The following is a 243,182-nucleotide window of genomic DNA, read 5'->3' as shown; positions in this document are numbered from 1 at the left end:
CATCGGGTCGGATAACACGGTCCAAATCTACGGTCTAAAGACTTGGATGTCCACCCCTATTTTTTGTCAAGTGTTTCGTTAATTGATGACATGATGTAACTTTGACCCACCAAATTTGCCACGTAAAGCGACATATTAAATAGATATTAAAAATAATTAATTAATGAAAAAAAAAGGTCAAAATATATGTCAAAATAAAACCATAGCTAATTTAATAGATAAAAGATGTACAAAATATACGCTTAAATATCAACATAAAAATTTTTCCGTTAAATTAGCTAATTTAAATAGTAAAAGCGTAACTTTGATTCACCAAATTTACCACGTAAAGCGACATATTGTTTTCCGTTATTATCAAATGAAAATTATATGTATTACAATTTTCGAAAGAGAAATTTAAAAGTCTTGAGTGTTTATTTTATATATACTAGCATATGGGCACACATTAAGTGTGTGAGAAAACTTTTTATTTTTGTTTTTGAAATAGAAGAGAGGAAGAGAGTGATAGAGAATGTGGGAGTGAAAAGTTTATATTTTTTATTTTTATTTTTTTAATTAAAGATATGTTAGGATTACATGTAGGTGACACTTTGAAGAAAAAAAAATTTGGTTGTGTGAAATTACATTTATGCCCCATATTTCTTATTCATGTTATGTTTTAATTAGAAAGTTAAACTGGTAATTTCATAAGATTTTGGTTGACAATGAGTGTTTTATTAATTCGTAGATATATATATATATATATATATATATATATATATATATATATATTTGTCCAATAGCCTAACTCGATGAAAATCCTAATCCTATATATGTCTCCAAAACCCTATCTCGATGACAATTTGAAACCCGTATCATCATGATAAATGAAGAATATAATCAAAGCTGCTTAGCTTTCCAATACTCTTCATTTATTCAGGCCAATATAAAGAAATTAAAATTTTATTTTGATTCGCAATTACTTTTAGCGTTTCAAATTCTAATAGTTTTAATATATCAGTGTCTGGTCTTAGAAAATATGGAGCCATCACGAAGAATAACAAACATCATTTTCTTCAATTATATTCCAGATGTGACCCAACGATTCTTGGGCCGAGTTTTACTAGGAAAGCTGCTTACTTGGTGTATTATGATGTATCCAAAGGAATTGGAGTACAATAATAACAATACTTGGCTACTCAAAGATGAGTAGAAACTCCTACTTAAAATTTTTAGTGTTTTAATCGCGGAACTTTGTGCTTATGATCAGAACCATTCATATTATGAATCACATTGTAAAGATCATCCCTACAAAAAATAAATTAAAACTAAAGTCGTTTAGTCAGTCTATTGTAGCATATACATAGACGGTTCATAATGCTTTTACCAATACTGTTCATTTGTTTGTAAATAGTTTGATGACTAAACGATCTTAGTTTTAATTGATTTTTTGCAGATGCGATCTTTATATGGTGATTTATAATAATAACAGTTTTAATTATAAACACGAAGTTTTATAAATTGACAACGAACAATTTTAAGAAATTTTGAGTAAGAATTTCTACTCATCTTTGAATAACTAAGTATTGTCCTTATAATAATGGCAAAAGCGTGATACAAGGATTGTATGTTTACTTATACCGTTTACAAAAATTATTTAAAATTATTTTACAGGGGCATCCACTCACGCTTCTGCATGGAGGATTCACTATGCACCAAATAATTTTCAATGAAGAAAAGTATTTGGTTGATGCTCTTAAAGGAATCAAACGGGTTAGAAGATTCCCGCGGTTTATGAAAGACATTAAAAAATCGTTTAGATGTATTTTTAAAATGATTGAAAATGTTTATGATGAAAATAGTTTTAGAACTAATATTTAGTAAAGATGCATGTAAATCCTAGAAAAGCACTTAAAGTGCTCTATGAAAGAAGCACATAACTGATGCTTCTTGCAGAAAGCATTTTAAGTGCTTTTGGAACCCAAAAAAATTTCCCTAAAAACGATTTTAGTCATTTTAAAAGTACATCTAAACGAGCCTTAAATAGTTGGAACTCAAATTCTATCCTTGCAGTATAAATGAGAGAAAGATAGCTACTGTTTGTGTGATTAAAGGTTCGGGGCAGTCATCACAGTTCTTCGATATTAAAAGAGAGTATTTAAACTAAAAATTATATCCTTCATATTGTTGGAATAACCTGCTAACATTGCCCGCCAAAATGGAAGAAAATCACGTGTCAAGACAATTTACTTCCTTGTGTATCTTCTTCTTAAAGATGAATAAAGCTGAAAATTAAACAGTTGAAGTTAATCTAATGGCTAAAAACATGTGTAAAAATATGTGTTAAAGACTTTGTTCTTGATCCTAACCCTATATAATATCTCTAAAAACCTACGTCGATGAAAATTTCAAAGCTGCTTAGCTTTCCAATACCCTATGGATTGCACAAATTCTTCCTATGAGCAAAGTCATTGGTTGATCACTTATATCGACTGTCCATGCCTACCTGATGAAGTTTTAAAAGACGACAAAGAAAACTGTGAATACTAGACTTTTATGTTTGGTTTTTCTTGTCAAATCTTGTAATTGGTACCACACGTGCTCTAGTTAGATTTAGGGGTTCAAGGGCTCATTTTCTCTATGGGATCATACTGCTGGAAACTGTCGGGCCATCACTTCAAGAGGTTGTTCATGCATATGCATTTCACGCTTAAATTCATACTGCTTTTTGTTTGGTGATGTTGTTTGGTTAGAATTACTCCATGTTGTCCAACTAGCTGGGCAAGCAATTTAAGACAGTCCACATGGGCTGACTGACAACTTTTATCCGAAATTAAATTTTCAGCCTTTGATATGCACAAATTATTCTTTGTAATGACAAGTGTCCCTTGTCCTTGTTGCTGAAAATAAACATCCCATTTTTGCTTAAAACCTAGCTACTCTCATTTTGCTTTTTGGCTAGGAAATTTATATATTTTCTAGAGAGTGCTTTTATAGCCTTGGGGAGTACGTCTTGTGTTCATCATCAGGAACCCTAGGCACAAAACCATCTTTATTCATTAAACACTCAATCATTGCAGAATAGGGTTGTATTATCTTCACAGTTTTAGATTAAATTCGTGGTCAAGTTCTTTAGTTTCAAATCTATCTATTGGCACGGTTTTTGATTCTCGTCAGTTTCTTCTTTCAACTGTTTGATTGGAGAAATTGACTGATCGTTGAATCCAGATTTTCATATTTTCATCATAACATCATTTGCATTGATTGATTTGGTTTCGGTGCCACATGGAGAAAAGTTCAAGGTAGGAGCTACCTTCTCATGAAGATCGAAGGGATTCTCATCTCGTGCAAAGTAAGGTTGCACAAAGGTAAAACTACTCCGTAGGACCGTAAATTAGGTATAGGAATTGAGTTGTGCGTGGTACTTTGTAAGAATCTTTATTTGTACTAGTGAATTGGACACAGTAGAGAGTCCTCGGTTTTTTTAACCAAGAGGTGGGTTTTTTTAGCCAAAAACTTCATGTATTGCAAATGGGGTAGGAGGTCAAAACCAACAAAGCCCCCGAGTTAAGCCGATTAGAATTCCTACAGATATTGTATTTTACACCCTAAACCGATGAAATTGTCCATCTTCCGATCAAGCTAATTCAACCTATATTAGTTTGTATATAATCTAAAGCGGAAAATTTACAGGCTCAAACCAAATTGTCTCGGCGCTTTCAAACACGATAACAAAAAACAGGCAACTATTAGAGCTCCCCTTTGCTAAAGGTCCGTAAGCTTAAGGATCTTCAGGTTCTTCATCCTTGTCTTCCGCATTGTCCCACCACCTAAGAGGGCCAAGACCATCATAATCAATTGATCCCTGCAAAATACGAAACTTTACTTGGCGGCTCATAGAATTCACCGCAATCTGCTTGCCAAAAGAGAACACCCAACTTAATTTGAACAAAGATTTAGAGCGACGAGACAATGAAACTAGAGTTACTCTATACTTGGTAATTAAATGGCCCGACCCCAAGCCAACAAGACTCTCTGCTTTGCGAGGGTCTGGGGATGAACATCTATTGTACGTAGCCTTACCCTTGTTTTGCAAAGAGGCTGTTTCCCATGACCTTTCGGTCACAAAGGCAACCTTTCCATTGCACCAAGCCCTCATACGTAGTAATTATCACATTTTATTAACGAAATGAAAAGTCCCACAAAGCTAGTTCATTGCCCTTGGAAAATTTTAAACACAGATCAAGTGATGCTACAGCTAGATGCACAACCAGTCATGATAAGGTTCAATGCATAAACTTACAGTAATCACCATAGGAGCAAATGGTTTCGCATCTTCCGGCTGCTCAATTGGAATTGGTGGATAGGTCACACTTTGAACTTGGAATCTTATCTGCTATTCGAAACTAAAAGTTAGCATGCATGTAGGCTCCAGAAACTTGTATAGCTATAGATAAATCAATTCCTAACAATATGTACCTCATCCGTCCACTCAACAGCAAGATCATCTGCATCAGGACATTTCCATATCCAAATGACGTTGTTCCTGTATTCCTCAGTAATATCAAAACCACATATGCAACGGTATTTCAAACAATGAACCAATAAACAAGAATCCATCAATGCAGACATGGAAAGGACGATCACCTCTTTTCTGGGTCAGGCTCGGAGCAGGATGGAGATGGCAAAAGATGTACTGGTACATAAATATCATCAAAAAATCCAAGCGACACTGCCAATTAAAGATTGAAAATTAGACTACGGACAAGAAATAGGAGTTGTCAATGTATTGCTACGCTATGGTGCATTTGTAGTAAGAATTACTTGCACAAAGACAACCTAAGAAGGAAAACATTAATTGGAACTCAAGAACAGACTACAGTCAGTTCATATCATTAGAATACATACAGCGTAAACCATTTGCAGTAGATTCTTTAAGTTTTGCAGAAATTATCTCTCCCACAAATGGACGAAACATAATTAGTGTGAACTCCACCTGCAAATTAATATGACATGATTGTCAACTTGTTGTATGGATTGGGAGTCTGAAAACACAACATGCTAAGGGTTGAAAAAGAAAAAAGGTAAGGAAAACAACAAATTAGAAATGAAGAAGAGGAAGAAGAAGAATAGCACTGTTAGCGCAGATAACTGGCCGTCACATACTGAGCAATTGAAAATGAAATAAATTGAGGTATTTCAAAATGAATAACGAACGTAACACGAACAAGAAAAATAAAACCGAAGGAGTAAAGCAATTTGGCTTCAATTATAAGGACTAAATCAACCTAAACGCGAATATAACAGATTTGTATTCAAGAAGACAAAACAAGGTTAGAATATATACCCTAAAAGTTGGATGACCATCATTAGGTAGGATAAATCCATCTTTAATGGATTGAATACTGTGGACAGAAATGCAGAGCCCCAATTTGGCAATAACCTACATTCGAAGATTAGCGCAGTTAAAGAAGGCTCAACACTTTGAGTAAGAAACAAGGGCTCTATTCAAAATACAAATTAAGAAACAATATAGAGAAGGTCATAAACCTTATCTAGGAAAATCTTCTCGAGCTCTCCCTTAACCGCATCTTCTAGACGAAGGCTGAGCAGATGAGGTGGAAGACGGAGCGTGTGCTCAATTCGGCTGAGGTAGAACATCTGGGGTGCTCTACACAATTTCTATTCCAGAACCAAGTATGTAATTAACAAATTTTAGTTTGATTTTTCATGGACTAAAAGAAGAAGATTCACAAATAGCTAGGTTTTCATAGTGGTATGCGAGTACTAATTCAAATTTCGAATTCACAGGATTTGTGCAGACAATTCTTTTTTAAAAAAGAAAACAAAGAAAAAAACTAACCAAGCAACATGCAATTGGTATGCAAATGTAATTCTTACTTAGTGTTTTCAAAAGTGCAGCCCAACTGTTTGTTGGACTGCTCCAACGATGTAAGGTTTTCTGCCGATAGGCAGCAAACCCAATTCAGTAACTCTAAGATAAGGAGGACACAAATGTAAAAAATCTTGCAGCGCTAGGGGTGGTTGGGATGGTGTGTTGAGGGATGGAGGGCTCGTTTGGTGGGCCGGATGGGATTGGACTTGGTGTTTAGGATGGTTAGGATTGGATTGGCTAGGATGGCACTCTTGTCAAGTGTTTCGTGCAGACAACTAACTTGGTCTGGTTATGAATTAATGTACTTGTAAATAAATCCAAATTAGACAATTCAAGAACACTGTCTGCAGACAGATGCGGATTGGTGGTACTGAGATACGACCCCGCAATGCTGGTTTTTCAGAACAGCCACACATTGTTGCTGAACTAGTGCATTACGTTTTAGTTTCAAAGAAGCTCCAAGGAGACAGTTAGCACGGTTTGGAAGAAAATACGGATTAGAATGGAGGCGGACAGATTGAGATGGGTTCCTAAAATAGTTGCTAGGTTGGCAGGATGTTATCTGAACGGTGCTCATCCTCGGAAAAATAACCTTCGGAGAAGGAGGCCGAGAGATCGTTGATGCACAGGTGATGCCAATATATGGTATATGTAATCAATTTAAGTTATAATTAATATGCATGGTGCATGGAGAAACCTTGATGCTCATTATCATTGGGCCAGTTATTAGTTTCTTTTTATGGTCACCTAGATGGGCATAAGAATTGCTTAATATGATGATAATGTGAAGTTGCTCTTATAAGATAGGAAATTGTCTCCAGTTTCATTCTTTCATCCCTTTAAAACTATACTTATTTGACACAGATTCAACATTGCAACGGAACTCACAGAACGCTGCAAAAGTGAAGGGGAGTTCGGGCTTGTTGATATATTGGTATGGTTGAGGTTCATGTCAAGCAGGCATCTAACATTGAACAAGAACTACAATGCGAAACCTTGGCAATCTCCATTCTGTAGCTTTAATAAATTATTTTGCTGACGAAAAGTTGACTCCACATGGGCTTTTGTTATTGTCCAATGTTTGATTACAGTCTCCTTGAGTATTGACTTTCATGGCATTTTGTTTTATGATGGAATGCAATGGATAGCTCCTTATAATGTTGGCGCTCTTCAAATTAACTACATCTGAAGTTTTCTTTAACTTTTAGTTGCTGTTACATTTCATTCCTCTAACAGATTAACTATAGGAGAATGCTTATGTGTTTTCGACTTCTTATTCCTATTATCACCATGCCCACAGGCTGTTCATTCAGGTGCTGACCTTGAATCAGCTATTGAAGTTTCGGTGCCCTCAAATGAGGTAAGATCACTGACTATCGAACGTCCCTTTCATCGCTATTAAATGTTTGTTCTTTTGGCTAATAAGTGTACACCTTTTCTGTTTTGATCGTCAGAGTCGTAATTTCTCAAGCATGGTTGGAGTTAATTATGTTTGTGATCTGTCACCTAGGTTGCAGGTAACTTAATTGTTGTATTTGAAGTCAACTTATGCATTGAAATAGTTAATGTGATACAACTGGTTTTCCTATGTGACTGCTATCAAATAACAGGAGTGCCTGAACTTTGTCAAAGCACATGTTGGTGATGAAGATATTGTTCCACTAATGGAGGTCAATCTGTACTACAAACTTTCAAATTTTGATGTCTTATATTGGAATATCATTGTGAAGTTTGGATTTGTGTTTTCATAAGAAACTAGAATCTCGAATTGAGCTATGCCCTGTTCTAATCACCGTATGAATTTGTCGAAAAATACGAAAACTAATTACAGAACCGGATAGTATAGCCCAATTACATATTAATCAGAAACAATGCAACAAAACCAATTAAACACCAAATAAACTCTGGATTGTGACGAAAATCGCAAAGGGTCGTAAAAATTTAGGGGAAAAGGTGGCTTTTATGGGTTCTAAAAATCCAACCAAAAAATTGGAAACACATGAATTCACCAGAAAGCAAACAAATTTATTGAAAAAAATTGAAGATTTTCAGATTACAATCCAAAAAGAAAGAATAATCAGAGAGCAAAGTTATGATATTAATCTCCATGAACACAGAAAGCTGATAGGAGGATATCATACCTTGCTGCGTCGAGCTGTAAACTGTAATTGTAAATTGTGATGGAGGAGGAGGAACACAAAAGAGGGCGAGGTCACTGCCTCCTTCCTTCCCGACCCTTCTTCTTCTTCTGAAGCTTTTCGGGTAGCAGTTTGGATAATACGCGGGTTTAAGGGTTTTAGCATCTACGCCGCTCCTTATAACTTTCAAATCAGCGGTCCGTTGAGATGTGAGTATAAAAAATCAAACAAACTATTTAGAATTGTGAGTTTCAACGATAAGGATAAAATAAAGGGTAAATGGTAAAGTGAATAATATCATGATTGACTTTTTAGTGTAAAAATATGGTTTTTCGTTAAAATGAACCGTACCGAGAGCTTTTCGTTAAAGTTCCCAAAAATCAATTGACCTAATTTTCTCTAAATAAAACAAATTTAGTGACAGAATAGTTATTCAGAAATAGTAAATAAAGTTGTAATTTTTTTTTAGACAAAAAATCATTTGAAGGCGTCACTAAAAATCCTTCGTGACCATTTTTATATTTTCTCTTTGTAAATTTTAGGATTAAGTACAAAAAATTCTTCAAAGCTTAGTGTCATTCCAAATTAGTCTTAAATCTTTTTAAACATTCCAATAAGTACCTAAGTTATTAAAAATATCACATTCATTAAGCCAGATAAATTTCTGTTAAATAACTAGGGCATACTTCATCTCTAAAATCAATAGAAGGTTATAGAAACATGACTTTCACTAACAAACAATCATAAAGACTGCAAAAATGATATGGACACCATCTTCACCAGTCACAAAGAAGAACTAGAAGCTAAAACAGTTGGCAGGTTTTGAATATAAAGGTTGGGACGAGGTTTTGATGGTCGTAGGTTAAGCTTGAAGGTGGCAGGGTTTGATATTTTCCGATCTTCATTTTTGTTTTCCATTTTATTTGTGAATTTATTTATTTATTTTCATTATTCATCTTCATTTTTTTTAAGTTAATTTAATTAGTATTTTAGTGTCCAAGTAAGCTAAAAGGTAGGACTCATTGTTAGCAATACATTTACCGAAAAATTCAACTAGGGATTAACAGATGTAACATTTTCAATAAGTTAAGTACTTATTTAGAATGTTTAAAAATGTTGAAACCAATTTGAAATGACACTAAAAGGTTGAAAAGTTTTAGTTACTTAATCCTAAGTTTTACTTTTCAATGTTTTAATAAGCATACAGTCGCTAGCAGCAAACGGCACCGTATCAGCCAATAGAATTCAAATTTCAAGTGCGGAAGCGGCATCCGAAAGAAATGGCGAAATCAAAAACGAGCAGAAGCAACTGCAAGAGCAGAAAGAGCAGTCCAACTGGGAATGCGATGATTCCGATTAGTTTCTCCGAGTTGGAAATGAACACAGCTTCTCGTAAGCTAGCAGCAGCAGCAGAACCACCACCACCACCCCCACCACCAGCGGCGTAAGCTATAACAATCCCCGGATACCTGGCTAACTGATGAACCCACTCTCCATTGCACTAAACAAATATAACGATGAGAATAAAACGCAGCAAAACTAGGGATTGACAAAAAATGACATGACATGATGTTGTGAACTTGTTTGTGCACAACTTTGGGGACCAACTAAGGTTAAATCCAAATGACACACAGCCTAGTGAAAAATATAACCGATAGAAAAATAACGTGCGTAAAAGTGCCGTCCACATGTATAAAACCTGAAATCCTGAAATTATTTACTCCACTAAATCATGATCTAAGTTAGCAGCTGACCAAAAGGACAACTCACAGCTTCAGGAACTTGGTAAACTACTTCAATGCTCGAGATGGAATACATATTCTGTCAAGCTCTGCAATTTACTCGCATCCAGTTTCTGCTCCGTGACGATAGGGTGCTTCTTCACAGTAACCATTTGTGAAGCAGGGTCCACAACCCAACCTTGCTGTAGTACATCTGCGAACGACAACCATATCCCAGGAGTTTGAAACAAATGATGACGGGCCTATAAGTATGCAATTAAAAAACAAGTCCTAGCATATATTACTATTTACGATACAAGGAGTCGTCATCAAAGACTTGGAAACTTTTTCAAGCAAAAACAACTGTTTTCAAAGTGAAAATAAGAAAATCAACGGAAAAATGTAGTAAATAAGGGTTCCTCCTAAATTTCTTCTACAAACTTGCAACAAAATTCTCATAGGCAGGACACCTTTTTTTCTTCCAACTTAATTTACCCATTCGTATACACCTTTTGTTCAGTGATTCGACCAAAAAATGCTACTCTTACCACATTCGTACCACTGCTCTTATAAAGATGGGACCCACATGTGTTGGTGGGCCCTACTTGTATTAGAGAGGTGGAACAGCTGTGGTATGAAAATTGGTAAGTGTATCATTAGTCGACATTCAACTGGTTTTTGATTCTTTATATCCTTTTACGTTTGTAAATCTCAACAAATAATCCTCCCACACTCTTTAAAGCAGCAGAGCCTTTTTTTCTTCCAGAAAACCTACTTATTCAGGATTAACAGACTTCAAAAAGGCCCATACCTCCAAAGCTGTTAAATGGTTACTTTCCCAAAGATCACTGAAAAGCAATGATAAATCTATATCTTTTCTGATAGGAAAGCATTAAGATTTTAATTTCATTTTTTCAAAAGGGAAAATTAACCCTGCGGAATTTGGTAACAGATGAATTTGTGAAAACAGAAGCTTACAAGTTGTGACATCATCCTCACTCATTCCCAAGAAGAGAGCTGTGTCTTGGATGCTTATTGTAGAATAAGCAGACTGCAGGAGCTGAAACATTTTCTTTGTGTAAAGATCTGCATGAAGTTAAGAAGACGATTAATGATGACCTTACTAAACATAAGAATTAGTACTCTATAAGCTCCGTTAAACACCAGAAAATAATGAAAGGAATCATTCGAGTGTTGACCGTTCAAAAGTACTCTACTCTCATCAGAATCAACCATAATTAACGCCAATTACAAATGACACCTTACCAGCACAGCAATTTAAGTTTATGAAGGATGTGATCACAACAAACTTCGACAAATTGTTCAGCATTCTTCGACTATTGAACAATATCACTCATCTTTTGAACGGATATATTTGTCGTAAATCTTCAAATTGAAGTATCACACGCGCGCAAAACATAAAGAATACAATTTTTGATCTAGTAAAACTTGCCTGAGAAGGCTGCAACAAGACCTTCAGCATCCTGACTCCATTCATATCCACGAATAGCTTCATACACACCCCCGTAGTCCCGCACCCACAACTTCTGACCAATTTTCCAAGCAGCAATGACTTCTGGATTGCTCTCTTTGACTGTGACAGGCATCGATTTCCAAAGAAACCGCACACTATTGCTGCATCATCATCACCCCACAGATTAAATTCCAAATAACAGAAAACCAACAACAAAGACAACAAACTCAGATTTAAGTCAGGATTCACCCCAAATGACCAAACAACATTAATAGTAAAACGCAGAATCGTAAAACAACAAGTAATCAAAACCCAGAATACAAAAAGCATTGCTACCATGAAACCATCATCAGAATACAAAGATACAACAGATTGAGCTAAAATAGAACAAATTCATAAATTAAAAAAATTAAAAAAAAAACATAACTTCAAGTACGATTTATTAGCTTCCAACGAATTATGTTATTTGTTCTACTTAAACTCATCAACATGAACAGATTCAAAAGGCAGAAAAAAAATTAAACGAAAATTATGAAAATTAAAAACATACATATCACCAGCGTATATGAGAGCGAGAAGATGAATGGCGTAGGGCCAGTCGTCCTGAAAAGAAACGCCCTCCGCTGCGAGCTGCGCGATCAGAGAGAGAGAGAGAGAGAGAGTGAGAAAACAAACGAAAGTTTTGAAATTTGAATGGATTGAAAGCGAAATGTAACCTGAAGCATGAGTTGGTCGCAGATATCGGCGAGCTTTCCATAGGATTTGGAGGCCAAGGCGTCTGAAAGGGGAGAGAAATCCATGGCTGCTTTCTCTGCTATACGATTCCGAAGGAGAAGGACCTCTCTGTATGCTAAACCCAGAGAGCCCGAGGGGGAAGAGGAAAACCCACCCGCGTTCCGCCCAAAAAAAAAATAAAAAAATAACAAAAATGGAAAAGCCACCCTCGGCCTTGGGCTGGTTTGGGTTGAATTGGGCTGGGTTGTAACCCAATAAAAGTTTGTATTTTCGAAAGCAGTTTCCACTCCATCAGATTCTGGTGTAATTTGATCAATTAACTTTATTTTGTATTAGATTTTCTTCTGCTTTTTTTCTCAAATGGAGGATAACTGATGGCAAGTTATGGTTATCCACCTCTTTCGGGGGCCGGAAGGCTCACAGAGGCATTTCAACCTCCCCCTGACCATAAGTCTGGCTTTCACACCAGCAGCAGGTTTCAAATCCGAGACCTCCAGTTTGTATATAGATTGGTTTGACTCATTTTGTTTTATCGTTTTAACTTATTATTTTGATGTCTTAATTTATTTATACTTTCTATATTTTAATTTATTTTATTTTGTATTGTCGTTGGAGAATGGTGCTAACACTAAATAACCATTGTGAGTGTAATGCTATGAATCATATGTGACGCTCTTTTTTCTATCACGAAGTTTGGTCCTATATAGTTTCTTTTTATTGAAGCCCACTTGTTTTAAGTTTTTAATTCCTCGATGATACTTTTCAGGCAACGTATTTTTTTGTAAGATGCAATTTTTGTTCCCAATATTCACGTAGGGTTTTCGAGCAGCGTATCTTATGGTGTCATCTTTTTTGCACGTTTATTTGGTCACTCTCTTTGGAAGAAATTTTGTGCATCCACAGTAGCCATCATTTCAGCTTATAGTTCGGTGAACTTTTTTACATGTTTGTGCGAAGTTTGATGAGGAGTGTAATACGGCTACCATATGGTGATTAGAGACTTCTTGAATGCGAACCCAAAAACTAAAAACACAAAGTAGACATAATGCGCGAGAAAATTAGCCAATAGGACGTAAAGGGTGGTATCCACACACTCATTTGTACCTCTCACACACCCTGCTCAACTTCTTGTCGTCGAATCGAATAAACCAAAAAAAAAAGCAATGGACAAAAATTAAAAAGGTGAGGTTAAAAAAGTGTATGAATAGCACTACCGGGCAGAAAATGCATTACAAATGCGCTAGTTTTTACACTTTACGCGCGGTTGTTGTTAGTAGCTTTAATTTAATTACCCTCCAAAAACTCCAAGTCATGAAAAACCAATGCCTAAAAATTGGGCAAAATCTTTGATAGAGAACCCTTTTCCTTCCTCTTTTGCTATTAAACTCTCTACTACTTCCCCTTTCACTTGGGGGAGCGGGGGCTTTCTTTGTTTTTACCCCTCCTCTTTACTTTTTACCTTCTTTTTTTCATTTCTCTCCCAATTTGAAGAGTGAAAATCACAAGGGAAACAAAAATAAGCGACTCGAAAGTTACCAACTCGAAAGTTAAGTGAGCGGAGGGAGGAGTGTTTACACACTCAATCCATCAAATCCACACTGCTTGTATGTGAGAGACTGCTTCCTTGGACTTATGACAATTGCACAATCCACGGACACCTGCATTTCCCCATCATCAACACACACATTCAGCCTTACCTCCAACCAAAATAATAGTGAACAAAAAAGGACAACAAAAACATACATAAGAAGAAAAGCATAACAAGTAAGTCCCGAGTCCTGAGTCCCTCGATTCAATCGTTGATTGCATTGAGTTCATCGGAATCAATCAACACTTAAATGCGTTAATTTCACCATACAAATAGCGTGACCAGTAACCAACCTTAGTCTACGACATCACGTGACGTGGGACTTTAGACTAAATATAAAATAAATAAAACAAAGGTCGTGTGAACTCTCAGGTTGGGTTGGAGCACGAGGGCATGTTAAGATTTCTTCGTGCCTAAGTTTTGGTGCTTAATGGCACGACACAGCCAGAGAGACGCACATTGTCGTAGTGTTACTAGTGATATGTAAAGGCATTTAATTCTTTCTTTGTATACCTAAGACCACGACCGAAAAATAGGGAAGGGAAGAATCCATGAGGAAGGTATCCAACCTGGCACCTATTTTTTAACACCCATAAAAATCATAACTTCATTTTTTTTACTAAAAAGAGGATTAGCTGGTGGCCAGGCGACGACAATTCATCCTTCCAAGACAAAAAAACTCATTGAGGCATTTCAGCATTTTCTTAACCACTATCATTTGATTCATCAGAACTAAAAATCGAACCCAGAATGAGCAGTGTGAAATACCGGCATGAAATTTGCCTCTAACTAGGCCACCCGTGGTGGTTTACAAAAATCATAACGAAAAAAACAATAATTAGCAGACCCCACCACCGAAATTCCCCACAAAAGTTTTTCAATTTTTAATATATAGATAATTCTAGATTTATGTTCTACATCACCTCTCCAAGTTGTCCTAATGCAGCACAAACATATGGGCCCACCCACAAGGCCCACCCAAAGCCCTACTCACATGGCGGGCCCGGAAAGCTTTTTACTACCCCGGGAAAGGGCAAATTAGTTTAGTCCCTACCTTAACTATTTTTGCTTGCTTTCTTTCTTCTGTTCTAAGTTTTTGTTCCTATAAGCAAAAAAGTGATTTTCGTACGCTCGTTCTCATACACGTAACTGAAGTACCCAAATATGATACGAAGAATTACCCAAAATACATAAATGTAGTGAAAAATAAAGGGTAACAAATGTTTTTGAGACAGTAAAGGTTTTAAGCCAAAAGACTCAAACGCCAGCGAACAAAATGGTTCCATGGTGTAGTGGTTAGCACTCTGGACTTTGAATCCAGCGACCTGGGTTCGACTCCCGGTGGGACCTCAATTGAGAGTTATTTTTATTTTTTATTTTAAAATTTTTTTCTGTTTGACAAGAAGTAATTTGAACAAATGGCACAAATATAAAAATGGACACAGGCCCAAATATCCAGGAACATGCTCACTCAATCCAAAAACCAAATGGCACGCCTAATTCTAAGTTGCAACCACATGGACGCATTGACAATATTCACATTAATATTTTTGCTCACCACCCCTCAAGTGATGGTCGTGGTGATTGTCCTAATTAAATCATTCGTTGAGTTTAAATTTCGAGAACTGTGTAATGGATAAACACAAATTTCAAAATTAAAACTCATCTAACGATGATAAATAACATGTTGAGCAATACCACCACTTGAGGGTGGTGAGGCAAAACGCCCACATTGATACTAATGGTAACTAATGGGCAATGATAATTCATTAGAGAACTAAAATGAACTTGAGTGTACAAAAACAGACACATTGACATGCCAACGATCCTAACTTGCATTTTTACACCCACCACAATATATGAATATATGGTTAAATAAAATTTGAACTTGAGTACAAGAAAGTGGAACCAGAATCCCCTCCAGATCCAAGGAAACTGAGCCCACTAATTAATGAATTCAGATCATTGAAATTTGATCCAACAACTACAATTATTATAACTTTTAGAGAGTTCACTGCTTATAACCGTTAGATCAAATTTTAATAGTCCGGATGAATTGATTAATGGACTCAATTCCTTTGGATCCGGAGGCATGTCGACATGACCAACGAACTTAACTCCCGTATACGTTTAAATTATGGCTAATCAAAAGTAGAAGGGCTTGTTGGCATGTAGCTCTTCTATAATTGGTGCGGCGTGAAAGGAACGCAATTACCTCTACCGCTAATATCGAAAGTCAAGCTTTATTGCCATTTCTCTCTAACCTTACCTTTTCATATATCCTTTTTCTAACAAATCATCACAGAATTACTTTACCAACTTACCAATCTAACACGGAGGATAAAAATTCTGGAAACAAATTCATTCAAAAATTGCAAACAGAGTAAAATGTGATATGGAATTTTGGACCCAATCCAAGAACACAGGCAAAAGTTGAAAATGCAGAGAAATGGAAGGGCATGAATGCAAAAAACGAAAAGAAAATCCGTTTCCGAATACAAAACCTATATGGGTCTGCAAGCATAATATCATCAACTTATAGTGGGTTTCTGTGATTTTCTTAGTAGCCAAACAGAATTTATGGGAAAATTGGGAAGTGGGTTTTAATCTAGGCAGCAAAATTGCATTTGAGTAGTGAGAAAATTTTAAATTGGGTGAGAGATTACTGACCTGAACGCCAGGGGAATCGAAGTTCAAGACGCGGATCTTGGCGCCAACGTCACCCAGGACCCTGAGCTCGACTCGGTCGTTGAGGGAAGCGTCTCGGACTAAATCGGCGGCGTCGGCTTGGAGCAAATTGACCCGATCGACGGCGATGGTGGCGACGACTTGGCGGACAGTGTGGGCGTCCTGGTAGAAGCCAGGGATGGAGGCCTTGCCCAATGGGATCCCGCGGTACATGACAGTGAACCTGGACTCGCCGTACTTGATCCCGACCTTGTTGGGGTTAGCAGCGGAGAAGAGCATGCGAATGTTGAGGGAGAGTGAGGCGGAGGTAGGGTTTTGGTTGGGGTCGGCGGTTGCGGTGGGATTGGGCGAGTTGATGCCCATGTACTGGACACCGACTTGCTGGAGATCAAACTGCGGCTTCTTCGGCTTGACGGCGAGGATGATGACGAGGACGACGGCGAGGACGAGGAGGGCTAGGAAGGAGAAGAGTAAGAAAAGGCAGCAGCAGCAGCCCTTGAAGGAAGCGGAAGAGGAGGAGGAGTATGACGACCTCGTCGGGTAGTAGCGGTGGTGGTTGCTGCTGCTGTGGGGGTTTGAGGAGGAGGACGACGGCGGCGGTGGGACGCGGGGTCTGTGGTCTCCGTTTGCGGTTGCGTTTCCGTTTGGGGTTGGGTTGTCTCTTGATGTCATTTTATTTTTGGGTTGCTTGCTTATTCACTCACACACACTCTCTCTCTGTCCTCTGAGTGAGTGTGGAAGTGGCCTCTGTTTCTTCTTTCTTCTTCAGTGTCCGTTGCTTGATATTGAAGAGAGAGGAGAGAGGGGGAGGAGAGAGAGAGAGCCGCTTTCGGTGACTTTGCTTGAGCGAAAGATAAAAAGAGCCTGTAATAATATTTATACCGTATTTCTATATTATCCTAGATGGTATATGACGTGGATAACCATTTTATTTGAAAAATTAGCAAAATTCAAAAAAAAAAGAAAAAGAAATACTCTCGTATACCATAATCATCATTTAATTAACTAGTTTATTTTAATCATTAATTTATTAAATAATGAACTAAATTTAAAAATATAATTAATTCAAATGATGTGACTGTTCACATCAAATACTACCTAAAATGATATGAAAATATAGTACAAAAACATGATATGAATAGTGAAATTTTATTTGAACTTATGTAATCTCTTTCTACACCCAACTTAAATTTAAATTGTTAATTGTCTATTTCACCCTATTACATAATTATTATTAAGTACAAAATGAAATTAATAATAAAACTCAAATTTATCAATAAACCCATTAAACCATACCATTGTTTATCCTACGTTAAGTCTAACTAAAATCCTAATAGGTAGAAAAAACAAACTTTTTTTTATTGATGGATGGTGATTTTGAAGTTTTGAATCCTCAAACTAAGGTATGACTCAATTTATGAATATTTTGTTCATTTGATTTCAATTTTTTAAAAGTTTAAAAGATGAGTATTTTGATTTTTTTTTCATCAATCTTGAATAGTTTATTAAACTTTCTGCAATTGTTAAATTCTAAGAAAAAACTTCTTACTAATATTCTTAGATTATAAACTTCCTTGCTTGTTGATAAATATTAGGGAATGAATTGTTTGATTTGTTGCTTATGCACATCAGTATAAATAAAAAAAGGTAAATGTTTGGGTTTGGTAGCATAAACAGAAAGAAATAAAATAGCCATGGAAATGCTAATGGGAAGAGGGCCAAGGATGCCTCTTTTTTTTTTTTTTTTTTTTTTAAAAAATCAATTACAGATGTTATTTTATAAAAGTAATAGGTGTAAAGATAAATTAACATTTTGAATTGGGTTTGAGAAGGTAGTTTTGGTAATAAATTTGGGTTTAAAGAGAGATTAATTGTTTAATAAAAATACAATATGGATGAAGATAATAAGTTAGGTGTAGAAAGAAATTAATGGATTCAAATAAAATTTTCCTATGAATATGATTACTCACTTGATGATGGGGATTAATGTTGCAGGACGTACTGCACTTTTTTGTACTTTTTATTATTTGTTTATTTTTTTGCTAATGTTTTGTTTATAAAAGATTACATTTAATCACTGCAAGTTCGTATCCACACGATACGTTCGTGTTTAATTTTTACTGTTGATAAGTCGCACGATCGTGATTATGAAAGGTTGAAAGAATGATTAAGAAAAAATATCTGCATTGACGATGAAAAAAAGAGTATATGATATGGTGAGAGAATGATTAAAAAAAAACAATGCTAGCAACCACCTTTGGGATGAGAGATATTTTTAGTGTGTTTGAAACGTGAGCAAATATCTATATATTATTATACAAGTGAAATGGCACTTGAAATAATATCTTACTTTTTTTATTTCCAAGACTATCCTTTATAAACCTATTAACACTAGTTTAATTATACACAACTCCTTACTTTTTTTATTTCCATACTCATTCACATTATGCACAACTCTATACTCATTCATATGATGCACAACTTCATGCATATGCTGAAGAGAATAATCTAACTTGAAAGAGGAAATTTAAATATTAAAGTAAATACTTAAATTTATAATAAATAAAATAACAAAAACAAAAGCGTTTTAGTGTGTATGAAATAAAAAAGCAATTTTTTTTCTTACTATTATATATTATATCAAATTTTATTAAAAAAAATATATAAAATATTTGATTTGGAACAATGGCATTTTAGTAATCATATTGGTTTATATTCTGATTTTACTAAATTAATAAACAATTTATAGAATTAGTGTCACTCTGATTCCAGAATATTTAAGTAAACAGTTTCAACAAAAATTTAATTATAGTTTCGCTTCAATTCAATTCCTTCCATTTTCATTACGGGGTATAACTTTGTTTACTAAACCGGGGAAGTAAAAGAAAAGGTGGGACCCACACAAAATTTTGGTATTCAATTCCAAAATTTGGAGGATTTGGATCTTTTAGATTAACATAATATTTGGATTACTGATTGCTTGGGCAATTGGAATGACAAATTTGTTCCCTTTATGCCCTCACTTACTTTTTTTATTTCCAAGACTATCCTTTATAAACCTATTAACACTAGTTTAATTATACACAACTCCTTACTTTTTTTTTTATTTTCATGCTCATTCACATTATGCACAACTCTATACTCATTCATATGATGCACAACTTCATGCATATGCTGAAGAGAATAATCTAACTTGAAAGAGGAAATTTAAATATTAAAGTAAATACTTAAATTTATAATAAATAAAATAACAAAAACAAAAGCGTTTTAGTGTGTATGAAATAAAAAAGCAATTTTTTTTCTTACTATTATATATTATATCAAATTTTATTAAAAAAAGTATATAAAATATTTGATTTGGAACAATGACATTTTAGTAATCATATTGGTTTATATTCTGATTTTACTAAATTAATAAACAATTTATAGAATTAGTGTCACTCTGATTCCAGAATATTTAAGTAAACAGTTTCAACAAAAATTTAATTATAGTTTCGCTTCAATTCAATTCCTTCCATTTTCATTACGGGGTATAACTTTGTTTACTAAACCGGGGAAGTAAAAGAAAAGGTGGGACCCACACAAAATTTTGGTATTCAATTCCAAAATTTGGAGGATTTGGATCTTTTAGATTAACATAATATTTGGATTACTGATTGCTTGGGCAATTGGAATGACAAATTTGTTCCCTTTATGCCCTCACTTACTTTTTTTATTTCCAAGACTATCCTTTATAAACCTATTAACACTAGTTTAATTATACACAACTCCTTACTTTTTTTTTATTTTCATGCTCATTCACATTATGCACAACTCTATACTCATTCATATGATACACAACTTCATGCATATGCTGAAGAGAATAATCTAACTTGAAAGAGGAAATTTAAATATTAAAGTAAATACTTAAATTTATAATAAATAAAATAACAAAAACAAAAGCGTTTTAGTGTGTATGAAATAAAAAAGCAATTTTTTTTCTTACTATTATATATTATATCAAATTTTATTAAAAAAAGTATATAAAATATTTGATTTGGAACAATGGCATTTTAGTAATCATATTGGTTTATATTCTGATTTTACTAAATTAATAAACAATTTATAGAATTAGTGTCACTTTGATTCCAGAATATTTAAGTAAACAGTTTCAACAAAAATGTAATTATAGTTTCGCTTCAATTCAATTCCTTCCATTTTCATTAGGATCATGTAAAAGCGTCATAAAAACCTCCTCTAGGTCAGTTGCTAGCACACGCTGCGTATGTAATCGGCACGTGGCTTGCTTGTTTAAAAGCGAAAGATGGAACAATTTGTCTCGTGAAATCAATTTACTATTATACCCCCAATTTCTTCCTCCTCCGGTTTTCATTTCTTTTTCCGGAGGACAAGAAAGTATATTTATGCTTTGTTTAATGAAAACTTGCAAAATCAGAGTGTGTTGAAAAATATATATTTTTAGTTTTTTTAAATATTTGTTTTTTAGTTTTTTTTTTATGAGAGAAATTATTTATTTTGTAGTAATTTTATTAGTTTTTGGTTGACAAAAATATGTAGTTTAGATGAAAATCATGAATAAATTTGGAAAAATAAGTGTTTTTTGGAAAATAAAGAGAATGAAGTGTTTGTCTTGAACAGATATGGAAAAATAATATACAATCAAAATCCACACACCGTCAACTCCTTCCCTCACCGGCAACTCCCTTCCCCAACTCCTCTGTTTCCGGCGTTGGTCCCGTTTCGCCGGCAACTCACTGCCCCTAATCCTCGACCTCCCTTTCACCTTAAACCCTAACCCAACACCAATCTACGAGATCCATTACCACACCGTGTTACTTGCTTTATGTTTCAAAAAAGAGGAAATGAAAGAGCAATACCTAACTTGAGCTTCAAATTCGGCAGAAATGCAACATATGCTTCATTCGAATTCAAAATATGCAGTAACAAATATCTGTTACTAGTCTTCAGCAACTACACCAAATAATTCAAATACACGCGCGTGCTAAAGAGCGGGATGAAAAATAAGTTTGACTCAAAAAGCGATTCATAAATAGACAGAGAGAAGAAACTGCATGACACAAGGCTAAGTAAATCAACTATAGATTTAGAGTATTCCTAGGAGACTCCAGCTTTAAGGAACAGGTGTGACGGGTGGCTAATCTTACCGCTACTCAACAGTATCTGCGTTTGGACTGGTATTACCTGCATCCGGTTTAGCTATTTCATCGCCCCTTCGATTGTTATCATCAACGTCAAGCACATCATCAATCATGTAGTCCTCTGCTACGTTAATATCTTCCACATCATCCTCATCTTCGTTGTTGCTTCCATCAGGGATGGTTCTTTTCTTGGGACCATGCTCAAGCCTGTGTGTGTCTAACTCTTTGTCCATTGTTTCCTGTAAGTTCATCACATCGTTGTTCGCTTTCCTTGGTTTCCTTGCATTTTGCCACCTCTCCAACTCCTTTTCAACATTGGCAATATACTGCTCCCCAATCTGCTTCTGATACTCGGTCAGTTCCTCTCTTCGTGCAGCTTTCCATGCTAGAAACTCCTGATACAGTTTGTACGGGAAGAATCAAGCAAAATAGACATATAAATGAAGATGCAATACATAACTAGTCCTGATGTATCGCAAGAGGGTCACCCCCCAAGCGCAAAACTGTAATCTCGTTATCCTTGCTGCTGAGTTCTTACTTACAAGCGGATATTTAAATTTAGTGCCCAATCAAATTTCCAGTTTTACTTAATTAGCAGCTTCACAGAACATTTTTTGTGAGAAATTAGAAAAGACATTGGCTTCCATTGAAACCATAAGCCAGTGTCTCCAAGTATTCAGAAACAACGTGACAAGTCACAAGGAACTCACCTTTTCTTTTCGCTGTTCAGCTAGCGCAGCATCCTCTTCCAATGGTTTCTTGGGCAGATAATATATTGGAGGCTCTGCTTTGGTCCTGAAATCGAACAAATTTCCAACCAACCAAACATGAGTGAGAAATTAATATGGAAGAAAGCACTAATTAATTCTACCTAAAACCCCACAATAACGCAGGAAACATCCAGTCATCAGGTTGCTTCAACACTAATATTTGCACGAATAGAAACTTATCTTTGTCCCAATAAAATGTGAATATGGACACTTTTTTTGGACCAAAATTAAAAATAACCTGCAAAAGAAAAAAACAACAGAGAATTACTTTTTAGAACTTTTTTTTTTTTTTTGTGACAACCGTTTAAGTAAATTGATAGTTGGAAACCTTATACCTTATAAAATTCCCAAGTCTTTTATTATGCTCACTCCACTGAAGAAAAAGAAGTTCCAATTTCTTTTCTTCCGTCTTGGCATTAACGCGTGCCCGAAGAGTCTACAAAAATAAGTGCAGGGATTAGCCAATAAGGATTACCGTGTTCCTCAAACAAAAAGTCATTTCTAGGCTACACTAATGTAGGTCAAAGTATTATTATCGGGAACTTAACAACGAACCAGATCTCTCCTCCGCTTTTCCGCAATTTGTTCACGCTCTTGTAGCCTAAGTCTTTCACTTTCTTCTCGTGCTCTTTGTTCAGCCTAGATTTATTACAAAAAGCATTACAAGTTTCATCATTAAACTCAATATACTTTATAAATGAAAAGAAAAGAAGAAAAATTCATGGGAAAAAAATGCTTGCAATGAGCATTAACAAGCGTCTCTATACGTCATATAAACAAAGTATTATTAAGAAAAAGTACAAAACAAAGGAAAATATGCCTACTCTACAAGACTACAATCCCTTCATGGCCAGAAAGTACAAACAATTTCAGTATTTCGCAAATATCCGTTTTATATAGAATTTCCCAAATTTACTAGCACCTTTCATTAACTATATTCAGGCAATTTTATCTATTTGGTAACTCCCAAAAAATCCAGGAGACAAGAATCAAGCTAGATATGGTCTTCATATATTGATGCTCCAAGCGTACACATTTAGACTTTCATATAGCATAATATTTTTCAAAACAAGAGCAACCCAGATAAGAATAACAAAATGCACAACATCATTTGTTCTTTACTTCTTTTCATATTCCCTGCTCGCTCCTGTTGACCTAGTTGAGTACCTTCCACTCCAGTACGAGAAAGGCCTTGTGTAAATGGAGGATGATTAGCATGTGAGTGTTAAAGTGGGAATGCCAGGTATCAGTGGGTGAATAAATCATCATCCTAAAACTTCCAGCATGCCGACATTCATATAGAAATATTATTTTGCGTCATGGATATACACTAAATTTGAAGTATATAAAGCCATGGATATACACTAAATTTGAATTATATAAAGCCATGGATATACACTAAAATAGGTAAGTATTAAAGAAATCATTTATATACTCACTCTCTGTAAAGAATCTGATCTCCGCATGAATGCCTCTGTCCCTGAAAGTTGCAAGTCCTCTTTCCTGAATTTCTGCAACAGTTTCACCACCAGGGAAAATAAATAAGCATATGGAATTACAATATATAACTGTCATTACAAAACATGTTATGGGAAAAAAATTTCAGCCTATGAAATATGATAGTTTCACACCTTAAGCAGACCATACGATATGAGGTGCTTAATTAATATTGTAAGTGTTAAGAAATCTCTAAAATGCAAAATTGATTACAGTGGATGCCTAAGAATATCAACCAGTGGCTTCCCCTGTAGCAAGAGGGTCGTTTTGAAAACCATTTCATTTTAAGCATGTGGTTGTCACTTTTGTATTAGTGACAGAGGGGGAATACATGGGGCAAAGGAGGGATAAATAAGAGTAGATGAAAGATGGTGTGAGAGATATAAAAGAAAGCTTTAAGGAAAGGCACAAAATGAAAACTAGAAACCAAAAACTTTTTTGAGTGGTTTTCACTTTAAAAATTTTGTTTTAATTCGTTTTCAAAATTTTACTTCATTCTTCTTTATTTCTTCCCTACTCTTCCCACACCCTTCTTCATCCCTCTTTTCCCCATATACGTTCCTAATATATCAAGCAATGAAAACCAAAAACGAAATGGTTATCAAGTGGGCCCTAAGAAGGGCAACTACTGACTTCCTCTTCAATATTTGGCACTTGTGAAGTGTTATGAAACATCCCTAATGCATATTGTGAAGTCCTATATAACCCTCAACCACTTAAAATAATATTCTCTAGACTACAGAGCCATGGAAAAAATCTATACTCCTCAAAATTTGTTCACATGTTATGTATTCCTACATCAGAGTATGGATTGAATTAATAGTAGCAAGTACCGCTTCGAGTGGCTTGACCTCAATTTGCACACAAACATAAAATGGTGGCCACTCAAAAGACGAGAATTTGGTCAGTTAAAACAAAATTTCTTCTAATAATTTTGATGTTTAGAAGAAGTATATTTTAGTTGTAACTTGTAACAATATAAATCAGTTTTAATCACTTGTTGCTTATGAAACCAATAGACTAAACTGCACATACCTCTAGAGTCCCCAAAAGTTGTCCTAGCATTCTTTTGTTCCTATTAACCAAGCTGGGGTCTTGTTCTTTTGGCAACACTCTCGGAACATGATCTGCTGCTGGAATTTCAAAATCCTAACCACAAAACAACAATCAAATTCAATAGAGATTTATGGTTCCGGAGCAACACTCCTCGGGAAAACGAGAAAGACGTAAAGTTACCTTCTTTGCTACTCCATGATTCCCTTCCCTCCTTGACCAGCCACTTTGTTGGGAATTTGCCAACTTCCTATCACTCTGATCAGCCGTAGCTTCTACAACTGAATCAGTCGTCTTCACATCCTTGACCTCTTCACCACCTTCAGTGATTTCTCCATCCTCGACCTTTATCCAAAATCAAGAAAAACGATTTCCAAACTGTGTTAGGAAGACAACATTAACAAAGCCGTCCTCAATAGTACCAAAACGTACCCCTTTTCTCATTTGAGGCAAAATTATATCTATTACATACAATCATTACTTTTTCTTCCTTCCTAATTTCTCAGACTTCAAACGGAGGGTAAGATTAAGACCCATTACAATTAGCTCAAGTTTATAAACCACAACAGCCAGAGCATAATTACTTTATACAAAATGCAAGGGGTCTTACCTTGACAACCGCTGATGAAAGCCGGCGTTTTGCAGGACGTTGATCCTCCGCATCAGCTCTATCTGCCTGAAAATTACAATGGCCAATTACAACTCTAACTCAAAAAATAATGATTGTAAACTTAAAAGTGACCAAATTTTATCAACACAAACGCAAAAATTCCCAAGAAATTTTCGCTGCGATTAGCTCCATGGGAACAAAAGATGAATTGAAACAAGCCAGCAAGTGGGTAAATTACAGGTCGAGTAAATCCACGCGGACGAACACCAGCACCATTGGCTGCAAAATTGCGAGGACCAGCGGCCACCAAGCCTCCCTTCCGGAGTCCCCTAGGGTCTCGAAGCCGTTCCGTAATCTGAAGATTAAGAAAAAAGCAAATATGAATTACATGTATATCTGTATATATGTTTGTGTGTGTATATACATATAGAGAGGGAGAAGCAGACCTCGCGCTGTTGGCGTTGGAGTTCATCGATCTCCTTACGGAGCTCCTCCTGCGTTTTCTCAACTGCGGCGCTTCCCATGAGTCGATGAAGAAAACGAAAAAAAGAAGAAGAAGAAGAGAGTGTGTTCACCAAAACCCTCGACCCGCGTCTTGTTTCGGTTTCCCCAAATTTTTTATCATTCTAAAACGGGAAGGTTCCGTAACCTTCCACCTAATCTTCTTTATCAAACAGTTCACGACTTTTGAAATTTAATCCAATAACTACAAATACAAGTCTACTTTAAAAGTTATAATAACTTTAGCTGTTGAATCAAATTTCAAAAATTCAAATTGTTTGATGAGGAGGATTAGGTGGAAGGGATCCAGATGATCCCTTTCCATCTCAAACATTGTGGCGTAAGCCACCACTTACCATTACAGTTTAATTTGCATTTGTAAAAGATCTTAAGTTCGACATGTTATTATAACTAGTTCAGTGTGACATCCTCTCTTCCGTCCTCTTAATATAGATAATATCGTTTGTTTAAAAGTTATAATAACTTTAGCTGTTGAATCAAATTTCAAAAATTCAAATTGTTTGATGAGGAGGATTAGGTGGAAGGGATCCAGATGATCCCTTTCCATCTCAAACATTGTGGCGTAAGCCACCACTTACCATTACAGTTTAATTTGCATTTGTAAAAGATCTTAAGTTCGACATGTTATTATAACTAGTTCAGTGTGACATCCTCTCTTCCGTCCTCTTAATATAGATAATATCGTTTGTTTAAAAAAAAATGTTGCATAATAACCATCACATGGTGACACAATGGTTGGGATAAATTTCAGGCCCGTATTCAGTACGTTCTTAATCACATGATGGTGGTTGGAAGGCTCTCAGCCCCCGAAAAGAGGGACAATGTGCCGAAACCACCAGCTGGTACCCTTTTTAAATAATTAAAAAAAAACATGTAGCATAATAATGTTCTAGAGAATAAGTAATAAAATACGAAACCGGTATAATATGTGATGAGTAGTACATGTATTATTTGACATTTTTATTAAAAATTTACATATTAAATCTAATATTTGTTTATTTAAATTAATCAATCACTTGTATTTCTTGAAAATATGTTAAAATACGTGGAGTCAATGAAACTCCACTAGAATTCTATCAAACCTTACGGATTTATAACTCTTTTAAAAGTTGGGTATTCTAATGAGGAAGTTTAATCCTCCTACTTTAAGCATGTGGGCTTTGAAATTGCTGACAGGGAACCTAATGACTGCCTTGAGTCGTTCTTCATGATCTGATGGGGTTATGGGGGGCTAGAAATATTCTGATTGAATGTGATTCACTTCAAATTGTGGTTCGTTGAAGGGTTCTATTAATCTCTATTTCATTGGACAGATTATAGAGGATATTAAGGCCTTGCTTCCATCAGTCACTGGAGCTTCTTCTTGATGAAATTGGAGTTCCACCATAAAACCAATTGGCAATATGAGGAGTAGCTCAAGATCATATAAGCACATAGCAAACATTGTCCCTCACCAATGTGGGACAACTTTCAACACACCCCCGCACGTGTGGCAGATTTTTAAGCCTACACGTGGACAAAAACTGGATGACGTGGAGCGCGTGTGGCCATTGGGCTTCACACGTGGACAACCTTGCTCTGATACCATGTCAATGTATATACTACGAATTTGTAAGAACAATATTACAGAGAGAACTTAGAGAGAGAGAGAGAGATGAAGGCTCAAGCTATTTTTCACGTATTGATGACTTAACTCTGAAGTTATTACATGAATGAGGTATTTATACAACTCACAAGATTCTATTAAACTAACTGCCTATCTAAGATTTAGACAAGTGTCAATAACTCAAGTGCACTATCTCTATCACTTCTATCCATGGTTGCCGCCAAGCTAACGGAACCGCCCACGGACTTGCTTGTCTCGGTCTTACTATCGTTTCCTTAAAGAAAAAAAATCTCTCAATTGAAGGCATCCCCTAGATGTGGATTTGTTTATGAACCGAATGTAAACAGAAGTTAAATGCACCGCAAGTGAACCTCCTCCATAAAGCACAACCCATTTGCCACTCCACTAACCAAAGTATATGTTAGGGCGACCCAGAACTGGAACACCATTTCAGCTCTTATGACATTTTGGTTATCAAGGCAAGACTACCATCAAAGACAAATTTGGTGGAGGATTTTGGCGTGAGAGGTGAAGGTGAGGCTTCCTCTCGATCTTCATTGGGAACTTCATCTCTACCTCCCCCGTCAAATAATTTTATACTAATTGTTTGCTTGTGGCATTTGGTACACTATTAACGGCTTGAGAGACCTTGTCCTCCATTAATTTGGAGTGAGTAAGAAGAGGGTATGGAGTTCACTTGTGAAGCGGATGCTAGAAACTTCTACGATGCATACGCTAGAAAAACCGGACTTGGTGTTCGTGTGAACTCACTATTGTTCGATGATTACATCTTAGACCGTTTTGTTATTCAAAACAAGGCTTGTGAACGTCATATTTGGAAATAATCTAGATCGCAAAGTCACCAAATTCAACATAAGTGAGTTACAAAGTCCTTCCACCAACTCCTCATTCATTCAAATTCACGACCAAGTATATAACCACAATGCATACGCTAAACAAATCCGAATTAGGGTACGGACTTGTCCCAATCTGCTAGGCGTTGTCCCAATCTACAACACGCACAACAAACCGGAATTAGGGGATGGACATGTCCGAATCTGCTAGGTGTTGTATCCACTGGATCCGAGTAATGAATGATCCAGTGCATATTGGGATAACGACTGTCACGGCCAAAAACCCTAGAGGGAGGTGAGGGCCTCTAGGACCGCTTGAAAGACAATGTCGGAGCTGCAGAACAACATTCCAGAACTGAGGTCGGGACCCCGGGGGGGTGGGGGGGGGGGGGTGGAGCAGGCCGTCCTCGCGGAGAGGGGCGTCTGTCAGGTCATCGTCCGATTTGGCCGCGTTGGGTTCGAGACTTGTACTTGTACGGAGGTGGCAACTTGAAACGCACACTTGATTTCATATTTATTTATTTATTGATTTATTTGTTCATTTATTACAATAAGGATAGAGAGAAATCTAAAGGAAAACTTAATTCCCTAATCTTGAATTCTAAATCCTTGAATTTAATTATTTATGGTTTGCAAACCTCTATTCGAATGCCTTCCTTCCTATTCTCTTGGTTGTCTGTTACCTACATACCTATTAGGCTGATACAATTAAGGCGTCTGCTGCTGAAAGCCTTCGAGACATTGTTGTGATTTATCGCACTGATAACACAGACATTTCACACTTTCAATCACGGTATGAAATGCGTTCTAATTGTTAAAGGTGCTCTACTCTGATGCTAGACAGAAGGAATATGGACAGAAGGAATATGATCATTCCTTCACAGCTAGGATAGCATGTGTGGATGCACTATTAACGTGGACAGCAAGGCCACTGCATGTGGTTACTGACTGCTTCAACAAGGACAGCATGGATGCCACTTTCTGTCCTTTGTTTATTGCATGCCTCTGTAAAAACCTTGTATATAAGTTCTACTGCAATTGTAGCAGAACATTCATTCAAATATATTGGATCCAAACTTTCATATGGTATCAGAGCACCGATCTTGGTGACTCTGGAAGGCTCATTTTTTTTTCGCCACAAACACAACCATTTTCTCTTCATCAAACCCAGCCCCCATGGGCGACCAGATGATACCTCATGTATCTGATCCTCTCACTCTACATCATTCAGACTCACCAAGTCTTGTTTTAGTCTCACAACTTCTCGATGGACACAACTATGGCCAATGGAGCCGCTCCATGCGAATTGCTCTCAGCGCCAAAAATAAACTAGGGTTTGTTGATGGTTCAATCAAGAACCCTGCAACCACTGATGCTAAATATTCAATTTGGCAGAGATGCAACGACATGGTCTTATCTTGGATTTGGCAATCTGTACAAGGCAACATTGCTCACAGTATACTCTACTGCAAAACTGCGACAGCAGCATGGAGGGATCTTGAGGATCGATTCTCGCAAGGCAACGATTCCAGGATCTATCAAATCCGACAAGAGATTGTCGAACACCGACAAGGACAACTGTCTGTTTCAGATTATTACACAAAATTAAAGGCTCTTTGGGATGAATTAGCATCATACCATGAGCCCATTGCTTGTGGGTGCGAAGAATCCAAGGCGCATGCAGATAGGGAAGAAAAAGAGAGAGTCATGCAGTTCCTAATGGGACTGAATGAGAACTACTCCACCATACGAGGCTCTATATTGATGATGAGCCCACTCCCGGATACACGACGAGTCCATGGATTAGTTCTCCAACACGAACGCCAATTGGATGTGGTGAATCGTCGTGAACCCACTGCCCATGCAATGCAATCCAGTCGTTCAACAGCACCAAAAGGAGGCTATGGCACTCACAACCCTAGTTCACGAAAGATTTTCAAATGCAGCTACTGTGATGAAGGACATCCAGTTGAACGTTGTTTTTTTCTCATTGGCTTCCCTGAAGGACACAAATGGCACGGAAAGAATGTGCAGCCCAGAAATAGGCGTACACCTCCAGCCTCCAACAATGTTGAAACACTCCCTTTGACAACTGCTCAGATTGACGCAACCAAAGTATCCATCTCCAGCAATCAACCAAAGTTCACAACCGAGGAATATCATCAACTCATGGCCCTCCTTCGCAATAAGAATGGTACCAATCTGCCGCTTGCACATGCAACAGGTATCTATACGTCCAACTGCAACTCTACACAACATTCTCCGCATTCAACAACCTGTTGGATCGTAGATAGCGGAGCCACAGATCATATTTCTCACTCATCACCCATTCATAATCATAATAGACCCCAACATGATTTTGTTGGGTTACCAAATGGTGGACAGGCTGCGATTGAATCCATTGGGTCTATTAAACTATCACCCAAGATCACCCTTCATAGAGTTTTGCACGTACCACAATTTCGTGTGAACCTATTGTCTGTGAGTAAATTAACTTGGGCATTGAAATGCATTGTAATTTTCTACCCGGGTTATTGTGTTGTGCAGGACATGGCTACGAAGAAGATGATTGGCCTGGGCAAGCAGTTTAATGGCCTCTACTACCTCACTCCAACACAAAACCCTCATCTCGCCAACCATGTCAACCATACCTCGACACTGTGGCACCAACGTCTTGGGCACCCATCCTCGGCACCTCTTCACTCTTTATCCCAGACCATTCCAGAAATTATTTTTCATTCTACACATGTTTGTGATATTTGTCCCTTAGCAAAGCAAACTCGTTCATCATTTGTTTCCAGTTCAATAAAATCAATTGCACCTTTTGATTTGATCCACTGTGATATTTGGGGGCCGCACCAAACACATACATCCTCTGGAGCACGTTACTTCCTCACCATTGTAGACGACTTCACTCGATTCACATGGGTTCATCTCATGCGATTTAAATCTGACACACAAACCATAATCCACTCGTTCTTTTCTTGGGTGAAAACACAGTTTAACCGTGACATTAAAATTCTTCGTGCCGACAATGGGGGGGAATTCATCTCTCTACGATCCTTCTTAGATACTCATGGCACTCTTTTTCAACACACCTGTGCTCACACCCCTCAACAGAACGGAGTCGTTGAACGCAAACATCGTCACCTTTTAAATGTTGCCCGAGCCTTACGATTACAAGCTAACCTACCTTTAAAATTTTGGGGAGAGAGTGTACAAACTGCCTGTTACCTTATCAACCGCCTCCCAACACCTCTGCTTTCCCATCAATCTCCCTATAAACTTTTGCATGGGACACTACCTGTCTACACTCATCTCCGAGTTTTTGGGTGTTTATGCTATGCTACCAACCTCACTCCCTCACACAAATTTGATGCTCGTGCTCGTCGCTGCATTTTCCTGGGATATCCCCTTGGTCAGAAGGGCTATCGCGTTTACGACCTTGATAGCAAGCGCATCTTTACCTCTCGAGATATCATCTTCCATGAACATCTTTTCCCTCTTGCTAACTTACCACCAGAACCTGCCCACCCTACCCCGGTCTTACCTGTTCCCCATGACGACCCTACTCCTGCACCTTCAGACCCCATTCCCACTATTGATCCACCTACCTTATCACCCGCCTCATCCGCTCCGTCCCTTCCTGACGATCCTACTCCTAACATACTTCCTCCAACCCCAGACACTCCTACCTCGCCACCACCAACACCATCGTCTCCTTCGCTGCCCCTAATTCCCCTTCATCGATCCTCCCGCATTCCACACCCCCCTGCCCACCTTCGTGACTATCAGACCCATCATGCTGCTTTGCTTCAGTCCAGCGCCATCTCTTCCACCATGTCCGGCACCCGATATCCTCTTCACAGGTAAATTTCTTATGCTCGCCTCTCTCATGCTCATCGTTCCTTTGTTCACAATGTCTCTCACTTAGTTGAACCAGCCTCCTATAAGCAGGCACGCCATGACCCTCACTGGCTTGCAGCTATGCATTCTGAGCTTGACGCACTTGAAGCCAATCACACCTGGACTTTGGTTCCTTTACCCCTCCACCAACGCCCCATTGGATGTAAATGGGTCTTCAAAATCAAGTATCATTCCGACGGTACCATCGAACGCTACAAGGCTCGCCTCGTTGCCAAAGGGTTCACGCAGCGTGAAGGTATTGATTACAAAGAGACGTTCGCCCCCGTTGCTAAGCTCATTACTGTCCGCTGTCTCTTGACCATTGCTGCTGTTCGCAGCTGGTCTCTTCACCAAATGGATGTCCAAAACGCTTTCCTTCACGGTGCACTCCATGAGGAAGTATATATGTTACCCCCTCCTGGTTATCGTCGACAGGGGGAGACTATGGTTTGTCGACTTCACAAGTCATTATACGGACTCAAGCAGGCATCTCGCAGCTGGTTCCAACGTTTTTCATCAACCATTTAAGAAGTTGGCTTTCAACAGTCTCATGCAGACTACTCATTATTCACTAAAGTTTGTGGACACTCCATTACTGTAGTATTGCTCTACGTTGACGACATGATCATTGCAGGAAATAATGAGGAAGCTATCAGTCAACTCAAGCAATTTCTTAGTGGATGTTTTCGAATTAAAGACCTCGGACCATTAAAATATTTTCTGGGTGTCGAAGTTGCACGGTCCAAAGCTGGGATCTCCATTTGCCAACGAAAGTATACTCTGGACATATTGGAAGAAGCTGGCTTGCTTGGCGTAAAACCTGCCAAGGTACCTATGGAACCCGATTTAGTGTTGACAACAACAGGTGGTGATGCCCTCAAGGATCCGACTCGATATCGACGTTTGGTTGGAAAATTAATATACCTTACCATCACTAGGCCAGATATTACGTATGCAGTGAATAATCTCAGTCAGTTCATGCAAGAACCAACACTCCATCACCTTAAAGCAGCACATCGTCTCCTCCAATATCTGAAAGAAGCACCAGGACAAGGGTTACTATTCCCTACGGAGAACCAACTTAATTTGGTTGGCTACTGTGATGCGGATTGGGCTAGATGTCTGATCACACGACGATCAGTGACAGTTTTTGCATCTTCCTTGGTAAATCACTTGTATCGTGGAAAAGTAAAAAGCAAGTCACGGTGGCAAGATCTTCAGCAGAAGCCGAGTATCGCTCCATGGCTGCAACGACTTGTGAGCTTACTTGGCTGAGGAATTTGTTGAAAGATTTGCGTGTAAATCATCCTGAGCCGGCAAGGTTGTTTTGTGACAATCAAGCTGCTCTACATATTGCAGCGAACCCTGTGTATCATGAACGAACCAAACACATAGAGCTGGATTGTCATACTGTCCGTGAAAGGATTCAGAGGGGAGAGATCGAGACGTCTCATGTGCAGACGGGACGTCAAATAGCAGACATATTTACAAAGCCACTGAGAGCACCTACCTTCCATTCACATCTTGGCAAGTTGGGTGTTATTGATATCCACACTCCTACTTGAGGGGGAGTGTTAAAGGTGCTCTACTCTGATGCTAGACAGAAGGAATATGGACAGAAGGAATATGATCATTCCTTCACAGCTAGGATAGCATGTGTGGATGCACTATTAACGTGGACAGCAAGGCCACTGCATGTGGTTACTGACTGCTTCAACAAGGACAGCATGGATGCCACTTTCTGTCCTTTGTTTATTGCATGCCTCTGTAAAAACCTTGTATATAAGTTCTACTGCAATTGTAGCAGAACATTCATTCAAATATATTGGATCCAAACTTTCATACTAATTACCAGGTCCAAGTTTTTCTCTACTTTTTCCAGGACAAGCAGCTTACTTGTGTCAATAGTGATTTTGTCGTCACAACAAAATTCTATTGGTTTTGGTAGGACGTAGATGGATTCATTGACTTTGGTTAACCTTGTGTACCAGTACTGGCAAGCAATGTTGCTTAATAGTTAGTTCGTTTCCAAACATTTGTTAGATAAGCCGATAGAAAGAAAGAGAACAATATTAAGCAGGTATATTTCATTCTTTTAGTTTGTGTGGTAAAGACCCGTATAACGTTGTATAATGATGAATTAACCATTAAAAAAGTCCATATAATTTTGTCTACAAATTTAGTTTTTCTAGCATTACTTTTTTCCATACTACATTTGTACCACCTCTCAAATAGAGATGAGACTCATATTTGTAGATGAGTCATATCTCTGATAAAGAGACAATACAAATGTAGTACAAAAAATGTGAAGTGTAACATTATTCATGCACATATACATGATACACTGTTCATCAAGTTTATTCACATGGGTGCTTTAAAGATGATGAATAATAATTGCATTTACAAAAATCCATTACATAGTATATATTCCTAAGTAAATGGAACCAAATGTAGAAAGATAATGGCACATAATATTTTATGTGATTACCCATAAATTTCCCTTTGCACAAATGGATTCTTTTTTTGGTAATCTTGCACGAATGGATTATTAATTAAGAATATAACATACAATATAAAAGAACAAAAAAAAAAAGGAAAAATATTAAGAAGAGGATTATTCTGAGGTGTTTTTGCGAATGAGCTTACCGTTGGATGAGAGAAAATGTTCATCAATAGCCCAAAGGTTGCTAGTAGATGAACTACCGTTGTTGTCTCCATGATCTCTTGGGGCAATAGCATTCGGCGCAGGATGACTAGTTGTTGTATGGTTATCTTTGTTAATAAGGGATGTGATAGCAGCTGCAACAGCAACCCTAAATTTGGGATCTGAAGCAATGGCACTTACATTTTCAGCCATGGACATATTTTCTTCCCCTGATCTCCAATTACCTTTCTGTTCGTCCCCTAGCGCCACTCTGGTTGATCTACTGCCGTTATCCAAAAGACGGTTGGTGAGACTAGTACTGCTAGGGTAATTTGCAGATCTGCTGCTAGTGCTGCTCATCAACCAATTAGTACTAAAACCTGGTGGTACAGATGAGGAGCTGCCACCCATGGTGTCATAGAAGTTGTTCGTGAGGTCAAGAACAAGTCCTTTGGAAGGGTCATGAGGATCGACGCTTCGCAAGTTTGACGAGGAATGAGATGAAGGGTTCATGTTCATCATATGATGGTAAGGGAGGGATGCTTGGGTGTAAGTAGAGGGTGTGCCATCTGCTAAATGAAGGTTACTTGAATCTAGTAACATAAAGGAAGCTGCAGCAGCAGCTGTTGAAGCCATGGCTGTTGCACCCATGGCCGTCGCACCAACTGGAAGAGGATGGTTGTGTGTTCCTTCATAAGTTGTTATAAGTATGGACATGTCCTCTTGGCATCTTTGGACCTACAACATATGCCATCCAAAACATCAACATATATGGATTAGTCTACAAACCCTTTAAAATAAATGACATCAATACCTCTTAATCGAACAATGTTCGTGCATAACATCCTACCAGTACCTTTTCTTTTACATGATAATGTAGAATTTCCCTATATATATACCTGTTTTCTGACTGGGCATCCCGCGACTACTGTGCAACGATAATAGGCTCGTGGGCAAGGGTTTCCTTTTGAGATTTTCTGCCCATATTTCCTCCAACTGCACCCATCATTTATCTGAAATATAGCTTAAAAACATTAGCGATTAAAAGATATTCTTACTTACTATATAGTCTATATTGTATGCATGAAGTTAACCTAACGTAACATGTACAGAAGTTATCTTAAGAAACCGAGTAGTGCTTAATTAGTAGTAGTTGCAAATGGAACGTAGTGCTCACCGCGGCCGATTCACATCTTGATCTAACCGAAACCCTAGCTTTTCGATTGGGTTGGGAGCCACCGTGGCTTGGAGTTCCGGCCAATTCCGGCCGCTGTAACTTGTTTTGCAGTTGCACTGACGATGATGTAAGACTAGTAGTCCTCGTCAATCCTTCCTTGTTATTGATCTCTTTTTTGTCATCATCGTCTTCTTCTCCTTCTTCTCTTCCCCTTAATTGACTGGCAGTAGTAGCAGAGCTGGTTAGCCTCAGTGACAACCCTAGTTGACTCTCATCATCACGTTTTGGTAACAGTGGAGATCTATGGCGAATATCTGACATCTTGGTAATCTTCCTGGGTCCTTGAACTGCGTTGGGATCGTTACCAGCAAGTGATAGAAAGGTTTGAGGATCCTAAATTAACGAAATTAAGATATGATTAATTAACAAAACTCTAATTCATTAATATTATTTCTTGTGGAAATACAAAACACGCAACTCGAGCAATAAAAAAGAAACTGTAATTATTCATCTAATTAAAAGTCAAAAAAGAGAAGGGAGGATGTTAATAACAAAATTAAAATTGGATTAAACTAATTAAGTACCTTGTTTTGGCAACTTTGATGGAGAACCGTAAATTTCATTTGAAGATCATTATAATCTTTCATGGTTTGCTCTACGACCTTCCTCAAAACCTCGTTTTCTTCTTTCATACGGCTCATCTCCATTTGTAAAACGCTTAACTAGTAAAACATCACATGTATGACAGTAATTTAGTTAATTAATTGGTTAATAAATTATCAAAATTAAACTACAAAACTTCTAATTTATCCAAAAAATAAGAAAGTACAAAACTTGTCTAATGCATCTCATATAGATATAGGTTAGCTGTATGTATAATTCTACCTGTACCTCTTGATCCGTCTTCATATTATTCTCCTGCACCGATGTTTCGACTACTGAGACATCATCGTCTTCCACTTCCCCGGCCCCGGTTTCCGTTGTTTTTCGCCTCTTATTCTGTACTCCTGGTTGTTGCTCATCCTCCTTTTCTTCTGCTGCTGTTGATTCAACGCCATCGTTGACGCGATGAGCATCTTCTTCTTCTTTTTCTTCCTCGCCGCCTACACCTTCTTCTTGTTTTTCTTCTTTTGCATCAATTTTGAGTGAGAGATCAACATCCAAGTCTTTCTCCTTGTCTCCATTCCCCATTGAAGTAAGACAAAGTTGCAGAATCAGTTCCCCTCTCTCTATCTTTCTGTTTTTTTGCTCCTTTTTAGGCACCGAAGTCAAATCTCCCGTCTCAACGACGTATTATTAGACGAACAAGGACGCATCTAAGCTTTGACTTTAATTGGGCCCTTCATTAATTAACCTCCATTAATCAAAGACTAATGGAATCACATTACATTTTAATACTACCACTGACTAGGACACCCCACGCATATAAAAATGGAAGGGCGCTCATCATGGCGCAATGCCGATCCAGTCCTTCCCCATCTAAGTCCCAACTATACTCTTTCTTTTGTCAGCCCGCTTCGGCTTCATTACTACGTGGCACTTAGTATTATGGGTGTTTTAGTTTTTGATTTAAACAACTGTTAGATATTTTATTTTCAACTTCATCCATTCATTTTCAGCGTCACTCAATGTTACATACCATTTGAAGAAAAATTACGTTCTTTTTATTAATATAATTAAAATTGTAATTTGCTCTCTTAAAAAGAAAACAAAAATATTAGGTTAGTTGGCTTTCTTCGTGGCATGTTAAATTAAATCCAGAGCAAAGCCATCTACTAGCTAGCCAATATACTTTTTGGGAGTCGAGAAGACTCACATAAGTATTTCAGCTTTCCTCTAACAACCATCGTGCGATTCACACATTCAATTTTATATTATCTTATTTTAATAATCCGCCTACACAAAACTTAAATGAGCTGCAAAAGTAGTGCAGTTGCAACAGAACGATAAAAAGGTACAGATATAGCCCATATGTGGACTTGGAAAGCCGTTAACCCTAATACTTAGGAAGCTGCCTAATATATATATATATATATATATATACACGGTTTGAATATAATAACGCCGTTCTTGCCGTGCACGCGTGGACATAATACATACAACTTCTACAACCCCAATTGTTATGCATTACATGCATGCAAGAATTTTCTTTCATTTTCCAGTTCCTCCTAACAAAAACCCTAAATGAGGACAAAACTAACTCAAAGTTTAACACGAACTTATTTGTTTGTTTTTAACTATTCCTAGTCATAAACAATTAAACCATTTAATTGTACTTACTTAAGTCCATTGTATTTTTCAATTTTTACCTTACACAGTGTACGATCCATTAGGTCCTAGTAGCAAGACAGTAGACAATTAAAACTCTTACTAATCGATTGTATGTGGATTGAAACTATCTTTCAATTCTCCCTTTAATGAAGATTAGTAATTACTAATTTTTCAGAGTTTCCTTATGTCATGATTCATTAATGACACCTAACAATTTGTGATGGCTAAACAGAAAAGGTGGAGAACTTAATATGGGGAACTTTAACAAAAAACTCTCGTTACTGTTTACTTTAACGAAAAACCACATTTTTACACTAAAAAGTCAATCCTGGTACTATTCACTTTACCTTTTATTTTGTCTTTATTGTTAAAACTTAAAGTTTTCAAGCCTTTTTCATTAGTTTTCCTCTTAATATATTTATTGTAAATATCTTTTATGAAGAAGACAATATATAGTGATTTTTTTTTGAACAAATGATATTATCTACACTAAAGGGGAGGGGGTTCCTCAAAGTTTTCAAGTCATTTTCATTAGTTTTCATCTTAATATATTTATTGTAAATATCTTTTATGAAGAAGAAAATATATAGTGATTTTTTTTTTGAACAAACGATATTATCTACACTAAATAGGGGAGAGGGTTCCTCACAATGGGCTAGCAATAATGTGGTTTAAATTCTCCTTTGACGAGAATTGAACATAAGACATCTCACTTACAAGTGAAAAGGAATATCACTAGACCGTAGTACTAAGTGCCAACAATATATAGTGAATTATTTTATAACTATGAAATTTAGCCATGAACGGACTTTTATGAAATTTAGCTATGAAGACAACCCCAAGCTTATTTAATTAGCATGAGACGTTTTCTGTAACATATTAAAATGCTCGTTAGCCGACACTTAGTATTAGGCCTAATTAGCATGAAATATTATGACGAGTTTAATACAAAATTATTATGACTGACCGACGATGTAATTTATCATAAATCTCTCACATCTCCGAGAAAAAAAATTTGCTTGTTAACAGGATCATCAAAATTGACGATCAAGAACTCGTGATCGATCCCTAAACGCTGTATTTTGCAGCACTATTATATAGTTGCAATCAAAACTAGATCCAAATTGATACTTTTTCAATTGAAAAACCAATTTAAAATATTGACATCATCTTCCTCTGTGCAACACGAGCCCCGGACGAAATCCTAAAAAACAAGAGAAACCTTGGGATCAGATCTTGAATTTGTCAACAAGAAGACCTCCCACTTCCCCCGATAGACAGTTATATGTTTATAAACAATTATTTCTTATTTTAATTTTAACATATCCGATCCCACTACCTCCCACATTAACTACGAAGACTTATATATATACTAGTTTCTCCGTACGCACTCACGCATATACAAGAGGTATTTTTTCATCACAGGCGTTATACGTCCCTAAAAATGTGTTGGTTAGTTGTTTTCATATTTGCCCATTCAAAGTTTTTGATTTTGAATGACTAACACTCATTTTTCCAACGAAATTGAAAGAGGCCAACACCCATATTTTATATATCCTATCTTTTTACTAGACACCTTCAATGTGTGAGAGGCATTTTCTAGTCACAGGCGCATAACACCTCCAAGGATGTGTTTTCTTTAGTTGTTTTTCATTGTAATTGTCAAGAAAGACTTCTTCATTGTCATGCATGATCTAAATATTTGTCAAGCTTTTTGTTTTCACTTTGTGTAAAGTAATGTTTTATTTTATATATGTTCTACTCCCCCTTACAAGAGACTTTTTTAATTGCGGTGGTGGTTTTTCATTGTAGTAGCTAGGATGTACCATTTACGTAAAGTCCAAAACCGAGCTAACTCCTTTTCATTCTTTGTTTTATTCACGTTGTAAATATATTTTTTTATTGTCGGAAAAAAAATAAAAATAAAAAATAAATTTGACTATCGCATTGGCTTCCTCTGAATTTGAGCACCAAGCAAACTTCTTGTTTTTGTTATTTTTTTGTGTGTAACGTTTCAAATATCAGTACTGAATTGCTTAACTATTCTTCTCTAAGACCAAGCTAACTTGGTTTCAACTTTTTCCTTCTTTTTAGTATTTCTTATCCACATGCAGTGCATCTCACAAACATATGCGCCGGGGGGGGGGGGGGGGGGGGAATGAAAGGAAAGAAAACCTAACAATGATGAAATTTTTTTATAATACATCCATGAAAACCAAAGAAAACCTTATAATATGTTTCAAAGACATGTTCGTAGTTACCAACATTAAAAATTAAATAAATAAATCCATCCAAGAGTTAAAGTTTCTTGCAACATCAACGTCATGGTTGCCACCCATTTGAATCCACATGATGCTTCAAGTTTTCATAGCGAATCTACAAACAATGAGAAAATTAGAAGTCTGACCATAAAAAAACAAAGCATCATTATATTAGTTGAGAGCAGTAGTAATACATGTACCCTTAAATTAGACAATTTACCTACAACAACACTTTTACTCCAATATGTTCCCTGATGTTTTTTTATTTTTTTTTAAACTACCCCACTCTTTCATCTTGCACGGCTCCACGCTCTTTAGCACGAGATTTTGAGTCTCGCGTGTCTACCATTTCACCACCAAGGCATCTTGAAAGTGAATCGTATTCCATGAATATGATACTTATCCAATGTGATGTATGAAATATATGACAAATGTGGAGTGTTAGAGTATTTCTATTTATCAGTCATGTCATATAGGACCTAGTTGGACATCCAATTGCTTCAATTTGAATTATGTGGAGGATGCCTTTTATATATTATATCATAAAGATGGACAATCAAACCAATTTCTCGATTCAATAGAATCCCAAAGAGGTGAGGTGAATAGGGTCCCATCCCAAATAACAAGAGATATGTAAAAAGCAGGTCCTATTACGCGTATTCCTAATCCTAAATGGAATGTAACGATGTAGGGATCCATATGTAAACATAGTACCTATTTAGATACGCTCGAATGACCCTTTCTCATAATTAGAATGTATATAACCCTATTCCAGTCTAGTTCGGTATGGAATGAACTTATAATCATGGAATCGACTCGATCATCAGATTATAGATTATAAGTTCATAACCCTAGCCCATTCCCATTTTGGGCGGAACAGATCTACAAATTCTTTGATTCCAGTTAGTAAGAGGGATCTTGAACTAAGAAATAGATTCTAGAAGCTAAAAAAGGGTATCCTGAGCAATTTCAATAATTAGGTTCATTGATATTCCTGGTATAGTAGATGCTATCACACATACAATCATACTCAATTCTATGGAATTGTTTGATCTTAAAGGGGATCTTCTATAATTTGGCAACGTGAGGTGTTATTTCCTGGTTTCGTCCAGTCATTAATAACTTGATTATTTTTAGATAATAGTAGATAGAAACAACGCTCATAAGGAGTCTTCTTGAAACCAAGAAATATAGGCCTGCCTGCCATCCACACCAATATAAATGAAGTTTTCCGAAAAAACCTGCTAGTGGAGGAAGACCTCCTAAGGATAAGAGACATATGGCTAAAGAGAGAGCCAAAAAAGGATCATTTGAGTATAATCCTGCATAATCTTGAATGTTATCAGTTCCAGTACGTAGACCAAATGATACAATGCAAGCAAAAGTTCCTAGATTCATGGAGAAATAGAACATCATATAAATTATCAAGCTTGCATATCCACCATTTGAGTCTCCAACAATTATTCCAATAATTACGTATCCAATTTGACCCATGGACGAATACGCAAGCATACGTTTCATGCTTGTTCGAGTAATAGCACTGAGATTCCCCAATATTATGATAAGAATAACTAAGATTTCCAGAAGAAGATGCCATTTGTTTGATGAGAAATAGAAAGGAATATCAAAAATTCGAGTGGCTAAAGCTGAAGTAGCTACTTTCGAAGAAACATAAGGAAAAGCAACAACTGGAGTGGAAGAGTCATAGTCGAAAAGATGATTCCTCACTTCTTTCTCTCATTCAAAACCGTGCATGATTTTCATCTTGCACGGCTTCTAAGTGATAAAAGAAAGAAGAACTCATCTTCTTTCTTTCCAAGACGTTTGTAGTTAACAACATAAAAAATTAAATAAATAAATTCATCCATGAGTGAAAGTTTCATGCAACATCAACGCCATGGTTGCCATCCATTTATCTCCACATGATGCTTCAAGTTTTCATTGCGAATCTACAAACAATGAGAAAATTAGAAGTCTGACTATAAAAAAACAAAGCATCATTATATTAGTTGAGAGCAGTAGTAATACATGTACCTTTTAATTTAAAACAGTGCATGAGACTTTCATCTCGCACGGCTCCTAAGTGATAAAAGAAAGAAGATGAAATTTTTTAGTATTTATTATCCACATGCAGTGCATCTCACAAACATACGCAGGGGAAAAATGAAAAGGAAAGAAAACCTAACAAAGATGAAATTTTTTATAATACATCCATGAAAACTAAAGAAAACCTTATAATATGTTTCCAAGACACGTTTGTAGTTACCAACATTAAAAATTAAATAAATAAATCCATCCATAAGTTAAAGTTTCATGCAACATCAACGCCATGGTTGCCATCCATTTATCTCCACATTATGCTTCAAGTTTTCATTGCGAATCTACAAACAATGAGAAAATTAGAAGTCTGACTATAAAAAAACAAAGCATCATTATATTAGTTGAGAGCAGTAGTAATACATGTACCCTTTAATTCAAAACCGTGCATGAGACTTTCATCTCGGCTTCTAAGTGATAAAAGAAAGAAGATGAGTTCTTCTTTCTTTTTTCCTTCTTTTTATTATTTCTTATCCACATGCAGTGCATCTCACAAACATACGTGGGGAAAAAATGTAAAGGAAAGAAAACCTAACAAAGATGATATTTTTTTTATAATACATCCATGAAAACTAAAGAAAACCTTATAATATGTTTCCAAGACACGTTTGTAGTTACCAACATTAAAAAAAAAAATCCATCCATAAGTTAAAGTTTCATGCAAAATCAACGCCATAGTTGCCATCCATTTGTCTCGACATGATGCTTCAAGTTTTCATTGCGAATCTACAAACAATGAGAAAATTAGAAGTCTGACCAAAAAAAACAAAGCATCATTATATTAGTTGAGAGCAGTAGTAATAGATGTACCTTTGAATTAGACAATTTACCTACAACAACACTTTTACTCCAATATGTTCCCTGATAGTTGAATAAAAACATGAAGAAAAGTAAAGTGTTAGAAATAATTCTTAAACGAAGAATAATAGGATACACTAAACTACGGTACAAAATAAACAGTATTTCTAATAAAATCATCCTACAGCTCTCAAAAGAATGCCGGAAAAAATCCATGAATAAAGCCAAATAAATTAAGTATGCATCAAACCGCACTTCCTTTAAGTTCTGTTAGTAATCAAATGTTCTTCTATGACTTGATGCAAGGCTACCTTTTAATTAATGGCCGTTTATTGTGATTATTTAATTTGTGAAGTTGTGTTTTTGATAGAAGCCTTAACACATTGGTATCACGTTTATGGCTAATTTCATTAGCAAGATTGCAAGAATATACATTTTATGAGAAGTACCTTAACACATAGGTATCACTCAGTTTCCAACAATAATCATTTCATAGATTTCCTTATAAGAAGAAATTGAGCAAAGAAATAAGAAAAATATTCCAATTAAAATGCTTATTGTGTTGTAGCTTTTGCACCGCAAAGAACAATATGTATGAGAGAACAATAAAGAAACGATTAAATAGCAATGTAAAATGAAGGAATTTCGATGAAAAAATATGAATGTGTTTTCAATCAGGCCTACATGAAGAAGCCTTTCTCACCTTTGATGCAGGGCGGACAACAGAAACATTATGTATGGATTAATGTCTTCAACTTCAATCACCTAATTCATATCACAAATTCATACATTTCTAAGAACGAGTATTCCCACCGCCATAGCTTTGTTGCTTTGCTATGTGCTTTCATTGAGAAGAAATTGAAATAGCATCATGAAAATAAATCAAAAGTTATCTTCGAATAAAAAAAGGAAAAAACATTAATAAGAAAAATTCTCATGTTATTACCTTACATTGGAGTAAAATTTACTCACCCATTCTTGTTTCATCACATCAAAACAAAAATAAAGGAAGACTTATAATCCCATAAATTAGCAAAAACTATACTATCCTAATCCCATTTGACTTTGCTGCCCCATGCCTAATGTGCCTTGTCTCCCATTATAACCGAAACACCCCCAAATCACACCAGCCAGCCGTACAAAGTCACCGCCCGCATCAAATATGAGGGCACGATTCAGGCGACAAATTCAAACAACGGATTTTTTATGGGTAGTTATCCATGCGTATGAAGTGAGGAAATTTTTGGCATTTCGGAATATGAAGTGAGGACATTTTTGGCATTTCGAAATGTTTCATCGTTTTAGGGCTCTCATTTTATATATAGATATATGAAGTGAGGACATTTTTTGCATTTCAAAATGTTTCACCATTTTAGGGCTCTCATTATATATATATATATATATATATATATGAAGTGATGACATTTTTGGCATTTCAAAATGTTTTACCGTTTTAGGGCTCTCATTATATATATATATATATATATATATAGTATTATATGAGCCTTTCAAGGGTAGGGATTTTTATTTTCTTTTTAAGATTAGTTGTGACATTTTTGGCATTTCAAAATGTTTTACCGTTTTAGGGCTCTCATTATATATATATATATATAGTATTATATGAGCCTTTCAAGGGTAGGGATTTTTATTTTCTTTTTAAGATTAGTTGTGAGACTCACACCACGTTGAATATCAGCTAAATCAAAAATATTTGAGCCATTTAATTGAGTTCGAAGAAATTGACAAATATTATATTCTAGAAAACATTGAAATTTTATCGTGACAATTAAATAAGGAAATGATTTCGGATTGAATTGAATTTTTACAAGAATGATCTATGCATCGAGACTTACAAAATAAACAGTTCATATCGTTGAAGTTCAATCTGGAGATGAGTGGAGATCCATTTCCTAAGAGCTTGTGTGTGTGTGTGGTGTGTGCCATTCTTTTTTTCTTTCTATTTCCATCTTTCGGATGCATGCACGTATACATGTATATATTATACAGTCCACTATTACCATAAGGGAAAGTTTAAACTTTTTAGACTTAAGAGAAATTCAGTGCAAATGGATGGGAAATTTTTTTAAATGCATTGTAGAGACGGAAGATAAAACCAAGGTGGTAGTAGTCTTTGATTTGGTCGTAGAATGTTTCAAAAGTGACTCACATGAATTCAGTATACTACTTAATTATGGATATCGCAATTGTGGTGGCACGACTTTGTTGTAAAAGCAATTTTATTGATAATATCATATAATTACCTGGAAATTTCCATTATTCATGTAGCGAAAGAATTTTCATTGAAAAATATCAGATAACGTGAAAGTTTCCATTGTTTGATCCAAATGAAGTTTGATGCTTAACTACGTAATATTGGTGGCTTCACACACACACACACACACAAATTAACTTAGCTAGGCTTCCATGCACTGAGGCAATGTAATTAACTTAGCTAGGCTTCCATGCACTAAGGCCATTCCATTGTTTCCATTTTCGGTTGGAAGTTGTCTACTTGGAGAGAAGAACTTGTATAGCACTGGTATGGTACCATGGTGACAGTTATGTCAATAAAATAAAGAAATGGGCAAATTTTTATCTACATGTTCTTGTTTTATTGACACGAAACATCACATAAAGTCGATAAGGTTTCTTACTATTTGTTGCTAGAAGCTGTGTTGATTCGGTCCCTTATTACCTATTACCATATGGTGAGGGCGATGGTACATCCACAATAATCTGACATCGAATTCTTTATATATATGAAAGTCAAACTTATGACCACCCATTTGGAAGTGGAGAAGAATCTAAACTCGTAGTAGACCGTACTTCGTAGTATTAAATAGATTTATGAGGTTAGATCAAATATTAACAAATAAATAAATAAGTGAATTTTGTGAGCTTAAATATATAAATAGAAATTATGAAAGTATTTTCAGGATAGTTTCATGCACAAATATCCTCTTCCTACGTAGGTCGACTTGAACCTTGCCAGAATTCTACTAAATTTTTTTATAAGAAATGAAAGCACAGGCTGGAAAGTTCTCCCAAACTTGTTTCTTAAGTACCTTCTAGTGGCATGTACATTTTTACTCTCACCTTTAGATTAATTTAAAAGTTGTAATTGTACGTTTCCTTCATATTTTTTAGTCTCTCTCTAGGGTAATATTTTTTTCACCGCTCTATTTATTACGAGTTTAAATTTTAAGATATGTGTAATGGAGTAGTTGGACTGTTTTCAACATTCATGTGATAGACATAAATATCAAAATTTCAACTCATCCAACAATAATAAATAACATTATTCTAAAAATTCCTACTAGCACATGAGCCAAGCGGCATCCCCCCCACGGAGATTAACTCCTAGTCCTAGGCATTTGAAACTTGAGAAAGAGCAAGTCTAGGCGCTTGTCTAGCCCACCTAGACTCGCCTGGGTACCTGCTTAGGTCACAACTCTCACTTAGACATAAAATAGATAATTTTCATTTTGTATTCGATGTTTTCAATAAACTGTAAAATACTTGTTATAAATATTTGATTAAATATTCATTCTACGTTTGTTCCTAGTGTTTTTAACATCTTCTAATACTTTATAATCTATATGTCATTCTATTTTACAATTATGTATTTTTTTAAGTACAAGTAGACATTTATTTATATATTATATAATTTAATTAAAATTAAAAAAAATGCATAAGCCGCTGCTAGGCGCTAAGCTCCTGCCCGCCGTCCAATTAACGTCTAACATGTTTTTGAACCTTAATAAATATGTGGTGAGCATTGCCATTACTTCAAGATAGTGAGCAAAATGCACCCCTCCCTATGTATCTACACTTAGAAGCCAAGTATATATTCACAAGGACTTGGAAATTTGGAGCTGCAGCTGTCCAAACGAGGAGATGATGAATGAGGACCAGTGTCAGTGGAGACTGAAGACTCGTGCAATGCCAACAAGTTTTCATCCATCATTTGCAGATCGTGTAATTTATTAGTTATTTTTGGTTTTGCTAAACTCTTAAATTTCTATTTAATTTGTATGGAATTTATGAATTTCAACGTTTGTTCCAACTTCACATGTCGTAACATGAGAAGAGAGGTTGTAGAATAAAAGAAGAAATTCTGGGTTTCGAAGAAAAAGAATATTCAATTCACTGTTTAGTTAAATATGATATAATTAGTACCCTTTCATAGAGTTAAACAGCTTTATTTGGACAGGGGACGAGTATTCTACTAAAAAAATGCACAGGGTCTGGCTTGATACGGAAATCATTCTCTTTGTCCACACGATATTAATTTTGAATTTGAAATCCAAAACGCAATGGATTGCAAAAGAAAATACTGTCAACTAGGACAATCATTACTTCCGAATCCATCTAATCTAAGAGAACTTACACCCTACTAAGGCAATAATTGCCCCGTCTTGAGCAAATGTAATTATTGTTTTGGTGAATAATAATTGTCCTAGTACATCCTTACCCCGTAAATGAATTGTTTGGGCAATTGATACTAAAAATTTAAATAAATTTTATGTTTAATTTCGAATAAGACTTTTAACCAATCTTGTCACGTCAATTGTTATTATTTGAAATTACAATCTAGTTCCAGTCATGCCATGGTTCATATTCTTTTCATTTTTTTTCCTTTCTGTATTTATAATTTTTAAATATTTTTAATAACAAATTTAATATGGGCCATTGGATAATATTTTTATTTTTTTTTGCAATCCAAGTGTCCAAGTTGTGCCATGTGGACAAAATGTGGCACAACAAGTCTTTTTCAGATATTTATTTTTTATTTTTGAAAATTAGGACTAAACACGGACCAGCGGATTTGCAAAATCCAACAGCTCATATTCGCATCAATCTTGACAGCCTATAGTGTGGGCCCCACTACCTGCATTTTATCAGACCAGTTGCGGTCATGCGTATGTGCGACGCAAAATTTTTTTAATGTGGGTGAGACGTCACATGACCTTAGGTGTTGGGTTAGGCTATTGTGGCCCGATTGAGTAGTTGAATCCTTCTTCCTTCCACTGTAGCCCAACTGATTGGGTTTAAGGTGGAGAGTGGAGAGGATTTTGTGAGTTTGAGGGATTCAATCACTCAAATGCTTGAGCAATTGAGATGAGTGGACTTCCTCTAAACCAATAAGACTTTATAGGCCGAGTGATTTCCAACCGTTGACGTAGCATGAAGCTAGTAAGGATTACAAGCAAAAATCATTGAAGAATAAAATTATGGAATCCACCAATTTGATAGAAATCTCAAAGGATAATCTGATTAATTGATTGAAAAGATGATTACAATAGAAGTCATCCCATGGCTTAAATAATGAGATATTTCCCAACTTTAATTCTTCTTTTCCAAATTTTGAAAACATTTTATTTTTTTAATTTTTGTTTGTTGGAATTGACCCGTATCTTGTACTACTCCAACCCAAAAGGTCTCGAACCGACCCGAAAATTGTTTTGCCTGCAAGTCACTTAACAAGAAACAAAAGAAATTGATTATCCAATTGGAATTGGGCTTAAGAACAAAGGACAATCATATTGGGCTTAAGAAAGAAACCCATTTGCAATTTGATCCCAGCCCATCATCACCACCCTCCCATAGTGTCCAGGAACCTCGTCGCTCCTCCCTCCCTGTAAATTTGCCACTCTTTTCTCCCTCCAATTTCTCCAAAAATGGAACCCCTACAAACTTCCTGCAAATCGGAGCACCACCACCAAAACCCCAAGTCCCCAGAATCTCCACCAACTTCCATCACCACCACCGCCACCGCCATTTCCACCCCAACCTGCTGCAAATGCGGAGCCCCAACCCCCATGGCCTCTCCCCCACCCTCCTTCTCCGACATCTCCCCTCCCCCAAACTACCGCCCAATCCGAGCTCCCGCCATCAACCTCCCTCCAAACTCTAACTCCCAACAGGCCATCATCCTCACCCCTGTACCCCAACCCCTCTCTGTCCCCCAAATCTCCCCTCCCTTCCACTTCCAATCCCCCTCCAAAGTCATCCAGTCCCCCGACGACCTCCGCCGCTTCCACGAATCATTCTCCGGCAAACACTTTGTCGGATTCGTCGCCGCCCTCTCTGAGTCCATCCGCGCCAAGAAAATCTCCGACCCCTGTCACCAATCCGACACCGTCAACACCATCATCTCCATTCTAGAGACCCTAATTCAATGGGTCGACGAAATCCCACCCACCCAGCAAGCCGCCCGATACGGCAACGTTTCATTCCGCTCCTGGCACGAGCGATTGTTCGAAACCAGCCACTCCCTCATGCTGCAGTTCCTCCCCGAGCATCTCCACCCTTCTACCATCGAGATCGTTCCGTATTTCACTGATAGCTTCGGGAACCCGAGCCGGATTGATTACGGTACAGGGCACGAGACCAACTTCGCTGCTTGGCTCTACTGCCTGGCGAGAATGGGGGTGATCAAAGAAGAAGATTATCCGGCCGTCGTGGCTCGAGTTTTCGTCAAGTACTTGGACTTGATGAGGAAGCTGCAGTTGGTGTATTGCCTGGAGCCGGCAGGGTCTCACGGTGTTTGGGGCCTCGATGACTACCATTTCCTGCCGTTTATTTTCGGGGCGTCGCAGTTGATCGAGCATAAGTATATGAAGCCTAAGTCAGTTCACAATGATGATATCGTGGAGAATTTTTCGAAAGAATATTTGTATCTCTCGTGCATTCAGTTTGTGAAGAAGGTGAAGAAGGGTCCATTTTCGGAGCACTCGCCATTGTTGGATGATATCAGTGGAGTGCCTAATTGGAACAAAGTGAATAGTGGGTTGCTTAAGATGTATAAGGCTGAGGTGTTGGGGAAGGTTCCGATTATGCAGCATTTTCTGTTTGGCTGGCTCATCAAGTGGTATGATCCTTGCCCCTTTCCCTCTCTGTAAATGGTTTGAATATGATTGCTAGTTTCTGCAAATATGAAAAGATATTAAGTAAAATTTTTATTCTACTGTGTAATCTAGTGATTATTGATAGTTTAGCAAACTTAGGTACGTAGGAACCACGCTTACGCTTGGCAGAATGCTGAAGCTAGTTTTCCTTACTTGGATGAACCACACTTAAACTACTAGGTCAAGTACTCGGTGTTGTGCAGCGTGCTTGGTTAAGCTTAGTAACTTGTTTTGGTGTGATTAAAAAAAATTGGTTATGAAGGATGCTTCGAATTGGTATATTTATCTCTACAACATTAGGCGAATGTCTAGCAGTTTTGGCAGTCCATTATTTAACGTTATTGAATTACCTCCAATGGCTAGGTTATTAAACTTCTAGTGTCAAATCAATGAGATTGCTGCTAGAGCAATTTTGGAGCCAGGTTTAACCGATCACATCAACTATTTCATCATTGTTAGCAGGGTGTTATTTTGGTTATCATATTCTAGTCATGATTTTCAGATTACCTTTGTGCTATTGATTGCACAACCCTTAAGAATGGTGACGTTCTGTTTACCTTAAGTTGCAGAAATGGGAAATTCCAGTATTGTTTTTTTATGTACTGTAAAGACGAAAAATGCAATTTATTAGGTGTTTCGGAGTTTCCTTTTTGAATACAAACGTACTGGAATCTTGTTTTGATCACAATCACGACAGCTATTATGGAATCCCTTCTTGGCTTTTATGTGAATAAGACCTCTATTGCCATGAGAGATCATTTACTTGGTCTTAAGTCTTATCTTAAGTCGGTTTCTCTCTTACCTTTGAAAGAACCAGGACATGCTAAACTGAGATTGATTGCCTAGTTGCGAGTGTATTGGGGATCATGGTACCCGCCAACAACCAGTCATTATTTTATGATTCAAGTGTGCTTTCCGGGCTATATGCAGGCAGGAAAAAAAAGATTTTGAAGGTGAATTTGTGAGCAATGTGAAGTTAAGCCTTTGTGGAATGGGATGGCTTGCACCAATGACCTGATTCGCTAAACAATCTAAGATCCACTGCACTTCTCTGTCCTACATCACAGCCTCTTGGAAATAGGAGTGTCTGTACATCTTGCTTCCCCAATACCGCATGTTGGCAGGAGCCTTCACTTAGTTGTGATTATGAGCATTCTCATGTTGGAGTTAAATAGATTTATTTTCATAAGCCAGTAATGCTTAAAGACGGCTTAAAGCTATACCAGGGAACATGATATGATCATTTCACTTTTCATTAAACATAGGATAACCATCTGAAGTTCTTATGAAAAAGGGATAACTGTCAAAACAATATAATACCGTTCACCTTGGTTGATCTAAAAATGGTTTGTATCAGTAGTATTCATAATTTGTTTGCGTTTCCTTTTGTCTTAGACTTTTCATTGGTTGATATCTAAGCAGAGATGTTAATTTCTCATATTGTATGTATCAATCATGATTCGACAGTTAACTATCTAGACGGTCTTTTTAATTCAGCATTGAACGTTTCAACTGTTGGGAGGCATATTTTCTTTGATAGCATGAAGATCAAATGCAATTATAACCCTCCATCCCGCCCCTTGCGGATGGATAATTGCAGCTTATTCTGTTTGTTAACTGATTCATTTCCCAAATATTTTCTTCACAGGGAGTAGAAATATCGTGTGAGGTCCACCGGAGGCATCTGTTGTAGAAGAAAGAAGTCAATTTTCTAACAGGTTATAACCCATTATAAGAGCAGAATGTTACTAGATTGGAAGCGTATACTCGTCGTTTCGTATTTGTCTACTTGTTTTTGTTCTTTCAATGGTTACTGAGTATGCAGTCTTGGTGTTATGTTACTGCATTTTTCTTCTTTTGATGTTAACATCTCACTCTGAGTGGAAAATTGATTCCAAAAGAAGAAAAAGGCCCATAAAAAAAGGAGTAAATTAAATTTTGCCGCTTGGATTTTGTGGTTAGTTGAAATGAATAATAAGTAAATGAATGATGTTAAAATATTTTAAAGATTTTGTATAAGGTTACAATTAACTTCAAACACGGTGTTATTTGAATGTGGTCAGAGTTGAAATGATTTTAAGTCTTTTCGGGCCCATCGAGAATTAGTCTTACCCTTTTAGGTGTGGGAACACTTCACGAGCATGAGGCTTACTTTGTTTTTGCTGGGTCAAGCATGATGCTTATACAACAAATGACAAGAGAAAAATAAGGTTACGTATCATTGAAACAAGAATAAAAAAAGCCGACAGGATCCTCTTCGGGTCCTTGTGAGGATCATGAAAATTTGTAAATCGTGTCTGTTAATTGTACATTGTGAAGTTAATTTTTGTCAGGTATTGTTTGTATTTAATTTTAATTAAAAAGTATTTAAAATAATTTCTGATTGAATGATGTACGATAAACTAATATGATTTACGGATTCTCAAATTTTCACAGAGAGGATCCGACAAGGATCCATATTCTAAAAAAGGTAGATAGATTTCATATTATTATGGTAAGCTTATTCCTAAGGCGAAGTTGAACCATATTATTATGATAAGCTTATTGCTTATGCTAGTCCACTCTTGCATTTCGTTAGCATATATACTATTATTTGTTAAAAAAAAAATTGCAAAACATCTATTTTTGAAGATTGTACCAAACCGGTATATTCGAGAGACAGAAGAGACGGCATGACAGGACAGGGGAGAGAGTGGTGAGGGGATGGTGCAGTGGAGAAATCTGGGCAAGAGGAAGGGTTTCAATTTATTTTATTTGTATATTATTTTAAGTAATTTGGTTAAAATAAAGGAAATTGTTATAACACTTCAAATATTTTATTTTACACTCTAAAATTTATATACATTTTGAAAGAAAAATACATTAAAAAAAATATATAAAGATTTTTGAAATGCAGTCCCTAAATAAATGACAAAATAGGAAAAATAAATGCCAAAGTCCAAATGACAAGCAAGACTCTTAAAATCCCCTTTTTTCTATTTGATGAGAGGAAAGAGAAGAATAGTAAAACTTTTTGTAATGCCCATAATTTTTTATTTTTGATGTTTTAATTGACATCCCTTTTATTAGGTACAATAGTAAGAATATAAAATAGTCGATTTTTAGTTTGATATTGAACTAAACGTCTGATTATATAGTCAATACTATTCTATGGATAGATTAGTCCATTTGACAAAAACAGCCAATACAATTTGACGTACCAAACGAGACCTTAAGCAATTTATCGTATCTATTACTCACAAATACACTCCATCTTAATGGATAAACCGACAAAACTTAGCACCACAACTAGAAGTGTAACTTACATAGAACGAGTTCACCGCCATATAACATTCCAATCCAATAACATATTATGTGTAGAAAAAAAAACTTGGAGTTGATAATGTATTATTGAATACAGATCCCACGTGACGGTGATACCATTTCATTTGACGTCCTCCACAAGAAGGCGTCAAAGGTACCGCCAAGTGTCAGCGTTTCAGATCTTTCTCTCTCGCTCTCTGATTGAAATTGAAATAATCCAGAACCGCGTTAGAGCGCCACTCGACAGCAGAAGCTAGAAAACAAAGCAACCGTCAATGGCTGCCACACTTCCAACCCTCCAAGCTTCCAACTTGAGACTTTGATGCTGCATAGCATACCATACTATACTTGACGAAGAAGAAGAAGCAGCATCGGCAGCAAATCATGGACGCCGCCAAGCAATCCAAACGTCCGAAACCCAAACTCGAACGCCGAAACGCCAGCAAGAACATCGACTACGACGCCTCTACCTTCTCCCCTTCCTCTTATTCTCCTTCCTACTCCTCCTCGCACGGCCGTCAGTCCCCTCTCTCCGACCGAACCAGCTTCCGTGTCAGTGGCATCGACGGTGAATTCGACCTCATCTGCCGCAGCCTTGGCCTTTCCGGCCCCGAAGACTTCGCCATCCCAATCGCAGCGTGGGAGGCCCAGCGGGCCCGCATGACCCCTCGCTCTCGCCTCCGCGATCAGAATCGTCATCCTCAGTTGCGAGACAGAGCAAACGTTGACGTTTTGGAGAAGAAATCCGAAGCTAGGGTTAGGCAGCTCGATAGTGAAATTAAGGCTTCGAGTTTGGCGGAATTTGGGGGAAATGTGAAAAATGGCGGTGCTGGTGGAGGAATTAAAGGTCCCCGCCCGCCTCCGGTTGTATTGAAATCATTTCCCCCCCTGGAGGACCACATTGGTGTAAATTCGCCGATTTGCGTTGGCGATATGAGCTTGGATGAAGAGGAGCTTGCAGTTAAAGCAAATGGCGAGAGGGAAGCGGTAAACGAAGCAAATGACGAGTGTAACTCATCTCCATCCAATGACAGTAATGATGATCAAAATGCAGATGACAGTGTTGGTTTTGTTGGCATTGTAAGATTGAACCCGGAGCCAATCCATAGTATTTTTTCTCCGAATGGGAAATTCAGGCGGAGTGTTTCGTCATCGTGGCAAAAGGGTCAGCTTTTGGGAAGTGGTTCTTATGGGACTGTGTATGAAGGCTTTACTGAGTAAGTGATCATCTTCCACCTCCATTTGTCCAAAATCTTTTTTAATATTTACTCTAGCTACCAAAACTTTATCAATTTTTGTTCCTGCCTTGTTGTTGGTGATTAGCACTTTGTTTGATTTAAACCCAATCTGAACAAGATTACTTTGAATTTGAAACAAAAATGAAAAAGAAATAACTCTACTTTGGTAGGAGACTGGGAATTCGATGAAGAACTTAGCGCTAACGAATAGAAACATAGGATATCAAGACTACCACCACTTTCATAACAAGGGGGACCACCATTCATGGTTAAAAGATTCTCATTTCTAATTGTATAGTTTCTTGTACTGCTATCCATTTACACACTTGTTTGTTTTTAATCTTTTGCATAATGTACCCGTAAAACCTTTGAGGTAGTCTCGAAAACCTTTATCCCTAGCATTTTCCTTTAGCATTTCCCAATTGACTTGCCATTTTATCCTACTTTTATTTTTCATGCTGTGCATTCCATTCTACTTTAGGCGTTTCCACTCAAAGCGTTTAGAATTTTCTTAGCAAGAAATTGTAAAGTTAGAAAAAGGATGGAGAAGGTGAACTTGGGATTGCATTAAACTGGGTTGGTCTCTCTCTGTTTATGTGATGCTGCAATTGTTCTTTTGCAGTGATGGATTCTTTTTTGCTGTAAAGGAGGTTTCTTTACTGGATCAGGGGAGCCAGGGGAAGCAGAGCATAATCCAACTTGAGCAGGTCGAAAGAAGCAGTCTTGTTCTGCTTTTTCTTAGTTCAGCTGCAAATTACTATCTAATGGCATTATTTTGTTTTTCAAAAAAGAACATCTAATGGCATTATTAAATGATTGAAACTTCATTCAGCTGCATAACTTTTTTTCCTTACTTAGTAGATGCTATTTGTTTCCTGGAACCCTTAACCTTCTTCCTTCTAATACGATTATTGTTGTACAGGAGATTCATCTTTTAAGTCAGTTTGAACATGACAACATAGTTCAATATCTGGGCACGGACAAGGTATGCTTCTTTCTTTCTTGGTTTGCATTTCTATTTGGTTCCTGCCAGTTTGTTTAGTGGGAATTACAACTTTCTACTTATTGGGGAAGATTTATCTATTCGTTTTGCATGTGTTCTTGTTGTTGTAGTTAGTGCATGGGTATTTGTACTTGTATGTGTGTATGTATGTACATGTATTTGTAGAACCATAAAATGATCAATCTAACAAATGCTTCAGCAATGCAACTACTCAAGCTGCAATCATAAGATAACGTAGCTCGCTGTATTTCAATGTTAATTTAATATATTATTGAATTCTCCTGACTTGTACACTAATTGTTCATTGTAATCTTATTACAGGACGAAACTAAGCTCTATATCTTCCTTGAGCTTGTAACAAAAGGCTCACTTGCAAATCTATATCAAAAGTATCTCTTGAGGGATTCTCAAGTCTCTGTGTTTACATGGCAGATTTTAAGCGGGTTGACATATCTTCATGATCGTAAGGTGGTTCACAGGTAATATACTTTGGTACTGGAATTTTTGTATTGTGAACTTTCTTTCTTGTCTTTTTTGGTTACATTGGAAGGGATTGAACCATTGACCTATACGAATCTTAGTAGACAAAACTGTGAACAAGCAGTAGACCAAAATATAAGGGAGGGTTTGGGAAATGGGTTTGTATCATTAGGTACCCTATGTTTGGGTGAGGGCCTTCCAAATTCCAAGGCATTTAGGCAAAATGATGAAGAAATGGATCACAAAATGTTTTGTAGAAGGAAGTAGAAATACATTACAGAAGGCATGATAGAGGAACTTGCAATTGACTACTTGGAAGGAGTCATTTACAAGTCCCTATCACATACCTTTGTAATGATCATGAGGTGCATTTTCTAATTCCTCTTATCTAACTTTCTGTGATCCATGTTGTCATCGCTATTGCTAAAGCCCTTGAAATTTGGAAGTTCCTCACCCAAACATACCCTACAAGATTATGCAATTAGTTGGAACTGAATTACGCCCTAAAATCTTCGCATACAAATAATCGGATCCATCTCCTAGAATATAACTGTCTTCTTTAACACAAAATTATGAGAGCAACATTAAATATGTAGGTATACCCAATTTTGTATCTTGTCACTTTTGGTGAGAATGAATTAAAATCTCTCCCATCATATAATGTGAAACATTTTATGTGTATCAATACACACCAAAAGTTACAAGGAATAGAGTGATAGGAAAACATATTTGTCTGTAATTACATACAACATAAATGCCCATTTAGAGATAAGACACAAATACGTAAAAAATAACAAACCAAACAATCCTCATTTAACCTACATTTGTATAATTCCCTTGGACATATTTTTCTGCTTTCTAGACTATATGTTCCCTATATTGATATTGAACTTGTAGAAGTTTAAAATTTGCTTCTATCGTCTATATTTATAAGATTTTTTTTTTCCAGGGATATCAAATGTGCTAATATATTGGTGGATGCAAGTGGATCTGTGAAACTTGCTGACTTTGGGTTAGCCAAGGTATAATTCCCAATACTAACCTCTCTCTCATGTTCATTTCATAGAACTTCTGTTTTATTGAAATATAAATTCATAGAATTTCTAATGCTGAATCATTCCACATTGGCCTTCTGTTTTTCTAGGCAACCAAATTTAATGACGTGAAGTCTTGCAAAGGGACTGCTTATTGGATGGCCCCTGAGGTTTGCCTCCTCTCTTTACGATAAATAAGTGTTTGTACACATCAGATTGGTATTTCAACAGACGCCTTGACATAGTAAAATTAGTATGATGTAGAGTAATTCATCTAGTTGTGATTATCCATGTAGTTAGTGTAACTTCTATTGTTGTACTGGATTTTATTTTATGACTAGGATCTCCCGAATTGAAATTAGGATTTAACTGTTATTGTCCCGTTACTCTTTGACGTACAAAACTTAATTTTCATCATTTACCTTGCAATAGAAAACTTAATGACATCTTTACATTTTGTTTTTCTGTTCTCATCCATAGATCAATTTTCTGTTGCAATGGTATAATTGGGAATTAGTTGCTCCGAGCATGCTTATCTGTTTCATGGATTTTGAGTTAACCTGTTGACCAGTAAGCTGTAAAATTGTAGGTTGTTAATCTAAGGAATCGTGGCTATGGGCTTGCAGCTGATATATGGAGCCTTGGATGCGCTGTGTTAGAGATGTTAACCCGCCAGCCTCCATACTCTCACCTGGAAGGCGTATGTTCAACATTTCTGCACATTGAATGCTAATCTTTTACTTTTTCCTTAGTATAAGAAATGCATAACAATATGCCCACATTACATTTTGACCTAGATCATTGGATGTAGGAGCCAACCTCATGCCACACATCCCCCACCGTGTGATTTTACCCGGATCATCTTACTTGTACTCGGCCTTTGTGCTACTTATTAACAATATGTTATTTACTCTTCCACGTAACTCAATTACCATCAATGACATCTTAGCTCTGAAAGCTCTTAGAAGTCCCAGTTTCCTTTATGCCCATTCCTAAATTCCTTAATCAAGTGTTTACCCCTTGTAAAACCTGAATCCGGCAATTTCTTCTCAGACATCAGTGAAGATTAGGGTAACCTTAGTATTCTTAATCAATTTGGACCGTCACTCATGCGAGAAGGCTAAGACATATGAAAGACGTGGTAGATCACTAGATTGTCCCCTGTGGAGTCATTTAAGAATCTGAGAAAAATCATTGTCTTGTTTGTGTTGATTGGCAGATGCAAGCTTTATTTCAGATTGGCCAGGGTGAACCTCCTCCAGTTCCTGATACCTTATCAAGAGATGCACGGGATTTCATTCTGAAATGTTTGCAAGTTAACCCTAATAGTCGACCTACTGCGGCTCAGCTATTGAACCATCCGTTTGTGAAAAAGCCACTCCACGCTTCCCCTGTCCCAGCTTCGCCTCATTGCAACAGTTTACGTTCGTGAATGCTTTGGTCAACCAACCTTCATTGATATCGTAAAGTAATATTAGAGGTACTGGTACTGCAAGCTACTGCCCTTCATATGTGCTTAGCGTTTGATTCTATATACGTCGTCAATCCTTGGTAGAACATTAGCTTCCACGAACGTGGTTTGGGGAAGGGGATATGCTTCCAATATTTTCACGATGACGCAAATGGCTTGCTAATCAAACAAAGCATCTCTTGGTCCTTGTGTCCGTCCACAGTATTAGGGACTCGACGGACCAGAGAAACTCGGCCAAGGAGATGAACTGTGTGCACAACCTTCTATCCGTTGTCCACATTAGTCATTGAACTGGTTGGTCCTCATCTACTGCGGATGACAAAACTGACCCTGAATGCTTGAAACGGATGTATGGTAGTCGACAAGTTTGCAAGCAATATCACGGGTACTTGTAGAATATTTACAGGGCAAGTTGTTTTACAGGAGCTACCTTGTTTCTGGGGGGAATTAATTGTAACTAGAACAGAAGATGATCAAGCACATTTTGTAGCAGATTATTGAATTGCTGTACATAACTTTTGTAATAACCTCCTGGTGGAAACAACTCAATTGAATATGAGATTCGTTGGATTCACATCGAGCCCGTTTCTGATTAGTAGAACTAATCAAAACAGTAACAAAGAAAGATCAAAAGATAAATTCAGATGACAGTTAATTACCCATCAGTTGAAATCACGGTGCTTTCAGCACGAGAGTATAAAACCGGTAAGCAGCAAGGCAGGGAATCAAGTATGACGGCCTATTGGAGTGCTGTTTCCGATTGCTGGTTTGCATCCGACAGAAAACCAAATTGCGATTGCAAGCAACTTTTGTGAGTGTCTGATGCAGCAACAGCTGTTTCTGAGACATCTCTCTTCATTTCAAAAATCTTAGACTGCACATATTCTTTGTACTTCGAGACTGAGTCAATTACCGCCATGAGTCCATAAGCGCACGTCTGAGTTTCTTCTTCAGTTTGTTTGATTGCATCCTGCAATTTCAGTTTGGAGGTCTGCAAGAACAATGAGATTCGTTATGATATCAAACTTAACAAAATCCTCGTTAAGGATTTTCGTATGGCATAATAATTTGATGACCATAATGTAGAAACAACAAAAACAACTTGGAAGTTAATTATTCAACAAAGAAGTTAAAGACAAACCTTCAGAATCTCGTCTGCTTCTCTTTCCACAATAACCAAGTTACGAGTCTCCCGTTCAACATCTTCCACCAAGTTTCTAGCTTCGGCTGCACATCTGGAAGTGTATTCCTGTGTCTCTTTCTTCAACAGGTTCAGTTGAGCTTCCACCTAACGGGTAAATTATACACAAGTAAAAGATAAAAGTCAAAACAAAATCTTTGTAAAATTGTATTTCTTTCCCAAGGTTCAAACCTTACTGGAGCGATAACCAATTATAGAAACTGAGGTCATGTATCACAACAGGTCTACAGTTTCGAAGTCTGACCCTTAAACACCTTAAGGGGGTGTTTGTTTGCCTTCTTCAGCTCGCACTGGACTGGCTTATGTTAAAAGTTAGTGCAATCCGTGTTTGTTCACTGGCGGGACCAAGTTAAATAGGACAAAGGAGGACTTGCCTCGACTAAATCCTTCACTAGGAGGTCTTAGCGAGGCCCCCCAAAAACAACGGGATTGCTAGTCCCGTCTCCCTCGTCTGCGAGCAGCATCCTACGAACCCACATGAGCAGCATCAACCCCCCTTCTCCAGTGACCAAACCAAAAACGGTTGTCGCCGATCTCTATCGTCCTGCAAACCCAGCGCCCTTTTGGCATCTGGGTCGGTGATTTGGGATTTTTTGCCATCTGGGTCAACCCGAACGACGAAAAAGATGAAGGAGAGAAAGAATATTTCTTGCCTCTTTAGTTTCAATGGCGCATACTGAAACAGCAACCTCCTCCTGAGATTTCTCACAATCTGAAGTCTCGACTTTCGCAGCGGACGACATCGTTTTACGGTGATGATGAACTAGCGGAGAGTGTTGAAGTCCGTGCAGGCCTTAGCGGCCCCCATCCTCCTCTTCTCCTTTACGCTACTGCTCGTCCTCAAGCTATACGGCGTCGCCGCCTCCTACTATTGGTGATCCGTTTACTCTCCCTCCCCCTCTCTCTCTCTCTCTTTCTTTCTTTGCTCAATTTTTCAGCTCTAACTTTTGTTTAATTTGAATGGAATTGTCAAATTTTAGGGTGGGAAAGTTTGAGAATTTTGTTGGATTGATGAGGCAAGTGATGGGTTTTGTTTGGTCTGATGGAAAATTGGTTTGCATGTGAACTGTGTATATTTGTGATCGAGAAGAAAAGGAAAAAGGAGTTGGACGAGGAAAATGGAAGAGATGGAGAAAAAGGACGAGAGATAGTTTGACCAAAGAAAATGGAAGGACAGATAGAGTTCTTTGTTTTTGGAAAAAAAAAAAAAGGAAATTTAATTTTTTATAATGTTTCTTAGTTCGATATTGCACCAAATGCTTAACTAAGCTAATCCAGTTTAGTCTAATCTAAGCCAGTCCAGCTTAGTTCTTGAAGCTAGTCCAGTTCGAGACATTCCGGTGCAACAAACGCACCCTAAGATGCTATAATAGTAAGGGTGATTTCCAAGTGTCACACCATATGATCAATTACCTTTACAGTTGATATTGTACTTTGTAAGACATACACCAGTTATCGAGTTCATAAGGTTAAATTAACGAAATAACTCATTCCCTTCCTATGCACAACAAAGAAAGTAATATGTCTAAGACTTAATCTTGATCCACTTACTTCGTTGATATGAGATTGAAGCGTTGCTATAAAATTTCGTTTGCCCTCAATCTGAGCAGAAAGTTCACTTGACTGTATCTGGAGGGAAATCAACTCTTCCAGTTTTTCCACAGAGCTTTTCTTTATATCTTCTGAGTAGGAGTCAAGCACAGGCTTTAAAGTTGATTTGTAGTCAATCCCCATAATCTCAGCTGGCGTCGATCCCTTAGCATTCAATAAATACTGAAATCCATTACCAAGTTTCAACCTGCTACCACCAAAGAAAGAGAGAAATTGCAATGCATACAAAGATTATTAAATTTGTCAAAACTTGTACCGTCAACTGTCATAAGACAGCGAGCAATTCAAACAAATATAAACAAGTAGGCAAACAACGTCAAACAAATCACTAGCCATGACAATGAGTTAATTGGCTCGACGCAAAATTGGATCAACATATCATTGTCATGCACTGTCGATGTCAATGATATGCAACCCTGAAAACAATCACACAAAAAAATTACATTTCTATATCTAAGACATCAATTGGCAAGAAAAGAAGACCATATGACAGGCAGGACAAACCTCCTCATAGCCTGGTTGCAGTCCATGGCCACAGCCTCAAGGTCCTTAAACTTATGGCTAAGCATGGTATCGATTTCCCAAGTCTTCTCCTCCCACGCATTCCTTTCGAGCTCGGCTTCCCCAATATCCCTCTCCACAGCCTGCAACTCCCTCTTCATTCTATCCACATCCCTGGCATTGAAGGTCTGCAATTCCACCCTCTTATTCAACTCCGCATTCTCTTGGCAAATCCTCTTATTATCCACCACTTTGGCCTCCAATTCCTTCTCTCTCCCCTCCAACACCGCCTCCAAATTCGCGATACTCTTCTCCAGATTCCCTATGATTTCATTAAACTTGACCACATCCCCCTCCAACAAACCCCTCTCCTTCTCCAGCGCCTCCCTCCTGGACGGCTCAGACCGCATTGTTTCCACCCTCCCCTGCAGCTCCGTAGCGGTTGCCTCCAAAACCCTGACATTCTCCTCCGCATTCTCCTTCTCCCTATCCAACTTGTCCAAGAAATCCCGGTCCAAGGCCTCCACCGCGTCGTCGTTGCCATGTATATAATGCAAGTAGCTCTCCAGGGCGTACTCGGACATGGCATTGCTCTCGACGAAGGCCCGGGAATCGGCGGCGAGATGGTCGGTGTAGAGCACAATCTGGAAGACCCAGTGGATGACGGCGAGCAGAGTGGGCCACTGGTGGGCGTTGACGGTGGGGTTTCGGAGCAAGGACTTGTTGGGCTTGAAGGGGCATTTCAGGAACTTGAGGAGGAGGGGGAGGTCGTCCTCGAGCTTGGGCGAAGGGTAGTCGAGGCGGGCGAGGAGGAATTTCAGGGTTTCGGTGATTTCCCGGGCGGAGGGGATCGGGAATTTGAGGGAGAATTGGAGGGAGTGGGAGGAAAGGTAGGAATTGATGGCGGAGACGGTGGACTGCTGGAAAGAGCGGTCTTTGTACAGGTCGAGGGCTGCGGTGGTGGGACCCATGCCCACCGAGGAAGGGCGGCTGCTTGCGAAGCTGGCATCGGAGTCTCGTTGGAGGCGGAAGTGGTCCAGCGGCGTCGCTGGTGGTGGCCGTGGGTTGAACGACTCCCTTGCTCGGCCGCGGCTTCTGCCTCTCATCTTTCTTTCCCTCTCTTCTCTTTCAAATTTCGGACTGCGTCTCCCGCTCCTCCGAGTAGTGGTAGGGACTAGCGAAAGATTCTGTATTCAAAAAGAGAAATGGTCTCGCTCTCCGGACCATGTGATCTAAGCCGTCCACTCCAGATCGTGTGGCCTCCAATTGGTTTTACTGGTATATCCACCATGTGATCTAAGCCGTCCACTCCAAATCTGTGGCCAAGAATTCTTGTAATGGAATAAAACTTGGTACAATTTTTAATTAAAGGTGTAGCTAATATTGCTGAAGCTTTTGGTATTGGGGTTTATTTTATTTTAAAGGCTTATAGCGATTGTTGTGAATATATAATATACAATTAATTATTTTCCTTATTTAATATTTAATAGAAATACACATTCAATTTCGGACCACAAGACTCCAGTTCGGTGCTTGTTTACATTTGGACAATGAAATGTTGATTTCTTTTCTTCTTTTGGTACCTTCTTAGTATACCTGTAAACGGGTCGGGTTTACTGGGTTTGGGTCGGATTGAATCTGACCCGTTAATTTAATGGGTCATCTGAACCCAACCCGTTAAGCTAATGGATCATCCGAACTCAACCCGTTAAACTAACGGGTCACCCGTTTCAACCCGTTTCACCCGTTAACTTTTTTTTTTTTTTTTTTAATCCAATTGTCCTCTCAGAGACATTTCCACAAACACAAGTTGTGCAAAGTCTTTGGAATCGCTCTGCTCAGGTTCTTGAATTTTCTTGAACATTTTCTTCTGCCCGATTTATGGTTTTATACATCGATTCATAAATTACCAATCTTTTAACTTCTTGACGCCATGAATGCGAATTTTCAAGAAATTTTGGCCAGGATCGCCAGAACAATCCCTCCTCTACGCAGCTCAACAATTTCAGAGATTTCTCCTCCTCCTTCTGGTAATTGGTCCCAATTACTCCACGATTTTCTTGGATTTTTACCTTCAAAAATGTATTTATCATTTAATAATTATTATTAATTGTCTTTGAAGTGCATTTAGATTCAAGAGGGATGCGAAAGAAAAAGAAAGAGAAGAATTCAAGAGCGACAGGCTGCAAAGCAGAAACACTGCAATGAGAGACAGACTGCACAAAACTGCAAGTCTGCAATGCTTATAATTGACAACTGAAATTACACAAAAGCCCTTAATAACGGGTGTAACGGGTGGTTAACGGGTTTCGCGGGTTCACCCAAAATGACCCGTTATTTAACGGGTGCTTAACGGGTTGACCCGTTAATCACCCAACCCGTTAAACACTCACCCGAATACTCATTTTAACGGGTCGGATCGGATCGGGTTAACGGGTCGGGTTTGAAATGGCAAGTCTACTTCTTAGTATTTTCTTGTATTTTAATTCAAATTTTGCATCATTGAATATTTGTATTTAGTTTAATTTTAAAACGAAGATTAATTTGTGGAGTTGAATTTAAGTTTTGACTAATTTATAAAAATTGAAGTTAACTAGCTTTGATGCTATTTAACTTTTTTTATTTTAGTACAAAAGAAAAAACAAAATAGAATCAAAGCTAGTTAACTTCAAATTAAGTTGCAAGTGGCTCTTTACAACAGTGATGGAAATGTGTTGTGCCTTTGCATGACGGCATGAGTTCCAACCCCATTGGTGGCTAAGTTAACATTTAACTTACTAACGCTATTGTTTCTCTAAAAAAAAACTTCAACTAAGTTGTTATATATTTGAACTCAAAAAAGTTGGACAAAGTTTGATTTATTTATAAAATTTAAGTTGACTAGTTTTGATCATATTTGGCTTAAATTTTTAAGAATTCTAGCAAACTAAGTTGTTACAGGGTTAATCTCAAACAAGTTGGACGATTTCAATCCAACTCGAATGTAAACTCGAACTCAACTAAACTTATTATTTGCCTCGAATGAATCCAAATCAAACTTAACCCGAACCTAAACCCGAATCACAAAAATTCCAACGATAAAAAAATATTATAACTTTTAAGTGATCAAAACAAATGAGTCGTTTGATAAAATTTAAAAAATTTGAATAATTTGATTCGATGATTTTAATGAAAAAGATTCGAAGATGATCTGATTCCGACATTTACCACATAGCACGACGGTGCGTGACAACGTGACTGCTTTAAACCAGTGAAACTGAGCGTGCTCGCCAGCCGCCCCAGCAGCGCGTGGATTCCAAATCAAAGCAGCTGGCCCACGTCTCCAATCACAAATCAGAGGAGAGAGAAAATGAGGAAGGAAGGAGAGAGATAGAGTAGCGTAGAAATAACTCGAAATTGACGAAAAGCTTGGAGCTTTCTCTCTCCTCCTTTCTCTCTCTAGAAAATTAAATAAACCTCGCGACTACGAAGAGCTTTTGTGATTATTTGCTTTTCATTTCGCTGCCTCCCGCCCTCTCCCGCCTATCCCTCAATCGCTTATTAGCTTCGCCTCCTCTGAAACCCTAATTCCCTTCTTCTCTCCCAAATCCAAAATCCATATCCAAATTGCTCCGACTCCGACCCGCTTTAACGTCTCTGAAGTTTCAACACTCGAATAGTACATATATATTTCTGGTGCGATTGCTAAGCTTTTTCAGTTTCTCTCTTATCAGATGGTTTTGTTCTTCCTTCATTCTTGAGCTTGAGCGTCTGTTTGGTTGCCGGGAAATGTTTGAAAAATCATGGAAAATCATTCAGTTATGTAGTTATTCTCTCTTCCTTCTGTTTTTCATTTTTGTTTTCTTTTCAAATAAAAAAATTGGAAAATTGGAATTTTGAAAGCTGGGTTATCCTTTGCGTGCAAAATTGAGCAACCACAAGTTTTCGACTTTCATTTCTGAGCAAAATTGGAGATTTTCACTTTTTTCTTTGGATTTTTACATAAGATTCTTAATTTAGTTAAATTTGAATATTAATTAATATTTTTGTGGATCTCTCTCAAATGGATGAAGGGTCAGCTGCCATGTGCTTTGCTTCAAGCTTTGGGTTGTTATTTGATTAATTTATTAACTTCTTAAACACGTTGGTCTGTGTATAAATCTCTGACCTGTTTCTGTTTCTCTTGCCATTGTACGCAACTGACTTATTTTGGATCCGGAATTGCTCTGACCGCGGCTCAGGTGAGGCTTTCTGGTTGTCAGTTTCAATTGCGAAAGATTATATCTTTAGCTGGAATGAAATGCGTGTGTTTCTGGGTATAATTGGCTCGAATGCTTCGAATCAAGACTCAAGCTGTTTCTGGCTTTGCCCAAGTTTTTAATCTTCACTAATCACATAGTTTTTGGTGATATCTATTTACTTTAGTAGTTCAATCATTCAAGATTCAATTTCATACTAGTGTCTATGCAATTGTGTATTTTTTCTTGGTTATCACTGATCAGAGAGTGGATCTCGGGGGTTCTTTGTTCTTTCTTCATAGGGTTTGATAGTTGATTTAAAATTCAAGGCTGATCGTCCTAGTTTAGAATTCAATTTAAGGTCGTACCCAGTGCACAAGCTTCCGCTTTACGCAAGGTCTGGGAGAGGTGAATGTCGGCTAGCCTTACCCCATTTATGAAGAGGCTGCTCCCAAGTCTCGAACCCGAGACCTACCGCTCATGGGCGAAGGCACTTGCCATCGCACCAAGTGCGACCTCTACTAGTTTAGAATTCAATTGCTACAATAAATTTGCTAGCGTATTTAGGAAAACGGGTTTTTATCACAAACAATCCTTTATGTTTTACCAACTCATCAGTTTGGTCCTTTATGTATTGACTCACACATTGATGTAGTCCTTACTGTAAGAATCCTTTAAAAATTCTGTTAAGATGCTTCCGTGTGTACTTTTTGACCACTTGTATGGTGTGTTTATGAGATAACCTGATCTAAAAATTGGTGATTGAAATGCGTACTATGGATTCTTTTTGAATTTAAAGTTCTGATATATTGTTTTTCTTTGAGACTTTGACAATTGAAGCACAGGATTGGCATCTGCAGTAATAGGGTGAACTTTATTCTATTAACGTTGGTGTGGAAGTTCCTGGTTTTTGTCCTGTGTTGTATATGTGTGTGTATTTGTAGCTGAATAATTTTAAAGTTCCATGTATGTATATCTGGACTGTCATGGTTCTGGTATAACTTTTGCAATGTTATTTGCAGGTAGATATTAGAAATGGCAAAAGGTAGCCGGGGACGACGCAGGATTGCTTCCCGACGATACAGACCGACTCCATATCCATTGCGGAACAGTCAAGATATATTGGAGGATCTGTGCTCGAAGAAATGCAGAGATTTGGAAAAAAAAGACTGGGAGGATGCAACATGTTCCGTGTGCATGGAGTATCCTCACAATGCTGTTCTTCTCCTTTGTTCTTCTCATGACAAGGGTTGCCGTCCCTACATGTGTGGAACTAGTTTCCGACATTCCAATTGTCTTGGCCAGTACAAGAAAGCTTATACTAAAATTGTGCCATCTGATCTTGGACAACCATTGCTTGGCTCCAACAACGATCCAATTGTGGTACCAGATGCTGGATGGCCAGTACAAAAGTGCGAAGTCACAGAACTTGCATGCCCCCTCTGTAGGGGCCAGGTGAAGGGCTGGACTGTTCTTGAACCAGCACGAGATTATCTAAATACAAAAAGGAGAAGCTGCATGCAAGAAAATTGTTCATTTGTCGGAAATTACAAGGAGCTTAAAAGGCATGTGAAGGAAGAGCACCCCTCTGCACGCCCACGAGAGGTGGATCCAGACCTTGAACAGAAATGGAGAAGTCTTGAACATGAGCATGAGACGAACGATCTGATGAGCACAATCCAGTCTTCCATGCCAGGTGCAATGGTTTTTGGAGATTATGTAATAGAAAGAAATAATTATGGTTTGGATACGGACGAAGAGTATGGTGGCTTTAATGCAGATGCTCCAGAAAGCAATGGGGGGTTCGGGCTGGGATTCGATGGCAATCTGGTGAACTTCTTTTTCCTATTACATGCATTTGGGCCATCAAGGACTGACCTGACAAGACGTCTAAGACCGCCTGAGGGGGCCTTCCACCACTCATTGGACAATAGTGCTGCTGGCATCCGGCACACAACTCCTGTTGGCGGTTTGGATTCCTCTGATCAAGATGAAGAGAGTGATAGTGATGGTGATGATGACGGCGGTGGTATGTCATTGGCGAGCCGCCTTCGTCGTCATGGCAGGGTGTTGTTGGGACGTTCTGGGAGGAGACGTATGCGTAGAGAAGGAAACAGTGATGAAAGATAAGGAAGTTAGGAACACTTGTTTAGGCACACAAATTTAGTAGTAAAAAAATGTCGTACCCAGTGCACAAGGCTCCTGCTTTAAGCAAGGTCTGGGAGAGGTTATGATTTTAACTTTCTCGGATTTGCATTGGACTCAAGTCTCATTGAAATTGAATAGCTGTAAAAAAGGAAAATGGAGATGAAGTTGTTCCTTTTCCCTTTGTTCTGTTGTGTAATATATTTTCAAAATCTAATTTTACTTCTTACTTTTTACCTTCTTCCGTGTATGAATATAGTTTTCTTCATGTATGTGGGATGAGGATCTCTGGATTCTCTTCGATAGGATGTTAAGAATCAATTCATCTTAGCCATTTATTATACATTATGCAGTTAGTTTTCGTTAGGTACTGTTTGTATTTAATTTTAAATAAAAAATTCAAAATGATTTTTGACGCAGGACGATAGATGAACTGATTTTTAGGATCATTGCAAAGAGGATCCGATAGGATCCTCACACTTGTATCAGCAATCAATTTTGGTCAATGTGCCTGAATTTGTTTTGACTGGCAGGATTTGAAATTTCACTTTGCTCGGTTGGTTTCCAACATTTGTAAATCTTTTTTTGGTAGAAACATTTGTAAATCTTAATCACTGCAATAAGAATTGGTTTGGAAATACTTTTAAAATGATCAAAATCGTTTTTAAAGATTTTTTTTTGGATTTCAAAAGCATTGAAAGTGCTTTCTGTAAGAAACATCAGTTATATGTTTCATCTAGGAAGCACTTCAAGTGCCCTTCAAGATACAATTGCAATTTTACTAAAGTTTGGTTCCAAAAATATTTTCTTAAAAAACGATGTCAACCAATTTTAAGATACATTGCAATTTTAATAAAGTTTGGTCTTAAGTTTTGTGCTTAAAATATCAAAATATTCATTAATTATTTTTAACTTAAAAGTACATAATTCATTCATTTTAAAACTTAGAAACACATTTTTAAAATACAGTAAAATCAAGTCTTTAAAAAAAAAAACACTCATGAATCAATTTAAAAAACCTTTATTTTTCCTATAATAGCATTAAACTAATCAAAGTGTAGAGAGGGTGTTCGGGCATGAATTTCACTGGGAAGAGTCCCTGGCTCAAGCTTACAGCTCTCCGAGGAGTTAGGCACTTTGGTTGGCTGTTGGGCTCTCACTTGCTTGTCCGGCTGCAAGAAGAGGACATAGTTAGTTTTGAAAGGTGCATTTGTCGGGCCTTAGGTGTAGGCCGTGAGGGTTACAATCAAAACTAACTAAGTGCTGAGGCGTGCCACTGCCATCTCTATATGGCAAATGTAGAATGAGTGTATTTAAGCCGATTACTTGCGCCCCAAGTTACTCTAACTTCTCATTATCAAAGGATTGTCGTGGATGGGTTAAGTCCACATTAAGTTCTTTTTTATGCCTTGAGATCAATGATTTTTGTTTATCTTGTATGCTTCAAAGGGTGGAGGTTCAGATCTAATCAAAACATCAGTTTCTTTTACTTTCACGATAGTAAAGGTACTAAGTGAACTAGATTTGAGAGTTAATGGAACTTCGGATCATTAAGAGATCGAAAATGACTTGCATATTTACTGAGGGATACATTATAATACCAGATCTATTAATGGAAAGGCAAAAACAAAGAGAGTCGGGCAAGATTTCACCTTGTCGGGCAAGGTTAAAACGTCTTACGGTCACTTCCCTTGGCAGTTTACAAAAGGATTGAGTACTAAAAGGGATGATTGGAAAAGAGTTTACACATGAGAGATCGATACTACAACATTCAAGGAAAAAGGTAGCAGAGCTTTTACATAGACAAAAAATGTCTTTCTAAGGAAGTCTAAGGCTAAAAGGGTGCAAAGTCTGGACAAAGCACGACTTTTTGGGCATTTGTTTGGCTGAGAGTCAAGTTGTATGTTTGTTGTTTGTTGATTTGAGTGTCCTTATCTCTGGGCCCTCTTCCTCCTTTTATAGATGAATTAGCCCAGCTGTGTCGTTTCTGTTCTTGCCCGAAAGCAACTGAAGGGTAGTGAGTCACCAGCCTTTTTACGTGTTTGCCATCCAAAAAGTACTTTTGGGCCGAGAGTTGGTGATCTTCCATCGGTTGTCACTTCTTATAAGCAACTGGTCTTTTCATTAATGGAAAGCTGTCATAATATCTTGAAATGGATGAACTGGGCTTGTTTATGGGCTTCGGGCAAAACCTCCTTTATTGAACTCTCTTGGGCTTTCCCTTCTGAAAGCTCAAGGTTTAAATATTAACCCAAACAAAGGGGAATATGAACTCGAGTGCATAAGGAGAAACACATCTGTACTAGCCAATATGACATCGCTATTTATCTAAACATTTAAATGAATAATAATAGTTTAACAACCATTTGATTTCTCTCCCAGTGTTCTAATAGTTCAACAACACAGCAAATGGCACTATGAACAAATAATTATGTACAAATTCCATCTTCCATTTACACTGCACATTAACCTGCATTTCTGAACTCTGCTCTAAAAAATGGCGGAAACGAAAAATAATGGAAATTAGTGCGTATTGACATGTATACTAGACATGTTTGCTGATTCTTGCTAGAACACACACCTTAAGTTTCCATCCTATAATTGGTTGCTAAAATCGGAGACTTGAAACTTAAAGCTTGCCCGCGGCATTGATGAACTTGGAGAGCATGCCATTTTCCACATGACGGTGCTATGAATCTTTTCTCCGTATGCCTGTAGGAACACCATAACATACCGGTGATGCTCCAATCAAGAAAGGGAGACTGTAAGCTTCACGAGCCTAACTCGTGAATGATCCAATCTTCGGCCTATGATCACAAGAAATCATCGTTGGATCACTTCCACAAGCTTCAGGCAATTTCTTTCTCCAGACTTTGTTGGCATTACCTTGACGGCCCCTAATGCTCAAGGCCTTAAATTCTTCTGCTACTTTGCATTGGGCACAACCCTGAGAGGTACTCAATCTTTCCTCTAGCCAACCATCAAGCATGGCCTTTGCAAATCGGTTAATATCCTTGTCCGTCACTTCCCATAAATTTCAATAATGACAGGAGAACTGGCTAGCAGATAAGATAGTGCGGGACCCAGTCAGAAAACCATTACTGCATCCCATCAAAAGAGTAGCAGCGCAGTTTTTCAGACTCTGAATCTGATGCATGGGAATGTAGTTCACCCCTGTACCACAAGACATACGGACACAAATGTTCAGTTTGACGTTTTAAAAACTTTTTATGCCAAACACAAAAAAGCCAGAATAATCAAACATACCACTTCCATGGCCGATATATATATAAAGAGGTTGTGGCTTTTCAATGTTGAGAGTTGTCCCACATTGGTGAGGGATAAGGTTTGCTATGTGTTTATGGTCTTGGGCTACTCTCCATATTGCCAATTGGTTTTATGGTGTAACCTCAATTTCATCATGGTATCAGAGCGGGTTGTCCTCGTGTGAAGCCAAACGGCCACACGCGCTCCATGTCACCCGATTGTTGTCCACTTGTAGGCTTGAAAATCCGTTACACGTGCGGGGGCGTGTTGAGAGTTGTCCCACATTGGTGAGGGATAAGGTTTGCTATGTGCTTATTGTTGTGCGGAAGCGTCAACAAGTGTGAGTGAAAAAATAAACCACAATAACTGACAAAAGATAAATGAAACATATCAACAAGAATACCAAGATTTATACTGGTTCGGCAATGCCTACATCCAGTTTGGAGACAGCAGAGTATTCCACTATAATCAATGAGAACATACAATAGTGTTTATCACTCAATTTCCCAAATACCCGAATAACCCAAGCTCACACACTTACAATGGGAAGGGAAAAACCAAAAATACAAAGCAAAACAATTTGAGAAAATTCTTCTCTTTGCCGAATGGCTTCTTGCTCTTCTTGCTCTCTTATCCTATGGGCTGCTCCTGCTTCTTCTTTTAAAGCCAAAGAAAGTGGCTCCTCAAAGGCCAATGGTCAAAGGCCTCCCATCAAGTCAAAAGAATTAGGCATAAGTGCATCCACTTTTGTTTGTCTCCCACATGCAGCATGCCAACCAACAACCACTACCACAAAAGTAGCTGAAAGTATTGTTTCACTTTTGACTATTGTTTGAGCCAATAATCAACAATCTCCACCTTGGCTCAAACCCTCTAAGTAGAACTCCTAATAGTCGTCTCCCAATTCCCCATAGGGCAATCAACAAATTTTACAAATGCCAATCAAGTCTAAGCAGTGCTTAAACTTGAGCAACGAAACTGGCTTTGTCAACATATCCACAGGATTGTCAGCGGTCCCAATCTTCTGAAGAAGAATATCTCCCTCGTCAATAATCTCACGAACAAAATGGAACCTCACGTCAATGTGTTTCGTACGTGCACGATGAACTTGATTCTTTGCTAAATGAATAACACTTTGACTGTCGCAATGAACATCCACATGGTCTTGTTGAACCCCTAAGTCATCAAGCAACCCTTGAAGCCAGATGGCTTCCTTTATAGCTTCTGTTACAACCATGTATTCTGCCTCAGTAGTCGACAAAGCAATTGTAGATTGAAGAATCGACCTCTAACTTATTGGACCTCCAGCAATAGTGAATACAAAACCAGTAGTGGACCTACGCTTGTCCAAATCACCTGCGTAATCAGAATCCACATATCCAACAACACATTGACCAGTAACTTTATCCTGCTGGAATAATAAACCAACATCCACAGTACCCATAATATACCGTAGAATCCATTTCACAGCTTGCCAATGCCCTTTTCCTGGATTATGCATATATCTACTGACAATACTAACAGCTTGTGAAATATCAGGCATAGTACACACCATATCATACATTAAATTTCCAATAGCATTTGCATAAGGAATTTGAGCCATGTACTGACTATCTTCAACATTTTTAGGAGACATAGACGCGCTAAGTTTGAAGGTGTACTAACCGGTTTTGAATTTTCATTCATCCTGAAACGTTGTAGTATCTTCTTCAAATACTGCTTCTGACACAGACTAATCTTGCCCTTTGCTCTATTTCTTTCAATTTCCATACCTAGTATCTTCTGAGCTTCTCCCAAGTCCTTCATCTCAAATTCATTACTCAATTGAGTCTTCAACCTTTCAATCTCCACTTTGCTCTTACATGCTATAAGCATATCATCAACATATAAAAGCAGATAAATGAAGGTTCCATCTTGTAGTTTGCGAAAGTATACACAATGGTCATAGTGACTTCTTGTGTACTTTTGCCCGATCATAAATCGATCAAATCGCTTGTACCATTGTCTTGGAGACTACTTTAAGCCATACAATGATTTTTCCAATTTGCAAACCCAATTTTCCTTTCCAGCAACCTTAAAACCTTCTGGCTGAGACATATAAATCTCTTCCTCCAATTCACCATGTAAGAATGCTGTCCTGACATCAAGTTGGGCGAACTCAAGGTCAAATTGTACAACCAAAGCCAACAGAATACGAATAGAAGAATGTTTTACTACAGGAGAAAATACCTCATTGTAGTCAACGCCTTCCTTTAGCTACCAATCTGGCTTTGAATCTTACATTGTCTTTTCCCAAAGATTCCATCTTTTTGGTCTACACCAATTTACAACCAATTGCTTTATTCCCCTTTGGTAACTGAACTAGCTTCCAAGTCTCATTTTTATGAAGAGATTTCATCTCCTCATCCATAGATTTCTTCCACAACTTGCACTCTGAACTCATGACAGCTTCTTTGTAGGCGGATGGAATATCATCTTCAATAACGGGAAGTGCATATGCCACAATATCAGTAAATCGAGCAGGCTTTCGAATTTCCCTTCTCGATCTTCTGGTTGCAATATAGTCTTGTTGCTGTGGAGGCTCTTGGGTAGGTGCTTCCTCTTCATCATCCTCGTCCTCATCATTAGAATTAACTGTAGGACTAGTGTTTGTAATATCAGACCTTACTGGAACAACTGGAGTCTTCAGTAACTCCACCTATTTTGAGCTACTCATGGTTTCGGTCGCTTCAGTTTCGCATTCATGCTTGTTCTGATTAACCATAGCAGCCTCATCAAAAGTCACATCTCTGCTTACAACAAATTTCTTCTCATCTGGACACCAGAGTCGGTATCCCTTCACGCCAGTGCTAAAGCCCATAAATAGAGCTTTCTTTGCTCTTGGATCCAACTTGCTTTCTCTGACATAATAGTAAGCAGGACAACCAAATATGTGTAAAAACTTGTAATCAGTACAAGGTTTACCAGACCATACCTCCATGGGCGTTTTGCCCTCGTTCGCAGCAGCTGGCAATCGATTAATGAGATGGCTTGCATAAGTAATTGCCTCAGCCCATAATGCCTTGCCTAAACCAGCATTAGACAACATACACCAGACTTTCTCAAGCAAAGTACGGTTCATGCGCTCTGCCACTCCATTCTGTTGCGGTGTCTCCTTAACCGTGAAGTGTCTCACAATACCCTCATCTTGACAAACTTTCAAGAAAAGATCAGACTTATATTCACCCCCATTGTCTGATCTGAGAGTCTTGATCTTTCGACCGCTTTGCATTTCAATCATCTTTTTCCACTTCAGGAATATCTTCAAGACTTCATCTTTACGCTTCATGGTGTACACCCATATTCTTCTAGAAAAGTCATCAACAAATGAGACAAAATAATGGCTACCTCCCTAAGATGCATTCTTGGAAGGTCTCCAAACATCAGTGTGAACATAATCAAGAATGCCTTTAGTGTGGTGAATAGCAGTGCCAAATTTTACTCTAGTTTGCTTACCCAACACACAATGCTCACAGAATTCCAATTTGCATGCCTTTGCACCTTTCAATAAGCCTTGCTTCACCAATCCTTGCCACGCTTTTTCACCAGCATGCCCAAGACGCATATGCCATAACCTCGTGGTGTCTGTGCTATCTGCGTCAGCAGCTTCGGTGACAGCTGCTCCACCAATAACTGTACTCCCCTGTAAGAAATACAAGTTATTTCGTCTTGTACTTTTCATCACCACCAGTGCTCCATACACAGCTTTAAGAACTCCACCCTCCATGGTGATTTTGAGACCCTTTGATTCCAATGCACCGAGTGAGATAAGATTTTTCTTCATATCCGGTACATACCGAACATCACTTAATTCTCTGACTGTTCCATCATGCATCTTCAAACAGATTTTGCCTATCCCTTGTGTTTTGCAGGCATTATTATTACCCATCAAAACAACTTCACCATCCAGCTCCTCGAAACTAGAAAACCATTCCCCGAATGGGACACATATGATAGGTGCAACTTGAATCCAAATCCACTCCTTGGAGTGACCATCAGCATATGAACTAGCCAAAGCAAACTCAAAATCATCATCTCCAGATTTTTCAATATTTGCTTTAGAACCCGCTTTCTCCTTCTCTTTGTTCTTCAATTTGGGGCAGTCTTTCTTCCAATGACCCTTTTGGCGACAAAAAGCACATTCATCTTTAGCAGGAAACTTCCCTTGTGACTTTGAACGAGATTTTCCCCGCTTCCCAGATTTTCTTTCCTCTATTCGACCCCTTGCAACAAGTGCCTCGATTTGTGAATTGTGAGTCTTCAGTTCCTTCTTACGACACTCATGATTCACCAATGTCGCAGACACCTCATCAAGTTTCACCTCGGATTTTCCATACAACAGTGTAGTTGTCAAATGATCATAATCAGTAGGCAATGAATTTAACAAACATAATGCCTTATCCTCGTCAGGAATTTTCACCTCAAGGTTTGCTAAATCAGCAAGTATTTTATTATAATCATTGAGGTGTTCGTGCATAGAAATACCTGAACGATACTGAAATCGGAAGAGTTGCTTCTTCAAGAAGAGACGATTTTCTGCCCTCTTGGTCATATACTTCTCCTCCAATTTCGTCCATAACTCCTTAGCAGAAGTTTCCTTCATGTACGGGTATTTCAACTCCTTATCAAGGAACGATCGAATAGCAGCACAAACATGAAGATTATTTCGCGTCCACTGCTTGTCATCAATATCTTCTGGTTTATCTTCTAGAACCATATCCAACTCTTGTTGATACAACACATCCATAACTTCACATTGCCACATACCAAAATTATTAAAGCCATTGAATTTATCAACCTCTAACCTTGTAGTAGTAGTTGGATGTCTATTGGATGTAGGTGCCGATGAAGACGATCCTGACTCCTTATTCTTCACAGGTTCATCTTTATCTTCAGTCATCTACTCGACACTCTTCACAAATACGACACTGTTCACAGGTACAATACCGTTCACAGATACTGTAGCAGTTCACTGTTCACAAAATTGGGCTCTGATACCACTTGTTATGCGGAAGCGTCAACAAGTGTGAGTGAAAAAATAAACCACAATAACTGACAAAAGATAAATGAAACGTATTAACAAGAATACCAAGATTTATACTGGTTCGGCAATGCCTACATCCAGTTTGGAGACAACGGAGTATTCCACTATAATCAATGAGAACATACAATAGTGTTTATCACTCAATTTCCCAAAGACCCGAATAACCCAAGCTCACACACTTACAATAGGAAGGGAAAAACCAAAAATACAAAGCAAAACAATTTGAGAAAATTCTTCTCTCTGCCGAATGGCTTCTTGCTCTCTTATCCTATGGGCTGCTCCTGCTTCTCATTTTAAAGCCAAAGAAAGTGGCTCCTCAAAGAGACCAATGGTCAAAGCCTCCCATTAAGTCAAAAGAATTAGGCATAAGTGCATCCACTTTTGTTTGTCTCCCACATGCAGCATGCCAACCAACAACCACTACCACAAAAGTAGCCGAAAGTATTGTTTCACTTTTGACTATTGTTTGAGCCAATAATCAACACTTATATGGTCTTGGGTTACCAATTGGTTTTATGGTGAAACCTCAATTTCATCGTTCAAGGCTTCAGCCAATTCTTCAGCTGGGGGTGCACATCCAGCCTTCCCCTGTGCAGGGTATTCAAATGAAAGGTTACTTACGGAAACATATAGATTTGTGTTTATATGTATACAAATAATATATGCCACATCCTCGTGCATCTAATTTCAGACACAGAAAAGGGAGGACATAAGCCTGATATACATTGTTGGATTATTCCCTAACAGTTTCCTCTTTTGATTCCACTAATGTCTAACATAGCCCTCTTGCACATTAAGTAAAGAACTAATATTACTAGAAACACGTTTTGAGGGCTAGTTTATGTAGGAAATTAAGGGAAAGACTATAGGATACTTTACGAACGTGAGTAATAATTTCAGGTAATTTATTGGTTCCAACACCCCCTTATTTCATTGTAGATGACTACAAAATTAGTTGACATGATTTGCTCAAGTTGGAAGATGATATTCAGAGAAGAAGCATTTGACTCATAACTTTGCAAGATTAACCTCTCTATGTAGAAAAAAGAGGAGCCAAGCACCTCGAAGTCCAGCACTAGAATGATGGGCTCTCTATTTACAGAATCTTGCCCTTTAAGCTCATTCACTGCTTCCTATATTAGTTGAAAAGCCAACTCCAACGGTTTCTGATAACCATTAGATTCATTAGGTGACGCCGAACACTTATTTTCCTCGGAACATCCAGCTTTACCAATATAGCAACCTTTCTTGTAACAAATCTGTGAAAGATATGCGCCTCATCCTTCAGAGGCATATTTGGAACCCCCAAGAATGACTCTTAGAAGACTCTCCTCTATCTCCATTTTGCACTTAGATTTCAAATCCCCGGCCAGCTTCTTATGTACCAAGTCTAGCTGCTTGCAGTTTGACCATTCTCCCAGAAGCACATATTTCCAAGGACCAAACCATAAATCTTCTAAGTTCCTGGTGCATGAAGATATGACACTGTGAGCACCAATTGATACACAGTTCTCCAGATTGAAAAAAGATATCTAAAGTGGAAACATTAAACAAAGTATAGAATTTCATTTTCATAAAGATTCTACTGCAATTAACAGAATTTATAGATTGAAAACCCAAATCTAAATTCATTAGCTCACCAAAATCCAATATACATAAAATAACTTGGTGGATATTCATGCTATGTAGTCAGCCCGATGCGAGCCGCAAAATTAAGCCCATGAAAGTTTGCAAACAAAGAGTGGAAAGAGAGTAATCTACTTCAGCAATTTACAAAGGCGGTCATCAAGCTTCTTTCTCCACGTCCACCACAATGCCCTATTCTCTTTTGTATCTTCTAAAAGGGAATCTTCTTCTCAACATATGGATTGCTTGTCCACTAGTCGTCTAGTCCACTAGCTGTCCTTTAGCCTTTCATGATTGCTTCCATTAGCCATTTATGATTGTGTCTAGTCCACTAGCTGTCCATTAGCCTTTCATGATTGTTTCCATTAGCCATGAATGATTGTTGTCTGTTCATTGGCTTCTATAAAGAGCACTCTCTTGTAAATCATTAAACAATAATAGAATATACATTTCATACTCACCATAATTTGGTATCAAGAGCAACAAAGCTCTATCGAGCATTTTTTTTTCCGATCCTCATGGCTAAATCCACCACCTCACCTCCCTTGCCCACCCCTGTCACCATTAACGCTGTTGCTCAGTTACCTCTAAAACTCACACCCACCAACTTTCCTGCGAGCTCAATTCAATGCCCTGCTTCTTGGGTATGACCTGATGGGTTACATTGATGGATCAAAACCATGTCTTGCTACCTCCTCTGCCGTGTCATACACCTTCTGGATTCGTCAAGATCAGCTGCTACTACATGCTATCTTAGCTTCTGTCTCTGAACATATTATATCTTTCATTTTCTCCTCTAAAACCTCCAAGGAGGCTTGGGACAAGCTCACCAAACTCTACGCCAACAAAACACGCTCTCGGGTTCTCAACCTCAAAGAGCGTCTTACGCTCAGGCGTCGTGATACACAACCTGTGTCAGTTTTTCTACAAGCTATCAAAGCTATCATTGATGAGCTTGCCATCATTGATTCTCCACCCTTTGACGATGATGTTGTTCTACACGTCCTCAATGGTGTTGGACCTGCCTTCAAAGAAATCGCTGTCGTTGTTCGGGCTAGCGATACCTCCATCTCCTTTGAGAATTTGTATGACAAACTCATTGAATATGAAACCTTCCTCCAACGGGATGCACCACCAGCTGCTATTACTCATATGACTGCCCTTATAGCTCAAGCTCTCCGTTCCTCCCAGCGTGACTTCAGGCCTACACAAGCCTCCCAACAACATCCAACGAATACCACCTACAACTCTCACCGTGCTAACAACCACAACTCCAATAATCGCTGTTCCGGTAAGGGGTATCGTGGTTTCTGTCAATGGTGTGGTACTCAAGGGCATAGTGCAAAACGTTGCCCTCAACTTTCTTCCACTCCACCTATGGTCAACCACACCACTATCCGCTCTTCAACATCATCTCCTTGGCTGCTCGACTCGGGTGCCTCTCACCATGTCACCTCTGACTCCAGGAACATCCCGGACTCCACTACCTGTGATGGTCCTGATCAGATTATTATTGGTAATGGAACAGGTTTGAGTATTACACATGTTGGTTCCACGTCACTCTCTTCTTCTTCTACCACCATATTTCACTTAAATGATGTCCTGTGTGTTCCTTCCATTTCTCGTAATATTATTTCCATTGCCAAATTTAATAGACAAAATGCAACCTCTATTGAATTTTTTCCTGATTTCTTTCTTGTCAAGGATCTCAACACGAGAGCGGCACTTCTTCGAGGCCCGAATAAGGACGATACATATGAGTGGCCGTGCTTGATGCCTAAAAAACAAGTTATGAGCAGTGTGATGGACTCCTCCAATGTGTGGCACCGTCGGCTCGGTCACCCCAACCATCGAACATTTCTTCAAATCCAACATACCTCATCCATTCCTATGTTTTCAACTTCTTCTGTTTGCACTTCTTGTCATTGCAATAAGAGCCACAAGCTCCCGTTTGGTCATTCTACGCTTGTTAGTAAGCGTCCCCTTGAACTAATTTATAGTGATGTATGGGGTCCTGCTCCCTATTTAGCTACTGATTGTTTTCATACTATGTTATCTTTGTAAATCATTTCACGAAATATATTTGGTTTTATCCCATGAAACACAAATCCGATGTTTTCTCAATCTTTATAACCTTTAAAGCTCTTGTAGAAAACTACTTCCACACCAAAATAATCACCTTTTACTCTGACGGAGGGGGAGAATATGTTAAACTCAGACATTTTCTTTCCACAAATGGCATCACTCACCTCACCACTCATCCATACACTCCCGAACACAATAGTGTTACTGAACGCCGCCACCGCCATGTTGTCGAAACAGGGTTAACAATTCTCCACCAAGCATCCTTACCCCTAACTTATTGGTCATATGCTTTCAAAACTATTGTGTATCTTATTAATAGGATGCCCACTCATGTTCTCAATAATATCTCTCCATACAAAGCTCTCTTTGGTGATCTTCCTAACTACATTAAGCTTCGTGTGTTTGGTTTCTTATGTTTCCCTTGGTTAAGACCCTATAATTCCAACAAGCTTCTTCCTCAATCTCGTCCATGTCTCTTTCTTGGTTACTCATCTACTCAAAGTGATTATCTATGTCTTGATCTCCATTCCCGTCGTATGTTTGTTTCCCGTCACGTTCGATTTGACAAAAACACTTTTCCTTTTTCTTCTCGTGACTTCATCGTGCCTCCAGTTCCTTCCTTTGACTCCACTGCATGGTCTGCTGTCACTCTAGCAGCCATCTCTATTCCTGCTCACATTGCCGAGGTACCACCGGTTCCATCACACACCTCCACTTCTCAGCATGCTCCCACTCATACATCTTCGGAGGTCTCGGAGTTGTGTCTCTCCCCTGCACCATCACCATCACCATCTGCAACTGTTCACCCCCCATCACTACATCATCTCATACCCACATTTTCATCATCTATCACTCCCTTACCCCCACCACCACCACCACCACCACCACCAAATAATTTCAACCATCACCCCATGACCACCCGAGCCAAAACCAATATCTTTAAACCTAAACAACTTTGCACTGCCACCAAACACTCACTTCCTTCTCCCATTGAACCAACATGTGTTTCTCAGGCTATCAAAGATCCTCTTTGGCGTGCAGCCATGTCCGACGAGTTCAATGCGTTAATCCGCAATGGCACTTGGGAGCTTGTTCCTTCTCAACCCTCACAGAATCTTATCGGGTGCAAATGGGTCTTCCGCATCAAAAGACATTCTGATGCCAGCATTGATAGGTACAAAGCATGCCTTGTTGCTAAAGGCTTTCACCAACGTCCTGGCGTGGATTTCTTAGACACCTTCAGTCCAGTTGTCAAACTCACCACCATTCGTATTGTTCTTCATTTGGCTCTCACTCATGGTTGGCCTCATCGTCAATTAGACGTGAACAATGTTTTTTTGCATGGATCACTCTCTGAGGATGTTTAAATGGTGCAACCCCTCCCCGGGTTCGGTGAATCTATTGTTCCAACATATGTCTGTAAAGTCCACAAAGCTTTATATGGCCTCAAGCAGGCACTCCGATCATGGTACAAGGAGTTGAGCGCTTTTTTGCTCAATCAAGGATTTGTCAATGCCATCTCAGATACCTCTCTCTTTATTTTTCGTCAAACAAGGAGTTGAGCGTTTTTTTGCTCAATCAAGGATTTGTCAATGCTCATTCAAGCCTTGGCAAATCGTTTTTCTGTCAAAGATTTGGGGAACCTGCATTATTTCCTTGGGGTTGAAGTGATACCCACCACCACGGGTTTGTTTCTTTCTCAACATAAATATATCCATGATCTTCTGGCTAAAGCTAAAATGGATGGTGCTAAGGATGTGACCACACCAATGGCTACCTCTACTCCTTTGATTCTCTCTGATGGCTCTCATCTCACTGATGCTACTACCTTTCAACAACTTGTTGGAGGTCTCTAATACCTCAGTCTCACCCGCCCTAACATCTCATTTACCGTCAACAAACTCTCACAGTTCATGCATCGACCAACTGAGTCTCATTGGCAGGCCTTGAAACGTCTCATCCACTATTTGAAAGGCATTATTTTTCATGGCATTCTCTTCTGTCGCAGTGCCTCATCTCGTCTATATGCCTTCTCAGACGCTAACTGGGATGGTGATCGTGATGACCATAAGTCTACCACGGGTTATGTCATTTATTTGGGTGGCAACTTAATCTCTTTGAGCTCTCGCAAATAACTTTCTGTCGCTCGATCATCCACGGAAGCAGAATACCGCGCCATAGCCTCTACTACTGCTAAACTAGCTTGGCTTCAATCCCTTCTCTATGAGCTTGGTGTCTCCTCAATGGATAAGCCAACCATTTCCTGCGACAATATTGAGGCAACTTTTTAAAGTGTCAATCCTGTTCTCCACTCTCGCATGAAGCACATTGAACTTGATTTTTAGTTTGTTCGTGATCGAGTCAATCGCGGGCTTCTTCAAGTGTCACATGTTTCTATTCAGGATCAGCTTGCAGACGTCCTCACAAAAGCCTTTCCTCGTCCATGCTTCCAATTGTTACGATCCAAGATCGGTGTCTCTGACGGGACCACCGTCTTGCGGGGGCGTAAAAGGGAAATTTACAAGAGAGTGCTATTTATATGAGCCAATGAACAAACAACAATCATTCATGGCTAATGGAAACAATCATGAAAGGCTAATTAACAGCTAGTGGACTAGACACAATCATGAATGGCTAATGGAAGCAATCATGAAAGGCTAAAGGACAACTAGTGGACTAGATGGCTAGTGGACAAGCAATCCATGTGTTGAGAAGAAGATTCCCTTTTACGCTCCCGCAAGACGATGGTCCCGTCAGAGACACCGATCTTGGATCGTAACAATTGGAAGCGTGGACGAGGAAGGGCTTTTGTGAAGACGTTTGCAAGCTGATCCTGAGTAGAAACATGTGACACTTGAAGCAGCCTGCGATTGACTCGATCACGAACAAACTAAAAATCAAGTTCAATGTGCTTCATGGGAGAGTGAAGAACAGGATTGACACTATAAAAAGTTGCCCCAATATTGTCGCATGAAATGGTTGGCTTATCCATTGAGGAGACACCAAGCTCATGGAGAATGGATTGAAGCCAAGCTAGTTCAGCAGTAGTAGGGGCTATGGCGCGGTATTCTGCTTCCGTGGACGATCGAGTGACAGAACGTTGTTTGCGAGAGCTCTAAGAGATTAAGTTGCCACCCAAATAAATGACATAACCCGTGGTAGACTTACGGTCATCACGATCACCAGCCCAGTCAGCGTCTGATAAGGCATATAGACGAGATGAGGCACTGCGACGGAAGATAATGCCATGAAAAATAGTGCTTTTCAGATAGCGGATGAGATGTTTCAAGGCCTGCCAATGAGACTTAGTTGGTCCATGGATGAACTGTAAGAGTTTGTTAACGGTAAATGAGATGTCAGGGCGGGTGAGACTGAGGTATTGGAGACCTCCAACAAGTTGTCAAAAGGTAGTAGCATCAGTGAGAGGAGAGCCATCAGAGAGAATCAAATGAGTAGAGGTAGCCATTGGTGTGGTCACATCCTTAGCACCATCCACTTTAGCTTTAGCCAGAAGATCATGGATATATTTATGTTGAGAAAGAAACAAACTCGTGGTGGTGGGTATCACTTCAACCCCAAGGAAATAATGAAGGTTCCCCAAATCTTTAACAGAAAAACGATTTGCCAATGCTTGAATGAACGTAGAGAATAGCCTTGTATTATTTCCTGTAAGAACAAGATCATCAACATAAACTAGAAGGAAGATCACATCATTATCCTAACGAAAAATAAAGAGAGAGGTATCTGAGATGGCATTGACAAATCCTTGATTGAGCAAAAAAGCGCTCAACTCCTTGTACCATGATCAGGATGCTTACTTTAGGTCATATAAAGCTTTGCGGAGTTTGCTGACATGTGTTGGAACAATAGATTCATCGAACCCAAGGGGGTTGCACCATGTAAACATCCTCAGAGAGTGATCCATGCAAAAAAGCATTGTTCACGTCTAATTGACGAAGAGGCCAACCATGAGTGAGAGCCAAATGAAGAACAATACGGATGGTGGTGGGTTTGACAACTGGAATGAATGTGTCTAAGAAATCCATGCCAGGACGTTGATGAAAGTCTTTAGCAACAATGCATGCTTTGTACCTATCAATGCTGGCATCAGAATGTCTTTTGATGCGGAAGACCCATTTGCACCCAATAAGATTCTATGAAGGTTGAGGAGGAACAAGCTCCCAAGTGCCATTGCGGATTATCGCATTGAACTCGTCGGACATGGCTGCACGCCAAAGAGGATCTTTGATAGCCTGAGAAACACATGTTGGTTCAATGGGAGAAGGAAGTGGGTGTTTGGTGGCAGTGCAAAGTTGTTTAGGTTTAAAGATATTGTTTTTGGCTTGGGTGGTCATGGGGTGATAGTTGAAATTATTTGATGGTAATGGTGGTGAGGGTAAGGGAGTGATAGATGATGGGAATGTGGGTATGAAATGATATGGTGATGGGGGGTGAGCAATCGCAGATGGTGATGGTGCAGGGGAGAGACAACTCCGAGACCTCCGAAGACGTATGAGTGGCAGCATGCTGAGAAGTGGAAGTGTGTGATGGAACCGGTGGTACCTCGACAATGTGAGCAGGAATGGAGATGGCTGCTGGAGTGACAGCAGACCATGCGGTGGAGTCGGGGGAAGGAACTGGAGGGACGACGGAGTCACGAGAAGAAAAAGGAAAAATGTTTTCGTCAAATCAAACGTGACGGGAAACAAACATACGACAAGAAGGGAGATCAAGACATAGATAAGCACTTTGAGTAGAGGAGTAACCAAGAAAGAGACATGGATGAGATCGAGGAAGAAGCTTGTTGGAATTGTAGGGTCTTAACCAAGGGAAACATAAGAAACCAAACACATGAAGCTTAATGTAGTTAGGAAGATCACCAAAGAGAGCTTTGTATGGAGAGATATTATTGAGAACACTAGTGTGCATCCTATTAATAAGATACACAACAGTTTTGAAAGCATATGACCAATAAGTTAGGGGTAAGGATGCTTGGTAGAGAAGTGTTAACCCTGTTTCGACAACATGGCGGTGGCAGCGTTCAGTAACACTATTGTGTTCGGGAGTGTGTGGATGAGTGGTGAGGTGAGTGATGCCATTTGTGGAAAGAAAATGTCTGAGTTTAACATATTCTCCCCCTCCGTCAGAGTAAAAGGTGATTATTTTGGTGTGGAAGTAGTTTTCTACAAGAGCTTTAAAGGTTGTGAAGATTGAGAAAACATCGGATTTGTGTTTCATGGGATAAAACCAAATATATTTCGTGAAATGATCTACAAAGATAACATAGTATGAAAAACCATCAGTAGCTAAATAGGGAGCAGGACCCCATACATCATTATAAATTAGTTCAAGGGGACGCTTACTAACAAGCGTAGAATGACCAAATGGGAGCTTGTGGCTCTTATTGCAATGACAAGAAGTGCAAACAGAAGGAGTTGAAGATATAGGAATAGAGGAGGTACATTGGATTTGAAGAAAGGTTCGATGGTTGGGGTGACTGAGCTGACGGTGCCATACATTGGAGGAGTCCATCACACTGCTCATAACTTGTTTTTGAGGCATCAAGCACGGCCGTTCATATGTATCGTCCTTATTCGGGCCTCGAAGAAGTGCCGCTCCCGTGTTGAGATCCTTGACAAGAAAGAAATCAGGAAAAAATTCAATAGAGGTTGCATTTTGTCTATTAAATTTGGCAATGGAAATAATATTACGAGAAATGGAAGGAACACACAGGACATCATTTAAGTGAAATGGGGTGGTAGAGGAAGAAGAGAGTGATGTGGAACCAACATGTGTAATACTCAAACCTGTTCCATTACCAATAATAATCTGATTAGGACCATCATAGGTAGTGGAATCCGGGATGTTCCTGGAGTCAGAGGTGACATGGTGAGAGGCACTCGAGTCGAGCAGCCAAGGAAATGATGTTGAGGAGCGGATAGTGGTGTGGTTGACCGTAGGTGGAGCGGAAGAAAGTTGAGGGCAACGTTTTGCACTATGCCCTTGAGTACCACACCATTGACAGAAACCACGATACCCCGTACCAGAACGGCGATTATTGGAGTTGTGGTTGTTAGCACAGTGAGAGTTGTAGGTGGTATTCGTTGGACGTTGTTGGGAGGCTTGTGTGGACCTGAAGTCATGCTGGAAGGAGCGGGGAGCTTGAGCAACAAGGGCAGTCATAGGAGTAACAGCAACTGGTGGTGCATCCCTTTGGAGGAAAGTTTCATGTTCAATGAGTTTATCATACAGATTCTCAAAGGAGATAGAGGTATCGCTAGCCCGAACAACGGCAGCGATTTCTTTGAAGGAAGGTCCAACACCATTGAGGACGTGTAGAACAACATCATCGTCGGAGAGTGGAGAATCAATGATGGCAAGCTCATCAATGATAGCTTTGATAGCTTATAGAAAAACTGACATAGGTTGTGTATCACGACGCATGAGCGTAAGACGCTCTTTGAGGTTGAGAACCCGAGAGCGTGTTTTGTTGGTGTAGAGCTTGGTGAGCTTGTCCCAAGCCTCCTTGGAGGTTTTAGAGGAGGAAATGAGAGATGTAATCTGTTCAGAGACAGAAGCTAAGATAGTATGTAGTAGCAGCTGATCTTGACGAATCCAGAAGGTGTAGGACATGGCAGAGGAGGTAGCAGGACATGGTTTTGATCCATCATTGTAACCCATCAGGTCATACCCAAGAAGCAGGGCATTGAATTGAGCTCGCCAGGAAAGAAAGTTGGTGGGTGTGAGTTTTAGAGGTAACTGAGGAGCAGTGTTAATGGTGATAGGGGTGGGGGCCAAGGGGGGTGAGTTGGTGGATTCAGCCATGAGGATCGGAAAAAAAAATGCTCGATGGAGCTTTGTTGCTCTTGATACCAAATTATGGTGAGTATGAAATGTATATTCTATTATTGTTTAATGATTTACAAGAGAATGCTCTTTATAGGAGCTAATGAACAGACAACAATCATTCATGGCTAATGGAAACAATCATGAAAGGCTAATGGACAGCTAGTGGACTAGACACAATCATGAATGGCTAATGGAAGCAATCATGAAAGGCTAAAGGACAACTAGTGGACTAGACGGCTAGTGGACAAGCAATCCTTGTGTTGAGAAGAAGATTCCCTTTTAATAGAGTCCACTAGCCGTCTAGTCCACTAGCTGTCCATTAGCCTTTCATGATTGCTTCCATTAGCCATTCATGATTGTGTCTAGTCCACTAGCTGTCCATTAGCCTTTCATGATTGTTTCCATTAACCATGAATGATTGTTGTCTGTTCATTGGCTCCTATAAAGAGCACTCTCTTGTAAATCATTAAACAATAATAGAATATACATTTCATACTCACCATAATTTCTTCTTCTTCTTCGATCGAAGATGACAAATAACTCTCCTCCAATATCATTCTAAATTCTGGTGCTACCCTGTCAACCACAGTGGAAACCCATGGGCAGCACCAATGCTTTCCAACTTTTCCTTCAGAAACACTAACAGAACCAGAACTTGTAACATCGTCTGAATCTCCTGGGGAAGTTTTACATAAAAAAACTACTGCAAGTGTTAATCAGAGCAGTACATGCTATGAACTTCTGAATTCATGGTTACAAATTCTTCAAGTTGTTGAATTGACTCAGGTGCAAGCCTGCATCAGGGACAAACAAATCGTGTTAGAATGGTTCACCGACAGACACCATCTATGTTGTATAGTGACAAAAACAACCTGAGTAAATTCTTTTTTTCTGATCCCAAACAAGTTGAGCCAGTAACAAGTGAAGCCTGAAGATTTAACAACAATTAACTTATTAGTATGTGTTAAAGAAAGGAAACAAACATTAAGGTTGCTATAATCGGGAATGCTAATCAGCAGAAGAAAATATGAAGATTAGAAAACTTTAAAAACAAATGGCAGCATGCATTTGCATCAGGGAGGTAATTCCAAATGATGGTTCATTTCACTACTAAACAGGATATTCAAGTGGCAGACAATACTTGTTCATAATTACGCAAGAACAGATCGATAATATACCATCTGCATTTATCTTGGGTGCTAAGACCCACATTCAAGTAATTGATATAAGCCCCAAAGTTTAAAATCTGGCATATATAGATTGATTAGTATGGATGTAGCTTGATTAACTGCTTATATAAATAGACTAAATAAAAAGAATCAAAGTGTGTATACATACCTCATTGTTTGTAAGGTGTTGAACATTAGATATCCCAGATATATTCGTGAAAAATTGGCAACTAAGATGAGTGCCAAGTGAAGCTTGATGAAAATAAGAAGCCGAATGGTTTTCACGGAGAGTTTTAGAAGAAGACGACGAAGAAAACAGATCACTTGAGGCAGAAAGCACAAATATAGCAGCAAGCAATCTGGAAACCTGTTTAGCACCAAAACTCAATCATCTTGGATTTGTAATAGAAGAGATAAAAGCGAAACAACAAAGAGAGGAAGATACTTGGATTTGTAATATAAGAAACTTGAATCAATAACATGCAGAGTTGTTATTTACAGTTTTACATAGATTAGGAACCAAATTCAAGTCCAAAAACTCTTTATAAAATACAAGTCTGCTACCCTTACAGCACTGCAATTATCCATCCGTATTCAGATTTGAAAAAAAAAAAAGAACGCTAGTGAACTTAAGTGATGTGGCAGTGGCAATAAAACCAGTCTGAGCTCTTCTGTTGTGTTTACAGAATCCAGGAAATGCAACTGAACTTGCTCGTATAGCCATAGGAAGATATCAGTTTTAAACTGCCAATGGGACCCGTCCCTAGACATTCAATTCATAGTTTAAATGAAGAAAAGCATACCACAAGATCCTATTATATCTAAATACTGTAACACAGTATATTATGAGCTTAGGACAGATCAATCTTAGTTCACATGCTCCATAATATTCCTCTACAAACGTCAAGCAACTTTTGAACTGCATGATTCGATTCAGTAAAACAATCCCATCATAAAACGGACCTCCCTTTGAAAAAACATGGAACACAAAGGATTGTAAATTCAAAATAATTCCTGTAGAAATTATGGAAAATTAAAATAGAAGAAAAAAGAAAGATTTGACCTTCTGGAAAAGTACAGGAACATCGCGGCGGAGAACAAAAGCTAGCATCAACCAAGACACTAGTTTTGGTAGATGAATATGAGGCAGATCAGAGTACATATTCCTGGTGCCAAAATCAAGGTAGAGAAAAACACTGGAATTATTATGGCTAGGAAGCAGCAGTTAGCATAAATACAAATCTGAACAATGCACTTATGTATTTGCCTTGGAATTGAAAATTCATTCTTGCGTCCATATGTTAGTTAAAGCCAATATTACACTGTAAAGGCAAAAAAAATATTCAAATCGAGCTTTTAGGACAAACTAGGCAATGCTGCCCCCCACGTTGCAGCGGGATTAAAAACTGTGTTGATTACTATGCTTGAAAAACACAGATAGTCGAAGAAAACAATAAGATAAATTTAGATATACAAAACACTGTAATCATTCACTGCGGTTCATTGCTTTCACCCAATTTTCAACTGGGACCAGTATTTGTACACAAAAGATTACAAAATGCTGGACTATGCACATGCATAAAATATTGGTCAACCTAGACTACACATTTTTGCCAGCATTTAGACACAGAGCATAATATTGTTCAACCTAGACCACATTTTTGCCAGCATTTAGACAGAGAGCATTGGAAAATGCTGGAACCTAGATTAGAGAGAGTTATTTACATACCAAAAACTAAGAGAAACATTGTTCCATGCATATAGATTAGAGGTGCAAAAGTAACTTCTGTTCAAAAGGTAGATCCAACGTTCTTTGTGCAGCAGAATGAACAAGAGAAAGTTGATGGTGATCTGAAATAAACAATATAAGCAAGAGTTGTTTCAAGTAAGACGCTAGAAAAAGACAGTGAGATAACAACATTTGGCAACTATTTTTCAGTTAAGGCAAAAACAGATAAAATGCTTTGGAGGAAAATTAAATGAACAATAGGATACCAATTCAAAACAAAGCATGTGCTAAGAATCTTAAATTTCGACTGTAGTAAGTTTGATAGAAAGCTTCTTAAAAAATCGGAAAATGAGAATAGATTTGTTGAATTTGTATACTGATAAATTAAAACTTGTACAAAAAGCAAGTATAAAGAGTAGTTACCTATCTTGTTTCGGAAGAACTGGAATCTGTTTTTGCAGCAGTTGGAGACTGACTTTTCTTTCAATAGCTTGATAGGAACTTGGTCAAAGTCCTACACATTTTCACCTCTCCCAGACCCTGCGTAAAGCGGGAGCCTTGTGCATTGGGTACGACCTTTTTTATATCTTCTACATCACTGTTTGAAATTGGTGACAAAATCGGCCAACATGAGCATGCGATAGTTTAAGATTTGGACATTGGTAAAAAAAAAATTATACAGTTAGGAATGACCTTTGGACCTTTGGTCAGAACTGGCAAAAAGACATCTTCTGACCGATGCCCTTTTTCTTTTGTATGACTGAGCACTTCTGTCGGGCGGCGAAGCAGAAGATGAAACTGTAGTTTATGATACTGTGATGTCTTTTAGCAAGCTCTGTGGAGTTGCTGGTTCCATGGTTGAATCTTCTGAAACGTTGTAAATCAAGACATCGTTCGTGTTTAACATGTTTTTCGTAGTTCCAAACCGTAAATGAAAAATCTTATTCTGCCCTATCAGTCTAAGAAATTCATTTGGCAATTGATGTTGATCCACCAGTCTTGGATTAAGCACTTAATCTCTGCAGGTTGTGCAAAAAAGCTTCTCACCAGATTTTCCAATAATTAAAGCATTCATTTCACTGGTTTCGTCCTCAAGGACCAAGTTAGTTTGTACCTGCGTATAAAAGTTTAAATTAGATAAGATTGAACATCAAAGATATATTTCTTAAACAAAGCCAAAGAAAACATGTTGAGAAAAACTGTTAAGTGTTTACTCTTTCTGATCAAGACATTTTGAAGATGAATTGATATGAAGTGAGTGAAAAAGAAGAATGAAAACTTACGGAAGAAAAGAATTTGAACAAATTATTTGACATAGTGGATAACCATTTAAGTAAATAATGAATGTCAAATATTTTTAGTGAATATTAGTTTTTTAGCGCTATTGTTTTAACAGACTGATTAATTAACCTATGCAATGAAAAAAAAAATGCAGAATCTAGATTTTTAAACCCATCATATGATGAAAACTTTGATTCAGTAATATCAATTTAGAATTTTCCAATACCACTTAAAGTGGGAGCATAGATTTTTCATTTGTATATAACTATAATAAACTGTTCCTATGAAAGACACGCTGTTATGCATTATGACAGCAATAATTTTAACCAATAAGATGGAATGGATTTCTAATTGCATAACATTGAGATTTTAAAAATTATTAGAACACCAATAATTTTAGGCAGTAAATTGTAACATGAGGCACATGTAAAAAAAAAAAGAAATGGAAGAAATATTTTGTGCAATTGGTGATAAAATCATAACATGTTAAAAAATACCAAGGAGTTGGCAGTTGGTTTGCATGTTTTTGGCAAATCACTTGCCCAGTTGTTTGATCTTTGTGCATTTGTTTGGCACAGTTTAGACAAGCATTGTACCACCAATCGTAGTGTGTTTCAAACTGTTTGACAGATGCTTTGCAGATAAATGTTTCGTACTGTAAAACAATTTAACAAAGACTTGTATAAGCAGGATTAATAATAGGACTTGGATTCTCTGCCCTCCCAATTAGGTGCCCTCCCCGTGCCCTCCTGTTTGTGTGGTCACGGTTAAGCCACGTCAATATTTTATATTACTATTTTTTTTGTCTTATTATTTTTATAAAAAATAATATAAAATGTTAGCATGGATTAATCGTGACCACACAAAACAGCAGGGCACGGGGAGGGCAGAGAATCCAAGTCCTTAATAATATAGATATTTTTGACCAAATGTGTCACATACATTCAACATTTTTAACAAAAGATAAACAAATTTAATAAGATTTAATACCTTGTACAAATCTGGATATAAAAAAGCCAACTATTCAATTGTTACCTTCTTTGCTGTCTGCAAGATTTGAGCTTTACTTGCTTGTTTTGTAAAGGGTGGCAGTATTTTTAAAGAAAAACTAATGAAAAGGGCTTGAAAACTTTGAGTTTTAATGATAAGGACAAAATAAAGGGTAAAGTGAATAGTACCAGGATTGACTTTTTAGTGTAAAAATGTGGTTTTTCGTTAAAGTGAACAGTACCAGGTGCTTTTCGTTAAAGTTCCCTATTTTTAAAGGCTCTGTGCATTTGGAAAAGATGCAGAGTTTAAAATAGCACATTAGGGGTGTGATATCCACACCCCATTTTACTTCTCACACACTTTCTTAATTTTCGATTGTTGGATCAGATGAATTGAAGAAGATCAACAAACATAAATTATCAAAGGATGTGTGAGAAGTAAAATGGGGTGTGCGGACCAGTACATTAAAACCTTGTTTAGCAACCAGTATAAGGAATCGGATATGATAAGTTATATAAAGTCGGATGTTTGGTGCAACTATGTACTAAATAGTACCCATATTTCTTAAACTGGGCCCACATCTTTTCTCTGGTGTATGCCCGCTTATTTATCCTTCCAGAAACCTATGTATTATCTAGTCGGGTCGGTGTCCTCGCTCTATCAACTGGCTTTCTCGCATCGTTCTGCAAACTCACTTTCGTTGCCATCGTCAATCTCAGGTTCTTCTTCCTCCTCCTTTCTTCTTCTTCCTTTTGCACTCCATAGCGGTCGCCTTCCTTTGCAGTTCCTCGTCGCGGGACCCGCACAGGTTCACGTGCCATCAATCCTGGATTTGAACTAGATCCGACTGAAACCCACGTCGTCGGAGCACCGCCTGCATTCACCTACTGCCCAACATTGCCACAGCACCGTTGGAATTGGGTTGACTCCTCATAGAAAGAAATGCGAGAGATCAGGGATCAATCTCACATGCATAGAACATTTGGGAAGAAGTCTCATGCTATTGGGATAGGGTTTATGCTGATTCTGTTGTCCATCCCATTTGGTGTGGTGAATCCTCGGGAATCCTGTGCGGTGGAGAAGATATGGGGAAGAAAGGATATTTTTTATTTTTTATAATTTGATTTAAATAAAGGACAAATAGAAAATGCAATATCAAGATTATTTTTATTTAATTTGATGCATTGTTGTGAATTTTTATCAAAAAAAAAATCCTTTTTTTCATTAGTCATCAAATTTTTTAGTAAAAATAATATAATCCGATCTCTTATCTGATACAGTAACAAACATATTATAAATAATACGGTCATTTGTACGATATTGCACCAAACACCCAATTAATTTAGTTAGTACAGTCCGGTGACAGATTATCATATTCGACTGAAATAGTCAGTACAGTCTGAGCTACCAAACGAGAATAGCCTTTCTTGTAGAGAGATTATATTCACACACCCCAAATTACTTCTCCCACACCCTTTTAATTTTTTAATATTTTCTACACACCACTAACACTTGATAGAAAAATATTAAAAAATTAAAAGGTTGTGGGATAAGTAATTTAAAGTGTGTGAATATAATCTTCTTTCTTGTATCGTAAAAGCATATAACATTTTTTTAATAAATTGTAAACAAACTTACATTGATTTGTATGAATTTACTTCTGGAATATCTGGATCAATGAAGAAAAGCGAAGAAGCAGTGGTGTTCAAGACAATCTTATCTGTGTTAAAAAATTATTGAAAAATTGCTTGTTAAAAAACAGTTTGAATATATTTAGCCAAATTTAAAATCAAATATAAAATTGCATCTATGAAAAGGCTAAATTTGTGTCGGTAATGTCGGTATAGCATGTAATAGTTAATTTGGTCAGCGTGGGTATTTGTATATATATATGTGCAGGAGAAAAAAATTAAATGAAGAAAATGATTAATTAGAATTACTAACTACTAATCCAGTTTCACAGTTAGGAATTAGCTATGAAAAAAAAAAGTAGTATACAATTCAAAGGTAAAATAATAATTGTATTAGAAATCAATAGAAAAAAAAACAAAAAACAAAAAACAATTGCTGTAAAAACTGTGTTTTGAAAAATGGATTTCCAATTAAAATATGAACACCGATTTGTCACAAAAAAAAAAAGACATTTTGATTTAATATTTACATAATTGTAAAACAAAAATTCAGAATGAGAGAAAATAGTTTAATACCATTATTTAATTCTTAGGTAAACAATTATGAAGTAATTTCATTCAAATATTATTTTATGTTCACCTAATTTTAAAACAAATATTGAGAGTGATACCAAATAGTTTAAAACCATTGTTTAATTCGTGTGTATACATGCAGGAAAAGAGTTGCCAAGCAATTTGAACTAAATGTTAGCATTTATATGAAACACTATTATCTAATTTTAAAACAAATATTCAGAGCGGCACTAAATAGTGTAACACCTTTGTTTAATTGTTGTGTGTACATGCAGGAATAGAGTTGTTAACCTATTTGAACTAAATATCAGCCTTTAGATGAAATGCTGTAAAAAATAGATCAAAAGAAGTGAATTTGTTTGCGTAACATGTTGAGAAAATATTACCAAAGTGCATATTAAATCATTTAAATATAATTTAAAATTTTAATAGTAAATAGATTGGTTTTTAATTAAATCAAATACCTAGTTACAGCTTGACCTTTGAACTTGTAAAATCCATGATAATCGGCGGAGACAATGCTTCAATTGATAAAGAAGCAAAATTTCGAGCAACATCTGCCCATAGTGTAACCGTCAACTCTTCTTTTCTTCAGGAGAACCAAATTCCAATCAAATTTTTAACAGGTGAGTAAAAATTATATAAAGCAATCTATCAGCAAGTGTAATAATTAACAGTGCAAGCACTAAACAATGATTTGATAAAATGGACTCGCTGGATAATATTTAAATATGTTGTAATGCACAGAAAGAAACATGGTAAACAACTTGTCAAGTAAAAAGAAGGGAGGAATAACCTTATGTTTTGAGTCACCACGTCACACCTCGGTTCAATTCGTTGATTAACTTGTTTCGGGTCCAAATGTTGTATAGCAGTTATGCAACCCAAGATATCTTCCAATTTGACAAAGAGTGTAGTTAGATTGTAAAAATACATTGTATAGAGAATGTCAATATTTTTTCAATACATGCACATATGTATTTTTAATAATGAGAAAAGTATATCAAAAAATTAAAACTTTTTTAAGTAGAATTTAGTTTCTTGAATGTAGAAAAATTTAATACCAAGAACTATTCAATATGGGGACAACTAAAAAGAACCAAAAAAGAAAGATGATAAAAATAAAAAATATTATCCCCGTTGTTCATCATCCTTGTTGATAAAACAATGGAAGTATAATTTCTTACCCTTTCATCAACCAGTATGCAATGCAGGCTTGAATATGTTGCAATAGTTTTGGGACACCTTGATCTCCATATTCTGGAAACTTGAACCTTTATTTTTTCTGTTTTTATGTACGGTACTAATAACTGCTCAATAGGAGTAGGAGCTATGTTTTCCATCAAGTAGTAAAATTAAACTAAAACTTTATAAATTTAAAAATCACAACAATAAAACATTGTAACAAAGCTCTGAAATAAGGAAGCACAAATTTTTTTCACATGGTTTACTTGATTAGTTTTTGTAAACAGAGTTACCCTTGACTAAATAATATGGGCATAGAAAACTAACATGATAACAGAAGGATATAACAAAAATGATTTACCAAAATATATATAGGACAATCACATATTTATATATCCCTATTACAAAATTCAAGATACAAATAGGGGCAATAAAAATATTGTGTATAACATTCTCTCCAAACAATCCATTGTCAATATTGGTAAGTATCGTTTTTCTACTTGCTATTTATTATATATTTGTTCACATTGTACTATTTTGAAAAACATTTTGCTATTACAAACCAATTTGGTTCATTTTTGACAATTTGATATTTCCAATTCGGTGGATATGCTTTATCAAGAGTTTTGGTCACAGTTTACCATCTATGCACAACCTTCAAATTAGTTCACAAAAAAGAAAACAAACGCTTGTTTAAAACTTGAAAAAACATACAAACTATGGACCTACACACAACTTTCAAATTGGTTTAGCAAAAGGAAAGCTAGGACATTCTTTTAAATTTTCAACCAACTATTTTGTTATCTAAATCTTACCCTGAAGCAGTTTAAAGATTGAAAAGTTGCATAAACTGTTGCAATTCTAACACAAAGAGAACCTGCAAAACAAACAGATGAAAAAAAATAAAAAATAAAAAAACGATGAGTAGCAAAACTCACAGACCATAATACACAAAATTCCTTAAACACAACACGAATTACCATATAAGTCCTCAATCGATGCTTTTCTTTTTTTCAAATCCAGATGAGGTCAATCCATTCTTGTCTTACACTCTTCTATCTTTCCTGGTGAGCTTGATGACATTACTAGGTTCGTAGTGTATTGAAGTGGGGTGATTTCTTAACTGAAGTCTTGAAGTGCAGGAACTGTGGAACTTGCAATGGTTGGCAAGCATGGCAGTGTACCATGTGTAGAGGATTAGGAAGGGTGCAATGCCAAGTGAAGAATTACATCTTGAGAAGGTAGACTTTCCTTCATTTAGATTTTGACCTCTATGTCTATAAAATAAGGTTTGGGATTTTGGTATGCATATGTGGTTCTTGGTTCTAAGAACAAAAGTTACTTTTGTTTTGAAATTGCAATTTAGTTAGTGACTATGTCTGTGTTTTGTGAATTTGGTTTTAGGACTAAATTTACAGTGTTTTTCATTCATTCAAAAGTAGGAAAAAAATGGGACTTTTAGTTGGTTTATATAATATTTTATACAAAGCCTTAAAAATGTCATGTTGATTCATTCAAAAGTAGGAAAAAAAAGGAAAATTTTCCGTGAAATTGTCCTGTTTTGGTTCAATGGTTTAGGTAGTATGGACAAAAGTTACATTGATTTTCAAATGGTATGCTTGATTCATTCAAAATGAGAAGAGAATTAACTGTTCAATTCAGTAATTTCTCATTCTGAAAACTTGAAACCTTGGACTGATATGCATTTCTAAGATTTATTTTTATTTTTTTTATATAATATTAAAAGGTGGTTTGGAAATTTTAATGTAATTATAAATGTAACGACCCGTATCGATATTTAAAAATGTAAGGGCAACACGGTAATTTGCATAAGTGAAGATTTTTCTCCCCACCTTTGAACCACTTCTTGGGTGACATTTGGCACCCTTTATTTCTCTCTCTCTCTCGGTGCTCTCCCTCCGACACAACACACAAACACACTTACACACTGGCACACACTACAACCATCAGGACCTTTCCTTTTCTCTCACTCACCCTTTCTCATCCCTCAATATTGTGTAGTCTCCGTGTGGTGAATCCGACGAGATCTCGAACCTTTCGACTAAGGTAAGCACCTTAGACCGCTATAAATTATGCTAGAATGGATAAGGGTGTTTTGAGTAATTTTGGAATGGTTTGGATGCAGAACCCTTGGGGAAAATACATGTCTTAATTTTTTTTCGGCGAGTGACAGTGAGTTTCAGGCCTTTTCCCGGCCGATCTTAACGGCAACGTCACTCCATCTTGGTAAGGCTCGAACCCTTACTCTTTGATCTTCAGTTTGGCTTTCGAGTGAAGGTTTTAGGTTAAGGTTTGACCCCGGATCGGAGCTGGGGAAATATTGCCGGCGAACAACCAAATCCGGTGTTCTTCTTTAATTTTTCCGGCGGCCATAATTTATTTTTGGGCCAATTTGACTCTAGCCCAATTAGGAGCCCACTCTTCTAGCCTTGTAAATTCGAGCCCAGGTCCAAAACCCAATTTCTTGGGCTGTGTGGTCCACCCAAACCCATGCCCATTTCGTAGAAAAAAAGAAGAGAAGAGTCTGTTGGGCCAGCCCAACCTTTAAGTCCTATTTAATTTGGACCTAAGCCATTTAATCTTGGTTTAGGCCTCATATTTAAATTGGATTAAGTTCACTTAGCTTTAATTTAGGCTTCATATTTAAACTAGATTAAGTTCAAAAACTTTCTAAAAATATGGGGGTGTTCGTGGTGTTGAGTAGATCACGTTGGTATATTCAAACACCTCAATTGAACAACGTATGAGAAATTATTATATGGTTTTGATTATACGCTTAAATTAACGTTAAATCAATTGTTTCACATATAGGTGAGACGTTCTCGGAGGACGAGCGTAGCCAGGTGAGACTTGGGGGCTACGACTCTGCTACGTACCAGTGAGTGGGCTTTTGGTTTATATATATGTGTGTGTGTTTTAGATTTTCCCAAAAATTGTTTTAAATGGTTTATCTTAAATGCCATGTTAATTGCATTATATTTTAGTATGTGCATTACTATAGCTATGCATATTATTGCATGACGTTGTAGACGCCCAGGTAAGCTTCAGGTGATTATATATTGATGGTAGAGATTGCAGTGTGTATGGTATTGTTTATAGGCATTTATTACTCATTAACCTGCACCTCGGTGTTAGTGCTCCGTCCGAGGCCAAAGCTTAGCCTTCACGTGATAGTTCACTTCCTGCACCGTACGCTAACCTTGGATCCAAGGCAGGTGTCAGCCTGTCGTACATATCACATTAGGTGGTTCCGACTCGTAGGTGATTTGCGATTCATCGCACAATCTTCACGTGATTGTAGTACTTGAGAGCGTATTTATTTACACCTAGCCTATTGTACAGACCACATTAGGCGGTTCCGACTCGTGTGCAAGATTTGGTAGATGAGCTATAGGTTTAGCCGTACAGGTCACGTTAGGTGACTCCAGCTAACATGTCACTTTATATTGATTCATTTCAACTGTCTTACTTATTTCATTGCTAGAATACTTGACATGGCATATACTTGGTTTTCACTACTGTCGAGCATGATTTCTATATACATATGTATAATTATTTTCTGGGAAATTATAAGGGTTTTACAGTGAGAGGTTATTATTTTTGGAAAGAGAAATGATTTTAAAAAAGCTTTGTTTTTGCTCACTCACGTTTTCTATTTTGCGCCCCTCCAGGTTCTAGTTAGAAGTTCGTGTTGGTGGCTCACGAGGATTCTACGATGGTTCTGATAGACATCCATCAATGTAGGGTTCTCTTTCATATCCTGTATAATTAGTATTTAGCCTGCTGGACTGCACATTGATACCTACGCTCTAATTATGTGTATCTACACTCTAACACTTTCACTCATACTTATATACTAGTTTAGTGTAAGTTAGTTTGGTTTTTATTTACCCACATTATCTTATCACCTTCACTTCCGCACGGCGTATATGGTTACGTCACCCTCACGTGATGGCCAGCATGCCTCGATTTAAGTCGGGATGTGTCAGTTTGGTATCAGAGTCTAGGTTTAGCAGTCATTCATATTTTTGGGAGTATTCTAATCATTTTGATGTCTTATGTCAGAACCATGCCGCCTCGAAGAGAACCACGTACTTCCTCCGAATCTAACTTTCCTGATATTGGCCAATTGGGTGAGGCCATTGCTAATGTCATTCAGTCTTCATTGTGCCTTCCCCAGTGGACTCCCCTGGAGACAATTTATAATTTAAAGTTGAATAATTTTGTTGGTACTGAGGAGCCTGAGGAAGCTGAGTGTTGGCTCAATCATGTCGAGAAAACTTATCGAGTGATGCAAAGGCATGAGAATTTCCCTGAGGATAGATGGGTAGAGATGACTACTTGGTTTATAGGTGAGGAGGTTGCATCCTGGTGGAGGAAGGAATCTTTTCAGTTGTCACTAGAAGAAGCCGCAGACTGGGAGGTTTTTAAGCAGCTATTCCAGAAGAGATTTGTACCTCCAGAGTATATAGATCGTAAGAAGCAAGAATTCACGCATCTAAAGCAAGGGAAAATGTCAACTAATGAGTACTATGGAAAGTTCATTGATTTATCTCGGTATTGTCCGGAGATTGCTGAGAATCCTGCTGAGATGCTTCGACAATTCAAGTGGGGTACTCGAAAGAAGTGGCGTTCTATAGCGACCACGATTCCCTGCTCTACATGTCAGGAGTTTTATGAGATTCTACTGCGGGTTGAGGATTCTGAAATGATGCCCAGTGATAGTGAGGAAGAGGAAGAAAAAGATAATAATCAGAAGAAAAACAATAATAAAGATAAAGGTCAGTCATTACAGGGACCTCGTAAAACGCGGAGTTTTAAGAGAAGTGGTATTAGTTCTGGCTCTTCTAGTGGGGGTTCGAGTTCCACGGCACCGTGGAGGGGTGGTCATTCAGGAGGTTCCCGCTTTCAGAGACAGAGGGATTTTAGTGGTTCTGGTGATCCATTCTGCCATAGGTGTAATGGTCAACATTTTAGGGATTGCAGACAGGGCAGCAGAAGATGTTTTGTTTGTGGTCGGACGGGACATCGGGCTGTTCAATGCCCACAGAACCAACAGAAATCCCAGCCACCTGCCTTACCACCAGCAGTTCCACTTCAGCAGGTCCCAGGGCCTAGTGCTTATACCTCGACGAGTTATAGGGGTGCATATCATTATCAGGGAGATATAGCTCCATATTTTGGAGGACAATATCAGTACCCACACGATCTGTATCATCAGAGTGGTTATGCTCAGTATCCAGGAGGTTACACACCATATCCACCATATTTAGGTGGTGGATCACAGTGGTATCCTGGATGGCAGTCCCAGAACGTTGAGGTTGCTTCTAGCAGTGCAGGATCATCGAGGCAGCCTAATCAGCCTTGTCAGGGACGTGGAAATCAGACTAATGGAGGTCGCAGAGGACGACAACAGCCACATGGCCATGTTCAACACATTACTCTGCAGGATGCGTGGAGTAATCCTGACCTTATCATGAGTACGTTGAATATTCTTGGCCACTTTGCTAGAGTATTAATTGATTCTGGTGCCACACACTCTGTTATTTCTCATATGTTTGCTCAAACAACGCAACCTTACCCCACACCTCTCGGCTATGAATTAGAGTTTTCGATGCCTAGAGGTAAAACATGCTATGTTAGCTGGGTATATCAAGGATGTCCTATTTTGGTGGAGGACATCGTTATGCCAGCTAATCTTATTCCATTAGATATTGTTGACCTCAATGTTATTCTAGGCATGGATTGGTTATACTACAATCGTGCCAAGATTGATTGTTATGAGAAGACATTATCTCTGCGAAGATGGATTGCTAGATATTTTTTCCGGCGGGCCATAATTTATTTTTGGGCCAATTTGACTCTAGCCCAATTAGGAGCCCACTCTTCTAGCCTTGTAAATTCCAGCCCAGGTCCAAAATCCATTTTCTTAGGCTATGTGGTCAGCCCAAACCCAAACCCATTTCGTGGGAAAAAAAAAAAGCAAAAAAAAAGAAAAGAAAAGCGTAGAGAGAATGTTGGGCGAGCCCAACCTTTAAGTCCTATTTAATTTGGACCTAAGCCATTTAGTTTTGGTTTAGGCTTCATATTTAAATTAGATTAAGTTCACTTAGTTTTAATTTAGGCTTCATATTTAAACTAGATTAATTCCAAAAACTTTCTAAAAATATGGGGGTGTTCGTGATGTTGAGTAGATCACGTTGGTATATTTAAACACCCCAATTGAGAAACGTATGAGAAGTTATTATAAGGTTTTGATTATCTACTTAAATTAACGTTAAATCAGTGGTTTCACATATAGGCGAGATGTTCCAAGAGGACAAGCGTAGCGAGGCGAGACTTGGGGGCTATGACCCTGCTACATACCAGTGAGTGGGCTTTTGGTTTTTATATATGTGTGTGTGTGTGTGTGTGTGTCTGTGTGTGTTTACGATCTTAAATGTCATGTCAATTGCAGTACATTTTAGTATGTGCATTACTATAGCTATGCATATTATCGCATGACGCTGTGGACGCCCAGGTAAGCTTTAGGTGAGTATATATTGATGGTAGTTATTGCAGTGTGTATGGTATTGTTTAGAGGCATTTAGTACTCATTATCCTGCATCCCGGTATTAGTGCTCCACCCGAGGCCAGGCTTAGCCTTCACGTGATCGTTCACCTCCCGCACCGTACGCTCACCTTGGATCCAATGCAGGTGCCAGCCTATCGTACATATCACATTAGGTGGTTCCGACTAGTGGGTGACTTGCGATTCATCGCACAACCTTCACGTGATCATAGTACTTAAGCGTATTTATTTACACTCAGCCTATCGTACAGACCACATTAGGTGATTCTGACTCGTGTGCAGGATTTAGTAGATGACCTATAGGTTTAGCCGTACAGGTCACGTTAGGTAACTCCAGCTGACATATCACTTTATATTGATTTATTTCACTTGGCTTACTTATTTCATTGCTGGAATACTTGGCATATACTTGGTTTTCACTACTCTTGAGCATGATTTCTATATACATATGTATTATTATTTTCTGGGAAATTATACGAGTTTTACGGTGAGAGGTTATTATTTTTGGAAAAAGAAATGATTTTAAAAAGCTTTGTTTTTGCCCACTCATGTTTTCTGTTTTGCGCCCCTCCAGGTTCTAGTTAGAAGTTCGTGTTGGTGGCTCACGAGGATTCTACGACGGTTATGACAGACATCCATCAATGTAGGGTTCTCTTTCATATCCTGTATAAGTAGTATTTAGCTTGCTGGACTGCACTTTGGTACCTATGCTCTAATTATGTGTATCTACATTCTAATACTTCCACTCGTACTTATATACTAATCTAGTGTAAGTTAGTTTGGTTTTTATTTAGCTACATTATCTTAACACCTTCATTTCCTCACGGCACACATGACTACGTCACCCTTACTTGACGGCTAGCATGCCTCGATTTAGGTCAGGGTGTGTCAATAAAAGTATGCGTCTTTGATTCCATAAAAATTGCTGTTTATATATGTGAATTCAAGAGGGGAGCATTTGTATGTGGATGTAATACAGAGAGGGTGGCTTGGCTTTGAGAACGTTTGGCTATCTGTTTTATATTGATACATTTCATCTGAAGTCTAAAGTCCTATAAAAATTAATTTGAGATCTCTGACTTTCTACGATGGATTAGGTGATGTTGAAAACTTCTAAGCGTAAATTTAATTCTGAATTTAGTGATATTGTGACGTAAGAGATGTGAGATGTTAAAAAATGACGATATGCGTTGATACATAATAATTTAGTTCCTGAGAAAGTAATGTTGAATTTACTCTTACTATATAATCTAATCTTAATTTGTCTTCAATTTCTTTTAGAAATAAGAATTTCGATTTTTATACTGAGGTAAAAGTCTCAGCCCTTCTGACATAGTAGTAGGGGTGGTATTGGTACGATTACCGTACCAAAACCTATGTACCAGTTACCATGCCAAAGTTCTGGTATAATAAAATCTATTACCATTACCGTGCGAAACTTTTGGTATACCGAATTTTGGCATGCCAAATAGTTCGGTTGGCATAGTATGATAATAGTAATTACCATTTTGTTTTGGACCATTCTTTTGGGCCAAATTTTTTTCTTTTTCCAACCCAATTCAAGGCCCAAATGTGTTTTGGCCACTCTCTTTGGCTTTCTAAAACTGTTTTTATTTAATTATGAGAATTTCATAAAGATTCATTTAAGAAACAAAAAGTAAATATATGGAATAATTGTTGAAAGAACCCAACATCCCTAAAAAAATAGTACAGAGATTCCTAAATTCCATCTCTACATTCTTTAAAATTGTACAAAAATTAACTTGATAGACGAAGCTAAGGAGAAAAACATTCTTTAAAATTGTACAAAAATTAACTTGATAGACGAAGCCAATGAGAAAAACATCCCAATTTGATGAAGGAGAAGATGAGATGGACTACGAAGAGAGAGAGAGAGAGTTGCTGGAATGGGAGCAATAGATATGAAGTCGATGGCTAGATGAGTGAAAAGATGAAGAGTCGTAGCGCAAGAATGCTTAGGTTTTTTTATTGGGAAAGTAGAGGTTAGAGGGTGAGAGGATTGAATAAATGACTAGGAAAAAAAATATATAAAGTGCATATATATTGATAATAATACCTAATTATATATATAAATGATATAATATTAAGAGTAACGGTCCGGTACGGTATACCACTGGTAATTGTTTTGAATACTATTATCGTACCAAAAATGTATGGTACGGTACAAATACTGCACCATTACCAATGATACAAATTTTTTGGCACAACTTCAGTATGATATGGTTGGTAATTCAGTTGGTATGGTAATTTGGCAAAAAATTTACCCCTACATATTAGTATGTATCTGATCATTTATTTTTAAGTACAATTGTCTTATCTTAAAGTGCCAATTGCTGAAATATAGGAATCCAATCCATTTTTAAAACTATTGAGAAGCATGCTAAAAGACAATTTGGTTCTTCGGTCCACCATCTTCTAGGATATTATTCTACATATATGTTGATAGGATTTTGAACGTGTATGCAAATAGGGTCAAAATCACATGAAATACTTACAAAAATACAAGGATGTTATAATATAGATGTTCATGCAAAGTCGTTCTTCTCAAATATTATTTGGACAATTTATGTAGAAACAATTACTAATTAAATACTTAGAGTTAAAAATTGATAAAAGAGATTCTGAATTTGGGTAATATTAAAAACGAATTTTAATTAAAAACTAATATGACAAAAGAAAAGAGTTTTAAATACCAATTTATAAAAGACTAGGGTTCCACTATCACCTAGCAATCCTATGTATTTTTAACAATTACTTATGATCTACACATGCCACTTTGAAGGTTAGGTTTTCCTAATTTATATTCTACTTGGAACCTCCAACATAGAATGTATATTTAACATGCAACCCGTCCGGACGTTCGGATCAAATCTGAACATAAAAAACTCATTACACTTTATGAAAACCCTTTGAAAAACCATGCAACCCTTAAGACGTGGTGTTCATTCTAAGTGAAACTACAATTATTAATCATAAGAAGCCAGCGTCAATTTTAGGGAACCTTCCGACCAAAATTGCATCAAATCACTTTTCTAAAGATCCTAATGGGATCAGGCATTAAGACAATTAGATAGTTTTATCACGGTGATCAATAATTCAAAGTATGTATGCAATCAATCATAAGCAATTAAATAAAAATCACATATTTATGCTAAGGCTCAAGGCTTCGCCCTAGCAAAACGGATTAGTTATGCATATTCATAATTGAAATCATATAAAATATTATTAGAATGAACAAGAATGAAAACACCTTGAATTAGAAAATCTAAAAGCCTTTGAAAACCCCAGCAAGTTCTCTGTCTCCAAAGTTAAGCAAAAGTAAGCGTCATCCTCAAACTGAGGCCAACTAAAACCTTAAATATCTCCCTAAAAGCCAGCGGCACAAACCCTAAAATTGTAGTCTCTTGTTCCAATTAGAAAACTAAATAATAATAAAATAGAAAATAAAATCATAATTAAGCTAGGAGAATCTGCCAAGTACTTGTCTAGCCACATTCTAGCCTTAGATATCCTCCAAATCCGGCCCATGGTCGCTTGTTTTGAAGATCATGACGTTTTGAACACATCTCTAGACAGCCACGAACTCATCCGAGGTTATCTTGGGCTCAAAAAATGCAATTCAAGCACAAAACGTCACTATTTCAGCACTGCGCATCACTCCTTTATTTTATTGCCAGAAAATAAACGCTTGGTGGAAAAATTTGATATTTTGATACAATCAAGCCAAGTGACTCACAAACGTCCTCCAACTGTAATTACTCCAAAATTCGTCTATTTGACCACGTTTTGCTCCGGATGAAGTCGAAAGTCTTATATTAGAAATACAATTCAAAGTATCAAAATTCTTCCAAAATATTAACCAAAATATACTAAGAATATGGTTAAATATATAATATAAAATCTACTTATCAATTCTTTTGATCACTGTATATGTTGCTAATTTACCTTTTCAAACAACGTACATGTAAACATTGATATATAAAACTTATTTATATGTTAAAAGTATTGTCTTAAATGTTATTCTTAAAACCCACAGCAAAGCGCGGGTATTCATGCTTGTATGATCTAATCACCCAAAATTATATATATATTAAACGCCTAACTTTCTAGTTAATTCCCTTTGTATCCTTTTCACTGTTCCTTTGCCAGTATATTTCCGTCTTACCCTTTTTTTTTTTTTTCTGTGGACACTATTTATTCTACAGTGTACTCCCACTTTTGCATCTGCTTCTTTCTTTCATTCCACTTCTGCCTAGATGGCTTCAGAAACAGTGCTCTTCCGATTTTGTCCTCACACATTTTTCTTTTATTTCACCTTTGCCCCTATTGCTTTGCTGTCAAATTACTATCTACTAAAACGATCTGCCTTTTCTATCAACCAGACACGTGTTTCCTAACAACTTTAATCATTTCTTTTGTGCTTATTAGACATCGTTTGGTACGTAGATAGGACTAGGACGGGACGAGACAATATGGAACGGAATGGAGAGTGAGCAATGATGTCTTCGGATGGAAATAAGAAGGAAGAAAAAGGAGATGAAGAAGTTATAATTTTGTGTTCCAGTAGAACGAGTCGTTTCAGAAGGTGAGATGAAACGAAAATTCATCCAAAATTCATCTCGTGAAACAACCGTTTCACCCGTTTTAAGCGCATCAAACGTGAGACGAAACTCCATTTCCTCCCCTGTTCCGTCCGTCCGACGTACCAAACGGTACCTCACCTTACCATCATCCGTCTGCTTCCAATTGCTTCCTTCTGAAACCTCACATTTTCTGCTTTGCTTCCATTTGTCAGGATTTCTATTTGCTTCCAGTTGCTTCCGTTTGCTTTCATTTGCTTCATCTCTCCTGAAATGAAAAAAAAAACCTGCGTTCATCCAACCCTAGAATCCCGAAACCAAAATTCATCCAGATCATTCCAATCTCCAACGGAAAATCGAAATATCCAGTCGATTGATTCTCTCTTTAAAATACCCACTCATCGTTGCCTTATCTCTGATGATTCAATTGGCTGACGACGACTTCTAGGATTCTAGCTCGACTTCTCTTTCAAAACTCAGCTCGAGTCCTCGGGTATTTGTTTTTGGGTGCCGTTTGCTCTGCAGATACAACTTATGTTTAAATTTTGGATTTTTTTATTTATTTTAATTTCGGCTGTTTTGTTTATGTGTTCAGATGCCCGATTTCCGACAAGGCGATTTCGGCTAATGACCAGAGAACTAGACCTCGCTACTATCGGATTCCTGAGTAAATTTGGTTTTCGTTTGTTTGGGGATTTTGTTTCCAGTATCCGTTTTTCGACTGGTTATTCATCTCTGTAAAGCTAGATTTGTAAACGTTTTTTCTGTTGTTTTGCAAGGAACCAGAGCCTTTCCATGCTCGAGCTCCACAGGTATGGCACCGCTCTTTTACATGGTTTTGCTTTGATTCCAGTTTTTTTCCAAGTTTTTTTTCCAAGGCTGACGTGCCGATTCTCTGCGAGGATTGCAATGGGAGAGGGTGGCTGCTCTGTGATTTTTGCAAAGGGCAGAAAATGAATGTGAAATCTGAGACCAATCGAATCTACGGCCGATGCCCATCTTGCATAACTGTGAGTTTTGAACTCCTCCTCACAATAGAAAGCCCAATAACTTTTTGCTTCAGAGGTTTGATTTTTATGGACATTAAATGTTCATGGTTTAAAAGCATTGTTCCATTATTAAACTATTTTATTTATTTTTACAAAATTGCAGACAGTATACTTCTTCCAGTAGAATATGATTTTGCACCTGAGATCAAATATGATACCATTCACTCAAATGCACACCACTGACTAATTCTATAAATATGTGTTATCAAATGGTTTGCATGATAGCTATCATTCTAATGTGACTTATACGTTGTCAGATACATGTAGAATATTGCAATTCGAATAAGAAATCGTATTTGATTAAAAAAAAAAAAAGAACTTAGATATTAGTCCGAAAATATGTATATTTCAATCTATATGACTACTGCTTTCTAAAATGTACTTGGTTTGCTAGGTTAGTGGGTATCACGAGGCACTAAATCGCTTTTCTGTTCTTGGGGTGCAGGGAAAACGGAGGAAGAGAGAGAATAAAATTCTGTATTTATCAGGGACTTTGTACATATTCCATGCATTTTTGCAACTGGAATCATTTGGTAAGTACTTAACCTTTTAATCAAAGCCTGCATATGCCAAGGTTTTGTAATTAGCATCAAATAAGATAGTTGCTTTTTTCTTTTAATGGCTCTATTAGTTGTGCAGTTATAAACAGTAGTGTGTTTGAAATAACTTTTGCAGTATGGTTATATATCGTGGCACATACGGTGGTGTTGTTTCCTTTTCACAATTGTGCAGGGAAACAATAGGAGCTTCAAAAAATTTCATCAATTTGTTTATACTAAATCCGTTATTCTGATTTCATTTTGAATTCACTGGGAAAAATACATAAATCCATAAGACGGGAGGAAAAAGTTGTGATTCAGTACCATAAGATGTGATTAATAACAATTTTTTTTATGAAACCCCAATTGAATCTAAAGTGAGCAGCTTTACACACACACCCTGAATTTATGCATGAAGGATGAAGTTTTATATTGTGAATCCATGGTTTGTTTTTCTCAGTTTGTTGTTCCTCATGACAGGAAGAGCTTGCTGAAAAATGGCTCCGTCTTTGTTTTCAGAATTCAGGTATGCATGTATTCATGTTCTTCTTTACCTTTTCTTCGTTTCTATTTTTTTAATAGAACAATGATTTCTCCTAAAGAATTTATAGCCATGGCAGCAGGTCACTTGCAATATAAGATGCAAAATACTGATTGAGAGATGGTTTTACATCTTTGTGGTCAAATTTTTGTTAGAAACTGCTGTCTGAGATTACTGTCAGCTGAACATTTGTTTTCTAATGATTTCTAGGCTTTTAGATTAAAAATGTTAGCTTCAATACCTCAAATTTTCGGGGGTTTTCCATATAGATGAGACATCCATCGTGATAAAGATCCAAGTAGATTCAACTTAAGGGTATTTAATTTTTTATATTTTTTATGTTAACATATACTATGCAAATAAAAAAATAACACGAAAAAGGCATGATAATATTACCTCAGTTGTCATCATTAATCAATATCAAATTGTAGTATTATTTTCTTCATATAAAAAAAGATAGATTTACCTCTGTTATATATTGCACTTAACATTTCTTTCAAAAAAGAAAATTTATATTCATTTTAGAGGAAGATTTTGTAAGAAAGCAGTAATTTTTGACAAATTTTTTCCATTGCTTGGTGATGAATGAAATTTGAACCGACTCAAGCATGGCTTCTTTCTTAGCCTTGACTGTTGAGAGGGAGAACTTGTGTTTCAGTTACCAGATCCAAATTCTTATAATGCACTTTCAATGTTGATTGCACATTCTTCAGTTACCAAGATATTTTTTATGTGTAATATATTCTGCACACATCTTTTTTACCTTATTGAACATGAGGATGTAAATAGATTTGGATATAAATGTAAATAGATTTTAATAGGGTAAAGTACAAAAAACTATCTCAACTATTGGTGTCACGACACTTTCATATCTTATCTTTTAAAATTGACAATGTCATACCGCATCTTACGAATTTGTGACAATGTCATATCTCCGTCAGTTTTTCTATTAATTTCTCTGTTAAATGCTGAAGTGACTTGACACGTGTCCCACTCACTAATCCAATTGGATTAAAAAATAATAAAATATATTTTTAATAATCAAATATTAAAAAATCAAGAATAATAAAATTTTAAAAAAAAAAAAAATATATATATATATATATATACTCTCTCTCCTCTCTCTCTCCCCCCTTTCTCGCCCCTCTCTCTTCTTTGCAACCCAAAACCCCTTTCTACTCTCTTCATGCCTGTAAACCAACCAATCAAACCACCCAACTAAATTGATATACATGTAAACCAACCAATCAAAACATTCAGTCACTTTCTCGCCACTCTCTCTTCTCTGCAACCCACTCTCTCTCTCTCCCCCCTTTCTCGCCACTCCCTCACTCTGCCAACCCAGTTCGTCCTCCCCAACCCAATGCACACTCATCTCTCCTCCCCCATCTTCATCTTCTTCCCCTTTTCCCTCTACCTGCAACCCAGAAAAAAAAAATCGAACCTAGTTTCGGCCCAAGAAGAAGAAGAAGGAGGAGGAGAGAGAAGAACAAAAAAAATTGAAAACGAAAAAAAAAAAAGTGAAGAAGAAGAAGTAGAAGAACGAAAACGCAAAAAAAAAAAAAGTGACTGGGTGTTTCGGCCCAGGAGAAGAAGAAGAAGATGAAGAAGAAGGAGGAGAGAGAAGAACAAAAAAAATTGAAGCCAAAAAATAAAAAGTGAAGAAGAAGAAGAAGAAGAAGAAGAACGAAAACGCAAAAAAAAAAAAAAAGTGACTGGGTGTTTTGGCCCAGGAGAAGAAGAAGAAGATGAAGAAGAAGGAGGAGAGAGAAGAACAAAAAAAATTGAAGCCGAAAAAATAAAAAGTGAAGAAGAAGAAGAAGAAGAAGAAGAAGAAGAACGAAAACGAAAAAAAAAAAAAAGTGACTGGATGTTTCGGCCCAGGAGAAGAAGGAGGAGAGAGAAAAACAAAAAAAATTGAAAACGAAAAAAAAAGAAGTGACAAATCGCCCAAAAGAAGATGAAGAAGAAGGAGAGAGAAGAACAAAAAAAAATTGAAATTGGTGCGGGAGAAGGAATGGATGCCGCATCCATAGGAAGTTTTTTTTTTGTTTTTTTATTCTTAATTTTTTAATATTTAATTATTAAAAATATATTTAATTATTTTTTAATCCAGCTAGATTAGTAAGTGAGACATGTGTCGGGCCACGTCATCATTTAACAGAGAAATTAACAAAAAAACTAACGAATGTATGACATTGTCACAAATTTGTAAGATGCGGTATGATATTATCAATTTTAAAAGATAAGATATGGAAGTGTCGTGACACCAATAATTAAGATAATTTTTTTTACTTTACCCATTTTAATACAGTCTGCTTGTTAAACACGATTTCAAAACCCGCAGCATCATACGGGCTGAATTGCTAGTATGATATGATCACCCAAAGCCAAAACGTTCATGACAAAGAAGTTGTACGGTCATATTATTGTCTTTCATATTGATCAATTTCAATTTATTATAGAAAATCATTGGTCGACATAAACAAAGATCCATTTGCTGGCGAAACGCCATCTGTACACATCCTCAACCCACCGCAGATTATTCCATTTTATCATCTTACCCAACAAGTAACAAATTCTTCCATAAAAAACCCCAAAACCCAAATACAAAACAAAACAAAATATCTCCGGCGACTCCGATGGACTCTAAATCCTCCATCAGCGAAGTATCATTCGAGTTCCCGACCCTCTTCCGAATCTATAACGACGGCCGAACCGAGAGACTCAAGGGCACCGAAACCGTCCCACCCTCCACCGACCCGACAACCGGGGTCCAATCCAAAGACATCGTCCTCTCGCCACAATCCGGGCTCTCTGCCCGCGTCTTCCTCCCCAAGCTCCCCGACCCGACCCGCAAACTCCCTCTCCTTATTTTCATCCACGGCGGCGCTTTCGTCATCGAGTCCCCCTACTCTCCTCTCTACCACAACCACGTCTCCTTACTGGCTTCCGAAGCGAACGTCGTGGCTTTGTCGGTGCACTACAGGCGGGCGCCGGAGCACCCACTCCCCGTTGCTTTTGAAGACTCCTGGGATGCAGTCCAATGGGCCGCGGCCCATTCCAATCGTAACGGGCCCGAGGCCTGGCTCAACGATCGCGTTGACTTTGACCGTGTTTTTATAGGCGGCGATAGCGCTGGTGCCACTCTGACGCATCACGTGGTGCGCCAGGCCGGGCTCGACGGTTTGAGTGGCACAAGGATAGTGGGGATGATTTTGTTTCACCCCTTCTTCGTGAATGACGAGCCCGGTAAGTTGTTGGAGGTTATCTATCCGACATGTGGCGGGTCGGATGACCCGAGGATGTGGCCGGGTAAGGATCCGAAATTGGGGGAGATTGGGTGCGGGAGGGTGTTGGTTTTTGTGGCTGAGAAGGATTTCTTGAGGGACAGGGGCTGGGCATACTACGAGGCATTGAAGAAGAGTGGGTATGGTGGGGTGGTTGAGATTGTGGAGAGTGAAGGGGAGGGCCACGTCTTCCATTTGTTCAACCCAAGTTGTGACAAAGCTGTGGACTTGGTGAGAAAGGTGGTTTTTTTCATAAATCAAGACTAATCTACGGCCCAAGTGTGAAGATATGGGATCTTATGGTGACAAAGACAGTCAGATGTAATTTTTTTGTGTTACAACAAGAATTATCCATGGTATGATAAATTATAGATATACAAGCATATATTATCCTCATATGCGATGTCTAATCACACAGCAACCGTCAGATGATGTAACTTTTTCGTGTTATAATAAGCATCATCCGTTGTATTATAGACTATAGGGATACAAGCATATATTATCTTCATCAAAATCAAGTTTAATTGTAATCGTGGTGTAATATCCACATATCATATTTTACTTTTCACACTCATTTTTAATTTATATTGAATGACACCATCTCAATTTTTAAACTATTTCAACATCATTTGCTGCCATTGCATGTACCCATAAGATCATGGGTAAACGATACAAATCCATTGCAGCTTACCCAAAAACAAAGGGCATTACTCATCTCTTTTATACAAATGAGTAAGTGTCCGGTGATCTCCCTGATGGTTTATTTAAGGCATTTATCCAATAAGCATGCATATACATAAGAACCTACTATTAAGATAACCTGGTTTCCTTATAACAGTAACTCTTTAAAGACAGCCAACTTATGTTCAACAGTGCTTCTGCCCGTTCAATGCAGAACACATCCCCGGGGATCTCCTTTCCCATTAAATCAAGCAAGGAAGTCAATGGAACAGTTGAGGTCATACCAAAAAAATGGGTTCAGCTGACCACGATTGATACAGTTTGCAATATAATTTCACGTGTCTTGTGAACTTGACCGCGACTCTCCAAGCATGTTCCTGAAAAATGCTAATTTTAATCGATAAATTTTTTTTTAAAAAAGGTCGTACCCAGTGCACAAGGCTCCCGCTTTACGTAGGGTCTGGGAGAGGTGAATGTCGGCTAGCCTTACCCCCATTTATGGAGAGGCTGCTCCCAAGTCTCGAACCCGAGACCTACCGCTCATGGGCGAAGGCACTTGCCATCGCACCAAGTGCGACCTCTAAAGCAAAACACAAAATGAAGCTCCATGTACTTTGGATCTCGTGCTTTAGCCATCACTTGCAAAAACGAAACTATGTTGGAATCATGACATGTTTGGCAATTCAAAGCAATGACTTTAGTTCTAATAAAATTGTTAATGCTAATGATAACCATAAAGATGATAAGACAATTTTATGCAGATGAATCCACTCTTAAAAGTCTCTAAACTTTATTTTCCTCCCATGTCCTTGATGTCTAACCTCTCAAAATCAAAATTAAGTGTTAAAACAAGGAAGAGGTTAGAGACCAAACTCAAAGCATCTTTTATAGTTCCCAAAATGCACACACTAATCATATAAGCATGACCACCACCAGTATGCGCATATGCATCTTCAATAGACAATGTATCAACTGTATGCGCATATGCATGCAAAAATAGAAAGTAAAAAATCATTACAGCTGCCCCCTACCTAATCCTGTGAGAAGCCTGAGTGATAAACGCCTGCAGACAAACTCCCACTACAAATCTACTACATTTTTCACCAACCCAGATTCCATAACTTCCAAAGTAAGACAAGGCCAACACCTCGTTTTGTTGCAAATGCATATCACATCACACCCAAAAACGACCTCACAACATTTTAAATCCAATAGAAAATCCCTCTTACTAAAAGTATCAGGACAATCACACTCACTTTTTCCTTGCAACTGCTTTGAAGGACCAAGTTGGTTGATGCCATTACCACTTATGCTTTGGTTCTGAGAAGTTCGATATCTAGACCGAGTTGACCTCAAATTGTACTCAGGTACTGACACTTGATCCTTCACCATTGGTTTTGGTACATTTTTTGTCTTTTTAAACTTTTTAGCATCCATCTTGCCTTTCAGCCCCTCCTTGGTGGTTTTCCTAATTTCCTGCTGTTTTTCTTCAGAATGAGTAAGTATACAACAAGCTCCAAAGTCTTTAAGACTAGCTTTTCCAAGCATTGTCCACTCAACACGCTCTTCTTCAGGACAACAACAGATGAGAAGTCGAGCCGGATGAGTACACATCGAGCAGGAAGAGGACCAAGTCGAGCAGTACAGGGACGCAATCAAGCAAGTCGAGGATGCGAGCAACGATGGGCTTAGCAGTCCGCTGGTTTTCGGAGTGCCTCGCTAAGACCGTTTAGCGATGGATTTAGTCGGGGCGAGTCCCCCCTTATCCCATTAAAATTAGTCTCTCCAGCTAACAAACAATAGACTACACTAATCTTTAATCTAGTCTAGTCCAATGAGGGCTAGTGAGGCCAAACAAACATCCCCTTAGTTTTTTTATCACAACAAAAATAATTAAAAGTAGTAATGTAATTTCATAGAATAAAATGTTTGAGCTTTAATTACAAATGCTGATATCTCCACCCATGTGTCTTATTTCCTCACCCCCATCTTAATAAAGATCTTATTCACAAGTTTACCCATTGAGAAAATGACGTATAAGGACTTAGAAGCCTAGCCAAGTGCAACACTTTGATTTTTACTGTTCCAAATAACAACTTCGCTCTCTCCAGCTCCTTTTTTCCTCATCTCCTTCACAGTATTATCCTCATTTTCTATTTCCCATCCGATTTGTTTTTCTTTCTAATTTCTTTTTTATGCTTGTTAGTCACCCGATTCGTTAATTTCTAAAGGGACACTTTGGATGCGGTCCTTAACTACCAATGTTCTTTGATTGAAACCTTGGTGGTTTTTAACTTTTGATTGAAGTCCCTGACATTAATGTAATAATGTATTTTTATGTAGGTTATAATATTTTTAAATTAAAAATAAAATTTGTAGTTATTTATATTAATGAGATTTTAAATGAAACCCATATTTTATGGGATTAAATTTATTAAAGATGAATTATACTCTCCAATATATTGTGTATGTGTATTTATGTATATGTGTGTGTGTGTGTGTGTGTGTACATGGGTACGTTCATCAAAACTAACCAAAAAACTATTGTACCAAAGCATGAGTACATTTTTCAAAAGCACCCAAAAAAAAATGTCTTAGTAACATTATTAAATTTCTTCTATTAAACTTGACATGGATACATTCTCAAATCAATGAAAATAGAATGTATCCATATAAGTTTAAAAATGGATTAGAGAAAAGATTGAATGAAATTTTATATAAAAAAAAGGGTACATTTTAAATTAAAAAAGGGTACATTTTTAACAAATTGGTATATTTAAGAATGGATACATATAAGCTTAAAAAATTGAAATTTTTTTATAAAAATTTAATGGGTACAAACTTATTCTAATTTTATTTATTTTATTTGGGAAATGTTTGAATTGAAAATTAATTAGGAGTTTAATAAGGGTGTGAGTATTAAAACTCTAAATCAATTACTAATTTTTTTTTATAAAAATTACGTAATTTACATGTAATTCATTAATATATTAATGATAGGGACTTTGATCAAAATCTAAAAACTGATAAGGTCTTAGTTAATGGACATTAGAAACTAGGGACCGAAAACTAATTTTTTCCATTTCTAAATTTAGGTTTTTGCTGGTTATAGCAACAGTGAGGATGATTATGGTGGACTAGGTGGTGGTTGTGGGGTTGTGGATTTTGTCTGTTTTGGTTAACAGTAAGATAGCAAGCGCTCTTTTGCTGGGTTTTCCCACACAATCTATATTTCATACAAATCTAAGCTAGTTAGCAGACCATTGGTTTGGATTTATAACTTGATTTAGGATTAAGTTTAATTTCAAAAAATGGCTTTTGCATATATGCAGTAATTGGGAATCCTTAGTTGATTAGTCCTTTTTCAGTAGTTGTGATGTATGTCCTCAGAACCCCATTCATCTCAGATGGGGGAATTGAGATGCAAATTTGAGAGAGAGATTGTTTGTTAGGATACGAGTCTTTCAGTTTCAAGCAATAACAACTTCGTGTCAAATATGTATAATGAAGCTTAAGATTTTAGCTTTAGAGTTTTTTAAGCTGTTGTTATGAAACGAGGTTATTTTAGGAATAATAGTGGGTGAGGAAATAAGGTTTCAATTTTTTAATTTTTAGTGGTGGGTGGGGTTATAACGTGGGTGGAGAAATAAGACATTGAGATGGGTCTAGCAGCACTCTTAATTATAGGTGATTCTAACATTTTTAATTTTAAAACATTAAAACAATAAAAATATAAAAAAAATAAAAAATAAAAAATAAATCTCTCCGCCTCTCTTCCTCTCTCCCTATCTAACATTCCCTCACTCTCCTCCTTTTCCTTCAATTTAAAAAACAAAATACAAAATCTCACACACTTTGTATGTGAGCATATACTAATATGTTATTAAAATTGTTAAGTTGGAATTCAAACACTGCAATAAATATTATTAATATATTGTTAAAATTATAACTTTTTATTAATTATATACAAAATCAAAGAATAAAAATAAAAACTAACACGCGGATCTGTACATCTCACCATTCTACTGTCACCGGCCCTACCCATTATCTCTCTCTCATTTTTCACCTATCACCATCAACTTTCTCTCGCTCCTCTTTACTCTCACCTCTCCCCAATCTCTCACCCCCCTGTCACCTTACCGAGTCCTTGTCCCAAATTATCAGCTCCACTCCCCGGTAATTGACCTTTCCTCTTTGCAGAATCCAATTCTTAGTCCTCAAATTACCATCAGTATTAGGATGGATTCTATGGAACTAGGTTTCTTTTAGGCACATGCATACGCATATCTACCTCCTGCTATTGTGTATCTGCATATCACGCACCTTGTATCTTATAATATACGTAATTATATATAATATTTTCCAACCCAAAATTGTCAAAATTACTAAAATACTACGTCTTTCATATATTGCACGTAATGTGTTATATGTCAATGTGGTACATGGTGATTACTGTTTCTAAAAATAGTGTCATTGTATAGAAATGATGACCATTTTCCAAATTAAAATCAACACTCATTAAAGCTCCCTAATTATTTTCCATATTTCTAAGTTCTATCATTCCTTCACTCTCCCAAGTATGTTAACATATGTTAATAAATGCATTCCTCATTCCACCTCTACCCATGAATTCTAGGTAGGGGGTTGAATTATACGTTTCCATTCATCACGACGCAAGCCCGTATACACCACATGACTCATATATCGATACCTCGCACAGTTTGCACTGCATGATATATAATTATATATCAATCAATTATTACAATAATATCAACAAGAAGTTCGTGTGGTCTCATGCATATATTATCCAAGTAATTAAAGCGATTGAATGAAAGCTAAACATTCGTTTCAAACTAATGATTCTGATTATCCAAGCGAAAAAAATAAAAAATAAAAAATAAAAAATAAAAAAGCACAGGTTACATCATGCGGGTGGACGGTGGTCTAGATAGTAGATACAATAAAACTGCTCCTTATTTTAGGAATAATAGGCAGCTGCACAGTTTACCAGCATGCGATGGAGCCACCGTAGTAATTATATAACTCATTCAAAGAAAGGAAAGGCGTCCATTCCACGGTCCTTAATCATGGGGAAAGCATTTTTATTTTTCACCATACCTTCACGGGTCATCACCACCACCGCAGGCTTACCCTTGTATTTCCACTCCTTTTTCATGTACTCGATGGCTGCTTTGGTTGAAACCCACTTCAATGTGTACCACGGCATCTTCAACCTCGACATCTCAAGTTGTTTTTCTTTGTCTTGGTTCCACTGCTCCACAACGGGAACCCAGACAATCCGATTCGATGGGTATTTTCTTATTCCCTCATACACTGGTTTGAGATATGAAGTGTAACAATCTTCAATGCCTACGTCGGAGAGTAACAAAAACAGACCCTTCCACTTCAGCTCAATGTCGATATTAACCTGTTTGAAAGAAAAATCCAGCATAGTTAATGAATAAATTGTGACGAGATTCTTTAAATGCCAAAACCGACCTGCTGGATAATTTGATAATTTTTAACGCCAAATCGTAGCTAGACTATTAATATAGAATGAGAGCAAACCTGCTCGTTAGAACCATTAAGAAGGACAGGTGTCGCATCAGTATTAGTGGATTGCTGAGGACAAGTTAAACTCTTCAACACCTCTACAGCTGCAGCAGTCGTTCCATACCTGGCATGGTTCGTACCTGGTTAAAATAATTATAAAAAGGAGAAACAAAATCATTAGATTTAGCATTGCCAACGTAATTTTATGTGGTCTTCCTATTGAATTAAATGGTCCACTAGTAACCCACATATTTATGTTCGTTTTAAGTGATTGGTATGGTAATGGAAACTAATTTTGCCATACCAAAAATTTGGTATAGTAATTGGTATGAGGGTTTTAGTACAGTAACATACAAAATGAATGCCGAGTTGTGATTGCCTCCGTTGCTTGCATCCGAATCAAGTTGATTATGTTGCCGGTTAGTACCACCCTTCCTTTCTGGTTCATCACCACCACCATAGGGTTACCTTTGAAGTTCCACCGCTGCTCAAGGTACCCAATGGCTGGGGGCGAAAAATATTGCACCGCGTACCATGGCATCTTAGACCTCCATTCCTTAAACTGCTCTTCTCCTCCTTCAGTCCAGTCCTCAACAACAGGGATCCACACAATCACACACTTGTTATGCTTTTCGATTCTCTCATACACTTCTTTGAGGCATGAAATATCTTGATCAGAAACATTGTCCAGGCTTGAAATGTAAAATAACACCCGCTTCCCCTCTAGCACATTGATGTTAAAAACCTGTACGTAAAAAATAGATAAAAGAAGATAACTACAATTAAATAAGTTTCTGAGTAGTATTACATATATGAAAAAATCAATGTCCTAGATAGACGTGGCATTTAAGATCCAACCTGTTAACCCAATCCAGCTCATCCGTTAAGATAAATGTTTTGATAAATGCTTAACGGGTCAGGTTGTTAACTAATGGACCAGTTGAATAACTGATCATTTTGAATCAACCCCCGTTACCATACCCATTAATCGAAGGTGTTTTGTGTACTTTCAATAAAGACGTAACCAAAAAAATACCGACTCCGTCTCGCACTGTCACTGCATCTGATAACTTCAACTTCATGAACGTCTTTCAATTCCGTCGTTTCAGCTCTGCTTCGCTCGTTGCTTCCATCAGATTTTGTGGGAAGAGTACACAGACAGATAAATTAAGTTTTTCCTCATCTCCGTAGTTTCCGTCGTATGGTCTCTCTTTTGGATCATATGGAGGAAACGATGTCTTTCTGGTGCGGAGCTTGACGGCGGAAAGATAAATATGATTGTTCGTATTTTCGATTCAATCGCCGGGTTACTCAAATCGGTTCTTAGGAGTTGGAGTCCAGCGCGATTTAAATTTTCATTTGGATGTATCGTTTTTTTATTTAATAAATACGATTTATCTTTCCTTAATTTCTGATGCAAAATTAAAGAAACGGGTACTGGGTAGTGAGAAACCATAGGGAGAGGGGAGACCGTGAAGAAAGATGAGAAGGTAGAAATCGGTGTTGGAGCTGCAAGGTTGAACATGTGTTTTTGGTATGAGATTTGCGTGTTTGTTGGAGTCTCAGACGAGATTTGAACGGTGGTGCTGGAAACTGCATATTTACAGAGAGAAGAATTTTGTTGCAGACTGTTTAGCCAATCGGAGCTACAACTTTGATCTGGGTTTTTGTTTTCGTGAAGAACCTCATGTTTGGATTGGTGATATTTTGGGGTTTGGTAAAAACCGCGTAGTTTGTACTTCTCAGATGGTTTTGTGTTTTTCGGTGTTCTCCAAGATTACCCAAAAAAAGAAGAAGATAACTACAATTAAATAAGTTGCTGAGTAGTAATACAGATATGAACAAAATCAATGTGCTAGGGGACCAAACCTTCTTGTTAGTGGGATCAACACTGATGATGGGAGGCTGCGGATACGCTTTATGCTCGAAAAGAACCAGCCTTTGGAAAACCTCGGTAATTTCAGGAGGGGCAGTGCGTATAAGTTCCCAAAACTTTTCCTTGGCCTTTGCCTCCTCTGCATTAAGTAGAAAACAAAAATAGATTCAACAATATTGGACTAATGGCAAATGCAATATATATTGTTCCTCGGGAGTCATATCATGCATCCACAACCGACCTTTTTCTTGTTGGCAGACTGCAAGCTGTCCCTCAAGCTTGTTGAGGATGAAGCCCATTTTTTGAGAAAAATGGGATAGATCATATAACTCAATGTCCCTGAAATAATTTAAGAGGAATTAAATGATAGTCAGATATAAATAGCAAATTTAGAATATGCCAAACCTTCAAGATGTTTGAAATCGGCCAGTTTTAAATTTGGATTATAGCAAATTTGACTTGATGTCCCCAAAAGTTTGGATTGCAAGAAATCTGCCAGTTTTAAATTTGAATTCCAACTGCTAGTTTTAATTTATGTCGGTGGTAAGGTGTGGACTTAGTCTCATAGGACAATTGTATGCACCATATTAGTTTCCTAATTGAAGGGCTTGAATTGCTTTGTTTTGTAGTGAAGAAGAAGAGATAAGATTGTACAAACAAACAATGTTTGAATCAATGAAAATATCTTGCAGTGCCGCTACGATTGGCTCCTGCAATTCTCTCTGAAATTCTCTGTGTTGTTCTTCATTCCTTGTTCTTAGAAATTACATCACAAAAACACTGTCAAATATAGATTTTAACAAAAGAACCCTTTTAGTTATTTTATATATATATATACACACACACACACATATATACATATAAAACCCGTATACGTAGTTGGCAAGAAGAATTGTTTTTGTTTTGTTTAATCAAATCTTAATAGAAAAATTAGTACAAGAACTTACTCATCACCGGTAAGAAGAGAGAGCTCAGTTGCGCAAGCTACAAGAGTTATGATTGACCAGTAGGCATTAAATGGGGTATCCATAACTACCCTCGCCAATTTTGGTTCACTGTCTCGATCACCAGAAATTAGTTTCTCCAACTCAAGGATGTGCTCAATCACTTGTAACGCTTGGTTGACCAGATTGTTAAGCTCAACTACTGCATCTTGGCGTTTCAGCGTTGTCGATTTCTTGGAAAGTTGGCTGGAACATTCTTCATATTCCAAAGCAAAAACCGCCAGGGCCAATACTACCTGTACTTCACATGGATAACTTGATAGTCTTGTAAGTATTTCTTCCGTACGTGATTCAAAGGCAGTTTCATCACCTGGACTCTTACACGACATCTGAAATTGCATCATAGTGTTGTTAACATGGAACGGGACAATAGGATTTTCGTCTTTGGATAAAACACTTTTTCATTGGAATCAATGAAGCTACGATTAAAAGTGCTAAAAAATAAACTAAACAAATCTAATTAATTTAACATCAAACTTCAATCAAAGATATTTGACATTTGTCCCAAAAATTTTTTTTTTTTTTGACAATGACAATATAACTTCTTAAACAAAAACTAAACAACATTTTTATTTTCACCAGTAATTACTAAAAGGATTACCAAATTAAGAACAAAAGGAAAATAGTATTCAGTTAATATGATGACCTTGCAGCCAAAGGAGTTAATGAGAGTGCACAAGCTGGAGCTGGCCTTGGGTTTTTCAACATCATTAAATCCGCTGCCCTGCGACAAGACAAGCAAAAGTCGTAATCATCTTTGGGTGTTTCAACTAATATCTAATTAATACTTAAAAACTCAGACATTTTAAACATTTAATCTGAATTTTTTTTTTTCCACAAATCAAGCAATCCTAGATTGATGTAACATTTTGGCTATTTTTGGGTTACCACTGATCAATAAATCGAGTCAAGTTTTCAATTAAAAGTTTGTCGACGGTGTATTTCTCATAACATGACAGTCAGAACGGGAAGGAAAAAATATAAAAAGAAGAAAAAAAACACCAACAGTTTAAAGTTGTTGAGTACCCACTTCCCGAGTATCACTATTAAAAAAAATAAAAAAACTAAAAAACTAAAAAACTAAATGAGCACTATTGCTTAAGGTTATTAAGAAGAGTAGATAGAAAGAAGCAGCAGTATAAATACCTGCTCAATAATACTGTGAATGATCTTGGCCGCCGAATCCTTAATGATTTTCTGACTAGTCGAGAAAATAGCATGAACATCAAAGCTGGCATGGCCCTCATCAGGAACACGGTAATTAACTGCAAAAATGAGCTTCATAATTTCGTTTTGAGACCTGTCGAAAAGGCTGATCCGTTCACTACCTTCACCCTCACCCTCACCCTCACCCTCACCCTCACCCTCATCCTCACCCTGATCACTATTCATGATTTCGTTTTGAGGCCTGTCGAAAAGGCTGATCCGTTCACTACCTTCACCCTCACCCTCACCCTCACCGTCACCCTCATCCTCACCCACACCCTGATCACTATTCATGATTTCGTTTTGAGACCTGTCGAAAAGGCTGATCCGTTCACTACCTTCACCTTCACTCTCATCCGCATCCATCCCCAACATCATCCTCATCCACCACCTCACATTCATCCTCTCATCCTCATCCTCACCCTCACCCTCACCCTCACCCTCACCCTCACCCTCACCCTGATCACTATTCATGATTTTGTCTTGAGACCTGTCGAAAAGGCTGATCCGTTCACTACCTCCACCTTCACCTTCACTCTTATCCTCATCCATCCCCAACATCATCCTCATCCACCACCTCACACTCATCCTCTCATCCTCACCCTCACCCTCACCCTCACCCTCACCCTGATCCTCCATCTCCATGCGTTGCTCTTGCTTATCATCGGTTACTAGTTGGACAGACAACTCCTCGGTCATGACCTCATTTTTTGGTAGGCTTTCCATGACTAATTGAAGATAACTTTTTTTTTATTCGGTCGAATGATCGAACCTTTTCAGGTAAGAGTCCTCTTTATCTTTTTCTTTGATTTGCGGTGGCCTAGTCTTCTGGGTGTACCTTAAATAGTCTTTCAGATTAGTCTACGGTTTCTTCAATAAATACGAGTCTTAGACCAAACCCAACCTGGGCTAAATATTATTTTTTAAGTTTTATTTTCTCCAAACCCAACTCAATTCATGCTAAATGTGTGGGTTAAAAGCTAAAAATCAAACAAAAGTCAAATTCCTCCCATGATTTAGACCAGAAAATTCACCAAATTTAGTGATTTTTCAATATTTATCGAAATTTAAATATTTTTAGGTTAAAATGTTTATAAAATTAAATTATGATAGTGTATATAATTTTTTGGCCAAATCGGATAAATAATCCATGTAGTCATAATGTATTCGGAAGATAGCCCATGTGCTAAAAACTCGGATTTAAACCCATGTGGGTGTACTCCATTAGCAAATTTAATCCAAAATTGATTTATTTGTATACAATTAATGAAATCAAAGGTGGATAATTGGCGGTGGCCCTTGGGGTGTTAATAAGATACCTCAGTATTGAGAGGAAGTCCCATTCCAGACCATTCATTCTGCCACTTCTGGATCAGCTCATTAGCCGCTTTTGTATTCCTCACCGCCATTACAATATGCGCCCCTGATTCCGCTAACTGCCTGTTCAGTTTTCATGTTCAAGCAAATCTAATTCAAACTTGAGAAATGAAGTTGAGCAATGGGCACCAGGGTATTAAAATTTCTCAGTAACCAAACAGAGTGGCGAAGCCCCAAATCCCAATGCAATCTTGCAAATCGAGTTGATTTATATATACTAAAATAAACAAGCTAACAAGAAAAATGAATTCGTCAATGTTTGAAGATGTGAAGGAAGGAGAAGTAGGAGACCTGGCGATTTCGCAGCCGATGCCGCAGGTGGATCCAGTGACAATGCAAGTGAGATCGTTGACGGGAGGTAAAGGCATGGGGTTTTGCAAGTGGCTGGCGGTGATTCTCTGGAACAGCATCTCGTAGACCCAGGGCCGGTCCTGAGTTTTTGGGTGCCCAGTGCGAAAGTTCAAAATGTGCCCTTTTTAATACAAAAACATATATTAAAAAAAAATATTTAACGAGGGCTGGAACCCAGTCGAAGCTGGGGGCTAGGCCCTCACGCCCAAATTATATTACCTGAGAAAATATACAACGGGGGGACATAGTACCTAAACCCCGACAATCAAAAGTACAATCATATATAACCACTCCTAGCAAATCTCCTTCAAATTTCAACCTTTAAGAAATTGTCTTCTAATATTTTTTGAAGCAAAATCATCAATTATATCATCATACTCCAAGTCTTCAATCTCATCATTTTCAATGCATAAGATTGCTAATCCATTTAGCCTATCTTGAGTCATAGTGGTCCGCAAGTAAGATTTTAATAATTTCAATTTTGAAAAACTTCTTTCTGCAGATGCCACGGTCACAGGTACAGTCAACATTACATGATAAGTAAGTCTTTCATTTCTGCATTAAGGCTATCCCAAACTTTTGGATCATAAATGTTTAAATGGAAAATAGGTTCAGGAGATTCAATATTTTCCTCTACACCAATATGATCATCATCAACATTTAAATCCACATCACCACCATTTTCATGATCTTGAGACTCATCACCAACATTTTCCTCTAAATCACCACTATTTTCTTGGTCATTAACATCTTCCTCCACATAATCACCAATTTCATGATCATGAGACTCCCCAACAACATTTTGTGACTCTTCACCAACATCATTTTCTCTCAAATTTTCAACCAACTCATTCTTTGTAGAAAATTTTTTATTAAGAGATCCTCTTAAACTTTCGGCAATTTCGTTATCCTTTGCATTTTTTTTCCTTTTCATATTACTAGAGAGTTGTTTCCTAAAAGACATGGCTTTGATAATTTGTTTGCAAAAATTACCTACACATGATATAACAAAAATTTCCTATTAAAATTATCATTCCAAGTCTAACACATATTATATATTATAAAAACATTAACATCTATACATCAATTAATCAAGAATTCAATCCATCAACAACAACAATTCTATACATCAATTATCATATAATTCTATGTCACTTGCAAAATTTAATTTAAATTATGAATTAATAATTCAAATTTTAAAAATTAGTTTATCAAATTACCTCAAAAGTTACTCGGGTTGATGAATGCACAATGGCAACCGGCAGCAGGGATTGTGGCTGCTGAGAAAGACAAAGACTCTGTGTGTTGTCGGGGTTGGAAGGCTGGCCTGGAAGCTGTAATAGCAGTGCAGATGGGAAAATAACAAACAGGGGAAACAAAGGGGCGGGTGGGTGGGGAATTAATTGGGAAAAGGAGAATTAGGTTAGGTGGGAGGGGGGGGGGACCGGGGAGGTCCCTTTAGGCTTTACATTATTGTTTTTTTTTTTTTTTTTAAGGCTAAAATCTGGTTCAATTATATATATATATATATATATATTTTTTTTTAAATCTTGAAACTTGGGCCCTTTCTTTTATTGCCAAATTTGGGCCTCTTGCCCTCCATTCCTTATTTTGGGCTCTAGACAAATTTTTTTTTTTTATACCTAATTATTTGGACTTTTTTTTTGGTGCCCCTTTAAATTTTGGGCCCTGGACAATGGCCCTGGTTGCACTGGGCCTGGGCCGGCCCTGCGTAGACCACATACAACCACCCCCTCATCCACTCTATCCATCCCCATCCTTCCTTCTTATTCTTCCTCTTTCGGATTTGACGACGCCGCCGTAGCCGCCGTCTCAGCCTTCTCTCTCTCTTTCTCTCCTGTGACGCGAGACAAAACAGTAGCTGGAGCCTCTGGGGCTATACATGGGTAAAATCTGTTAATACATAGATAAAATTGTTCTTGTACATTGGACAGTGTAAAACGAGGAAGTAGAAGGTGCACATGTCAAAATATAATTTTATCCATGTATTAACAGATAGTTAAGGGTTTAGGGTTTAGGACTAAATTTGCTAATGAAGTATACCACAGGGGTTTAAATCCAAGTTTTTTTAGCACCGGGGCTATCTTCTGAATACCTTATAACCACAAGAATAATTTATCCGATTTGACCTAATTTTTTTTTAAAGAAAATTACTTTAAAAGAAAAAATTAGCCAAACTTTATTCTTTAATAATCTTAGGCTAAAAAATTTAGACTAGAAGGGTTGGAGCAGAAAAACTGTTTCTGAACTAAAACCTAAATTTTATGGGCTAAAAATTTGATGTTTTAGCCCAATGGTTGGAGATTGTGTTAGAGAGACAAAAACATATATAATATTTCAAGAAACTCAACTAATTTTTAAATATTTTAAGAAATAAAAAATACAAAAATACCTAAAGTCCGGCCCAAAAAACAATTTTTTAAAATACTAGCCATACTCGTAACAATTATATTTATGGATTAATCGATCAAGTTACTACTTGAAATTTCTTGGTTTTCAAGATTTGAAATATGAATTTTTTTTCGTCCCAGTGTGGTACCTAAAGTCATAATTTTGGGACACTTTCAACATTTGTTATGTTTTTTGTCAGAACCTCAGTTAATTGATGAAGTGGTGCCCACGTGAACAATAACTGGACGCCACGTGTATTAAAAAAAAATTGTTCTCTTCTCCTCCCTCTTCTCTTCCCTAATCCCCACACTCATCCCTTTTCACTAGACCTGGCATTCATGTCGTGTTTCCCGTGTTCGTGTCGTTTTCGTATCATACTAGATATCTTAACGGGTCGTGTCGTGTAACACCCGTTAAAATAAACGGGTAAAATGATCCCACCCGATAATATTAACAGGTAATATGACCCAACCCGTTACCCGTTAAGAAAAATATATTTTAAATTAATAAATAATCATATAAAAAACATAATACTTTTTTGGAGTGAAAAAAAGTTGCACGCCCAGTGGGACACGAACCCACAATTGCTTGATTATAACCAAAACACAAATCAATCATCTAGCCATGCAATAATGGTACTGCGGGCCACCGACGAAGACTACTCTTGCTATGTGCCATGCCTATAGGCACTAAGAAAAAAGGAGATCAAATGAGACTGTATGCAAGGGATCCCACCTTATTGCGAGTGTGATGCCATACACAATGGACATAACCTAGACTTTCTAGAGTCAACTAGAGCCAATCTGTGTACACCAATTAAATTCACACCCATACCCCTGCTTCCAAATAGTCATATTATTTGTTGGTATGGTTTCTCATAAAATAATTGGCAACTTTATTCTATCTATTTAATTTTTGCGTTTAGTAAGGTACAATACGTGACGAGGCTATACTTCATATGCAGCATAGCAAAAGCCATCTTGAAATCATGGTGGCTTGCCTGGAAGTGGACGGAGAAATTCATCCGACTTATAACTAATAACCCTAAACGATTCCTCAAATTTGATCTTCTGCCAACATGTCAAATTATGATATACTGATAGTCTATAATGATAGATAATACATACCATATTGTCACATCCAAAACATAAAAACGCATTTTTCTTTTAAGTATATATTTACATACCCAAAATAAAAGCATGATAAAAATAAACATTAGAACATTACAAAATATCAAATGTTCAAAAGATTTGCAAAATTAAGGACATTGGAACCTTGCACATTTTCTTCCAATCAAACCCTTCAATTTTCCTCAATCACCATGGGAAAAAGTATTGGAACTTTGGCTTGATATATTGTCTTCAAGAGTTATATTGATGATGTTTTCATTGAGGCTTTCCACATTAGCACTCTCTTTAGCATAAACTAAACATAGAAAATCAAACATTGTAAACCATTCAAATTATGGGTACTAAAAATAATTATGAAAAGAACTAAAAAATAGTTCTATATTATATAAACGATATACTACCTCATTTTCCAAAAAGCCAATCTCGTGTACATAGCAAAGCTTGAACCGTGTTTGGCAACAATGAAGTACGATATTGATCTAGCACTTTACCCCCAATACTAAAAGCAGATTCTGACGCAACAGTTGAAATAGGAATTGTTAGCACATCTCGTGCTAACTGAGAAAGTATTGGATAATGAAACGCTCCATTTGCCACCAAGAAAGAATATCTATATCTTGTCTTCTATCTAGTCTTTTATCATCCAAATACTTCTGTAATTCACCTTTTTTTCAACTGAATTTGGACCATTGTAATTATTATCAAAATCCTACATCATAAAAAAAAAAAAAAACAGAAACATCATAAAAATTATGCATAACCCAATTTCAAATATAATATTAATAGTTTTAAAGAACTATGTATAAAAAGGAAAAAACAAACTTTATGTTACCTCAAAGAAAGCATCTCCACCTTCTGTTTGATGATTAGGCGTCAAGTTCATTGGAATATTTGAATAATTAAGATGAGCAGATATTTTCGAGTACACATTAAAAAGAGCAGTCAATGTGCCATAAACATTTTTATATTCCATAGAATTCACGCCATGAAGCTTTGTGTAAGCCCAATCCACAAAATGTAGCTTATAACGAGGATCCAAGATGATTACAATTGACATAATCAAACTGTAATCTGACCAATACTTCTGAAACTTCATGTGCATATAATCCCCCATCTTATTCATGAAACTATCACAGTCATCAATGGCTGCCTTAATTTGAAGCTGAATTACGAACACTTTAGGGAAGAATAAATTTAATGTGGGGTACTTTGTCCCAGAGAATAAGCATGTAACATCCACTAGTAAAAAAAACACTTTGCGCGACGTACGTATATTCGTCGTGCAAAGTCAAAAATCGTTGCGCTAGGGTTTGTGCGACGAAGAAATAACATGCGTCGTGCAAAGTGACTTTGCGCGACGCACATCTATGTCGTGCAAAGCTTCTTTGCGCGACGCTCGTCCTATGTCGTGCAAAGATAATTTGCGCAACGCACATCCTAGGGCGTGCGTCGCACAAACCTCTTTTTTTTTTTATTTACTGAAAAATATTCTTTTTTTTTTATTTTTCTGAAAAATACTTTTTTTTTAATTTTAATAAATATTGTAATTAAATTCTAAAGAATAATTAATTAACCAAGCAAAAGTATTTAATTATAAAATATATGAAAATGTACATACATGATGTCCGAACAAAAAAAAAAACTACAAGTGAACTAGGTTTAATACATCAAGCTATTGGGTATCGGCAGGGCGAGGTGGCTCTGAGGTCGAAGGTGGAGCAAGATAAGGTGCTGGTAGCGAGATTTGGAGGCCGGACATCTGTATGGCTTGTACAAGTTCTTGCACCCTCCCGCTGAAAAGGACAATTATCTCGAATAACAGCACCACAACTACTAGCAACGCCGCTATGCTGCTGTGAGGTAGCCGCTCCACAATGTCGCGGTCATACGCAATCTTGATCTTGGAGTTGGTCTAACGTACGCCCTATAACTCCTTCAGCATTCGACTAGGCCCTCTGGTGTTTTTTTTAGCTGGCCAAAAATACTTAAATTGTGAAAACCCTAAGCTTAAATTTGTACAAAAAAATCGACACAACCTCCCCTAAAAGTATAACATTTCCCAAAACCTTAAAACAGTAAAATAATAGTAATTCACAACCCGCAACACATTTTCACAATCCAGCAAATTTTCACCATCATAAAAGTAATAGTTTTAAATGAAAAAAAAAATACAAAGTAGTGAGAATTAGAAAAAACTACTTGGTGGCTGGGAGGCCTCGCCCTCGACTCTGGATGTCGAGAAAGTCTGATCATAAGGCTCCGGGTCGCGGCGACGTCGGTGAGGCCACCGTGGACTGAGCGACTCAAAAGACACTGATGACGTCAATGAGACGGGCACCTGAGACGCCATAGAAGTAGCCTCAGCAAGGGGTGTAGGCTCCCCAATCAATGGAGCGCTCACAGGTGGAGCAGTAGATGTTGATAATGCGAGAGTCACATTGGTCACACTCTAACGACGAGTGATCAACTGCGACATCTATACACTTTTTGAACCATAAAAATATAACATTAGAAACTATTCATTTCTTGAAAAAGAAATAACATGAGGAAATTAAAGTTACTTTTGCATATCCATGAGCCATTACAAAGAAATAATTGCAGCATTATGAAGTAATAGCTTTTGCTAAATTTGATCATTTACCCTTTAAGGAAAAACAAGTTAAATTTGCTATTTGCAAGCTAAATCCTTCATCTCACGCTCACGGAATTAATGATAGAATAAGCTTATGTACTCTTGGAAGAGAAAGTGAAATGACAGACCTCTGTGTTTTTCTTTTTCCTAACATGAATTGCCAATAGACAATGACATAAACCATGAACAAATTATTCAACATACAACCTAATATTCTACAGTCGGCCAATCACTCTTACCATACTATCCTTCCATCTGCAAGCATTTACATCTCCAATCACTCTTACCATACTTGAAAAAAATGCCAAGAGGGCAAATGGGTCCGGAATTATAATCACATCAGCTAGGGTTTTGAAACGATAAAAGTGAATATATTATTGCGCCATGAATTAAAGACACAGGAAAACCAAATGTATAGAAACACATGTTGGACTTCATTACTCTTATCGTCCCTACCAATATCAGATCACTATCCAATGCTCAATTCACATCCAAATGTCCAATTTCCTCAAACAAAAAAGTATACGATTTAAGCAAATAACCTGCAAACAAGATTCACTTTAATCAATATCGAATTTCCTCAATCACCTAAACCTTCCTTCCTCCCTAGTCCATCAAATATTTGTTAATTAAATATCTTTTGCAGTTTTCGGTAGAAGGGTTTTTGTTTTTTAGCCAGTAAAAGATTAAGATTTACTGTCGCTGATTTACCTTTTATCACTTTGGAGTTAAAGTATGAGAGCTACATCAAGTCATCTAAAAATCTTTACAAAAACTGCAAGACAATAAGAATTGTACACCGTTGGGTCTAATGAACTTCAAAATGTGCATGAACAGACGTATAACTGAATCCAGCATTTACATTGTTTTAGTTTGAGCCTCTCATCCCGGCGGTCAATGTAATATATTTGTCAATGTTAATCCATTCCAATGTTTACCAATAACTTATTGATGAATCGTGGTATGCTACAGAAGACGTTATAGTTATCTTTTTCCATAAAAGAGAGGAAAAATGTCCAGTAGTAGTACCTTTCGAACACAACTATATTACGGCAGTACTGAATGTTTTATGGCCGTCTTATCTGCACATTACAACAACAACAACAACAACAACAAAGCTTTTTCCCACTAAGTGGGGTCGGCTATATGAATCCTAGAACGTCATTGCGCTCAGTTTTGTGTCATGTCCTCCGTTAGATCCAAGTACTCTAAGTCTTTTCTTAGGGTCTCTTCCAAAGTTTTCCTAGGTCTTCCTCTACCCCTTCGGCCCTGAACCTCTGTCCCGTAGTCACATCTTCAAACCGGAGCGTCAGTAGGCCTTCTTTCCACATGTCCAAACCACCGTAACCGATTTTCTCTCATCTTTCCTTCAATTTCGGCTACTCTTACTTTACCTCGGATATCCTCATTCCTAATCTTCTCCTTTCTCGTGTGCCCACACATCCAACGAAGCATCCTTATCTCCACTACACCTACGTGTTGATGCTTCACCGCCCAACATTATGTGCCATACAGCATCGCCGGCCTTATTGTCGTCCTATAAAATTTTCCATTGAGCTTCAGTGGCCTACGACGGTCACACAACACGCCGGATGCACTCTTCCACTTCATCCATCCAGTTTGTATTCTATGGGTGAGATCTCCATCAAATTCTCCGTTATTTTGCAAGATAGATCCTAGGTAACGAAAACGGTCGCTCTTTGGTATTTCCTAATCTCCGATCCTCACCCCTAACTCATTTTGGCCTCCGTTTGCACTGAACTTGCACTCCATATATTCTGTCTTTGATCGGCTTAGGCGAAGACCTTTAGATTCCAACACTTCTCTCCAAAGGTTAAACTTCACGTTTACCCCTTCCTGCGTTTCATCTATCAACATTATATCGTTTGCGAAAAACATACACCAAAGAATATCATCTTAAATATTAAGTTTGTGATCTTCGCTAGATTGCTCCGGTCATTAGTGTGGATAAGTATGTAAATGGATAGAGACAGGAAGCAAACATAAGATGTACGTGGTTCATCCAGATTGGCTACGTCCACGGAGTAAAGGAGTTCTCATTAATTGTGAAGGGTTTACACAGTACATAGGTTCAAGCTCTCCTTTAGTGAGTACAAGTGAATGATTTAGTACAAATGACATTAGGAAATATTATGGGAGAATGATCTCGTAATCACGAAACTTTTAAGTACCGAAGTGTGGTATCGTCTTCACTTGCCTTATCTGTCTCATAGGTAGGTGTGGCATCTTCTTTGGAAGTACTCTTTCTCCCTCTAGGGGTGGTATCTTTAACTGGTGGCGATACACAAGGTAATGTATCAATTTCACTTGACGCTTACTTGTAGTTTCAGGCTTGGTCAAGCGCGATACAAACCATGCAGTAGGAGTCTCCCAAGTCGCCGAGCTAGAGGATCTGCTGAAAGAGGTGATAGACAAGGTAAGCAATCAGAGCTCCAAGCAATCAGTCCCAGATCAGAAGTTTGATTTCGATTTCTGGCTGATTGTTATCCTTCTCCTTATCTTGCAGGCAGCATGAAGGATAAAGAGAAGAAAAGGAGAAAAGGTGATATGAGATACTTTTGCTTTTGAAGAAGTAACTTTCCACAGGCTTATTCTTGAACTGGGCTGGAGGGTTTTCTGGTTTCCGCCAGAGTATAAGGCCGACTGAAGAATTTGAGGGTCAAAACAAGTCCATCAAATCTAGAGTACGTTCGACCCTGCTGATATGGGATACTTTTGCTGTTGACAAAGTAGTGGATGTATCGGCACGTGTTCTGTTGCGCTTGTCTCCACATGCTTCCTTGCATCCTTTTCACTTGCCTTATTTGTTCCTCAGACAGATGTGGTATCTTCTCGGGAAGCATAAGATGTTGAAGATGAGTACTCGAGAGCAATGCCAGGTAAGTAATCAGGTAAGGGGTTCCAGGCAATCAGTTTCGGACTGGAAGCTTGATTCCAAGTGCTGACTGATTGCTCTCTTTCTCCTTGTCTTGCAGGTAAGAACAAGGCCAAATGAAAAGACAGGGAAAAAGCATGATATGGGATACTCTTGCTTTTAACCTTGATGATATGAGATATTCTTGCTCTGGTGTAGCTTGTTTGCAGAGGTATTCTTAGGGGGAAAGAAAACTGAGTATTTCGAGAGGCTTCGTTAGGAGTGCCCTGTCAGATATGAGGAAGGGTTGAGCATTTTTGCAGGTCTGCCTGTCCGTTGAGGATGGATGTCGACATATATAGGAGTCTCCCTAACAACAAGGAGTAATGCTATTCCTTTACCCTGCTTGGTCATAGCACGGTAGTGGGAGCTGCCAGTTTCACGTGTTTTAATTCTATCAGAGCACTTTGAAAAAGTGGTCTGTGGTATCTGGAAAGCTGATGTTACGTGTGAAGATTACAGACAAGCTTTATCCAAGAAGATCTGGCTCTCGAAGTTGAGAAAGCGGTGTGAAGATTACAGACAAGCTTTATCTAAGGGGCTCTCGAAGTTGAGAAAACGGTGCCTCTTCGGTTTTCGAACAAGCAATCCTGTCGGGGATCTGTCTCTCGAGATTCGAAGAACGGTGCCTCTTCGATGTTTGAGAAAGCAATCCTGCTAGGAGTCTGGCTCTCGAGATTAGGAAAGCGGTGTCTCGTCGCTTTTTGAGAAAATAATCATGTTGGGAGTCTGGCTCTCGAGATTCGAAGGGCGGTGCCTCTTCGATCTTGAAGCAAGCAATCTTGTTGGGAGTGTTTTCTCGAATGTGAGTAAAGGTTAGGCCTGTTTGCTAGTCTACCTTGCCACGAAGCACAGAGGTTGACACACAGGGAGTTTCCAATTATCCAGCAGGGGTCCTGTTCCTTTACCCTTGTGGGTAATAATATGGTAGCTAGACCTTCAAAATTTATGTGTCTAAACTTTGTTAGTGCTGTTTCTTTGCTATTCTTTTACCCTTCTTGGTCATAACGATGTAATGGGAGCTGCAAGCTTCACGTGTCTAAACTTTGTCAGAGATTTTTGGAAAAGTTATCTGTGGTACCCGTGAGTTGATGTTGCGTGTGGAAAGTGGATGATTGAACAGTAACATTCACGTGCTTTCTACTTCACCAGAAATCTTCGACAGAATGCCCGTAATTTCTACAAAGTTGAGTGTGCATGTGACAGGTGCTGACAAGGCTGAAAAAGCAGGTGCCTCTTCGATTTCTGAGATTGGCCCTCGTGGTCTCTGAGCAGCCCAATTTTTTAGAAAGCAAGCGCCTCTTCGATTTCTGCGATCGACTTTCGTGGTCTTTGAGCAGCCCAGCTTTTGAGAAAGCAAACATCTCTTCGTTTCCTGAGATCGGCCCTCGTGGTCTCTGAGCAGCCCAGCTTTTGAGAAAGCAAACGCCTTTTCGATTTTTGAGCAGGCGCCTTTTCGATTTCTGAAGCTCTATCGAGTGCAGATTTTTATAGAGGCTGGTATTAAGTTCCAAAGCACACTTGAATCTCCACCAGTGGGAGCTTGCATTTCTAAGATCTTGATTTATCCGACCTCTTCTCTCTTCAACACCTTTGAAAATGTCTGGCCCCTCTGACCGTCGTTTTGACTTGAACCTTGTTGAAGAGGCAGCCACGCCTTCTCCAAACAACATATGGCGCCCATCCTTCTTATCCCCTACTGGTCCTCTTACCGTTGGGGATTCCGTGATGAAGAATGATATGACCTCTGCGGTGGTGGCCAGGAACCTTCTCACTCCCAAAGATAACAGACTACTTTCCAAACGGTCTGATGAGTTGGCTGTTAAGGATTATCTGGCTCTCAGTGTTCAGTGTGTAGGTTCTGTGTCTAATATGGCCCAACGCCTATTTGCTCGAACCCGCCAAGTTGAATCATTGGCGACTGAAGTGATGAGTCTCAAACAGGAGATTAGAGGGCTGAAGCATGAGAATAAACAGTTGCACCGGCTCGCACATGACTATGCTACAAACATGAAGAGGAAGCTTGACCAGATGAAAGAATTTGATTGTCAGATTTTACATGATCATCAGACGTTTGTGGGTTTGTTCCAAAGGCATTTATTGCCTTCGTCTTCTGGGGTTGTACCACGTAATGAAACTCCAAATGATCAACCTCCGATGCCTCATCCTTCTAGGGTGCTGTCTAGTACTGAGGCTCCAAATGATCCCCCTCCGGTGCCTTCTTTTTCTGGGGCTCTGCCGACTGCTGAGGCTTCTCCTAAGTAACCTTTGTGAAGGCTCCCTCTTGTTTGTTTATTTTGACTCATGTATATGTACATATTTGTAACTTATTGGAGATATCAATAAATAAGCTTTGTTTCATTTTAACGTATTGTGTTAAATAAACCAAAGCCTTCTTCGCTAAGTTCTTTGAATTTATCTTTTGTTGAAGCTTGTATATTGAAGCTTTGTGAGTGGAGCATGTAGGTTGAGGTAGTGTTCCCTTAATTTCCCGAGTGGGGAAAACTTCTCGATTGGAGACTTGAAAAAATCCAAGTCACTGAGTGGGGTCAGCTATATAAATCTTAGAACACCATTGTGCTCGATCCTGTGTCATGTCCTCCGTTAGATCCAAGTACTCTAAGTCTTTTCTTAGAGTCTCTTCCAAAGTTTTCCTAGGTCTTCCTCTACTCCTTCGGCCCTGAACCTCTGTCTCGTAGTCGCATCTTCTAATCGGAGCATCAGTAAGCATTCTTTGCACATGTCCAAACCACCGTAACCGATTTTCTCTCAGCTTTCCTTCAATTTCGGCTACTCCTACTTTACCTCGGATATCCTCATTCCTAATCTTATCCTTTCTCGTGTGCCCACACATCCAACGAAGCATCCTCATCTCCGCTACACCCATTTTATGTACGTGTTGATGTTTCACCGCCCAACATTATGTGCCATACAGCATCGCCAGCCTTATTGCCGTCCTATAGAATTTTCCCTTAAGCTTCAGTGGCATACGACGATCACACAACACGCCGGATGCACTCTTCCACTTCATCCATCCAGCTTGTATTCTATGGTTGAGATCTCCATCTAATTCTCTGTTCTTTTGCAAGATAGATCCTAGGTAGCGAAAACGGTTGCTCTTTGGTATTTCCTGATCTCCGATCCTCACCCCTAACTCATTTTGGCCTCCATTTACACTGAACTTGCACTCCATATATTCTGTCTTTGATCGTCACATTAAATTAAAAAATTTAAGACACAACCATACGTAGAGCAAGGATACACATATTAAAGGAACAAATATTTACTAGTTTGAAGGTATTTCTCCACCCGTGGTTCAAAAGTTTATATCCCATTAGGCATTCAAACTGATAGTTTCATACAAACTTCTCCGTTCAAAACCAAATATCCATAAAGGCAAATAGAAGAGTTCTGCAAACACTCATCCAAACACATAACTACTTAAAACCCCAAGTGCGGTAATGTAAAGGTGAGAACTTTGTTAGGCGCTTGGCCTTTACGAAAACTAGGTAGACAAATTAAGACTTGAAAGTAAGAAAACAAGAAATTAACTTCTTTTTTTCTTCGAACAAGATATGCCCCCATGTATTACAAACAGCTAACAGAAAATACAGCGCACTAATCTCAATCACCATTAGTTGATGAACAATAAATTGAGAGAAGCATAGATTCGTACGACCTATGTCTCTTTCGTTCTTCTTGACAAGTAACTTCCATGACCTATGTCAAAATCAATTAGCATCGATATGTTTGGAAGTTGGGGTTCCACATAAATCTTCGTATTTTCGAAGGTGTACTAATCGTAATGTGAACCTCAATTAAAATCAAATTAATAAAAACCAAACTAAACCAAATTCATAGCTTCGTTTTCGAAGGTCTACTAAATAACAAAAACCCATCTAAAATCAGAAACCCTTACCTTGATTTTGGGACTTGATTCGCGTCGGCTTCGACATTCGCGTGAAGAGGAAAGACAGGTCTGGATTCGAGATTGTGAAGAGGAAAGATTTGGGGTTCAAGATTTGTGAACAGGAGAGAGGGAGATTTGGGGTCTACGGGGAAAGAAAGAGGGAGGGTTCAAGATTCTGGGTTCTGAGTTCACGGGAAATCAAGAGGGAGGGTTCGAATAGAAGGTATAAGCATTTATTTGAAAAAATTCTGGGTTCTGCCTCATAACTTTGTCTAGATTCTAGGTTCAAGATTTTGTCCAAATTTGGAAAAATTGAAAAAAAAAAAACCCGCCTATTTTTCACTATTGCAGCGCCAAAATTATCACAACTTGCGCGACGTAGGTGTACAATTTGACGTCGCGCAATGTGGTTTTGCGCAACGATCATATTAAGGCGTTGCGCAAAGTATTTATTTGAAAAAAAAAATTATTATAAAAATATACTGAAAATGTGATTTTTTTTCCTTTCAAATTCAATTTTTTTTTTTACATACAAGTGGAAATCACAAAATCTTATGTTATACTTAATGAAAGTATAAATAAACTCCAAGTGTTAGTCAATCTAATGTTTTGATGGGATACACATTGTACGAAACTAGTTTCAACGATCCAATCGTCAAACTTGTTTGTATATGCTTCGAGATCGCATACGCCAAAATTCTCAAAAAACAAACATTCAGTGATCAAGTAAAAGGACAAACCTTTTCAACGGCTATAAACGAAAAATTACGATTTAACGGTTATTTTAACTCCGATTTTAATGATTTTTTACAGTTACGCTCTTTAACCTTATATGAATACAATGAATCAATTCGATCGTCAATTTAAAACATTTACACAAGTGGATACCACAAAATCTTACGTTATACTTAATGAAAGTATAAATAAACTCCAAGTGTTAATCAATCTAATGTTTTGATGGCATACACATTGTACGAAATTAGTTTCAACGATCAAACCATCAAACTTGTTCGTAAATGCTTCGAGATAGCATACGCCAAAAATCGCAAAAAACAAACATTCAGAGATCAAGTAACGGGACAAAACTTTTCGACGGTTATAAACAAAAAATAACGATTTAACAGTTATATTAACTTTGATTTTGATGATTTTTTATAGCTACCCTCCTTGACCCTATATGAATACAACGAACTGATTCAATCCTCAATTTAAAATATTTACACAAGTGGATACCACAAAATCTTATGTTATAGTTGATGAAAGTATTAATAAATTCCAAGTGTTAGTGAATCTATCGTTTTGATGGGAAACACATTGTACTAAATTAGTTTCAACGATCTAACCGTCAAACTTGTTTGTAAATGCTTCGAGATCGTATACGCCAAAAATCGAAAAAAACAAACATTCAGAGATCAAGTACCGGGACAAAACTTTTCGACGGTTATAAACAAAAAATCACGATTTAACGGTTATTTTAACTTCGATTTTGATGATTTTCTACAGTTACACTCTTTAACCCTATATGAATACAATGAATCAATTCGATCGTCAATTTAAAATATTTACACAAGTGGATACCACAAAATCCTATGTTATACTTAATGAAAGTATAAATAAACTCCAAGTGTTAGTCAATCTAATGTTTTGATGGGATACACATTGTACGAAACTAGTTTCAACGATCCAACCGTCAAACTTGTTTGTATATGCTTCGAGATCGCAAACGCCAAAATTCTCAAAAAACAAACATTCAGTGATCAAGTAAAATGACAAACCTTTTCAACGGCTATAAACGAAAAATTACGATTTAACGGTTATTTTAACTCCGATTTTAATGATTTTTTACAGTTACGCTCTTTAACCTTATATGAATACAATAAATCAATTCGATCGTCAATTTAAAACATTTACACAAGTGGATACCACAAAATCCTACATTATACTTAATGAAAGTATAAATAAACTCCAAGTGTTAATCAATCTAATGTTTTGATGGCATACACATTGTACAAAACTAGTTTCAACGATCCAACTGTCAAACTTGTTTGTAAATGCTTCGAGATCGCATATGCCAAAAATCGCAAAAAACAAACATTCAGAGATCAAGTAACGGGACAAAACTTTTCGACGGTTATAAAAAAAAAATATCGATTTAACAGTTATATTAACTTCGATTTTGATGATTTTTTTACAGCTACCCTCCTTGACCCTATATGAATACAACGAGCTGATTCAATCCTCAGTTTACAATATTTACACAAGTGGATACCACAAAATCTTATGTTATAGTTGATGAAAGTATTAATAAATTCCAAGTGTTAGTGAATCTATCGTTTTGATGGGAAACGCATTGTACTAAGCTAGTTTCAACGATCCAACCGTCAAACTTGTTTGTAAATGCTTCAAGATCGTATACACCAAAAATCGCAAAAAACAAACATTCAGAGATCAAGTAACGGGACAAAACTTTTCGACGGTTATAAACAAAAAATCACAATTTAACGGTTATTTTAACTTCGATTTTGATGATTTTTAACAGTTACGCTCTTTAACCCTATATGAATACAATGAATCAATTCGATCGTTAATTTAAAATATTTACACAAGTGGATACCACAAAATCTTATGTTATAGTTGATGAAAGTATTAATAAATTCCAAGTGTTAGTGAATCTATCGTTTTGATGGGAAACGCATTGTATGAAACTAGTTTGAACGATCCAACCGTTAAACTTGTTTGTATATGCTTCGAGATCGCATATGCCAAAAATCACAAAAAAAAAAACATTCAGAGATCAAGTAATGGGACAAAACTTTTCGACGGTTATAAACAAAAAATCACGATTTAACGGTTATTTTAACTTTGATTTTGATGATTTTTTACAGCTACACTCTTTAACCCCTTATGAATACAATGAACTAATTCAATTGTCAATTTAAAACATTTACACAACAAAAGAAAAAGGCAATGCAAGAACCCCAAAAAAAAAAAAAAAACTTTGCGCGACGTAGGTGCATATACGTCGCGCAAAGATATTTTACGCGACATGCGTGCACCTACGTCGCGCAAAGATGTTTTGGGCGACAGCAGACTTCGTCGTGCAAAGGGATTTTGCGCGACGCCAACCTTCGTCGCGCAGAGTGCCGTCGCGCAAAGGACGTTTGCGTGAGGTTTTGTGTTTTCGGTCGTGCAAACATACTTTGCGCGGAGAAATTTGCTCCGTCGTGCAAACATGTTTTTCTACTAGTGATCATAAAAGTACCCCAAAAAATTCAAAATCTTCACCACTTTATCCCATTCTTCAGAAGAAGGACAACTTTCAAAATTTGAATCACTCAATCCTAAATTAATAAAAGCATATCGATAGAAAATGACACTATCTAGCATAAGATAGGTTGAGTCCCATCTAGTAGGGATATCTTGTCTCAAACCTCTCTTACCATCCAATATCCCTATTTGCCTAACACATTCTTGAAACTTTAGTTTCGTAGCCTCATAACCCTTTGTATACTTAATGCATTCACGAATTTTTACCACCGAAGAATCAATTTCTTTAAGTCCATCTTGGACTATCAAATTCAAAATATGAGCACAACAATGCACATGAAAGAAGTCACCATTCATCAAGAGAAGACCTCTAATATTTAATTGATTCCTCAAAATGTTAACAAAACAAATATTTGAAGAAGCATTATCCAAAGTAATAGAAAATAACTTCTTCTCAATCCCCCACTTAGTTACCAACGCACTTATTTTCTCACATAATGCAACACCAGTATGCGGAGGAGGCATGTGACAAAAACTTATAATTCTTTTATTCAATTTCCAATCCTTGTCAACAAAGTGAGCAGTAAGTGCAAGATACCCATCAGTGCACTAAGATGACCATAAGTCTGATGTCAAACAAATTCTACCTTCAACCGAGCCTAACAAATTATGCAGTGCTTGTTTTTCAGTTTTGAACATTCTCAACACACAAGCTTTGACAGTATTTCGACATGGTAACTTAATATCAGGAGATACATATGCAAACAAAGCCTTAATTCCCTCATGTTTAACAAAATTAAAAGGAAGATTATGCTTGATGATTGCCTCTACTAATAAGCCACGGAATATCAGAGGATCAAACTTTTATGAACACAATTCAGATGTCGACATAAACGAACATTATTCTCTGCAGGGCATGTATTCAAATGTCTTTTCATATTTCCTATCCCATGATGACTATCATCTATCACTACTTTCTTACAAAAATAGTATCCAATTTAGTGAAAGTGTTCCAAACAGGAGATCAAAGTTTTCACTTACCTAAATTGATTGCTCTAGCCTTTTTCTTTGCAAAACTCGTATTTGTATTGTCTATTCTTTTGCTTCCAAGATCTCGTTCTGTTCCCATTATAATATCCACGGACGCCTCATCGTTTACTGAATCTGAATCTCTAACATCCATTGCTTCTGAAACAAAATGGGTATAAATTAATTAATAGCTTTTTAAACAGGTAGGATATTACTAACAATAACAATGGATATTACTAAGCAATAAAGCATTCAGCATTAGACAAGATAATACCAAGTTTTTGATGTGGTGCATAGTGCACTGAGATTGAGTGCAATTCAATTGGTATACAATATACTTGTCAATATATGGGAACCATTTTGAGGATGGAAGCAGTTCAAGCGTTCAAGGCACCAACTACTACTAACTTAAATATATTTTTCACACAAAGGATATGTCACATAAATGAAATTTTTAATCAAGAAAAAAAAGGAAGTAGATAAAAAGATACATCAATTTTCAAAATAAAAAATAATTTGGGTATGCACTAATTAGGTTATATATATAATTAAAAATGGGGGATCCTGGAGATGGTGCTCTGTGCAACTGCTCATTTGACACTCTCCAAAGCAGCCATCGCTTTCAGTTACATTTTTTCATTTCCATGAATAAAAAACAACTTGAAAAAACTGTCACGCAGTTTCCCTGTTTGATCTTCTTTCTTTTAGAACAAAAGTGAAGAATAGGTGAAACATAAAAGAACATCAAGGAATATTCTTGTAATGAAATTCTTTGGCATTATGTGCCCAAACCATCATCCAACCAATTCACAAGCAGTTCAAAAAAATGTAGCACTGAAATCTAACAAACTCTTATAAGGTATACTAGCACACGTATATATATACAAGATCAAATTTAGCTGCAGAGATTACTAGCAAAAAATACTCATCAAGCAATTTTTGAAATTTATGGCTTTAAAAGCTATCAAACACTGCTTTAAAAGCTAGCAAACGAAATGTAGAAACTCAAATACCCCCGAGCAGATTTCAACAGAAAAAGTAAATCAGTTATCAGTAGCTAAAATCTAGAATCCCCATATCAGTTAACAAGTCATATAATCCAAACTTAAATCACTGCATGTTGGAACTAATCAAAGATTGTCAGATTTTAAAAACAAAACATGGGTTTTTTTTTCAAGAAATGAAAATTTGTAATTTCGAATGAAAAAGAAGAAACAAAAACATAAGATTTATGAAGATAGAACATTAAACAAATGAAAAGAACATAGAAAGTGTGTATATATAGTGATATAAAAATACCCAAGTACGTATATCAGCGTAGAAAGAAAGAGTGAAGAGAGAGAAAGGTTGAAGAGGGAGAAATACTTACATAGAGAAATAAAGAGGAAGTGGTTGTACGAATGGAGCCCGAGAAGATTGTGGCTGTCAGATCAGAGCTGTTTGGAAGAATAGACGGCGGGAGATAGGGGCTAGGAAAAACAGACAGCATCGTGGCGGGTCGGGAGAGAGGGTTACGGGAGTGGGGAGAGAGAACAGGATTAGAATTTAGGGCTAGGCTGGCTTTTGTTTTGATCAGATCAATTAGATGGAAAAAATTGGAAAATAATGGAAAATATAAGGGGTTTTTTTGTCCAAAAAAGTTCTAATAATATAAGTGAAATAAAATCCAACGGTACATATTTACTCTCATTTATCTTACAGCTGTTATTTAAGTAAAGTCTTTAATAGTTTTTTAATTAATGTAGAAGTATAAAAATATAGAAAAAACATATAAACGCTCGTAATAACAAGCTTTACAACTTTCGTGAAGAACTTAACTTCGAAATTTGTCACTATAATCATATAAATCATAGATCAAAATTTAACCGTTGTTTGTTGTTTACATTTACGCTTCATTTTTCTCATCAAATTTTGTTTTTTCAGATTTTGTTTTTTGAAAACATGATCTATTAGAGGATGCAAGAAGATGAACGGTTTGGATCGTTGATATTATGTTAAGAGTTTTACGGTTAGTGAAAATATTGCTTGATGTTTATAAAGTTTCTATAAACTATATGACATCGACTCATATTTCAGTTAACCGCAAATATCGAAACGTGATATCAAATATCTGAACCGTTCATCTTCTTACATCTGCCAGATGATCATGTTTTCAAAAAAGAAAATTAAAAAAATGAAATTCAATAACAAGAATAAAGCGTAAATGACAATCGACGGTTAAATATAAATTTAAGGTTTATGGATTATAGTGTTGGATTTCAAAGCTGACCCCTTCATGAAAGTTGTAAAGTTTGTTATTATGAGTGATTGTATTTTTATTTTTTTTTACATTTTTTACACTTCTATAATAATAATTATTAATTTTGCCCTCAAATAAAAAACATTATTCATGAGGGTTTTGAGGATTTTAAAAGTCTAAACGATAATGTAAGTGTAACCCTTATCTACTCGTAGAGGAATAATGATGAATCACAAGTGTTTATATATTCTTTCACATTTTTCATACTTGTATGTATGTCTTCTTAGTTCTTGCCTATACAAATACTATACAAGTTTACTTTAATTTTGGACAACAACATGTTAAGTAAAATTTATTATCCTAGTAATGATAATAAGGAACTCTCATAATAAAAATAAATAATGACTAAAACTTTTTTTTTAAACTTATATAGAATAATAATACAAAACTATATATTTAATATAGAATATATTGTATATATTAATATGGCTATTGTATTTTATAATAAATCTTTTAGTAATTAAACTTTAAAATTATCAAAATAATTTTTTTCTTAACGGGTCGAAACGGGTTACCCACGTGTTACCTGCGTGTATACCAGTTAACGGATCACCCGATAAGTTATCGTGTTGACCCGAAACTTATTATTTTCGTGTCGTGTCAGAAACTGCCAGATTTACTCTTCACCCCTCATTTCTCTCTCCCCAAATCAACCTTCACCCACCCCAACCCAAACTACGCACCCCCCGTCGCCTTCCTCAGCTCCATCGCCCAAACACTAAACCTCCAAATCCAAATCAACTACTAAACCGCAATTTGATTGAGATATAGTTAGGGTTTTAGACTTAAGAAATCAAGGTGGTAGGGGTTTCAACTTTCCAGTTTCAATAGCAAAAAAAGCTTCCCCTACAGCCGCATCACCATCAATGGGGAAAAAGAGGTAGAAAGAGAGGCACTAGAATCCAGAGCCGTTCTTCATCACGGGAGATCGAGGACGAGAAGAACCCGCGCCCAAAACCCTAAAAATTGTTGCGGGATGTATAAGAAGAGCCGCAGAAGGAGGAAGCCGATGGCGAAAAGGAGGATATCAATGATTTCGGTGGATTCTCCAAAACGCAGAGCCGATTTGACTCTTATGGAGTGTGTTTGTACCATACTTGACCAATCCCGAAACTACTGAGCACCGGTCAACGTTATACCGTCAAGGACCCAGAAGAGTTTCCTTCCAACCAGGAGGCTAATCACAGTGCGACACGTGTGGACATCAGAAGCTAATCATAGCGCGACACGTGTGAACATCAGAGGCCAATCACAACACGACACATGTCAATGTTAGAACAAAGCTAGAAACTCTCTTCTATAAAAGGAGATCATTCTCCCACAATATTTCCTAATGTCATTTGTACTAAATCATTCACTAGTACTCACTAAAAGAGAGCTTGAACGTATGTACTTGTGTAAACCCTTCACAATTAATGAGAACTCCTCTACTGCGTGGACGTAGCCAATCTGGGTGAACCACATACATCTTGTGTTTGCTTCCTTGTCTCTATCCATTTACATATTTATCCACACTAGTGACCGGATCGATCTAGCGAAGGTCACAAACTTGACACTTTCAGTTGTACCAAAGTCCTCACTGATTTTGTGCAACAACAGAGTGGGTTTTGATTGCTAATTGTTTGTTTATTGGATTTTTGAGTTTGTTTGAATGGTGAGAATCTGAGGAAAACATAGGAAATGTCGAATGAATTTTGAATTCTGTTGTTGATCTAGTTTTTTCGTTAGTTCGTTCTTTTGGTGGTGGTGGCCTTGCGATGAAGGCACATCTGGTGGCTGCTCGTTTTCATACCAGTTTTAGAGTTTTTTGTTGTTGTTCAGTTAGCCACTTTTAGACCTTTCTATTGTATTTTCTTATCTGCTGTTGGACTTATACTTTTAGACCTTTCTATTGTATGTTTAGATAAAATTATAAAGAGATGCAAATAAGGACATATTATCAACCACCAAACAGATTCAATTACATGCAACATCCAGATTACATTCCTTAGAAACCTGATGGAAATCATCTCAAACTAATTCACAAGCTCGAACTAGTTTATTACCCTTTTCTTAGTTAGTCGTTAAGTATACATACTTAATCTATTTCTGAATATGCAATCAAGACATAAGCTCGCAAGATTTAACAAATCAGAATCAACGCACGTGAAAAAGGGTCTAAGACAATACTAGGGTTACAATAAGTACTCAAGGAGTCTTGCTGAACCTAGAGTTTGTTTCACATGTTAAGACCATTAACCGTTGCTACTTAGTGGTACACATGCATAACAATTACGGATTACACATATAATACTAACATTAGTGTCCTAGCGTGCTTATATAGTTGGCCACCTAAACAAACAAACTAGAAATCATGTTATTACGCCCAGTGAGACAAATCAAGGATCATAAGGAATACAAACTGAATGTTATTACATATAATCTAACATGTTTGGGGCTTCAAAATAGCCCCTAGTACAGAAATTAGCTAGACATAACACCTAGCATATTGAACTGAAATAAAGAAGAAAAACTAAAACGCACAACCGATTTTGTGTGTCTATCTATCACTATCTCCATGTCTGTTCTGTTTGTATATTCCTACAAATGACACACTTTTCTTGTTGCAGCTCCTCTCCTTTTATAGCAGAATGAAAATCAAGTCGAGTAGAAGTGTATGTAGTTGGAGATTTTGCCTTTTTTTCCTTTGGCCTTGCATCACATGTCATTTCTTGTCACAACTTGTCATAAAATCTGGAACTACAGCCAATACAAAGTGACTGGACATAAATTTGGCAACTGCAACTAGTACAACTTGTAGTAGATGAGAGAATTGGTTTCTCCATTTCTTTTACTTTTGTCATTTCTTGTTTCCCCACATGAATAAACTCCTCCTCCTTTCTTCATTTGATCCACAAAGGCTGCAGCTTTCGACTTGTCTTCCGTTCATAACAGCAAAGAGTCCAACTCATGGTTTTAAAGGACAGCCGCTGAAGGTACTTCCGACAGGTCTCAGTATTTTGATCACTCAGACCGCTTAATTAAATAGATTATCACCACCAAATTTGGATATGTTAATTTAGACACAATTTGGAGTAACTTTCATGAAAAAGTCATTTTCATTTGAGCTCTTGATCTTGACGTTTTGGACTTTACAACCTGACTGATTATAAACTGCGAATCTGAAACTGTAGACACAATTTGGAGCAACTTTGAAGAAGTCATTTTCATTTGAGCACTTGATCTTGACGTTTTGGACTTTACAACCTGTTTGGATTAAAACTTGAACTTTGGGCTCAAGAGGGAGTTGGCCCAAAGAGAGGCCTAAAAGGAGAGACAGCCGAAGCCCAGCCAAAGCCCAGAAAGCAGAAAAGGCCCTTTTTCTGACTTGGTGTAGTTCATTTGGACCACTTGCTCACCTACCTAGAGGCCAAGTGGTGTAGACCAGCCAGCTAACTAGCCCAGAAAGTGCTTTACAGTGGCAGTACAAGTAAATAGCTGATGAGTCACTACCCTTCAAGCTGTATTCGGGCAAGATTATTGCTACAGGAGGCCAAGCCAAAGTGTTTATAAAAGGAGAAAGAGAAATCAGAGATAAAGACACTCAAACAAACAAACAAAAGCACAAACTCTGCTTAAACCAAATTTGCCTTCAACGAAGCTGTAGTCAGCATCAAGCCTTCATCCCTTTCGGGATAAACCTTCACCAAAAAGCCTTTGTAAAAGCTCTACTACCCTGTCCAACTCTTGCTATAGTATCGATTTCTCTTTGTAAACTCATCTCCCTATCCCTCTTTCTAGCTCTCAAACCCCTTCGTAGATCACAAAGATAGGAAGTTGCAAGACGACCAGTCTTGCTCGATAAGGTGAAACCTTGCTCGACCCTCTTTGTTTTTGTCTTTTCATTCAACTAGCAATATGTTGTATACTTCCATTTGTATTCCAGTTATTTCTAGCAAGCTTATGATTAAAAGACTTCTCAGTTCTTGAACCTATATCGGATTAATAGTGCCCAAACCATGTAAATGATAAGTTGGAATCTGCACTTAAAATCTAATCAGATTTGAGTTCTAAACCCTCGGGCATATAAGATTGATTATCCAAAAGTCCTTGGCCTCAAGGCATAAAAAAGAACCTTATGTGGACTTAACCCATCCACGACAACCTTTGATAACAAGAAGTCCGAAGTTACTTGGGGCGCAAGTAATCGACTTATTTCTTAGTTTTATCTCTGTTATATTATGATTATCATAGTACGTTTGAGTATGGAATTAATTATGATAGGAAGCCTCAAGGCCTATATCTAAGGCCCTACAAAGGCACCTATTTGGATTCATTCTGCTATTCGGGCTTGGTGATCAGAAGTATAATAGTTATAATACTTTGTGCGACAATGAAACAAACACTATGTGTTCGAGTACTTGGTTGGTTCTTGATAGGAAGCCTCAAAGCCTACATCTAAGGCCCCACAAAGGCACCTTTCATGACCAACACAGTCTCTCGGGTATATATGTAATCAACCTCAAACATCTATTTTACATCTGCCATGCTAAAGATGGCAGTGCACGCCTGAGCATCCTAAAAATTAATCTTGATTGTGAGCCTCAAGGCCTACACCTAAGGCCTCACAAAGGCACCTTTCATAGTTAACGATGTCCTTCTCTTTCAGCCTTGCCAGACAAGTATTGCCCGACAAACTCACCAGGAAGCAAAAGCCCGATAGACGATAATCAACCGGCGCCGACCTCTCGGGGAGTTGTGTGCTCGTTCGCTAGGAAACTTCCCCGTTTGAAATTCTAGCCACGAACACAACCTGACTGATTATAAACTGAGAATCTGAACAGCTGTAGACACAATTTGGAGTAACTTTCATGAAGAAAGTCATTTTCATTTGAGCACTTGATCTTGACGTTTTGGACTTTACAACCTGACTGATTATAAACTGCGAATCTGAACAGCTTGCGAGATGAGCTGGGATGATACAGAGCTTTGATTGATGCCAATTTTGGATATGTTATCTCGATCCGAGCAGTCTACATTAATGGTTTGATGCCTGGAAGTTGACTGGCGAATAGGAATTGCTAATTCCAGCATGCTGCCACAGCTTGCGTATCACAACTTGCACATGTATCAATTACCTTCATCTTTGCAGCTTAAAGACTTCATTTGGACTCCAAAATTCTCATCCCTAGTGCAGTCTACACATGCCATCCAATCCGAAGTCCAAAACAGCTCCTTTCTACTCAATTTAACCTTCTTTGGTCAATTTTGGCAACTGGACATAAAATAAAAGTAAAATACAATTATCTATTCTAAAGTAGAAGGGGGAAGCACTGTTCAATTTTTTTTTTATTTTGCTTTATTTACAACAATACCAGCCGAATCGGACTAGGTTGGGAGGGTAATTCTCAAAAGTTCAGAGGGTGATTTTGTCCATATGGTTTAGCACGGAGCCACTCGATTTCACGCTATTTACAAAAAAGCCGTCAGGTATGGGCTGGTATTGGGGCTGGGTTGGAAGGGCAATTTTGTCCTGTACGTTTAAGACGGATTGGGGTAGGTTTAGGTTTGCTGTCATTCAGTGAGGGTTTCGGGGATGGGAGGCCATGCCTCCAATAGAGACAGAGAGCGACAGAGCGAGAGAGAGAGAGGGAAAGGGAGAAGTGGGGATCTCATCTCTCACCCTTCCTCTTTCTCTCATACTCAAACCCTAGCAGCCACAACACCATCTCTGGAATAGCATCGGCTCCTACTTCCTAAAACCAAAACCCCACAAACTGGCCTCCATTTTTGTAACTCAAGAGCTTCGGTGAGATGAAGGAGAGGAGCAGGGAGATGGGCTCAAGTCCGCCAACGGTGAAAGAGATTTTCAGGGATTACTGTGCTTCGAGAACCGATGCCGTCCACTCTTTAACTAACGATACTTCGATCTCTCTCTCTTCTCCCTTTCTCTCTTAATTTCCTTTTTGTTTTGTTTGAATTTCATTTTTTTGATTTTGGATTTACAAATGTTTTTTGTGTTTAAATTTCCTTTTTGTGATTTTGGGGATTTTGTTTGTAGAGAGTTCATCATCGTTGAAAATGCCTCTTCTCGAGTCTTCTGCTTCATTCCGTTTCTCTCATCCAAAAAATTAATCGTTGCTTCTCAAACTTTCTCTGTGTTTCGCATTGCCACACCAGGTGCCGCAGCCGCTCAAAGGCTAGGTCTCCAAAGGCAGCGTTTTGTAAAACCCTCCCTACTCTCAAGGCAATTAATCTCATGCCCAATTTGGAATTTAAATCTTTTTTTTAATTGATTTGGGGTTACTGAAATTAGCTATGGAAAATCTGCTACTGTCTGAGAAAACTCAAGATTACAGTATTCAAGTTTTGGGTTCTCCTCAGACTTCATAGCCCAGTGCAACTTGTTAAAGAGCTTCCTGTGAGTTAAAGTTTTAAAATTTTGTTTAAATTTTTTTAGAGTTTTTATTGTTTTAGTTATCTCTGCTGATGTTTTGCATCCAGTTTTGACTGAATACCGTGTTACAAAATCAGATCTGGAGCTTGCCCTAATCCAGTTTGCCAATGACCTAAGCTCTGAAGCTCATGTTGAGGTAATCTTTTATGAAAACGTTCGATTGCACAAATGTGTTTCGTATATACATCATATGCGTCTTTAACAAATAAATGTCCATTTAACACTTACTTCTGCATAACTTCGTTGTAAGTACATCTGTGAGTACATGCCCGTTACGTACTTCTAATAGCAAGAAACAGCTTAGGAATGGACAGTTATTTCACTTCTGCATGAACTTTGTGCACTTTGAAATCTTGATTTTGGGCTCATTCTTATAATATCTTCAGAAATATTTCAAAACTTGACTCCCTTTTTCTTAGTCATTATTGCTATTTTCTTTTTAACCAGGTCATGAGAAAAGTTAGGGTAGGCATGTATGAGTATCAGCTGGAAAGCATGTTTCTTCACCACATGAGGCGGATAATTGTTCAGCTGTATATGGATTTGCTTTTGTTGGACTGTGCTGCTTTAAAGTTCTGGATTGGTGCTATCAGTGAAGATGCCCCCTGTCCTGTGTTGGGGACTTTCTTGATTCAAGTATTCACTTGGTTTTTTATTTTCTTACAAGTTTTCATTTGAAAAAAAAAAATGCTTCATTCGTATGCATTCTATGTTGCTACTGAGGTTTACAATTTTTTTTACTTTTTGCTTTTTATTTTTCCTCCTCAGGTAATATTTTCCTTTTACTGCATATTGTATCTTCTGTTTGGGAATGCCTCTGTCAAAATTTTAAGGGCCTTTCTTTGTTTCATCCTATCATTTTCTTCATTTTCTATGTCCAACTATGAAGCATTTTTTTTTATTGATATAAAGCCCTTTTCTTTCTCCAATTATGCCTCTGTCAACTCTTTTTAATTTAAATGCACTCATTTAGCACTCACATTTATCTGATAGAGTAGATGAAAAAAAGAGGGAAACATGGATTATGTATGCACCTTCATTTTGTTTTCTTATACGTCCTACTGTTACGAGATTAAATTTAACAGACATCCATACTAACAGCTTCGGTTTTCAAAATTTGTAGAAACCAGCTGTGATCTGTTGCAGGAAAGATTTAGAAAAGAAAACACCTCCACATTCCGAAGATTATGTCTAACTTTAGCATACTTGAAGCCGGTATGCTATGCCATCAGCTCCTTCTAATTTTGTAAACAGTTAATACTATCTTAAAATTGAAATTATGAATCCTTATAATTGAAATGCCAATGATTCAAAGCTCATGACTGAATTATTATAGTTCTGTAAGATTTATTGAATACATTTTTTCAAACTGTCTCTCGCAGCGAAATCATCGCCACCAACAGCTATGGCTGCGCAGTTCGTCGTCGTCCAGTATTCCTTCGAAATTCCACTATCTCTCTTTACTCTCTCCGACTCATTGTGTCTCTATTCTTCCAGGTACACCCATATCTATATTCCAAACGACTCTTTATATGTATGTATTAGTTATGTGCTTATATACTGTAAGGATGCTTGGGCTGGTATATAGATTTCCACATATTGTATTGGTAGCCACAAGCATTTGTGTTTTATCCGGCAGTGTGATGCCATTTTTATCCCAACAGGTTCTGGAAGTGATCTCTATTTCTGTTATCAAATGTGTGTAGTTTCCTTTTTTTTTTTCTTCTTCTTTTGGCTGGAAAGTAATGGAGAAGATAAAATTTGAAAGACAACATATTGATTTTGCTCAATGATAATGCCATAATTGGAATATTTTTTTTTATAGAAATGATGTAATGGGTTAATCTAAAATTCCGAACTGAACTTTTACATGATTGCTACTGCACATGCTCTCCTCTTTTTTTGGTTATTGGGTTTTATTTTTATTTCATTTTTTGGTAAATGCAATTGTTGGTTTTGCAAAGAACTGACTTTTGTCTTATTTATAGTTCTCTATGCATGTAGTTTTGTCGGGGCTTGAAAAGACTTCACTACTTTGGAGATGTTTATCTCACAAAGAAGAATGTAACGCAGCGGAATTGATAGGCAAGAGAAAGAAAGAATACTCAAAGTATTACACAAGATTTTTATTCACTCACAAACTTAGTACAAGAGGAAACACTCAAACACTCTTAGAAGCTTTGTTGCTTCTTCTCACTTCTCACTACTTGCTCTCTTAGTTGTTCCAAATGGTGTGGATGCCTTCTCCTTTTATAGGCATGGATGAAACCTTGGAGAAGCATGGAAGCATCATGCTAAAGATATCTAGATAATTCCACTACCTTCCTAAGCTAGAATTATCTACACTAAGCTTGTATGTTGGTGGAATCCTCACCGTTCTTTTAGACTCTTCCACCAACTTGAACTTTGCTAGAATTCTCTAGCATGTGCATGGATCTTTCTTTGTGCATGGGCTGGATCCATTATCTTTGGACCAAGACAAGATTACAATTCAACATCCCCCCTTAATCTTGTCTTGTGATGCCGATTGAGTTCCTCAGTCTGATAAAGTCTTCTTGTTTGAGTGGCTTGGTGAATATGTCGGCGACTTGGTCTTGAGACTTCACGTATTCCACTTACACATCCTTTCTTGCAATGCACTCTCTTATGTAGTGATAACGGGTATCTATGTGCTTGCTCCTGTCATGAAATACTGGATTCTTTGCTAGAGCTATTGCAGACTTGTTGTTGACATAGATCTCTGTTGGCTCTTCTTGTGGCATGCTTAATTCTTTTAGCAAGTTTCTCAGACGCATGCGGTAGCAGCTAGGTATTCAGCTTCGCAGGTAGAGAGAGTGACAATCGGTTGCTTCTTCGACATCCATGTGAATGCAGTGTCTCCCATGAAGAACACAAATCCAGTAGTGTTTTTTCTATCGTCGGAATCTCCTGCCCAATCACTGTTGTTATATCCAGCAAGTTTGTAGTTATCAGAACTTGAATAAAACAAGCCAAAGTTAACAGTACCTTTAAGGTATCGAAGAATTCTTTTGGTGGTCTTCAAGTGTGTAGTTGTGGGATTCTTCATGTAGCAACTGACTAATCCGACAACATAGAGAATATCTGGTCTTATGCAAGTCAAGTAGCGCAAGCTTCCAACTAAACTCTTGAAAAATGTTGGATCTACACTTTCTCCTTCGTCATGCTTAGTTAGTTTAACTCCGCACTCCACTGGCGTGCTTATAGGCTTGCAGTCGTCCATTTTGAACTTTTTCAGTATCTCCTTTATGTAGCTTTCTTGGGAGATGAAAATGCCTTCTTCGTTCTGCTTGACTTCAATGCCTAGGTAGTATGCCATTAGCCCGATGTCGGTTTTCTCGAATTCTTTGGTCATCACTCTCTTGAACTCTTCAAACATGCTTGGATTACTTCCGGTGAAAATTAGATCATCCACATATAAGCACACAATTAGAATATCTCCATCTTTGACTTTGACGTAGAGAGCATGTTCATGAGGGCACTTGATGAAGTTGTTCTCCTGAAAGTACTTGTCGATGCGACTATTCCATGCTCGTGGCACTGTTTTAACCCATAGAGGGCTTTCTTCAACTTCAAAACTTTGTCTTCATGCCCTTTGATTTCATAGCCTGACGGTTGCTGAATATAGACTTCTTCTTCAAGGACTCCATTTAGGAAAACGGACTTCACATCCATTTGTTGAATCTTCCATTTGTTTTGAGCTGCCAAAGAAATTAGTAATCGTAGAGTTTTTGGAAGCATAACCCATATACATGTACCAAACGAGTAGGAGAACCAAACTTGACGACAAAAGTGAGAAGTTCATCTTCATCGGCTATGACTCAAATTCAAAAGGTTATAAGCTGTATAATCCAAACAATGGGAAGATGGTGATCAGTCGAGACGTGACGTTCGATGAAGAAGGAGATTAGGATTTTGGCTCTCATGCAAGTGATCTTTATTTCTTTCCTTAGTTTGAAGAAGAGAATCAACAAGGGATGATGGAGCAAGCAAGAGAGGTTCAACAAGAATCCACTACTCCACCTGCTTCACCAACATCAACCAATCATGATAATTCACCAGCATCAGCATCATCAAGTGGGAGTCTAAATGAAAGAGAAGTACCACGCATAAGAAGTCTATGAGATCTCTATGAGGTAGCTAAAAGACTCGATAATCCTACACTTTTTTGTCTCTTTGCTGATTGTGAACCAATTGACTTCCAAGAAGCAATGCAAGATACTAAGTGGAGGAAAGCAATGGATGAAGAAATTGAAGCAATCCAGAAGAATGATACATGGGAACTCACTATTCTTCCTAAATGACATAAAGCCATTGGAGTCAAGTGGGTGTATAAGACAAAGAAGAATGCCAACGGAGAGGTCGAAAGATACAAGGCAAGATTAGTGGCGAAGGGTTATAGTCAAAGAGCCAGAATCGACTATGATGAGGTATTTGCACCCGTTGATAATGGATCCAGCCCATGCACAAAGAAAGATCCATGCACATGCTAGAGAATTCTAGCAAAGTTCAAGTTGGTGGAAGAGTCTAGAAGAATGGTGAGGATTTCACCAACATACAAGATTAGTGTAGATAATTCTAGCTTAGGAAGGTAGTGGAATTATCTAGATATCTCTAACGTGATGCTTCCATGCTTCTCCAAGGTTCCATCCATGCCTATAAAAGGAGAAGGCATCCACACCATTTGGAACAACTAAGAGAGCAAGTAGTGGGAAGTGAGAAAAAGCAACAAAGCTTCTAAGAGTGTTTGAGTGTTTCCTCTTGTACTAAGTCTGTGAGCGAATAAAAATCTTGTGTAATACTTTGAGTATTCTTTCTTTCTCTTGCCTATCAATTCCGCTGCGTTACATTCTTCTTTGTGAGATAAACATCTCCAAAGTAGTGAAGTCTTTTTAAGCCCCAACAAAGTGGTATCAGAGCTTGATTCAGACCCTTTCATTGGTAGAGATTCGAGCTCACCTCTTAATACTTGAAGACGAACCTTTTTCACTTGTTCGGCTCCTTTGTAAGAAGTTTGAAGCTTCTCCCATGCTTGCTTGGCAGAGGTTGCACTTGAGACCTTCTCAAAGCCATTATCATCTAATGCTTGGTAGATGAGGTAGAGAGCCTTCTTGTCTGTCTTTCTTGAATCTTTCAAACTCTCATTCTGGGGTTGGGACAGAGTAACTTCATCTTCTGGCTCAGTGTAGCCTTTCTCCACGACTTCCCATACATCATGTGCTCCCAAAAGGGCCTTCATTTTGATACTCCAATTATCAAAGTTGTTGTTGTCGAGCACTGGAACTTGGAAGGCTGCCATAGCGTTGCTAGCCATAGCTCTGGTGACACACCCCGACCCTGATATTCCTTGAATACCAGGATAGACACGTGCTGACCGACACCCGAGGGTGACGAAAGCCATTAATTGATACAAAAGCTAAGAATAAGAAATAAATAAAAGTTAGAAATTTAAATATAATGAATTAACAATTTAGGAACGTGTTCAGAACATACAACTAAACCTAATCACTAAAAAGAATTTGGATAAAATTGAATGAATAAAAGAATGGGTCCTACATCGAGAGGATTCGAAGATGCTGCTGCGGAAGTGCCTTCACGCCGGGATTAGGTGCCTTGATTCTAAGTCCTGAATGGGGGCGCAAAACAAAGGTGAGTGGACCAAGTTTATATATATAATAATAATAAAACAGTTATCAAGATACTAACCCCCACAGTTATATAATGAAAACTACTATCATAATAAGTGATGGATTTAATAAAAATCCTAGCATGCCAAAATATCTGATAAGCCATAACGCGGAAAACATCATATAAATCATCGCGTAAATCATCTCATAGATCGTCTCGTAAACGCGGTGTGCTGCTTGTAAGATCACTGAATAAATATAACTCCCGGCCCAATGCCTGCACCTAAGTATTACACAAGATTTTTATTCACTCACAAACTTAGTACAAGAGGAAACACTCAAACACTCTTAGAAGCTTTGTTGCTTCTTCTCACTTCTCACTACTTGCTATCTTAGTTGTTCCAAATGGTGTGGATGCCTTCTCCTTTTATAGGCATGGATGGAACCTTGGAGAAGCATGGAAGCATCATGCTAGAGATATCTAGATAATTCCACTACTTTCCTAAGCTAGAATTATCTACACTAATCTTGTATGTTGGTGGAATCCTCACCATTCTTCTAGACTCTTCCACCAACTTGAACTTTGCTAGAATTCTCTAGCATGTGCATGGATCTTTCTTTGTGCATGGGCTGGATCCATTATCCTTGGCCTAAGACAAGATTACAATTCAACAAGTTTCACCTTTTTTGATCTCGAGTATTTGGTTGGCTTTATTTATCAGGCCCAGGGTTGTGATTCTGGATGCTGACATGATTAAACACATGTTGGTGTTCCTTGGAAACTTGGTGCGGAGAAATGCAAGCATGTTGCAGCGTATTATGGGTGTATTACTACAACTTTTTTTCCCCTTTCTATAAATGATACTAGATTTTAACCGAGACCAGATTGTATTAATCAAACAAAAGCATTGTTTTCCAACTGGTATAAAACAAGATTTTTTTCCACCAAAAAAAGACTAGGTATCCATACGTTATGGTTATTTTCTTTATAGTATAAACCTGTTGAATCAACCATTGAATTGGTTTTGGAGTTTTCGTTTGATCAGAGAGATAGAGTGTTTTTTTGGGTGAAAATTTTAATCAGTGAGACTTGGGAAGAAAATGGAAGAACTTTCCTTTTCTATGCTCTAAGAATCATACCATATGCATTCTTACTGTTTAATGCTGAGAGTTTCTATTCTGTTATATTATAATGGAACCAATGTAGGTTTACTTCGACTACATGTGGAGCTTCAGAGTTGAATTTGATGAGTTTTTTTAGGAAGGAAAAATATCAGAAATTGAAGTTGGATTAGGTCCGTGTCGAGAGCTACGGTATCCTTATCCTGAACAGCATGGTTGGAAATATCCTGGTATTTGTGAATTCCAGGTACCTTAATAAACGGTGATCCCTCTTTTCATTAGTGGCATGCATAATAGCTAGGGACTGACGATTATTTCTAAATGTTAAGTTAATAGCCCTTCATTCATCTGTGGTTATGACCTTAAGCCTGTAGCTCATTTGATTTTTTACTTCTATCTGAACTTTGAAGTATCTCTGATTCAACCTGGTTTGGTGCAGTGTTATGATCGATACTTGATGAAGAATCTGACGCAGGCTGCAAAAGCAAGGGGCCACTCCTTTTGGGCCAGTGTACCAGATAATGCAAGTTCTTATAATTCCCAACCACATGAGATAGGGTTTTTCCGTGACGGAGGTGATTATGATAGCTACTATTGCAGATTCTTTCTTAATTGATACTCCTATGTGTTGATTGATCATTGTGATCGGGAATATGAATCCTAGAGCACCATTGCGCTTGGTAGATATAGGATCCTTATTGAATGATACAAAAAAACTCCAATCTTTTCTATCTATTGGTTACTGGTAATTTGGATTGGTGTTTAAGATTTTGAGAATGGTTCACATCCTTAATTTCTTTTTCCTTCATTATTACTGTTTTAAAAAATTTTACCGCTGGGTATTGATTAGGGATGGGCAATGGTTATGGCGGATGGGTAACTGCAGTTATTTACCCACAACCGTTTATGCTCATACCCGCATAACCGTTTACCCGTTGGGTAATTGCCAAAACGGTTATACCCATACCCATAACCATTTATAAACGGTTAACCATACCCATAACCGCATACCCATTTAACCGTAACCGTTTAATACCCGTTTACCCATTTACCCTTTTTAACCCATTTATCTTATTTTTTTACCATTACCCATTTTTTATCCATCTACATGTTTATTTTTTTACCAATTCCAAACCAAATTTTCGGATATGGTCCACGATTACTACAGAGGGAAAATCATATGCAATCACTAGGACGGAAAGTCCACATCTGATTGTTTCATGTATATATGTGTGTGTGTGTGTGAGTGTGTGTGCAATCACTAGGACGGAAAGTCCACATCTGATTGTTTCATAATATATACGTGTGTGTGTATATATGTGTATATATATACACACACACATATATATACATATATATATGTATATATGTGTGTGTATATATATATATATTTAACTGTTTCAACTTGGCAAAACTAGCAACACCACTAACATGCTGGCAGAATTATTTGTTGGTTTTGGATCAATGATCAACAATGACACGACTTTATGACCAACTTTGTAGCTTCTATCTAGACTCGTCAATGGTATGAAATGTGAAAAATAAGATGCTGGCTGATTTTCTCTCTGTTGAAATTTTCGGTTCGGATTCGGGATTTTTTCGGTTTTTTTGTAATTTTTTCCATCCCTAGAGAACATGATTTGTGTTAATTTTACATATATAAAATAAATAGGTAAACGGTTACCCGTTTATAACCGCGGTTAAACCCATAACCGCCCATTTAAACTTCGCGAGTAAACGGTTATACCCATAACCGTTTATTTATCTAAACGGTTACCCATAACCGTAACCATTTAATTTAAATGGGTGGGTAACCGCAGTTACCCATAACCAATGGGTATTTGCCCATTCTTAGTATTGATGATTTGTAGTCTGTGAGGGCTTCAATCTGTTGGAATTTTGAATGGTTATTGCTTCATCAGAATTTGGGTGGTCCAAATTTTGAATTAAAAGAAAACCCATTTGATTAATATTAATCTGTTGGAATTTTGAATGGTTATTGCTTCATCAGAATTTGGGTGGACCAAATTTTGAATTAGAAGAAAACCCATTTGATTAATATTTTAGGTGGATTTGGCTCTCTGTGTTTTGTAATAACTCGTCCCGGGATTCACTGTATAGAAAAGGTATTTTTGTATTTTCACCAAATTTGGAAATTTATTTTCCTTTTAAAATTTGTTTTTGGGTCTTAAATGGTGAGCCAAGGGGACCACCCCTGGTTTCTGTCCCCAGCCTCCCATCTCTCTCTGTTCTCTCTTTCCCGTATCTCTCTCTATTTCTTTGCAACTCTCTCCCTCTCACCCGTGTTCTCCCTCCTTGCACACCCTCATCTCCCTCATCATCAACACCATCAGCTTTCCCTCTCTCTCCCACCGCTACAAGTCACAGCATAAACCCGAGGAAGAGCTCCTACGAGTCTCTGTCACACTCGACATGGGTAGGTCTCGAAAAACACTCCAAATACTTCTCTTTTTATCCCTATAGTTCTTTTCTGACCCCGTGGTTCTGTTTTTGGACGTCAAACCATGAAGAAACACGTCGGGGAGACTTCCCTGGATTTCCGACGAGAAACCGATGGCTTTCGAGCCAATTTTCAGTCAAACCACGTCGATTTGGCCTGCGTACAAGGTTTCAATCTCTTCGTCTCGTCGATTAGTACAACTTTCATTTTTGTTTCACTCAATTTCGTTGAGTATTGAAGAAGTTATACTCATTTGAATCTTACCCAGTTTCCGGCGACCTATGAGGCTTTTGAGGCATTTTTCGGCCAAACCACGGTGAGTTAGATGTCGTATGAGGTACCATTCTCTTCGTCTCTTCGAGGGCTACAACTTTTGGTTTTTTCTCGCTTGATTTCGTTGAGTTTTGACAAAGTTATGACCGTTTAAAGTTGGGTGGTTTTACTTCCGATTTTCCGGCTTTCTCTCCCATTGGGTCCGGCGACCCACCAAACCCAAGCCCTTTGTCTTCCTTGCCGAGCCCAACTCTTTTGGTTGTGAGGCCTTTGGGCCCGTGTGTGTGTGTTTTGGGCTAGGTGTGTGTGTGGGTTGTGTGGTGTATGTGTGTGGTGTGTGTGCGTGTGTTGTGCATGTGCCGTGGGTGTGTGTGTGTGTGTAGTTGTGGTGCGTGTGTGTGTTTGGGCTTAGGCCCAAACCCCTTTCCTTCACTCTAATACCCTTTTAACCCAAAAATCTTAGAATTCCAAAACCCATTAGACCTAAACCTAAACCCTAATCCGGATTTCAAGCCTAAAACCCGTTAGACCTAATTTGACTGTTGACCCCCGGTCAACGTTGACTTTAGGGTTGACTTTTTGGGTTTTCGTCCGGTACCCTTCTTAGGGTAATTCGACGTTCTGAATCCGTTTCCAATGTTCATTTTCCCAAATTCAATTGCTATTATATAGTTTTATTTATTGGACTCTTATGTGCTTAGGGGCAATTATTCTGACGTTTCCGTCTTCGCTAGTGGCGCAGCTTTTGGCAACTAAGTACTGTGAGTGGACCCCTTCTAAAATTTCATGATTTTAAAATTAATTGCATAAATGATTAGCATGCCTATGAGTTTATGATTTGATTTATGTGAAGCCTGTTTATTAAATATCTTGATTTTCGTCTCGTGTTTTTGGTGAGGAATTAATTGTTGGCCTATATTGAGCTATATTTTAATATTTAGTATTTTCTATAATAACTATGAACTGGTAGATTATCTGATAGATGACGATAAGATGCTAGAACATGTTTTTGAAACCCTTCTTTATAGTATAGACGATGAACGATCTCTATACTATGAAGTGGTTATTTATAAGAGGCGTAACTATTTGTGCGTACCTAGTGGACACTATGCCGCCTGGGGCGAGGATCTGGTGTTGGCATTTAGGCCGGGAGAAATAATCCCTAGCTATGGGCTGAGGGACATGAAGAGGCATTGGGCCGGAAGTTGGTAATCTCTGGCTACGGGCGCAGAGACCATGAAGAGGCATTGGGCCGGGAGTTATACTTATTCAGTGATCTTACTAGCAGCACAGCGCGCTTACGAGACGATCTATGAGTTGATTTACGCGATGATTTATATGATGTTTTTCCGCGTTATACCTTTTGAGATATTTTTGGCATGCTAGGATTTTTATTAAATCCATCACTTATTATGCTAGTAGTTTTCATTATATTTAAACTGTGGGGGTTAGTGATAAGCTCATATTTATATATATTTTACATCAAATTCACTTGTCTTTTCTTAGTTAGTTCCTTATATTTTTGAGCTATTTACTTTATTTTTGTGTTTTGTAGGATTTGTCAAGCAAATAAAAGAAAAATAGCACAAGTAGGATTTTTAGTAACAAATTCGTCAAAACTGCCTGTGCAGATCAGCTGAATTTGGAAGCAAGTTGCAAATAGTTCAGAATGAATTAGAGAATGAGCCTTATATTCTTGGAAAGCTACGGATGTCTATTTTCTGGAGCATTTCGCGGATTGTTAATATCATTTTTCTAGAAGACGTTATGGCCGTTTTAACACTGAAAGGTTTCCAAGATGCTGTGCAGTTTGTAACTGCAATGAAAGCAATAAACCCAATAAAACTGATGCAGCCAAGAACAAGCCAGCTGATACCTATTCAAATATCAGAGGAAATGAAAATAAAGATGAGGATTAAGTGGGAGTAATTGGCATAAAGGTTGCCCAAAGAGTTACAATTGTTTTACCATTTCCTCTCACTTATTGTCATCACTAAATGGCTGTTAGTGGGGTGAGTTATGGAGCAGAAATGGGGCAGCAAGCATGGGCATAAAGGTTGTAGGTTACAGCGGCAAAAGAGGAGTGTTTTTTAGGAAAAAAAAGATAGAAAAAAAGGGAAGGAAAGGAAGGAAAAAAGGCAAGGCTGCTGCGTTGAGGAAGGAAGGAAAGGAAGGAGGAAATCTTGGCATTCTCTTCTTTCGGTTTTATCTTCTCAAACTCATGTCTTTCTTTTGGTTTAATTTGAGAACTATGTGTAACTAAATTTTTAGTAGTTAGGGGCTGTTTTGAAGCCCCGAATATGATTGCAAGTTTGTTATGACATTTCGTTTGAATTACTTTTATGAATGGATGAAAATTGGTTTACTACTTGTCTCATTGATGAATTCTTTATTTGTTTTCTATGGATGCATACTTAGTAAGCATATATAGGATTCTAATGCTATGAATATGTGTGTGCCTGCCCTTGTCCAATGAGGACCTACATATGTTCTAGAGTAGTACTTGTTAATTGCGATTAACATGTGAACCAATTTCTAGGATAAGTAAGACAACGCCAGTACTTACGATGCCTAGTGATGACTCAAACTCTTTTCGTTCTTAATGATTTCTTCTTGTTAAATCTATAAACACGCCATTCTAGATTGCATGCTAGGAACTAAGTTAAGTTGAAAACGCCATTCTCTTAACATACTACGTAAAAAAGAGTAATAGGTTGAGTTCTAACATTGACCCAACTTGAGCATCTTCATCCAGAAATAAAAGGAATTTGAATGAAACATAACATGTTTGCATGATTATTTGGCGGTGGATAGCAATTCCCCTAACTCGTTTTTCTTAATTTGTGATCTACTTAAAATTTGTTTCTGTCCTGTTTTTGTTCAATTTAATTTAAATAGAAAATCAACTCCAAAAATCCCAAAAATTTGTAGAAGTGTAGCTCTGTGTGTCTAATGTCTTCATATAAAATATCGTAGAATTTAGATAAGTGTAAGTCGGTCTAATAATTATTTTTCGGTGGCTGGTCAGTAGGGACAGCAACCAGTTTTTGTGATATTTTAAGTAGTTAGATAAAACAATCTTCTGCGGGAAAGACCCTTATTTTCATATGCTACAATTGACAAATCTTAGCGTTAATAAGGAAAATCAATAGGACATTTGTGTGCTACTTTGTAGTGTGCTTTTAATCCTATCAAATTTTTGGCGCCGTTACCGGGGATTGTTATTTCTAATTACTTATTTTTCTGTTGTTTTCTTTTCTTGTCTCATTAGTATTTTTATTTTTGTTTTTATTTCAGGTACTCTTCGTAGTATATGCATACTCGAAGGTCCAAGAGCATTGATTTACCTTCGTACGATCCTGAGCTTGAACGAACACTTCGAAAGCTTCAGAGAAAAATCAAGCAGAAGCGTGCATCGGTGTCCTTACCACCATCTTCTCCACTACATTTGAGTTCGGAAGAGGAGGAAGAACCACAAGAAGGCATGGCTGATAACCGTACTTTGAGAGAGTTGGCAACGCCGAATACGGATCAACAACCATTGTGCATCACCTATCCAAATGCAGACGGAGGATTTGAGCTTAAGTCCGGCATGATTCACTACTTGCCTAAGTTCCATGGCTTCTCAACAGAGGATGCCAACAAGCATCTCATGGAGTTTCACGTGGTATGCTCGGGAATGAGACCAGCAAATGTGGATAAGGAGCAAGTCAAGTTGAGGGCATTCCCATTTACATTAGAAGCCAAGGCAAATGAGTGGCTTTACAATTTACCTCCGGGGTCAATGAACACATGGAACCAGGTGAAGCAAGCATTTTTGGAGCAATATTTTCCGACCACAAAAGCTGCAAGTATAAGGAAAAACATATGTGCAATCCGACAACAACATGGAGAGCCCTTTGGAGATTACTATGAGCGATTCACACATTTGGTTGCATCTTGTCCTAATCATCAGATTTCAGAGCATATTTTAATACAGTATTTTTATGAAGGATTATGTGGTACTGATCGTGTAATGCTTGATGCAGCAAGTGGAGGAGCATTCATGGACAAGACACCAACTAATGCTAAGGCATTGCTAAAGAACATTGCTGGCAACACACGACAATTTGGAAGGAGAGATGAGCTACCTCTTAAGAAAGTTAACGAGGTAAGTGCTAATTCTAGTATTGAATTACAATTAGCTAACTTGACTAATCTTGTGCAACAGGTTATGGTTGCTCCAAAACAGGTGTGCGGTGTATGTTCAATGATGGGACATGCCACGGACATGTGCCCTTCGTTGATGGATCAAGGTGGTCTTGAGCAAGCTAATGCGTTAGGAGGATTTCAAGGGCAATAAAGGCAAAAGTATGATCCATATTCCCACAACTATAACGCAGGGTGGCGCGATCATCCACACTTAAAGTGGAACAATCAAGATAACGGACAACAATTTGTTCCCAACAACTATAACCGTCCGCCTGACTTCTTTCAAGCAAGACCGCAGGCACCATTTCAGCCTCAACAACAATATGCTCCAAGTAAGTATCTTGAGGATTTAATTGCTTCTTTAGCTAACTCTACTCAATCTCATCAACAGAAAACAGACAAAGCAATTGAAAACCTTGAGCGCCAAATGAGTCAGTTAGCAAGTTTGATGGGGCAACAACACCAACCAAGAAGGTTGCCTAGCCAAACCGTGGTGAATCCAAATGCGGAGCAGATGAATGTTATGACTTTAAGGAGTGGAAAAGAAGTTTTTGAGCAGCCGATGATGCAAAAGATGACTAGAAAAGACACAAATGAGCAAGGGGAGCAACAAACCAAAAATCTTGAGCAAGATGAGGCTTCAACAGAAACTGAAAAGTCTCTTAAAGCTACAAAATTGAACACAAAAGATTCTGATAAGGTAAGTAAAGAAGTTCAAAATTCATTTAACTCATGTGTCCCTGTTCCTTTTCCTCGTAGGTTTATGAAGTCTAGGAAAGAGCAAACTGATAAGGAAATCTTGGATACTTTCCGGAAAGTCCAAGTGAACTTACCTCTTCTAGATGCCATAAAGCAAGTACCCAAGTATACAAAGTTCCTTAAAGAGCTTTGTACGAACAAGAGGAGATTCAATGATCAAGAAACTGTGGCATTGAGCGAGGAAGTATCAGCCGTTTTGCAAAGAAAGCTGCCACCAAAGTTGAAAGATGCCGGTAGCTTTACCATTCCATGTGTAATTGGAGGCAAAGAGTTTGGGAGAGCATTGTGTGATTTGGGGGCATCCATCAATCTGATGCCATATTCAATGTATGAGTCATTGAACCTTGGAGACTTGAAGGAAACAAAGGTAGTAATCCAGTTGGCAGATTGTTCAAATAGATATCCCAAAGGCCTATTGGAGGATGTACTTGTGCAAGTGAATGAGTTCATTTTTCCCGTTAACTTTTTTGTTCTTGAGATGGAACATGACCCTATGCCTACTGCACTTCCTCTTATATTGGGAAGACCATTCCTTAGAACAGCACGTACAAAGATTGATGTCTACGATGGTACCTTAACAATGGAAATTGATGGAGAAAGTGTCAAGTTCAAAATCTTCAATGCTATGAGGTACCCTAGTGATTTAGAATCTTGTTTGTCTATTGATGTGTTTGACTATTTTGTGTAGGATTGTTTTAATGAAGGTATGGGACAAAATAATTTAGAGAAGGTGTTAGTGCATAGCATTACACATGGAAATCTTAATTATTCTGAGAACATTGAAGAAGAATTAATCCAGATTGTGGCAGCCCTTGAGTCTCTTTCACCAATTAGTGGTAAGTATTTTTCATATTTTATTTCTCTTCCTACTTCTAACGAAAAAACTCTTCCTTCTGTGATTCAGGCACCTAAATTTGAGCTTAAACCGATCCCTAAACATTTGAAACATTACCAGTCATCATATCGTCATAACTCACAGCATAAGAGAGGGAGAAACTGATCCGGGTACTGAAGGATCACAAAACTGCCATAGCTTGGAGCATTGCAGATATCAAAGGTATAAATCCAGCTACATGTATGCATAGGATTCTGTTGGAGGAAGGTGCAAAACCAACTAGGGAAGCTCAACGCCGTTTGAACCCACTCATGATGGAGGTTGTTAAGAAAAAGGTTATCAAACTTCTTGACTTTGGCATCATATATCCTATCTCAGACAGCAAGTGGGTGAGCCCTGTTCAAGTAGTTCCGAAGCGATCCGGAGTCACAGTTGTTAAGAATGAAACTAGTGAGCTAGTGCCTACACGTGTGCAAAATAGTTAGAGAGTCTGTACAGATTATCGGAAGATAAATAACACCACACGCAAGGATCACTTTCCAGTCTCATTCATAGATCAAATGTTAGAAAGGTTAGCTGGTCATTCTCATTATTGCTTTCTTGATGGATATTCTGGATATAATCAAATTGCAGTTGCTCCGGAGGATCAAGAAAAGACGACTTTCATATGTCCAGTTGGCACATTTGCATACCGGATGATGCCGTTTGGACTTTGCAACGCTCCCGCCACATTTCAAAGGTGTATGGTAAGTATCTTTTCTGATATGATTGAGAAAATAATTGAAGTGTTCATGGATGATTTTTCAGTTTATGGTGATTCTTTTGATACATGTCTACATAATATGTCCCTACTTTTAAAACGTTGTCAAGAAACTAATCTGGTCTTAAATTGGGAAAAATGCCATTTCATGGTTTCGCATGGATTAGTTCTAGGACATATCATATCTGAAAAGGGAATTGAAGTTGATAAATCTAAAGTAGAACTTGTTAGTTCTTTACCCCTCCCTACTACTGTCAGGGAGGTTCGTTCTTTTCTTTGACATGCAGGTTTCTACCATAGGTTTATGAAGGACTTCTCAATGATTTCTAGACCCTTGTGCCGTTTACTTCAAAAGGATGTAACATTTGATATGAATGAAGAGTGTGTGGTAGCATTCAACAAGCTTAAGGAGTTGTTATCCACGACTCCTGTGATCATGCCACCAGATTGGAGTTTACCTTTTGAGTTGATGTGCGATGCTTCAGACTATGCTGTTGGTGCAGTTCTAGGGCAGCGTGTCAACAAAGTGCCACATGTCGTCTATTATGCATCTCAAACACTTAATGATGCACAGTTGAATTATTCAACAACAGAGAATGAGCTTCTAGCTGTTGTATTTGCTTTAGAAAAATTTAGATCTTATCTGATTGGGACTAAAGTTATTGTGTTTTCTGACCATGCAGCTTTGAAGTATCTACTCACAAAAAAAGATGCAAAACCGCAACTTATTCAATGGATACTTCTGCTTCAAGAGTTTGACTTGGAGATCAAGGATAAGAAAGGGAGTGAGAATGTTGTAGCAGATCATCTTAGCCGACTTGTGCATTCAAACACAGAGGAAGATCTCATCCCTTTATGTGAGAGTTTTCCAGATGAGCAATTGTTTTCATTAAAGATTACTGACCCTTGGTATGCAAATATTATCAATTACAAGGTCATCAAAAAGATTCCGGATGATTTTACAAGTGCTCAGAAAGATAAGCTTGTCAAAACCGCCAAATACTACGAGTGGGATGATCCTTATTTGTGGAAATATTGCACTGATCAATTGATTAGAAGGTGTGTCCCCGAATCTGAGTTTAAATCTATTCTAACTTTTTGTCATTCTTATGCATATGGTGGCCATTTTGGAGCAAAGAGGACAGCCCTGAAGGTGTTAGAGAGTGGTTTTTATTGGCCTAGTTTGTTTAAGGATGCGTACGAGTTTTGTGCAACATGTGATCGTTGTCAACAAACAGGTAACTTGGGCCCAAGAAATCAATTGCCACAAACCCCTATTTTGGTTGTTGAGATCTTTGATGTGTGGGGCATTGATTTCATGGGACCTTTTCCATCTTCAAATGGTTTTCTTTACATTTTATTGGCTGTGGATTATGTTTCTAAATGGGTGGAAGTGAAAGCCACCAAAACTAATGATTCAAAAGTTGTTTCAAATTTTATTAAGACTAACATCTTTGCAAGATTTGGAACACCTAGAGCAATCATCAGCGATGTAGGGAGTCACTTTTGCAATCGAACATTTGAAGCGTTGCTTAGGAAGTACAATGTCACACATAAGGTGTCTACATTTTATCATCCGCAAACTAGTGGTCAAGCAGAAGTATCAAACCGTGAGGTGAAGCAAATTTTGGAGAAAACTGTGAGTTCTAATAGGAAGGATTAGAGCATGCGCTTAAACGATGCATTGTGGGCGTATAGGACTGCTTATAAGACTCCTATTGGAATGTCCCCATTTCGGTTAGTTTATGGGAAACCATGCCGTCTTCCAGTAGAGTTAGAACACAAAGCTTATTGGGCGATCAAAGCCTACAACATGGACATGAGTGTTACCGGACAACAGAGGAAGCTTCAATTGAATGAGTTAGACGAAATCCGGAATGATGCATATGAGTCTAGTCGAATATACAAGGAGAAATCAAGGGCATTTCATGACAAAATGATCTTAAGGAAAAGCTTTGTCATTGGACAGAAAGTTCTTCTATTTAATTCTCGCCTTCGGTTATTTCCAGGTAAGCTTCGTTCTCGATGGGTTGGTCCATTTATTATAACTAATATTTTTCCTCATGGTGCAGTGGAAATCCAAAGTGGAAAGACCGAAAACGTGTTCAAAGTGAATGGGCATAGACTCAAGCCATATTACGAGTCTTTTACGGAGCATGATGTGGAGGTTATACCCCTCCAAGAACCAGCTCCCCTTGGATGATTACTTTTGGTACCGTCCGGCTGCGAACATAAAAGCAAGCGCTTATTGGGAAGCAACCCAATATTTCTATTCATTGTCTTTTTATGTCATTTTCAATTTTTAGTTTGTTTTTTCTGAATTTTCTTGTGTGCTAAGCTGAATTATTTCTTTTCTTTGTAGGAATATTTGGTTATGTCTACCCTTGGAGTTGATTGTAGAATTGAATTTTGGGGGTCATCACTTACTTTCACTGCAAATTGGGGAAGTTTTCAGTCTAAATGCTTTATTTTGTTTATTATTATTTATTTTATTTTCATTTTCTGACATTGAGGACAATGTCCAGTTTAGGTTTGGGGGTAAGGATTGAACAAATGACCAAATTGAAAATTTTCGTCCCTTTGACTAAGAACTGGTTCGATTTGTTTCATTGTTGTTGCTTTTTGTTTTCTTAATTAGTTTTGTTTTCTCTAAAATAATCCCAAAAAAAAAAAAAAAGAGAAAATCCTGAAAATGTGAAAATCCAAAAAATATTGTCTTATTTTCTTTATCGTTTTGAAGTAGATTTTTGTTAGTTTCCCGACCCAACGATATAATTGGATTGAATTTGAACCACGGTGATCAAGAACTTAGTAAGCATGTGTTGTGTGAAATTCCTTATTCTCTTGTTAGCCTTGTACATGTTTAATCATCTTTGAAAAATCAAATGCACATAGCCTTGTTGATGTGAAACTAAAGCATGACTTAAAGCTTCATATGTGAATATAGTGACCATATACAACCTATGTGAGTTTTTGAGCCTATTGAAAGTGTGTGCATTTTTCATACACTCATATTCTTTTATGTGTGATGAACTTATGTGAATTACATCTCTAGAACTTGCGTAACGATCTTTTGAAATGTTTGTCATTGATTGCATGAACTTGAAAAGGATAGAGGCATTAGGCTTATCACCATGGCCCAAATAAGCATGTTTCCTAAAGAAAAATGATATCATTAGATTGCCAATTTGAGCCGTATATGTTGAGCCTTTTATTTCTTATCACCAGATATGTCTACCCTTATACCTTAAACATTTTTCCTTACCCTTTCCAAGCTAGCTAGTGAGCAATGTGAGATTGTCTTATGAGAAATGTTTGTGAAGTACTTTGAAGGAGTTTGGCAAAAGAATAAGTGTGGGGGTATTTCATGTTTTTATTTAGTTATGTGCGAAAATTGATTCAAAAAAAAAAAAAAAAAAAAAAAAACAAGAAGAAAAAATAGAAGAAAAAAAAAATTGTATACAAAGAAAATAAAAAGTTTTTTTTTTTTTTTTAAGTTTCAGTTCAGTAGAGTGGTTGGAGAGCTTGAGTTCTCGTAAATCTCAATAAGAGAATTGCTTGCAATGTAGCTTGGAACTTGTGTTTACCTATCCTTTCATTTCTATAACCCTCTTCCTAAGCCTCATTACAACCAATAAAAGTCCTCTTGATTTAAGTTTTGCAATTATGATTGTGGAGATGAGATCTTTATACAAGCTTATGGTTGATATTTCACATTTGATTCTTTGAGCGAAACACGTTAAACTAAACATATGTGTGATTGAGTGTATGTCCCGTGAGAAGGTCACTAGTTAGCATGTGGTGTTTTAAAAAAAAAAAACTTGAAATTGCATTAGCATGGCTATTACACACACTACACTTCATGGATGATTAAAAGGTTACTGCTAACATTTGAATAAGGAAGATGAGCTTGGATTAGCATGTTTGGTGCTAGCTAAGGTTCTTGATGATTTGTTTTCTTGAATGAAATTCTATGAGGGTCACATAGGGGGAAGCTAATATTTTTCATATTTTCTTCGTTTTGCTCGAGGACTAGCAAAAGCTAAGTGTGGGTGTATTTGATAAGCTCATATTTATATATATTTTACATCAAATTCACTTGTCTTTTCTTAGTTAGTTCCTTATATTTTTGAGCTATTTACTTTGTTTTTGTGTTTTGTAGGATTTGTCAAGCAAATAAAAGAAAAATAGCACAAGTAGGATTTTTAGTAACAAATTAGTCAAAACTGCCTGTGCAAATCAGCTGACTTTGGAAGCAAGTTGCAAACAGTTCAAAATGAATTAGAGAATGAGCCTTATATTCTTGGAAAGCTACGGATGTCTATTTTCTGGAGCATTTCGCGGATTGTTAATATCATTTTTCTAGAAGAAGTTATGGCCGTTTTAACACTGAAAGGTTTCCAAGACGCTGTGCAGTTTGTAACTGCAATGAAAGCAATAAACCCAATAAAACTGATGCAGCCAAGAACAAGCCAGCTGATACCTATTCAAATATCAGAGGAAATGAAAATAAAGATGAGGATTAAGTGGGAGTAATTGGCATAAAGTTTGCCCAAAGAGTTACAATTGTTTTACCATTTCCTCTCACTTATTGTCATCACTAAATGGCTGTTAGTGGGGTGAGTTGTGGAGCCGAAATGGGGCAGCAAGCATGGGCATAAAGGTTGTAGGTTACAGCGGCAAAAGAGGAGTGTTTTTGAGGAAAAAAAAGATAGAAAAAAAAGGAAGGAAAGGAAGGAAAAAAGGCAAGGCTGCTGCGTTGAGGAAGGAAGGAAAGGCAGGAGGAAATCTTGGCATTCTCTTCTTTCGGTTTTATCTTCTCAAACTCATGTCTTTCTTTTGGTTTAATTTGAGAACTATGTGTAACTAAATTTTTAGTAGTTAGGGGCTGCTTTGAAGCCCCGAATATGATTCCAAGTTTGTTATGACATTTCGTTTGAATTACTTTTATGAATGGATGAAAATTGGTTCACTACTTGTCTCATTGATGAATTCTTTATTTGTTTTCTATGGATGCATACTTAGTATGCATATATAGGATTCTAATGCTATGAATATGTGTGTGTCTGCCCTTGTCCAATGAGGACCTACATATGTTCTAGAGTAGTACTTGTTAATTGCGATTAACATGTGAAACAATTTCTAGGATAAGTAAGACAACGCCAGTACTTACGATGCCTAGTGATGACTCAAACTCTTTTCGTTCTTAATGATTTCTTCTTGTTAAATCTATGAACACGCCATTCTAGATTGCATGCTAGGAACTAAGTTAAGTTGAAAACGCCATTCTCTTAACATACTACGTAAGAAAGAGTAATAGGTTGAGTTCTAACATTGAGCCAACTTGAGCATCTTCATCCGGAAATAAAAGGAATTTGAATGAAACATAACATGTTTGCATGATTATTTGGTGGTGGATAGCAATTCCCCTAACTCGTTTTTCTTAATTTGTGATCTACTTAAAATTTGTTTCTGTCCTGTTTGTGTTCAATTTAATTTAAATAGAAAATAAACTCCAAAACTCCCAAATATTTGTAGAAGTGTAGCTCTGTGTGTCTAGTGTCCTCATATAAAATTTCGTAGAATTTAGATAAGTGTAAGTCGGTCTAATAATTATTTTTCGGTGGCTGGTCAGTAGGGACATCAACCAGGTTTTGTGACATTTTAAGTAGTTAGATAAAACAATCTTCTGCGGGAAAGACCCTTATTTTCATATGCTACAATTGACAAATCTTAGCGTTAATAAGGAAAATCAATAGGACATTTGTGTGCTACTTTTTAGTGTGCTTTTAATCCTATCAGTTAGTACCTTGATAACTGTTTTATTATTATTATATATATATTAGGTCCACTCACCTTTGTTTTGCGCCCCCATTCAGGACTTAGAATCGAGGCATACAATCCCAGCATCAAGACACTTCTGCAGTAGCATCTTCGGATCCTCTCGATGTAGGACCCACTCCTTTATTCATTAAATTTTATCTTAATTCTTTTTAGTAACTAGGTTTAGTTGTATGCTCTGAACACGTTCCTAAATTATTAATTCATGGTATTTTAAATTCATAACCCTTATTTATTTCTTATTCTTAGCTTTTGTATCAATTAATGGCTTTCGTCACCCTCGGGTGTCGGCCAGCACGTGTCTATCCTGGTATTCGGGAAATATCAGGGTCGGGGCGTGTCAATTTCGTCTGTTATTTCTTCCCTACTTGGAAAGTGGAAGCCCCAACTTTGAGCTCAGATCTTGAATTTCTCAATCATTCGTTTCTCTGCACTCTCATCAGTCACTCTTGATCCTCTCCCTGAGGAACTGGGTACTTTTCCAGCTCTAACAAGTAATATTCCATTTAATTGCTTAATTGAGGTTTTTTGTTTCTCTTTTTCTCTCTTTCATCAGTTCATTGGCTTTTTTGTTTCTCTTGATCCTTCTTAATTATCATCTATTAATGTTTCCATTCATAATGAAGCTTAATTGTCAACCTGTTTTGAGGTAGCCACGTGAACCATTGCAGGAAACGCGCTGCCGACTCGGGATTTGACATTGCAGGTTTCATTGACTTCCTATCCTGTGCTTACTTATTTTTTATTATCTGATTTTAAACTTTTTAACAGCATAAAGCTTATGAAAAATCAAATGTATTTGACCACGATATAATTTTAGAGGATTTAAAAAGTGAAGATTTTTTGTGGATGTAGAAGAATGTTTTAAGTCTTTAACATATTTTAATGTGGACTACATTGTCGATCATTGATAATATTAATGTTGCAATCCTTGACTCCCAATGAAGAATGGTTGTTTTGTATCAATCATTATTGGAAGGAAAAGAGAGGCGAGAGAAACCTTAGTTGTGTAATAGTTTTACTAAACAAACAGAATTATATCACACATTTTGTAACCTATAGCTAATCACAGTAATCATAGTTGGTCAGTTTAATTATTAGCAGCTGATAAGTGTTTGTAAAGAAGTGTAGCCATGGGAATTTAAACAAATTCAAATTTATAGATTCAAATGGGTCAAGGTTGATGTGGTACACACACACACACAGATATATATATTAGTCCACCCTATACGTATTCTTTTGTCAAGCATTTCCAAAGTTCTACTAGCTTAGATACTGATTGTTTTTCAGAAATCAAACATGCAAAATTTCTATGCATGTTTTAAAATTGGTTGTAGGAAGTACGCTTCTAAGTGGACATTCTGTGTGAAGGTTGTTTTGGTCAGATATGCAATAGAAATTTGTATCATTGGGGAGTCTGGTGTCTGTCAATGTTTAATGGGCTTCTAGCTTTAAAACCCCACAATTAGCAAGCAAGGTGAGGCTTAAATTGTGGTCATGTGGTTGGTTAAAGATTTTTTCTCATGACGATTCCAATGTTTCTTTACGTAGAGCTCATGATTGTATATCATGGGTTTCCAATAATCAAAAAAGCTTAACACACGATAAGATTGCTTCCATTTTGTTAAGGTGTTTTCTTTTCTCAATAGCAATGAACTATTCAGCCTACATTTATTTATTTGAGAAAACTTTAGAATTAGTCTTTGAAAGTTTTACTCTAGCATCTCTTCAAGAATAAAAGAACAATTACCAAATTAAAATCCCTATACACATTGCTCATATCTTCATCTCCGTAAGACCCTAATCCAGAATTCCCACGGATGCAAAAGATTCCACATCTGTTTGGTCATTTTGATAAATTTCATTAGATTTGGCCCTCAAATTTGAAAAAGCTTTCATCTTGCTGTAAATTTTAGTCTTTACTCTCTGTGTTAGTCCATCTCCTTATATTTGAAAGTCTCAGAATTGCTAATGGATTTATTATGTTTGGGAATTTCAGGATTTTGGATTTTGGTTGGTTTAGGTTGCTGCAGATGGGGGCTCTGGATGTAAGGCGGTGGTTGGCAGACACCGAAAGGTTGATTACCCTCCTTATGGAAGGGACTTTGTGAACCATCAGCCTACTGGAAGGTTTTGCAATGGCAAACTGGCCACTGACATCAGTTGTAAGTGGAAAATTTAGCTTCCAAATAAATTGCTTTTTATTTAATGTTGATCTGCGTAGTGTTTTTAGTTAATAGAAATTGACTGGTAATTAACAATACTACCATTTAGATGCCTTCAGTTGTTCTTATTGAAAGTATTTAGTTGAATTCTACTATTTACAACAAACCATATAAACAATGATATGTAATTCTAAGAGGAGAGATTTAATGGCATTACTATGTTTTTAGTTCTTTCAATCCCGCATTCTTATGAATCCTCGAAATATTATTTTAGCGCAGAATTAGTTTGCCAAATTACTTGGAATCTGACGGTGCTAAACTGCAGCAAATAAATTTTTCCGGTTGTATTGAATTTTCAAAGGGCTTCCTTTCCACTTTTGATAACTCAGCAGCTGCAAGCAAAGCAGAGAGTTTTTTTATTCAAAAGCAACAATCCAGAACAATTTTGATGGGAAGAGTCACGGATTCCTATTTCTTAGCTCTCACTGCCATTGTCACTGTAACACTCTCTTTCTCTTCCTCTGAAAGATAAATCTGAAATTTTGAGCCCTGATTTGTTAGTTACGCAATCCTTGGAACGGAATACAAACACAACTCGACAATAGGGTCTTCATGTTGTCCCACATCGGAGGATTATTATAAAATTTATAAACTTTATTAGGGTTTACATTAGGCTTTTCATCTCCAAATAATTCTTTAAATTTGGTTCCCTTATGGTTCGGATATGCATACAATCATCGTTTGGAATTTGGTTTTGACTGCAAATTTGGAATTTGGTGTTTATAGCATTTGATTTTCTCGGATTTTTTACATGTTTTTGTGGTGGCACGGGGGACGAATTCTAGGATGGAGGTGAAAGGATTTGGAAGAATCAGATATGCCTATTCATTTGCAAGGTGATTGTTTTACAGCTTAAAATACCGTGCGAGTTTATTTCACTAACATTGCATTGGTTTTTTAATTTGATATGTTTTTTTGGTGTGTGAAAATTGAAGAACTTTTAAATGTTTGCGAATTTGGTTGACACTTAAGTGCAATTCATTTTGGTCAAGGCTTTGGTTTGTGGCCAGTTGGAATTCATTTTGCTAAAATAAGATAAATCTCTTTTTGAGCGAATTTGGGGTTTTGTTAGGTGTGGGTTCTTTTGGCCTAATTGTTTTTTTAATTGATTTGGGGTTGAGAAGCTTGGAGGACGACTCTATAACGAATTTTGCTACCGTCTTAATAAAAAACAGGTATTATTCTCTCTTTGTAATTGTCTCTCCTTGAGGAAAGGCATATTGAAATGATTATTTTAAAAAAGAAATCTGACATGTATGATTGTAAGCATGCTTAACTTGATAGTGTTCAAATTATAATGAGTAACATGTTAAATTTATCCCATATGGCCAATTGTTCAACACTTTTTCCCTTTTTTTTTTTTTTTGGATTTGTTTTTATAATTTCAACAATTTCTGACAGACATTTTGGATATTTTTTTCTTTAATTAATCTTTGGGTTGTGTTGTAGCTGTCTTTCTAACATACATTTATTCTCAGATTGTTGGTGGGGATGATGTGGTTAACTGGATTCTTGGAGTTATTTGTGATCTGAGATTACCAGAGTCACCCTCCATTGTGCCGATATCACATGGGATTGAAAATAACATCCCACTTTCGTTTGGATGGGTAGGACATCTTTTAGTTTATGAAAGCATCTTTGAACGGATCAATTATTTTTCCATTGTGCCGATATCACATGGGACTGAAAATAACATGCCACTTTTGTTTTGATGGGTAGGACATCTTTTAGTTTATGAAAGCATCTTTGAACGGATCAATTATTTTTCTTCTTTTGTTGTTGATTGAGGTGGGTTATAGAAATAAGGTGACATTTTAGAGTAGAAATTATAGAGTTGAAATTGTTAGTGTTTTTCGTGATGCTCTTTCCTTTTCTTCTCAGTGAAAAAACATACTAAAGTAACAACGCAATGGTGGTGAGAATAAGCATTCTCAGGTATCTATGGATGTGTGATATGAATTAGGTGGATGATGTTGAAGCATCAGTCAATAAAAAACAAATAGGATCTCAGATATTATACATTAATCCATACATTAGTGCTTGAAAGATTAGCTATTGAAACAAGAACAATACACTTTTTTGGCTTTTTTGTTTAGCTGTTAAAACACGTGTCTGGCCTGCTGGACGTATATTTTGCTATCTTAACTTGAAGGGCAATATAAATGTTAAATGCATGTTGCTTATGTTTCTCAGGAAACAGAGCATTTTTTGCAATTGTATCTTTTGTAATAAGCTCGGTTGAATGTATATAAAAGCCAAATTGCTTATCTTACCGACACCTTTCACTCATCCATCTCTTTTGTTCCTTTATGATTATGTTGAATATTTTTTTTAGGTTAAATGTCTCATTCATGTGGTTAAGGCTGGTGCATTCAAGTCCCGCAGCAACACGCAGGCATTTTTGCTAGTAAAACACTAAAACAAATGAAAATTAACTAAGTAAACATAGAGAAATAAGATAACAAAGTCACGTAAATATGTTCCTATCACTATTTATTGTTTGTTGGGACAAGGGAATTGTACAAATACACCAGAAGTTATGTGAAGGCCATCGGACTTAATTTGCTTGAAACATTGATGCATGGTTTCTATTTAGTCAACATGTTTCACGTACGTAAAGCAAATTAAAGATGTGGTTGCCTGTGTTGCACATGGAGAATAATTTGTTGGGCATATGTATTGTGTTACAGTGAGGTTCTTTATAAATAATATAATAACATGTGTTAGTTTCTGTTTACGTGTGACCTGCGATTTTACTATGGTGGTATAATCGTACTACACAAGTTGCTTTCGTTGCCCATGACATGCACCTACAGCCACCGACAAAAGATTTGTGGAGCTTAGAGGTATCCCATGGAAGAAAAACTAAAGTATCAGCTAGGTTTGTAAAAAGTAATGGTCCAAATTCCCAATAATTCAGTGAAGTTATGAACTCGTGCCAGCGTTATGGACTTTGCAAGTTTCACAAGTTAAGACAAAAGCCCTAACATTATTTTTAGTTGAATGGAAGATATGCAAGTTTTACAAGTTAAAACAAAAAACCTAACATTATTTTTAGTTGAATGGAAGATGAAAGCTGGTATTGGCATGGGAGCCACAACTGAAAATACAAGTTATACAACTGAACAATAAGAGTCGATCAACATTGGATATGAAATTTACGTTTAGGATAGTATTGGTAAGTAAGGATAGTTAAAGAAAAAAATTAAAAGCAAAATCGTGACTCGTGTCTCTCATGAGTCCATGACTCGTAATCGCAAGGTCTCCCTAGTCAACGAGTACTATAATAATGTCAATACTTGAGCAAAGCAGTAGAGGAAACTCAAAAGCCCAAACAACCGTTGCCGATAATGATTATAGTAGTTCAGCTGTGATAGTTTGAAAGATATGTATATATTTTTGTGTAAGGTTACAAGGAAAAGAAACTTATACAAGTGGAGAAAGATTTGGTGAGTCACCCGGTGGACATCACACACCATGCTTAGACCCATACTTTACACAGTCTAAACCCTAGCTGCTTACATCAAGGTTCTAACAACTATAACCCATACCTATAACCCATACTTTGGATATTAGATATTCTAACACTCCCCCTCAAGCGAAGGCTAGTATATTCATCAAGCCAAGCTGGACCAAAAGAGTGTTGAATTGAACATGAGACAATCCTTTGGTGAAGATGTCTGCTAGTTGATATGTGCTCCGAACAAAAACAGGTTGAATGACATCAGATTGGGTTTTTTTCTCGAACAATGACAGTCCATTTTGATGTGTTTGGTTCTTTCATGAAATACAGGATTAGATGCAATGTAAATAACAGCTTGGTTATCACAGAAAAGAAGCATAGGCAGTGTTCTCTTGAACCCTAAGTCGTTGAGCAAACCTTTCAGCCAAATTAACTCACAGGTAGTAGATGCCATGGCACGGTATTCAACTTTTGCACTTGATCAAGCCACCACACTTTGTATTTTTTCTTTTTCATGTCACCAGATTTCCACCAACTAATGTATAATATCCAGTAGTAGATCTTTGATCAATTTTGGAGCCACCCCAGTCTGCATCTGTGTAGCCAACAATGTGAGCATTTTCGATCTTCCTCATCACAATCCCAGTTCCAATGGTGCCTTTCAAGTAGCGCAAGATCTTTCAAACAGCTTGTAAATGAATTGATCGAGGAGCATGCATGAACTGACTGACTAGGCTCACAACATACATGATATCAGGACGAGTAATGGTAAGGTAAATAAGTTTCCCTACCAATCTCTGGTATAAACCAACGTCTGTCAGCAAATCTCCATCTAATCCAAGTTTCTCTTTGTAAGCTATTAGGTTTGCCACTGGTTTTGCCTCAAGCATTTTGGACTCTTGAAGTAAATCGAGTATATACTTGCGTTGATTCAAGAGCAAGCTTTTACTAGACGAAGCAACTTCAATTCCTAGAAAATACTTCAGAGTTCCTAGATCTTTAATTGCAAACTTTCTGTGAAGAAGGCCCTTAAGTCTCTGAATTTCTGTCAAACTGTCACCAGTCACAATGAGATCATCGACATAGATGAGAACAACAAGTTTACCTGCTGAACTATCTCGCACAAATAGTGAGGAATCTGTATTGCTCCTTTTAAAACCAATGTTCTCTAACACAGAACTTAACTTGGCATACCAAGCTCGAGGAGATTGTTTGAGGCCATAAATGGCCTTGTGTAACTTGCAAACCATGCCCTCTCCTTCTTGTGGACGTCCCGGAGACAATTGCATGTACACATCTTCTTTAAGTTCTCCATGCAGGAAGGCATTCTTAACATCCATTTGGAATAAGGGCCAATCATGGTTGACAGCAACCGAGAGAAGCACCCGAGTTCATCTTTGCCACATGAGCAAAGGTTTCCTTGTAATCAATGCCATAAGTTTGAGTAAAACCTCTAGCTACCAATCTAGCTTTGTGTCTCTCCACTGAACCATCACTCTTAAATATGGTTTTGTACACCCATCGACACCCCACAACTCTCATCCCCTTAGGTAGCTTGGTGATGGTCCAAGTTTTGTTTTCATTTAGAGCTCTAAGCTCCTCATCCATTGCTGTTTGCCAGATCAATTGAGAGTTAGCTTCTTGGAATGAGCTTGGTTCAGATGTGGCTGAGACTTTGCTTAGGAAGGCAGCATGAGACGGAGATACTCTTGAGTATTCAAGATACTTTTCTATAAGGTATCTTGAGATATAACTTACATAATCTTTAAACCAAGTTGGCTTACCCTGATTTCTACTAGGGTTTCTTCTTGGAGTGATCACTTCAGGAGTTAGAGCAAGGTTCTCCTCAGACGAAATTTGATTTTGTCCAGTGTCTTCAGTTGATTCATTATCAACAAGTATGTCAGATGATGAATTACACTCAACTAGATCAATCAAAATTTCATTGGTGCTTAGTTGATCTGGAACTAAAGGATGATGAGGCAGTGCGTTGATTTCCACAATTGGCGTGAGGATTTGACCAAGAAAGTCCTCCCCCAGAAGATCTTCACCCCTGGTACTAGCAAAAAAAGGAATTTTCTCGTCAAAAACCACATCTTTAGACACAATGAGTTTCCTGCGCTTTGTGTCATAACACTTATATCCCTTTTGAACAAATGAGTACCCTAAGAACAAACACCTTGCAGCTCTAGGGTCCAATTTATCTCGATGCAAGGTTTGAATATGAACAAAGCAAACACATCCAAACACTCGAAGGTGAGACAAGTTAATTTTCCTGCCTTTAAGTGTTTCAATAGGTGACTTGAATTTAAGAACCTTGCTTGGAAGCCTATTAATTACATATGCAGCAGTAAGAACCCCATGGGACCAGAATTTCTTGGGTACACTCATTTGAAGCATAAGTGATCGAGTTTTTTCCAGTAAATCACGGTTCTTCCTTTCTGCTACTCCGTTTTGTTGCGAAGTACCAACACAGCTCGTTTGATGAATTATTCCATGACAAGTTAGATATTGAGTAAAAGCATTAGACATATACTCAATACCATTGTTTGACCTTAAGACTTTAAGTTGGGTTAAGAACTGATTTGTAACAAGACTGTGAAATTCTTGGAACACATTAATAACTTCATTTTTTGATTTCAACAAATACAACCAAGTACATCTTAAGAAATCATCAACAAAGGTGACAAAGTATTTAAAACCATCAAAAAAAAAACCAAGGGTGTAGGTCCCCAAACATCAGAGTGCACAATCTCAAAAGGTTTACTTGACTTGGTTGAAGAGACATCAAAAGCCAACCTCGTCTATTTTGAAAAATGGCAAACTTCACAATCTTGAGTCATCACATTCTCTGAAGTTTTGAAGAGATGTGATTGCACAAGATTAGAGGGATGCCCTAATCGTCTATGCCATAATAGATGATTCTTCAAAAAACCAACTTGAAGACCTCTAGCTTCAACAGGTTGCAATGAAAGCATATAGAGGCCATCTTTATACATGCCTTCGCCAATCTTCTTCTTCGTGATACGATCCTGGAAAACCACATTGAATGGCGAGAATATAACATCACAGTTTAAGGAATTTGTCAACCTTCCTACTGACAAAAGTTGAAATCGAAAGGAGGGCACATATAGAGCAGTTGATTCAACATTAGTATCAAATAACTTGACTTTCCCTTCACCTAAAACTGATACACCAGTTCCATTAGCAACAGAGACAAATTGTGGAATAACTACATCTTTAAACTCATGCATATATCTTTTTATATTTGTCATGTGATCAGTCGCTCCAGAGTCTATTATCCAAACATTTGCAAGTTTTCTAGAAGCAAGTGCAGCACTAAATGAGTTTAGAATACCTGACATATCAACGGAAGATGACGCCTTTGTCTGAAGAAATTTTGCGAACTGCTCAAATAAGTTAGTAGTGCTAGCTTCACTGTTTCCCTTATGAAGATTGCTTCCATCCTTCTTCTGAGTGAAGGAAGAGAACTCACTCAAGAGAGCTGAGGGATTAGATGTGAAGTTCCCAACAGTTAAGGCTGTCTACTGATAGGAGCATATTTATGCGACTTAGTTGGCTTGTTCTTGTGCATTTATGTCGTGTTTCCTTAGTTATTTTAATGTTTAAAGTCATTTTCATGTGTTTTCAGATTTTAAGGACAAAGTAGGCAAGAAGATGCATTTTGGAGCATTTTGGAGCAAAATGGAGCTTGGAATGTATGTCACATATTTGGAACCAAGGTTTGGACGAAATTGAAGACTTAAAAAGGTTAAGAATGTGAAGAATTAGTGTACAAAGGATCATGAATTCAGCCACAAAAGAACAAGAGCATCCTTGCCTTGCAATCCACATTGCATTCCCTTTGGATTCCCATGCATGCTTAATCATCTTTGTCCCCTAAAATATTTCTGATTTCATGCCCCAATACACTCAATTATCACACTCAATTGCTGCATACCTCTTGTTCCCTTCACCCATCTGATTTCACACAACTTTCACAACCATTCCATGCACCAATTGATGCTCCATCATCCACATTTGGGATCCAATGCCTTGTGCAACACATGTTGCTGCACCTTTAACTAATTTCTGAAACATTTCACCTCCCCTTTTCATTTCCATGCAATGAACACAATCATTCATGCTCCCTAGCTGAAATACCACTCCATTTTACCCTTCATACTTTGCATCATTGCTCCATTTTCATCCTTGGACCATTGCACACCACAAATTCACCCTCCTTGCTGTGCATTTCCCCACTGCCTAATCTGATTCTCTAGGGTTTTTGGGGCCTATATATACATGTTTACAACCCTTGGCAAAAGGTTGAACCTCCCATATTCATCATTCATGCAGAAAATTCGTCCATACTCACCCTAGGCAGCAAAACACCCCAAAAACACCATTCTAGTGCCCAGAAAACATAACAGCCACTCCACCTTATTCCACCATCTTTGCCGAGTTCTCTACCACCTTCCAACCATCAAACACTCCTTCACACTCACCCTAAACCTTTCCATACCATTCCACATCCATTCTACACCATAAAACTACCCAAAACCTGTCCATAACCCAATCTGCCGCAAGCAAGGGAAAGGAGGAATCTTGGATGCACTTGCTGCCAAGTTGGAGCATTCTAGGTGTTTTCTTTCTTTGGATTTTAATGTCTAATTCATGTAATCTTTGTTTTTCTTTAAGTATGATTGGCTAATTTCGTTTTTGGCTAAGGGTGTATTCAAAACCATGATTATATATGCGAAATGAGTTGATTACTTCCAGTTATTGTTACATAAGTCGTGAATACAATTTGCTTAACCATTTGATTTAGAACTTATTCTTGTATGTTGATTGAGAGTGCACGCTTAATTTGCATGCTTGAATTTGATGCTAGGATATAAATTTGTTTCACCTAATCGTTATGAATTTATATTCGTAAGTAGTGAAGGTCGCTAGTCACGATCGTGTTAAGTAGATTCCTGGCAAGAGTATCATGCTTTTCATAGTTACGAATGCCTTGTCGATGCTTATGATTTCCAAAGAACGTAATGATTCTAACTTTTGTCTTTATCATGCTGTTCATATAAAGAACTTGTTAGGAATAATTTGTTTGCGATGCATATTCATCCAATTCAATGATCCTAAGGAAATCTGAAGGTTAATTTAAGCAGACCTAATTAACTTGGAGTGTTGAGGTTCATAACTTATTGAATTGATAACTGGAAATTGATTTACGTTGCATATATTTCATGTGTGGAGAAGAACCCCTTAGCCATTCCATCATCCATTGATTCTTCATAACTTTGCATTACAATCTGTTTCTCTTACAATCTGCCATTTAAGTTTATTTTCGTCCAAATCAAATCCCCAATTATTTTGAATTCCTAGATTAATTGGAAAGTGTGTTGGTTTATGTTTTTAAGTGTTTTGGTACAAGTTAAAACCCAAATTCGTCCAATTTGATGCTTTGTGTTCAAAACTGCCCAGAAAGTGGTTTTTAGGCAGTTTTGAGTGTTTGGTTGCTGTTTTGATTCTTTTGGTTCGTTTTAGTGTTTTAGAGTTTAGTTTTGCATTTTTTGAGTCTAATCTAGTGCTTTAAACTTTGTTTTTACATTTCTAAGTCAGTTTTCAAGTGTTTAGCAATCCCTCCTAATCCCCGGTCGAGAACGATCCCTATTTACATACTTTGCTACAATTGATAAAAAGAGGGTTTAATTTTGTGTGTTAACTTATTTTTCACATCATCTACGAGCGAGGGACTTCACTTGCACTGTGACCAGGTTTGGTTTGTTTGGCAAAGTTAGGCTTAAGGTGTGGATACAACACCCAACAAGTGTCTCTGAGATGATTCTTCTGCCCACAATGACTGCATTGCATCTCTCCTTTCTTTCCTTTGAATTTTTTTCCTTCAAACCTTCTATCACTTGCAACGAAAGCTCTGGACTCAGGATCACTAACCTTAGTACTCATAATTTTCCCTCTTGCTTCTTCTCGTTGAACGATAATGCACACAGTATTGAGAGATGGTAGTTCAACACTCATCAATATGTGGCTTTGTAGGTCCTCATAGGTAGAGTCAAGACTGGATAAGAGCTGAAAGACCTTGTCTTCTTTAGCCTGCTTAAGAAGGATCGTTGGGTCTGTGGTGTGAGGCCAATAGAGATTCAACTCATTCCACATAGACTTTAGTCTTCCTAAGTGCTCGATAAAAGTCTTTCCATCTTGATTCAGAACAAAAAGACTCTTCTGCAGCTCAAATATCCTGGCTGCATTATTTTGATTTCCATACATGTCCTTGACAGCCTTCCACAGATCAAAGGCCGATTCTGAAAAGCTGAAAATTTATGATACCTTTAAGCCCATTGAGTTGAGCAACCAGGACATGACGAGTTGATCCTTGCAGAACCATTCTTCATACTTGGAATCACCAACCTCAGGAGGTACGATAGTTCCATTGATGAAACCAAGCTTAGATCTTCCTCCAAGAGCTAAAGTAATAGCTTTTGACCAAGGAAGATAATTAAACTCAGTTAGGAGTATGGAACAAAGACGTTGATTGGGATTTCCATCAGCTTCACTTGAAGGAGCTGATGAAGAACCGAGGATGTTCTCAAATAGAGCAGCAAGTATATTTTCTTCTTCCATTCCAAAAGATTTCAAAGAACAGGTTCTTTTGGAAGCCTGCTCTAATACCATGTGATAGTTTGAAAGATTTGTATATATTTTTGTATAAGTTTCTAAATGTTGATTATTTTTCAGTCTTAGTTCCAAATGAAATGTATTGCTGCAAATTAGTTAGAACAGATCCTACTTTAGCTTAGTCCCTGAGTTTACAAGCAAGTGTTGCTGATCGTTTAATCGTTTTCATTTTTTGTTGTCAATTTCTTAAAAACTGAAAATTTGTTCAGTAAAAACTAAAAAATAAAAACAAAATGTTTTTCAAACAGCCACTAAATAAAATGAACTCATATGTAGACACCATATCTATGATCTGTTCCACTTGATATGCTCTTCATTGCATACGTACCCAAAAATATAAGCAATGCGGTCAATTGCATCTTTTTAATTGTAGATGCCTTGGATATATATTGTTTATAATTTATAACAAAAATATTTATTAGTACGTTAAATATTTAAAGAAACAAAATAAATCCTATGCATCTCCTAAGCCCTAGTCCTGCATCTTCTTCTTCCCTTCCCATATTTGTTTTCCAGCAACCATGTACGATCTGCTGTTGTGGCTTTTGATTATGTGATTACGTACCAGTTTGGTATTGCTTAACTTAAAAAAAAAAAGGGTATTAAAAAAAGCTTCATGTGCTTTTGTGTTTGGTAAACCAGGTTTTGGTGCTTCCACAGCTTCTGCGCAAATCTAATTTCCCCAAAGGCAGAGAAGTTTCCGGTTCCTAGATTCTTCTTCGTCGAAAAAATGTGACCCGTTAACTTAACGGGTGAAACGGGTGAAACGGATGACCCGTTAAGTTAACGGGATTGGGTTCGTATGACCCGTTAACTTAACGGGGTTGAGTTCGGATGACCCATTAAATTAACAGGTCGGGTTTAAATCCAATAAACCCGACCCATTTACAGGTCTAGCGCTAAGCCCTTTAATGAAACTTCCAAGCACCCAAAATGACCTTAAACAATTAAATAATTTACACATCTACCAACTAGAAGTCTGGAAAGACGTCCTTCCTCCCATATCTCATCTGTACACTCCCATGCTGACAAACCCACACCAAAAAAATGCCACCATCTTTTTTGGCAAGACAAGATTAGGATTCAGATTCGGTATTTGCATCGTGGACTTGCCCGGATCGCACCGCATCATGCGCTCTTCTGTAAATCCGATTCTACCCCCAAATTCAAAGCTTCGGAGATCTGGATCCTCATAAAATGCCCTGCTTCTTCGTATTTCTAAAAATTAGGAGAGCCCGAGTGACTAATCTGATCTTTATCTTTTTCTAGAATCCCCAACCCTTAAAATTGTAGGTTTGCTCCTCTCTCTCCCTCCCTGAAAAACACTTCAAAACCCACAAACCTAGTGAAAAAGATGAGAGATTAGGTGGAGAAACGACAGAGAAAAATCCAGTGAGAAAGATGAGAGGTTAGATAGAGAAAACAAGGGGAAGATATGTTAGATGGAAAGGAAATAGAGTCTGATCGATGACTCTAGAAATTCTAGAAGGGTTCTAAATAAAAAGGTTATAATAAAGAGTTACAAATAATGAGTGGCTCTCTAGGTTTTCATCCCTAGGAGAGCGTAATATAAAGTTATAAATAAGCTAGTAGTCATTTACCACAATAGTGGAGATGTGTTGTACCCTTACATGACGGCGTGAGTTCGAATTTCGTCGGTAGCTAATTTAACATTTAACTTACTAACGCTATCGTTTCATTAAAAAAAAGTTATAAATAAAAGGGTTACAAATTAAAAATAATATTAGATTAAATCATATTAATTTTAGTCATTTAACATAATCAAAACAGCTTTATATAAAAGTTTACCAAAAGCTCAGACACTGTATAAAAAAAAAGTTTACCAAACACTCAACTGCTTTATTTTACAAGTGTTTATTCTCAAAACACAGTAGAAACCGTTTTTTTTTTTTTAAGCACAACAATACCAAACTAACCCTATATGGATTTGACATTCTTTGAAACGTAATCTATTATGTTAGGGTTGTTTATTTATTCTCTCTTCCATTTTCAGCCTTTTCAAATCGCCAACCAACCGAAAACAATAAAGAAAGAGAGATTTCTAGCCTTTTCAATCCAAGCCAAATAACAAAAAACAACCGAAAACAATGAAACTGAGATAATTTGGGATTGTCACGCACTACAAAAAAAAGGCACCCCTTTCGACCCAAAGGATTTCATTGCTTAAGGTTTTACCGATGCGAATTCGTTGAACAAAATTAATCGGGCAAAAGTCGTCGCACAAATATTTTACCCATGAATATTAAATCTCTATCAGGCAAATATTGTTTGTCCGACAAACTTATCGATGACATTTTCGTCAAGCCAAGTGTGTTGACCAACTTGGCTCGACGATATTATTCTCAAAAGAAATCATAATATAAAAAATTATTTAATTAGATTAAAACTGAAATATTCGAACAAATATATGTAAAATATCCTAAACTAACTACTCATGGGGTGACTACTAGGATGGCGCCTAAAGGTCGCTTGAAGGATCGGGGAGGCGAATGCTAGAGTTGAAATTGTTAGTGTTTTTCATTGATTGAGGTGGGTTATAGGAATAAGGTGACGTTTTAGAGTTGAAATTGTTAGTGTTTTTCATGATGCTCTTTCCTTTTCTTCTCAATGAAAAAACATACTAAAGTAACAACGCAATGGTGATGAGAATAAGCGTTCTCAGGTATCTATGGATGTGTGATATGAATTAGGTGGATGATGTTGAAGCATCAGTCAATAAAAAACAAATAGGATCTCAGATATTATACATTAATCCATACATTAGTGCTTGAAAGATTAGTTGTTGAAACAAGAACAACACACTTTTTTTGCTTTTTTGTTTAGCTGTTAAAACACGTGTCTGGCCTGCTGGACGTATATTTTGCTATCTTCACTTGAAGGACAATATAAGTGTTAAATGCATGTTGCTTATGTTTCTCAAGAAACAGAGCATTTTTTGCAACTGTATCTTTTGTAATCAACTCGGTTAAATGTATATAAAAGCCAAATTGCTTATCTTACCAACACTTTTCACTCATCCATCCTTTTTGTTCGTTCATGATTATGTTGAATTTTTTTTTTTAGGTTAAATGTCTCATTCATTTGGTTAAGGCTGATGCATTCAAGTCCTACAGCAACGCGCGGGCATTTTTGCTAGTAAAACACTAAAACAAATGAAAATTAACTAAGTAAACATAGAGAAATAAGATAACAAAGTCACGTAAATATGTTCCTATCACTATTTATTGTTTGTTGGGACAAGGGAATTGTACAAATACACCAGAAGTGATGTGAAGGCCATCGGACTTAATTTGCTTGAAACATTGATGCATGGTTTCTATTTAGTCAACATGTTTCACGTACGTAAAGCAGATTAAAGATGTGGTTGCCTGTGTTGCACATGGAGAATAATTTGTTAGGCATATGTATTGTGCTACAGTGAGGTTCTGTATAAATAATATAATAATATGTGTTAGTTTCTGTTTACGTGTGACCTGCGATTTTACTATGGTGGTATAATCGTACTACACAAGTTGCTTTCGTTGCCCATGACATGCACCTACAGCCACCGACAAAAGATTTGTGGAGCTTAGGGGTATCCCATGGAAGAAAAACTAAAGTATCAGCTAGGTTTGTAAAAAGTAATGGTCCAAATTCCCAATAATCCAGTGAAGTTATGAACTCGTGCCAGCATTATGGACTTTGCAAGTTTCACAAGTTAAGACAAAAACCCTAACATTATTTTTAGTTGAATGGAAGATATGCAAGTTTTACAAGTTAAAACAAAAAACCTAACATTATTTTTAGTTGAATGGAAGATGAAAGCTGGTATTGGCATGGGAGCCACAACTGAAAATACAAGTTATACAACTGAACAATAAGAGTCGATCAACATTAGATATGAAATTTACGTTTAGGATAGTATTGGTAAGTAAGGATAGTTAAAGAAAAAAATTAAAAGCAAAGTCGTGACTCGTGTCTCTCATGAGTCCATAACTCGTAATCGCAAGGTCTCCCTAGTCAACGAGTACTATAATAATGTCAATACTTGAGCAAAGCAGTAGAGGAAACTCAAAAGCCCAAACAACCTTTGCCGAGAATGATTATAGTAGTTCAGCACATTCCTAGCGAGCTCGAGGTTCTGTGATTTGCTGCCTGGTTTGCGTTTCTGAGGACCCAATCGAACTTGTAAGTCTGACAATGAAACTCAAGAACGTTCTGTAGCTTATTGTGATAAGTTTCTAAATGTTGATTATTTTTCGGTCTTAGTTTCAAATGAAATGTATCGCTGCAATTAGTTAGAACAGATCCTACTTTAGCTTAGTCCCTGAGTTTGCAAGCAAGTGTTGCTGATCGTTTAATCGTTTTCATTTTTTGTTATCAATTTCTTAAACACTGAAAATTTGTTCAGTAAAAACTAAAAAATAAAAACAAAATGTTTTTCAAACAGCCACTAAATAAATCCTATGCATCTCCTAAGCCCTAGTCCTGCATCTTCTTCTTCCCTTCCCATATTTGTTTTCCAGCAACCATGTACGATCTGCTGTTGTGGCTTTTGATTATGTGATTATGTACCAGTTTGGTATTGCTTAACTTTTAAATAAAAAACAGGTATTAAAAAAAGCTTCATGCGCTTTTGTGTTTGGTAAACATCTAAAATTAGTTTTTTTTTTCATAGTTTTGGTTGAAAAAAAAAACTGAAAAGCCAAAGTAGCAAAAGCTAGCTTTGGAAAACCGGGTTTTGGTGCTTCCACAGCTTCTGCGCAAACCTAATTTCCCCAAAGGCAGAGAAGTTTCCGGTTCCTAGATTCTTCTTTGTCGAAAAAATGTGACCCGTTAACTTAAAGGGTGAAACGGATAACCCGTTAACTTAACTGGAGTTGAGTTCGAATGACCCGTTAACTTAACAGGTTGGGTTTGGATCATCCGTTAAATTAACTGGTCGGGTTTAAATCCAATAAACCCAACCCGTTTACAGGTCTAGCGCTAAGCCCTTTAATGAAACTTCCAAGCACCCAAAATGACCTTAAACAATTAAATAATTTACACATCTACCAACTGGAAGTCTGGAAGGACGTCCTTCTTCCCATATCTCGTCTGTACACTCCCATGCCGACAAACCCACACCAAAAAAACGCCACCATCTTTTCTGGCAAGACAAGATTAGGATTCGGATTCGGTATTTGCATCGTGGACTTGCCCGAATCGCACCGCATCATGCGCTCTTCTGTAAATCCGATTCTACCCCCAAATTCAAAACTTCAGACAATTGGATCCTCATAAAATGCCCTGCTTCTTTGTATTTCTAAAAATTAGGAGAGCCTGAGTGACTAATCTGATCTTTATCTTCTTCCAGAATCCCCAACCCTTAAAATTGTAGGTTTGCTCCTCTCTCTCCCTCTCTGAAAAAACACTTCAAAACCCACAAACCTAGTGAAAAAGATGAGAGATTAGGCGGAGAAACGACAGAGAAAAATCCAGTGAGGAAGATGAGAGGTTGTACGGAGAAAACAAGGGGAAGATATGTTAGACGGAAAGGAAATAGAGTCTGATAGATGACTCTAGAAATTCTAGAAGGATTCTAAATAAAAAGGTTATAATAAAGAGTTATAAATAAAAAAAAGGTTATAATAAAGAGTAACAAATAATGAGTGGCTCTCTAGGTTTTCATCCCTACGAGAGCGTAATAAAAAGTTATAAATAAGCTAGTGGCCCTTTACCACAGTGGTGGAAATGTGTTGTGTCCTTACATGATGGCATGAGTTCGAACTCCGTTAGTAGCTAATTTAACATTTAACTTACTAACACTATCGTTTCATTCAAAAAAAAAAGTTATAAATAAAAAGGTTACAAATGAAAAATTATATTAGATTAAACACCCTTTTCGAACCAAAGGATTTCATTGCTTAAGGTTTTATCCAATGCGAATTCGTTGAACAAAATTAATTGGGGAAAAGTCGTCGCACAAATATTTTACCCACGAATATTAAATCTCTGTCAGGCAAATATTGTTTGCTCGACAAAATTATCGATGACATTTTCGTTGAGCCAAGTGCGTTGACCAACTTGGCCCGACGATATTATTCTCAAAAGAAATCATAGTATAAAAAATTATTTAATTAGATTAAAACTGAAATATTCGAACAAATATATGTAAAATATCCTAAACTAACTACTCATGGGGTGACTACTAGGATGGCGCCTAAAGGTCGCTTAAAGGATCGGTGAGGTGAATGCTAGAGGCTGCCATTGCCCGCGCCATCTCCCACATGCACTGCGAAAGTCATCATCCCACTGGTGCTCAGCTGCTTCCTGAGCTTCTACTCGTTGTTGCATGGACTCTAACTCCATCTCCAACTACTACAGTCTAGAAGTCGTGATGCTTGTAGGTTGAGAGGTAGATGAAGAAGATCCCCCGAGGTCCCGAACCCGAACCTTTCCTAGGTCGCAGATCTCTCGACCTTTCCGTTGCCCAACCCTATACATGAACAACTGTAGAGACACATCTGGATCAGGTGTCAGCTGTTCCTTACATAAAATAAAATAAAATAAAAAGACAAATCAATTAAGATTATCGATCAATATTTTAAAATTTTTAAGTGTTGAAATTTGAAATTAAAAATTTTGAACGGAATACTTACATAAATGTCTGCAGCCACTTGGTTGCCATAATTGGCAAGCGTATCCCCCCCAAGAGTCATTTCAGGAAAAACGAACTCTTCGCACACTATTCCTCGACCCAAAAAGTGAGGGGGTGTGCACCAGAGTTATGGATGTACTGCTTCGCTTCTGGGTTAGCCTTATTTGATGTCGATTTTAGCAGAAGAGGCACAAGTCTCATAGTATTTGTGTAGCTTGTACTTCCACACCTTGAATCGATCAGTCCACACCCGGTTTATGTACACGGACATGCCTGGCTCTTCCATGTCAATCTCGAAGTTGACTTGAAATAGACAAAAACAAATGTTAGTTTAAAAAATACACTCTAAAAAATTAATAAAAATATTTTTTTTAAAGCACACTTACCGAGATCTCTATCATCATCGCCTTTTTCACCTCAAGGGCGAGCTTCTTCTATGTAGAGGCTTTCATTAGGCAATTGGTGTAGACGATAGCTCTCATTTCATGAGTCAACAGGCTATTAACTTTGGCGTCCGCTCGCCAATGTCATGGGTCGTAAACGACCACGACCTTGGCTTGCATTATGTGAGTGATCCGATTCGAGGACAAGCCTTTACAAATCCCCCACACTTTCACCTTCTTCAAACCGCTTGGGAGTCCTATATCCCCCGTCAGGGGCATGGCCGCCGAATCTGAATAGGCCTTCCCAGTATAAACAGTCGGGGTTGAGGCTGGCACAGCGCCAAGCCGTTTCAGCTGTGAATACGCCTGGTAGATTGGGCCTTCCGGACTGATGAAACTGATGATGTGGCCGACTCGGCGGTAGCCGCCTAGGTACTGCTAGTCCCCTCCAGTGGAATATCTGCCATCTCTACCACTTGGGTACCAGAGGCAGAGCAGTTGCCACTGGCGATCAACCACGATGACAACTGTGGAAAAAAAATCACAAGGTGTTGATTTTTTTTGTAGGTACAAATTTGTCAAGACAAAAGGTGGCGAATTTCTGCTACCACACATCTTTTTCAGCTATCGATGTCGCATAACTATCCAAATGGCTTGCCAGCCAGGGAAACAGTGTAGATATCAAACGCGACATCTGGAAAATAATATTTGCAACCTCTAACAAAGAAAATTAATTAGATCACAATCCTACAACAAACAAAATTAATTAATTACACAATTAAGCAAAAAAATTAAATTAATTGGGAGAGGGAGAGTGAGATGGGTGTGAGTGAGAAAGAGAGCAAAAATACAGAGCAGAGAAGAGAGTTGGGGAAGAAGAAGGGGGAAGGAGAAGGAAATGGAGAAGGTCGCATGACTTGTTTTAATGAATTGGGGTTTGCCCGACGAAATGGTTCGTCAGGCACAGTCACCAATATCGCAAGCAAAAAGGTGTCGATAGGGTTTAGGACAGGTCATTATGGATCTTTGCTCAACGACCCATATACTTAGCCCGACCAATATTTTGTTGGGCAAAGTTACCTCTGCTGACATACTTGTTTTTCCGTTGGGCAAAAGGTGGCATAATACGCACCAATTTTTTTCCTTTGCCGCAAAAACATTGACTATTGAAATTTTTCATCACCCGAAGTCTTTGAAAAAAAACCAAAACCTTGACCAGTTTTTGCCCGACCAAATTTTTTTACTCCGTTAGGTAAACTTACTTTCCCAATGAAATTTGATGCTTCGGGCAAATGGTAATTTTTGGCAGTGATAGTTTGCATAGAAGAATTGTAGCCTTCTTTTCCGTATTTATGTTTAAATTATAAAAAATAATTTGACTTTTTCTATTTATTTATAAAATTTATTTTTTTTATTTTTAAGTAATTAGCAACGAAGATAAATTTGTCCTTGAAGGATTTATGTGAAAATGAATCAAAATCTTAGGCGGTGTTAATGTAAGTTTATAAATCTGAGCGGGTTCTGTGAAAACATAGAAATCCACAAAGGGTGTTTGTGTAATTACCCCTTGAGGTTTACTAGTCTCAGTAGGTTTTTACGTAAAATGGATGATTGAGTTGAAATGCAAAAAGTGAGCAAATCAGTTATTTGACAACTCATCAATTGGGTTCTTTAACTATTGCCATGGTCATTTTTGCTCATCACCGTAAACTATGGTGTATGCTCACCATACACCTAATCAATTAACACGTGTCATTTCACTCAAATTAACTTTCACATTAAATGTTAGTTAACTTTCCCTCAAGCTCAAGGCGCAAAATGTATTTCTCTAATCCTTCTTCGCTTTGTAGTCAATTTTCAGATACATTAGATTGGAAGTATTTTCAGTTTTATTTCATTATGTTCGGAAGAATGTCATGTTAATCTCCTTAATTCTACAGTTAACTTGATTTGTTTTCAGCTTTTCAGGACCACGAACAAATTAATTAGATTGGAATCATAAGTAATCGCTATGGACATAGACATTTTACTTGAAGCGTCGAATAACACCTCAACGCCAAAGCTTATTCCCAGGTGCATCTTCAGAGTTCCTGAAGTTCTCCGCAGACATAACGTACTGGCATACGCACCTGACGTTGTCTCAATCGGACCCTATCATCCACGAGACAATGTACAATTTCAAGCTATGGAAAATCTGAAATACGAGTATTTGCGCGACCTTCTCTTACACATGGATGGGTCACACGACAGGGATATGAAGTTAGAAGCATCGATCAATAAACTCAGCGATTACATTTTAGTTCACACGAAAGTACAAGCCATGGCTGAGTTTGAGAGAAAAGCTCGTGATTTTTATGCGCATCCGTTTGATCCTCTGATGAAAATGGAGTTTCTCCACATGATGATACTTGATGGTTGCTTCCTAGTACAAATATTTAGGAAGTTTGAGAATAAGGAACAGAGGGACATTAATGACCCTATATTCAACATGGATTGCATGTTCCAGTACATATGCCATGACCTTTTGCTCTTAGAAAATCAGATTCCTTGGTTTGTCCTCCAGTCCATATATGAGCTCACCGTGAAGAACCCTGAGCCCTGCCTCTCGGTACTCATCCTCACCGCTCTCAGCTCACAACCACAACTGTCCCATAACTGCCGGTGGTATCTGGATCATCTAAGAGGAAATAATTACAAAGAGGATGAAAGTGTGCTCCACATTCTCGATCTCATAAGAATTTCCATAGTTTTCTCATTCACTGAACGCTATGAGAAACCTTTCCACTATGCAAGGATACAACTGCTAGCTTCAGCAACTGCTCTTTCTGAGGCCGGCATTAGATTCAAAATGAGCTCCGATGAATGTAAAAGCATAATGAACATAGAATGCGAGAATGGGGTTATTATGATTCCGCATCTAGAAATTGGAGAGTTAACTGAATCGATATTCAGGAACCTGATCGCCTTGGAGCAATGCTGTTGTGGTCGTTCGCATAAAATCACATCTTATGCCGTTCTGATGGATAACCTCCTCGGTTCTAGCAACGACATAAATTTTCTCAGCGACAAGGGAATTATAGGTAACTGGCTGAGCGCTGAAAATGGTTCTGAGTTCTTCAGCAAGCTTTACTGCGACACGGTGCTTACTTATTTCTACTATGATGGACTCTGTGCTCGAGTGAAGGATTACCAAACTGCATCGAGGAGGTGGCGAGAAATATTCAAGCGTAACTATTGGTCAGATCCATGGAAAGCCACCTCCTGGATTGCAGCAAGTATCCTTCTGATTCTCACCGCATTGCAGACTGCATACACCATTAAGCAATACTATTTTCATCAGGGATGAAGTTTGTGATTAGTTAAATCTGTGGCATGTATGCATGTAATTCATTTTAATTTTACAATGTATTTTTTTTTAGTATAACAATGTATTTTAATTTTTGTTTTCGGGTATAATAATATCAACTCGTTTTTTTTTAAGTATAAAAATGTGTTGTAAAGCTAAGATTGTTTTTTAAGAAACAAAAAACTCAAAAAAAAACCCAAGTCCGAACCTAGGCGTTCTTAGAAAGAAGGAAATGTGCAACTAACTACCCCAATTTAACTTATTTCTATGTGCTGAAACAATTATATACGGCAACCAAAAATTGGAAAATTCTCTCATAGAGTTGCTGAAATCTCAAGGCTGGCCGTGTTTCGATCGTTTTATTTTCTAATTAATTTGCCATCCCTACATCTGTCCCTAGAATCTTAAGAAGTATTATAACCTCATTCCAAACCCTAAGCACTTAGGGCAAAACCTATATTGGCTAGAAATTCATACATATGCATTTCTATTTCTGTTTTTTCCAACTGCAGTCAAATCTGTAAAAACTCATCCTTTATTAATTTAAAAAAAGGGAATTGACGAAGATGCACTAGAGGCTAGACTATTGACTTTCGTTGACCGCCATTCTGTGACATGTGTGAGCTATTATTCTACCATATTCTCGAAGTACTCGATGGTACGAACGCGTAGGCGCAAGTGAAATCGAAATCGGAGCTACGATAGAGGTTTTACGAAACTACGAATCTGAAAAATACTTTTGTGAAAATTACTATTTTATATTTTATATATTTCTCATAAATATTATATTGTTATTTTAATGTTTAATATTTTTTTAGGCCGTGGGATCCACACCTCGCCCAAAATCTCCTCTCCTTTCTTGCCACGTGTCACTCATCCCTAAAAATACTTGGATATCTCTCTTTTCTCCCAACTTCTCTCTCTCCATTCACTCTCTCAGACTCCCTTAGCTCTCCGTCCATCTCTGCAAACACTGACATTGGACCACCCTCGCTATCCCCAACTCCAGCAAGTTGCACCACTCGATGACCTAGGCCAGCACCACCATTGTCGTTTTCTCCCCCATGTTGAACCAGCACCACTTACTTTTTTCCACGAGGCCATTGTTCATGTTTTTCTTTTCCAATGATATTCACGCGAATTCTCGCCGTTCTCAATGAAGGTAAGGTTCGAAAACTCTCTAGAACTTCATAGATCTTGTTTTGGAGTACGATTAGGCCAATTTTGAGGATTTTAAGAGATGTTTGATCGCAGAACCAACTCGAGGAAACTAATTCCCTATTTTTCGGCAAGAGCCGCGACTCTTGCAAGTGATTTTCACGCCTCTCTGGCCACTTATTTTACTTGGGTAAGGTAGATTTGATTCCCTCGTCCTTTTGTCTTTATTTTAATTTAGAGTGAAATGGATAAAAATCGAGCTCGATCGAAGCTCAGGATGTTATCTTGGCCAACCTAGCCCATAAACCGACGACCAGACCCACGATGGGGATTGGGTCGACCCGACCTGAAAAAAAAAGATCCAAAACCCGGATCCGGATCTGAACCTGGGATCCGGCCCGGCTCATTTTCGAAATGGATCTGAAATATTCCTTTTGTTAACTTTTTTGAAATTTTCTCGGAAACCCTCCTAGGCTAATTTCGACGCCCCGAGTCCCTTTTTGACATCTATTTAGTGAAATTTCTAAGTTTTAAAGTAGTTGATAGGCTCGGCGTCTTGGTTGACTTTTTGGTTGACCGTTGACTTTTTATGAAATTTGTCCGGGACCCTTGTTAACATATTTCGACGTTCTGTTTTTCCCAAATTTAATTGTTTCAATTGAGTCTTACGAATGACACCCAATATTATGCTTAGGAGCGATTACTATCGAACATTCCAGCTTTTCTTGTCCGAACGGCTGCGACCTCGCAAGTATCTGTGAGTGGGTCTTTTCTTTTATATAGTATGTGTTGTGTTTGGCTCATATACTTATGAGTTGGCAACAATTTTGATAGTGTAACTTTCTGAGTGCTACAGGGAAATGGCAACAACCACTTTGTGTTTGGTTTTCGGTTGTGGCATGGAAATCTTTTTTCAAGAGAAGACATGGTGACTGCCACAAGCAAAGTTGGAAGCAAGTAAGACTTGACTTTGTGTTTGCTTGCACACAATTGTGCATGATTGTGCATGTTTTATTTTATATGCATTAAATGATAAATGGAGAAAAGTTGTACTTTATAAACTAGGTATAGACTTTGGTGCATGCTAGGTAGGCTAGGTGATAATTATGTCATGTGAACTTAAGACTTTTTGGCCTTGTTTGTTGGCATAGTTGCTAGTGTATGCCTATAACTAGATGCAATATTTGTGCATTTAGAATGCTTAGAAAGTGGGAAGGTAAGCATCATAGAAGCATCCAAGGGGGAGAGCATCCGGCTCTCCCATGGGAAAGGTTGAACATGGGTTGAGAGAAAATCAAGAAAGCTAGAGTGAAAAGTATTCTAGTGAAAGAACTCTTGGGGTAGGGTGAGGCTCTTGGGAAAATTCTATGAGTGGGTGTGCAAGGGATTCGGGATTGGGTTATGTTGATTTAACTCATGTGTACTTGTACTAGTTATTCTCATAGTGAAGAGCAATATCTCTCCGGGGACGTAGGCATGTTTTTGCCGAACCTCGTAAATTTCTCAATGTCTTTATTTCTTGTATTTTAAACTGTTCAACTGTGGGTTTGTAGTTTGGTGAGATAATCTGAATCTCGCTGCCGCACTAACGAACGGGCCAAGGCACAACAGTATGTGTGTGTGTATATATATATATATATATATATATATATATATAAGCATACCATAAGGGGATGTCTTAATTATATTACGACCAGGAATAGGGGTTATATTGACTAGAAGTATTGAATTATTGTGGCATGATCATATTTACTTTATTTGCTCATTGTATGCTACATTGGTGTTAGTACTTGCCCAGGCCAGGGCCAGGCTTCATGTGAATGTTCACATCGTACCGCATGCTCACTTTGGATCTATTGTAGGTGCCAGTCCTGTCCTAGATTGCTATAAGCAATTAGGACTCGTATGTGATGCGCATAGCTCCAATCTTCACGTGATTGTAGTACTAGAGCGTAAATCATTATTACACCCAGTCATGTTCTTGTCAAAATATCTCTACATGAACTCGTGTGTCAACATATGTCGATGAGCACTCTATATGATATGTTTGCTTATGGGAGATTATGTGATATCGGTCGTTATATGTTTATTTACGCAATATTGCAACGTATTGCATTCTTGTGATATTGCTGGCTACGGTAAATATTTTCATGCTATATGTAGTATATCTATTTGGAAACTATACTTGTTTTATGGCGATGGGTTATTACGTTTTCAAAAAGGCTTTACAAAGTTTTATTTTTAGGCCCACTCACCCTTATTTTTCGCCTCTCCAAGTTTTAGTAGCAGAGTTTACGTGTCGACAAGGATTCTTGGCAAAAGTTGGTATAGGAGAGTACCTTCGATGGTATAATTCTCATTCTACTTTTACTGTGCTTTACTTAAACTCTGACATCACGTGTGAAATTGATTCATTCCCGCTTACATGCACACTTTTCCATTTAGGCACTTTTAGGTTTAAATTTACTCACATTTTCCACGTCACCACACTTTATGGCTTCGTCACCCTCTTGGTGTCGGCCAACACAACTCGATTCGGGGTCCAGGTGAACATTCCGGGTCGGGGTGTGTCAAAATCCAACCGTCAGATTTGGCCTCAAAAGTATTCAATAAATTGGACTTTAAGAAAAGCAAAAAAAGATTCGTGCTTAAATAAAATAGTCTAACCCATGCCAATCAATTCATTTGGTATGCCATTTTGATATACGAAAAGTTTGATATGGTAATTGGTACGAGATTTTTGGTACAGTAAACGTATCAAAACCACAAAAAAAAGATCTCTCATTTTATTAATATTTTGTAAGGATGATTTTCAAATGAAGATTATGTTTGTACGGTTTCGATTAAAGAATGTATACGGTGAAAATACCTTATTTGCAAGGGTGAGTATTTTGGATTTCCCTCATGTGGGATGCAAGTATTATTCATAAATAGGTTTTGGTCATAGTATTAAATGAAAATGGGTCATTAGATAATCAGAGAGTTGATAACTAACACAGCGAGAAATGGAATAGCTAGGACCTATCATCGTCAAATCCTAGATCACAAGCTGAAGTCCACTAGCAATTTGGAATCCACCTGAAGATAGAGAAAACTCTAAAGTTGAATTGACAATCAAATGAATAGATTGTTGAAATTCAGCCCTAAAAGTTGTTTATATAGTCCTAGCAAACACTAGCTACAAAAGGAAAATAAAATAGGAATAATTAAAATTTTAAAGACTTCCCTAAAATATAAAAAATACGGAATAAATGTTTCTAGCAGAATGGTCCCAAGACCAATAATTCCGAAACTTATGTGCAAGTTTCTGGTGAACAAGTCTTGAGACTAGAAACCTAGAGATTTGTCAAAACTGACTCTTCTTTCTTTTTTGCTTGTCAAGCTACATGAAAAGTCCAGAACATTAACTTTCGAGATATGACAACAACAAATAATCTTCTAACCTTGAAATTTTCAATTTTCCAAACACTTTTCTTCATTGAACGCCACTTCCTTGTTTTAATTTTATTACATCTTGTTAGGGCCCAAAAATTTACTAAGAAGCCCAATAATACTTGGAAGTACAATCATTATATATTCGTCACAAAGCTTGAATTCATGCGTATAGTGCAAAACAAGGGGTATGCAAATTCATAATCACGCCACGACAATAGAAATGATAATTCGGACATTCAGAAAATCTTGCTAAGCCCATACAGCACGTATATTCATTATGCCAAGTCATATTGAAACAAGCTTATGATATTAATATATTAACATTTTAACCATATTCAAAACCCAATTTGCCTAGATTCATGCATTGACATAGCCCAACCTTAAGTCCCGCACCTTGTATTAACGTGCATGAAGAAACTTACCATTTTAAGCTCGTGCAGGAAACCAAGGAAGAAAACGGAGTAGAAGCATAGCTAAAGATGGAGCTTTGTTATGGGATTTGGTGCAGGAAAGGAGAGATTTGGTGCATGAAAGGAGGGATTCTGGGCAGAGCTTTCAACCTAGCCTTCACAAGGCTGCCAACTCGCTACAGTTCTAACCCAAAGAAGTAAAATGTAGTTGCGACAATGGAGATGAGAAAGGAAAAGGAAGACTTAAAAAAACAAGAAGATGAGAGAAAATGAAAGGATTCTCCAGCTGAGATTTTGAGGAATTCATGCGCCTATAAGAGCAAGTTCACACCTAACAAATAAGATGGGCAATAGCCCATTTTTCCCCCTAGCCCTCAAAAAATCCACTCCACCTCGTCCATTTAGCTGGCCCAAAGTGGAGGCCAGCTTTGAGCCCAACACAAAATAGACTTAGCAAGAGACCGGTCTACAAAATAATTTATAAAAAAAATAATAATAATATTTTAATATGAATTGACTAGGATATTTAGTTTAGGGATGGAGATGCACTTGGACAATTACTATTTATTGCAGTCAATTACTATTCATTTGGGTGGATTGAATAGACTCTTGCCCAACTTTGTTTTTAAGGGTGGAGTTGCTCTAAATTCAAGTCATCATCACGCTTGGAAGACATAACGCACCAAGCAAAGCTAGCAATCTCTGGGTACTAGAAAACCCTAATTCATGAGCCTTAGCTTTTCTTTCATTCTAGTCTTTGCCATAAGCCTCCCTTGTCCTTCAAAATTACCAACACATTAGAAAACCTAATTAGCCACTTCAAAACCAGCAACCATCAATGATATCTCTCTCACCCTAAATTAGTGGGCTTTTAGCTCCCACACCACGCATCATTTAGGAAAGTTACAATTTGTTGTTCAATCATTCTCATGAATCCAACATATTTAGATCACATTCTCTTAAGTATATATTTCTTGGACTTATTGTTTAAGTGTATAACATCTGATGAGATTACTTTAAACAATAATCTTTGCTCTTACATTAATCCAGATTAGTTTAACATATGAAATGTCTGTAAAATATCATCTCATGATTAGCTTTAGAGTATATTTCAAACATAAATATAATATTAGAAAACCAAAAAGGAAAAAAGAAAAAAAAAAGATCACAATGTTACAAAAAAGATCGTGATGTTACACTACTGGCACTACAATAGAAAGCCGCTTTCAGGGGAGAACTCTTGCTCATCTACCCTTCACCCTCCACCTCCTTCTCGTGCCCACCCCCATCTCCTTCTTCCTTGTCCGCGAAAATTCCAATAACCCTACCCCCATCACCTTGACCCGGCACTCATATTTTTGTTTCTTAATACAAAATGAGAATTGTTATTAGCACTTCAAAAATCTCATTCTACACTCCTCACAAGTATATTTTTCTTTCTAATTATAGAAAGTTTGGAGTGTCAAATGAGATTTTTAAAGTGCTAATAACAATTCCCTATAAAATTTAGAATTAATTCAAATAATATAAAATACTTTTTTGTTTTCTTTACACGTTATGCTGATGTGGCATGCACATAAGCAAAGCATTGGGCCCCACATGCCACATTAGTATTTTTAACGGAAAAGTTTTTTTTTTTTTTTAAGGAAATACGTGGGAAATTTTATTAATAAACGAAAAATGAAGTTACACATAGTCAGGATGACATAAACCTTACCCCTTATAATACCAAAAAAAAAAAAAAAAAAAAAGAGAAAAAGAACATGAATAAGAAGGGGATCATAAACCAAAATCCTCTAGAAACAACAACAACAACAAAGCCTTTTCCCACTAAGTGGGGTCGGCTATATGAATCCTAGAATGCCATTGCGCTCGGTTTTGTGTCATGTCCTCCGTTAGATCCAAATACTCTAAGTCTTTTCTTAGGGTCTCTTCCAAAGTTTTCCTAGGTCTTTCTCTACCCCTTCGGCCCTGAACCTCTGTCCAGTAGTCACATCTTCGAACCGGAGCGTCAGTATGCCTTCTTTGCACATGTCCAACCCGCCGTAACCGATTTTCTTTCATCTTTCATTCAATTTCGGCTACTCCTACTTTACCTCGGGTATCCTCATTCCTAATCTTATCTTTTCTCATGAGCCCACACATACAACGAAGCATCCTCATCTCCGCTACACCCATTTTGTGTACGTGTTGATGCTTCACCGCCCAACATTCTGTGCCATACAGCATCGCCGACCTTATTGCCATCCTATAAAATTTTCCCTTGAGCTTCAGTGGCATACGACAGTCACACAACACGCCGGATGCACTCTTCCACTTCATCCATCCAGCTTGTATTCCATATATTCTATCTTTGATCGGCTTAGGCGAAGACCTTTAGATTCCAACACTTCTCTCCAAAGGTTAAGCTTCGCATTTACCTCTTCCTGAGTTTCATCTATCAACCCTATATCGTCTGCAAAAAGCATACACCAAGGAATAACATATTGAATATATCCTGTTAACTCATCCATTACCAATGCAAAAAGGTAAGGACTTAAGGATTGTTGATGCACAAAATCAGTGAGGACTTTGGTACAACAGAAAGTATTAAGTTTGTGACCTTCGCTAGATTACTCCAGTCATTAGTGTGGATAAGTATGGAAATGGATAGAGACAGGAGAGCAAACACAAGATGTACGTGGTTCACCCAGATTGGCTACGTCCACAGAGTAGAGGAGTTCTCATTAATGATCTCCTTTTATAGAAGAGAGTTTCTAGCCTTGTTCTGACATTGACACGTGTCGTGTTGTGATTGTCTTCCGATGTTGACACATGTCGCGCTATGATTGGCTTCTGATATCGACACGTGTCACTCTGTGATTGGCCTCCTGGTTGAAGGGAAACTCTTCTGGGTCACGTTGACCGGTGTTCGGTAGTTTCGGGATTGGTCAAGTATAGTACAAACAATGCTCCCCTAAGTTCCCGAGTGAGGGAAGCTCCTCGGTTGGGGACTTGCAAGATCCAAGCCGTTGAGTAATCACGAAACTTCTAAGTACCGAAGTGTGGTATCATCTTCACTTGCCTTATCTTTCTCATAGGTAGATGTGGCATCTTCTCTGGAAGTACTCTTCCTTCATCCAGGAGTGGTATCTTTAACTGGTAGATATGCACAAGGTAATGTATCAATTTCACTTGAAGCTTACTTGTAGTTTCAGGCTTGGTCAAGCGCGATACAAACCATGTAATAGGAGTCCCCCAAGTCGTCGAGCTAAGGGATCTGCTGAAAGAGGTGACAGAAAAGGTAAGCAATCAGAGCTCCAAGCAATCAGTCCCAAATTAGAAGTTTGATTTCGAGTTTCGGCTGATTATTCTCATTCTCCCTATCTTGCAGGCAGCATGAAGGATAAAGAGAAGAAAAATGAGAAGAGATGATATGAGATACTTTTGCTTTTGAAGAAGTAACTTTCCACAAGCTTATTCTTGAACTGGGCTGGAGGGTTTTCTGGTTTCCTCCAGAGTATAAGGTCGACTGAAGAATTTGAGGGTCAAAACAAGTCCATCAAATCTAGAGTATGTTCGACCCTGCTGATATGGGATACTTTTGCTGTTGACAAAGTAGTGGATGTATCGGCACGTGTTCTGTTACGCTTGTCTCCACATGCTTCCTTGTATCCTTCTCACTTGCCCTATCTGTTCCTCAGGCAGATGTGGTATCTTCTCTAGAAGCATAAGATGTTGAAGATGAGTACTTGAGAGCAATGTCAGGTAAGTAATCAGGTAAGGGGTTCCAAGCAGTCAGTTCCTGACTGGAAGCTTGATTCCAAATGCAGACTGATTGCTCTCTTTCTCCTTGTCTTGCAGGTAAGAACAATGCCAAAAGAAAAGACAGGGAAAAAGCATGATATGGGATACTCTTGCTTTTAACCCTGATGATATGAGATATTCTTGCTCTGGTGTAGCTTGTTTGCAAAGGTATTATCGGGGGGAAAGAAAACTGAGTATTTTGAGAAGCTTCGTTGGGAGTGCCCTATCAGATATAAGGAAGGGTTGAGCATTTTTGCAGGTCTGCATGTCCGTTGAGGATGGAAGTCTACATATATAGGAGTCTCCCCAACAACAAGTAGTAATGCTATTCCTTTACCCTTCTTGGTCATAGCATTGTAGTGGGAGCTGCCAGCTTCACGTGTTTTAACTCTGTCAGAGCAATTTGAAAAAGTGGTCTGTGGTATCTGGAAAGCTGATGTTGCGTGTGAACATTACAGACAAGCTTTATCCAAAGAGATCTGGCTCTCGAAGTTGAGAAAGCGATGCCTCTTCGGTTTTCGAACAAGCAATCCTGTCAGGGATCTGGCTCTCGAGATTCGGAGAACGGTGCCTCTTCGATTTTTGAGAAAGCAATCCTGCTGGGAGTCTGACTCTTGAGATTTGATAGCGATGTCTCTTTGATTTTTGAGAAAGTAATCAGGTTGGGAGTCTGGCTCTCGAGATTCGGAGGGCGGTGCCTCTTCGATTTTGGAGCAAGCAATCTTGTTGGGAGTGTTTTCTCGAATGTGAGTAAAGGTTGGGCATTTTTAATAGTTTACCATACCACAGAGCACAGAGGTTGACACACAGGGACTTTCCAATTATCCAGCAGTGGTGCTATTCCTTTACCCTTGTGGGCAATAATATGGTAGCTAGACCTTCAAAATTTATGTGTCTAAACTTTGTTAGTGCTGTTTCTTTGCTATTCTTTTACCCTTCTAGGTCATAGCGATGTAGTGGGAGCTGCAAGCTTCACGTGTCTAAACTTTGTCAGAGATCTTTTGCAAAGTTATATGTGGTACCCATGAGCTGGTGTTGTGTGTGGAAAGTGGATGATTGAACAATAAGATTCACGTGCTTTCTACTTCACTAGAAATCTTCGACAGATTGCCTGTAATTTCTGCAAAGCTGAGTGTGCATGTTACAGGTGCTGACAAAGCTGAAAAAGCAAGTGCCTCTTCGATTTCTGAGATTGGCCCTTGTGGTCTCTGAGCAGCCCAGTTTTTTAGAAAGCGCCTCTTCGATTTTTGAAATCGGCCCTCGTGGTCTTTTAGCAGCCCAGCTTTTGAGAAAGCATACGCCTCTTCGATTTTTTAGATCGGCCCTCGTGGTCTCTGAGCAGCCGAGCTTTTGAGAAAGCAAACGCCTCTTCGATTTCTGAGCAGGCGCCTCTTCGATTTCTGAAGCTCCGTCGAGTGTAGATTTTTATAGAGGCTGGCATTAAGTTCCAAAGCACACTTGAATCTCCACCAGTAGAAACTCCATTCTTGCACTTCTAAGATCTTGATTTGTCCGACCTCTTCTCTCTTCAACACCTTTAAAAATATCTGGCCCATCCGACCGTCGTTTTGACTTAAACCTTGGTGAAGAGGCAGCCACGCCTTCTCCAGACAACATATGGTGCCCATCCTTCTTATCCCCTATTGGTCCTTTTACCGTTGGGGATTCCGTGATGAAGAATGATATGACCGCTGCGGTGGTGGCCAGGAACCTTCTCACTCCCAAAGATAACAGACTACTTTCCAAAAAGTCTGATGAGTTGGCTATTAAGGATTCTCTGGCTCTCAGTGTTCAGTGTGCAGGTTCTGTGTCTAATATGGCCCAACGCCTATTTGCTCGAACCCCCCAAGTTGAATCATTGGCGGCTGATGTGATGAGTCTCAAACAGGAGATTAGAGGGCTCAAGCATGAGAATAAACAGTTGCACAGGCTCGCACATGACTATGCTACAAACATGAAGAGGAAACTTAACCAGATGAAGGAATCTGATGGTCAGATTTTACTTGATCATCAGAGGTTTGTGGGTTTGTTCCAAAGGCATTTATTGCCTTCGTCTTCTGGGGCTGTACCGTTTAATGAAGCTCCAAATGATCAACCTCCGATGCCTCCTCCTTCTAGGGTTCTAGCCAGTACTGGGGCTCTGAATAATCGCTCTTCGGTGTCTTCTCTTTCTGGCGCTCTACCAACTACTAAGACTTCTCCTAAGCAACCTTTGTGAATGCTCCATCTTGTTTGCTTATTTTGACTCATGTATAAGTACATATTTGTAACTTATCGGAGATATCAATAAATAAGCTTTGCTTCATTTCAACGTATTGTGTTAAATACATCAAAGCCTTATTCACTAAGTTCTTTGAATTTTTCTTTTGTTGAAGCTTGTATGTTGAAGCTTTGTGAGTGAAACATGTAGGTTGAGGTAGTGTTCCCTTAATTTCCCTAGTGAGGAAAACTTCTCGGTTGGAGACTTGAAAAATCCAAGTCCAAGTCACTGAGTGGGGTCGGCTATATGAATCTTAGAACGCCATTGTGCTCGGTCCTGTGTCATGTCCTCCGTTAGATCCAAGTACTCTAAGTCTTTTCTTAGAGTCTTTTCCAAAGTTTTCCTAGGTCTTCCTCTACCCATTCGGCCCTGAACCTCTGTCCCGTAGTCACATCTTCTAACCGGAGCATCAGTAGGCCTTCTTTGCACATGTCCAAACCACCGTAATCAATTTTCTCTCAGCTTTCCTACAATTTCGGCTACTCCTACTTTACCTCGGATATCCTCATTCCTAATCTTATCATTTCTCGTGTGCCCACACATCCAACGAAGCATCCTCATCTCCACTACACCCATTTTGTGTACATGTTGATGCTTCACCGCCCAACATTCTGTGCCATACAGCATCGCTAGCCTTATTGTCGTCCTATAAAATTTTCCCTTAAGCTTCAGTGGCATACGGCGGTCACACAACACGCCGAATGCACTCTTCCACTTCATCCATCCAGCTTGTATTCTATGGTTGAGATCTCCAACCAATTCTCCGTTCTTTTGCAAGATAGATCCTAGGTAGTGAAAGCAATCGCTCTTTGGTATTTCCTGATCTCCGATCCTCACCCCTAACTCATTTTGGCCTCCATTTGCACTAAACTTGCACTCCATATATTCTGTCTTTGATCGGCTTAGGCGAAGACCTTTAGATTCCAACACTTCTCTCCAAAGGTTAAGCTTTGCATTTACCCCTTCCGGAGTTTAATCTATCAACAGTATAACGTCTGCGAAAAGCATACACCAAGGAATATCATCTTGCATATGTCCTGTTAACTCATCCATTACCAACGCAAAAAGGTAAGGACTTAAGGATGAGCCTTGATGTAATCCTACAGTTATGGGGAAGCTTTCGGTTTGTCCTTCATGAGTTCTTACAACAGTTTTTGCTCCTTCATACATATCCTTTATAGGTTGGATATATGCTACTCGTACTCCTTTCTTCTCTAAAATCCTCCAAATAATGTCTCTTGGGACCCTATCATACACTTTTTCCAAATCTATAAAGACCATGTGTAAATCATTTTTCCTATCTCTACATCTTTCCATCAATCTTCGTAAGAGATAGATTGCCTCCATGGTTGAGCATCCTGGCATGAACCCGAATTGGTTGTCCGAAACCCATGTCTCTTACCTTAATCTATGCTCAATGACTCTCTCCCAGAGCTTCATTGTATGACTCATTAGCTTAATACCTCTATAGTTCATGCAATTTTGTACGTCGCCCTTATTCTTGTAAATAAGCACCAAAGTGCTCTTTCGCCACTCATTTGGCATCTTCTTCATTTTCAAAATCCTCTTGAAATGGTCAGTGAGCCATGCTATACCTGTCTCTCCTAAGACTTTCCACATTTCGATCGGTATATCATCTGGGCCCACTGCTTTTCTATGTTTCATATTTTTCAAAACTACAACCACTTCTTCCTTCCTAATTCGACGATAAAATGAGTAATTTCTACACTCTTCTAAGTTACTCAACTCCCCTAAAGAAGTACTCCTTTCATGTCCTTCATTGAAAAGATTATGAAAATAACCTCTCCATCTGTCTTTGACCGCGTTCTCTGTAACAAGAACATTTCCATCCTCATCCCTGATGCACCTCACTTGGTTTAGGTCCCTTGTCTTCTTTTCCCTTGCTCTAGCTAGTTTATAGATATCCAACTCTCCTTCCTTGGTATCTAGTCGCTTATACATATCGTCATAAGCCGCTAACTTAGCTTCTCTCACAGCTTTCTTCGCCTTTTGCTTCGCTCTTCTATACCTTTCACCATTTTCATCGGTCCTATCCTTGTATAAGGCTTTACAACATTCCTTCTTAGCCTTCACCTTTGTTTGTACCTCCTCATTCCACCACCAAGATTCTTTTTTGTGTGGAGCAAAGCCCTTGGACTCTCCTAATACCTCTTTTGCTACTTTTCGGATACAACTAGCCATGGAATCCCACATTTGGCTAGCTTCCCCTTCTTTATCCCACACACACTCGGTGATTACTTTCTCTTTGAAAATGGCTTGTTTTTCTCCTTTTAGATTCCACCATCTAGTCCTTGGGCACTTCCACGTCTTGTTCTTTTTTCTCACTCTTTTGATATGTAAATCCATCACCAACAAGCGATGTTGATTAGCCAAGCTCTCTCCCGGTATAACTTTGCAATCCTTACAAGTTATACGATCCCCTTTCCTCATTAGAAGAAAATCTATTTGTGTTTTTGACGACCCACTCTTGTAGGTGATCACATGTTCTTCTCTCTTCTTAAAGAATGTGTTGGCTAAGAAGAGATCATATGCCATTGCAAAATCCAATATAGCTTCCCCATCCTCGTTTCTCTCCCCAAAACCATGGCCACCATGAAAACCTCCATAGTTGCCTGTCTCCCTGCCCACGTGTCCATTTAAATCTCCTCCTATAAATAACTTCTCCGTTTGAGCAATTCCTTGCACCAAGTCTCCAAGGTCTTCCCAAAATTTCTCCTTCGAACTCGTATCCAACCCTACTTGAGGTGCGTACGCACTAATCACATTGATGAGTTCTTGTCCTATTACAATCTTAATTGCCATGATTCTATCTCCTACCCTCTTGACATCTACAACATCTTGTGTCAAGGTCTTGTCCACAATGATGCCAACACCGTTTCTCGTTCTATTTGTGCCCGAATACCAAAGTTTAAACCTTGAGTTTTCTAAATCCTTTGCCTTAAGACCAACCCACTTAGTTTCTTGTAGGCACATAATATTTATCTTTCTCCTCACCATAACTTCCACTACTTCCATAGATTTTCCCGTTAGGGTTCCTATATTCCACGTTCCTAAATGCATTCTACTCTCTTGAACTCTACCCTTCTGTCCTATCTTTTTCACCCTCCCCCGTCTAATAGGATCAAAGTACTTCTTTTGTGTATCCTGTGTAAAGTTGATAGGAGCATATGCTCCCAAACAACTTTGAGTGGAGTCGTTCAAAAAGAAGTTTCTATGGCCCCCTTGCTCATTTAACACTGCATCCGGGTGCCGATGAAGGATAATGTGGGACACCAAAACATGCTTTAGAGGGCAAATTGGGACAAAACAACTTTTAGAGGGCAAAGTGAGATTTAAAAACACTTTCAAGAGGTAACTGAGCAATTAAGCCTTTTATAAATTAGGTTTGTGGATCTTGTTTATTGGTCTTGTAGTGTCTCATATTTCCTTGTTATTGCAATTATGTAGATTTTTTTTTTAAATTATATTCTGTGTTATTAGTTTTTTTGGTTTACATACTTACATTTTTTCTTTTTGAACAAACAATAGTATCTACACTAAAGGAGAGTAGGATAGGCTAAGCTTTAAAATGGGTTAGCAATAATTCGCTTAGTAATATTCATCTTCACTTGTAAGTAAGAGGTCTTAGGTCTGATTCTCACCAAAGGAGAATTGTAACCATATTATTGCTATCATATTGTGAGGCTAAGCTCATTCACTCCCTCTTATTGTAGATAATATCGTTTGTTTAAAAAATAATTATCTTCATTTTTTAAAATTTCCAAATTTTATGTATTTTTCAGTTTTAATATTTAATTAAAATCCACATAAGCATCCATACCATTTAATGAATATATAAAAAAAATGTCATAAAAATTAAAGACCATAAAAAAGTGTAAAAATATGTGTCCCTTGAGAGAAAAACTTGTGTGAGGTTTGGTTTGCCATTAGATTTTACTGAGTGGCACTACAACGAATCAAAACTCGTCATGTGGTAAGTTGTAAATACAATATTTATCATTCTTCTATTTAAAAATTTTCATTTCTATTAATTAATATACACCATCGAAGAGTTCATATTTTTTTCCTCCCCTCCTCCTTTTCATTTTCCCTCCCTCCCTGCCGTTGCAATCTTCTACCGCACACGTTTTTCTCGTTTCTTCATAAGAATATGGAAAAAGTCAATCTTCTCCAACTATCATGAAATAAAAGGAAAAAAAAATCCAATTTCAAAAACATACTTAAAATCATCTCAATCCTTAATCGAATCTTGATTGAGAAAATTCACCCATGATCTAAATTCTGGGCTACTGCTCATCAAGGTAGAAGAAGAAAAAGCAAAACAAAACTTACAGATTATTTAATATATATTTTTGTGATATTCAATTTTGTTGTTAGTCAAATGGATGCTCAATTCATATTTATTGATAAAGTATTAGAATTGTAGATGTTATTGTTTACATTTTATATTCGTTTGAAGAAAGGCATGCACAACCGTTCATATTTGCTTCATTTTGCTGAACACTAGAACTTTTTCAGTAGGATTTAAGTTCTATATTTTATATTTTGATTTCATTTTTCTAATTTTCTTCTATATTGTACTACAGGAATGATTGTGAGGACTATGCAGAGCTCTAATTAAACTTTTTATATCCTGTGGGAATCGGCTTAACAGTGGGATATGGATATGGTTCTTCATATATGAATTAGTTGTAGATAATTCCTAATTAATATCCTTAGTAAAAGAGATAATCATGAAGATTTTAAAATAAAACATGATAAAATAACAGTATATTTTAAACTTATTACATGACGAGTTTTGACTAGATTGTATTGCCACTCGACAAAATCCAATTGCAAGCATATACAAGTTTTTCTCGTCCCTTGATCCTATCCCATATTTATATATAACAAATAATAATATGTGATATCTAAACTACATATTAATGAAATCTTCTTTATCAAAAAAAAAAGGTAAAAATACATTTTTGTCTTCTATCGCAACAAAAAAGTGAAGAACAACAACGTAATTTTACAAAATAAAATTTTGCTTTGTTTTTGTTTAAGCCTCACTTGCATGGTGATTTTATCATCTATAAAATAAATAAATAAAATCTCTCTCCCTCTCTCCCCTCCCACATTCTCTCTCACTCTCTTCCGCTCTCCTTCAATTTAAAAAAAAATAAAAGTAAAAAATTTCACACATTTTGTGTGTAGGCATATACTAGTATTTTTTTTAGTCGAACGATAGCGTTAGTAAGTTGACGAGGTTCAAACTCACAATATCATGCATGAGCGTAATACTTTTTCATCACTATAATAAATGGCTAGTATTAGATTAGAAGCCTCAATACATATATTCTGTTAGTTATAACAAATTCGGATCGTATCGGAATAAAATTCGATCCACCAACCTATTCTACTAAATGAATTTTTTTAGTTTAGTATTTTTCTAGAGAATTTTAACGAAAAGTTCCCAGTACTGTTCATTTTAACGAAAAATCATATTTTTACATTAAAAAGTCAATCATGGTACTATTTACTTTACCATTTATTTTGTCATTTTCGTTAAAACTCAAAGTTTTCAAACTTTTTTCATTAGTTTTCCTAATTTTCTAAACATGGGCTGTTTTGGAGTTTTGAAAAATATAACCGTGGGACACAAAAGAATAGACATGACCCATTGACCCATCCAAACCGGGCCTAACCGACCCGCCATCAACTGGCAACTTAAAACCCTAGAAACAAAGAACGATAAAACTCTTTTGCCGCTCGTTGGGATTTCTGCTGTCGCTGAGAGCAAAAGGCAGAGAGCAAAAAGCAGAGAACTAACCAGAAGCCGCCCGCTTCCTATCCTTCACTATGCCTAAGTCTAAGCGCGATCGACAAGGTCTGCCGTCTCTCTCCTTTCTGTTTGGTTGCCGAGAAAACTTGCAGAAAACCAAGAAATTCCAATCTTTTTATTCGTTTTAAATTTTAATATATATATATATATATGTATATATATGTTCTGAACTATCAGGTGAAATCTCTGTAAAACAGGTTGTTTTTCATGAGTTACGAGATTGCTTTCTATTGCGTTACATATAATTTATTGTGGGTTTGAATTGTTGAATTTTGTTTATATTTTCTTGAATATTATGTTTGTGTGTTTCAAATTGGAAACTAAAATTATATGGTTTGAATTTTGTTTCATATTATTTTCCTTTGTTAAATGTTTGCAGTGAGATGCTAACAGAAATTTAAATATGTAGAAAATGAAGTTCATATTTTTGAAATCAGATGCATATGATGGAAGTTTTTTTATATTTTTTCTTGTACATATCGCAAGCGTTGAGCGTTGGTCTTATGGATTGGAGAACTGTATGAATAATGTTATGGTCCGTTTCGTGATTTATTGAGTTTATGGTTGCAGTTACATTATCCAAGACAAAGAAGAAGGGAAGGGAACATAAAGAAACAATAGTAAATACGATTCGGCAGGCAGCGGAAGATTACAGTTCTGCTTATGTGTTCTCTTTTGAGAACATGCGGAATCACAAATTCAAGGAGTTCAGAGAGCAGCTCAAATCAAACAGCAGGCAAGTTCATTTTCAAGATGCTCCATTTGTTTTAGTGGTAACTGGTAACTCAGTATGTATGCCGTGAAAGTTAGAGAAAACAAAATCGCACGCTGATGTTTGGTTGACTACACAGAATATTTTCAATCAATGTTTCAACTCTTTTTAATTTGATTGCATCCAAATCATGGAGAGCATCGGTCATCTATAGTTTGTTTTACAATTTAAGCTATAAGAGAGGAGAGACTTTACAGATAAAAATTGAGAAGATAAATGCAACTTTTTATTGTGCTTTGATTGGTTGTATTAAAATGTGGGCCAAAAAAATTTGATGCTTCTTGTGGCTTTGGGGACGGAAACTTTTTAAGGGCGTGAGAAAGCATCTTTTACAAAACCCAGCCAGCCTTTTCCAAATCAAAATTTAAAGCCTTCAAATGATTTAAGATCACTTTCCTGTGGACAACTAATCACAATTAAAAGTGAGTTGTTGCCCGGGAATTGAACTTAACATATAAAAGGTGAGCTTTGAGAGGCAAATCCTGTATTGGAGTAAACTAACTGTGCCCCTAATATGGTAATTTCAATTTGTACACGTAAATATGTAATTGTTTTGTGGAATGATAAGTTTCTTAGTAATGGATGCTACAATTTGAGCATGTGTATCATGAGGGATTTCATTGTTGTTTTTAGGTTTTTCCTCGGCTCAAACAAAGTCATGCAAATTGCCTTAGGTCGGTCTGAATCCGATGAGATTAGACCGGGCCTCCACAAAATCTCTAAGGTACTCCTTTTATGCACCCAAGATTTCTACTGTCTTTTTTTAGTTGAAACTTTGTCTTACACCTTATGTTTATTTTCTTAGGTTCTACATGGAGATGCTGGTCTATGTTTTACCAATTTGCCCAAGGAAGAGGTTGAAAGGTAAACGTTCACATTTTCTCATGTTTACAAGCTCGGGAAATGTGTGGAATTTTGGATTATCTACTTATATAGAAGATGGCTGATATGAAGCTTTATAACTCAGTTCATAGAACTTCAAAATATGTGAGTCTATGATGGTCAATTATATGAGATCAATGCCTGCTGTGATTTTACCGGATTACAAAACACATCCATCTTTATCGACATTATAAATACTCTATTAACGCACCTTACCCCTGAAAAATAGTTGAAATAAAAAGAATATAACACAGTTTGAAGGAAGAAACATAAGTTTGTGGATAGTTAATATATTCAAGTGTATAAAACCAAGGCCACCTCGAAGAATGGTTAATTGAATGTTTCTGGTGCAGAGCTTTGATACTTACATTATTTTGCCACATATAATTGTTCTAATCCTGTAGGGTACCTTGAGAGTTGTATCCAAAATTGTGCTCATTTCCTTTTTAAGTTTCAAAGTTTGAAAATATCCTTTCTTCCAAGTACCTTATACTTGTTTTATTTTTTACGTTTTCAACTCCTCATTCTTTTTGCAGGTTATTCAATGAATATGAGGAATATGACTTCGCAAGGACAGGAAGCATTTCGACAGAAAAGGTTCTTGAGATTTTTGTGTGTGTTGTTAGTGTTATATTCTGAGGTTAATAGTTTTTTTTTTTTTTTTTTTGACAAACGATAGCGGTAGTGGGTTAAATTGTTAGTTGTTAGGGGGGAGGGGGATCGGTGGGGATCAAACCCACACCAGGGTGCATGCATAGCCATGATTGCTTTCTGCCACTGTGGTAAAGCGCCATCTGAATATCATGAGGTTTTAGTTGAAACTCTAGACTTATCTTCAGGGCCGAAGGGGTAGAGGAAGACCTATAAAAACTTTGGAAGAGACTCTAAGAAAAGACTTATGAATACTTGGATCTAACGGAGGACATGACACAGAACCGAGCGCAATGGCGTTCTAGGATTCATATAGCCGACCCCACTTAGTGGGAAAAGGCTTTGTTGTAGTTGTTAGCTTTCAACTATCCTACCATTAACTCATGAATTTTCTTTCAAATGTATTAGGTGGAGCTCAAGGAGGGTCCTTTGGAGCAATTCAGTCATGAGATGGAGCCCTTCCTTAGAAAACAAGGGATGCCTGTTCGATTAAACAAAGGTACCTATTTGCTTTATTGGTTTGCTAGTCTCTGTGCATGTAAGAGAAGACAATGCAAACCGTTTGAGTCTACTATTCATACTTGCAGGTGTCATAGAGCTTGTTTCAGACTTCCTTGTCTGTGATGAAGGAAAGCCCTTGTCACCTGAGTCAGCTAGGATACTGGTTCGTTTCATGCTCGCATTTTTATTTAGTTTGTATTTCAAGTCCATGAAATGTCATTTTTTTGTCCCTTTTCAGTCCCAACAAGTTTTTATGCAAATTAGTAATGATAATAATACGTGTGACCTAATTTACCTATTTGTACGCAGCGTTTGCTGGGAACCAAGATGGCTAGCTTCCGACTTCACTTGATTTGCAGATGGAGCCCCGGTGACTTTGAACAATATGCTCCAGGACCAGACGATTCAGGTGTCGAATCCTCGTAAATGCTGATATGAGATCCATAGGCATTTGAATACAACACTAATGTGACGGGTTATGGGGAATTAGTGTTTGTACTACCAAGGAATACAATGGCACTTGCAGAACCTCGGGCCATTTTTGAATTTGTTTTGGTTTGTGGCCGTAGTCTGTAACCTATGCACTTTTAAATTTTAATCCATATGTTTTGACCCGCTACTGTATGCTCTCGTTTTTGCAGTAGACCATTTATGTTGTGATAATATGTGGATGGCCCACATGAATAGTTTGTTACTATTTATGCACAGTATTTTCACTATTCATTTGTGGAAAATTTGTAAAGTGAATAGTGCTTTCTTTTGTTTATATAAAGGAAGAATAGATAGATGAATGTGATGAGTTCACGGGAAAGAAAGAGAGGAAGGAAGGAAGAGGAAGAGAGAGAAGGAAGAGGAAGAGAGAGAATAGAGGAAGATGAGAGGAGATAATAGAGAGAGTTATCTTTGTACTCCTATTATTTCAGATTATAATGAAAGCACCACTGCTGCCCCGAGGACGTACTCCAGTCACACTGACTGTAGAGGAACCTCGTAAATTTTGTGTCTTGTTTCATTTATTCCACTGCACCCACCGTCGATTTTACAACATGTTATCAGCACGAGAAGCTCTCATGTCAGTGGAAAGCATAACGCCATAAATTCGGATAAACACAGAGTAGAGACGGCAAGCCAGACACGACAAACAGGGAAGATCATATTGTCCCAAAAATCCATCAACCTTTCTTTTATCACTTTTTCTTTTATCACTATAACTATTGATGTGCTAATCCTTATCCCTGCTAGACCTGCAATATATTTTTCTCTCGTGGACAAGAAAGATGGAGAGATCTTACAGACAAACAAAGGTGCAGCAAAACAAGCAAAGGTATGTCCATTTTTCATTTCTCCCACCGCGCCAGAAGCGCCCCACCGAATTCCGGTGCGAATTGAAATTTCCAACGACCTGAAGTCGTCACGAGATAAGAAAACTCGTACCTGACAACTGGTTTCCAGAGATCCAGAAGAATCTCATTAGACTTGGAACCCCAGATCGTGTCGTTCTCAATGGATCTCGAGGACCTTCACGAATCCTCAGTTGTCTGAAATGGTGATGACATGACTGACCCCACACAGGCCTCCCTCTCTTGTGCCTTCGTCAACCTCACTGTCATTTATGTCTCTATGGAGAGGTTCTTGCTTTGCGATGCCATGTTCTTTGGGCCATACAAGAACAACGCCAGTCTCTGGTAGCCTTTTTGGATTGAATTGGTTTTGTGTAACTCCCACAACAACCCAGCTGGTACTGGGTTTCGAGACTGGTAGAAATAGACAAAGAAAAGGGGAAATGGGGCCAATGATTTGGAAAGGTGCGTTGCACCATGTAAAATGAAAGAAAAGGCAATGTTTTTTTTTGGAATGGTGTAGAATGTGATTGAATGAGAAAATAATAAAATAAAATAAAAAGGAAATGGGGACGAAGGTTATTGGAGGTACATGAGCACCATCTGGTAAGGATAAGAATAATAATAAAAAAAGGGAAAAGTTTGAATGATTGCCAATCAAAGAAAAAAAAAATATGATGGAAACTTAATCATCACCCTTTTCTATTATTGCTTTATTTATGTGAATTGTGTTGGCTTAAAACACTTTCACAAGCTCTATTTATTTAAAGCTATTTATTTACAGTGGGTAGAATTATTACCCTTTGCTTTAAAGCTTTGATATTTATGTGAATGGTGCTGAATTAAAGCCCTTGTCACAAGCTTTATTTACTTTACAGCAATTTATTTATCATGGACGGTTTTACCGCCTACTGCTTTAAGTTTTGATTTATGTGAATGGTGCTGAATTAAAACCCTTGTCACAAGCTTTAATTTATTTATTGTTCAATTTATTTACTATGGCTGGAATTACCGCCTATTGCTTTAATTTATTTATTGTACTTATCTTTTGTTACGATGAGTATAACAAGGACCCAGAGTTCCTTGATTAGATCAGAACATGCAATTTCTTGATCCTCATCACATAAAATGATAGGACCCGAAGTTCCATCATGCAAAAGGATCAAACATGAAGTCCCTAGATCCTCAAGATCGGACATGAAGTTTCTTGATAAGTACCTTAAGTTTGAAGTGCCACAGTGCCTCAACTTAATTATAATAAAGGTCATAAAAGTCTCAGTCCATAGACTATTTAATAAGGACCAGAAGTTCCTTATGTCCATACTTAAAATGGTTTAGCAGAAGCATTTATTAAGCGGATGAAATTGATTACCCGCGCTCTACTCATGAAAACGAAATTACCAGTTTTCTACATGGGGACATGTCATTTTACATGACGCATTATTAAGTTTGGATGAGACCAGTTTCCAACCATCAATATTGCTCAGTACAACTCGTGTTTGGGAACTAGCCAAACATTATACATTTACGAGTTTTTGGTTGTGTTATCTATGTGCCTGTAAGACTGCCACAACATACTGAAATGAGGCATCATCGTAGATTAGGCATTGATGTTAAACACCATCTATCATTCAATATTTGGAACCCTTGACTGGGGATATGTCTACCGCATGATTTGCGGACTATGATTTTGATAAGACAGTTTTCTTGCCATTAGGGGGAGAAAATAACATCGTTCCAGAAGAACGATTAGAAAATATCATTCCAGAAGAATGATGAGAAAAGACCGTTCCAGAAGAACGAAGAGAATTTGTCTTATTTTGATTCACGAAGCAATCAATGAGAAAATGAAATATGAATAATTGAATGATGCAACGAAAGTGATGAAATCATATATACTTACTGCAAATGTGCCTCAAGAATTGATGTCTCTGTTGGATAAAATAATGAGACAGTAAATGATTTATCTGTTGCACGCCTGAAGCGTGGCAGATTTTTAGACTCAAAAGGTTCAGTTATTCGAAAGAAGAATAATATGGCACTACTGAACTATTGCATTCCCGAAGCATAACTGTTGCATGCCAGAAGCATGACAGTCGCCGCATGGATACACGTCCCAGATAGGACAATCCACAGACATGAGAATGTTGATGTCTCATACATGAAGCATAATAGACATATAGGTTCCAATGACTCAACTCCCGGAAGTGGAGATTAAAATCCAAGCTCTATAACGCTCAAGAGGAGGTTATGATCCACATTCTCTAAATTATGACTATCCTGGAAGAGATAGCGTCATGCCTTTGAAGAGGCAATGGATATCCAAAGAAATGAAAAGCTTTTATGCATGCGCATGCACATGAGAATATGGGATCACGGATTGATGATAACCAATGGTAATTTTGGTTTTTACAAGTAGCTACTAAATTCATCAATGAGCTGTGTTAATATTGAGTCACGTTCTTTTGTTCGTCGACAAAAGAAAAATTATTGGCCAAAATGGAGAAAGGCAATTCCATTACAATTTTGTAAGAACGTGGGCAAATGAACCTATATATATTTGAATACAATACAAATAGCCAAAAGATGTTGAACCAAAGAGGTTACATATAGGCATTTGTAATACAGTGTAATACACTTACATGATATGACACAAGATTGTAAACGAGTTCATATGAATGGAGAATTATATACGAAGGGTTGTGAGTTGCCCACATTATATCTCCATAAGTAAATCCCTCAAGTATACATGGGAGCAAATTGCTCTGTATAAATTCCAAAGGAAAATGTGTCATGAAGTGTAGAAAACCCTTGAAGGATTCAAATTGCTTGAAGTAAGCCTCTGAAGGGTAAAACATAAAATATGTACTCAATACCAATGGATGATATAAATTGCCTTAGTGAGTACTATCATTATGATATTGTTGCAACATACTAAAATCTCTTGCAAGAGTCAATGACATTAAATTATAACTCTTGAAGAGTTGATGATATTAAATTGGGACTCCTGAAGAGTGTAGAAAAATTATAAAGTGTTGAAGGAATTATTGTCTCGAGCTGCAGATCGAACAATCTACCAACACGAATCTTATCCATGATATTTATGATATTAAAAGAACCATATAGATTGAAGATCACTCATATGATGAAGACACTAAGAATAATCATTTATCTTCGTGAGGGTAAAGATAAATTAATATTTGGTCCAGAAGTACCACATCTTAGTGAAGTATATGCTTTATTGTATTTGGCACAATACATTGAATGAAATAAAGCTTATTTATTAATATCTCCAAGAAATTACAGATATATACATACACATGAGTTAAAACAAACAAACAGGATGGAGCCTTCACAAAGGCTGCTCATGTGAAGCCTCAGTACTCGGAAGTACCCCAGAAGGGGGAGGCACTGGAGATTGATCATGTGGCACCCCAGTACTTAGCAAAACACCAGAAGGGGAAGGCATCAGTTGCTTTCGGAATCTAGCAACGAACCTTTGGTGATCATTTTGAATCCGACTTTCGGATTCCTGCAGTTGGACGAGCTTTCTTTTCATGCTCGTAGAGTAACTATTTGCAAGCACGTGTAACACCCTATTCTCGTGCTTGAGCCCTCTGATCTCTTGTTTAAGACTTGCCACCTCCGCCATCAATGATTCAACTTGGCGAGTTTGAGCAAGTAGGCGTTGGCCCATATTGGACACAGAGCCAGCACACTGAACACTAAGAGCCAAGGAGTCCTGAACGGCCGACTCTTCAGACCGTTCCGAAAGGATCTTGTTATCCCTTGGAGTGAGAAGATTTCTAGCTACCACAGTAGCGGTTATGTTATTCTTCATCATAGAGTCCCCAACCGTAAGAGGACCATTAGAAGATAAGAAGGACGGGCGCCATATATTATCCTGACGCTGCTCGTCTATATCACTCCTAAGACTCAAATCTAAGCAAATGTTAGATGGGCAAGTCATTTTTCAGAAATGATGAAGGAAAAACAAAGGTCAAATAAAATTTCAAAGGTGCAAAATAGGGGAAATTTCTACAAGCAGCAACTTTCTGAGCATACTCTTGAATACAATTGATGTCTCTATAAAAGAAGAGGTAGTAGAGCCACTTGTTCAAAGATCGATGAGGCACCGCTCTCCGAATTTCAAAAGCCAGATTTTCCTGAATAAAATTCGTTGGCATTTTTCAGACGTAATCTCAGCTTTTCAGATGTCGCTTGCAATTTTGTCAAAGATCTCTGACAAAGTTGAAAACGCGTAAATCTTACTGTTCTATTTACACCACAGTTGCTGACAAGAGTAAAAGCACAGCACCACCACTTGCTATTGAGAAATCTCTATATATGTCGACCTTTGTTCTCCATAACAAGGCAGACCTGCAACACTGCAAGAATACCTAACTCTTCCTCATCTCCGAGAATGCATCTTCAACATAGCATTTCGAAATACTCAGTTTTCTTCCTCTCCGAGAATACCTCTTCAAACATGTCACACCAGAGCAAGATTATCACATATCTTCAGGGACCAGAGCAAGATTATCTCATATCATGCAATCTCCCTGTCCTTTCCTTTGTCCATGTTCTTGCCTGCAAAGACAAGGATAAAGAAAGCAATATGTCGGAACTTCCACTCAAACTCCCGGTAAGGAACCGACTGCCTGGAACCTTTCCTGATTGCTTACCTAGTATTGCTCTCGAGTAGTCATCTTCAACGGTTGGAGCTGGGTCTACAGTCACCAAGAAGTGATGAACCATTCAAATGCAAGGGTTTGCATTCCTCTCCTGCATCAGGGGACAAATCCTACAAGAGAAGATGCCACATATGCATGGGGGGAAAAGCAGTGAAAATACTACTTAAGCAAGGGGAGCAAGTAAGGAAAGTGAAAATGATGCATTGAAGCATGTGGAGACAAGTGCAATGAACATATGCTGATTCATCCCCAACTAAGCCGAATATCACTTGTCACGTGAAGCTCCTCATGGTCCAATTTCATTCAAGATCAAGCCTCGAAAGTCCTTGAAGAAATCACAAGTCCGATTCAAGATCAAGTGTCCACCACACTTGAATCAAATCTGCTCCAGATCAAATGAGTAAATTCAGACCTTTGGATGCAAGTCTAGCAGAAAGTCCTACAACCCAGTTCAAGAAAAAGCCTGTGGAAAGTTAACAACAAGTAAAGCACATCTTTCGGCAACTCTCCCCGCTAAGAGACTGAAGCAGAATGATCAGTGATCAGCCTAAATGATTTGAAATCAGGGGGAGATACTCATCAAGGGAAGCATCCAAAAACAGATCAAGATTTTAACGAATCAATCGAAGACTTATGGCCATCCAAGGGGGAGTGTTGTGATAATATGTGGATGGCCCACATGAATAGTTTGTTACTATTTATGCACAGTATTTTCACTATTCATTTGTGGAAAATTTGTAAAGTGAATAGTGCTTTCTTTTGTTTATATAAAGGAAGAATAGATAGATGAATGTGATGAGTTCACGGGAAAGAAAGAGAGGAAGGAAGGAAGAGGAAGAGAGAGAAGGAAGAGGAAGAGAGAGAATAGAGGAAGATGAGAGGAGATAATAGAGAGAGTTATCTTTGTACTCCTATTATTTCAGATTATAATGAAAGCACCACTGCTGCCCCGAGGACGTACTCCAGTCACACTGACTGTAGAGGAACCTCGTAAATTTTGTGTCTTGTTTCATTTATTCCACTGCACCCACCGTCGATTTTACAACAATTTAGCTTTTATAAGAAATATTGCCATTTCGGCAAAATCCCAAATTACGGATTCCTAGTTATTACAGCTTATCAGAAATAAGAGAAATGCCCATCGCAAAGTTAGCCTCTATGTGTACTGTCATGTCACAGTTTAACGATACTTTTCGTGTCAACATTATAAAATATTGTGCTAAAAACATGAGGTAACAGGGTACATAAAGAGTTCCACTTTTGAGTCTCCTTGGCATTTCTCTAGAAATAATGTTCCTTGAAGGTTGTCACTTAGTATTATGGTTTAATGGTATTTTTCATCACTAGTAAGTGAGTGATCTTAAGTTCGATTTTCGTCAATGGTGAATTTGAATCACATTATTGCTAATCAATTGTGAGGTTTAATTCATTCTCACATCCCCTTGAGTAGATAATATTATATCGTTCGTTAAAAAATAAAAAATGTTCCTTGAAGGTTTTGGTACTCAAAAGGGGGAGCCCTCTGCATTTAGGCTTTAGGTTTTTGGAGGAGGAAGCCCCATGTAACTAACAGGAGTAATTCTGCATCCTCGGCCTGGCGGGTGTTTTGTCAGACCGATCTTAGGCCTTCCACAGTAGTTCGGAAAATGTAAATGTAATAGCAATATATTAAACTCATGAGTGTGATAGTTATAACATAAATGAGCTGGGTTCCACTATTTTTGTGTTACATTTCTGTTGAACAATGAACTATCAACTCACTTTTTTTTTAAAGTCAGCGGGTCGCTTTTTGAATTTAAATGGACTACCTAGATTTTATGAGACTGAAGATCAACGGTCCATCTTCTTCCAACGGCTAGTCTCATAGTTATTAAACTCACTAGCATGAATCAAACTCAAGCACCTTGATTCCCTATATATAAGTATCACACTCACTCCAACCACTGTAGAAGGCCTTAGGATTTTTATTTGATGGTTGTATACAATGGCAAATCCAAAGATTTAACCTTGTCAGGAAATTTTCATTTCTTTTATTAAGGCATTTAGTCGAACACTAAGTGAAAATGTCGTTAGCTTCTTAGTTTTATCAACAACTTCGAAGGCCTAATGTCCAGCATTACCTGCCAAGGCATTTTGAGCATCACTTGCCAAGGCCTGCTGCTTGCTTTAGCATTTGTAAACCTTAGTTCTTGACTCAAACATTGCTTATGAAGAGAATGAAGTTGCATAATCTTTCATACAATTTTCAATCCTGCAGCAATGCGCAGGCATAAATTTCTAGTGCTTTTACTAAATAAGGGTAATTACTATTGCCTAGAGGTTGATCGATGCAAGGGAGCGAACACCCATTGTACACGTGCAGGGCTTCGATTTTGAGCAGTAGGTTCATTCCAAATAATGTGTATGAAGAGATGAACCTCTTTCTAAAATCAGCATTCATGTCTTCATGAGTGAAAAACATAAACTGAAAACGAAACGTGGTCTATTGGTTCTAACACAAACCCTCGTTCACAGTGCGGCCGGCTCAGCCTTCTTTTTATCCTCCAAAAGCTTTAGCTCCTTACGCCAACCCTCCAGTTTCGTCAACTTCTCCAACTGCTCTGACTTGATATCTTGCTGATTAGTTTTCTGCTGTTGAGCTTCTGCAAGTCGAATCTGCAATGGTGAACCATAACATAAGAGAAACGTACTGCATAGGTTTTCAAATCAGGTCAAGATTGTAGACTTAATCAAAACTGATATGTAAAAGTTTTAACTGAATCTGATATCAAAATAAGAAAATCATCTTGACAAATCCACGACACTCAAAAAGAAGAGATACATATTCTAACCTGCAAATAATTTCCATTATCTGCAGAACACAGATGGTCTATATCATTTAAAGGCAAGGATAAGGGGTTAATAAATTATTGTATTATACCTTCTTTCTAAGAGCTCGAATTCTTTTATCTATATCTTGAGCTGGACCAGCTGGATTCAAATCCTCTGTTGAATCAGAGGGAGGGGTAACTAAAGAAGAACTTGAAGAAACACCTAGCTCGTTCATCTGAGATGCCAATGACTCGACAGCTTCTGATACATGGCCTAAATTTTCAACTTCTTCTTCCTTAGTTTCCCCACTTCCCGAGGTTTTCTCCTTTTCAAGAGCAGCCTGCAGAACACAGATAAACATAGGAAAATAAGTAGCTTTAATGATACCAGTAACTTTGCAAAAATAAACTGTAATTTCAAATTACAGATAAACATCAATTCCAAAAAACTGTAATTTTACATAACAGTAATGACAGCAAAGCCTGAGTTCAGAGAATTAAAGCATTGCTATATTGAAAATCTCTTGCTCAACTTAAAAGCAAAGCTATGTCTAAAATCGAGTATCCCAATATTTGTGCTTTGTACATCTTCTGTGTTGTTAGCAAACAAGAACAAAGAGAATTCCTATTACTTCATAAATAAGTTATTCCCATACATGGATAAACCTCCCCATCAACATTAAGATTAAAAGGGACTATTACCTATTATTTTCGCTCCTTTATAACATCATTACATCATAATTTCTGCCTTGGAAGCCAATATCATAAGGGCAGTAACTTGAGAATGTGAGATGGCAATGTATAACATTTAACTTTGAGCGGTATAAGTGGATCTAGAATGGGAGCAATCGATCATGCAGTCACCCAATCAAATTTTCAAAACTTTTACTCCTCAAATATTCAAAGGTTTTGAAAGTTCTGAATGGTTAAATAAAATAATAAAAGGAATCAATTTCAAAAAGGAACCCCTTTAAACTTGACCAGTTTTGGCCTTCGTTGTAAATTTTTTCAATTCAATTTGTTTCACGATCACTGGGTCACTCAGTATTACAGGATCAAGTGACTTTCCTTTCAGCTCATGCTATCCATTTCAGTCTCTAGTTAATGGAAGACAAATGCATGGGTTGTGGGCTAGATACTAACGATCATGGGTGTTTGCCATGTGCGTGGGGTTGTTCCTGGGGAGGTTCGCACCTTGGTTGTTGCCAGATACTTCCACAATGGTAGCAGCTATAGTTTTATGCTTGTAGCTGTTTAATTTAGCATTTGGAAACCAATTGCGTGAATTCAGTTTTAGCATCAATTGAGCACTGAAGTAAGCACTGAAAAAGCTCCTATGGACATCGATTGAATATAGTGATGGCAAAGTTGGTCTTGAAAGAATCAGAAGGTTTCTAGATCATGACATGGTTTATGTGGGCTGCTGTTGTCATCTCAAACTAGATGTCCTCATGAGGCACTGAATCCATTATAACTATTTTTTAGAACTCGTATATTCTGTCACAATCTTGTCTGTTCGGTTGGACTGTTTGTGTGCTGAGCTGTTAAGCCTGAAGGCATGGGAATCCAGATCCAGTAGTAAAAGCGGGAGAGAAACCTACCAGTCAAATCCATTATGATAAACAAGAACAAACCAAAGGGATCTCTCACTCTCATTGTTAGCTCTAAAACCCTTTAAAAAAAAGGTGACTTCGGTGCCACTTAAGAAACCCTACAACCAGTTTAAACAAGATCAGAACCGTATTTGCCTCTAATCCTGTTTTATTCACACCCCACATATGCTACAAATTGTAAACTCCTCTCTCTCTCGTGGTCGGCACCACAGTAACCCTTACTTCCCTAAAGCTTGCATCAATAACCTAGGTAGTTAATGTTCATATACTGATGCAATGGAAACCCTCATTAAAAATCTTTAGTAATACAAATCGAAGCACTCCTAAAAAATCACATCAAATGCATTTTCTGTTATTCCTGTTTAATTAAGCTTTTAAAAGCACCAAAAGTATAACCTACGACCATAAATCTTTTGAACAAAATAAAAACAGAAAAAAAATAAAAGGAAGAAAAATACGTTGTGAGAAAAATCTATTGAAAATATAAGTAAAAGACTTTCCTAATCATTGGAGTAAAAGTGCCAGAAAATCCCCCAAGATGTCCAATTGAAGAAATAGAAAATGATCCAATCATTTCAAAGCTTCTACATAGGATATTAACATACATGGCCTTCATTGTGCATCCCCCACAGAGCTATTAAGAATAGCTTGGGAGAAGAAAGAAGAACGCAATTCAAAATTGCTTACCTATTCATATTGGTTTCACAAGAGAGAAGGAACAAAATTTAGCCCCACAAGCACCAAATGAAAAGAGATTGCAGAGCCGGTCAATCACCTTTGCACATTTATACAAACACCAATTAAGAACCAAATCTAACTTTAAGATCTTTCTCAAATGACAGAAAATGGCACACAGGGGAGGTACATAGGTGCACCAAATTGCATTCCAAGGGGAAGAGCACAGACACACCTTGACAAAGCCGTACTAAAGAATTCAACCCTCTAAATCAATTATCCTTTAATAGTGTTCAAACAGTGGACAATGTCATCTTAGGAAGTGTCCCGTTTCTGATGACGTGCTACTTGTAAGACTAATCTAACAGAGCATCCGTTCATCCATAAAGCATTACACTTCAGATGCTTAGCCTTGGTTTTTGTCATTGCCAGACATGTATCAGTTCTTCAAATGTTGGCAAACTCATTAAAGGGTAGATAGCTAAGAAATGTGAAGAGAATAAAATGTTGACTTTGCTTTTGTTTGTAATTCAAAATAGCTCCCAAGTTACAAAAAAGTTCTGGCTTTTGGGCAAAGCGTAACAGCAAAACTATGATATCAAACCACTCCTCATGAGTAGATTTTCGAACTTTGCACCAGAAAATCAAAGAACAAAGGAAATTCGCTAAAACCTTCTCTACAAATTCCATTTAGCAACAAATTACAATGATCAACAAACAAAACAAACCGAAGAGCAGTAAATAAGTTTTATGCAATGGCAGCTCAATAACAGACATACCTGTATCCGCTTCTCCTTTTTTCTTTCGTTCCTCTTTACAGACTTAGTCTTGGGTTTCGCTGTATCAACGGAAGTATCATCATAACCCGGAGGTCCAGCCACTGAGGCCATCTCCTTTTTCCACTGCATTACAAAAATGAAAACCCCACCCTGATCTTCCATTCAAAACCCAACTTCACTAAATTCAAAAAAACTAACTTCTGACATTCCCAGCTTCCACAAACAATCAAACCGAAACGATAAAACACGGGTTTATCAAAAGATTCAATCTTTTTCACTCTTCCTATGATTTCTACCAAGCAGCCAAACATTGCAACTGAGAGTTTTGTGGGCAAAAGGCAAAAAGGTTTAAAGAGGGAGAATGATATCATACCAAAGCACCTTTGGATTGGTAAATGGCGACTTCCTCTTGGGGAACATATCCAGCCCGAATGCGGATGGGTTTACGGAGCGTACCGTCGGGTCGTCGGGTTGGCGCCAGAAGCCTCTCCCCTTCTTTTAGGGTTTTGCTAAGCTCCGCCAATTTCTCCAGCGGCTGATCTTTTCCTCCTCCGCTTCCATTGTTGCTGCTTGCCATGGCTGATTCACAACCCAAACAATCCAGCGATCAGATATGATGGGTTGGGCTTGTTTTCCTTTTTCCACAGAGAGAGAGCGAGCTGGCACTTTAAGCTTAGGTGGCTACTTCGCAGGTTTCTTTAGCTCCAACTAGGTTTTAGTGGGTCTACCGATCACTCCGACTAACCTACCGATATTGGTTGGATTTTACACATTAAAAAGTTTATTTTTGGGCAAATTTTTTATAAAACTTGAATTGACATAACTCTTCATTTTGATATTTAAGATTTGAAATCGATAGATATGGTCATTGAGTTTGTTTACCATAAATCATTACAATTATTCCGTAAAAAAATTCTATTAAATAAGGATCAAAATGACCAAAATAACCTCAATTTGATTAAAAAAAAGGGGAGTTTTAACGAAAAGCCTGTAGTATTGTTCACTTTTACGAAAAACCACATTTTTACACTAAAAAATCAAACTTGATACTATTCATTTTACCCTTTATTTTGTCCTTATCGTTAAAACTCAAAATTTTCAAACCCTTTTCATTAGTTTTCTTTTAAAAAAAGGCCAAAATGAATTGACAAAAATTATGGGTATCTTTGTCATTTTATCTTTATTTAATAGAAATTTTTTACGAAATGACTAAAATGATTAATGGTAGACAAACTCAATGACCACTTCTATCAATTTCAAATCTCATGATTAAAGTGAGAAATTATGCTAATCTTATGGATCATTTTGACTTTTTAGCAAAATTTAATTGTCCGTTTAATAAGTGGGTTATGTTGAGTTGAAGTATTATTATTTCGACCAAAATTAACTCACTGAAGAACAATAATTCTTTAAAATGTAATGTATATTATGTATATCTATACATAAAATTTAGTAACTTTTACATGCATTTATATACTAATGCGTGATTTGAATAGTGAAATTTATATAAATGCGTGATTTGAATAGTGATTTATGTAATAGTAACATCTGGTGATATAACAAACATTCAATTCATATGATTTGGGTCTAGTTTGACATAAGGATTGATTATTTATCTCTCCTACTTACATTAGGAATAAGAATAACATCAATTAAGCCCAATTTATAAAACCGGTCCAACCGAACCTGCCTAAGAATGATTTGAGTGAGTTGGGTTGCCAATGTTCTCGGGTAACAATGGGTTTGAACAACTATAACCCGAGCTTACGGTTGGCCAACAGATTAAGGTCTAACCCGACCAACCCACCCAATACACATCCTTACTTCCAACCCACCCAATGTTCACCCTTACTTCCAACATCCAACGAAGCAAAAGTACTGATGCGGGAAATCAATGTTAACATCATGGCCCCATTGAGTAAATGAGCCCCGCAACATTTTTTATTAAATATTTTGTCAATAAAATAAAATCTCGTTCTCTTAGACTCTATGATACAAGCAAATTATAGGCAACTTTAGTCGATCTTAATTCAACAATGGATGAAAAAAGTTCAACATAAAAAATTAAATGACCACCTACCGTTTGATATAAATCAAATGGTAGGCAACCACAACTTTCTTGAATTATGGAATCTAAATAATGACACACCAAGAAAATAATACAAAATACATTCTATTGAAAAAGAGCAAGTGGTGGATGATCACAATGGTCTTGTATATGTTTTTTTTTCATGAGTATTTACTTGTCTCCCACTTATTATTAATGAATTTTTACCGTTTGAACATCATAATTGGAACCGTTCTTCTTTTTTATCATGATTTAAAAATCATATTTGCAAAAAATCATTTAATTTAAAAATTGTTTAGTCATCTATGCGTGTTAAAACTTAAATCAATTAATAATTTTTGTAACAAGTAGCATCCTTATGATGCGCTATCCATTTGTTTTAATCATATGAATGGCTAAACGATCTTCCAATTGAATGATTATTTTCAGATATGATCTTTAGATGATGATAAAAAGAGTAAGTAGTTCTAATTATTATGTTCAGACGATAAATGTTCGTTAATTATAAGTGGGGAACAAGTAAGTCCTCCCATGAAAGGACACAAGCATTATTATTAAGAAAAATCAATGAAAATGACTTCAAAATTTTGAGTTTTAACAAAAAAAATCATCCTATAACTTTATTTAATAATAAAAACAAGATAATGAAAAGCGCATGCAGTAGCACGCCCCTGCTGGTCATATTCAGCCCAGTTCTTGTCTTGGCTGGGAAGGTGAGAGAGATGAAGGACATCTTCGAACCGGGTTCGTTCTGAAACCTCTTGAACCATTAGTACGAGAAATTTGTAGTAGTGACAAGAACACGGATGATACACCACGTGTTTTTATATAAGTTGTGGAAAATTTTAATTTTTAAGTTATTAACCTTTTAACATACATATCCCACCATTTATATAGGGACACGTGGTGTACCACCTCGTGTGACGGTCACACTGAAAAATCTCTCCATTAGTACATGATCATGCACTGCCACGTGTTGTAGACAAAGTCGGAGGCTGTCACCGCGGTGTGGGACAGTCGCTTTAAGCTCCCTGATTTGCCTCGCGATATGTGCATTGGCATCTGGATGATGGGGTCCACAACAATCGACGATGGAGAGATTTGTCAGTGTGACCATCACACGAGGTGGTACACCACGTGTCTCTATAGAAATAGTGGGTTATGTGTATTAAAAGGTTAATAACTTAAAAATTAAATTTTCTACCACTTGCATAAACATACGTGGCGTACCATTCGTATTTTTGTCACAACTAAAAATTTCTCTCTCGATGATGATCTCGACGAACCAGGAAGGTCCTGCTGGAGTGGTGAACTGGCTGAGATGTTGTACTGATGTGGAAGGTCATGAGTACGGTGAAGAAGAAATTCCCACAGCCCAATTTTTTCCTCTCTTTAAAGCTTTCTCTCTCTAAAAATGGAGACTAGAGAAAGTCGCATGTGTGTCCATCTCAGTAGTAGGTGAAGATGGGGGTTGGCTCTGGCCTGGACCTTTCATTAGATTTGGCCTAAACTTTTTGGGGCTGGCCTTAATTATGTTAGGTTGGTTAGTTACTTTTTCTTTATTGAAAGAATTAGTTAGTTAGTTAGTTAGTTTAATCAAAGAAACTTGGAGAGGAGAGGTTAATTATGATCTTAATCTACGGAAAGTATTATTGGCACTCCAAAAATCTCATTTTACACTTTTTATAAGTGTATTTTTCTGTCCCAATATAGAAAGTTTGGATTGTAGAATGAGATTTTTGGAGCACTAATAACAATTCCCTAATCTACTCATGTTTAGTTTTAGAATCAGTGTAGTTCATTATAATTAGTGTTCAGTTTTCAGAAATAGTGTTTAGTTTCAAAAATAATGCAGGACCGTTCAGTTTTAGAAATAGTGTAGTATCGTTTAGTTTCAAAAATAGTGTAGTACAGTTTAGTTTCAAAGATTGTGTGTGTGATAAACGTGCTGGGTCGTGCGCATCAAGTTTTTTTTAACTTTTTTCTATTTTATTTTTTATTATATTAAACTTTTATCATTTTCATTAAAATTTAAATCATTTTTATTAAAGTTTAAGTTATTTTCTTTAAATAAATTTATATGACAGTATTTTGGTAAAATAAATTTAATTGTCCTTTTCATTAAAACTCTCTTATTTTTTTTCGTTGGTTTTAAACCAAGTAATAATATTTTGGCTTCCACATACCTAGGCTTCAAAACTATTCATCATGCATTTTAACACACTTACTTTGGTTTTTTCTCTTTTATAATCATAAAGAAATACTTTAACTTAGATGTCGATGAGGGAAGGTGGTTCATATCTTTTTTTGGGTAATGCTTGTGGACAAAATCTTGTAAACTAAATAACATGAAAGTTGATGATTGGATTATTATTTAAGTATTGATTAACGTGCTTATTTCTATTGGTGACACATCATTTAGTTTACAAATTTAGTCTACCTAGCTTTACTTTTTTGTTTCTTTTTTTATTTTTTTTATTTTTTTTATTTTTTATTTATTTTTTTTATCTTGTAAACATTAACATCAGGTTTTGTTGAAATCAAATTCGCACATTACCGTGTGTAGTGGAGGTGTGCAAACTTGACTACCTGTATGATGGGTTGAGCTTGTTTTCCTTTTTCCACAGAGAGAGAGAGCGAGCGAGCGAGTTGGTACTTTAAGCTTAGGTGGCTTCTTCGCAGGTTTCTTTAGCTCCAACTAGGTTTCAGTGGGTCTACCAATCACTCCGACTAACCTACCGATATTGGTTGGATTTTACACATTAAAATTTTTTATTTTTGGGCAATTTTTTTTTTAAAACTTGGATTGGCATAACTCTTCATTTTGATATTTGAGATTTGAAATCGATAGATTTGGTCCTTGAGTTTGTTTACCATCAATTATAATCATTCCGTGAAAAAATTCTATTAAATAAGGATCAAAATGACCAAAATAACCACAATTTGATTAAAAAAAAGGGAGTTTTAACGAAAAGACCGCGGTACTGTTCACTTTTACGAAAAACCACATTTTTACACTAAAAGGTCAAACCTAGTATTATTCACTCTACTCTTTATTTTGTCATTATCGTTAAAACTCAAAGTTTTCAAACAATTTTCCTTTAAAAAAAACCCAAAATGATTTGACAAAAATTATGGGTATCTTTGTCATTTTATCTTTATTTAATGGAAATTTTTCACGAAATGACCAAAATGATTAATGGTAGGCAAACTTAATGACCACTTCTATCAAATTCAAATCTCATGATCAAAGTGAGGAATTATGCTAATCTTATGGATCATTTTGACTTTTTAGCAAAATTTAACTGTCCGTTTAATAAGTGGGTTATGTTGAGTTGAAGTATTATTATTTCGACCAAAATTAACTCACTGAAGGACAATAATTCTTTAAAATGTAATGTATATTATGTACATTTATATACTAATACGTTATTTGAATAGTGAAATTTATGTAATAGTAACATCTGGTGATATAACAAACATTCAATTCATATGATTTGGGTCTAGTTTGACATAAGGATTGATTATTTATCTCTCATACTTACATTAGGAATAAGAATAACATCAATTAAGCCCAATTTATAAAACCGGCCCAACCAAACCTGCCTAAGAATGATTTGAGTGAGTTGGGTTGCCAAATGTTCTCGGGTAACAATGGGTTTGAACAACTCCACCCTGAGCTTAGGGTTGGCCAACAGATTAAGTTCTAACCCGACCAACCCATCCAATGCACATCCTTACTTCCAACCCACCCAATGGTCAAATCAATGTTAACATCCTGGCCCCATTGGGTAAATGAGCCCGCAACATTTTTTATTAAATTTTTTGTCAATAAAATAAAATATAGTTCGCTTAGACTCTATGATACAAGCAGATTATAAGCAACTTTGTCAATCTTAATTCAACAATGGATGAAAAAAGTTCAACATAAAAAATTAAACGACCACCTACAGTTTGATATAAATCAAATGGTAGGCAACCACAATTTTCTTGAATTATGGAATTTTAATAATGACACACCAATAAAATAATACAAATACATTCTATTGAAAAAGAGCAAGTGGTGGATGATCACAATGGTCGTGTATAAGTTTTTTTTCATGAGATATTTACTTGTCACCCACTTATTATTAATGAATTTTTACCGTTTGAACATCATAATTGGAATTTGGAACCGTTCTTCTTTTTATCATGATTTAAAAATCATATTTCCAAAAAAATCATTCAATTTAAAAATTGTTTAGTCATCTATACGTGTTAAATCAATTAACTATTTTGGTAACAAGTAACATCCTTATGATGCACAATCCATTTGTTTTAATCATATGAATGACTAAACGGTCTTCCAATTGAATGATTATTTTCAAATATGATCTTTAGATAATGATAAAAAGAGTAAGTAGTTCTAATTATGATGTTCGGACGATAAATGTTCGTTAATTATAAGTGGGGAACAAGTAACTCCTCCCATGAAAGGACACAAGCATTATTATTAAGGAAAAACAACGAAAATGACTTCCAAATTTTGAGTTTTAACAAAAAAAATTGTTGATGCACAAAATCAATGAGGACTTTGGTACAACAGAAAATGTTAAGTTTGTGACCTTCGCTAGATTGCTCCGGTCACTAGTGTGGATAAGTATGTAAATGGATAGAGACAAGGAAACAAACACAAGATGTACGTGGTTCACCCAGATTGGCTACGTCCATGGAGTAAAGGAGTTTTCATTAATTGTGAAGGGTTTACACAAGTACATAGGTTCAAGCTCTCATTTAGTGAGTACAAGTGAATGATTTAGTACAAATGACATTAGGAAATATTGTGGGAGAATGATCTCCTTTTATAGAAGAATTTCTAGCTTTGTTCTGATATTGACACGTGTCGTGTTGTGATTGGCTTCTGATGTTGACACGTGTCGCGCTGTGATTGGCTTCTGATGTCGACATGTGTCACACTGTGATTGGCCTCCTGGTTGGAGGGAAACTCTTCTGGGTCCTTGACGGTATAACGTTGACCGGTGCTCAGTAGTTTCGGGATTGGTCAAGTATGGTACAAACAAAAATCATCCTATAACTTTATTTAATAATAAAAACAAGAGGATGAAAAGCGCGTGCAGTAGCACGCCCCTGCTGGTCATATTCAGCCCAGTTCTTGTCTTGGCTGGGAAGGTGAGGGAGATGAAGGACATCTTCGAACCGGGTTTGTTATGAAACTTCTTGAACCATTAGTACAAGAAATATTTAGTAGTGACGGGAACACGGATGGTACATCACGTGTTTTTATATAAGTGGTGGAAAATTTTAATTTTTAAGTTATTAACTTTTTAACATACATATCCCACCGTTTATATAGGGACACGTGGTGTACCACATCATGTGACGGTTACACTGAAAAATCTCTACATTAGTACATGATCATGCACTGCCACGTGTTGTAGACAGAGTCGGAGGCCGTGACCGCGGTGTGGGGCAGTCGCTTTGAGCTCCCTGATTTGCCTCGCGATCTGTGCATTGGCATCTGGATGATGGGGTCCACAACAATTGACGATGAAGAGATTTTTCAGTGTGACCGTCACACAAGTGAAGAAGAAATTCCCACAGCCCAATTTTTTCCTCTCTTTAAAGCTTTCTCCCTCTAAAAATGGCGACTAGAGAAAGTCGCATGTGTGTCCATCTCAGTAGTAGGTGAAGATGGGGGCTGGCTCTGGCTGGACCTTTCATTAGATTTGGCCTAAACGTTTTGGGGCGGGCCTTAATTATGTTAGGTTGGTTAGTTACTTTTTGTTTATTGAATGAATTAGTTAGTTAGTTTAATCAAAGAAACTTGGAGAGGAGAGGTTAATTATGATCTTAATCTACGGGAAGTATTATTGGCATTCCAAAAATGTCATTCTACACTCCTTATAAGTGTATTTTTCTTTCCTAATATAGAAAGTTTGGAGTGTAAAATGAGATTTTTGGAGTGCTAATAACAATTCTCTAATCTACTCGTGTTTAGTTTTAGTGTAGTACGTTTCATAAATAATTAGTGATCAGTTTTGAGAAATAGTGTTTAGTTTAAAAAATAATGCAATACCGTTCAGTTTTAGAAATAGTGTACTATCGTTTAGTTTCAGAAATAGTGTAGTACAGTTTAGTTTCAGAAATTGTGTGTGTGATAAACGCACGGGGTCTTGCGCATCACGTTTTTTTTAACTTTTTTCTATTTTATTTTTTATTATATTAAACTTTTATCATTTTCATTAAAATTTAAGTCATTTTTATTAAAGTTTAAGTTATTTTCTTTAAATAAATTTATATGATAGTATTTTGTTAAAATAAACTTAATTGCCCTTTTCATTAAAACTCTCTTATTTTTTTTCGTTGGTTTTATACCAAGTAATAATATTTTGGCTTCCACATACCTAGGCTTCAAAACTATTCATCATGCATTTTAACACTTTTACTTTGGTTTTTTCTCTTTTATAATCATAAGGAAATACTTTAACTTAGATGTCCATGAGGGAAGGTGGTTCATATCTTTTTTTGGGTAATGCTTGTGGACAAAATCTTGTAAACTAAATAACATGAAAGTTAATGATTAGATTATTATTTAAGTATTGATTAACGTGCTTATTTCTATTGGTGACACATCATTTAGTTTACAAATTTAGTCTACCTAGCTTTACTTTTTTTTTTTTTAATCTTGTAAACATTAACATCAGGATTTGTTGAAATCAAATTCGCACATTACCGTGTGTACTGGAGGTGTGCAAACTTGACTACCTGTAAAATAGTAAACAACCCAATTGACACCGTTAGAGTATGGCCAAAAGCTCTTCGACCGTCAAATGAGTAACAACCTAAAAATCAAGCAGCTGGTAAGAGAATAAGCAAAGTGCGTAAATCCCACTAAAAATTTGTTTATCGCATCATCATTCTCTCATCTTTTACCACGTAATTAGGTAAACATGCCCTCAAACTATAGATACCAGCTTTCCACCTAGCTTAATGGCCACCTATCTCTCTCTTCGGCAGTGGTCACATTATACATTTATCTGAATTACTATCATAACACATTACATAAGAAGATTAAGGAAACCATTGAGGAGGATATATACGCAATATACCTGATTATGCACGTCTCCCAAATTAAACTCCAAATGCTATCTTTATATCGGCATCAGAGACGATGTGAAAAAGAAAGAAAAACCCCAATTAAATTAGAGTAAACTATAGCAATGGTTTCTCAACTTTAATCAAATTGGAGTAATGGTCCCTCAACTCATCAAAACGTGTAGCTATGGTCCTTTTAGTCAACTTCGTCAAAATTATGTCAAAATGAGTCGTTGGAAGGACCATTGCTATAATTAGGTTAAAGTTAAGGCACCATTACTCCAATTGGGTTAAAATTGAGGGACCATTTCTCCAGTTGAATTAAAGTTAAGGGACAATTGATACAATTTTTCTTATTTAATTTTCCATATTTGCCCCTTAATTTAGTCTCACGTGCTTGACACATGATTCATTTTGACGGAAGTTCTTATATGGAGTTGATGAAAAGGACCATAACTGCACGTTTTGATGAATTTAGGGATTAATGGTAATAGATTTTTAGTTGAGGGACCAGAGCTCCAATTGAGTTAAAGTTGAGGGACCATTGCTGCAATTTACTCTTCAAATTATTATAGTTCACTAGTTCAAACATTAAGATTGGAAAATGGACGAGTTGACAATCCATCCATCACAAAAATCTATGAAACCTTCCCGTAATCTATGAAACTTTAATACGATACTACGAAAAACTATAGAGTTGTTATACGCTGTAGAAAAAACTGTGACCGTCGGTATACACGCACAATCTTTAAGAAGAATTCACTTTGCATGATTCTTTCAACAGTACAAGTGGTCCGACACTTAATATTGTACCCTATCCTCAATATACACCCGCAATCTTTAAAAAGGAATTCACTTTGCATGGTTTTTATTGAGGACCATATAAAGTATTGTACTTTTTCCTATTACTTCAATGAATATGCAGAAGAGAAGTGCAAAATGGGCAAAGACGAAGGCTTTGGAAGTGAAGGACGCACCGATTGACGCTCTTCCACCTTTATCTAAAAAAACACTACAAGTGGTCTGACACTGGAAACGTAGAAATAACTGTGGTTACTGGATGTTATGCTTCCTCAGCGCTAGCTAGCTAGTTCTCACGACTCCAATTACTCTCTTTTCGGAAACGTAGAAAGGATTTGAAACTCGGTTGGGTTAGCAGGATATCTTAGAGAGAGAGAGAGAGAGAGAGAGACGATGGGGCAGAAACTGATGTGTTGCAGTACTAGTATAGTGCAAGGGTTGAAGCCAGTGATGATGATGGTGGTGGTTCAGGCATCATATGTAGGGATGAATATATCTTACAAACTGGTAGCAGAGGTTGGAATGAATTTCACCATCCTCGTTGCCTACCGTAACATGTTTTCTGCAGCCCTTATGCTTCCTCTTGCCCTTATATTTGAAAGGTTCGTCAATGATCATGATCGATCTCTTCGAAATTAATGTATGATAATATGCTCTCTCTCTCTCTCTCATTTAGCTAACTATTGTTATTTAACTTATAAAATAACAGGAAGAGGCCCAAACTTACCTTAGGTATCCTGTTTCAAGGTTTTATCTCCGGATTATTGGGGTAAGAATGCTAAAACATATTCAAAAGTTATTGATTTCCCTTTTGTGCTTCTTTATTAATCACATATCCTACTCTTTTTTAGGTTATTTATATTTCCAAGCATGATATTTTATTTTTTTGTTCTTTTATAAATACCTCCGAGATAAACAAGAATTTCTAACATAAGTTTAGTTTGATGTGTTTTAGTCAAGGTTATAGAAGAAGTTGGACGCTAGTCACGTGGCGGGTTGAGGCCTAGCGACTAGGCAGCTAGGCGGATTTAAGTAAATGTATTATATATTTATAAAAAAATGCATATTTATACTTTAAAAAAACGCACATAATTACATTGAGATATATAAATTGCACAATAAAATGTCATATAAATTATAAAGTATTATAACATATTGAAAACATAGGGAATAAGCATATAATGAGTGTTCATCCAAGTATTCAACAAGTTTCTTATATTTTATTGAAAAATTCAAATACAAACTGAAAGCTATTGATTTTTCGTCTAAGTGAGAGTCGAGATGTAGGCGGGCTAGGCGGACGCCTAAGCGGGACTAGACATAATTTCTTAATTTACAAAAGCCTAGAGACTAATTGTGTCAGTGGCCAGCCGCCTAGCATTTAGACGAAGATTTTTAGAACAATGGTTTTAGTTATAATTAGTGTATTTCTTTTCAATTTTTATTTTAGAAAACTTCATTTTAATCCTTAAAAAAGATGAGTTTTAGACTATAACCTTGTGTAAGATTAAAATCCAATTTTAGTCCCTAGTACATTTAATCATCTCATTTATTAGTTGTAACATCCCACATCGCCCATGGGAGTGATCCTTAAATGTATATTCCCATCCCTACCTAGCACGAGGCCTTTTGGGAGCTTACTGGCTTCGGGTTCCGTAGGAACTCCGAAGTTAAGCGAGAAGGGGGCCAGAGCACTCCCAGGATGGGTGACCCACTAGGAAGTTGCTCGTGAGTTCCCAGAAACAAAACCGTGAGGGCGTGGTCGAGGCTCAAAGTGGACAATATCGTGCTACGGCGGAATCGAGCCCGGTATGTGGTGGTGGCCCGAGCCGGGATGTGACAAATTGGTATCAGAGCCTAACCCTGGCCGTGGTGTGCCGACGAGGACGTCGGGCCCCTAAGGGGGGTGGATTGTAACATCCCACATCGCCTAGGGGAGTGATCCTTAAATGCATATTCTCATCCCTACCTAGCACAAGACTTTTTGGGAGCTTACTGGCTTCGGGTTCCGTAGGGACTCCGAAGTTAAGCGAGAAAGGGGTCAGAGCACTCCCAGAATGGGTGACCCACTGGGAAGTTGCTCGTGAGTTCCCAGAAACAAAACCGTGAGGGCGTGGTCAGGGCCCAAAAGCGGACAATATCGTGCTACGGTGGTGGAGCGAGCCCGGGAAGTGATCCGCCCTGGGCCGGGATGTGACATTAGTTATATTTTGATATTTTGTTTATCTCTTTATTCCTATTTTAATGTATTAATTACATTTAAATTTAATTTTCATTTCATTTATCATAATATATTTTAATGTCTATGTCTACATTTAGACAACTAATTTTTTTTTATAATATATAATCCGATAACAATTTTGTATGCTCTTCATTTAGGTACATTAATACATTTGAATATTTTAGTATATCCATCGATACAAACATATATGTACATTAATTCATTGATACAAACATATACATGCATTTCGGTACGTACATTTTGGTACACACATTTGAGTTTTTTATTTTTTATTTTTTAGTACAATGATATATTTTACACTAAGGCCAGGGGGTTCGACTAAGCCACACAATGGACAACTTAATTTGGTATTGAATACGCCATCCACGAGATTCGAACCTAATACCCCTCATTTGAGTATTGACTTTTAGGTACATTAATTCAATATACTATATTTCGGTACGTACATTTTAGTATTGACATTTAGGTACATTAATTCAATATAATACATTTAGGTTCATTATAATATATTTTGGTACAATCATGTAGGTACAAATATTTCGGTACAAATAAAGTCAATTTTATATATATCGGCATAGTCATTTCTGTACACTTATGTATTTATAATTTTTGTATATTATTTTAATATTTTCTCATTTATGTTCATTTATAATTAAAGAACTAAGTATGTGCATATTAATTAAATTAAAATTTAATGTGGAGAGATTAAATAAAAATACACATTAAATAACAAAAATTGAATATAAATTTTGATAAAAGTACACTTTAAGGGATTAAATTGAATATGTAATCTAGCACCAAGTTTTTTTTTTATTTTTAAATTTTAATCTTTTGCAAGGACTAATGTTCAAAAACCCCCTTTTATGTTTACTTTTATTTTTATTTTAACTTCTGTATATGTTGAATTATTGCAGGTCAACAATGGCACAAAACTTTTATATAGAGAGCTTAGGCTTAACATCGGCAACATATACCGTAGCCTTCAATAACCTTATTCCAGTCATCACGTTCCTTATAGCATTATGTTTTAGGTACGTACTTGTACAGAAGTAATTAATCAATCAATTAAACCGCATTTTCAGATTCGAATATGCATGCAGAGTTAGACTAATATATATGAAAATTCGGGTTAAAATTAAATCTCAGAATGGAGAGGTTAGCCCTTGCGACACACGCGGGTAGGGCAAAAGTTGTGGGTACATTGGTTTGTATAGGAGGGACAATGATCTTCACCTTCTACAAAGGCCGCGAGATTGTCATTTGGTCGACGGACATAAATCTTTTACGTAAATATTCCCACAAAAACAGCCACTTCTTTCACAGAAACACTCGCACTCAGTTGCTGGGCTCCGTCTTAGCACTCTGCAGTACCATCTCCTTTGCACTGTGGCTGATATTTCAGGTTCAAATTAATTAATTAATTAACATATATATAATAGTAACCAGCCATGCATTCATAAATTAATCCATATGATTTGTTTAATATTGTGTTTTAATAATTAACTTGGTATATATATATACAATACAGACAAAAATGACTAAGGATTACCCTTGCCAGTACTCAAGTACGGCCCTGATGTCTATCATGGCATCAATCCAGTCCACTGCTTTTGCCCTTTGCAAGGAGAGGGACTGGAGTCAGTGGAAGTTGGGCTGCGACATCAAACTTTTCACTGCACTGTATTCGGTAAATAAGACTGACTAATCTCCATATCCTGTCTTATCTCTGTATTTAGCTTAGCATCCTCAGTTTGTCAAGAGTCAAGACTATAGGTTGAGCTGTTCCACACTCTGTTTTATATGATGCAGGGAGTCGTTACTACTGGATTGGTACTTACTCTGACCGCATGCTGTGTACGCATGCGAGGGCCGTTGTTTGTGTCAATTTTCAACCCACTCGGCCTTTTGCTGGTGGCCTTAGCTGCGACGTTGTTGTTAGACGAAAAGTTACACTTAGGAAGGTAATTTACTTTGTTCTTTTTCTGGTTAAATTATAAGGGAGAAAAATAGAAAACTGCATGAGAAATATTTTTAATTAATATCTCTATATTTTGTATGCATTGCAGCATATTAGGAGGGGCTTTAATCGTCTGTGGATTATATATGGTTTTGTGGAGTAAAAGCGAGGAGCTGAAGACGATGACACAACAGCCAGCCACCGCCACCACCACCACCACCACCACTTGAAGAGTCCCATTCTATTGACGTGGCAAAGTCGCTGGTTAGCAGGGATAATTGTGATGAAATCAGTTAGTTTTCCATTAAGAGTGATTATGTTAGTTAGTTTTCCGTTAAGAGAGATTCTGTTGCAACTCTTGGACAAAAAGTTTGTAATGCTCATTTGGTTGAGCTTAACGTGAATGATAAACAACTCTCTCCTCTACAATCCTTCATTTCTTTTCTTCTATTGTTCATCTCTTTTTTGCTTCTTCTGCAAATTAATGTCCAAACCTTCATACGTTAACAAATCTCAACTAGTCGAAATTAATGTTCAAACCTTCATAAAAAAAACTAGAACTTTTGTTTACAAACTTTACTAGGAAATTTTGTTAGAATGACAGAATATAAGATTGATATGCGAACCAAGAAAAGCCCAATCTGTGTTTTAGTGGTAAGCGCAGGCCCTCCTATTCAATTCAAGACACGTGTTCTCTAAAGCTTCCACCTCTACTCCTCCTAGTCCTTTTACTAGAGAAAATTTTAGTTGTGATAGAAATACGGATGTTACACCACGTGTTTTTATGTTAGTGGTAGAAAATTTTAATTTTTAAGTTATTAACATTTTAAAACACATATCTCACCATTTATATAAGGACACATGTTGTACCGCCTCGTGTGACTGTCATACTAAAAAATCTCTCCTTTCACTGGGGTGGTTCGGTTCGGAATGCCGAACTGAAAAGTATAAACCGAACACCGAATCTATCCCTTTTTGGGACGGGATTCCTATAACCAAACTGAACCAAAATTTGGTATTCCTTATTTTAGTATTTTCGAATTTGTTTTGAATTTTTAAGTATTATGCGATAAACTGCGGTGGTGGTGGAGGTGGTGGCTGAAAGAAGAGTTGAGAGGGAGGTGAGTAAAAGTAGATAAGATAAAGGGTAAGTCGAGTCGGTGGCGGTAGCTGATTTGCGGTGGCAGTGGCAGTGGCAGTGGCGATGGCGATGGCTGAAAGGAGATTCGAGTGAGAGGTGAGTGAAAGGAGATGAGAGAGAGGTGTGAGTCCGAGGTGAGTGAAATTGTAAGGAGAGAGAGAGAGAGAGAGAGAGAGAGTGAAATAGTAAGGAGCGACATTTTGGTGGAGCTTCTCGCTCTCACATTCATCAATAGCGATCACATTAATGTTCTCCAACCGAAATGTCAAATCTTATGTGGTGATGACATGGATTGGCAGTAAGAGAGTTGCTGTCAAATTTGGCAACAGCTTCAAACTTAATTATTAATGCTTTTTATTAATTTTTTATTGGTTTAATCATCATTGCAATTAATGTTGTTGTTGACCCGTTTCCCTTTTGTTCAATCGAGGTAAGTGAACGGTCCTCTCTTGTTAAAAAGAAATGATGAATGGTCCATATTTCATAATTATTAAATGCCTTTTATTAAGTTTTTATTAATTTAATCATTTATTTTATAATATAATAAAATAAGAATTTAATTTGACATATCAGGTGGACAATAAAACTTTAAAAGATGTCAAAATGCTATATAGGTTGTCAAATTTAAATTTTATGTTCAAAATTTGACATCTCCTTTGGATATGCTTTTAAAAATAAGCAGGAGCTCCTGCTCTCACTCACAAACAATTTGACAAGTGTCTAAAAAAATTAAAAATTGAACTAACAACGTAGACACTTGTCAAATTGTTATTGGATGAGAGCATGAACTCTTGCTTATTTTTAAGCAGCCAAGTTTTGTTCTGCAATTTTTATTTTACCTTTTTTGTTAAAAAAAAAAATTTCCTCTCTTATTTATTCGAAGTTAC

General features: G+C 37.4%; 18 protein-coding genes, 6 long non-coding RNA genes and 1 other non-coding gene across 61 annotated transcripts; 12 read left to right on the top strand and 13 right to left on the bottom strand.

Annotated features, from left to right (window-relative positions):
• Positions 1–3,610: 3,610 nt before the first annotated feature.
• Positions 3,611–9,024, bottom strand: LOC103428934 (uncharacterized). The gene is made up of 8 exons (XM_008367070.4): positions 8,017–9,024; positions 5,530–5,661; positions 5,327–5,422; positions 4,888–4,975; positions 4,627–4,711; positions 4,459–4,525; positions 4,283–4,372; positions 3,611–3,844 (listed from the first exon to the last, which is right to left on the bottom strand). Exons 1-8 carry the CDS (start codon positions 8,176–8,178, stop codon positions 3,761–3,763), a joined length of 804 nt encoding a protein of 267 aa, XP_008365292.1. The 5' UTR covers positions 8,179–9,024; the 3' UTR covers positions 3,611–3,760.
• Positions 9,025–9,543: 519 nt separating this feature from the next.
• Positions 9,544–12,110, bottom strand: LOC103441883 (COP9 signalosome complex subunit 8). The gene is made up of 5 exons (XM_008380601.4): positions 11,925–12,110; positions 11,759–11,838; positions 11,188–11,369; positions 10,713–10,820; positions 9,544–9,948 (listed from the first exon to the last, which is right to left on the bottom strand). Exons 1-5 carry the CDS (start codon positions 12,006–12,008, stop codon positions 9,809–9,811), a joined length of 594 nt encoding a protein of 197 aa, XP_008378823.3. The 5' UTR covers positions 12,009–12,110; the 3' UTR covers positions 9,544–9,808.
• A 1,016-nt stretch (positions 12,111–13,126) lies between these two features.
• LOC103428932 (NDR1/HIN1-like protein 6) lies at positions 13,127–17,184 on the bottom strand. The gene is made up of 2 exons (XM_008367068.3): positions 16,202–17,184; positions 13,127–13,601 (listed from the first exon to the last, which is right to left on the bottom strand). The coding sequence occupies exons 1-2, from the start codon at positions 16,889–16,891 to the stop codon at positions 13,515–13,517; spliced, it is 777 nt and encodes a 258-aa protein (XP_008365290.3). The 5' UTR covers positions 16,892–17,184; the 3' UTR covers positions 13,127–13,514.
• On the top strand, positions 14,810–14,881 carry TRNAQ-UUG (transfer RNA glutamine (anticodon UUG)). The gene has a single exon. It is a non-coding gene; the product is annotated as a tRNA-Gln (tRNA).
• Positions 17,185–21,113: 3,929 nt separating the features above from the next.
• On the bottom strand, positions 21,114–25,947 carry LOC103421373 (uncharacterized). Its single transcript, XM_008359396.4, has 10 exons — positions 25,755–25,947; positions 25,547–25,663; positions 25,309–25,374; positions 24,882–25,043; positions 24,681–24,794; positions 23,588–23,659; positions 22,704–22,787; positions 22,484–22,584; positions 22,089–22,173; positions 21,114–21,773 (listed from the first exon to the last, which is right to left on the bottom strand). Exons 1-10 carry the CDS (start codon positions 25,830–25,832, stop codon positions 21,387–21,389), a joined length of 1,266 nt encoding a protein of 421 aa, XP_008357618.3. The 5' UTR covers positions 25,833–25,947; the 3' UTR covers positions 21,114–21,386.
• An 8,619-nt stretch (positions 25,948–34,566) lies between these two features.
• LOC103428931 (probable WRKY transcription factor 9) lies at positions 34,567–37,294 on the bottom strand. Of its 2 annotated transcripts, none has more exons than XM_008367066.4 (5): positions 36,903–37,294; positions 36,602–36,739; positions 36,018–36,410; positions 35,740–35,853; positions 34,567–35,578 (listed from the first exon to the last, which is right to left on the bottom strand). In XM_008367066.4, exons 1-5 carry the CDS (start codon positions 37,206–37,208, stop codon positions 34,811–34,813), a joined length of 1,719 nt encoding a protein of 572 aa, XP_008365288.2. In that variant the 5' UTR covers positions 37,209–37,294; the 3' UTR covers positions 34,567–34,810. The 2 variants fall into 2 exon arrangements, with proteins under 2 accessions (XP_008365288.2, XP_008365289.2); XM_008367067.4 differs by having other exon boundaries at positions 36,909–37,293.
• A 3,848-nt stretch (positions 37,295–41,142) lies between these two features.
• LOC103400707 (NAD(P)H-quinone oxidoreductase subunit 2 A, chloroplastic) lies at positions 41,143–44,263 on the bottom strand. The gene is given in 4 exon segments (XM_070826427.1): positions 41,143–41,625; positions 41,627–42,283; positions 43,457–43,507; positions 44,234–44,263. Coding segments are annotated over 4 exon segments (870 nt in total). The 3' UTR covers positions 41,143–41,493.
• A 4,798-nt stretch (positions 44,264–49,061) lies between these two features.
• LOC103421372 (uncharacterized) lies at positions 49,062–52,191 on the top strand. Of its 2 annotated transcripts, none has more exons than XM_029106423.2 (2): positions 49,062–50,318; positions 51,290–51,724. In XM_029106423.2, exons 1-2 carry the CDS (start codon positions 49,126–49,128, stop codon positions 51,318–51,320), a joined length of 1,224 nt encoding a protein of 407 aa, XP_028962256.2. In that variant the 5' UTR covers positions 49,062–49,125; the 3' UTR covers positions 51,321–51,724. The 2 variants fall into 2 exon arrangements, with proteins under 2 accessions (XP_028962256.2, XP_070682178.1); XM_070826077.1 differs by lacking the exon at positions 51,290–51,724 and adding an exon at positions 52,004–52,191 and having other exon boundaries at positions 49,063–50,318.
• Positions 52,192–53,811: 1,620 nt separating this feature from the next.
• LOC103428929 (mitogen-activated protein kinase kinase kinase 1-like) lies at positions 53,812–59,458 on the top strand. 2 transcript variants are annotated; one of them, XM_070826081.1, is made up of 9 exons: positions 53,812–54,875; positions 55,519–55,603; positions 55,819–55,881; positions 56,221–56,378; positions 57,329–57,401; positions 57,524–57,583; positions 58,003–58,113; positions 58,633–58,881; positions 58,969–59,096. In XM_070826081.1, exons 1-8 carry the CDS (start codon positions 54,043–54,045, stop codon positions 58,843–58,845), a joined length of 1,596 nt encoding a protein of 531 aa, XP_070682182.1. In that variant the 5' UTR covers positions 53,812–54,042; the 3' UTR covers positions 58,846–58,881; positions 58,969–59,096. The 2 variants fall into 2 exon arrangements, with proteins under 2 accessions (XP_070682182.1, XP_008365286.4); XM_008367064.4 differs by having other exon boundaries at positions 58,633–59,458.
• LOC103428930 (kinetochore protein NDC80 homolog) lies at positions 59,355–63,617 on the bottom strand. Its single transcript, XM_008367065.4, has 4 exons — positions 62,201–63,617; positions 61,637–61,883; positions 60,026–60,172; positions 59,355–59,875 (listed from the first exon to the last, which is right to left on the bottom strand). The coding sequence occupies exons 1-4, from the start codon at positions 63,301–63,303 to the stop codon at positions 59,624–59,626; spliced, it is 1,749 nt and encodes a 582-aa protein (XP_008365287.3). The 5' UTR covers positions 63,304–63,617; the 3' UTR covers positions 59,355–59,623.
• A 1,937-nt stretch (positions 63,618–65,554) lies between these two features.
• Positions 65,555–68,795, top strand: LOC103428928 (uncharacterized). Of its 7 annotated transcripts, none has more exons than XM_017330543.3 (3): positions 65,676–65,872; positions 66,418–66,492; positions 67,437–68,795. In XM_017330543.3, the coding sequence occupies exon 3, from the start codon at positions 67,450–67,452 to the stop codon at positions 68,542–68,544; it is 1,095 nt and encodes a 364-aa protein (XP_017186032.3). In that variant the 5' UTR covers positions 65,676–65,872; positions 66,418–66,492; positions 67,437–67,449; the 3' UTR covers positions 68,545–68,795. The 7 variants fall into 7 exon arrangements, with proteins under 7 accessions (XP_008365281.3, XP_008365285.3, XP_008365280.3 ...); XM_008367061.4 differs by having other exon boundaries at positions 65,727–65,855; XM_008367059.4 differs by lacking the exon at positions 66,418–66,492 and having other exon boundaries at positions 65,555–65,872.
• Positions 68,796–97,895: 29,100 nt separating this feature from the next.
• On the top strand, positions 97,896–103,412 carry LOC103441879 (uncharacterized). 6 transcript variants are annotated; one of them, XM_008380592.4, is made up of 7 exons: positions 97,897–98,094; positions 98,174–98,274; positions 98,860–98,926; positions 99,720–99,788; positions 100,114–101,528; positions 102,350–102,416; positions 103,194–103,412. In XM_008380592.4, exons 5-7 carry the CDS (start codon positions 100,118–100,120, stop codon positions 103,198–103,200), a joined length of 1,485 nt encoding a protein of 494 aa, XP_008378814.3. In that variant the 5' UTR covers positions 97,897–98,094; positions 98,174–98,274; positions 98,860–98,926; positions 99,720–99,788; positions 100,114–100,117; the 3' UTR covers positions 103,201–103,412. The 6 variants fall into 6 exon arrangements, with proteins under 6 accessions (XP_070682175.1, XP_017189526.3, XP_070682176.1 ...); XM_017334036.3 differs by having other exon boundaries at positions 97,908–98,094; positions 102,335–102,416; XM_070826074.1 differs by lacking the exon at positions 98,174–98,274 and having other exon boundaries at positions 97,896–98,094.
• A 3,675-nt stretch (positions 103,413–107,087) lies between these two features.
• LOC103441881 (probable carboxylesterase 7) lies at positions 107,088–113,113 on the top strand. Of its 10 annotated transcripts, none has more exons than XM_070826072.1 (7): positions 107,088–107,225; positions 107,816–107,887; positions 108,007–108,032; positions 108,139–108,230; positions 108,715–108,802; positions 109,269–109,334; positions 111,815–113,113. In XM_070826072.1, exons 5-7 carry the CDS (start codon positions 108,776–108,778, stop codon positions 112,904–112,906), a joined length of 1,185 nt encoding a protein of 394 aa, XP_070682173.1. In that variant the 5' UTR covers positions 107,088–107,225; positions 107,816–107,887; positions 108,007–108,032; positions 108,139–108,230; positions 108,715–108,775; the 3' UTR covers positions 112,907–113,113. The 10 variants fall into 10 exon arrangements, 9 of the variants coding, with proteins under 9 accessions (XP_070682173.1, XP_070682172.1, XP_070682171.1 ...); XM_070826071.1 differs by having other exon boundaries at positions 108,123–108,230; XM_070826070.1 differs by having other exon boundaries at positions 108,000–108,032; positions 108,137–108,230.
• Positions 112,746–114,906, bottom strand: LOC139197952 (uncharacterized). Its single transcript, XR_011583370.1, has 2 exons — positions 114,352–114,906; positions 112,746–113,697 (listed from the first exon to the last, which is right to left on the bottom strand). It is a non-coding gene; the product is annotated as an uncharacterized lncRNA (long non-coding RNA).
• A 3,243-nt stretch (positions 114,907–118,149) lies between these two features.
• On the bottom strand, positions 118,150–126,027 carry LOC103421371 (uncharacterized). 2 transcript variants are annotated; one of them, XM_070826064.1, is made up of 12 exons: positions 125,908–126,027; positions 124,628–124,767; positions 124,279–124,399; positions 123,298–123,797; positions 122,900–123,081; positions 122,400–122,477; positions 121,697–122,082; positions 120,991–121,088; positions 120,743–120,888; positions 119,228–119,618; positions 118,889–119,013; positions 118,150–118,748 (listed from the first exon to the last, which is right to left on the bottom strand). In XM_070826064.1, exons 4-12 carry the CDS (start codon positions 123,683–123,685, stop codon positions 118,365–118,367), a joined length of 2,178 nt encoding a protein of 725 aa, XP_070682165.1. In that variant the 5' UTR covers positions 123,686–123,797; positions 124,279–124,399; positions 124,628–124,767; positions 125,908–126,027; the 3' UTR covers positions 118,150–118,364. The 2 variants fall into 2 exon arrangements, with proteins under 2 accessions (XP_070682165.1, XP_070682164.1); XM_070826063.1 differs by having other exon boundaries at positions 122,900–123,797.
• A 3,771-nt stretch (positions 126,028–129,798) lies between these two features.
• Positions 129,799–137,945, bottom strand: LOC139197951 (uncharacterized). 2 transcript variants are annotated; one of them, XR_011583368.1, is made up of 3 exons: positions 137,716–137,943; positions 130,429–130,712; positions 129,799–130,200 (listed from the first exon to the last, which is right to left on the bottom strand). It is a non-coding gene; the product is annotated as an uncharacterized lncRNA (long non-coding RNA). The 2 variants fall into 2 exon arrangements; XR_011583367.1 differs by lacking the exon at positions 129,799–130,200 and having other exon boundaries at positions 130,257–130,712; positions 137,716–137,945.
• A 3,874-nt stretch (positions 137,946–141,819) lies between these two features.
• LOC139198335 (uncharacterized) lies at positions 141,820–143,572 on the bottom strand. Its single transcript, XR_011583747.1, has 2 exons — positions 143,372–143,572; positions 141,820–142,161 (listed from the first exon to the last, which is right to left on the bottom strand). It is a non-coding gene; the product is annotated as an uncharacterized lncRNA (long non-coding RNA).
• Positions 143,573–150,571: 6,999 nt separating this feature from the next.
• On the top strand, positions 150,572–177,580 carry LOC103427051 (uncharacterized). Of its 7 annotated transcripts, XM_070826061.1 has the most exons (14): positions 150,572–150,701; positions 150,815–150,873; positions 151,185–151,373; positions 151,861–151,952; positions 152,120–152,234; positions 157,105–157,205; positions 157,944–158,079; positions 172,953–173,118; positions 173,251–173,330; positions 174,624–174,789; positions 175,635–175,685; positions 175,974–176,024; positions 176,328–176,456; positions 177,185–177,580. In XM_070826061.1, the coding sequence occupies exons 10-14, from the start codon at positions 174,763–174,765 to the stop codon at positions 177,266–177,268; spliced, it is 342 nt and encodes a 113-aa protein (XP_070682162.1). In that variant the 5' UTR covers positions 150,572–150,701; positions 150,815–150,873; positions 151,185–151,373; positions 151,861–151,952; positions 152,120–152,234; positions 157,105–157,205; positions 157,944–158,079; positions 172,953–173,118; positions 173,251–173,330; positions 174,624–174,762; the 3' UTR covers positions 177,269–177,580. The 7 variants fall into 7 exon arrangements, 6 of the variants coding, with proteins under 6 accessions (XP_070682162.1, XP_070682158.1, XP_070682157.1 ...); XM_070826057.1 differs by lacking the exons at positions 150,572–150,701; positions 150,815–150,873; positions 151,185–151,373; ... (3 more) ...; positions 157,944–158,079; positions 177,185–177,580 and having other exon boundaries at positions 172,969–173,097; positions 173,278–173,330; positions 176,328–176,608; XM_070826056.1 differs by lacking the exons at positions 150,572–150,701; positions 150,815–150,873; positions 151,185–151,373; ... (3 more) ...; positions 157,944–158,079; positions 177,185–177,580 and having other exon boundaries at positions 172,980–173,097; positions 176,328–176,608.
• On the top strand, positions 159,802–162,099 carry LOC139197948 (uncharacterized). 4 transcript variants are annotated; one of them, XR_011583362.1, is made up of 5 exons: positions 159,802–159,941; positions 160,036–160,132; positions 160,234–160,281; positions 160,940–160,999; positions 161,870–162,099. It is a non-coding gene; the product is annotated as an uncharacterized lncRNA (long non-coding RNA). The 4 variants fall into 4 exon arrangements; XR_011583364.1 differs by having other exon boundaries at positions 160,234–160,302; XR_011583361.1 differs by having other exon boundaries at positions 161,794–161,926.
• An 11,327-nt stretch (positions 177,581–188,907) lies between the features above and the next one.
• Positions 188,908–195,539, top strand: LOC114826318 (UPF0481 protein At3g47200-like). Of its 2 annotated transcripts, none has more exons than XM_070826054.1 (2): positions 188,908–189,199; positions 193,995–195,539. In XM_070826054.1, exon 2 carries the CDS (start codon positions 194,046–194,048, stop codon positions 195,378–195,380), a length of 1,335 nt encoding a protein of 444 aa, XP_070682155.1. In that variant the 5' UTR covers positions 188,908–189,199; positions 193,995–194,045; the 3' UTR covers positions 195,381–195,539. The 2 variants fall into 2 exon arrangements, with proteins under 2 accessions (XP_070682155.1, XP_070682156.1); XM_070826055.1 differs by having other exon boundaries at positions 188,968–189,199; positions 194,003–195,539.
• Positions 191,111–192,929, bottom strand: LOC139197947 (uncharacterized). 2 transcript variants are annotated; one of them, XR_011583358.1, is made up of 3 exons: positions 192,038–192,929; positions 191,653–191,954; positions 191,111–191,533 (listed from the first exon to the last, which is right to left on the bottom strand). It is a non-coding gene; the product is annotated as an uncharacterized lncRNA (long non-coding RNA). The 2 variants fall into 2 exon arrangements; XR_011583359.1 differs by having other exon boundaries at positions 191,111–191,503.
• A 16,615-nt stretch (positions 195,540–212,154) lies between the features above and the next one.
• LOC103411017 (uncharacterized) lies at positions 212,155–215,699 on the top strand. Its single transcript, XM_029107320.2, has 8 exons — positions 212,155–212,319; positions 212,845–213,010; positions 213,680–213,770; positions 213,852–213,910; positions 214,465–214,525; positions 214,988–215,078; positions 215,167–215,243; positions 215,390–215,699. The coding sequence occupies exons 1-8, from the start codon at positions 212,292–212,294 to the stop codon at positions 215,504–215,506; spliced, it is 690 nt and encodes a 229-aa protein (XP_028963153.1). The 5' UTR covers positions 212,155–212,291; the 3' UTR covers positions 215,507–215,699.
• A 175-nt stretch (positions 215,700–215,874) lies between these two features.
• LOC139197950 (uncharacterized) lies at positions 215,875–217,011 on the top strand. The gene is made up of 2 exons (XR_011583366.1): positions 215,875–216,404; positions 216,533–217,011. It is a non-coding gene; the product is annotated as an uncharacterized lncRNA (long non-coding RNA).
• Positions 217,012–223,300: 6,289 nt separating this feature from the next.
• LOC103407806 (partner of Y14 and mago-like) lies at positions 223,301–227,698 on the bottom strand. Its single transcript, XM_029107319.2, has 4 exons — positions 227,365–227,698; positions 226,992–227,114; positions 224,035–224,265; positions 223,301–223,769 (listed from the first exon to the last, which is right to left on the bottom strand). The coding sequence occupies exons 1-4, from the start codon at positions 227,566–227,568 to the stop codon at positions 223,623–223,625; spliced, it is 705 nt and encodes a 234-aa protein (XP_028963152.2). The 5' UTR covers positions 227,569–227,698; the 3' UTR covers positions 223,301–223,622.
• A 9,326-nt stretch (positions 227,699–237,024) lies between these two features.
• On the top strand, positions 237,025–241,583 carry LOC139198290 (WAT1-related protein At1g25270-like). Its single transcript, XM_070826767.1, has 7 exons — positions 237,025–237,557; positions 237,665–237,724; positions 240,112–240,228; positions 240,344–240,599; positions 240,726–240,884; positions 241,007–241,158; positions 241,264–241,583. The coding sequence occupies exons 1-7, from the start codon at positions 237,349–237,351 to the stop codon at positions 241,382–241,384; spliced, it is 1,074 nt and encodes a 357-aa protein (XP_070682868.1). The 5' UTR covers positions 237,025–237,348; the 3' UTR covers positions 241,385–241,583.
• The last annotated feature ends 1,599 nt before the right edge of the window (positions 241,584–243,182 follow it).

This window comes from Malus domestica, chromosome 08 (assembly GCF_042453785.1).
Source record: "Malus domestica chromosome 08, GDT2T_hap1".
Taxonomy (NCBI): domain Eukaryota; kingdom Viridiplantae; phylum Streptophyta; class Magnoliopsida; order Rosales; family Rosaceae; genus Malus; species Malus domestica.
Note: the sequence above shows the minus strand (reverse complement) of the source record. Positions and strands in the feature narration are given on the sequence as shown.

What these genes read in the sequence shown, in the direction of transcription:
- LOC103428934 (XM_008367070.4), bottom strand. Translation starts at nt 8,178, where the DNA reads ATGCTAAAACCCTTAAACCCGCGTATTATCCAAACTGCTACCCGAAAA. An exon ending in CTGTTGAGTGGACGGATGAG is followed by an intron (nt 4,373 to 4,458) that starts GTACATATTGTT and finishes TTCGAATAGCAG; the next exon opens with ATAAGATTCCAAGTTCAAAG. An exon ending in TTGCTCCTATGGTGATTACT is followed by an intron (nt 3,845 to 4,282) that starts GTAAGTTTATGC and finishes CGTATTTTGCAG; the next exon opens with GGATCAATTGATTATGATGG.
- LOC103441883 (XM_008380601.4), bottom strand. Translation starts at nt 12,008, where the DNA reads ATGGATTTCTCTCCCCTTTCAGACGCCTTGGCCTCCAAATCCTATGGA. An exon ending in GCGACCAACTCATGCTTCAG is followed by an intron (nt 11,839 to 11,924) that starts GTTACATTTCGC and finishes CTGATCGCGCAG; the next exon opens with CTCGCAGCGGAGGGCGTTTC. An exon ending in TGAGGATGATGTCACAACTT is followed by an intron (nt 9,949 to 10,712) that starts GTAAGCTTCTGT and finishes TGTCGTTCGCAG; the next exon opens with ATGTACTACAGCAAGGTTGG.
- LOC103428932 (XM_008367068.3), bottom strand. Translation starts at nt 16,891, where the DNA reads ATGACATCAAGAGACAACCCAACCCCAAACGGAAACGCAACCGCAAAC. An exon ending in TCGATTCCCCTGGCGTTCAG is followed by an intron (nt 13,602 to 16,201) that starts GTCAGTAATCTC and finishes GGGGAAATGCAG; the next exon opens with GTGTCCGTGGATTGTGCAAT.
- LOC103421373 (XM_008359396.4), bottom strand. Translation starts at nt 25,832, where the DNA reads ATGGGAAGCGCCGCAGTTGAGAAAACGCAGGAGGAGCTCCGTAAGGAG. An exon ending in CGCGTGGATTTACTCGACCT is followed by an intron (nt 25,375 to 25,546) that starts GTAATTTACCCA and finishes TGTAATTTTCAG; the next exon opens with GCAGATAGAGCTGATGCGGA. An exon ending in GATCAGATTCTTTACAGAGA is followed by an intron (nt 22,788 to 23,587) that starts GTGAGTATATAA and finishes TAATAAATCTAG; the next exon opens with GCTGAACAAAGAGCACGAGA.
- LOC103428931 (XM_008367066.4), bottom strand. Translation starts at nt 37,208, where the DNA reads ATGGGGAATGGAGACAAGGAGAAAGACTTGGATGTTGATCTCTCACTC. An exon ending in AGACGGATCAAGAGGTACAG is followed by an intron (nt 36,740 to 36,902) that starts GTAGAATTATAC and finishes ATGTTTTACTAG; the next exon opens with TTAAGCGTTTTACAAATGGA. An exon ending in CAAGATGTGAATCGGCCGCG is followed by an intron (nt 35,854 to 36,017) that starts GTGAGCACTACG and finishes GCTATATTTCAG; the next exon opens with ATAAATGATGGGTGCAGTTG.
- LOC103421372 (XM_029106423.2), top strand. Translation starts at nt 49,126, where the DNA reads ATGGAACCCCTACAAACTTCCTGCAAATCGGAGCACCACCACCAAAAC. An exon ending in TTTGGCTGGCTCATCAAGTG is followed by an intron (nt 50,319 to 51,289) that starts GTATGATCCTTG and finishes ATATGCAGGCAG; the next exon opens with GAAAAAAAAGATTTTGAAGG.
- LOC103428929 (XM_008367064.4), top strand. Translation starts at nt 54,043, where the DNA reads ATGGACGCCGCCAAGCAATCCAAACGTCCGAAACCCAAACTCGAACGC. An exon ending in GATCGTAAGGTGGTTCACAG is followed by an intron (nt 56,379 to 57,328) that starts GTAATATACTTT and finishes TTTTTTTTCCAG; the next exon opens with GGATATCAAATGTGCTAATA. An exon ending in CTGACTTTGGGTTAGCCAAG is followed by an intron (nt 57,402 to 57,523) that starts GTATAATTCCCA and finishes CTGTTTTTCTAG; the next exon opens with GCAACCAAATTTAATGACGT.
- LOC103428930 (XM_008367065.4), bottom strand. Translation starts at nt 63,303, where the DNA reads ATGAGAGGCAGAAGCCGCGGCCGAGCAAGGGAGTCGTTCAACCCACGG. An exon ending in TGCAACCAGGCTATGAGGAG is followed by an intron (nt 61,884 to 62,200) that starts GTTTGTCCTGCC and finishes TGGTGGTAGCAG; the next exon opens with GTTGAAACTTGGTAATGGAT. An exon ending in TTCAATCTCATATCAACGAA is followed by an intron (nt 60,173 to 61,636) that starts GTAAGTGGATCA and finishes TTTACCCGTTAG; the next exon opens with GTGGAAGCTCAACTGAACCT.
- LOC103428928 (XM_008367059.4), top strand. Translation starts at nt 67,450, where the DNA reads ATGGCAAAAGGTAGCCGGGGACGACGCAGGATTGCTTCCCGACGATAC.
- LOC103441879 (XM_017334037.3), top strand. Translation starts at nt 100,118, where the DNA reads ATGCCGCCTCGAAGAGAACCACGTACTTCCTCCGAATCTAACTTTCCT. An exon ending in TAATCCTGACCTTATCATGA is followed by an intron (nt 101,529 to 102,334) that starts GTACGTTGAATA and finishes ACGTTAAATCAG; the next exon opens with TGGTTTCACATATAGGCGAG.
- LOC103441881 (XM_070826072.1), top strand. Translation starts at nt 108,776, where the DNA reads ATGCATTTTTGCAACTGGAATCATTTG. An exon ending in TTTGCAACTGGAATCATTTG is followed by an intron (nt 108,803 to 109,268) that starts GTAAGTACTTAA and finishes TGTTTTTCTCAG; the next exon opens with TTTGTTGTTCCTCATGACAG. An exon ending in TCTTTGTTTTCAGAATTCAG is followed by an intron (nt 109,335 to 111,814) that starts GTATGCATGTAT and finishes AATTTATTATAG; the next exon opens with AAAATCATTGGTCGACATAA.
- LOC103421371 (XM_070826063.1), bottom strand. Translation starts at nt 123,685, where the DNA reads ATGGAAAGCCTACCAAAAAATGAGGTCATGACCGAGGAGTTGTCTGTC. An exon ending in TCTCTTCTTACCGGTGATGA is followed by an intron (nt 121,089 to 121,696) that starts GTAAGTTCTTGT and finishes AAATTATTTCAG; the next exon opens with GGACATTGAGTTATATGATC. An exon ending in TTGATCCCACTAACAAGAAG is followed by an intron (nt 119,619 to 120,742) that starts GTTTGGTCCCCT and finishes TTTTACGTACAG; the next exon opens with GTTTTTAACATCAATGTGCT.
- LOC103427051 (XM_070826057.1), top strand. Translation starts at nt 174,763, where the DNA reads ATGGCAAACTGGCCACTGACATCAGTT. An exon ending in ACTGGCCACTGACATCAGTT is followed by an intron (nt 174,790 to 175,634) that starts GTAAGTGGAAAA and finishes GACGAATTCTAG; the next exon opens with GATGGAGGTGAAAGGATTTG. An exon ending in ACCGTCTTAATAAAAAACAG is followed by an intron (nt 176,025 to 176,327) that starts GTATTATTCTCT and finishes ATTTATTCTCAG; the next exon opens with ATTGTTGGTGGGGATGATGT.
- LOC114826318 (XM_070826054.1), top strand. Translation starts at nt 194,046, where the DNA reads ATGGACATAGACATTTTACTTGAAGCGTCGAATAACACCTCAACGCCA.
- LOC103411017 (XM_029107320.2), top strand. Translation starts at nt 212,292, where the DNA reads ATGCCTAAGTCTAAGCGCGATCGACAAG. An exon ending in GAAGCATTTCGACAGAAAAG is followed by an intron (nt 214,526 to 214,987) that starts GTTCTTGAGATT and finishes CAAATGTATTAG; the next exon opens with GTGGAGCTCAAGGAGGGTCC. An exon ending in CTGAGTCAGCTAGGATACTG is followed by an intron (nt 215,244 to 215,389) that starts GTTCGTTTCATG and finishes ATTTGTACGCAG; the next exon opens with CGTTTGCTGGGAACCAAGAT.
- LOC103407806 (XM_029107319.2), bottom strand. Translation starts at nt 227,568, where the DNA reads ATGGCAAGCAGCAACAATGGAAGCGGAGGAGGAAAAGATCAGCCGCTG. An exon ending in AAAAGGAGAAGCGGATACAG is followed by an intron (nt 224,266 to 226,991) that starts GTATGTCTGTTA and finishes TGTGTTCTGCAG; the next exon opens with GCTGCTCTTGAAAAGGAGAA. An exon ending in TTCGAGCTCTTAGAAAGAAG is followed by an intron (nt 223,770 to 224,034) that starts GTATAATACAAT and finishes TCACCATTGCAG; the next exon opens with ATTCGACTTGCAGAAGCTCA.
- LOC139198290 (XM_070826767.1), top strand. Translation starts at nt 237,349, where the DNA reads ATGGGGCAGAAACTGATGTGTTGCAGTACTAGTATAGTGCAAGGGTTG. An exon ending in CTTGCCCTTATATTTGAAAG is followed by an intron (nt 237,558 to 237,664) that starts GTTCGTCAATGA and finishes ATAAAATAACAG; the next exon opens with GAAGAGGCCCAAACTTACCT. An exon ending in TTTTCACTGCACTGTATTCG is followed by an intron (nt 240,885 to 241,006) that starts GTAAATAAGACT and finishes TATATGATGCAG; the next exon opens with GGAGTCGTTACTACTGGATT.